General features: G+C 43.6%; 2 protein-coding genes across 3 annotated transcripts; both read right to left on the reverse strand.

The window, feature by feature from the left end:
• Positions 1–36,744: 36,744 nt before the first annotated feature.
• fer1l6 (fer-1 like family member 6) lies at positions 36,745–170,733 on the reverse strand. The gene is made up of 41 exons (XM_067977315.1): positions 170,679–170,733; positions 164,197–164,308; positions 160,864–160,918; positions 160,635–160,766; positions 149,005–149,067; positions 147,243–147,321; positions 144,251–144,410; positions 142,547–142,733; positions 140,751–140,943; positions 139,672–140,012; positions 138,324–138,432; positions 137,047–137,224; positions 134,854–134,974; positions 133,581–133,681; positions 124,607–124,697; positions 119,328–119,444; positions 117,453–117,605; positions 115,608–115,788; positions 112,601–112,725; positions 101,101–101,235; positions 100,016–100,165; positions 96,793–96,903; positions 95,109–95,270; positions 93,959–94,133; positions 84,876–84,979; positions 81,957–82,073; positions 80,894–80,933; positions 79,180–79,295; positions 77,591–77,722; positions 75,156–75,275; positions 71,779–71,906; positions 70,587–70,757; positions 69,007–69,161; positions 55,044–55,049; positions 54,579–54,721; positions 51,566–51,654; positions 49,542–49,640; positions 45,131–45,372; positions 42,441–42,604; positions 37,743–37,843; positions 36,745–37,115 (listed from the first exon to the last, which is right to left on the reverse strand). The coding sequence occupies exons 1-41, from the start codon at positions 170,731–170,733 to the stop codon at positions 36,935–36,937; spliced, it is 5,394 nt and encodes a 1,797-aa protein (XP_067833416.1). The 3' UTR covers positions 36,745–36,934.
• A 53,690-nt stretch (positions 170,734–224,423) lies between these two features.
• On the reverse strand, positions 224,424–285,985 carry atp6v1c1a (ATPase H+ transporting V1 subunit C1a). 2 transcript variants are annotated; one of them, XM_067982016.1, is made up of 13 exons: positions 285,803–285,985; positions 273,127–273,301; positions 268,901–268,968; positions 255,762–255,847; positions 243,029–243,123; positions 241,345–241,436; positions 240,787–240,885; positions 238,646–238,714; positions 236,694–236,786; positions 236,516–236,609; positions 231,800–231,897; positions 226,998–227,124; positions 224,424–225,105 (listed from the first exon to the last, which is right to left on the reverse strand). In XM_067982016.1, exons 2-13 carry the CDS (start codon positions 273,256–273,258, stop codon positions 225,010–225,012), a joined length of 1,149 nt encoding a protein of 382 aa, XP_067838117.1. In that variant the 5' UTR covers positions 273,259–273,301; positions 285,803–285,985; the 3' UTR covers positions 224,424–225,009. The 2 variants fall into 2 exon arrangements, with proteins under 2 accessions (XP_067838117.1, XP_067838118.1); XM_067982017.1 differs by lacking the exons at positions 268,901–268,968; positions 273,127–273,301; positions 285,803–285,985 and adding an exon at positions 268,383–268,473.
• Between the last annotated feature and the right edge of the window lie 2,373 nt (positions 285,986–288,358).

Consider the following 288,358-nt stretch of genomic DNA (forward strand, 5'->3'; position numbering starts at 1 on the left):
GGAAACAGTTTATTCCTACTTGCTCTATCAGAATCCCTTATTATTTTGAATACCTCTATTAGGTCTCCCCTTAACCTTCTCTGCTATAAGGAGAACAATCCCAGCTTCTCCAATCTCTTCACATAACTGAAGTCCCTCATCCCTGGTATCATCCTGGTAAACCTCCTCTGTACCCTCTCCAAGGCCTTGACATCTTTCTTAAAGTGTGGTGACCAGAATTGTACACAATACTCCAGCTGAGGCCTAACCAGTGATTTGTAAAGGTTTAGCATGACTAAATTGAACCCATTTATGTCAAAATTATGCCAAAATTTATGTCGGTTTCTACACTGATCTTGCCGATGGGAATTTATGCCCAAGACGCAAATGCAGCGCCACCAATAGAGTAAAAACACGAGTATAAAAAGACGTACGCTGTCTTCTGCCATGGTACCACACTCTGAGCCTCTTGTCTCTGCTGCTCCTCTTTCTCTTCCGTTAGTATGCACGGCAGTATGTCCATCGGGAAGGCCAATCCAGCAATTTAGTCCTTCTGAATGCGTAGAGGTCTGCGGGCCTGAAAGATTTCGAGTGCTCTGTGTCTGACAGCACTTTGGTTAAGTATAATGCAGGTCTAAGTAAGAAAAATGCAAAAAAAAAAAATCGTGACAAAAATCACTTTCACACCTCAGAAATCTCAGGTACACCGATTTAGGCTAGACTTAAATTTTGGGGTGTAAATTAACTCCCATTCAGAACTGGCATAAATGCAGGAAACTTGCATTCTCTGGACTTTTGCGCCGAAAATCCCGTCGCAATACGGCTCTTACGCTGTTACACTGAAAATTGCAAGGAAATTCCAGGCCATTATTTTAACTCCAGATTTGAGCAGATTCTCTCTCCATTTCTCTCATTCACACTTTGGGTTCTAATGAAAGCCACTTTTATTGGCATAGTTAGTCAGATCTTTGTTTCTGATGTGAAGGAATACCTCATCAACATGCTAAAGACTCTTCCCAGGAATGGACCGTTGTCAGCACACCATGTAATGCTTAATAAGATGTAACTAAGTTTAATGGTACAAGTGTTGCACTGTTACTGAAAGGTAGCGTAGTCTTTGTCATTGTATTGTATGTTTTTTTTTGCTGTCACTGTATTGTATGACTACATAACAGTTCAAAAGTAATGCCTCGTTTCTCAAGATATCGATTTGTGACGTTTTGAGACTGTGATAAGTGCAATTTGATGGTGGAATAGGCTCGAGGGGCTGAATGGCCTACTCCTGTTCCTACATTCCGATGAGTTATTCAGCCAGTGCTAATTCGTTCTTTGTCTGCAAACCAGCAGACAGCAATGGACATCCTTTATCCTTACAACAAGTAGGACTGGCAGCCTTCCCTTCCCCCAAGCTGCCATCAGTTGACACCTTGGGCTCGATTTTAGCGTCGGGTTTCCTGCGGGTTTCCAGCGGGGGGGCCCCGAAAATCCCGATATCCGGTCACGTGACCGGATCGCGCCGAGATCCCGGCCACTTCCGGGTGCCGCGCTGACGTGTGGGGCTGCGCGCGCAGACCCCGCTGGTGGGAATCCCGCAGGCAATTAAAGCCAGCGGGGTTCCACTTGAGAGTACTTACCTTGCTTGTTGAGGTCATTAAATGAGCTGAAGCAGCTGTCAAAACAGGAAGTGTGGGATTTTAGGTTCAAGGCAGTGAGTTTCACACACTGGGGGAAACAGTCTCCCTTCAACCGGTCGTGTTTCAGCCAGCAGCCTGTGGCAGGTGCCAAGGTGCACTCCACAGCGGGTGGGAGAGCCCTCACCCACGCAGGAGGCCAGCGCGTCACGTAGGGCAACCCCTGCCCTCCACCACCCCCCGCCAAGCCAGAGGACAGACCGACGTGAAACCGCAGCCCCAGTGCGAGGAACCACCTACCTACCCTGCACAACCCCTCAGACCAACACCTGCCAGATGGGTGGTGCGTTGACATCCTCGGAGGACGAACAGCATGACCAGCCCCAGCAGCCTCGCAGTCCACACCGTCCGCCTCGGAGACGTGGGGCCCCCCAACACGGTGCTGTGGCACACCCACCTGCACAGCAGGAGGGAGGGCAACCGCAGAGAGAGATGCGTCGCAGGAGGCACTACCCTCGCCACAGGGTCCACAGACCGAGGCTCAGCTTCATGGACCTCTCCGAGGAGCAGTGCATACGTCGGCTCAGAGTCAGTCGCCAGGTAGTCGCCGACATCTGCAGCCTCCTTAACGACGAGCTGCTCCCTGATGGACCAAGCAGCATCTTCTTACCTGTCGCCGTCAAAGTCACCACTGCCCTCAACTTCTTCGCATCCGGTTCCTTCCAGGGTGCCACCGGGGACATCACCGGGGTCTGTCAGTCGTCTGCACACAAGTGCATAAGGCAGGTCACCGATGGGTTGTTCCACAGGGCCTCGCACTACATCAACTTCGCCATGGACGAGCGCAGCCAGATGGAGAGGGCGGTTGGATTCCATGCCATGGCCGGCTTCCCACGGGTACAGGGTGTAATCGACTGCACCCACATCGCAATACGGGCACCTCCGCATGAGCCAGGGCTGTTCATCAACAGGAAGGGGTATCACTCCATGAACGCCCAGCTCATCTGTGACCACCGCCAGAGATTCCTACACGTGTGCGCCAGATACCCCGGCAGCTGCCACGATGCCTTCGTCCTCAGGGAGTCCACCGTCCCGCCCATCCTGCAGGCACCCAACGCCGGCAACGGCTGGCTCCTCGGCGACAAGGGATATCCCCTCCACACGTGGCTCATGACACCTCTGAGGAACCCCATCACCGAGCCGGAGCGTCGGTACAATGACAGCCACACTGCTACCAGGTCTACAATTGAGCAGACCATAGGGCTTCTCAAGATGCGCTTCAGGTGCCTTGATCGTTCTGGGGGAGCGCTGCAATACACACCATTCAGAGTGGGACGAATCATAGTTGTCTGCTGTGCCCTGCACAACATGGCCCAACAGAGAGGGGTGCCACTGGAGGAGGCCCCATCCACGCCCGCCACCCACATTGAGGACGGCGAGGGCGAGGAGGAGGAGGAGGAGGAGGAGGCGGAGGAGGAGGAGGAGGAGGAGGCGGAGGAGGAGGACGCGCCAGAGGATGGTGGACGATCCATGCGCCAAACCACGACTCACCGGGATGCTCGCCGGGCCAGGGAGGCACTCATACGTCAACGGTTCTCCTAGAGTCAGACACTGCGAGGCGCTCGCATCTCCTCACCTGCACATGCGAGCGGCCATACCAGCCCCCTCCACTGAAGAGTGCTGCCAGTAATCCTGCACCCACAGCAGTGTGCCCAATGGGCGGCAGCAGGTGTTCGCCGTCATGATGGCCTGCACGGAACGCATCTATTGCACAGGCCGCGGAAGAATGGACGAGAGGTGGCAGGAGTGGTGAGAATATAGTATTTAATATGTACAATGTGAGATAATATAAACAAAAAGTGTACAAACACCCTGGTGCATTCCCTTTGTGCTTATAACGCCTTTGGATTTCTTTTGCGGGAACCCCTACGTGGTGCTACCCCTGTGGCTCCAGCAGAGGTAGTGGCAGGTTGCTCCTATTCTCGCCCTGACCGGGTAGATGCTTTTGGCGGACGGCCCCTGGGTTTCGGTGCTCGTGAGGGCACCTCCACAGACTGCTCCTCCTGCACCGGGGCAGGGGCAGACTCGGCCACCTGGAGAGGAGGCACCATTGCGGGTACTGGTTGAGAGGTGGGCGACGGGTGGGACGTGGGGACGCCTTGAGAAGCGTCCCCGCTTCCATGTCCCCGGTCACCATCATCCCTCTCTTGGCCTCGGCCCATATCACCCCTTCCACCCTGCTGGACGGCAGTTTGGATGGCATGTGTGAGGCCTTGCAAGGCCACCCCTAGTGTATCCGTCAGCCTGTTTATGGCGGCGGAATGTTGCTCACCCTGAATCCGTACAGACGTTGTCAGGGCCTGCACGGACTCGATGTGGAGCTGTGCGTGACGCTCGAGGGAGGCTAGCCTGTCCTCCACCGCAGACGCTCCCGCACCTACCTGCGACACTGTGTCGCCGGTACCCTCCTGTGCCTGCGCCACCAATGCCCGCATGCAGGAGGTGGACTCCTCCATCGCCTGCGCTATTGTGGACAATGCGCGCGGCACCTCTCCCAGTACCTCAGCAATGTGCTGGTGCCCCTCGACGACTCTCCTTTTGACTGGTGGCCCCCTGGGTTCAGCATCTGGGTCCGGCTGAGCAGAGCCTGGAGATGAGTGCTCCCACCGACGCGGACCCTCCGCGGCTGCCCCTGCCACCAGGGTCTGCTCATGCTCACTCGTGCGCGGTGAATCACCAAGTGCTACCCCAACTAGTTGGCGAGGGGGACCCACCGAGGTGCGTGTCTCTGCGCTGGTGGATGGTTGGCTCAGATGTGACGATGCACCCTCAGAGACCGCCATGTCCTCTGAGGAATCGCCCTCCTCACACACAGCGCTGGCAGACGGCCCTGCAAGTGAACAGAGGGCACTTTGAGGCATGTGGACCAACTTGACAGTGCGCCTGATGGCAGGTGATGATACGGTCACTCGCGATCATGGGTGTTGAGTGTCAGCTTTCCCTTACCGGCCGTTTCTGCAGCGACAGACTCGCCATCTGCGACCGACAGGCAATGTGGCGTGCGGGCGAGGTCGAGCACCTCCACCTCTGCGTCGGTGAGCTCCACCACTTGCGGCGGCCCACCTCCGGTGCGTGCCCTTTCCCTGTTGTTCTTGCTCCTCTTCTCCTGTCAAGGCAAAACACAGATGCGTGAGTGGGTGCGTATTGCATCGTGAGACGCATCGAGCATCGGTGTGGGTGGGTTGAGCGTGGGGCAGATGGATGGGAGGATGCGTGTGCCACATGCCCATCCCATTGCATAGGGATTGGGGTGTGTGGTAGTGTTCGGGTGGGGACAGGGACGGTGGGTACTTGCGGGCACGGCGAGGATGGTGAGTGAGTGGCTGTGAGGATTGCTGCGGGAGCGCTGTGGTGGCTCTGCAGGAGGGGTTGTGATCTGTTTGGCGTGATGGTGGGGACGGGCTGTGGGAGGGTGCGTTGGTGTACTCACCTTGCCAGACCTAGTCAGGTCATTGAAGCGCTTGCGGCACTGCTCCCATGTCCTTGGGGTGTTGGCCCTGCTGCTGACCTCCGCCGCCACCTCTGCCCATGCCTTCCTGGTGGCGGCGGCAGGGAACTTGCGTCCATCCGCGGGGAAGAGCGCGTCCCTCCTCCTCCTCACGCCCTCCAGCATCAGCTGCAGCGCAAGGTCCGAAAAACGTGGCGCAGCCTTTCCCCTCGGGTGAGCCATCATCTCTAGCCTACTGATTGCAGCAGGAGGGGCTTTGGGAGACTGCCCCTTTAAGTGGAGCTCCTACATCGCGTCGACGGTAGTGCGCATGCGCAGCCGGCCGGCACGCAGCTGGGGAGCGGAGAACCCGGAAGCAGGGCTTAACCAGTTCAATTATCCCGCGATCGCGCGGGGGGCGCACGCAATTAGCCGTCCGCGTTTTCCACACTCCCGGAGGACCACCCGCTGGGATCCCGCAGGCCTGCTAAAACCGAGCCCCTTGTTTCCATTTGAACAGAATTACCGCGTTTTTGTTTTATTAACCACAAGACTTTTTTTGTAAGCAATTTTACTCACCGCATCAAAGTCAGCTTCTCTTTCCGAGGATATAACCTTTGATTTTTTGATAGAAAAGCCTGGAAAAGGTCAAATGCTAATGAAAAGCTCCTTGATACAGTTTTCGAATAATTGCTTTTAAAGCCAGCAGCAACCTTGGATGGCAGGTTTTATAAATAGGGCCATAAAGTACAAGAGTGAAGAGGCAATGATAACTTGCACAAGGCAATGATTAGGCCACAGTTGGAGTGCTGTGCGCAGTTTTGGTTGCTCCTTTATACAAAGGACATCGATCTACATTCATAGCATGAAATGGGCTCACAGTGAATCTGCTACCCGTTTTACTTCAATGGAGACGAAAATCGGATGCAGTGTGAAACGGCCAGCCAAATCGCTATGAGCACATTTCACGCTACTGGTGAAAACCACTTTCACCCCCATTAAATCCATCGATAGAGAGCCTACAGCACAGATTCACCAGGACGACGCTAGGAACGAGAAACTATAGTTATGAGGAGAAACTTGAGTTGAGAGGATTATTTGCACTGGAGCAGAGAAGGCCAAGGGTAGATTTAATAGAGGTTTCTAAAATTATGAAGTGATTTGACAGGGTGAACTATTTCCTCTAGCTGGGAGTCACAGGGAGTAACTGAGGCGGAGACCGTTGCATCAGTTAAGGGAAAATGGGATAAATATTTGAAGCAGAGGAAGATACCGAGGAAGCTATGGGGAGAGCAGGGCAGTGATATTAGTTTTTGATTGCTCGAGCTAAGAGCCAGCATAGACATGATGGGCCGAATGGCCTGAATTTGTATTGTAAACTCTGATAGTTCTATGGGAGGTGTTTTTTGATGTTAATTTCTCTTTTTTAAGATTTACATTTTGTGTAGCGCAGACTATTGAATACATTTTTGTTATTAAAGGATTTCTGGTCATTTATTCAGGCTTGGGGACCGGAAGTACTTTCATATTCCACTTGGTCTTCTGAACTACCTCAGTGAATGCTCCAGAAATATATATATTTCAGGAACTTGTCAAGCAGTTGATTTAAATTTCAATCTGTTGTGGCTCGTGGGCATTAGAAAGATAAATGATTTTGAACTGGCAATGGTACGAGTGTTCGACTGAGGGGCTGGGCAACGTACAGGGCTCCACAGAGGAGTCCTTTTATCCAAATATGTTTCCATTATTTGTGTATGTTAATAACTACATACAGTACGGTAGCATAGTGGTTATGTTACTGGGCTAGTAATCCAGAGGCCTGGACTAAAATCCAGAGTCATGAGTTCAAATCCCGCCACGGCAGCTGGCGAATTTAAATTCAATTAATTAATTAAATTCAATTAATTAAATAAAAATCTGGAATTAAAATACTAGTATCAGTAATGATGGCCATGAAACTACCGGATTGTCGTAAAAACCCATCTGGTTCACTAATGTCCTTTAGGGAAGGAAGCCTGCCGCCCTTACCCGGTCTGGCCTACATGTGACTCCAGACCCGCAGCAATGTGGTTGATTCTTAATTGCCCTCTGAAATGGCCGAGCAAGCCACTCAGTTGTAAAATCTCGCTACGAAAAGTCATAATAAGAATAAAACCGGACGGACCACCCGGCATCGGACCACTAGGCACCGGACACGACAACGGCAAAACACCAAGCCCAGTCGACCCTGCAAGGTCCTCCTTACTAACATCTGGGGACTTGTGCCAAAGTTGGGAGAGCTGTCCCACAGACTAGTCAAGCAACAGCCTGACATAGCCATACTCGCAGAATCATATCTTTCAGCCAACGTCCCAGACTCTTCCATCACCATCCCTGGGTATGTCCTGTCCCACCGGCAGGACAGACCCACCAGAGGTGGCGGTACAGTGATATACAGTCAGGAGGGAGTGGCCCTGGGAGTCCTCAACATTGACTCTGGACCCCATGAAATCTCATGGCATCAGGTCAAACATGGGCAAGGAAACCTCCTGCTGATTACCACCTACCACCCTCCCTCAGCTGATGAATCAGTCCTCCTCCATGTTGAGCACCACTTGGAGGAAGCACTGAGGGTAGCAAGGGCACAAAATGTACTCTGGGTGGGGGACTTCAATGTCCATCACCAAGAGTGGCTCGGCAGCACCACTACTGACCGAGCTGGCCGAGTCCTGAAGGACATAGCTGCAAGACTGGGCCTGCGGCAGGTGGTGAGCGAACCAACACGAGGGAAAAACTTACTTGACCTCGTCCTCACCAATCTACCTGTCGCAAATGCATCTGTCCATGACAGTATTGGTAGGAGTGACCACCGCACAGTCCTCGTGGAGATGAAATCCCGTCTTCGCACTGAGGACACCATCCAACGTGTTGTGTGGCACTACCACCGTGCTAAATGGGATAGATTCAGAACAGATCTAGCAGCTCAAAACTGGGCATCCATGAGGCGCTGTGGGCCATCAGCAGCTGCAGAATTGTATTCCAGCACAATCTGTAACCTCATGGCCCGGCATATTCCTCACTCTACCATTACCAACAAACCAGGGGATCAACCCTGGTTCAATGAGGAGTGTAGAAGAGCATGCCAGGAGCAGCACCAGGCGTACCTAAAAATGAGGTGCCAACCTGGTGAAGCTACAACTCAGGACTACATGCATGCTAAACAGCGGAAGCAACATGCTATAGACAGAGCTAAGCGATTCCACAACCAACGGATCAGATCAAAGTTCTGCAGTCCTGCCACATCCAGTCGTGAATGGTGGTGGACAATTAAACAACTAACGGGAGGAGGAGGCTCTGCAAAAATCCCCATTCTCAATGATGGCGGAGTCCAGCACGTGAGTGCAAAAGACAAGGCTGAAGCGTTTGCAACCATCTTCAGCCAGAAGTGCCGAGTGGATAATCCATCTCAGCCTCCTCCCGATATCCTCACCATCACGGAAGCCAGTCTTCGGCCAATTCGATTCACTCCACGTGATATCAAGAAACAGCTGAGTGCACTGGATACAGCAAAGGCTATGGGCCCCGACAACATCCCAGCTGTAGTGCTGAAGACTTGTGCTCCAGAACCAGCTGCGCCTCTAGCCAAGCTGTTCCAGTACAGCTACAACACTGGCATCCACCCGACAATGTGGAAAATTGCCCAGGTATGTCCTGTCCACAAAAAGCAGGACAAATCCAATCCGGCCAATTACCGCCCCATCAGTCTACTCTCAATCATCAGCAAAGTGATGGAAGGTGTCGTCGACAGTGCTATCAAGCGGCACTTACTCACCAATAACCTGCTCACCGATGCTCAGTTTGGGTTCCGCCAGGACCACTCGGCTCCAGACCTCATTACAGCCTTGGTCCAAACATGGACAAAAGAGCTGAATTCCAGAGGTGAGGTGAGAGTGACTGCCCTTGACATCAAGGCAGCATTTGACCGAGTGTGGCACCAAGGAGCCCTAGTAAAATTGAAGTCAATGGGAATCAGGGGGAAAACTCTCCAGTGGCTGGAGTCATACCTAGCACAAAGGAAGATGGTAGTGGTTGTTGGAGGCCAATCATCTCAGCCCCAGGGCATTGCTGCAGGAGGTCCTCAGGGCAGTGTCCTAGGCCCAACCATCTTCAGCTGCTTCATCAATGACCTTCCCTCCATCATAAGGTCAGAAATGGGGATGTTCGCTGATGACTGCACGGTGTTCAGTTCCATTCGCAACCCCTCAGATAATGAAGCAGTCCGAGCCTGCATGCAGCAAGACCTGGACAACATCCAGGCTTGGGCTCATAAGTGGCAAGTAACATTCGCACCAGATAAGTGCCAGGCAATGACCATCTCCAACAAGAGAGAGTCTAACCACCTCCCCTTGACATTCAACGGCATTACCATTGCCGAATCCCCCACCATCAACATCCTTGGGGTCACCATTGACCAGAAACTTAACTGGACCAGCCATATAAATACTGTGGCTACGAGAGCAGGTCAGAGGCTGGGTATTCTGCGGCGAGTGACTCACCTCCTGACTCCCCAAAGCCTTTCCACCATCTACAAGGCACAAGTCAGGAGTGTGATGGAATACTCTCCACTTGCCTGGATGAGTGCAGCTCCAACAACACTCAAGAAGCTCGACACCATCCAAGATAAAGCAGCCCGCTTGATTGGCACCCCATCCACCACCCTAAACATTCACTCCCTTCACCACCGGCGCACTGTGGCTGCAGTGTGTACCATCCACAGGATGCACTGCAGCAACTCGCCAAGGCTTCTTCGACAGCACCTCCCAAACCCGCGACCTGTACCACCTAGAAGGACAAGGGCAGCAGGCGCATGGGAACAACACCACCTGCACGTTCCCCTCCAAGTCACACACCATCCCGACTTGGAAATATATCGCCGTTCCTTCATCGTCACTGGGTCAAAATCCTGGAACTCCCTTCCTAACAGCACTGTGGGAGAACCGTCACCACACGGACTGCAGCGGTTCAAGAAGGCGGCTCACCACCACCTTCTCGAGGGCAATTAGGGATGGGCAATAAATGCCGGCCTTGCCAGCGACGCCCACATCCCGTGAACGAATAAAAAAAAAAGTACGTAAGGGTAACTACCACTACGGGATTGCAATTGGCCTCGGGCAGTAGCACAAAACAGGCAATAGCGAATCGGCAGCCATTTTATATCCGGCCAATTTTGTTTTCCAAAATCAGGTGAGGTGTAAAACGGACTGCCAATTCATTATCACCCATTTTGTGCTAACTCTGAAGACCAATTTCATCCCCATAGTACTTGCAACTGGAGTAGTTCAGTTTGAGGCAATGTTTAAATTGATGTCCAGAGGTAGAATGCAAGTGAATATATTTTCATTGGTGACGGTCACATTTTGGGATTTTCTTTGACCATTATTCCACTGAAAAGATTTGGGAAAACAGGAGCATTTATATGTTGAGTTTTTTTTAAAAGCAAAATCTGTTCACAAAAAGCTTTTTTAAAATACTGAGACAAATGATGATTAAAATGCTAATGAGCAAGCATCGAAATTGTTTCCCCAAAAGTTATAAGCATTTCATTAACATGTCTCAGTAATTGATAAAAACCTCCCATTAATTGTGTGGGGAGTTCCCTAATTCCAGATGTTCGGCAGGGGTTGTCTGGCACAAGTCTTCTCCTCTAGTTGTAGAGAGGAAGGTAATAATAGGGACAGTCTCTGACAGTCAAGTTTTGAAACAAGCACAAAACTGCAAGGACAAGCTTTTGTGAGACTCAAAAGGTTAGAATGCAGGAGAGTAGTTAGAAGTTATGTTGTTTTAATCAAGCAAGATGATGTGGGGATGTGTAGCATGTTCATTATTTTGTATTATTATGCAAAGATAAGTTGTACTGATTGAACTAAACGAGTCCCATCATTACTGTACTTCCCATTAACTTGCAGTCAAACAAAACAGCTTGATGATTTGTATCTAGCCTTGTCTTACCAGGTATTTTCTTGGTCCACCTTTGAAAAGATTGGAGAGGTGCATGTGGAGACACATGTGCTAAAGACATGAATATCCAGTTCAGATCACAAGGGGGTATTTTTCTTACACCGCTGGTTACGCTATTGTGTAGTTGGATATTAGACAGTACAGGCACATCCCTAAATGTGAAACGCTCAGACTGCTCCCAGGGTCAAACAGCAGTGCTATACCTGAGAGAATATTTAAGGCAAGACCCAAATTTGTAATAGTGATGTTGGATGGATGAATAAAACTACTACATTGAAATATCCTAAAAATATTTGAGAAACCAGGATAAAATATCTGGTTAAAAATGGGAGTGGAGTCTTTGATAAATGCAGACTGCGATGATCAAATTCTCCTTGGTAAATAGGATTTCCACCGCACTTCCGGCAAAGTAACTTTGGTGGAGCGGGTGCAGCTCCAAGGAATTTCCTAGCTTATGGTTCTTTTGCTGCAGGCACTGGGGGAGGGGGAGGGAATATTACTTGTAGGGGACCGCAAACCAAGTTTCAACAGTGGAGACGTCAACATGGATGAATATTCCTGGGCTTTGCTGGATTATATTCGGGTGTCTGAGAGGTTCTTTTTATTGATCTTTTCCTCAGTTTTAAATTGCTTTTTCTAATTCTATTATCCGTCAATGTTCTTAAAGTCAGTAACACCAGGGTAATTCCAGTCCAGTATAATGGTTACTGTACTTTAAGGTAAATTATTGTAAGTGAAGCCCTTCAAGATGTTTGGCAGAAATGTGTTAACGCACTGAATCAAGGCTAGCCTCTTACTGTTGATCGATCACGAAGGGACATATGATCAGGCAATCTATGTATCTCACTTATTATTGTTTGATAGATTTATAAAGTGCAATTCAACACTGTTTGTGTGAACCATTCTGCTGCAGTGCTTTCAGATGGAAGATTGCAGCGTTTTTTTGCCCCGATTTTAACCTGGGCCGGGTGGCAGAGGCCAAAGTGGGTGGCGTCCAGTCCCCTGGAGCGTGAGGCCTGGACAATTTTAACTCCTGGTCCTCATTTTAACCCTCCGAACTGACTCCCGCTCGAAGCTGGCGGGGATGACGTAGACCCCAGCAGGTGGGAGCGGACAAATCGCGTGGCTGCAGGCCGCCACCAGGTAACCAAGGAAACGGTCCACGGCGAGGGATGTGTGTGGGGAAGGGTCCGGGACAATCACAGCAGAGCAGGGGAGGAAGCAACATGAGGGTCTTGCTCCTGGCCGGAGCAGGTGCTGAAGCAATTTTGCTACCACTTAACTGCACACAGCTTCCCCAACTTACAGTTGCTAAAGAAAACATTTCTTTTGGTACAGTTTTAAAAATCGATGCTGCTGCTTGGGCGCTCAAAGTTGTTTTATAAAGCACCAGGTTTTATAATGGTGAGACAAAAGGGTTGGTAGCAGAGGGCGCATCGTTAATATGTCAGGCACTTTGCTCCCACTCTCCAACTGTTGAGGTGGGGTGCAGAATATCCCTCTCCGCCCACAGCATGCTGCCTTTATCTTTAACACACGTAGAATCGCTCTCTTATTTTGATCACAAAAAAGCCACACTTGCCTCTGGATGTGACCTGCACCATTCTTTATCCTCGTCCAGGGAGGTTCCTGGCTTTCATCACATGTGGTGGGTAAAATTTTGGAGTCTATTATTAAGGAGACAGTCGCAGAACATTTGGATAAACATAATTTAATAGGACAAGGTCAGCATGGCTTTACGAAGGGGAAGTCATGTCTGACAAATTTGCTTGAGTTCTTTGAGGACATAACGTACTGGGTGGATAAAGGGGAACCAGTGGACGTAGTGTATTTAGACTTCCAGAAGGCATTCGACAAGGTGCCACATAAAAGATTATTGCTCAAGATAAAGAATCACTGGATTGGGGGTAATATTCTGGCATGGGTGGAGGATTGGTTATCTAACAGGAAGCAGAGAGTTGGGATAAATGGTTCATTCTCGGACTGGCAACCAGTAGCCGGTGGTGTTCCACAGGGGTCGGTGCTGGGTCCCCAACTCTTTACAATCTATATTAACGATTTGGAGGAGGGGACCGAGTGTAACATATCAAAGTTTGCAGATGATACAAAGATGGGAGGGAAAGTAGAGAGTGAGGAGGACATAAAAAACCTACAAGGGGATATAGACAGGCTGGGTGAGTGGGCGGAGATTTGGCAGATGCAATACAATATTGGAAAATGTGAGGTTATGCACTTTGGCAGGAAAAAGCAGAGAGCAAGTTATTATCTTAATGGCGAGAAACTGGAAAGTACTGCAGTTCAAAGTGATCTGGGGGTCCTAGTGCAAGAAAATCAAAAAGTTGGTATGCAGGTGCAGCAGGTGATCAAGAAGGCCAACGGAATGTTGGCTTTTATTGCTAGGGGGATAGAATATAAAAACAGGGAGGTATTGCTGCAGTTATATAAGGTCTTGGTGAGACCGCACCTGGAATACTGCATACAGTTTTGGTGTCCATACTTAAGAAAAGACATACTTGCTCTCGAGGCAGTACAAAGAAGGTTCACTCGGTTAATCCCGGGGATGAGGGGGTGGACATATGAGAAGAGGTTGAGTAGATTGGGACTCTACTCATTGGAGTTCAGAAGAATGAGAGGCGACCTTATTGAAACATATAAGATTGTGAAGGGGCTTGATCGGGTGGATGCGGTAAGGATGTTCCCAAGGATGGGTGAAACTAGAACTAGGGGGCATAATCTTAGAATAAGGGGTTGCTCTTTCAAAACTGAGATGAGGAGAAACTTCTTCACTCAGAGGGTGGTAGGTCTGTGGAATTTGCTGCCCCAGGAAGCTGTGGAAGCTACATCATTAAATAAATTTAAAACAGAAATCGACAGTTTCCTAGAAGTAAAGGGAATTAGGGGTTATGGGGAGCGGGCAGGAAATTGGACATGAATTTAGATTTGAGGTTAGGATCAGATCAGCCATGACCTTATTGAATGGCGGAGCAGGCTCGAGGGGCCGATTGGCCTACTCCTGCTCCTTGTTCTTATGTTCTTATGAACACTTAAGAGCTGTTGTGTGGTAAGCAGAGGTGCTTTGGGCCCTTATAAAAAGAGTTTTAGCAAAGAGTTGTTTCCACTAATCGCTGAGTGAAGTTAACCAGCTTCAAGTCCTCCTGTGTGTCACTGCTCTTTAAACATTTACATGTGAATTGCAAATTCAGCGGCTTCACAGCATCTACTTTGAATGCTTGGTTTATGGTACATCGTGTCGGATAATGACACTCATTCAGGCAAATAATAATAACACTTCAGTATTTTAATTGGCTTAATTTCATCTGCCTGCTATCTTTAGTCCACTGGTAAATTCTTGTCCAAACTGTTTAACACAGTCATTAGCCCATTTCAATTGAAAGTAAATTTATTACTGTAGAACTCATTCACTTAATGAATCCCCATGACTGCGAGCCTAGCTAGCTACATTGTCCGGAGTGAAGGCGACTGGTGTGTGACGGGAAGGGTCGCCAACCCCACTGGATTGTCCAGGAGTCACGGGAATGGGGCATGAGACTCCCGGACACTTTCTGCTAACAGCCCGGGGGAATTTAGCGCGTAAATTCCCCGCCTTCGCAGTGACTGGTTGCCGGCGATCTGGGAGGGAAATAGAGAGATGGAGAGGTGCAGGGCTAGGGTGAACAGGGGCTAGGGGGTTGGGGATCAGGGCTCGGGTCGGGGGGCAGTATGTGACCGGGACTAAGGGGGGATCGGATGATTAGGAAGTGTGGGTAGAGAGTGACAGCGAACTGGGGAATAGGGGTCAGTGGAGAGGGAGACAGGGGATTGGGGCTCAGGGATGGGGAAGAGAGGGAAATTGGGGAATAAGGTTCGGGAGAGCGAGGGAGATTGGGGAATGGGGGTCAGGAGATTGGGGCTCGGGCCGGGGAGAGAGAGAGGGAGACCGGGGAATGGAGTGGGGGTGGAGGTGGGCATGCAGCCCATTATTTCCCGCAGAGCCGAGAGCAGCAGCACCAACCACTTGGTGTGTGGTGAGTGGGAGTGGCACTGAGAGAGGAGCAGCCAGTAAAGGGGTGAGTGGAACCTTACTGTGGGTAAATAGTGAAAGATCGTTTCCACTGGTGGGCAAATGGGCAACAAGACGACCACCGAGGATTCTCACCGGAAGAACCAAGGGGTGCGGGAGAAGGAAGGTTCTTGAATTCAGGGCTATTAGATCATGGGATGCTTCATCACAAGTGGCTGTTGTGGCAGAGACTACAGCATCATTTAAGAGGGAATTGGATTAATATTTGAAAAGAAGAAATATAAAATGGTAAGGGGGTTAATGGGGTTACAGGAGCGAGCACTAGCACAGGCATCTTCACTAAAAACCAGAGGAGATAGGGGAAGAAATGTGGCCTATTAAAAGTGGCATCGACTGGAGAGTCTGGCCGCACCTCATGCAATGGGATTCTGGCTTTAATTTCAGGGTGAATGTCAGCACTAGTTACAGGTAGGATATTCAGGCGTTACACCTCTTACTACCAGTTATATATAAACTATCAGTGAATTATTGTATTATTTCTGGTTACGAAGGGAATCTGAGTTATCAGTATTACTATTAGTTTTCAGCGCAATTTCAGTGAGTTACTGGAATCAAAGTTCCTCTTATCCGGTTTCCCTTCTGCAAATTGCTCCCCCACCCTTGGTTTCCCCTCTCCCCCGCCCTCGGTTTCCCCTTTTCGCCTGCTCACAGGCGGCCTCCTGGTTCTTGGAACTTCACGCACAACAACAGCTGCTGCTGCAAAACCACGAGCAACGATACTCAACTACAGGGGACCCAACCTTCAGAATGTAAATGCAGTAACATTTGCAGACGTCACGTGATCAGAAGGCACATGGTTAGATGTCACACGGTCAGACATCACATGATCGATTCTCCAGCAATACCTCCAACCAGAGTTGGCAACCCCACTTGACACTGTGCCATCTAAGTACTGAGGTCGATTCCTGATTGGTACTAAATTGACTAATCTCAGTCAAGGCAGTAATGGGGGACTCAGCGTCCTTCAGTTAAAAAAAAGGGGCAAAATTTCAGCCAGGGATCCTGCTCCTGGTCACTGCCTGATAAACCCTGCTGAAAGTGGACATCGGGAGAGTACTGGATTCAGTTTAGATGTGATATCCTCAACGTTAAACAACTTGCCAACATTAACTTATTTAGGGTCACATATGATGAACGGGTCTGTGAAGGATGCCAGCACCCGACAACCCATACAAAGCATTATTCAGAGTCTTCAGACTGTGCAACATACTCATAGTACCAGCATATCTCCTGTGGTGTTACTAATAGCAACCGGAGGATGCATTCTTTTGTAACGGGAGTATTATGTTATGTAACCCACAATATATTATTATATATAATAGTTAAAGAAAGAACTTGCATTTATATAGCGCCTTTAATGATTTCAGGACGTCCCAAAGCACTTTACAGACAATTAAGTGCTTTTTTAAGCGTAGTCACTGTTGATATATAATAGTTGATATATATTATTTGATATATAACAGATGATATATAATAGATGATATATAATCATTAATATATAACAGTTGATATATAATAGTTGATATATAATCGTTAATATATAACAGTTGATATATAACAGTTGATATATGATAGTTGCAAGTTGCCTGCAAATTTGTTCCTCTATCTTCTTCCCACTATTTGGTGGTCTATATTATACACCCAGCAACATATACATTGAATATATTGTAGCCAGGAATATTAATTGCCCAATCCTTCCCTTCTTTGAGCCAGTTCTCTGTTATTGCCACTATATCATAGTCCCATATGGCTACTTGTGCCTGCAGCTCACCAACCTTATTTACCAGGCTCCTTGCATTTACGTACATGCACTCCAAACTCAACTTAGTCTGCCTCGCAATTCCCCCCCTTTCTGATCCCTCCTATTTCTGAACTACTCTTCATTCTGATGCTGTTTGTCTCTCCCTGTGCTCTGTGCACCTTGTTTCTCCTCTCTAATACTACATCCTGACACCCCTCCCCCACAGCACTAGTTAACCTCCCTGCGAGGATACTGATCCCAGCCCTGTTAAGGTACAACCTGTCTATCTTGTACAGGTCCCTCCTTCCCTAAAACTGGTCCCAATGCCCAGGAATCTGAAGCCCTCCCTCCTGCACCATTTCTCCAGCCACGCATTAACCTGTCTTATCTTACTGTTCCTATACTCACTAGGATGTAAACAATTTTACAACACCAAGTTATAGTCCAACAAATTTATTTTTAATTCCACAAGCTTTCGGAGGCTTCCTCCTTCGTCAGGTGAACGGTGTGGAAATGACATTTTCGAATCCTTCGCATTTTAAAATCCCAGAACAATGCCTGGTGATTACTGCCCGTTGCCAAGGCAATCACAGTGAGCAGACAGAAAGGTGTCACCTAAAAAGGCCACCGAATATACAAACCCCCCCAAAAAAAAGAGAGAGAGAGAGAGAAGGAAGACAGTCAATGACCCGTTATATTAAAAACAGATAACATTTGTTCGATGGTGGGGTTACGTGTAGTGTGACATGAACCCAAGATCTCGGTTGAGGCCGTCCTCATGGGTGCGGAACTTGGCTATCAATTTCTGCTCGACGATTTTGCGTTGTCGTGTGTCTCGAAGGCCGCCTTGGAGTACGCTTACCCGAAGGTCGGTGGCTGAATGTCCATGACTGCTGAAGTGTTCCCCGACTGGGAGGGAACCCTCCTGTTTGGCGATTGTTGCGCGGTGTCCGTTCATCCGTTGTCGCAGCGTCTGCATGGTCTCGCCAATGTACCATGCTCTGGGGCATCCTTTCCTGCAACGTATGAGGTAGGCAACGTTGGCCGAGTCACAGGAGTATGAACCGTGCACCTGGTGGGTGGTGTCCTCTCGTGTGATGGTGGTATCTGTGTCGATGATCTGACATGCCAGATTTTAAAATGTGAAGGATTCGAAAATGTCATTTCCATACTGTTCACCTGAGGAAGGAGGAAGCCTCCGAAAGCTTGTGGAATTAAAAATAAATTTGTTGGACTATAGCTTGGTGTTGTAAAATTGTTTACAATTGTCAACCCCAGTCCATCACCGGCATCTCCACATCATCACTAGGATGTGACACTGGGAGTAATCCAGAGATTAGTATCTTTGAGGTCCTGCTCTTTAACTTCCTCCCTAGCTCCTGAAACTCTGACTGCAGGATCTCAACCCTTTTCCTACCTATATCATTGGTTGCAATACGGACCACGACTTCTGCCTGTTCCCCGTCCCCCTCACCATGCGAGGCTCACATCGGCAGTTGCAGAAACGCCTGTTTATCCCCCTGATTATTGAATCCCTTATAACAACTGCACTTTGCTGTGCCCCCCTGTGCAGTCCTTTGGCCCACGGTGCCATGGATGTGCTCTATACTGCACTCCCCCGAGCTGCCATCACCCTCATCGGTATTCAGCGCTGAAAGCCGGTTTGTGAGTGCCACACTCCCGGAGGATTCCTGCACTGCCTGCCTCTTCCTACTCTGCCGGATGGCCACCCACTTACTATCCCCCTGAACTCTCTGGAGCTGCGGGGTGACCACCTCCTGGAACATGCGGGACAGGAAATTCTCACCCTGAGCTTCAGTTCGAACAGCTGTACACGTGGTTATCCAAGACACATGAAGGGTTGTGGAGCTCCCACTTGGCACAGGAACTGTAGGCAACAGGTCTCAGCTGTCGCATCATTTTGCTTAAAAGTCTATCCATTTACATTTAGATAGATATATATTTCTCTTATGTTACATATATGTTTTTTGTTTAGAATCCCCTTACTACTATTTATTATTTGCTAATTATTTCTGTACACCAGATTTTTTATTTAATGCAATTCAGATCCCTTTAATGTTGGTATCCTCTATATAGTTAATTTTAATGTTATCCTCTTAGATCTAATTAATTACTCTCATTATTTATATATTTACTTATTCACTGTTGCCCCTTGGTTTAAATTACTTAGCACCTCCTTCCCCCTCTTCCACTCCTCCTGAGATATGAGGATGGTGCTGGAGGACTGGAGGATTGCAAATGTTACACTCCTGTTCGAAAAAAGGGGAGAGGGATAAACCCGGCAAATACAGGCCAGTCAGTCTAACGTTGGTGGTGGGGAAACTCTTAGAGTAAATAATCCAGGACAAAATGAATTGGCACTTGGAAAATTATGGGATAATAAATGAAAGTCAGCACAGATTTGTTAAAGGCAAATCGCATTTGACTAACTTGATTGAGTTCCTTGATGAAGTAATGGAGAGGATTGATGAGGGTAGTGTGGTTGATGTTGTGCACCTGGACTTTCAAAAAGTGTTTGATAAAGTACCACATAATAGACTTGTTAGCAAAATTGAAGCCCATGGAATGAAAGGGTCAGTGACTGCGTGGATACAAAATTGGCTAAGGGACAGAAAGCAGAGAGTAGTGGTGAACAGTTGTTTTTCAGACTGGAGGGAAGCGTGCAGTGGGATCCCCCATGGGTCAGTATTAGGACCACTGCTCTTTTTGATATATATTAATGACCTGGACTTGGGTATACAGGGCATAATTTCAAAGTTTGCAGATGAAACGAAACTTGGAAATGTAGTAAACAGTGAGGAGAATTCTAACAAACTCAGGAGGCCATAGACAGACTGGTGAAATGGGCAGACACATGGCAGATGAAATTTAATGCAGAGAAGTGTGAAGTGATTTATTTTGGGAGGAAGAATGAGGAGAGACAATATAAACTAAATGGTACAATTTTAAAGGGGGTGCAGGAACAGAGAGACCTGGGGGTGTTTGAAGGTGGAGAAGTTGAGAAGACTGTTAAAAAGGCATATGGGATCCTTGTCTTTATAAATAGAATTGTAAACAATTTTACAACACCAAGTTATAGTCCAGCAATTTTATTTTAAATTCACAAGCTTTCGGAGATTTTAAATTCACAAGCTTTCGAAAGCTTGTGAATTTAAAATAAAATTGCTGGACTATAACTTGGTGTTGTAAAATTGTTTACAATTGTCAACCCCAGTCCATCACCGGCATCTCCACATCATTTATAAATAGAGGCATAGAGTACAGGAAGTTTTGCTAAACCTTTAAAAGACACTGGTTCGGCCTTAGCTGGAGTATTGTATTCAATTCTGGGCACCACACTTTAGGAAGGATGTTAAGGCCTTAGAGAGGGTGCAGAAGAGATTTACTAGAATGGTACCAGGGATGAGGGACTTCAGTTATGTGGAGAGACTGAAGAAGCTGTCCTTAGAGCAGAGAAGATTAAGAGGAGATTCGATAGAGGTGTTCAAAATCATGAATAAGGAGAAACTGTTTCCAGCAGAAGGGTTGGTAACCAGAGGGCACAGATTTAAGATGATTGACAAAAGAACCAGAGGTGATATGAGGAAACATTTTTTTACGCAGCGAGTTGTAATGACCTGGAATGCACTGCCTGAAAGGGCGGTGGAAACAGATTCAGAAAAAACTTTCAAAAGGGAATTGGATAAATACTTGAAGGGAAAAAATTTACAGGGCAATGGGGAAAGAGCAGGGGAATTGGACTAATGGATAGCTCTTTCAAAGAGCCGGCACAGTCATGATGGGCCAAATGGCCTCCTTCTGTGCTGTATCATACTATGATTCTATGAGATATTAGTTGATATATAACAATTGATATATATAGTTAGATCAACTGTGCCATTACTCCTAGAGAAAGTTAAAAACAAAATTCTCTCTCTCTTTCTTTTCCTCCATCTAATTCTTTCTTTGTCACTCTCTGATAACACACATGCCCACCAGCAAAATTCAGAAAAGCTGATAAACAATTTCAAAATGTCGACAGTGTCAAAAGAGCTGAGGACTCAAAAAGCAACAACATGTAACTGAAAAACAGCTCTAAATAAAGGCCAATGCCCACGGCCACTGCTTCAAGGTGACTGAATAAGTTAAACTCATTTTTATTGTAATGGATTTCAGGATTTTATTAGTGTTTTGGGATCACTTTCCACAATGCAAGTTGCTTTTTCAATGAACTGAAACCCGATGGCCTCACTCATAACATACAGAAATAGTTACTAAGGGAGTTCAATGGGACATAAACTAGTCATGACTTAAGTTGCAACTGTACCTAATATAAATGATAGAATATTATAGGGGCAAAATAAAACTCATGTACTCAGAAATGAATTTATAAATTCATGATGGGGAAAGTGTGCTGTGATGGTGCAAAATATATTTCTCGTGGGGAGAGGGGGGTCAAGGAACAGGCTTCCCCAGGAAAAAAATACCTGTACCTTGACTCATCGTTTGAAATTTATTCTGGGATGGTTTTATATGATATCATTTTATTGTTTTGAGAGCGCAATACAGAAAGAAACAGCACATGAGAAACTGACACTAACCATAATACAGATGTGCACTAAGCCTCTGCCATAATTCACTTGATGTGGAGATGCCGGTGATGGACTGGGGTTGACAAATGTAAGGAATCTTACAACACCAGGTTATAGTCCAACAGTTTTATTTGAAAATCACAAGCTTTCGGAGGCTTTCTCCTTCGTCACCTGACGAAGGAGAAAGCCTCCGAAAGCTTGTGATTTTCAAATAAAACTGTTGGACTATAACCTGGTGTTGTAAGATTCAATAATTCACTTGTGCAGCGATGCCCTGAATCCTGACCTTTATTTATGGCCCTTTCCCTCATCGCTCATAATCACTAAATACCTTCAATCTCTCCCAGTATTTGATACTATCCTCTGGCTATTAGTGACTAGGCAAGGGTGAATCAACGGAAGATATTTGCTGGCCTTCTAGCCAAACCACCATTCAATTGCAGTTCAGCTGAGAATGTAAACAGCCCGATCACTTGCCATTGTTGTGTAAGGACCATCATCCTGTTACATTAATATAGGATCATATTTTCCATTCGCAGCAAGTACTATCTGTTACTGGTCAGCCACCCTACAGATTACCATACAGTCTATTTCTCAGCAAAGCAATAAGATTATTTTCAAGTCAAGGATAATTTTAATATGACAGTATAATTTCAAAAAGGCACACCACTCACGTGCTATTAAGGAGCCAAAATGAACACAGGAATAAACATCACTAGATTTTTGTACCTAACACGTGTTATGGGATATCCTCAATTCAATTCAAATCACACAATCCAATGCAACTTTAACCACTTACCAAATAACTTTTTTTGAAAATCTACGGTTTGCCTTTTACTGTAGAGATCAACAGCCATTTCTTGTGCAAAGTTTGTTACGAAAGTTCATTTGCTCTTACATTGCTTTGCACACACATGCACTGGAGGGTGGAAAATAGCAGATTTTTACATGTGCAGAAGAGGTGAGTCACAGGGCCATTTCTGAGACGACTTTGCAGAGCCCAAAACCAACTGTTTTCCAGCCTCCAATGTGAACATGTTGGGCAGGGGCTGAAAAAGCTAAATGTCCGCATGAGAAGCAGATGTTCAGCATCTGGGCGATAATGTGATGCAGGGTGCCTGATGTTGCACTGAAGTATAATTGGGCATGGATGCCTGAGGCCTTCAAAATGACCAATGGGCTCAGTGCAGTCCATTCCAGCCAATCAGTGATCAAACTGAAAGGCCCATTAGCCTGTGAAAATTAATTAATTTATGAACCTCCCCATGATGCAAGGAGAGTACCTGGAGGGAAGGCCTGGTAAAAATAATTATAAATTTCCCCATTTGGTTCTTCCTCCCTCCCCCACCCACCTTACGATTTTGTTTTGTGAGAGAGATGCATCATGGAAGTTGTAGTTTTTAGCCTGCTCCTGTGGTGTTTAAGATGATTAAAGGATTTGATAGGGTCAATAGAGAGACACTATTTCATCTGGTGGGGGAGTCCAGAACAAGGGGGCATAACCTTAAAATTAGAGCTAGACCGTTCAGGGGTGATGTCAGGAAGCACTTCTTCACACAAAGGGGAGCGGAAATCTGGAATTCTCTCCCCCAAAATGCTGTTGAGCCTGGGAGTCAATTGAAAATTTCAAAACTGAGATTGATAGATTTTTGTTAGGCAAGGTTACAGAACCAAAGCGAGTAAATGGAGTTAAGATACAGATCAGCAATTATTCACTGCTGACAAATCATGCATGAGTTGCAAAACTATTCTTTCAACCTTTAGAGTATCGATTTTTGGCTTTAAACAAAGAATTTATAGGAGCGGCTTAGTGGCTGGAGAATAGTGAGCAAGGCCTAAATAAGTTGAGTAAACCAATCAGTCAGTGAGCCTCTTGTCTCTACCTCTCCTTTTCTTTGTCTTGTTCTGTCTATCTGCTTCATCTCTGCCCATTTAGAAAGCTAGATTCAGATTTCAGGTGAGACCCTTCATCCGAACATGAAGCTGACTGATTTCCATTTTCTGTTTTTATTTCATGCGCTCTGTTCTTAAGGTGGCCAGACATCTGGTTCTCAGTCTGATGCTGGTTTTGGGCCTTTCCAGTAATTTACTGAAAACTGAGTGATAAAAATACAGTCTTCTAGGAGCTCTTTGAAAAATAATACCCTGTGCGTGTTCCAACAGTGGCTCCATGCACACGCAAATTGTAAACATTTTAATTCCTTGGATTTGCCTGCATTCCAGTGAAAATGAAACGCCTTTCAAATGTTATTATAGATACTGGGACATGCAGGCAAATGTCAACAGAAAAAGCTGATCAGTCAGCATCTGTAAAGGTTATGGTGTCAGCAGTTGTTGGGAAGGATACAAACCTGAAAGATCAATGACCTGTCTTTTCTCTTTACAGATGCTGACTGACCTGCTGTGTATTTCCAGTGCTTTTTTTTGTTTCACTGGTAAATATTTTTACTGTCAATTATTTCAACATAACACGTCTGCATATCATGACGGGTTTAGATAAAGTAAATAAAGAGAAACTGTTCCCATTGGTGGAAGGGTCGAGGACCAGAGGACACAGATTGGCAAAAGAATCTGTGCGATTGGCAAAAGAACCAAAGGCGACATGAGGAAAAACTTTTTTGTGCAGCGAGTAGTTATGATCTGGAATGTGCTGCCTGAAAGGGTGGTGGAAGCAGATTCAATCATGGCTTTCAAAAGAGAATTGGATAAATATTTGAAGGGAAAAAATTTGCAGGGCTACGGGGAAAGAGCGGGGGAATGGGACTAACTGGATTGATCTTACAAAGAGCCGGCACAGGCTCGATGGGCCAAAAGTCTGCCTTCTGTGATGTAACGATTCTATGATTTTATGATTCTATATAGAGTGACCAGGTTGTCTTTTAAATAAAATTTTGTCGATCAGATCTGCCATGGAAAATAATATATTTAATTTTTTTTAAATCCCGCTTTCCCTGTGGGGATGATGACATTACATAGAATGTACAGCACAGAAACAGGCCAATCGGCCCAACAGGTCCATGCCAGTGTTTATGCTAAACAAGAGCCTCCTCCCACCCCTCTTCATCTAACCTCATCAGCATATCCTTCTATTCCTTTCTCCCTCATGTATTTATTTAGCTTCCCCTTAAATGCATCTTTGCTATTTGCCTCAACTACTCCTTGTGGTAACGAGTGCCACATTCTAACCACTCTCTGGGTAAAGAAGTTTCTCCTGAATTCTCTATTGGATTTATTAGTGACTATCTTATATTTATGGCCCCTAGTTCTGGTCGCCCTCGCAAATGGCAACATCTTCTCTACGTCTACCCCATCAAACCCTTTCATAATTTTAAAGATTTTTCTCAGGTCACCCCTCAATCTTCTCTTTTCTAGAGAAAAGAGTCCCAGCTTGTTCAGTCTTTCCTGATAGTTATAACGTCTCAGTTCTGGTATCATCCAGTAAATCTTTTTTGCACCTTCTCCAGTGCCTCTATATCTTTTTTGTAATATGGAGACCAGAACTGATCACAGTACTCAGTGTGGTCTAACCAAGGTTCTAAACAAGTTTAACATAACTTCCCTGCTTTTCAATTCTATCCCTCTAGAAATGAACCCAGTGCTTGTTTGCCTTTTTTATGGCCTTATTAACCTGCATCGCTATTTTTAGTGATTTGTGTATCTGTACCCCCAGATCCCTCTGCTCATCTACCCCATTTAGACTCTTATTTTCCAAGGAGTATGTGGCCTCCTTATTCTTCCCAGCAAAACGCACCAACTCACACTTATCTATATTGAAATTTATTTGCCAATTACACGCCCATTCTGCAAGTTTATTAATGTTTCCCTGTATTTTGTCGCAGTCCTCCTCAGTATTAACTATACCTCCCAATTTGGTATTATCCGCAAATTTTGAAATTTTACTTCCGATTCCCAAGTCCAAATTGTTTATGTAAACGGTGAACAACAATGGCCCCTTCAAAAATCCTTGTGGAACACCACTTCCCACCTTTTACCCGACTGAGTAACTATCATTAACCCCTACTCTCTGTTTTCTATTTTGTAGCCAGCTTGCTATCCATTCTGCTACTTGCCCCTGACTCCACATGCTCTGACCTTAGTCATGAGTCTACAATGTGGTAGCTTGTTAAAGGCCTTTTGAAAATCCAAATATATCGCATCTACATTACTCTTATCTACTCTTTCTGTTACTTCTTCAAAGAATTCAATAAGATTGGTCAAGCATGACCCCTTTTGAAATCTGTGCTATTCTTTATTATATTTTCGGTTTCTAGATATTTTTCTATTACATCTTTGAGTAAAGATACAATTATCCTTCCTACCACCGATGTTAAGCTAATTGGTCTATAGTTCCCTGGACTTGTTCTATCTCGCTTTTTAAATATAGGAATCACATTAGCTGTCCGCCTGTCCTCTGGCACTGTTCCCTTTACTAGTGAATTTTATATATATGTAATAGTGCCTCTGCTATCTCCTCACTAACTTCTTTTAATAAGCCTGGATGCAATCCATCCAGACCAAGGGTTTTATCCGCCCTAAGTTTGTTTAGTTTATCAATTATCTCCCCCCTTTCTATCTTAAATGTCTTTATATTTTCTTTGATCTCTTCTTCTAATGTCATGTCCAGCATCTTAGTCTCCCTGGTAAATACTGAGGCAAAGTAATTATTTAATATTTCTGCCATTTCACTGAGTTTATCATGAGTATTACCTTACCCCCATCCCTATCCTGATTTTTCCTTTGTTATTTATGTGTCTGTAGAATACTTTACTATTTTTACATTCCTTGATAATTTAATCTTGTAGTTCCTCTTTGCTTTCCTAATTGTTTTTTTGACTTCTCTCCTAACCTCTTTGTTTTCCCATTTGTCGTCCTCTCCTTTGTTGTCTATGTACTTGGTGTGTGCCTTTTTCTTTCATTTCAATTTTGCCCTTATTTCTTTATTCATCCATAATGTGTCATTACTGTCCAGTTTATTCTTGCTTTTTAGTGGGATATATTTCTCCTGGACTCTATTGATCATCGTTTTAAATGTTTCCCACTATTCTATTTCTTTGTTTGTCAGTAAATTTTTCCAGTTTATTTTCCCTATTTCCATCCTCATCTCCTTAAAATCAGATTTTTTCCAATTTATTACTTTGGTCTTTCTCTTACTTATGTCCTTCTCAATCTTTATCTTAAACCTTATTATGTTATGATCGCTATTGCCTAGATGTTCCCTTCTGCTTACCTCTCTTATCTGTTCTGGTTCATTTCCCATTACTAGATCCAGCAGTGCGTCCTCTCTTGTTAGGCATTTTACACACTGGGTAAGAAAGGAGTCCTGCACACATTGTAAAAACTCCATTCCCTGTACCCCTTTACCCACCTCTTCTTGCCAGTTTATTTGGGGATAGTTAAAATGTCCTTTACTCATTTCACATATTTCTTCCTCCACCTCCTTTTCACTATTAGGTGGTCTGTAGTATACCCCTATTTGCATGATCAATCCCTTATCTTTTATTTCAATCCATATGGATTCTGTTTCAATCCTTCTGTTAGTTAAGTCCCCTTTTTCTACTGCCATTATGTTATCTCTAATTAGTGCAGTCACTCCATTCCCCTTCTTCCTTCCTTATCCTTTCTGATTATGTTATAACCTGCAATATTTAGTTGCCAGTCCTGTTCTTTATGTAGCCGTGTTTCAGTTATTCCTATTAGATCTGGTTGCCTCCAGTTCCCCTGTTTTATTTTGGATGCTGTGTACAGGGAGTTTAATTCGTCTTTAATAATTGTTCCTTTTACTTTATTTCTAAAATTTCTTTTATACTGACGAACATACGAATTAAGAGCAGGAGTAGGCCATTCGGCCCCTCGAGCCTGCTCTGCCATTTGATAAGATCATGGCTGATCTGATTGCGACCTCAACCCTACTTTCCCGTCTACCTACTCTAACCTTTGACTCCCTTGTTAATCAGGAATCTATCTAACTCAGCCTTAAAAATATTCAATGACCCTGCCTCCAGGGGGAGTTTCACAGACTCACGACCCTCTGAGAGAAAAAAATTCTCCTCATCTCCGTCTTAAATGGGAGACCACTTATTTTAAACTGTGGCCCCTAGTTCTGTCTCTCCCACAAGGGGAAAGATCCCCTCAGCATCTACCCCTTCTAGTCCCCTCAGGATCTTATATGTTTCAATAAGATCACCTCTCATTCTTCTAAACTCCAGTGTATACAGGCCCAACTTGTCCAACCTTTCCTCATAAGATAACCCCCTCATCCCAGGAATCTGTTGAGTGAACCTTCTCTGAACTGCCTCCAAAGCAATTATGTCCTTTCTTAAATAAGGAGACCAAAACTACACACAGTATTCTAGATGTGGTCTCACCAATGCCCTGTACAACTGTAGCAAAACATCTCTACTTTTATATTCCATTCCCCTTGCAATAAATGACAACATTCCATTTGCCTTCCTAATCACTTGCTGTACCTGCATACTATTTGTGATTCATGTACTAGGACACCCAGATCCCTCTGTACCTCAGAGTTTGCAATCTCTCTTCATTTAAATAATATTCTGTTTTTTTATTCCTCCTGCCAAAGTGGACAAGTTCACATTTTCCCACATTATACTCCATTTGCCAAGTTTTTGCCCACTCACTGAACCTATCTATATCCCTTTGCAGACTCCTTATGTCCTCTTCACAACTTACTTTCCTACCTACCTTTGTGTTATCAGCAAATTTAGCAACCATACATTTGGTCCCTTCATCCAAGTCATTGATATAAATTGTAAACAGTTGAGGTCCCAGCACTGATCCCTGTGGCACTCCACTCGTTACACCTTGCCAACCTGAAAATGACCCATTTATGCCTACTCTGTTTCCTGTCAGCTAACCAATCCTTTATCCATGCTAATATGTTACCCCCTACACCATGAGCTCTTATTTTGTGTAGTAGCCTTTGATGTGGCACTTTGTCAAAAGCCTTCTGGAAATCCAAGTACACCACATCCACAGGATCCCCTTTATCAATGTTGCTTGTTACTTCCTCAAAGAACTCTAATAAATTAGTCAAACACAATTTCCCTTTCACAAAGCCGTGTTGACTCTGCCTGATTGCATTGAGATTTTCCAAGTGCCCTGCTATAACCTCCTTAATAATAGATTCTAGCATTTTCCCTATGACGGATGTTAAGCTAACTGGCCTGTAGTTTCCTGCTTTCTGTCTCCTTCCTTTCTTGAATAGAGGAGTTACATTTGCTATTTTCCAATTTGATGGGACCCTTCCAGAATCTGGGGAATTTTGGAAAATTAATACCAATACATCTATTATCTCTGCAGCCACTTCTTTTAAGACCCTGTTTTATAACTGTAATTGTTCCTTGACCATTTATGTTATCTTTACTCCTTACCCTGGTCTGACCTTTACACTCATCTCCTCTTTCTTTTATCTTTAAGTTTTTGTTATTGCTACCAGATCCGTCCCCCCATCTTGCTAGTTTAAAGCTTTATCCACCGCCCTATTTATCCTTTCTGTTTAGGAATCTGGTCGCATTTTGGTTCAGGTGGAGTCCATCCCAGCTGTACAACTCCTGCCTGTCCCAGTACTGGTGCCAGTGTCCCATGAAATGGAACCCCTCCTTCCCACATCACTCTTTCAGCCACACATTCACCTTCCTGATCTGTCTGTCCCTATGCCAATTAGCATGTGGCTCAAGCAGTAATCCTGAGATTACCACCAGTGAGGTCCTGCTTTTTAATTTAGTTCCTAGCTTCTGATATTCATTTAGCAGGACCTCCTCCTTGTTCTTCCTAATGTCATTAGTGCCGACATGGATCATGACAACTGGATCCTCCCCCTCCCTTTCCAAGTTCCTCTCCAGTTGCTCCAAGATATCCTTTACCCTTGCACCAGCAAAACACCCTCCTGGACTCTTGGTCGCGACTGCAGAGAACACTATCCGCCTAATTATAGATTCCTACAACCTTTCTATTCTGATCCTCCCCCTCTTGGACAGCCCTCTGCTCCACGGTGCCATGGTTAGAATTCTGGGCATCCTCCCTGCAGCCTTCATCCTTATCCTCACAGGTATCAAAGTACCTCGTACTGTTGGATAGGACTAGTCTGCGAGACCTCCTTCTCCACCTCTCCTAGGTTTCCACTACTCTGCTGACTAACAGTCACACTCTCCCCTTCCTGCACCTGTCTGAGGTGCGGCTGCACTCTGGAGAAAACTATCCAGATATTCCTCCCCCTCTCTTATGTGTCAGAGTGTCTCCAACACGCACTCCAGCTCAAAGGCTCTAAGCCGGAGTGTCTCAAGCCAAAGACATTTACTGCAGATGTGGCAATCAGGGCAGTCTCGCTGTCCACAAACTCCCACATATTACAGTCCCAACACACACTCTGTACTGCCATTTGTAGTTTTAAAAAAATTTATATATTTATTATCAGTAGTTCATTTCTAGGACTAATAGAATCATTTGAGATCTAGGGCCCGATTTTAGCACCCGCTCTCGGGTGCGTTCTCGGTGGGGGGGCCTCAAAAATCGGAAAAAGGACGACCCCGACCGGATCCCGCCTCGATCCCGCCCACTTCCGGGTTCCGCGTGCGCGTGCAGACCCCGCAGGTGGGAATCCCGCAGGCACTTAAAGCCAGCGGGGTTCCACTTGAGAGTATTTATGTAGCTGTTTCAGGTCATTAACTGACCTGATTGAGCTGTTTATTTAACAAGTGTGGGATTTTACGGTGAACTGAGACTGTTTCCCATACTGGGGGAAACACTCTCACTCCCAACGGACGTGTTGCAGCCAGCAGCCTGTGGCAGCTGCCAAGGTGCATTCCACAGGTGGGGAGGGAGAGCCTTCACCAACGCAGGAGGACACTCCGTAACATTGGGCAACGCCTGCCCTCCACCACCCTCCTCCAAGCAAGAAGATTCACCGGCGTGGAAGTGCAACCCCTGTGCAAGGACACACTTTTCTAGCGTGCACAACCCCGCAAACCTACACCTGCCAGATGGGTGCTGCGTTGACATCCTCGGAGGACGAACAGCATGACCTGCCTCAGCAGCCTCGTAGTCCACGCCGTCCGCCTCAGAGACGTGCATCCCCACAACACGGTGCTGTGGCACATCCACCTGCACAGCAGGATGGAGGGCAACCGCAGAGAGAGATGCGTCGCAGGAGACACTACCCTCCGCAAAGGGTCGACAGACCGAGGCTCAGCTTCATGGACCTCTCTGAGCAGCAGTGCATACGTAGGCTCAGAGTCACTCGCCAGGTAGTCGCCGACATCTGCAGCCTCCTTAATGACGAGCTGCTCCCGGATGGACCAAGCAGCATCTTCTTACCCGTCGCCGTCAAAGTCACCACTGCCCTCAACTTCTTCGCCTCCGGATCATTCCAGGGTGCCATCAGGGACATCACCGGGGTCTGTCAGTCGTCTGCACACAAGTGCCTAAGGCAGGTCACCGATGGGTTGTTCCGTAGGGCCTCGAACTACATCAACTTCGCCATGGATGAGCGCAGCCAGACGGAGAGGGCGGTTGGATTCCATGATGTGGCTGGCTTCCCACGGGTGCAGGGTGTAATCGATTGCACCCACATAGCAATACGGGCACCTCCACATGAGCCAGGACAATTAAACAGCTAACGGGAGGAGGAGGCTCTGCAAGCATCTCCATTCTCAATGATGGCTGAGTCCAGCACGTGAGTGCAAAAGACAAGGCTGAAGCGTTTGCAACCACCTTCAGCCAGAAGTGCCGAGTGGATGATCCATCTCAGCCTCCTCCCGATATCCCCACCATCACGAAAGCCAGTCTTCGGCCAATTCGATTCACTCCACGTGATATCAAGAAACGGCTGAGTGCACTGGATACAGCAAAGGCTATGGGCCCCGACAACATCCCAGCTGTAGTGCTGAAGACTTGTGCTCCAGAACTAGCTGCGCCTCTAGCCAAGCTGTTCCAGGACCACTCGGCTCCAGACCTCATTACAGCCTTGGTCCAAACATGGACAAAAGAGCTGAATTCCAGAGGTGAGGTGAGAGTGACTGCCCTTGACATCAAGGCAGCATTTGACCGAGTGTGGCACCAAGGAGCCCTAGTATAATTGAAGTCAATGGGAATCAGGGGGAAAACTCTCCAGTGGCTGGAGTCATACCTAGCACAAAGGAAGATGGTAGTGGTTGTTGGAGGCCAATCATCTCAGCCCCAGGGCATTGCTGCAGGAGGTCCTCAGGGCAGTGTCCTAGGCCCAACCATTTTCAGCTGCTTCATCAATGACCTTCCCTCCATCATAAGGTCAGAAATGGGGATGTTCACTGATGACTGCACAGTGTTCAGTTCCATTCGCAACCCCTCAGATAATGAAGCAGTCCGAGCCTGCATGCAGCAAGACCTGGACAACATCCAGGCTTGGGCTCATAAGTGGCAAGTAACATTCGCGCCAGATAAGTGCCAGGCAATGACCATCTCCAACAAGAGAGAGTCTAACCACCTCCCCTTGACATTCAACGGCATTACCATTGCCGAATCCCCCACCATCAACATCCTGGGGGTCACCATTGACCAGAAACTTAACTGGACCAGCCATATAAATACTGTGGCTACGAGAGCAGGTCAGAGGCTGGGTATTCTGCGGCGAGTGACTCACCTCCTGACTCCCCAAAGCCTTTCCACCATCTACAAGGCACAAGTCAGGAGTGTGATGGAATACTCTCCACTTGCCTGGATGAGTGCAGCTCCAACAACACTCAAGAAGCTCGACACCATCCAAGATAAAGCAGCCCGCTTGATTGGCACCCCTTCCACCACCCTAAACATTCACTCCCTTCACCACCGGCGCACTGTAGCTGCAGTGTGTACCATCCACAGGATGCACTGCAGCAACTCGCCAAGGCTTCTTCGACAGCACCTCCCAAACCCACGACCTCTACCACCTAGAAGGACAAGAGCAGCAGGCGCATGGGAACAACACCACCTGCACGTTCCCCTCCAAGTCACACACCATCCCGACTTGGAAATATATCGCCGTTCCTTCATTGTCGCTGGGTCAAAATCCTGGAACTCCCTTCCTAACAGCACTGTGGGAGAACCTTCACCACACGGACTGCAGCGGTTCAAGAAGGCGGCTCACCACCACCTTCTCAAGGGCAATTAGGGATGGGCAATAAATGCCGGCCTTGCCAGCGACGCCCACATCCCGTGAACAAATAAAAAAAAAGATACCAGAGGTTGTCTGACATCAAATGTTTCATAGCAGGAGGACACAGAGCCTCTAGCCAGCCGCTTAATGGTTTGACATTCTATAACTTAGATTACATTGTACTGTCTAATAAAAATGCAAATGGATTATCAACATGCAAATAATTGAGAAGCACTGTATTGTGTAGACAAAAAGTATTAATTCAGACACTCGTTCCTTGGAAATTCTGATAATGATGAGTCCGTAAATGAGAACAGGGTAAAACTGGAACCAACCTGCAAACAAGTCGTCACAAAAAAATGATCTGAAGATAATGGAGTGGCACTAAATTTACAATCTGGCATTCTGACAATGTAAACCAAAGTACCCTTTTCATACATGGCTACAGTAACTGACCTGCTCAATGACAATGCAGGGACAGTCTTCAATCAGTCAAGGTAATGACAGCTCTCATAGCTTTCAGGCCTTAACACCTGAAGCTGGAAGGGCTTCTGCCTACCCATAGGTTCAGGGGATCATCGATTGTACCAATGTGGCAGTTGGGACACTGAACAGCAATCACATGGCATGTGTAAACTGAAAGGGCCTCACACTAAACACATGTCAGGTGTTAAAACCTGCTACCATAATGAGAGTAGACGGTGCTAGCTGTGACTGGTCAACACCGAGTGCCGGGCGGCGGTTAAGGAACCTGGCCACCTCCAGAAAGTGGCAGCAGCTTCGGGTGGAGGAGAGTGGGACCTTTGATGGAGGACATGCCATCAAGAGGCGGGTGAGCTAATCCTTCAATTAGCCAATGGCATCCGCAAGCCATGACATAACCGCAGTACAGAACGAAACAGCCACTGTGGACAGTCCGAAGCACAACACCGGAGTCCAAGTCCCTGCCTTAGGTGTGAAGGACAGTCTCAGGACCTCCGACAATAGTCTTTGCACATGTTATTAAATTTCCTGACCTCATCTGTGGCCCACAGGGTTATGGAAACAACAATTACTTTGTGGGCAACTTAATATGAGCCACTTGCTTGTCATTGGTCGTACTGACTCCCACTGCCTCCAAAAACAGACCCCTTTCCCTTTCTAGAACCATATCTACGGGTTCAAATAATGTCCTGACCATAAATTGAACTTCCTTTGTACATCACTGAGACATGTGCCAGGAATGCTCTGGGGGCTTCTCCTGCTCCACAATCATAACTTTGGCGTGAAAGGGTTTCCACCGAACTCCTACCAAAGTTTATGGCAGTGGAGCAGTAGACGTCCCCAGAAAATTCTCAATCTTTGAACGGCACAATCAGCAGCTGGTTTAACATTGGCAGCTCAAAACAAAAGCATAAACCAAGAAGTACCCACAGTACAAACTAGAAGTAAAGGGAATTAGGGGTTACGGGGAGCGGGCAGGAAATTGGACATGAATTTAGATTTGAGGTTAAGATCAGATCAGCCGTGATCTTATTGAATGGCGGAGCAGGCTGAAGGGGCCGTTTGGCCTACTCCTGCTCCTATTTCTTATGTTCTTATGTTCTAACCAAACCCCATACCTACAGGACATAGGTTTCTTCACTGAAGAAGTTATCATTGTTATTATCAATAAACTAAAGAACAGCTCATTTATACAACGCATTGTAAAGAACAATTTTTAACTTTAATGATTGATAACAAACATTCAGCAGTAAAATACTAAACCACCTTAAAGCTTTCAGATAAATATGCAGAGTAAATACAGTATATACAATTCCAATTAGAAAGATTAACTTTAAAATGAGAATGCTACTCTATTTTGCATGTTAAGTCACCATGTAAACATTACAAATAAAAAGCAAAAAACTGCAGATGCTGGAAATCTGAAGCAAAAACAGAAAATGTTGGAAACACCACACAGGTCAGGTAAAGGGAACACTCAAGGTAACGATCCGGGTACAAACTCTTCAAAACGTATTTGAAGAAGGGTTTGCACCCAAAACATTAATTAGTCTGCTGTCTCCACAGGTACTTCCTGACCTGTTGAATAGTTCCAATGTTTTCTGTGTAAACGTTACAGTCGTTTGTCAATTAAAACAATTGCTTGAATGTTGATTTTAAAAATTACATCACATTTATCAAACTAAGGTACAAGACATGTCTGTTTTGTTTTATTTTGGACAGCCTACGGTGAAGGAACACACTGTCCATTGGTCTGAGGTGAAGGATGAAGAAGCTGTGAATTGTTTAATGCCGACCTCTGTGAAAATTGACTGTAACTCAGTTGCAACCTCACATTTAATCCAAATCCTCTAACTCTGACTGGTTGACAAAGCTGATCACAATTGCTTACAATATCTGCCAATGGGCTTCTATCAGATCTTATTTTATTTCCAGTTACACAATCATTTTAATTTAGCAACCAAGCTGAGTTTGCAATCGTGCTAGTAATTATTGCTTGACATATTTGCAATTGTAGTGGGGTGTGGGCTTTATTTGCTTTATTCTGGCAGTAATGTGAAACTATCCTAAGCTCACTAGCATCTAAAATTCAGGAGAACTGATTAGCAAGAAACCCTTTGTGCTATTATCAGAAAAAAAAGATTTTAACTTTGCAGCAACATAAGACTGGAAATGGAACGGTATAATGATGCTAATATTTAAACAGTGGCAATTGAAGTCATCATGGGCAGTATGTCTAATAATGTCATATTTTTGTATTAAAACTATCTGGTGGAATTTCACATATTTTATCCATATAACATGAGTTAGCAGTAATATTGGAGCTGCATTAATGGTATTGCATATCAAAGAAAAGCAAGATGAACATGATGGCTCTGTGTATCCTGTTTCATTTCTATAATGTAGTAGTACTCTCAATACAGCCCAGCCCCCTCTCATCCAAAACCCTCAGCACTCACACCAAGCTTAAGGGATATAAAAATCTAGCTACTTTCCTGGAAAAGAATCTGAACGTTTTTGAGTCATGTGATTGTTAAGTGCTCCAGTCCACTCATTAAAAGCAAGCTAGATCTTCCTAAAATGTGGCAGTTGTATTCCATTTTCTCCTTGGTTGCTGTTGACCTCGCACAGCTTCCTTCAGTTGGGAAGACAAGCCAGGATTCAAGGTCGCCTCCGTAACTACAATGTCAATGATCTACTCAGGTGAGAACGTTCCTTTTCCAGGAATTGTCCCAGCACGAGCCCAGCTGTAAAGCTGTTACAACTTGTCAAAGTCCCCTAGTTTGTGGATTTGGGTTTTGAGCTGCCTTACATTTAGATTCGCGCACCCCATAAATATGAAGTATCTTAACCTCTTCACTCAGCCAGATTGTTTCTAATGCTTTCCACATAGATATTGTTTTCCAAATTCCTAGTGCTATTCCGAGCTAATTTCAATATTATCTACATTTTAAACCTTGATGTGTTCCTGTTGACAATATCTCCTGATCTTTTTTTGTTATATTCCACTTCATTTCTCACTCCCACAGCCGATTGTTACCAATACCCTTGCTGTCTGAAAGGACTGGCCTTTTCCACAACTGCTGTCATAACTTTTCTGCAGCCCTAGATTAATGGCCTTGCTGCAGCACAGTGATTCATCTATCACACCAAAATAAAGGTCAGTTCAAGTCAATCTCGGTTGAGGTCGGAACATTTTGTTTCCACTAGAGTTTTGCTTTTATAATTTGTTTTCGCCAATTCTGAAATTGAACAACTCCTGTGCTTTGCAGGTTGAGCTTTCTAGCAATTTATAAAACAGGAGACAATTTGAGTGATTTCCTTTAACACTGAGCATCACAAAATGATGGTGTGAGCAAATGACACAACATAAAGAATGTTACTTTCAATATAGTAGTCAGATTGGGAATATTCTGCAACAGACTATAAATTACCTATTTGAAGGTTAAAGCAGAAATCTTTGCACTTGTGTTTCATAAACACATTTATTACAGAGTCAGGACCATGTCTGTGTATTAATTTAGGCTCGTTATTGCAATTTAGCCATTAGGGAACATTTTATCACAGTAAATTAAACAGCTGCAATAAACTTGCAAAGATTACAGTATAAATAGAATGAACCATGGTTGGAAAATTATCCAACAATTGTATACTTTGCCACCTAAGAGCCTGTTTTTAACTTAAACAGCTATTTACCTTGAAAACACATGAAACTGAAACTGAAACACAGTTTATAGGCTTTGGTTGATTTAAGACAGTGATGTGGACGATTACATTTCCGAGGAGTTCTTCAATTTCAATTAAAAAACTTCAGTTCATCCATTCATTATCCTCGTACTTATTGCACCAGGTAATGTGTAGATCAGCAATGCAATAAACAATAGTAGGATTAGCAAAATGAGTCCAATAATGATGTACTTCTTGTAGTTCCTCCAGATTAGATAATAGATGCACTTGAAAGGGTTCACGAACCAAGAGAAGGAGGTATCCGGGCGGCTGTAGGGAGGAAAGAAAAGTTTATTAAAACAGTTTAAGACCAGTGTGCGTACAGTACTGATCAACCTTTTAAAACTAAAATACTACAAATGTGCTTGTCTATAGGGACACAACACACTGCGGACAGTCACAAGGTGCCAAACTCCTAAATGTAGTGAAAGTAGCAATAACTTTATAAGCAAAACCCATTAAGTACTATGCTGGAGAGCTCACAGTGTGCTGATCTAGTGATTACGGGCAATATTAATATTAGCATTAAGTAAATTGAAGTGAACTTTAATCGTTAAGAAAATACTTAGGTTATAGTTGGAGTAAAACCTGTACAGTTGAACAATATTTAACTCGACCCAGTCCTAAGTGTTTACATTAATGTAACCATTGGCTAACAAGAATTTATTTGACTTTGGTGGACTTTTTCTCAATATTCCTAGCTAATACGATATTGTACAAGGAACAAATAATGATAAATTCAACATAATGAATACATATATTTTTTAGAACAAACACGCATGCTAGCATCTCAATGGTGAGCGAAAGTTGCAAGCAAGTTTGAAAGTGCAGATCAGATCACTCGGAAAGTCAAAGTTCTTCAATCTTCATCCACTTCAGCAGTGAAACCAAACTTACTTGGGTTTTTCCAGCGGCTCTGGCTCTTTGCGACCGTAACCAACTGGATTCTTCTCAGCCTCTTCGCCAGTAAGCAGGTGGAATTCAGCTTCAACCTTGCCCTAAATTAGTTGTGTAGAAATCGTGTCACATTTGTCACATGTGAGCAAAAAATACCATTAATAACAAAAGTGCAAATTTTAGGTTGAGAGCAAGAATGGCAGTTATTAACAGTGTATTTTATTTTTAAAATGCATCTATTAGTAGATAAGATTTTGACTAATGCTCCTATATCAGGGATGCTCTTCTAGCATCTCTCCTGCACTCCTGACAAAGTAAAAGTAAAATCTTGCTTGTTTGGCAACCTTCTGTCACTTCTAACCTCCAACTTCTCTTTTGATTACAATCCTTCTTTATTTTAATCAATTGCTTCTCAGAACATTCCTCTTAAGCTCCAAATCTATATGCCCCGATTAACAAGGGAGTCAAAGGTTATAGTAGGTAGACGTGAAAGTAGGGTTGAAGTCACAATCAGATCAGCCATGGTCTTATCAAATGGCACAGCAGGCTTGAGGGGCCGAATTCCTGCTCTTAATTCGTATGCTCGTATGTTTGTATGTTCACCTTCCCTCCATCCACACGGTGTTGAATTAGAGACTTGTCACAACTTGCGTCAGACTGTTTGGATCTTCTCACCTCCTTCAGTTTTCCATCCCTCCTACAATCAGTAGGTTTTTAAAACTCTAGCTCTGGGTCACCTAATGGTTACTTATTGACTTATCACATTTTCTCTCCAACTTTTTTCAAGCTTTGTGATTTTCTGCACCATAGGCCGAAGCCCTTTATCTGGCTTTCTCAATAACAGAAACCAATGCTGTTGACATATTGGTTAACTAACGGTCATGAATTAAAATATACTGGTACAAGTATTCTTCTTATGGATGGCCATTTTGCAGTCTCAATCAGTTAGCTTTCACTGTCCCAATGTCAATTCAGCTGGAGTCTGCTCCACAGGAACATGTAATTGAGGTTAGGCAATGGTATGATATATAGAGGATACCTAATGGGAGACAATGGGACATCTCGCTTATTCTATGAATAAGGAAACCCCAATAATTCATGAGTGAGTTTGAGAAGATTTTCTTCATGAATGAAATAAGATGGACTTACTTGGTTCTTTGCTGTGTATTTATTCCCATAACATAAGAACATAAGAAATAGGAGCAGGAGTAGGCCATACGGCCCCTCGAGCCTGCTGTGCCATTCAGTCAGATCATGGCTGATCTTCAACCTCAGTTCTATTTTCCTGCCCGATCCCCATATCCCTTGATTCCCCTCGAGTCCAAAAATCTATCTATCTCAGCCTTGAATATACTCAACGACTCAGCATCCACAGCCCTCTGGGGTAGAGAATTCCAAAGATTCGCAACCCTCTGAGTGAAGAAATTCAATCTCATCTCAGTCTTAAATGGCCGACCCCTTATCCTGCCACTATGACATAGTGTTTTATTTTAAATTTAATTTTACTCAATATTATTACAAGCATGTAGGATGAATTAATACTCCCTATCTGCCTCCTCAATCCCAAGGTGTCTGCTCACCATCCTGAAAAAACAACAAGTACTTTATTTTTTCACATTTGTTCTTGGAATGTTTCACTAAATGTGGGCCAGTCCAGGTAGAGGTGGCAGGTTCTCTCCCTGAATGCAATTTTAGAACTTACCATTGGTGGGATTATAAACTCATGACCTCTGGGTTACTCGTCCAGTACCATAACCACTAGGCTACCATCCCTTAATAATTAAGCAGTAGGCACCTCTAGCCTAAACATATTAGTTTCCCTAGTGACTCATCGTGCTACTATGATTTGATATAAACTCCAACTTAAACTTTACAAGTTTGTCCTGCGATTAATGCTCCCGTTTTGTTCAGCATGTTGTAAGTGCCGTATTACCGCAGCGAGGAACCATGTAAATCCACCTTATTTCATTACCTGAACACAGCACATTTCTAACAGTACAACTGTTGTCAGGATTGTGGGCTTTCATGTCGTTCCATATTAATCACTGGTTGCTGCAGATTTTTCTTTAGGTAAGGAAACCAGTGATCAATATTGAATAAAAAAATATGACAGATGTTTTGCACGTTAATTAAGTCATAGGCTATAAATTCAGATGCGCTCCATAACTCACTCAGTGCGCTGTCTTGAGATGAAAAAGCTTCATATGTTATGATGCCAAGCAGGGCTATGGTGCTGTTTTAAGAGACTGAGTTACATATCAGAACAAGTAGTTTTCAGTAGAAATAAAAATAGCAGACAGTCATGGTGCAATTATATGTGTGGGCAGTGGTTATTAGCAACTTTTAGCAGCAGAGTTCTATCACATAGAAAATGTCAAAACACGCACAAACAATTTTTTTTTTCAAATAGTGGTAGAATTTTTACCGTCGTAATCTAATGCTGTGCTATTTTCAATAGATATTATTTCTCCTTAACACTGAGGTTGTTCTCCCAAGGACTTGGTGGATAAAGATCCATGAGGAAGACTGCTAATCCACACAGACCACAAAGACCCCAGGTTCGACCCCTGGTCTGTGTGAGTTAACTCATCTCAGCCAGTGCAATGGTGTGAGGCCATGGATCTCAGTATCCCTGAGCTAGGGAGAGGGAACAAAAATCAGTTAGAGTGCTTACTCCTGCTTACTCTAGTGACTCATTCTGGAACAGCATATGTGCCTTGCCACATGTCCCCCATGGTTGACTTGCCTGCTGTCTAGATCACTGCTCGGTTATCACAAGAGTGGCCTCTTGTTGCAGTTCCAGGGGGCATGTGGAATAATACTCCAGTGTGAGCCACTGCCTTAAAGGAGAGAGGCAAAAAGTAAATTGAGTGGAATTTAAATACATGAGACAGCACTCTGTTGGTTAATTGTATCCAGCAGAATGTGGTAGAGCTTGAACTAAAAAAATGCAGGTCTAGAAATTCGTGTAGGCCAGTTTTCAAGTGCCAAATGGGCGCAGGGAACGATCCCTGTGTCCGAAGACGGAAACCCAAGGATCGTGGGAAATTGGTCCTCGGGCCTCTTCTAAACAATCGCGGCCAGCTGCCTGTCGCGCCTCCACACGCAGCTCGGCCAACTGAGCAATTGGGCTGCCTGAGGACAGTGGGAGTGAGTTTGATCGCGGCCGGCAGAAGAGCTGTGGAGCCGGGAGGAGCACATTGAGTTAAAATAATAATTAAACTCACCTTTTCGGTGGCGGCCACTGGCTAGGCCGCATCCAGGTCTAGAAAATCTGAGCGGAGCAGGCCCAAGGCCCGAGGCCTGCCCAATATCAGGGCAGGCCAATTTCCCAGAGGGTCCTAAAACAGGCATGAGGCCACTCATTCGCCTGTTTTAGGCCCCTGCCCCAAATGCCTGAAAAATGGCCCCAATTTCGGGTCAGGTGTTTTTCAGGCGTCCTTCGGGCGCAGGATGTTGCTCCCCAAAATTGGGCCTTGGGTTTTGCACCTGTAAAATGGGCGCAACAAGATCAATTTTCTACCTTGCTTGATATTAAGTACATTATTCATGAGTTGGGTTTCATTCATTAAACATTTGTTCACTGGCATCATTAGCAACTTTACTGTTTAGGGCACTGAATTTCTGCAGGGATCTGCCAATCTCCTACCATAACTTTGGCGGCAGATCAGCGGAACCCCAGGAGAAACAGTATTAATGGTAATTTCTCCGTGGGTTCCATCAATCTCACGCTGGATAATGCCTGTGGAAATACCAGGTGCATATATTTATTATGCGTATTTTATTTTTGATGAATGCTTGAGTTTGTCAAGCTGACATTTGCCAGTGCTGCAGAGTGGAATGTTTTTGCCATGCAGTGTCAGCGTTAAGGACTCCCAGGTCAGGTGCAATATAATTAGGCGGAGGGTAAAGGTCATCCCTAACTGCCCCTACTTCAACACCAACATTAGAAAAGCGACCTTTCTGCACCAAAGAGATGTTTCTATTTCCCACACCACCAAACTTTGTATCCTTTTTGACTGACACTGAAAATATGTCCAGTTTAAGGCAAATTCTGAATCCTTTCATGTTGTGGATGACACTGCACAAAGAAATGGACAGAGACGGCCCAACTCACTGTACCTACAGCTGATAGAGCAGCTTGCAAATGAGAAATGGAAAGTTGTCTAACTCGCTGCATCATAGGGACATAGGAACAGGAGGAGGCCATTCAGCCCCTCGTGCCTGTTCCACCATTTGATAAGATCATGGCTGATCTGTGATCTAACTCCATATACCTGCCTTTGGCCCATATCCCTTAATACCTTTGGTTGCCAAAAAGCTATCTATCTCAGATTTAAATTTAGCAATTGAGCTAGTATCAATTGCCGTTTGCGGAAGAGAGTTCCAAACTTCTACCACCCTTTGTGTTTTCTAATCTCACTCCTGAAAGGTCTGGCTCTAATTTTTAGACTGTGCCCCCTACTCTGAGAATCCCCAACCAGCGGAAATAGTTTCTCTCTATCCACCCTATCCGTTCCCCTTAATATCTTATAAACTTCGATCAGATCACCCCTTAACCTTCTAAACTCTAGAGAATACAACCCCAATTTGTGTAGTCTCTCCTCGTAACTTAATCACTCAGTCCTCTTAATTTTTTTCATATGGTAGAAGTTTAGTTTCATTTTATTTATTACGGATAGAAAGTACTGAACTTACAGTGAGTTCACCTGACTTTTCTAAAGGCCACCAACCCCTCAGCCGTTTTTGCTGAAATATTGAGACAAGTTTAATCTTGGAATCCTCTTCGATCATTTCCAAGTCACATTTCTTAGCTGATTTTGCACCACAAGGAAATCCATTCAGGACAAGTTCCACAGATCCTACAAACAAAAGGTGTCACAAAAATACAAATGCCCATGAAAAGCTGTTTACATTGGATAAGACCCTTCGGGCTATGGACAATGTTGTGAATTTAATATTTTATCCAGTCCTTCTTTTTAGTCGCGTCTACATTTTAAATCCTACTTTTCCCGCAGTTACCGAGCTTCACCGTGTTCTCCACCAGTAGGAAAGCCAGGTCAACGGTCAGCAGAAGAAGCAGGGAAATCAACCAACTAACTTGCAGCAGCATTTACACTCAGAATGCTTGGAAGGAGCTGGTTTATCTGGATGAAATTTACGATCAATCATTAAAAAAAAATCTGAGATTTATTCCCCTTAAGTTGTAAAAATGACTTTGCCTCAGTTCCTTTCCTCTTTCTGAGCCCAGAAATGGCACCATGAGCTAAGTGATTATTTATCCACACTGAATGTATCCTCGATAGCTTCATGCCACTCTTGTAGGAAAAGCCAGTGCAGGATAAGATGAATAGATTCGTCGATTTCCCAGTCGAGTCACCACCACGTACTTGAGTTGAGCAAACTGGTCAGAGTACAGATTTGAATGGTTGAAATTTGGAACTACTAAATCTACAAACATATTGTCGCAGGATCTCAGGAGGTCGCTCATAAAATCTGGCTGAAATCTAGGATTTAGAAAATAATGGGATGGACACTAATATTGAATGATAGGTAAGTGAGCCAGGGATGTATTCAAACACGAACTCTGACTGATTTTTTTCCCTCCCGAACAGAGGGGTACTGAGGCCAATTGTTACACCTCTATTACATGATAATATCCAAGAAAATTTGCCATCAATTGAATGTGGGAACACCACCACCTGCACATTCCCCTCCGAGTCACACACCATCCCGACTTGGAAATATATTGCCGTTCCTTCATCATCGCTGGGTCAAAATCCTGGAACTCCCTTCCGAACAGCACTGTGGGAGAACCTTCACCACACGGACTGCAGCGGTTCAAGAAGGCGGCTCACCACCACCTTCTCAAGGGCAATTAGGGATGGGCAATAAATGCCGGCCTTGCCAGCGACGCCCACATCCCATGAACGAATGAAAAAAACAAAGTCTCTAGCATGAACACAGTTCTCTGAATAAGCAAATTCTGACCCAAATTTAGACTTCGACCGGCTTTATCTCTGCTGTGGATACAAAACTAAAGTAGAATTGAAGAAAACTAAGTGAACCGGGGTGGGGGGGGTGGGGGAGAAGGCAATCAGAGGAATAGTACTTCACTCCTTTCAGTCATGAATAACAGCACCACTGTGTGCCTGATATAAAAACAGAAAATGCTGGGAATACCAGGCAGATTCAGTACAGGGAAAGTACAGGTTATTGTTTCAGGTGTAAGCTCATCCTCAGAACACTGAGTTCTGATAAAGGAACTCTCCCCAAATCACTAACCTATCTCCCTATTTACAGAGATGCTGACAGACTTGCTACATACGTCCTGCGTTTGCTGTTTTTATTTCAGACATTCCAGCATTTGCAATTACTGAGGTAGATTTCCCACTGGAGTTAAGCTGGGAAGCCATGTTTCTGAGCTACTGTAGCAGCTCTACACTGCTTCCCACCATTTCCAGGATGTCCCATCAGAATTGATGGGATGGGGGGAGGGGGGGTGGTTATAACATGCCCACCCATACACAGGTGGCCGCATTGAAATAAGAAGCAAATGACAAAAATACGTCATCCGATGTATATCCCGTCATTTGTGCCATTGCAATGCTGGCAACTAGGGACCCCTGTTCATTATGGGCATCCACCGCAAGGGTCATTCAAAATTTAAATTCCCCAAAAACCTATGTAATTAATTCTTAAAAATGTATTTATTCTTGGGACGTGGCTGACGCTGGCAAGGCAGTATTTATTGCCCATCCCCAGTTGCCCTGAGAGCGTGAAGAATCAACCACATAGTGTGCGGCTGGAGTCATGTGTAGGCCAGACAGGCTCGAGTTTGACAGGCTCTTTTCCCTGAAGGACATTAGTGCCAGCCTACAAAATACCAGATTTATCAAATTTAATTTCACAACGTGCCACGGTGGGGTTTTCAATTCACCATCCTCTGGATTGCTAGCTCAGTGCAATAATCACTAGCATAACATACCCTCACATAGGCTTAGGTACAAATTTTTTTTAAATTGAAACTTTTTTCAGAATTTATGCTGGCAGCACCACACTGTTCAGGCCATCCGAGCCCATCATGGCCAATCTCTGCTCCCAATCCAGGTCGACTTCAAAAATAAGTTTAAATGACCCTGAGGCTGGAAAATCGTCCACAGTCAGGAAATGCTTCTTTGCGGCATCACCTTGCTGAAGATGCTCCCAATTCCACATAAGCGGAAAATCTAAACTCTTTTCTTTTCATGTCTATTTATTGCCTCTGTGTTGGATTTGAAAACAGGTTTTCCGATATGAAAGGGCAGTACTTCAACACAGCGAGCTCCCAAATTCTTTCTTCTGCCTCCTGCAAGAAAAATGGGAAGCATTCCAAGTTTCTGGCTTACCTAGGAAGTCATCAGAAGAAAGCCTCTCAAAATCCCAGACTTGGAGTACAAGGATTGCAGGAACTTTGCGTTCAGTCTTGTCTAAAGAGAAAATGGACTCCCTTTTGCTTATAACCATCTGTTTCTCCGCAGGTATATAGTTGAAAGGAAAAATAAAACGCCAGTTGAAGTTTCCCTCCCCAGTCAAGGAGTTGTAATGTACGTCTGTTTCTTTCTTATCTTCTTCTTTTCCCTTTAGCCAGCTAGAAAAAAAAAATGTTTGAAATGTTAAAAATATTTTGCGCCCGAGACAAGTTTACACAGATGGAGAGAATGAGGCTCCTACATCTTGTCTACAATCCGATGGGAGTCCTACTGTCCAAAGTTTTTAATAAATAAATTAGAAAGAGTTTGACTTTCTTGATGATTTGCAAAGGGATTAGAAAGGGTTAGCCTGGAACACAGGATCGCGTGCAGGACTCCCCCGTTGAACGACATAGTCAGCGATGCTCTGGACTTTGGAAAATCGTGGGGTTAGATTTTAATGGGCTGACTGGCCTAACCGGGGCCTGAAAATGGCTCACCGCTGGGCGGCCAAAACGCCTGCCTGCTTCAGGCGGTAGCCCTTTTAATATGCAAATTGTGGTCCTATGTCATAGATAGGACCCTGATTGCCATTTTAGAACAAAGCTGGATGGAGCGTGTGTCATGTATGGACATCAGCGGCTGTCCAGTCGAACAGGAGCCCAAAGGTGAGTTTTTAATTTATTTTTGTGGGGCCAGGAGTGCTCCTTTGGGCTGCACAAAAATAATCTGGGCCACTGCTGCAGTCGGTCCCCCGCCCAGCACGGACGGACACCCCCGACCTATCTTTTATTCCAGGCCATGCTGGCCTTGGGGCCGCCCGATATTCCCTCGGATTGGTGCCGACGAACTTGCCCGGGGTGCTTGTTTTCCACCTGCAGCCCGCTGGGTGTAGGGTAATGAGGCCCAGCCCTCAGAATGGACCAGGCCTCCAGTCAGCACCATCAGACAGCTGGCTGGCACGCTGTACTGGTCGGCCGCCCGATCGTCAAAAATCTAGCCCCCCGATGTCTGAAAAAATTGCACAGCTCTCCCATTCTGCTGCCGGGTGCCCATGTGGAAAGTAATAGAATTGTCTGCCCCGTCAAACAACACGAGTCATCTGCTTTATGCGTCGAATTGCGGATTGTCTGCTGCTGCTAATGTCCCTGATGTCCCCTGTGGCAGCTTGGTATGAGCCAGACACCTAAAGGTTCAGGGATGTGCTGAACTTGACAGCGAATGCCATTGCCATCCATGTCTAGAAATCAGAGTCCAGGAAGGCTACAATTCCATCACTGTCTCCCTGGTGAAGCCTAACCTGCAAAGGCAGTCTACCCCTGACACTCCAAGGTAATTGTGGCCTCAGCCTATATACACAGCTTTGTGGGTAAGGTATACATACAAGTTAGGATTGTCAGTCTCTGATGCAATATGACCTGCCTTGCATTCCTCCTTTTGTCCTTTTCCCTATTCCCCAAATAACACGGAAAGAGATGATCCACCATTGGAATGCCTACTTCCAAAATTATAACAGTAGCAACTAAAAATGTGGTAGCCAAAACATTTGGGCAAAAACCTTCACAAAAAAATAACCTGACAAAAACTAGAACTGAAAATAACAACGAGCACAAACATTACATTTTCAGATATTACATTCTCCAAAAGCAGGAGGTCTCCCTGTCAGCCCACAAAGTGCCTACACCCAGAACATATTTTATATTCGCCACCTGAAAGCATGGCGTATTCCCATCAAGTATCACTGGATATTGTGTTTATAATCAATCATAAGCGTGTCGGTACAATATGTTATTATATTAAAATTAAGGCTCCCGTCTTTTTTCGCCGTGGGTTCCTGAGTCCTGTGCTAAGGCCTTACTGCGCAGAGCGGGCAGAGATCCAGAGAGATGGATTTCCGCCCAATTTTATGACTCCTCACCACCTGTTGCACTTCGGCAGCACCAACGATGGCAACCGGCAAACTTTCCCTCAAACAACGCAACTCTTAAAGGGGCAGAAGCTTTTTGGCCTATTTATTTCCAATTTTACAGTGATGTTTATGGTACTGACTTTTTTGTTATTTTTATGAGGCCTTTTCGTGATTTTTTTTTAAACTGTGCTGTTTGGAGATTTTTTTTTGCCATGACAGTGGATAATGTTTATGTGGAAACCAAAATAGGCAAATATTTATTGTCTCCTGTTTCAAAGGAATGTGGAGCATAATTGAAGCATTTACAAGCCTTCAGCAGAACAAGAAGAGCTGAAAAAAAAGTGTCACAAAAACAGAGTTCTAACAATACAAACTTTCACAGGAGCTCACAACAACAAAGTGAAAGCAGTCTGCAAGTCAAGTTAAAATTAACAATGGGGTTGGTATTGCAGTTCTCCAAATGCGGATATTTAACACTTGTAGTCGTACAACCTACATTTATATAGTACTTTTAATGTAATAATACGTCCCAGACACTTCGCATGGGACAGACTAAATTGTAGAGGATATGGGAAAGTTAACCAAAGACACAGTCAAAAAGACAAGGTTTTGGGGAGGTTTTTAAAGGCTGTGCGGAAAGTCAAAGAGTTCCAATGGGTGGGCCAAGATTCTTCAAAACTTTGCTTTCAGGTGAGGAGCTCTCATTGCAGCCTTGATCAAAACATGGGCACGCGCTAAATGCAAGCGGAGGGGCGAGAGCAACTGCCTTCAACAACAAGGCAGCATTCAATCAGGGAGTCCTACCAAAACTGAGGTCAATATGACTCACTGGGATAACCCTGCATTGGCTGGAGTCATGCCTGACAGAAAGGAAGATGGTCATGGTTGCTGAAAACCAATCAATAACAGCCATGTGAGGTTCTTTAAGAGTCCTGCTTGAACAGGCCTGGACCAATGTCCACGGGTGCACCCACTGGGCAAGCAGCATGCTCGGTGGTTTCTCGCCCGCAGTTGAAATTTCATGCATTGGTCCTGATTTTAATCATTCTTTCATGTTAATGTAATCCTGCTTGCTGTGTATGCCAGTTGTGTGGCCTCATTAACGCCCCAGAACTTGCCTGTGGAGAAATTGGGTGCATTGCAAACTTTCAGCCCCCGCCCGTTGCCTGTGATGCCTCGGAAAACTTACCCTCCACTCACTTGCCACTAGACAAGCAAAGATTGTGGAGGGAAAAAATGGCACCTACATTTGACATTCAAAATTGAAGAGCAACTGTGAGGCACCAACACTTTTTACAATTTTAACTAAAATAAGCAATCTGAATCTGAATTGAGAAAAAATATTTGTTTTCCAAATTGACCTGTAGAATCCCAATTCATTACTCATAATGTGTTTGTATCTATGTATATATGCAGCAATTCCCAAAATATATATGTGTGTGTTCAATTTTAGAGACTATTCCAAAGAAGTTGAAATAAATGTATTGATTGAGGCTATGCATGCGGACAATGTACACTGTCTGTATTCCTAAACATTGCCCAGAGTATGAAAAATACACGCAGACGCAAACACATTATGAGGGTGAATCCAAAGTATTAATCCAAACTGGAATGAACTGAGAGAAACTATCATCCTATCACTATGATGCAAGACTAATCCATCTTACCAATCGCTTAAAATACTGTGATAGGACGTAGTTGCAACTACATCAAACATTAATAGATGAACTGAAACAGAGTATGTGTATATTCCAAATACACGCCAAATCATAGAATCATAGAAAGTTACGGCACAGAAGGAGGCCATTCGGCCCATTGTGTCCGTGCTGGCTGATAAAAAGAGCTATCCAGCTTAATCCCACTTTCCAGCACTTGGTCCGTATCCCTGTGGGTTACAGCACTTTAAGTGCACATCCAAGTACTTTTTAAATGAGTTGAGGGTTTCTGCCTCTACCACCCTTTCAGGCAGTGAGTTCAAGACCCCCACCACCCTCTGGGTGAAAAAATTCTCCTCATGCTGTCAGTTCTCCAAATGCTGTCAGTTATATATCTGTGGACTCACTGTTTATTCATTGAACAGATGCAGTTTAGTTGCTCGTGCACTCTGGGATTTCTAAATTCATTGTTTAATAGTTCAACAACTAGTGCAAAAAACAAATGTATTTTTTCAAAGTAGGAGTATGAGAGTGTAAGACAATTTAGTGGCAGAGAGGTTTTTGTGCTAATAAATTGTGGAATGGAGTAGGACAGAAGTTTTGTACCTTTGATTCCTCACACAGTGAGTTCCTGATCAAGACTTTTGTGTAACAACTAATTCAATATTTAGATTTGTTTTATTTTGTAAAGTCTCGATAAGATAGTAAATATTTTTTAATCCCAGATACCAATAAGACACTTCTCTGACTTAAAAAGTAAAATTTAATCACATGAAACTCATACCCTTTGATATAGATGTCACTTGATTTTTGACCTGTAATAAAATTCTCATCTTCTAATTTGACATCTTCGGTATTCCAGATAATTATTCTTAATTCATACCTGTAATCAAATACAACAATCTATCAAAGACCATCTCACAGACATTTAAGACAAGACACTTCATGTATACGCTAAATTGGAGGCCATCTGATTTTCTCAGACATTATATTCTAATCTAAATAAAATGTACAACAACTTACATTTCTGTAGAACTCCTCATATACAGAGATCTGCCTCACAGGGCAACTAGTGGACACCAAGGAGGAGGGAGGAAGGGAAGGATGGGGTTAGGAGTGGGCGAAGAGAAGAGACTTCAGGAGGTTTTTGAAAGTGGAGCGAGAATGACAAGTGGGAGGTGCTGAGGGATGAAGTTGCGGGGGGGTGGGGACCTGGTGGCTAAAGGAGAACCAAAGGTGCAGCACAGGAAAGTACACCACTGTTCATAAAGTGGAGGGTGCATGAAGGGACATATGGCTGGAGGAGATTGTCGAGGTTGGGAAGGACTAATCCATGGACTAATGTGAAGGTGAGGATGAGGATCTTAAGGTCAGTTCTCTGGGGCGTGGGGAACCATTTAAGCATGGTAAGGACAGAGGTGAGGTGGACATAAGCCTTAGTTTGGGTGAGAACACTGGCCATGACATTCTGGATTAATTGCCGTTTATGGAAGGTGGAACCAAGGAAGTCAGCAAAGAGAGCGCTAGAGAAATCCAGCCTCGAGGTGATAAAGACATGGACTAGGGTTCCTGCAGCAGAGAGCGAGAGAGAAAGCGGAGAAGGTGGGCGATGTCTCAGAAGTAGAAGAAAGCAATCTTGGTAACGAATTGGATGTAATGGAGGAAGCTGAGCTCAGGGTGGAGTAGTACGCAGAGTTTCGCACCTCTAAGCTTAGTCTGGGATGGTAGGTGAGGAGGTTGATGAAGTGGAAGCCAGAGATATATAGGTGTTTGCAGGAGCTTAAGTGTATGGCTTTAACTGTCCCAACATTTAACTGAGGCAGTTTTAGTTCATTCAGATCTTAATATGAGATTGGCAGCTGATCCATGCTTCAAAATGGTGTCTCCAAGGAGTAGCATGTAAATGATGAAGTGGAGGTGTCCAATGATGGAGCCCTTAGGTACAGCTTAGGTGATTGTGTGGGCACAAGAGGAGAAGCTGCTGGAGGCAGTTTAGTGTCTGTGATCTCATGTGTAGGAGAGAAACCATTCGAGAACAGTGCCACAGAGTGGGCAATGATACACTTGGGATGGAGTTACAAGACTCCTTCAAGGAATCAAGCAACTCTGATGACACCAGAAAGCAAAACTTTTGTCATTTATGATCAGCAGAATTAAGATTTATTATTTATGGCTTGCAACCCACTCCACAGCATATGGTTATATCTGTACTGATTTCTGTAACCATTCCTGCCACATTGACTCAAATTTCCCATTCTAATGAGTAAGTAATTTATATGTTTCCGTGATGTATTTGTACTCATCAAAGTGAGGAATGTCGTTGCCAGGAGTATCGGTTTTCCCGCCATCTACCTTTAAATAAGCACCACCAGAGGTGATTGAGAGTAAAAATATGTAAAAGATAAGAAACATCTCTACGTCCTCAATTCTAAAACTGGTCTAGGTCTCAGGTGAAGAGCTGAGTTGGGGTACAGGTGATTTCAGGATTAGACTTTGGAACATTTCGTATTCAAAAGTCAGTGGATTTGTTTGAATTTACACATAATTTGATTTGATGTCTTTTTGGTAATCCAAACTACACCAGCAACTTAGGTCATGTGAACACAGAGCTCTCTGAAGAGAGGACTAAGAAACAGCAGAGAATGATTCACTGTAATGATGAGACAAGTGAGCAATTTAATGAAAGGGATGGCTGCAAGACTAATGTTTAATATCCTTTTAAGGAATAAATTATAGCCCTCAAACAGTGCACTGCTCTTGTAAAGCTACATCATTCTACTTGTGTTTCAATTAGAATTTTTCTCTTACCCTTTAGGCTTGCGAGGAGATATATCAACGGAAGGGCCAGGAGGAGGGATATCCATTGGAAACATGTCCACCCACATCTGAACATGGCCCTGGAGGAATATCAGAATCACAAATATGATACTGAGCAACTTGTCGTCTGCTTCAATAAAATTCTACGTGATACTAAAGAAATGGTTACGTTAAGCCACACTGTTAGGAAATGGGGAATTAAAGGGGAATGGTGGGCTCGTTAATGATTAATGAGGATGGATCAGTTTTAACAAGAGGAAAGGACAACCTAAACAAGTGATATTGGATTGTCCGTCCGTATACACCCACCCGATTTTTCTTTCCATAACGGGCAGTCGATCTGATATCGCCTGTTTTTTTTGCGCCTCTGCCAAAGTTGTAAATTCCCGCGATTATTCCACCACCTACAAGGCACAAGTCAGGAGTGTGATGGAATACTATCCACTTGCCTGGATGAGTGCAGCTCCAACAACACTCAAGAAGCTCGACACCATCCAGGACAAAGCAGCCTGCTTGATTGGCACCCCATCCACCACCCTAAACATTCACTCCCTTCACCACCGACGCACTGTGGCTGCAGTGTGTACCATCCACAGGATGCACTGCAGCAACTCACCAAGGCTTCTTCGACAGCACCTCCCAAAACCGCGACCTCTACCACCTAGAAGGACAAGGGCAGCAGGTACATGGGAGCAACACCACCTGCACATTCCCCTCCAAGTCACACACCATCCTGACTTGGAAATATATCGCCGTTCCTTCATCGTCGCTGGGTCAAAATCCTGGAACTCCCTTCCTAACAGCAGTGTGGGAGAACCTTCACCACACGGACTGCAGCGGTTCAAGAAGGCGGCTCACCACCACCTTCTCAAGGGCAATTAGGGATGGGCAATAAATGCCGGCCTCGCCAGCGACACCCACATCCCATGAACGAATAAAAAAAAAGTGGCCAAAGCGCGTTCCTAATACGGGCAAAGCTCCATGCCAGGAGCATAAATTCGTAAGATTAGCCTTTGTAACTCAATTTTACTTCACTGAGGATCATACTCTACAGATCTGTAATACAAGTACAGCCTTAAGTGTTGTGTCCAGTTCATGAATTGTTCTATGTTTAGAACAGGTTTGATCAACCAGTCATGCCTTCACATTAAAAAAGGAAAAACTCGCACTCAGATAATGCCTTTCACGTTCTCAGGATGTCCCAAAGCACGTCATAGCCAACTAACTACTTTTGAAGTGCAGTCACTATTATTTTGTAGGCAAACGTGGCAACCAATTTGTGCGCAAACAATGTCCCACAAAAAGTAAGGAGGTAAGTGACCAGATAGTCTGTTTTTGGTGATATTGGTTGATGGATAAATGTTGTTCAGCACACTGGGAGAACTCCCTGCTCTTCTTTAAATAATGTTATGGGATCTTTTATGACCACATGAACAGGCAGATGGGGGCTGGGTTTAATGTCTTATCCAAAGAAAAACACACCTCTGACAATGCAGCACTCCCTCAGTACTGCACTAAAAATGTCAGCCTCAATTATGTGCTAAAGTCCTGGAGTGCAGCTTGAACCCCCAGAGGCAGGAATTCTACCACTGAGCCAAGCTGACATACTTGCGTTGGAGCAGATGGATTCATCACCTATAATTCTTCCCCTGGTAGATTTACATAGGTTGGATGGATGTTTACTCATTGGGGTCACCATTGACCAGAAACTCAACTGGACCAGCCACATAAATACTGTGGCTACGAGAGCAGGTCAGAGGCTGGGTATTCTACGGCAAGTAACTCACCTCCTGACTCCCCAAAGCCTTTCCACCATCTACAAGGCACAAGTCAGGAGTGTGATGGAATAATCTCCACTTGCCTGGATGAGTGCAGCTCCAACAACACTCAAGAAGCTCGACACCATCCAGGACAAAGCAGCCCGCTTGATTGGCACCCCATCCACCACCCTAAACATTCACTCCCTTCACCACCGGCGCACTGTGGCTGCAGTGTGTACCATCCACGGGATGCACTGCAGCAACTCGCCAAGGCTTCTTCGACAGCACCTCCCAAAACCGCGACCTCTACCACCTAGAAGGACAAGGGCAGCAGGCACATGGGAACAACACCACCTGCATGTTCCCCTCCAAGTCACACACCATCCTGACTTGGAAATATATCGCCGTTCCTTCATCGTCACTGGGTCAAAATCCTGGAACTCCCTTCCTAACAGCACTGTGGGAGAACCTTCACCACACGGACTGCAGCGGTTCAAGAAGGCGGCTCACCACCACCTTCTCAAGGGCAATTAGGGATGGGCAATAAATGCCGGCCTTGCCCGCGACGCCCACATCCCATGAACGAATTTTTAAAAACTAACCAACAGCTGCATATTGTTTCTCACCAAACCACATGGATTCATTTTTATTTACAAAATGGAATGAAGAAGCATACTCCACCAGTGCCACTGAATGCCCTAGATCACCAACTGATAGATATTTTTAAATTAAAAAAGTAAATATCCTTTGTCATTTTGCCTCCAGCCAGACAGCAGGAACTTTTCCGTAAGGTTGAGATGGAAAGCTGTAATGGGTTAGGTAAGTTACTAGTCTGCCAGTTCGAAGGTGAAACATGTCCCTCTGTACACAGATAGTGACTTTTTCCATTTTTTTTATAAAGGGAATAGGCCAACCCAAATCTTAAGTTTCAAAGTTCAAGTATTTGGCAAAATATTGCGTGTTGAGTTCAGAATACAGTTTGGCGTCCACCCATAGTTATAACACTGTCTGAAATAAGGCCCGCTAAACTTTAGCTCCCACTATCTCATGATGTGTTTTGTGCTATATTTTGTGACAGTTAATGCATCACACATCTTACCATAATATGCAAAATGACTGGTTCACCAGCATTGTCTTATAATGGAGGTGGGCCATATAAACAAGTCACAAACATCATCAATGGACAAAGTCTTGCTCTGGGCTATCAGCAATCAGGAGCACTGTACAGTTGATATTTAAGTCACCTGTTCTATGCCTGGTTTGTCAGGGTGGTAGAGGGGTCGTGTTTCAATATGTTCAGGAACCAATTTATATCCAACCCCAGGAATCGTTGGCCACTGATGCAACACCGTTAAAGCCAAGTGTTCATGTGATATCACCATTTCATCTAGATTAAAACACAATGGAATGTGCTCAGATCATATGGAAACATTTATTACTACTTAATGGTGGCTGGGTTACACACAAGTTCTAAAATAAATATAAAGAATAACAAGCTTTTCTGCTATAACAGATAAGAACAAAGAAACATTGAATGATAGTCATGATTTTATTTACTTGTGAGCATCACATTTAATTATAGCATGTATAATAGTATAAATTTTTGCAGATACACCTTTATTGCAGTACGATAAGACCACTGCAAGTGGCTGATCCATTTTCATTTCCTCCTTTGTCTTTACCTACCTTCAACACTACCTCAAGTCCACCTGTTTCTGAAACCCTCATTCACACCTTAGTCACCTCTAGGTTCAGTTATTTCAAAATTTTCCTGGCCGGCCTCCCATTCTCCACCCTTCATAAACTTCAGCCAATCCAAAATTCTGCTGCTTGTATCCTATCCTGCACGCAGTCTTGCCTTTCCATCCTCGCTGACCTACATAGGTTCCTGGCCCCTCAATGCCTCAAACTAAAATGATTATCCTTGTGTTTAAATCCATCCAGAGCCTCACCCTTCTCTATTTCTGTAACTTCCTCCAGCCTCCTCTCCTGTACTCTCAATTCCTCTGACTCCGGATTCTTGTGCATCAGTACCCTGTTCAAGAAGATAATCGGTACCCTGTACAAGAAGATAATCAGGACCCTGGCCAAGAAGATAATCGGTACCCTGCACAATAGGATGATCGGTACCCTGTACAAAAGGATAATCGGTACCCTGTACAATAGGATAATCGGTACCCTGTACAAGAGGATAATTGGTACCCTGTACAAAAGGATAATCGGTACCCTGTACAAGAGGATAATTGGTACCCTGTACAAGGGGATAATCAGGACCCTATACAATAGGATAATCGGTACCCTGTACAATGGGATAATCGGTACCCTGTACAAGGGGATAATCGGTACCCTGTACAAGAAGATAATCAGGACCCTGGCCAAGAAGATAATCGGTACCCTGCACAATAGGATAATCGGTACCCTGTACAAAAGGATAATCGGTACCCTGTACAATAGGATAATCGGTACCCTGTACAAGAGGATAATTGGTACCCTGTACAAAAGGATAATCGGTACCCTGTACAAGAGGATAATTGGTACCCTGTACAAGGGGATAATCAGGACCCTATACAATAGGATAATCGGTACCCTGTACAATGGGATAATCGGTACCCTGTACAAGGGGATAATCGGTACCCCGTAAAATAGGATAATCAGGACCCTATACAATAGGATAATCGGTACCCTGTACAATGGGATAATCGGTGCCCTGTACAATAGGATAATTGGTACCCTGTACAAGAGGATAATTGGTACCCTGCACAAGAGGATAATCGGTACCCTGTACAAGAGGATAATCGGTACCCTGTACAAGAGGATAATCGGTACCCTGTACAAGAGGATAATCGATACCCTGTACAAGGGGATAATCGGTACCCTGTATAATAGGATAATCGGTACCCTGGACAAGAGGATAATCGATACCCTGTACAATAGGATAATCGGTAGCCTGTACAATAGGATAATCGGTACCCTGTACAAGAGGATAATCGATACCCTGTACAAGGGGATAATCGGTACCCTGTATAATAGGATAATCGGTACCCTGGACAAGAGGATAATCGATACCCTGTACAATAGGATAATCGGTAGCCTGTACAATAGGATAATCGGTACCCTGTACAAGAGGATAATCGATACCCTGTACAAGGGGATAATCGGTACCCTGTATAATAGGATAATCGGTACCCTGGACAAGAGGATAATCGATACCCTGTACAAGAGGATAATCGGTACCTTGTACAAGAGGATAATCGGTACCATGTACAAGAGGATAATTGGTACCCTGTACAAGGGGATAATCGGTACCCTGTACAAGGGGATAATCGGTACCCTGTATAATAGGATAATCGGTACCCTGTACAAGAGGATAATCGATACCCTGTACAATAGGATAATCGGTACCCTGTACAATAGGATAATCGGTACCCTGTACAAGGGGATAATCGGTACCCTGTACAAGAGGATAATTGATACCCTGTACAATAGGATAATCGGCAGCCTGTACAATAGGATAATCGGTACCCTGTACAAAAGGATAATCGGTACCCTGCACAATAGGATAATCGGTACCCTGTACAATAGGATAATCGGTACCCTGTACAACAGGATAATCGGTACCCTGTACAAGGGGATAATCGGTATCCTGTACAAGGGGATAATCGATACCCTGTACAAGAGGATAATCGATACCCTGTACAAGGGGATAATCGATACCCTGTACAAGAGGATAATCGATACCCTGTACAAGAGGATAATCGGTACCCTGTACAATAGGATAAAAGGTACCCTGTTCAAGAAGATAATCGGTACCCTATACAAGTGGATAATCGGTACCCTGTACAAGAGGATAATCGGTACCCTGTACAATAGCATAATCGGTACCCTGTACAAGAGGATAATCGGTACCCTGTACAAGGGGATAATCGGTATCCTGTACAACAGGATAATCGGTACCCTGTACAAAGGGATAATCGGTATCCTGTACAAGGGGATAATCGCTACCCTGTACAATAGGATAATCGGTACCCTGTACAATAGGATAAAAGGTACCCTGTTCAAGAAGATAATCACTACCCTGTACAATAGCATAATCGGTACCCTGTACAAGAGGATAATCGGTACCCTGTACAAGAGGATAATCGGTACCCTGTACAAGAGGATAATCGATACCCTGTAAAATAGGATAATCGATACCCTGTACAATAGGATAATCGGTACCATGTAAAATAGGATAATCGATACCCTGTACAAGGGGATAATCGGTACCCTGTACAAGGCGATAATCGGTACCCTGTACAATAGGATAATCGGTACCCTGTACAATAGGATAATCGGTACCCTGTACAAGAGGATAATCGGTACCCTGTACAAGGGGATAGTTGGTACCCTGTACAAGAGGATAATTGGTAGCCTGTAAAATAGGATAAGTGGTACCCCGTACAAGGGGATAATCTGTACCCTGTAAAAGGGGATAATCGGTAACATGTATAATAGGATAATCAGTACTCTGCACAAGAGGATAATCAGTACCCTGTACAAGGGGATAATCGATACCCTGTAAAATAAGATAATCAGTATCCTGTACAATGGGATAATCGGTACCCTGTACAAGGGGATAATCGGTACCCTGTACTAGGGGATAATTGGTACCCTGTACAAGAGGATAATCAGTACCCTGTACAAGAGGATAATCAGTACCCTGTACAAGGGGATAATCGGTACCCTGTACAATAGGATAATCGGTACCCTGTACAAGAGGATAATCTGTACCCTGTACAAGAGGATAATCAGTACCCTGTACAAGAGGATAATCGGTACCCTGTACAATAGGATAATCGGTACCCGGTACAATAGGATAATCGGTACCCTGTACAAGAGGATAATCGGTATCCTGTACAAGAGGATAATAGGTATCCTGTACAAGATGATAATCGATACCCTGTACAAGAGGATAATCGTTACCCTGTACAATAGGATAATCGATACCCTGTACAAGAGGATAATCGGTACCCTGTACAATAGGATAATCGATACCCTGTACAAGAGGATAATCGGTATCCTGTACAAGAGGATAATCGGTATCCTGTACAAGAGGATAATCGGTACCCTGTACAATAGGATAATCGATACTCTGTACAAGAGGATAATCGGTACCCTGTACAATAGGATAATCGATACCCTGTACAAGAGGATAATCGGTACCCTGTGCAATAGGATAATCGATACCCTGTACAAGAGGATAATCGATACCCTGTACAAGAGGATAATCGGTATCCTGTACAAGAGGATAATCGGTACCCTGTACAATAGGATAATCGATACTCTGTACAAGAGGATAATCGGTACCCTGTACAATAGGATAATCGGTACCCTGTACAATAGGATAATTGATACCCTGTACAAGAGGATAATCGGTATCCTGTACAAGAGGATAATTGGTACCCTGTACAATAGGATAATCGGTACCATGTGCAATAGGATAATCGATACCCTGTACAAGAGGATAATCGGTATCCTGTACAAGAGGATAATCGGTACCCTGTACAATAAGATAATCGATACCCTGTACAAGAGGATAATCGGTATCCTGTACAAGAGGATAATCGGTACCCTGTACAATAGGATAATCGATACCCTGTACAAGAGGATAATCGGTACCCTGTACAAGAGGATAATCGGTATCCTGTACAAGAGGATAATCGGTACCCGGTACAATAGGATAATCGGTACCCTGTACAAGAGGATAATCGGTATCCTGTACAAGAGGATAATCGGTACCCTGTACAATAGGATAATCGGTACCCTGTACAATAGGATAATCGATACCCTGTACAAGAGGATAATCGGTATCCTGTACAAGAGGATAATCGGTACCCTGTACAAGGGGATAATCGGTACCCTGTACAATAGGATAATCGGTACCCGGTACAATAGGATAATCGGTACCCTGTACAAGGGGATAATCGGTACCCTGTACAATTGGATAATTGGTACCTTGTACAAGGGGATAATCGGTACCCTGTACAATTGGATAATTGGTACCCTGTACAAGGGGATAATCGGTACCCTGTACAATTGGATAATTGGTACCTTGTACAAGGGGATAATCGGTACCCTGTACAAGAGGATAATCGGTACCCTGTACAAGAGGATAATCGATACCCTGTACAAGAGGATAATCGATACCCTGTACAAGAGGATAATCGATACCCTGTACAAGAGGATAATCGATACCCTGTACAAGAGGATAATCGGTACCCTGTACAAAAGGATAATCGGTACCCTGTACAAGAGGATAATCGATACCCTGTACAAGAGGATAATCGATACCCTGTACAAGAGGATAATCGATACCCTGTACAAGAGGATAATCGATACCCTGTACAAGAGGATAATCGGTACCCTGTACAAAAGGATAATCGGTACCCTGTACAAGAGGATAATCGATACCCTGTACAAGAGGATAATCGGTACCCTGTACAAGGGGATAATCGGTACCCTGTACAAGGGGATAATCGATACTCTGTACAATAGGATAATCAGTACTCTGTACAAGGGGATAATCGATACTCTGTACAATAGGATAATCAGTACTCTGTACAAGAGGATAATCGGTACCCTGCACAACAGGATAATCGGTACCCTGTACAAGAGGATAATCGGTGCCCTGTACAATAGGATAATCGGTACCCTATACAAGAGGATAATCGGTACCCTGTACAATAGGATAATCGATACCCTGTACAAGGGGATAATCGGTACCCTGTACAATAGGATAATCGGTACCCTGTACAATAGGATAATCGATACCCTGTACAAGAAGATAATCGGTACCCTGTACAACAGGATAATCGGTACCCTGTACAAGGGGATAATCGGTACCCTGTACAAGGGGATAATCGGTACCCTGTACAAGGGGATAACCGGTACCCTGTTCAAGAGGATAATCGGTACCCTGCACAAGAGGATAATCGGTAACCTGTACAAGGGGATAATCGGTACCCTGTACAATAGCATAATCGGTACCCTGTACACGAGGATAATCGATACTCTGTACAATAGGATAATCAGTACTCTGTACAAGAGGATAATCGGTACCCTGTACAATAGGATAATCGGTACCCTGTTCAAGAAGATAATCGGTACCCTGTACAAGAGGATAATTGGTACCCTGTACAAGGGGATAATCGGTACCCTGTACAATTGGATAATTGGTAACCTGTACAAGGGGACAATCGATACCCTGTTCAAGAAGATAATCGGTACCCTGTACAATTGGATAATCGGTACCCTGTACAAGGGGATAATCGGTACTCTGTACAATTGGATAATCGGTACCCTGTACAAGGGGATAATCGATACCCTGTACAATCGGATAATCGGTACCCTGTAAAATAGGATAATCGGTACCCTGTTCAAGAAGATAATCGGTACCCTGTACAATAGGATAATCGGTACCCTGTCCAATAGGATAATCGGTACCCTGTACAAGGGGATAATTGGTACCCTGTACAAGGGGATAATCGGTTCCCTGTACAAGGGGATAATCGGTACCCTGGACAATAGGATAATCGATACCCTGTACAAGAGGATAATCGATACTCTGTACAAGAGGATAATCGGTACCCTGTACAAGAGGATAATCGGTATCCTGTACAAGGGGATAATCGGTACCCTGTACAATAGGATAATCAATACCCTGTACAAGAGGTAATAATCGGTACCCTTTATAATAGGATAATCGGTACCCTGTACAAGGGGATAATCGGTACCCTGTACAAGGGGATAATCGGTACCCTGTGCAAGAGGATAATTGGTACCCTGTACAAGGGGATAATCGGTACCCTGTACAAGGGGATAATCGGTACCCTGTACAAGGGGATAATCGGTACCCTGTACAAGAGGATAATCGGTACCCTGTACAAGGGGATAATCGGTATCCTGTACAATAGGATAATCGGTACCCTGTACAAGAGGATGATCGGTACCCTGTACAAGAGGATAATCGGTACCCTGTACAAGGGGATAATCGGTACCCTGTACAAGAGGATAATCGGTACCCTGTACAAGGGGATAATCAGTACCCTGTACAATAGGATAATCGGTACCCTGTTCAAGGGGATAATCGATACCCTGTATAATAGGATAATCGGTACCCTATACAAGAGGATAATCGGTACCCTGTACAAGGGGATAATCGGTATCCTGTACAAGAGGATAATCGGTACCCTGTACAAGAGGATAATCGGTACCCTGTTCAAGGGGATAATCGATACCCTGTACAATAGGATAATCGGTACCCTGTACAAGGGGATAATCGGTACGCTGTACAAGGGGATAATTGATACCCTGTACAAGAGGATAATCGATACGCTGTACAAGGGGATAATTGATACCCTGTACAATAGGATAATCGGTACCCTGTACAAGGGGATAATCGGTACCCTGTACAAGAGGATAATCGATACCCTGTACAATAGGATAATCGGTACCCTGTACAAGGGGATAATTGATACCCTGTACAATAGGATAATCGGTACCCTGTACAAGGGGATTATTGATACCCTGTACTAGAGGATAATCGGTACCCTGTACAAGGGGATAATCGGTACGCTGTACAAGGGGATAATCGGTACCCTGTACAAGAGGATAATCGGTGCCCTGTACAAGAGGATAATCGGTACCCTGTACAAGAGGATAATCGGTATCCTGTACAAGGGGATAACCGGTACCCTGTACAATAGGATAATCGGTACCCTGTACAAGGGGATAATCTGTACCCTGTACAAGGCGATAATCGGTACCCTGTACAAGAGGATAACCGGTACCCTGTACAATAGGATAATCGGTACCCTGTACAATAGAATAATCGGTACCCTGTACAATAGGATAATCGGTAGCCTCTACAAGGGGATAATCGGTACCCTGTACAAGAGGATAATCGGTACCCTGTACAAGGGGATAATCGGTACCCTGTACAATAGGATAATCGGTACCCTGTACAAGGGGATAATCGGTACCCTGTACAATAGGATAATCGGTACCCCGTACAAGGGGATAATCGGTACCCTGTACAAGGGCATAATCGGTTACCTGCACTCAGGCATAATCGGTGCCCTGTAAAATAGGATAATCAGTACTCTGTTCAAGGGGATAATTGATACCCTGTACAAGGGCATAATTTGTACCCTGTATAAGGCGATAATCGGTCCCCTATAAAATAGGACAATCGGTACCCTGTACAAGAGGATAATCGGTACCCTGTTCAAGAAGATAATCGGTACCCTGTACAATAGGATAATCGGTACCCTGTACAAGGGGATAATCGGTACCCTGTACAATAGGATAATCGGTACCCTGTACAAGGGGATAATCGGTACCCTGTACAATAGGATAATCGGTACCCTGTACAAGGGGATAATCGGTACCCTGTACAATAGGATAATCGGTACCCTGTAGAAGAAGATAATCGGTACCCTGTACAAGGGGATAATCGGTACTCTGTTCAAGGGGCTAATCGTTACCCTGTACAATAGGATAATTAATACCCTGTACAACGGGATAATCGATACCCTGTACAACGGGATAATCGATACCCTGTATAATAGGATAATCGATACCCTGCACAAGGCGATAATCGGTACCCTGTTCAAGGGGCTATTTGGTACCCTGTATAATAGGATAATCAATACCCTGTACAACGGGATAATCGATACCCTGTGCAAGGGGATAATCGGTACCCTGTACAAGGGGATAATCGGTACCCTGTACAATAGGATAATCGGTAGCCTGTACAATAGCATAATCGGTAGCCTGTACAATTGGATAATCGGTAGCCTGCACAATAGGATAATCGGTACCCTGTACAATAGGATAATCGGTAGCCTGTACAATAGCATAATCGGTAGCCTGTACAATTGGATAATCGGTAGCCTGCACAATAGGATAATCGGTTCCTAGTTCAAGGGGATAGTCGATACCCTGTACTCCAGCATCAAATCCCTTACATAGAAAATAGGAGCAAGAGTAGGCCATTCGGCCCTTTAGGCCTGCTGTGCCATTCAAAATGATCACGGCTAATTTTCTAACTCAGTACCCTGTTCCCGCTTTTTCCCCATATCCCTTGATCCCTTTAGCATTAAGAAATATATCTATCTCCTTCTTGAATACATCTAATGACTTGGCCTCCCCTGCCTTCTGTGGTAGAGAATTCCACAAGTTCACCACCCTCTGAGTGAAGAAATTTCTCCTCATCTCGGTTCTAAATGGCATACCCCGTATCCTGAGACTGTGACCCCTGGTTCTGGACTCCCCAGCCATCGGGAACATCCTCCCTGCATCTAGTCTGTCTAGTCCTGTTAGAATTTTGTATGTTTCGATGAGATCACCTCTCATTCTTCTAAACTCTAGTGAATATATGTAAGGAATCTTACAACACCAGGTTATAGTCCAACAAATTTATTTTAAAATCACAAGCTTTCGGAGATTATCTCCTTCGTCAGATGAATGAATGAAAAGGTTCTCAAATCGCATATCTTATACTATGTTGGGACAGCATCACACCAATCAAAAGGTGTCGTTGTTATTCAAACAGGCCAGTCATGGAGAACAGCACGTCCCAATACACTAGATATACATTGTGTCTATTACACAGACAGGCAGAAAGAAACTCAAAATGGCAGAGAGAGAGAGAGAGAGAGAATTTTTAAAAGCATATAAATTTTTTCCCCCTTTTTGCTGGTGGGGTTACGTGTAGCGTGACATGAACCCAAGATCCCGGTTGAGGCCGTCCTCATGGGTGCGGAACTTGGCTATCAACTTCTGCTCGACGATTTTGCGTTGTCGTGTGTCTCGAAGGCCGCCTTGGAGAACGCTTACCCGAAGATCGGTGGCTGAATGTCCTTGAGTGCTAAAGTGTTCCCCGACTGGGAGGGAACCCTCCTGTTTGGCGATTGTTGCGCGGTGTCCGTTCATCCGTTGTCGCAGCGACTGCATGGTCTCGCCAATGTACCATGCTCTGGGGCATCCTTTCCTGCAACGTATGAGGTAAACAACGTTGGCCGAGTCACAGGAGTATGAACCATGTACCTGGTGGGTGGTGTCCTCTCGTGTGATGGTGGTATCCGCGTCCATGATCTGGCATGTCTTGCAGAGGTTACCGTGGCAGGGTTGTGTGGTGTCGTGGACGCTGTTCTCCTGAAAACCGGGTAACTTGCTGCGAGCGATGGTCTGTTTGAGGTTGGGTGGCTGTTTAAAGGCGAGCAGTGGAGGCGTGGGGATGGCCTTAGCGAGGTGTTCGTCGTCATCGATGACATGTTGAAGGCTGCGGAGAACATGGTGTAGTTTCTCCGCTCCAGGGAAGTACTGGACGACGAAGGGTACTCTGTTGGTTGCGTCCCGTGTTTGTCTTCTGAGGAGGTCTATGCGATTCTTCGCTGTGGCCCGTCGGAACTGTCGATCGACAAGTCGAGCGTCATATCCCGTTCTTACGAGGGCGTCTTTCAGCGTCTGTAGGTGTCCATCGCGTTCCTCCTCGTCTGAGCAGATCCTGTGTATTCGTAGGGCCTGTCCATAGGGGATGGCCTCTTTGACGTGGTTGGGGTGGAAGCTGGAAAAGTGGAGCATCGTGAGGTTGTCCGTGGGCTTGCGGTAGAGTGAGGTGCTGAGGTGCCTGTCTTTGATGGAGATTTGTGTGTCCAAGAAAGAAACCGATTCTGAGGAGTAGTCCATGGTGAGTTTGATGGTGGGACAACCTCACGATGCTCCACTTTTCCAGCTTCCACCCCAACCACGTCAAAGAGGCCATCCCCTATGGACAGGCCCTACGAATACACAGGGTCTGCTCAGACGAGGAGGAACGCGATGGACACCTACAGACGCTGAAAGACGCCCTCGTAAGAACGGGATATGACGCTCGACTTGTCGATCGACAGTTCCGACGGGCCACAGCGAAGAATCGCATAGACCTCCTCAGAAGACAAACACGGGACGCAACCAACAGAGTACCCTTCGTCGTCCAGTACTTCCCTGGAGCGGAGAAACTACACCATGTTCTCCGCAGCCTTCAACATGTCATCGATGACGACGAACACCTCGCTAAGGCCATCCCCACGCCTCCACTGCTCGCCTTTAAACAGCCACCCAACCTCAAACAGACCATCGTTCGCAGCAAGTTACCCAGTTTTCAGGAGAACAGCGTCCACGACACCACACAACCCTGCCACGGCAACCTCTGCAAGAAATGTCAGATCATCGACACGAATACCACCATCACACGAGAGGACACCACCCACCAGGTACATGGTTCATACTCCTGTGACTCGGCCAACGTTGTTTACCTCATACGTTGCAGGAAAGGATGCCCCGGAGCATGGTACATTGGCGAGACCATGCAGACGCTGCGACAACGGATGAACGGACACCGCGCAACAATCGCCAAACAGGAGGGTTCCCTCCCAGTCGGGGAACACTTTAGCAGTCAAGGACATTCAGCCACCGATCTTCGGGTAAGCGTTCTCCAAGGCGGCCTTCGAGACACACGACAACGCAAAATCGTCGAGCAGAAGTTGATAGCCAAGTTCCGCACCCATGAGGACGGCCTCAACCGGGAACTTGGGTTCATGTCACGCTACACGTAACCCCACCAGCAAAAAGGGGGAAAAATTTATATGTTTTTTAAAATTCTCTCTCTCTCTCTCTCTCTCTCTCTGCCATTTTGAGTTTCTTTCTGCCTGCCTGTGTAATAGACACAATGTATATCTAGTGTACTGGGACGTGCTGTTCTCCGTGACTGGCCTGTTTGAATAACAACGACACCTTTTGATTGGTGTGATGCTGTCCCAACATAGTATAAGATATGCGATTTGAGAAACTTTTCATTCATCTGACGAAGGAGATAATCTCCGAAAGCTTGTGATTTTAAAATAAATTTGTTGGACTATAACCTGGTGTTGTAAGATTCCTTACATTTGTCCACCCCAGTCCATCACCGGCATCTCCACATCATGGCTACTAGTGAATATAGGCCTAGTCGACCCAATCTCTCCTCATACGTCAGTCCTGCCATCCCAAGAATCAGTCTGGTAAACCTTCGTTGCACTCCCTCCATGGCAAGGACATCCTTCCTCAGATAAGGAGACCAAAACTGCACACAATACTCCAGATGTGGTCTCACCAAGGCCCGGTATAACTGCAGTTAGACATTTGTGCTCCTGTACTCAAATCCTCTTGCAATGAAGGCCAACATACCATTCGCCTTCCTAACTGCTTGCTGCACCTGAATGCTTGCTTTCAGCAACTGGTGTACAAGGACACCCAGGTCTCGTTGCACCTCCCCTTTCCCCAATCTATCACTATTCAGATAATAATCTGCCTTTCTGTTTTACAACCAAAGTGGATAACCTCACATTTATCCATGTTAAACTGCATCTGCCATGTTCTTGCCCACTCACCCAACTTGTCTAAATCACATTGGAGCCTCTGTGCATCCGCCTCACAGCTCACATTCCACCCCAGCTTTGTGTCGTCTGCAAACTTGGAAATGTTACATTTAGTTCCATCATCCAAATCATTGATATATATTGTAAATAGCTGGGGCCCAAGCACTGATCCCTGCAATACCCCACTAGTCACAGCCTGCCAACCAGAAAAAGACCCATTTATTCCTACTCTCTGTTTCCTGTTTGTTAACCAATTCTCAATCCATGCCAGTATATTCCCCCCAATCCCATGTGCTTTAATTTTGCACACTAACCTCTTGTGTGGGACTTAATCAAAAGCCTTCTGAAAATCCAAGTACACCACATCCACTGGTTCTCCCCTATCTATTCTACTAGTTACATCCTCAAAAAACTCCAGTAGATTTATTAAGCATGATTTCCCTTTCATATACCCATGCTGACTTTGTCCAATCCTGTTAATGCCCTCCAAGTGTTCTGTTATCACATCTTTTATAATAGACTCTGGCATTTTCCCCCACTACTGATGTTAGGCTAACTGATCTGTAATTCCCTGTTTTTTCTCTCCCTCCTTTTTTAAATAGTGGGGTCACATTTGCCACCCTCCAATCTGTAGGAACTGTGCCAGAGTCTATAAAATTTTGGAAGATGATCACCAATGTATCCACTATTTCCAGGGCCACTTCCTTTAGTTCTCTGGGATGTAGACTATCAGGCCCTGGGGATTTGTTAGCCTTTCGCCCCATTTATTTCTCTAGCACTATTTTTTTACTAATACTGGTTTCCTTCAGTTCCTCCCTCTCACGAGACCCTTGGTTCCCTAACATTTCTGGAAGGTTATTTGTGTCCTCCTTTGTGAAGACAGAACCAAAGTGTGTGTTTAATTGTTCTGCCATTTCTTTGTTCCCCATTATAATTTCCCCCATTTCTGAATGTAAGGGACCTACATTTGTCTTCACTAATCTTTTTCTCTTGACATATTTATGGAAGCTTTTACAGTCAGTTTTTATGTTCCTTGCAAGTTTACCCTCATACTCTATTTTTCCCCTCTTAATCAATCTCTTTGTCCTCCTTTGCTGAATTCTGAACTGCTCCCAATCCTCAGGCTTGCCGCTTTTTCTGGCAATTTTATATGTCTCCTCTTCGGATCTAATACTATCCCTAATTTCTTTTGTAAGCCACGGTTGAGCCACCTTTCCTGTTTTATTTTTGTGCCAGACAGGAATGAATAATTGCTGTAATTCCTGCACACGTTCTTTAAATATTAGCCATTGCCTATCCACCGTCATCCCTTTTAGTAAAGTCCCCCGATCTATCATAGCCAACTCGCACCTCATTACCATCTCAGCTAAGTGATGACATGTCATAGTCGAAAGAAGAAACAAACAAAAATATAAAAAGAGAAAGAAAGGATCAGCATTTATATAGAGCCACAGGAGGCAAAGTGCTTCACAGCCGCTGCAGTACTTTTGAAGTGTCATCACTGTTGTAATGTTGGGAAAAGCAGCAGCCAATTTGCACACAGCAAGATCCCGCAAACAGCAGTGAGTAAATGACCAGCTGATCTATTTTATTGATGTTGGTTAAGGGGTAAATATTGGCCAGGACACCAGGGAGAACTCCACATGAAGATCCCATGATACTTCAAGTAATACCATGGGATCTTTTACATTCACCTGAGAGGGCAGACGGGACCTTGGCTTAACATCTTATCTGACTGACGGCACCTCCGACACTGCAGCACTCCCTCGTGTGAGCCGAGATTACATGCTCAAGTATTGGGTTGGGGCTTGAACCCACGACCTCTGACCCAGAGGCGAGGGTACTACCAGGGAGCCAAAAATGAACATACGAAACTGAATCTGTGCTTTGATCCTGCGTATTATATACTTATATCAGTTTAGTGATCACATTGCTTGTTGTTTTTTTTATGAACACGTCAATCCACTGTGTTTAAAGGCCCTAATGTGCAGACTATCTCCTGTTAATTAGCTCTGCCTGCTTGGTGAGACTGCTGGAGAGGTCAGAAAAAAAGGCACCACAGCCCAAAGTGAGTTGAAGGATGTTCAGATTCAATCTCAGTTTCATGTCAATCTCAAAACCTGGTATAAAATGACCGGTTACAATATTGGCACGGAGAAGTGTTACAATCCCCAATGTTATTTTTGATCTCTCTCAGTTCCAGGTTCTTATTAATATAAATGTAGACATTCACCTTCCTCCATAAAGGTCGTTTTGCCCAAGAAGACTCTGCCTTCCACCTCAATCTCTCCCGACCTGAAGCAGGGTACATGCAAACCATTTTCCTTACACATTCTGGCCAGGATCTCAGTTGGTTTCATGGCATCACGCCACGCATTGTAACCTTCCCTGCAATTGAAGAAGAGTCTGTTACAAATACAGTCGAAAGAGGTGACCAATAATCTTTCTGGCGGTTGGGTAAATTTTGCTAGCTTTTGAATCTATTAGGAGACTGCTGATGGTCCAAAACAAACCAGGTACTTCTAATCTATCTCTCCTTTGATTGTTTAAGCCAGGTAGGAGAATGTGCAATGCCTCAACACATGTATATCATTTCACAAATACACTGAGCATGGCCCATTGGAGGACTACAGTAGCATTTCATAATTAAAAGTAACACTGATGTCTCAGTTGTTGAATGCACTGCCCATTGAGGAAATAATACCAGAAATATCCCACCTTCAATCCCTGCTCTGGGCTAAAGTAGCTGATCTAAGCTGAGGCCTTAGTAGGGAAACTACAATTGGCTTATATGCTGCTGGGTTAGGGAGGGTAAAATCAGCCAAGGTTCCCACTCCTGATCACTGTCCAGTGACCCCTGCCAGAAGGTGGTGTGTGTGGGAATTAAGCGAGGACATGCTTGGGTCTGGTTGTGATACTGCACACCATGGCCAAATATCTTGCTGTGGGCATACGAATGAAGAATGGTACGAGAGGGCAGGCAGCTCCTGTGACACTGTACTCCAGCAGGAATCGGGCTTTCGGGAAAGGAAGAAAACTGGGAGGTGAGGAGGGGGAAATCAGGAAAAAGAACTAATAACTAATCAATGGTAACAGCTCTAACTGGGTATTTGAGTTTAGGGATGGCATCAAGATATGCAGAAAAGGAGGCTGTTGCTATGGAGTTGCCTTAACAAATTTTTAAGAGAAAGAGCATTTTATGATATCAGACATAATTGGCGAGTTGAATATACAAGGTTGTTATAATTCAGTAATGAGAAGCCTACAGCAAATGTACATGTGGTGCCAAGATGCCCAATTTTGCTAATGATATGAATCCCTCTGTTTTCCCCCCAGTCCCCCTTGATCTTGCTGGGCTGTGCACCTATTGTGCCCAACAAGACCTTTGTAAAGCCAGCAACAGCAGCCCAGTGACGATAATGCCTCCAATTTTCCCTCCCCAAGGCAGCATGTTTGAACTCAGAGGAATTGGGGCTTTAATATGTGCCCTTCCACATGTCTTCCCCACCCTGGCACTCCAATATGCCGTGTCACCACACTGCCCAGGACATGCAAATCAGTGATCTACTAAGATCATTTACACCGAGCTTATCCTTACCTGTCATACTTGTATAGTGATGTGGAGATGCCGGTGATGGACTGGGGTGGACAAATGTAAGGAGTCTTACAACACCAGGTTATAGTCCAACAGTTTTATTTGAAATCACAAGACTCCTTATACTTGTATAGTAACACAGACATCACTGTCTTTTCTGTAAAAGTGTTTTTAAATCTCTAGCCTAAAAGAATAATTTATAATAAGCACATCCTTACATCTCGTATTTGTACGGTAACCCGCAGGTCGCTCTGTGTTTGCTGTAAAAGCGGTTCTCCAGATCAATTTTTGTTTCTCCAATAAAATCATCTGTTCCAACCAAGTCAAAATCATAGATAGTTATTGTGAGCAGAGTTTCCATTGGGAATGTGGCCTCAATCTCATAGGACCTGGGAGGTGAAGGAAAGAATTATTGTGCAAGAGATGGTTTCCCCCAAAATAGTTAGAAAATTTTAAATTAGTAATTTGAACAATAACTTATTAAGCTTAAAGAAACAGAGCTCCAGATTTTGGAAGGTCCAGACCTATCGATGGGACCAGGCCGTACTTTTGCAAGGGTTCTGTCTCAAGTAGATTTAATTTCTGAGTAAACATAGCCAAGAACTCGCTGTAGGGCTGGGGTCGTGTCTAATTAATGAATCGTGAAATGAGGTGATGCAAATACACTCAAACTTATGGTTCCTTCCACAGTTCTGGATATGGCTTCTGAGTCAAATGATTGTAATTCTTTTTCTATCAGGACGCTGTGTATTACAAGGAGGTATATTGGACTACAGTATTGCATTGGCCTTGAGACAAAATTACAGTAAATGGGTATTTATCCAATTTGAAATGTATTGAACTAATACTAAAACTTTCCAATATGCCATACGATTATCTGTAAGAGGTGGCCTTACATGACTTTTGGATTCACAGTGGCAGCAGAGTCTACTTTTAAAGTACATTTTAAAAATCAGCCTTGAAACGAAGGCATCCTTCTGCAGCATCACATTATCTTTACTGATCGAAACAAGCTTTAGTGTCTCATTGCTGCCTTTAAGCTGGTAAGTGCACACATTCCAGTGCGCAGGGACAGAGGGTTGTGAGTGGGCAGTGTAACCGTGCCCTGCTAGCCGTCCAAATGGTATCAGGTCTGTACCAGGCAGTGCAATGTAGTGAAAGGTAACTCTTCACATCACCATTCTCACTACATTCACTTCTGACTCGTAACGTTAAACCTAGTTCGGTGTTGTCAACTCAAGTGCGGCTCAGCACACAGGAGTGCTGAATTGACCCTCTAATCTGTACCTTAACTGATTACCTATGAGCTAGGAACATGTAGCAGAGCAAGTCAGACAATAACTAACACAGACATGCAAACACGAACGCAGACACACACACACACACTCTCGCACACAAACATCTTCTGACCTTCCAAACAGTGGATTTAGCTGTTTAGGGATGTAATTGTCACGATCCTTAATTTCAGTCTTTCCAAGTTGCAGGACAATGTAAGGGTCAGCCTTGCCATCAGGGTCAGCTGGGTGTAGATTCTGAGCCTAATGCAGGTTAAACAGTAAATAAAAACACAGAATTATATTTGAATAAGTAATCATGAAACACATTGGGGGTTAAATTGGATAACCCGCGAAAACGTGAGTGGGGATCGCAGTACGCGATTAACCAGCGCCTGTACACAGCGATACTGGCAGCACATTAAATTTGTGCTGCCTGCTGATTTAAATGATGATGTGGAGATGCCGGTGATGGACTGGGGTTGACAATTGTAAACAATTTTACAACACCAAGTTATAGTCCAGCAATTTTATTTTAAATTCACAAGCTTTCGGAGATTTCCTCCTTCCTCAGGCAAATGTTGGCTGAGGAAGGCTGTGCTGGCTGGCTGCGCGCAGCCAGCACAGCCTGCGATGTTCATTGCCTGCACGCATCAGCAGAGGTCCCGACATATTTCCCGGTGTTTATGAGTAAAATCTATGGTGCGTTTCAATAATTAGTCAGTAAACTCAACTGTCCCATAAGTTGCTGAACACTGCATTTCACTGTGAATGATGGATGTGCAGTTTGAATCAATAGATATCTCCACTTAATGCATGAAAATACCGCTGAACTACACAATGAAAACAGTTCTTAAAATTAAATCTGCTAACTTGTGCTTTATTTATGTTCACTCATGAGTACGACTGGGGAAGGAGGAAATAGGCTGTGCCCCAAGATCTTTCCGAAAATACCACTTCAAAAATGCCTGGAATTTAAATGCTAATACTACTTAAAGGCAGCCTGCACCTCTTAAAGGGGAGGTGCACTGTGGATTGCTTTGGAAATTGTTTTGTGAAGATGTCTCAACCTGCGAGAGAGCATGCACCAAGGTTTTCTGATAATGCACTGGAGGCTTTGTGCAATAGGCGGAGAGAAGGAGGGTAGGAGGGACATCCTATATCCGTAGGGGTGCAGGATGCCCTCCAGACATATGCTCAGGAGGCAGTGGGAGGCAGAAGCGGCAGGGGTCAATGCCAGGACTATAGCTCCAAGAACATGGATGCAGTGCAGGAAGAAGTTCAATGATCTGACACGAGTTGTCAAGGTGAGTGAGTTCAATCTTCAAATGGCATATCCTACCAACTGCACCACTAGCCTCATCCGCTGCCCCCCCATTACCCACCCACCGACAATCTCTATCAATCAGTACTTAACCCCTCAATTCATATGGTTTACCTCACCCTCACACACTTAGCACTGTTGCAAGCCTCACACCCACAACTCACAGCTTGCACACTGGCAGCTATTCAACCATGACAACCATATCACCCAATCATCTTGCAGAACATTCACTGACGCACTGATTCTTTCTTTCAGGAGAAGGTGGTGCATAACAGAAGGCAGCAAGAAACAACTGGAGGAGGACAGGCCCGCCTACACATTTTAACCCCCATGGAGGAGGCAGTGCTGGCCATCATGAGAAGGGACATCGCTGAGGCCGCGGCCACTGGTGACGCTGATGGGATCGATGATGAGGGTCTCTGCACATCTAATCCTCCTTCTCTCTTCCCATGTCTCCCTCATCCCACAATCTCTTCTGACTCGCGTGTTGCAGATGATGTAAGTACGCTCGTCTTACCTTCTCCTCTCCCTTTGTCATTTCTGATACCCAAGAACTGGAGCCTTCCCAGTCAGAAGAGGCAGAGGAAGAAGACAGTGATGATAAAGAGAAACCATCACTCGATCTTACACTCACAGCCACCAGCTCAGAGACTGACACTGGGCGTACTTAAGAGGCTAAGATAGAGGAGGGATCTGATCGTGGTGAGACACCGGGCACAAGTGCACAGGAGCCGGGGCGGGGGGAACGGATACCACAGGTGTCAGCTCACCGAAGGGCGAGGTCGTTCACTAGTTCTGCTGCAGAGAATTCAGATGACGACTTTGATGGGACAGGCTACAGAAGGAGGCTGATGGGCGTACACCACCAAATGCTTGGTGCACTGGAAAGCCTGCCAGAAAGCCTGCACACAATGTCACGGGGCGTGGAGGAGTCCAGCTCCAACTTGGCACAGGGCTTTGAACAGAGCTTGGAGCCCATCCTTTCCCACATGGAACGGGTGGTCACTTCCATCAGCGCACCTGTGGAACCCACTATGATGCAGCGTCTGATGACTGATGTCACAGCTTCCATCAAAGGTTTGACTGCTGCTATTGTGATTCTGGGTTCCACTGTGGAACGGGGCTTCCAGGGTGTTACACCAGTCCAGCAGTCTGTTCTCCAGCAGATCACCAGGATTGCTGAGATACTGTCCCAGGAGAGTGGCAGTGGTGTCATGGAAGACGAACCTGCTGTCCTCTCTCGGGACGACAGCATTGCTGCTCCCATCCCTGCCACTCCACCAGTGCCCTGTCAGCCAGCCAGCCCACTCCCTTATCCAAGTATAGGAAACCTCCAGAAATACATACAAATGCACCAGCAGCCAGAAGAAATAATCCAGCAACTAACCGGTAACCACTTCATTATCCCTTGAAATAATGCTGGTGAGGGGTCTTTCTTGCCGTTTAGGTCATGTTCAGCTGTGCGAGGTTAAGGCAATGCATTGGATGGAGTGTGGAGTTCCAAAATAGCAGCATTGCCTTTAAATCAGTATCGCACACTGATCCGCGTCACATTCTCCCTACTGGTGGTCATTAGGCTCGCGCGCAAACTCCTTTACCAAGATGGCGTCCTGCGCACTTCCTGTCAGAAGCTCATGTCAGACCCCATTTTCAAGGCTTAGATGTCTGCGTAGCGCCTAAAAAACGGGCGCTACATGACCCAATTTCACCCCCATTGGCTTTAACATATAACTTTGTAACAATACTGCCACGGGCTGTCTTCACCAGGCCAGGAATTGCAGCAGAAATTATCTTCAATGATTTCTTTACAAAAGAATGAGTTAACAATGAATAACCGGAATATGAAAGCATGAGTCAACATGTTTTGTAAAGTTGTTTTGGGATCTTTGCAAATAAAGAAGATAACTTTCCTCTCCTTGGTGAAATGTTTCTGTCAGAATCTGTGGCCCCTTCATCAGAGCCACTTCTATATGTGAAACATTAACTTCTCTTTTCTCTCCACGGATGCTGACTGACACGCTGGGTGTTTTGAGCATATACTGTTTCTGTTTCAGATTTCCAGCATTTGTAGTTTTTTGCTTTGTCCTTAGACTCATTTCCGTGGTGTCCATAAATCTCATTAAAAGCTGGAGAAGTGGGGGTGAGGTTATATTTGAAGGTAAGTGAGAAGAAACCTCCATGTTACTTACTGCGACAATGTAGACTCTGATTAAAACTTTGACTGAGGTGTTTGATGGCATTCCCTGCAAAATGTGGCATTGTCCATCTGTCTCATGATCATCACGGCATTTCGACACGCAGAATGAACCCTGAAGAGAGAAGTAAAGAAGGCTTTTTAGACTGTTATCCCATTGGGACAGGAGAAATAGAATGCTCATGTGTAGAAGAGTTCCCGACTGTCTCGTCTTTGGCCCTCCATTGGCCACGATACTCCTGCAGCTGCTCAATCACACCCTCACCTCCACCTTTGGCGTCCGGTCCACCAAAGCCTCGATTTTAAAATTCTCATCCTCGTGTTAAAATTCTCATCCGCGTGCTCAAATCCCTCCATGGTCTCGCCTCTCCCTATCTCTGAAACCTCCTTCAGCCTTCCTGCAACCCTCCTCCAACTCTGCGTTCCTCCAACTCTGGCCTTCTGTGTGCCCCCCCCACTTCCTTCGCCCCACCATTGGCGGCCGTGCCCGCGCTCGGCCTTTGAGAGGTAGGTGTCCACCTTAGACAGATTGATGGAGCTGATGAATTGGGTCTTTCAAGGCGTCAATCATCTTCTGCAGTCGGCTCTCCCGCAGATCACTGGAAGTCCTGGGCCCCAGCCCCGTTGGAGCGGCAGTGGCGCAACGGGGGCAGCACGTGTTGCCCTCTCGCAGGATGTCAACCATGTCTGCTTCTTCGCCACGTCCTCGATCAATACCAACCACGGTGCCAGAAAACCTGCCGAACCAGACTGCCTCCCAGCAGCCAAAGTGTTGCAGTCTGCAGCCGGGCCCTCAGAGGCTCGGGCCCCGAGAAGTTCACCGGCCACGAGCATCTCAAGAGTTCCCCACATGAGCAGCAGCTGCCTGCCACCAGCTCTGCTGAAGCCACTGGGGGAGCACCTCTTGGAGTAGTTGAGTTAGTAAACCTTCTTTTAAGAAGGGTTGTCGCTTGGGTGACAAAAGAATTCGCTACAATATTGTGTTTGGAATTAAAATCAAAAAACCTTATTACATTTAGAATGTTGGTCTATGGTTTCTTCTCATTACAGCTCCTCAGTCTGCGCTGTCAGAAAGATGTTGACATGGAGGTCAGCTGAATGATTTCAATGTTCTTCAATGCAGAATAAATGGAGTGGTGAGGGGACGGTTAATGATGTGGGGCTTTTTCTGACTTTTCAGGTAAGGGGATTGAGGAGGTCACCAAAAGCGCTGCTCCATCAACTGCTCCTTGGCCTTGACCAGTATTGAACCTGGGCCCAGTTAAAATCACCTTGGGGTCCAAATGATGTCATCGGACCCCTATTTGAATTTATTCATGAGGCACGGGTAAGATTTCTACCAGAGTCCGCAGTGGAGTTAATACGGTGGTCGGTGAGTTACAGTGGGTACAAAGCGGTAGGTCGATTTTCATGTCAGGAGGGAGATGAAAATAGTCAGAGGACTTGGATCTCAACGTGGAGCAAGCTAGATGGGCTGAAGGAATTACGCTCATTCATACTTTCCAATGTTCCTGCGATTAGCCAATTATTTCCCAGTCTAACCCTGGCAAATTCATCTCTTGAATTGTAATTTTTTTTTTCCTAATTACCATAGAACACAAGCAATGATGATAAATCAGGACACACATACCATAACTTTACAGTTTTTAATGGTGCATTTACTTCACAGCACTGCTTAGTGGCAGCCCTGGCTTGGGTTGTACTGTAATGGAATTGAGGTGGTGTTAGAATAGCTGAGACCCATCTCAAGATCCAGGGTGGTCTTTCCAGACTACCCTGGAGGTAGCAGCAACGTATACCATTGTGTCCTATGACACTGATGGCCATTTTCTCTGGCTGTGGCCAGGCCAAGGGCTCAGCTCTCCTGTACAGTCCGTCAGTGTGGTTTCCTGTTTGCTAGCTCCCATAGACTTTTCCCCAGACGTTAGGGAAGGTGACATTTAAACAACCGTGTCTGTGCAAACTGCTTTAATTAAATTTTTCAAACTTCACTTGTGGATCACCTGTGGCATTGCTCATCGTCAAAAAAATCTGAGGATATAAATAAAAGGTCTCAGGCTGGACTCGTGCAACAGGGGAAGGGGACAGGCAAGGAGTTATACCTGGATTTCACGCTGCATGGTATGGCAAGGTCTTCTTCCGAAAATTTTGCTTGTTTTATTTCTTCTCTCTTTTCCCCTTCCTTTCTTCTCCTTCCTTTCTTTTCTAGTGTCCCTTCTTCTTTTATCCACCCCTTTAGCTTTTGTCTGTTTTCCCCTTATCTCCTTCCCACTTAATTCTTCTTCTTCCTTCTCCCTTGAATTTTTATTTCTATCCTGTGTGGGACGCACAGTCCTCCGATCCTGAATCACGCTGCATAAGTCTCTGCACCGAGAGCACTAATTCATAAAATCTACCCCAAGATTTTTAATAATATAAACGTAAACCCACCTTAAATTTTCCAACAATTCTTTCATCGTCTACATTGGTGTCATCTTCACTTGCTTTACCACGAAAGAGATCAAACGTTTGTACCCAATCGCTAAAGTTATCAAATTCTGCCTCTAATTCCTTATCGTATATCTGGTGGAAGCAATTCACAAAACAGTGTCACCTGCTCCAATTATACATCTGATCAGTGCAACGTACAAATAGAAATTTTCCAGGAGAACTGGCCCTGGGCCTCACCTAGAAATGAGCAGCAAGTGATCAGAGGAGATTTGGGGACAGCTTTTAGAAGGATTATGTACAATTTTAAATTTGCAGCTTCCAGCCAGTTTAAGGGGATTTCATTAACCCTGTGCAACTCATTGGTATGGCTACATTTGGAATATTGCAAGCAAATTTGAACACCCTCCCTTCAAAAAGGACATTGATGTAGTAGAGAGGGTTCAGAGAAAAGTCACACGGATGATTCTGGGGCGTAAAGCTCAGTTCATGAAGAGGGATTCACAGAACTAAATTTCTCTTCATTAATGAACGAAGAATCAAACGATAATTTTCCAAAGCTCAGTTGCCACAGCAGAATACTTGTGAATTAGAGGGGACATGGTTCAGGTCTCTCTCACGATGAGAGGGCTGGATAATGTAAATATAAGCATGTTAAACTAAGCACTGCAGGGCACAGCACACAGTTAGCAAGCCTAAAGTGAAGCTCAGTATTAGAATAGATTTCCAGCTCAAACAGTTAGTGCCATATTGATTAACTCCTTGGCGAAAAATATCTTATTCAGAACAGGACTGAAGATTAGAAGGATACGCATTGACATATAAGCATAGAACAAAAGGTATGTGCTTATTTTTTTTAATGTGCATGCCCCAACACGGTATGAATGTACCTGCACAGATATAGCATGATGCTTCGTACACAGTTTTGTTCTTAATATAAATTTGACCTTTTTAAGTGAGAGAAAGCACATTGTAGGTAGACACTACTAAAATCGCTTGATGGCTAAAGGAGGTGTGCTGGTGACTGCCATAATTCCCAAATATAAAACCGTTATGAGTTATGGGGCTAATTGGTAGCTCTTTCAAAGAGCCGGAATAGACTCGATGGGCCGAATAGCCTCTTTCTGTGCTGTAAGATTCAATGATGCTATGAAATACCGTTTGAAATATAATGGTCCTGGGACCATAGCAGTGCCACCTATGGAATGCAAATCCAAAAGGGATTGATTAATGTAGGTTTTGGTGTAAAATTCATATCTAAATTTAACTTGGAGATTTTACATGTGGGGTTTGTCATCTTCCTCAGGATGTTGAATAGGTCAGGTGTAGACCATAATAGGACAAATTAGACATGGTCTTAAGAATGGGTTTGATAGACCGAATGGATTTTTTTCATTTCTTTATGTATATAATCAGGGCCCTGATCACTAGAACATTAAATACAGTTATAATTCACTGTGTCTCCCGGATACCCCTTATATAATTCCACATTTGAAGAAATCAGATTGGATGGCTGTCAATTTCACAGTCCTTGGGGAAAAATTATCAAGACCTATATTGAACAACATGGGCCACACAGATTTGGACACTACCTCTAGACTTGCCAACCCAGACTTCTGCATTTTGGACCTTTTGACAGTTTTATCTCTCTTTTTCTTCCCATCATCTTCGCCATCTAAAGTGATAAGTTTGCCACGTGCATCCAGCTCTAGAAACAAAGATAAAGAGATTTAAATAAGCACCATGTATTAACATAATCACAACGTGCACTAGAACAAGCAGAGAAACAAAAAATAGTTTTTGGCTTTTCAAAGACACTAGATCTTAATAATTATAAGAATATATATGATCATCTATATCATCAATAAATATCTGAGATTTTAGTTAGCCTACTTCTCCTTTTATGCAAAGTGCTTACGATGTTCACTTAAATGATGTGGCAAACGTTTCCTTTGTGTGCTACCTGTAATAAACACCTTTATAAAAACAGGTTTAGATGTTTTTGCTACAACTAGCACACAGAGAAAGTCTTCCCCCATTAAACCGGTGAAATCTGCAGGGATATGGAGAGAAAGCAGCAGAGTGGGACTAATTGGATAGCTCTTTCAAAGAGCCAGCACAGGCACGATGGGCCAAATGACCTTCTGTAAGATGCTGTAAGATGCTATGATTCTATGAATGGCAATATGAGCAGAATTAGAACTGTTGTAACAGCCAGTCAAATGCAATATAATTCCAGTCATTACCAAAATGCTCCAATTTTAATCTATTTGGGAATTTTTCCGAATTCATCCCTCAGATAACAACGGTCATCTTTTGAGTGAAGTGTAGCTTCAGGTATTTTGAGCTCACCTCAGTTCCTGATACGCACTCCAGGCGGCAGAAACACTGCATTAGGAGGGCAAATTCATAAAATTATCCTTTATAAAATTAACAAGGAACATCATTAACTGGTAAGAAATTAAAAAATGGCGGTTGGATATTTTATTGGCTAATGCATGAATCTGACTGACAGTATAATAAATATTTGACAGCTTTAATGTCTACCTTTGGAACAAATGTTTTAAGCATTTATTTTGTGCAAATAAATCTCAGCTATTATAGGGTAAATTTTGAGAGGCTGTGCTGCCAGTGTAGATCGGAGTCAGGTACAGAGGTCAGTGTGCCCCACTTTTGGGCTGTTTCCTCAAATTAATGGCCAGAAAATTGAGGGTGCTGCAAATCAGGAGCATTGACCTCTGCGGCCAATTCTGCGATCAGCGTTCCTGTCTACTAGAGATACAAGGCCTTCACGTTTCACAAAATATGGACTGCTTAAGTCTCCCAACATGGGGAATAGAGCCTATTAATAGTGTTATCAGTGCCTGCACTTGCATATAATGTGAGCAATGGATTGGATTTAGGATAAGAACATAAGAAATAGGAGCAGGAGTAGGCCATTTGGCCCCTCGAGCCTGCTCCGCCATTCAATAAGATCATGGCTGATCTTTGGCCTCAACTCCACTTTCCTGCCCAATCCCCATATCCCTTGATTCCCCTTGAGTCCAAAAATCTATCCATCTCAGTCTTGAATATACTCAACGACTGAGCATCCACAGCCCTCTGGGGTAGAGAATTCCAAAGATTCACAACCCTCTGAGTGAAGAAATTCCTCCTCATCTCAGTCTTAAATGGCCGACCCCTTATCCTGAGACTATGCCCCCTAGTTCTAGACTCTCCAGCCAAGGGAAACAACCTCTGAGCATCTACCCTGAGGATAGACGTCTAATAATTATGGAGCTTGTTTTGTAGTAAATGTTCACTTACCATTTTCATATCCCTCAGCATGTAGATCTGTCTGTTTTGCCTTACCAGAAAGACAAAATAAAAAGTGAGTAGGCAAGCATTTAACTTGTAAATAATGTTACACTAACACTTTGGTAGCTTTCTTATAGTAAAGTTAATGTGACAATTCTAGGAAATCAGAAGCAAGAACACTGGATAATTTTCCATCCTCTAATTCACAGGGCACCTCTACCACTCCCTTAGCTGAGGTCAGTTGACACAAACAAGGGATTGGATTAGGATTGGCTAGTCATTAGATAAACTCACTGAACCATTTGGTGAGAACCTGTCAAGTTACTTTCAAGTTGAAATAAACTGATATAAATGTGTTATTCTATTCACTGAATACTCAAGCATTAATAATAGAGCTACTTATATTAAAAAGTCACTAAAGGATTACAATGACAAAAACAAAGAATAGCCTGTACAAAACAAGAAACGCACAAGCCCATAGAAATACGACTGCACTTTTACAAGAATTTGCAAGCAGAGACAGAGCTTATTTGCTCAGACTTCAAACAAACTCACTTATAGGGATGAACTTTTGCCTTGAGCATGCTTGGTGTAGAGCTTTGCACACTGGAAGTGCATGTCAGAAAACTGGGCACATGCGGCCCATTTATTTAAGTGAATAGACAGAAAATCACGGGCAGTGAACGGTTGATTTTCTGATATGCACACCTGGCACATGAAGCTGTGCGTCAGGAGTGCTGCAAATTTATTCCATAGTGCGAGCAGCTAAAGGCATTGGAGCTAATGAGCTGCAGCACTGCCAGGGAGCCTGGCTACCAATGCAAAGGGATTAGAACAAAGCAGTGGTGAGCCTGCTCTTTAATTTCAAGACCCCTGTGTCATTATTGTTGTTTTATTTTTATTTTTCTGTTGGTCATTTGTATTCAATCATTTCTTTTTGTTTTATATATCATAAACAAAATCAGTGAAAGACAATCATTCTTATGGATCAGTGATACCGTTTCAATAAATGATATCATAATTTAATGAGGAGCATTTTTTAAAGTAAACCCTCATGAACATAGTGCCATACATTTTGGGCTTTTTCCACAGAAGCATAATACTTTGACCACCAGTCTACGACGTTCTCACTCTCATCAATGGCAGACCATTTCCTTCTGGAAGTAAACTTTCGTGACAGCCTCCTCTTCTGAAATAAAGCAAAGCCAATGGGGGGTGGTTTCAAAGAGTATAAAATAAAACTTTCAAGGCACATTTTCATTGGTTCTATATAGGGCTCTATATAGGGTAGATAGACAGAAACTATTTCTGCTGGTTGGGGAGTCTAGGACTAGGGGACATAGCCTAAAAATCAGAGCCAGGACGTTCAGGAGTGAAGTTAGGAAATACTTCTACACGCAAAGGGTGGTAGAAGTTTGGAACTCTCTTCTGCAAACAATTGAGCTAGCATCAACTGCCAATTTTAAATCTGAGATTGATAGATTTTTGTTAACCAAAAATACTAAGGGATATGGGGCTAAGGCGGGTATATGGAGTTAGGTCAGAGATCTGCCATGATCTCATTATATCCCATCACCTTAGCAAGGGAACAAGCCTTTAGCTTCGTGGCAGCATTCCCATTTCTGAGTCAGAAGGTGCTGGGTTGGAACCCCACACCAGATAGTCCCGGAGAGTGGAGACCGGAGTACTCTGGCTCCGAATTCTGGGTTGACGTCCAGCGGGTATGGGTGGCCCTCCCTCGTTGTATGGCTTGTGGGAGCTCATAAAACCCTCCCACCCTATAGGGCCTACCACCCTATCAGCTGATATAAAAATGGTTATGGCCATGGAAGGCGCATTCACATCACGGCCTGTCAGACCGTTAATCTGCCTGTGAATCCTTCCACTACTTCTCACTATTCTCCAAGGGAAGAGTGTGAAGATACAAAAACATCAACAACCTTAGCAAGAACAAAATAAGGATACATGGCATTGAGATGAAACAACAGTGGCCCCTCATTCATAACGAGGTGAATGGATAATTAACTGCATTCAGTACCAGATACCTGGACTTAGCTATCATGTAGGCTCAGAATCTACACTCCACACAACCCAAGTTAAAAAGTACATTAGTGCTTAAAGTTATCATTTATGAACCATTATTTCCAAGTGTTATAATGTAATTTCCTGCATAATTATTTATCCTAATATAATTGTTGTAAGTTTGGTCTTTCTTTTTGACGGTTTCTTCCCTCCTATTCTGAAGGTGCATTTATTTCCAGACATCTTTAAAATATGCTGGATCCAGACAGAAGCTGATCCAGATCAGATATTTCTCCCTCTTGACTAGTACTCCCGGATGACCTGCATTAAAGTTTCAATTTAAAGGTCTAATTCTAATTTGTATTGTTACTTAAAAGTGGAAGGAAAGTATATGGGAATGACTTTAGTGTACATCGCAATATAACGGACTCACCATCACTTTATTTGATCCTTCCATAGATACATCAAATTTCTTGTCAGCATAGACACCTTTGAGGCTGGCATTGCTCAAGTTTTGTCAGCCTTGGCTCAGTGATAGCACTCTCTCCTCTGAGTCAGGCACCACGGATTCAGGTCCTACTCCAGAGACATGAGCACATTATCTAGGCTGGCACTCTACTGCATAACTGAGGGAGTGCTGCATTGTTGGAGGTGCCGTCTTTCAGATGAGATGTTAAATCGAGGCCCCTTCTGCACTCTCAAGTGGACATAAAAGATCCCATGGGGAGGGGCGTTCTCCCAATGTCCCGGCTTATGTTTATTTATTCTTCAATTAACACCACTACAACAAATTAGCTGGTCATTTATCGCACTGCTGTTTGTGGGACCTTGCTGTGTACAAATTGGTATTTCCTACATTACAACAGTGACTACACTGAAGTACTTCATTGCCTGTAAAGCGCTTTGGGACGTCCTGAGGTTGTGAAAGGTGCTATATAAATGCAAGTTCTTTCTTCTTCCTCACTGTTAGGCTGCCACAGTGATGTCACTAACAGGGGAGTGTTCCTGCGCAGCTCCATGGGAAACATTAAAGGGGTGACTTCAGAGCAGCTTAAATGCCACTCCAGAGCTGCCCAATCTGGGAAACTACAGTAATGGCTAGGGATGCAGATTTCGATCAAACAGGGATGGGAAACTATAGTTATGAGAATAAAGTCCACAAGTTTATTTCCACAAGCAGAGAAAGCTGAGGAGATTTAATCGAGGTTTTTTTTAAAATTATGAAGGGTTTTAATAAGAGTGAATAGAAAAAGACTATTTCCTCTGGTTGGTGAATCGATTTGAACTTGTCACTTAAAGAGTGAGAAAAGAGGTAGGAGAAATTTCTTTATGCAGAGGGATATTGGAGCATGGAATGCTTTACTACAGGGAGCAGTTGAGGCAGAGACCATTGCATTTCTCAATGGAAAAATAAATATTTGAAGTAAGTGGCATCACTCAATTTGCTTCACTAATGTTGACCCTTTTAGCATAAGACTCATGAGATTGACACTTGCTGCTCCTATTGTAGTGCTAGTGTGATGTATACTGAAATAAAATGAAAGTCAATAGGGCCATACGTCCTCTCCTAGCACTACCCGAGAGTAATTTGTGTGGCGTGCACCAGAAATGCACTCCGTCATGACCACATCTCAGTGACAAATCAAAATAATGGAAGTGCCACATGGGCTCAGCTTTTTACTACAACTGTGTGTCAACTATAGAAAAGCCAACAAAAAGGAGACACTTGTTTTCCATGCCTCCAGCTTCAGGGCTCATGACTTGTTGGGGCCTGGGTGCCATTGGAGGCACCTCATTGATAGTGTAGCGCGAGAGTAGGAGTGCTCCCATACAAACAGCCTGTGGTCAATAGAAGTACATTAGCACTGCTGTCTGTCATATCACTATACAGTAATCAATCAAGCTCAACATTCTAACACGACGTGCGATCCAACTTATAGAAGTGTGCAGGAAAGAAAGCCTTACTGACCAGTAGCATTGTCGGTGTTGGATCAGGTAGTGTTTCAGGATCAATGTTTATATAGATTTCACTTCCATGTGTTTGTAGTTCATTTAGCGTAGCACCAGAGGCATCTATATAAAAAAAACCACATCAATAATTAGTACAAAGCTGAAATTTTATTTATGCTGAAACATTCCTGTAAATATCATCACGTCTCAGCTGCATTAGTGACTGTTTGTCTGGCGATTCAACTCTTAAGTTCCCCTCGCTCTGACGTTCCTGAGTCTGAATCCAACAAATTTGTATCCTCCCACTTATCAAGAATCTCTCGGATGCCCAGACTGAGGTATCCAAGCTCAACTGAAGGTCTTCAACTGCTTTTTATTTGGTCCACATCCACCTCTCTGTTCTGTTTCTGACTCACAAGATAAGTCACAGTAAAAGAGGAGGTAGTTGAGATACGGGATGGGCTAAAAATTGATAAAGTGGAGGTACTAGAAAGGTTGGCTGTACTTCAAGTAGGTAAGTCACCCGATCCAGAGGCATAGAGTACAAAAGCAAGGAAGTCATGATGACCCTTTATAAAACACTGGTTCGGCCACAACTGGAGTGTTGTGTCCAGTTCTGGGCACCGCACTTTAGGAAAGATGTGAAGGCCTCAGAGAGGGTGCAGAAGAGATTTACTAGAATGATTCCAGAGATGAGGGATTTTAGTTATGTGGATAGACTGGAGAAGCTGGGGTTGTTCTCCTTGGAACAGAGAAGGTTGAGAGGAGATTTGATAGAGGTATTCATAGAGTCATAGAGTCATAGAGTCATAGAGTTATACAGCACAGATAGAGGCCCTTCGGCCCATCGTGTCCGCGCCGGCCATCAGCCCTGTCTACTCTAATCCCATATTCCAGCATTTGGTCCGTAGCCTTGTATGCTATGGCATTTCAAGTGCTCATCCAAATGCTTCTTGAATGTTGTGAGGGTTCCTGCCTCCACAACCCTTTCAGACAGTGAGTTCCAGACTCCAACCACCCTCTGGGTGAAAAAGTTCTTTCTCAAATCCCCTCTAAACCTCCCGCCTTTTACCTTGAATCTATGTCCCCTTGTTATAGAACCCTCAACGAAGGGAAAAAGCTCCTTAGTATCCATCCTATCTGTGCCCCTCATAATTTTGTACACCTCAATCATGTCCCCCCTCAGCCTCCTCTGCTCCAAGGAAAACAAACCCAATCTTCCCAGTCTCTCTTCATAGCTGAAGCGCTCCAGCCCTGGTAACATCCTGGTGAATCTCCTCTGCACCCTCTCCAAAGCGATCACATCCTTCCTGTAGTGTGGCGACCAGAACTGCACACAGTACTCCAGCTGTGGCCTAACCAGTGTTTTATACAGCTCCATCATAACCTCCTTGCTCTTATATTCTATGCCTCGGCTAATAAAGGCAAGTATCCCATATGCCTTCTTTACCACCTTATCTACCTGTTCCGCCGCCTTCAGGGATCTGTGAACTTGCACACCAAGATCCCTCTGACCCTCTGTCTTGCCTAGGTCCTCCCTAGACCCTTCAAAATCATGAAGGGTCTAGACAGAGTAGATAGAGAGAAACTGTTCCCATTGGCAGAAGGATCAAGAACCAGAAGACATAGATTTAAGTGATTGGCAAAAGAACCAAAGGTGACATGAGGAAAAACTTTTTTACTCAGCGAGTGGTTAGGATCTGGAATGCACTGCCCAAGGGGGTGGTGGAGGCAGATTCAATCATGGCCTTCAAAAGGGAACTGGATAAGTACTTGAAGGGAAAAAATGTGCAGGGCTACAGGGATAGGGCAGGGGAGTGGGACTAGCTGGATTGCTCTTGCAGAGAGCCGGCACGGACTCAATGGGCCGAATGGCCTCCTTCCGTGCTGTAACCATTCTATGATTCGCTGATTCTAAATTCACAGTGATTAAAAACAGAAAATGCTGGAAATGCTCAGCAGGTCAGGCAGCATCTGTGGAGAGAGAAACAGATGTAATGGGCTCGATTTTCTCCCGCGATCGGGTGCGTTCCTGGGGGGGGGGGCTGCGAAAATCGGGGATTCCCGGGGCGGGGCGGGAGCCCGGCTCCAACCCGCCCACTTCCGGGTTTCCCACTGACGCGCTGACATGCGCGCGCAGCCCCCGCATGTGGGACTCCCACAGGCAATTAAAGCCAGCGGGGTGCCACTTAAGGTATTTGTTTAGGTATTTCAGGTCATTTAGAGACTTGATTAACATGATATTTTAGCAGGGATCGGATTTTCCAAACAACTGGGACTGTTTCCCGTACTGGGGGAAACACTCCAAGTTGAAATGGACGTGTTGCAGCCACCAGCCTGTGGCAGCTGCAAAGGTCCATTTGACAGGTGGGGTGGGGAGACCCTCACTCATTGCAGGAGGCCACTCTGTCACTTGGGACAAAGTTTGGCCTCCACCACCCTCCTACTAACAATAAAATTCACCAACTTACGGACTTACCTGGTGTCCAGACACATTTACCTACCTTGCGGACCCCCTCAGATGTATATCTTCCGGATGGGGGCCGCCATAGCTGCAGTCATGACCTCCTTGGAGGGCGAACAGCATCACCAGCCTCGCCATCCACACCGTCCACCTCTGACACGTGGAGCTGCACAACACAGTGCTGTGACACATCCACCTGCACAGCAGGAAGGAGGGCAACCGCAGAGAGAGATGCGTCACGGAGGGCACTACCCTCGCCACAGGGTCCACAGACCGAGGCTCAGCATCCTGGACCTCTCTGAGCAGCAGTGCACACGGAGGCTCAGAGTCACTCGACATGTAGTCGTGGACATCTGCAGCCTCCTTCATGCCGAGCTGCTCCCGGCTGGCCCGAGCACCATCTTCTTACCTGTCGCTGTCAAACTCACCACTGCCCTCAACAACTTCTCCTCCGCATCCTTCCAGGGTGCCACCGGGGACATCGCCGACGTCTCTCAGCCGTCTGCACAAAAGAGCCCTGCAAATACACCTACACCCACTCTGCAGTGACACAATGGGTGGCATCAGTTGTGGGTCTTCATAGTGATCCTCAGGAAAGGGCATTATTGCACAAACCAGACAAGATTTGCAAAGATGTGGCAGTAGTGGTGACAATATAATATGTAATGTGAGTTGATCAGAAATTAAATATAAGAAACAACCATGACAAACCCTCAAACACCCTTGTGCATCCCCTTCATGCTCACGACACGTTTGCCTTACGCTTCCCACTGCACATATGTGATGCATGCCCTGTGGCTGCAGCACAGGTAGTGGCAGGTTGAGTGAGGCTGACTGTGAAAGAGATGCATGAGAGGGTGAGTATGAGATAGAGCCATGAGATTGTATGAGGATTGGGTTGAGTGGTAGTGGTGGGATGAGTACTGGCGAGGTGAGTAGGTGCAGGTAAGATGAGGATGAGCTTTGAGTGGGTGTGAGGAGTGATGTGATAGAGTAGTGTTGGCTGTGCAGAAGGAGATGTGGGGTGGGGGCAGTGATGTGGCAGACGGAGTGTAGGGGAATGAGTAAGTGTACTCACTTTGGCTGACCTACTTAGGTCATTGCAGCGCCTCCTGCACTGTGTGCAGGTGGGCGATATGTTGGTGGTGCAGGTGACCCCCTCTGCCACCTCGAGCCAGGCTTTCTTGGTGGCAGAGGCAGGCCACGTCCTCCCCCTCCTCCTCACCCCATCCATTGATACCTGGAGTGAGGCATCATTAAACTGGAAGCAGCCTTCCCCCTGGGCTGCTCCATGCTGTAATTTTTCCTATTTCCTGCAGCATCAGTCAGTGGAGGACTGCCCCTTTAAATAGAGCTCCTCCAGCTGACAGACCTTACTGCGCATGCGCAGCCCGCCCGACGCGCAGATCAGCAGTGGGGAACCTGGATGACCAGGTAAGTGGATCCAATTAGGCTGCGATTGCGTGTAGGGCAGACTGATTTCACCAATAGCCCCTCCGCCGCGAACCCGCCGCCATGACCTTTCATCAGAACTGGATGAAGTTAGAGATTTAACAGTTTTTAAACAAATACAGAGCCAGGGAAAGGGGTGGAAGGGGAGGGGAGGAAAGAACAAAAGGGAAGGTCTGTGATAGGGTGGAGGGCAGGAGTGATTAAATGACAAAAGGGATGATGGTGCAAGGCAAGGAAGGTGGTAATGGGACAAATAAAGAAATAAAAGATGGGTCTAGAGGAGCTGTAAATGGCAACAGCAGAACCATTACCAGCACCTGCTGTCCGAAAAAAATGGGAGCAGTGGTTATGGTCTGAAGTTATTGAAATCAATGTTGAGTCCGGAAGGTTGTAAAGTGCCTAATCGAAAGATGAGGTGCTGTTCCTCGAGCTTCCGTTGAGCTTCACTGGAACAGTGTAAGAGGCAGAGGACAGAGAGGTCAGAGTGGGAGTGGGATGGAGAATTAAAATGGCAAGTGACCGGTAGCTCGAGGTGAAGTTTACAGACTGAACGTGACCCTGTGCTGGAAGATAGTGATGAATGGCTGCGCCTGCGAGAGAGCGTGGACCAAGGTTCTCGGATGATGCACTCGAGGCCTCGGTGGAAGAGGTGGGCAGACGGAGGGCCATCCTATTATCCGTAGGGGGGGGCAGGAGGCCCTCCAGACATATGCTGAAGAGGCAGTAGGAGGCGGTGGCAGACGAGGTCAATGCCAGGAGCATCACTCCATGCACATGCATGCAGTGCAAAAAGAAGTTCAATGATTTGACACGAGTGGTCAAGGTGCGTGAGTTCAACTGCCCAGGTGGTACATCCTACTAACTGCACCACTAGCCTCAGCCACTGCTCCATGCACTACACCCCCCCACCCCCATCACCCACCTATCAACAAACTCTTTCAATCACTACGCAGCCCTTCGAATCAGATGCTGCATCTCACCCTCACACAGTACCTTTCATGTAAGCCGCACACCCACAACTCACAGGTCACACACACTGGCAGCTATTCAACCATGACAGCCACATCGCCCAAACATCTTGCAGGACACTCACTGACTCACTTCCCTTTTTCTTTCAGGAGAAGGTGGCGCATAACAGAGGTAGCAGGAAAGACCTGGGGGAAGACAGGCACGTCTACACGTCCTCACCCCCATGCTGGAGACATTGGACGGGTCATTGCTGAAGCCGTGGCCACTGGTGGTGCTGGAGGTATTGATGATGAGGGTCTCTGCATACCTAATCCTCCTTCTCGCTTCCCACTTCTTTCTGATCCCACAATCTATTCTGACTCACGTGCTGCAGATAGTGTGAGCACGCACGTCTAACTTTCTCCTCTCCCCACACCACAACTCAACCCGTCTCCCTTTGTCGTTTCAGATACCCAAGAACTGGAACCTGCCCAGTCAGAGGAGGCCGAGGAAGAAGACAGTGATGATGCAGACATACCATCACTCGATCTTACACTCGCAGTCGCCAGCTCAGAGACTGACACTGTGCGTAGTTTAGAAGCTAGGATAGAGAAGGGATCTGTACATGGTGCGTCACAGCAGTCCAGCAATCTGTTCCCCAGCACATCACCAGGATTGCTGAGGTGCCATCCTGAGATAGTGGCAGTGGTGTCATGGAAGACGGACCTGCTGTCCTCTCTCAGGATGACAGCTCTCACCCCTGCCACCCTGCCAGTGCCCATGCTTTTGCCTGTTGGCCAGCCAGGCCAGACTGCTGCAGCCTAGGCCGAGGTGGTGCAGTCTGAAGTCGGGCCCTCCCGGCCCAGAGCTGCTCGAGGTCGTTCTCCAAGGCCATCTGCACTGTCCTCAATTGAAGGTCAGCAGCCTCCCACCACCCATGCTCCAGCCACTGGGGAAGCACCACGTTGGAGCACTAGGATAGGTAAAGGCACACGAACAACAGGCACTAAGGGAATGCACAAGGGCGAATAGTCTCAGTTTGTTTGAAACATTTCAGGTGTAAATCTATAAATGCAGATTTGTATTTGGTGGTGGTTTTTATTTCTGTGATGAGCTGAGGGAGGAAACAATGTGTAATCATAAGGGGTTGATTTGATGGTCATGTGGGAGAGGAAAGGTAAGGAATGTGGGACTGTTGGTGAATGGGGAGGTGTCATTGAGGTTACTGATATGGCTCATTAATCATCTGATCACACAGATCCCTGGCAGACAGGGCTTGTCATAGAATCATAGAATGGTTACAGCACAGAAGGAAGCCATTCAGCCCATCGAGCCTGTGCCGGCTCTTTGTAAGAGCAATCCAGTTAGTCCCACTCCCCCGCTCTTTCCCCGTAGCCCTGCAACTTTTTTCCCTTCAAGTATTTATCCAATTCCTTTTTGAAAGCCGCGATTGAATCTGCTTTCGCCATCCTTTCAAGCAGCACATTTCAGATCATTACAACTCACTGCGTAAAAAAATGTTTCCTCATGTCGCCTTTGTTCTTTTGCCGATCACCTTAAATCTATGTCCTCTGGTTCTCGACCGTTCCACCAATGGGAACAGTTTCTCTTTATTTACTTTATCTAAACTCTTCATGATTTTGAATACCTCTATCAAATCTCCTCTTAACCTTCTCTGCTCTAAGGAGAACAACCCCAGCTTCTCCAGTCTATCCACATAACTGAAGTCCCTCATCCCTGGAACCATTCTAGTAAATCTTTTCTGCACCCTCTCTAAGGCCTTCACATTATTCCTGAAGGTCGGAGCCCAGAACTGGACACAATACTCCAGATGTGGCCAAACCAGTGTTTTATAAAGGTTCATCATGACTTCCTTGCTTTTGTACTTTATGTCTCTATTTATAAAGCCCAGAATTCTGTATGCTTTCTCAACCTGTCCTGCCACCTTCATAGATTTGTGCACTCATACCCCCAGGTCTCTCTGTTCCTGTACCCCTTTAGAATTGTACCCTTTAGTTTATATTGCCTCTCCTCCCGCACTTCTCTGTGTTAAATTTCATCTGCCATGTGTCTGCCCATTCCACCAACCTGTCTATATCCTCTTGAAGTCTATCACTGCCCTCCTCACTGTTTACTACACTTCCAAGTTTTGTGTCAATGGCAAATTTTGAAATTGTGTCCAGTACACCCAAGTGCAATTCATTAATATACATCAAAAAAAGCAGTGGTCCTAGTACCGACCCCTGGGGAACACCACTGTACACCTCCCTCCAGTCCGAAAAACAACCGTTCAACACTACTCTCTGTTTCCTGTTACTTAGCCAATTTCGTATCCATGCTGCTACTGCCCCTTTTATTGCATGGGCTTCAATTTTACTGACAAGCCTATTGTGTGGCACTATATCAAACACCTTTTGGAAGTCCATATACACAACATCAACCGCATTGCCCTCATCAACCCTCTCTGTTACATCATCAAAAAACTCAATCAAGTTAGTTAAACACGATTTGCCTTTAACAAATCTGTGCTGGTTTTCCTTTATTAATCCACACTTGTCCAAGTGACTATTAATTCTGTCCCGGATTATCGTTTCTAAAAGCTTCCCCACCACCGAGGTTAAACTGATTGGCCTGTAGTTGCTGAGTTAATCCTTACACTCTTTTTTGAAAAGGGATGTAACATTTGCAATTCTCCAGTCCATGATGCATCCCATCCGGACCGGGTGACTTATCTACCTTGTTGCCTCCCTGCCTCTTCCTGCACTTCCTCCTCCCTCCTCCTTTCTCTTATAGCAACCTGTCCTGCTCTGCGTGGCCTCCCTGCATGCTCCCAGTCATGTTCAATTCCCAGAGGAAGCCCTAGCAGGCTACCCACGTCTGGATGCAACTTTGGTCAGCACACTATTTTAAATGCCACCAACAGTGCTGCGAGACCAGCTCCACCACTCTCTATATAATATTGCAACTTTCCCCAAGTGTAGGAAACTTCCACAAGACGCACAATTGTATCAGCAGCCAGAATAACTAATCCAGCAACTAACCTGTAACTCCTGCATGACCCCTTTAAATATCACTGGTCGGGGGGATCCTCCATGCCGTTTAAGACCTGTTCAGATGTGCGAGGTTAAGACAGTGCATTGGCTGGAGCGGGGAGTTCCAAAATGCTGCTGGTTGCATCAAATCAGCGTTGCACCCTGATTCACATCATAATCTTCCTACTCTACGTGTTGCCGGTGTTCGTTAGGTGCGTGGGCAAACACCTTTACCAATATGGCGCCCTGCACACTTCACATCGGATGTGTACACGCGCACCTCAGATGCCAATTTTGGGGCTTAGGAGTCTGCGTACAAAACGGGCGCTACACAGCCCAATTTCGCCGCCTAAGAGTCTAAATGGGGTAAGGGTGCAGAGGGATCTGGGGGTACGGATGCACAAATCACTAAAAGTAGCTATACAGGTTAATAAATCCATTGGGAATTCAGGAGAAACTTCTTTACCCAGAGAGTGGTTAGAATGTGGAACTCACGACCACATGGAGCAGTTGAGGCGACTAGCATAGATGCATTTAAAGGGAAGCTAGATAAAGACATGAGGGAGAAAGGAATAGAAGGATATGCTGATGAGGGACTTCAATTGTGTGTGGAGAGACTGGAGAAGCTGGGGTTGTTCTCCTGAGAACAGAAAAGGTTAAGGGGAGATTTGGTAGAGGTGTTCAAAATCATGAACGGTTTTGATAGAGTAAATAAGGAGAAACTGTTTCCAGTAGCAGAAGGGTCGGTAACCAGAGGATACAGATTTATGATCAGTAAAAGAGCCAAAGGTGACATGAGGAAACATTTTTTTAACGCAGTGAGTTGTAATGATCTGAAATGCACTGCCTGAAAGGGTGGTGGAAGCAGATTCAATAGTAACTTTCAAAAGGGAATTGGATAAATACTTGAAGGGAAAAAATTTACAGGGCTATGAGGAAAGAGCAGGGGAATGGGACTAATTGGATAGGTCTTTCAAAGAGCCGGCACAGGCACGATGGGCCGAATGACCTCCTCCTGTGCTGTGCCTACTATGATACTATGATAGGGTTAGATGAAATAGGGAGGGAGAAGGCTCATGTGGAGCATAAACATCGGCATGGACTTGTTGGGCCGAATGGCCTGTTTCTGTGCTGTACGTTCTATGCCATTCTATGTTTCAGCTGATTTGAGAGGAGGTTTTGAAATACCATCCCTGAGATTCTCACCAGTTATGTCCACTGTCCTGTTAAGTGCTGGTCGAGGACGTGCAGAAGGTTTGTACATGTACCGCTTCAGAGAGTTGACGGTGTGCGTCCCAACGAGAGTGCTGCGGCCAAATGCTCTCCAGTCGACAACAGAGATACGGAGTGGTGGGTGCAGGTGTTCGTTCTCAGGTAATTCCTGTCGAAACAAGCAGTGAAATCTTTCTGTTGCACCACCTTTTTTTAAAAAATGCATAAATTTTTTTAGCTGTGCAATACAACGAATCAAAGAACTGAAGCTAGTGGAGGGCGAGATGGAGCAGGGATCGATGCACAAGTTCGGCACCTGCGTCGTTCCATTCCCAATCAGAATGGGAAGACGCTAACTGGAGGCTGTGGCGTCTCACAGCAGAGAAAGGACGAGGCAGTGGCTGGTGCTTCCTGGCAGCCAGCTACAGAGATCGTCGGTGATGCCCAGGTAGCAGGGACACAGGTCTCTTCTCTGGGCTTCCACGATATCAGGCCAGATAATGAAAGGGCAGGAAAGAAAGGGGGGAAAACATATCCAGAAAACTCCCCCCTCCACAAATGGTGACATAATTTGTTGCCCCAATTGCTCATTGTATCCCTTTGTTCTTATCAGCACAAAAGGGGACCGTGGCTAAGCAAGTTTAAAGAGAGAGGGTCCAAAATTTCAGGGTCCTTGCTTGGCCCTTGGAAGTGTGACAGGGTGGGACTTCCATCTGCAACTGCGCCCTGGAGTTGACTCTGTACCAAATCACGGAGATGAGGTCATTTAAATAATCAGGGTGGGTGACCCATATCTGTAGAGGCAGAACAAAGGTGCCCAAACCAACAGCCCAACAGAAAATTGGATTGGTGCCCTGCCACTCACATGGGCCCTTAATGGGCTGAAGAGGTAATGTTACAATTCTGAACACCCTACCCCCCACTCCCCACCCTGGGATCAATTACTTTTCCTGCTTAAGATGTCTGGGACCTTGTTAAAGCCCAGTATGGAACTCATGCCTGTTCTCAGCTGGCATGGTTTCTGCTGGTCCTCAGCAAGGCGTAATGGGCAGAATTCTTGGGCTAGCCCAGCAACGCCCCCATAGCTGGCAGCAAACTGGAAGAATTCCTTGTATATGGTGAATCCCCATAGTTGTCTACTTACTACCAAGAACCAGTCTCCTTGAACTGTGAAGTTAGGATTTTTCTTGTAACTCTGGACGACAGAAGATTTGATGCCCTTTCCTGAATATTCAATGAAAACCTGAGGCCGATCCACGGTAAGGAGCTGCACTCGTTTGAGCTCACGAAGCCCCCAAAAAAACACCTGCAGAAAATTACATCTCAAAATAAACAGAAGCCAACTTGGACATTCAAAATATGAGCGTTAGATTCAGATTCAAACGAATGTGGAAGATGGTGAGCATCTCAGCTGTGGCTCCAAACTACTTGAGGATGTGCGTTTTGAGATACGGGAAGGACGGGATTATGTGAGATAATGGCAGTGTCATCGGGAATGCTGTCGCTGAGTGTTATAGCACTAATAGAGCAGGAGGGTTTTCTGAGTATCCTGCCCAATATTTATTCCTCAACCACACAACCAAAAACAGATTATCTGATCATTTACCTCATTGTTGTTTGTGGGACCTTGCTGTGCACTAATGGGCTGCCACGTTTGCTGACTAAGCAGCGAGGACTACATTTGAAAAGTAATTTACTGGCCGTGAAGCACTTTGGGATATCCTGAGAACATGAAAGGCACTATATAAGTTCTTTCTTTTTTTATTGGTTCAATACCATGCTCTGGTTTCTTCCCGATCTGAGCCTCACTGAATGGGGTGACACTGTGCAAAGGCATTGTTGAGAATCCCTACGTGGTCAGTTTTCGGTAAAATATTAAGATGCCTACGTGGCAAAGAAGCAGAATGCAAAATGGTTAGAAAGGGTTAATTAGTTAGTAACTGAGATTGGTACAGGTGGCCTGGCCCTCCTGCTGGGCCATATGTTTGCGTAGTCAGCAGGTTTGCATTGTCTCATCAATGTAGAGTCTTTGATGTGATTCAAGGACTGGTCTGAATGTCTCCATGTTTATGGCAGATCAATATAGGTAACGAGCTTAGCCAAAGTTGAAAGACATTCCAGGTTGGGAGATAAGGAACAGAAGGAACAGGAAAGAACATTCCAAGTTGGAAGGTGAGGAAGTATCCCCTTTGATGTCTAACAGCAACATGGTCAGCACATGGATTGTCTATGATTGGCCGGAAATAATGTAACCTCGCATGTCAACCTATGCCCGGCTTATGTTTGGTGTTGACCCTCGTTAAGTATGTTCCAACCCTATTGATTTGTATAAAAACGTGTGGATTTCTGTATGTTTTTGTTCTTGCTCTGCCAGCATAGAGGGACTCTATCAGGAGTCCAAATCAATGCTGCAGACTAAGAACCCTGCTATTAAAGTTGTGATGAACTTTAAAATGTATTCGACTTCAGTTTTTACTGAACCAGACTGAGGGGAAAGAATCCGGATCGTCATTGTGAGTTGCCCCTTCAGGAGCCAGAGGAAATTGGAGGGGGGAGTCACTCCTGGATTGGGGTCTCCAATGCCTGTTGGTGACCAGTTTCTGGGAGTATAAGCTGCAGTCTGGGTGTAGCCATCTGCATGTCCTTGGCAGAGGAGTCGGGAGCAGGCAGACTAAAGGTGAGAGATCATTTACAAGAAAAAAAAAACTTTTTTTTTAAACTGACTGAGACGAAGACTCCCTCATTCTGACAGCAAACCCATTAAAGCATAAGGACGGAGAGACTGCAATCGTCTACAAGTCTAGTGTTGGCTGCACTATACACTGTACCTCCACTTTGTAGTTGCTCAGGACAGGACGGATGCTGACTGGCACTGGTAAGATCTGATTTGCATCTGGTTGATCAAAAGGAGGAAGGTGTTCAGCTTCTGAATCAGGGATCTGAAAGCACATAATTTATAGAGATGGAGATTCCACACACTTTCACATTCAACAAGATTCTCTCCCCTCTCCTCTGCTCCTCCCCTTCCCCCAGCAAATAACCTTCTTAAATAAACAACCTAACTGGGGCTATTTTTGTCAGTCTTTTCATTTCTTTGCGCTAAGTGACTCTTAAGTAAAGACGTTTAAATAAATCATATTTAAAGTGCAATCTGAGTTCAGCTCAACCGAGGAAACCATCTCTTCTCAATACAGGATCCTGTGATTATCATTCTAAAGCAGTTCCTTCTATAATTTCCCCCTTTCTTGGCCTAACAGTGTGTTTATAGTTCAGAATTTTAGTTCTGAAATGTTGCCTTGGAGTTCTGGGCCTTTGAAACCACCCTTTTTATTGTAGAACTATTTGAATTCATGCTCTAAACATTGAGGGAGGTGGGGTACACAGTTCTGCTGTAAATTTAAATTTGCAATTCAAATTTTGTAATCCATACATTCTGTATAATATTAGTAAATATTTGTTTTTAAAATGGCCTGGGTTTGTCCATGAAAAGCACAGATTTAAAATTACCACAAAATAATCAGTTGTACAGTACATTGAGGGACATATTCTCCTTGTTGGGAATACTTGGTTACACTTTTCGGGATATTATGCCTTATCCACCTAGATCAGGGATTATTTTACGCCAATATGATTTAGTGGTGAGCCTCCACACTCTAATACTGCAGGTATTATCACTTATTCACTGTTACAGATGATCATTTAATTCAAAGCCACAAACTCATTTAACAGACCAGTCTGACACTACGGGCTCGATTTTCCTCTGTTTTGCCACCTGTTTTCAGGTGTACCCGGGGCAGGCAATGGAGGAAAATCAGGCAGTGAAGACTTACGCTGGATCCCCTCCCCAAAATATGGAACCTACCATTTTCCTCAGGCCAACTCATTACTGCCTAACGCATGTGCATGATGGCGGGTGGGCAGGGCTTTCGGTAGGGCTCCATTTCCCTCACCTGTTGCCCAGTGGCTGCCAGCGGTGTTCAACCAGGCGTTGGAGCCTGTTTCTGTTTGACCAGAGGCATTCCATAGTTAAAGGCCACAAAGGACCCAGAGCAACTGTTGATAATTAAGTTGGCTGTGCAGGTGCTTTAGTACCGTCTGGCCCCCCCAGCAGATAAGGGTATTGCTGACTATAAAATATAATGAGAATACAGTTTCTTGAGAGGCCACGTGGCCTTGAGACTGACTTCAGCCCTACTGATAACCAGCTCAGGAATGTAGGGAGGATAATGTGCTCAGGCCTACGAGGCCTACGTGCCAAAACAGGAATGAGCTATGGACGTCCAGAGGGGGCAGGCTCACTACTTGATTGACCAACTACTTGAACCAATAAAGAATGTACGTGTACGCCCATATTCTACACAGGTGGGCGTATACAATTAACTGTATAAACCTAAGCTGTCTCAATGACTCGAGGAAGTTGTGCCTTCAATCATGGCTCGAGGGCGCACTTCCCTTGTATACAAGTCAATTAAAGTAAAACTTTTCCCTTTGTGATACTGGTCTGAGTGTGTTAGTGCATTGGTATAGTGTTAAGTTTCGACACAGCCTGAAGGTGAGTCTTTAAACCTTCTCTTAAAGTTTCTTTAATTTTTTTTAATATAATTTTCTTTAAGTATTTGTAAAGTTTTTTTAAGTTTTAAAGACTAGGTCCTGGGTATCAATGGGGTCTCTCTTAGGCCTTCATCTGTTCTTCTGTTTTTAAGGAGGAAGAGGAGGAAGATCAGGAGGACCACCACAGAGATAACAGAGCAGATCCAGGCAGAACTCCATCACTGTGTTCCTTTAGCAAAGCTTCAGATGGCTACCCCTTCCTCACAGTAACTTGAGTTGTGGAAGCTGCCAGACGACTGCAGCTACATCTCATAAGGGAGCTGATTAGGATCTGAGCCTATTGCCAGATGAGTCCTGCCTTCGCGTTCCCCTTAACTCAGTCCTTTGCTGATATTGAGTCTCTTCAACAACTACCAAGGCCCCCATTTGAAGATCATTCCCATTCTCCTACATGCAGGCATTGCCCTACCTTTCCCCAAATAATTCTGCATCAGTGACACAAACGTCTCATTGACAACCCTCTTACTGTTTGAAGGACCGTCCCTCCCCTTGGTGCCTACTCTTGTAGTGCCCTTTCAAACTTAGCCTCCTACACCTCCTAAAATGGTAAGAAGTTCTGAGGTGGTTGACCGATGATTTATAGCAAGAGCCTTGGGAGATTGTGGTGACACTTCCTTATCTTTGACTGTGGGCCATTTCTTCTTTACGACAAAAGTAGAGCAGGACATCATTTGGAATGCATCCCAGGTTTTAGAAGGCTTTGCTTAATGGTGGTGAGGGGCACTCACTGCCAAGGTCACCTACTTGCACAGGCCTGGATAATGCCCTTCATGGGCCTCCTTCCCTCAAAGCTAAAAAAAATAAAGTCCTCTTTTAATGGATTAGAGACAGTTGAGGAATTCCTCAGCTGAGGAATCTTTAAAGTTGTGGGTTTGGTGACCTGAAGAAGCACCAGTCTCAGTCATTGCATTGACCCAAATTGTTAGAGACACAAAATGGCTGTCTTGGCCTTCTAGCTGCTGCAGCAACACTGGACTTTGCTCTCCCAAGAGGCAGACTGCCTGTAGACAGTACTAATAGAGTCGGGAGCTCACCATGAATATATCGTAATGTGCATTGAGGAAAGTTGGGCTGTTTCTCGGCAGAGATTCACTGACAGATGCGAGTGCAGATTTGGTGAAATGTCAGTGGTAATTAGCCTTACAACTCTTCAGCCAACAGTCTAAGCTATTTCTGAGCTCCTCTTTCATGAAAGCTAATGAACAGAGGCTGTTTTAAACTGTGTGTGTATATACGTGCGTGTGTGCGCATATGTGCAGATTAACATATATAAGTGATTAAGTATATTCTTATTTTTATTTCTAGAGTTTTAGTATACCATTATTGACCAATGTGTTTCCACCATACTGGCTATGTAGGCCCCTACAAGCACAAAATATTATCAGTGAAAGAATTTAAGTCAATGAGATAACATAAAACTTGACCTCAATACATCCTTACCTGCAGAAGTTCAAAGGCTACAAGGAGCTCACCACCGGGTACGCTGCCGCAATACATTGGGTAATATTGAAGCACGGGGGGGACATAATCCAGCCCAGCCAGCCTCACTACAGGAAAAGCCACAGTGCTGCCAATATATTCTGCTTTACCCTAAAATAAAGGTAATAAACATGAAAGAAGATCCATCATTTACAGTAACCTTGTTAAAACACAACTTTCAGCTGTGCTAACCTAACAGGGTGAAAATGAACTGATAGAAGTGTATATGTGGCTAACCAGTTTTTCTGGTGTCTAGAAATGACAGTGAAATCATGATCCTAAATCATGATCTAAACTGCAATGATGGAACTTTTCTGTGTTTCATTTTATTAGATGGATGCATGAATAATAAAAACCAACATTTGTATGCTTGCCGATGAATTATGTAGGCATGCTAGTTGTTGAGAAACTGTGATGTTTGGTTGATTATTATTAAGTGTCATATTTCACAATTAGGAGTCAGTAATAAACAAAGCTTGCAAACGCTAGACAACAGGGCGATGCAGTAGATTGGTGGCCTAGTGATCTGTGCCATGAGACGAGGAGATACGGGCTCAGACCACCTGAAATTCCACGCTTGAATCATCCATGCCAACAAGGGCAAAGAAAGAAAAGGAAAGACTTGCATTTATATAGTGCCTTTCATGACCTCAGGATGTCCCAAAGCGCTTTACAACCAATTAAATACTTTTGAAGTGTAGTCACTGTTGCAATTTAGGAAAGATGGTAGCCAATTTGCGCACAGCAAGGTCCAACCAACGGTCTCAATTGACGGCAAACACCTCCCCATGGAAAGGGAAGAGAAAGTCAGTAGGATAGATCACACTGGGCAGCTATCTGTGAACCTCTTGTTGACTGGATCAAGAGTGGAATTGGCACAGGCAGCCTGAAGGACAGGCATAAAATGACATGGGATTGAGGTAGAATGAAATGATTAAAGAAAAGAACAAGGACCAACAAGTAATAAAATTGCAAACGCTAATAGCTGTGCTTTGTGAGAAGTTTTTCTCCCCCATGATACAGACAGGTTAATACTTTATACTCACGACAGCATCGTCATCGTAAACCTCAATAACCACAAGTGGAGGAGCCTCACTTATTTCCTTTGTTTCACCGTAAAGGTGGATATTATTGAACAGGAGCATCTGGTTCCACGTAGGTGACAGAGTCTGAGTAACAACCTGATCAGAATCAAACAAGAGAAGAGGCATGTAAGAGGTTTTTGGCCAATGACCTTGGTCTTCTTGATAAATTCTTTGACTGGTACAATTTCCATTTTTTAAATAAGTATCACCACAATTTACACAAGGTAAAAATGCCTGATCATAACAAACGTTATTCTTTTAAACTATGTAATTTGACCAAGTTTCCTCCCTGGCTCTGCCCAGCCACCACAGTGCATACTCCTCCGGCCAGGAGTTAAGATGATCAGGTGACAGGAATTTATCTCCTCAATCATCAGTGGTGCTGAGTGATCAGGCAGCAGATGAACTGATAGGCAGTTTCTGCCGTCCTTCCCTCCTTCCTTACACAGAACTCCTAGGACTCCTCAGCAACAAGTCGCACTCCATCACGTTGTCCAGCGAAGGACAGACCATATTTGTCCAACCGACACAACCAAATTAGAGCAACAGAGACTTGAATAGGTGACCTTGAGATAAGGGCTCGACCATTGAGCTGCCTGGCTATCCCGTTCATGCTGTAGGGTCAAAACTGACACTTGTCAAAAATGCCTAATTGTTTTCAATAATTAGAATTCCCTATATCAATGTTGGCTAATTTGTCAGGCCTTTTATTATTTAAAAACTGCTAATGCTGAAACTCTTCCACCATGCGCTGAAGGAAAGCATTCTCCTCCCCTCCCCGCTGCCCAAAAAAAATTCTTCAGATTGTCAACAGTTGTGTTAACACATAATAAAAGCATGCACCTAAATGTATGAATGTTCCGATGTCCATATCCACCTTCAATAGTGATTACAAAACTCAAGCCAATGTTCTGGCCTCCAGATCGGAGTGGTTCAGCAACCACTGGATCCATCGCAGCCAAACGTATTTCATCCAAGGACGTAACATCAGAGGACAACACACCAGGTGACTATTTAACATGGTGCAGCAATGCACCAGCACAAAAAATACTCACTCTGGCATCTTTCCTGAACGTGGAGAAGGCACCTGACAGGCGTTTGGGAATTCCTACTCTTATTGCGTGAAAGAAGATAAAGGGAGAGGAGAGAGAGAGAGAAAAAAGCAGGGACTGAGAAAGAAAGACTCATAAATGCCTTATCATGACATTGAAACATCTCAAAGCACTTCACCACATGGATTACTTTTAGAGTAAAAGCAAAATACCGCGGATGCTGGAAATCTGAAATATAAACAGAAAATGCTGGAAATATCCAGCGGGCCAGGCGGCAAATGTGGAGAGAGAAACAGAGTTAACGTTTCAGGTCGGTGACCTTTCGCCAGTTCTGTTACTCGCTCCTCAGCTGCTGCCTGACCTGCTGAGTATTTCCAGCAGTTTCCATTTTTATTACTTTTTAGAGTACACTGACTGCTGTTGTGTAAGCAAGAGAGAAAGTTATTTGGCCCAACAGGCATGCTCCTTCCACAGATTATATACAATGATAGTGAACCAGTTCAGTGGGAGGTAGGAGACACTGCATTGTTTCTAACTAATGGGAGGTTAGCAAGGGTTGACAGTACTCATGCTGAATTCCTAAAAGCTGCTTTAGGTGAGTGTGGGGACGGGGAAATAATCGGCAATGCTCTTGCAGGACAGTACCAGAAACCACCAACGTGCCTTCAGGTTGTCCTTCAGAGGCTGACCAATGGGATGCTGATTGTCAGCCATACCACAGAGCACAGTGTGGCTTTTATCCACATGAAGGGGGATTCCATTGAGCCTGAAAACTACTGAGGAATAGCGCTGATACCATTGGCTCTTAAGTTGCTTCTATTCTGAGTACCATGCATGACTTTCCATGCATGAGTGAGGGGATAGGCTCCGCCCACGTGCCTAGCTAGGAGTAGCAGGGGGGTGAACCTGCATCTCTGGGGCAGGGAAGTCTCTGCACCACCCCCCCCCCAACCTTCAGATGAAGGGTAACCAGATCCTGACACCTCTCCCCAGTCAGGGAGTACAATTTGAGATTGGCCCAGTGAGCCTGTGTTGGCAATGAATCTAGGCGGGTTTCTGCCAATAACTGGACTGAGTATTTAGTCTACAGTGGTGTGGCAGGACCATTACTTGTCATCTGCCCAGTGCTATAGCACAATCCTAGTGCTAGGTTGTGTTCAGCTTGGCCATAAATAGGTTCAGCCCATGGACTTCCACTCTGGGCTCCTCATAATGTTACATCCATGCTTATTAGTCCTCTCGTTGAGGTAAACCTCACCAGCGAACAAGGACGAGAGAGTGAGACTGGCTACTGCACAGAACTCCTCTCACTATAATCCACTCCACATGCAGGTTTCTCAGTTGTCACTCAACCTGGACATCATATGGCACCGCCAGACCTGCAGCATTGGGCAAGTGGTAACGGGTACAGGCGGAGGATGTCGTTGGGAATACCGAGCCCCAAACCTACACGCAAGTAGTTCAAGGGTGAAGTTTGTTTGACCTTGACCTTGGAGTGATAGCGTCATTCATATCCTCCTTGAATGACCGACCAACTCTTTTCCAGGGCAGTGCTGCTCTCCTCAGTTGGGGAAGGAGGAGAAAACGATCCCTAAAAATTGCTCGCTTCATCCTCAGGCTGCTGGCCTACTGTGGCAGGCAGTCCATCCAATCATGCAATCAAGGAACAGAGCAAAGAAGGCGCTCACAAAAATGCACAATAAACCTTGCCTCCTGAATGCTTGTACTGTCCTTCACGATGTTAACGACCACAACAGACACATGGCTATACTCGGTAGAGAGCTTGCCAGATACAACATCGACATGGCTGCCCTCAGTGAGACCCAGCTCCCTGAGAGCTCTCAGTTCAAGGAGTTAGGAATTGGCTACAGCTTTTACTGCACTGGCAAGCTGCCTTTCCAGCATAGGCTTTGCTATCGGCAACAAGTGACTTGACCATTTCCACTTGCGTTGTTACGACGTATCACTGGCACCAAGTGACAGGACAGGGGACTAAACACTGATGTCCTCAAACGCTGCCATATAGGTCCAGTTGCGCTGGTCTGGACGCGTTGATTGCACGCCTGACTGTTGAATCCCCAAAGCCACCTTCTATGGAAAGCTGCAGTCCAGTTTTCGTAATCGAAGTGGTGAAATGCTATAAAGACACACTACAGGCTACCTTAAAATCTTACAATATTACTTCCGACAGCTGAGAAGACACAGCCTCCAACAAAGCATGATGGTGTCACGTCTGACTGGTTCATTCATACCATTGAATGAATTTGAGGCTGCAAGGTTATTAAATCTGTCTGCCAAGCTCCTGGCACTCAAGGCAACTCGTCCATCCATTTCATCTGGCCTCCGATGCGATATTTGAGGCTGTATATGTGCGTTCTGGATTGAGCTCTTCTCCAATCTGTGCACCCAACAGAGACTCATCCGTCAAGTCGACGGGAGACTCCATCAAGCGGAGATCTATGATGTGATGTCATGCATGTTGGATGCTCTGGAGGTCTGTAGAGTAATTATAGATGAACAGACTGGATTTCACTCTCATGAGGAATGTGTAGGACAGGTTGTGGATTCAGACAAGATCACAGAACATCATTGAAGTTAGAAAATCCACTTACATTGTTTTAATTGATTTTTGTAGTGCCTTGGTGCAATTTTTAAGCTGGAAGCTATGTGATTTTATCCAGGATGAGTACTCCAGCTCCAAGACCCATGGAAATGGGAGGCTTTAATGAATTTATCTTGAAAATGAGTAAGGTACGGTTGTCAACTGTCACTCATCCTATTTGCTGTCTTCAATGATACGCTGGATGTCATCGAAAGGGATGGTCTTGGGTTGTCTGCTTCAGGCATCTCTGAAAAAATTGCGGGGCTCCTTTTCATAGATGATATTGATTTATTGGTAGACTCATCCGGGGGACCTTGTGTGCTCTGACCACCATCTTGAACAATGTATTAATAAGTGGGATATGGTGGTGAGTGTGATATTATGGCGCTGTACGCTTCAAGAGAGGAACTCAAAAGCACGATTGGAAGACACAAGGGGCATTTGTCCCAATTATTGATTCAAATCAGTACCTGGGGGTTCCAGTGAATACCAAATTCCCTCAGGATCATGCTGAGAAGGGAAAAGGGTGCTTTTTTTTCTTATCCTCTTCAATGACTTCAAGACATGTTTATGAACTTCAGAAGTCCTGGACATGCAATTGAAAGATTCCCCAGTTCATGGGAGAGATCAAGGACCCAAATATAAGGTGCATTTGTGGTAAAAGGGGAAAGGAGAGATCAAGGGGTAAATTTTAACAATGAGGCAGGATCTCAGCCGGTGGGGGGGTCAATAAGCAGGTGGAAAACTGGGAAAAAATTTTTGTGCTTGTCCTTGAGCGATCGCAACTCAACTGAAGGTCCTTAATTCTACTTCCGGGTTGTGTGTCTCCAAGCTGCGACAATGGGTGTACTATGCACCCGCATAACGCACTCTGAAGTCCACTATTTGAAGGGCCAATGCAACAATGGATTTTGAAGGAGAAAGGAGAATGGGAGGACATAGAGAAAAAGCAGCACCCAGGTTCACGGATGCCTCCCTGGAGATACCACAGACTGCTGTGAGAAGCAGGAGGGAGGTGCTATACCCAGGTGACTGGAGGAAGAAACCTGCTTCTGCCACCAAGAAGGCGTGGCTGGAGGTGGCAGGAGAGGTGAGCAGCGGGAGCACGGTGCCCAGGTCTAGGCTACAGTGCAGGAAGTGCTTTAATGACCTAACCAGGTCAGGAAAAGTGAGTACAATTACTGATTCACCTACATTCTGTGGTGTACATCACCCCCTCACATTCTGTCCTGCCAAGCCTACTCCACCACATCACTCCTCACTCCCACTTAAGTCTCATTAACAACTTACCTTCACTTTCTGTGCACTTCCTCACCTCCAGATTTGTGAACTCACCACTCCCTCTCACCCCAATCCTGATGCAATGTCATGAATCTGTCTGATATTCACCCTCTGATCCATCACTTTCTTGGGCAGCCTCACCCAAAGCAACGCATCCATCTGGTGACCCCGTCACCCTCACTCACTCACACGTCTGTTCTTTCTCCACTTGTAGGAGAAGAGAGCGCAAAATGCGGGGGAGAGGAGTAGGACTGGAGGGGGGGCCACCTCAAATAGTGACCCTGACAGAGGCTGAGGAGGAGGCCTTGGAACTACGCTGGATGCAGGAATGTCTGGCCATCGGGGCATCCCACAAACATCTGGTGATAGAACTTTAACATCCCTCACACATGTCATGAAATGATGTTATCAGTGATTGACCTGTTGCACACCTCAGGATGCTCATCGCAACATCACTTCTGCGATGATTCTTAATATTGCTGTATGTGCTCTTCCAGGGCCTTCAAGGAGTGAGAACATGGATGAGGGCGATTCCTCAGAGGAGCTCCCTGCCTCTGAGGGTGCACTGTCACATTATACTGAGCCAGGTCCCAGCGCAGATACTCACACCTCGGTGGGTCCTATTAGAGAGTTAGTTGGGTTGTCACCTGGTGAATCAACAACACTCACAAGTGAGCACGAGCAGACACTGGTGGCAGGGGCAGCGGTGGAGAGTCTGCATTGGGGAGTGCACTCCTCTCCAGGCTCTGCTCAGCTGGGCACAGATGCTGAACCCCGGGGGCCATCCTTGAAAAGGAGAATGAAAGAGGTACAGATGTACCTTTGCCATGCACACTCTTCACAATAGCGGAGAGGATGGAAGAGTCCACCTCCTGCATTCATGGACTGGTGGCGCAGGTAAGTGCGGGATTGTCTGCGATGGAGGGAAGGCTAGCCTCCATGGCACTTCAAGCACGGCTCACAAATGAGTCCATTCAGGCCCTGACAACGGCCGTGCGGACTCAGGGTGAACAACGTTCTGCCGCCTTAAAAAGGCAGACAGATGCATGAGCCTGGCCTTACAAGGCATCACACATATCCTCCAAACTGTTATGGTGGAAGTGATGTGGGCCTGGCCCAGGAGAGGGATGATGGCGAAAGGGGACATGGAAGTGGGAACTCCACTCAAAGTTCTTCCACGTCTCACCCATTGCCCCTCTCTCAACCAGTACCCATAATACTGCCTCCTCTCCCGGTGGCTGAGTCTGCCCCTGCACAGGTGCAGGTGGAGCAGTCTTTGGCGGGGCCCTCATGGGCTTCAAAACCCAGAGGGCGTAGACCGAAAGCATTTAAGCAGACAAGGCAGGGACCTGAGCAACCTGCCACTACCTCTGCTGCAGCCACAGGGGATGCACCACGTAGAAGCAGTAGGAAGAGGAAGGTGAAGGTTTTGTGATCACCAGGGGTATATACAAGGGTGTCTGACTAAACATCATGTTTCTCATTTACATTTGTTTTTTCTTACCTGCACATTAAATGTTATAATTCTCACCATCACTGCCACGTCTTGTCCATTCCTGAGTCCCTATTGTGAAAGTGCCCTTCCATGTGCTTCATCATGCACGGAGAGATTTGAAGCCACCCATTGGGCACGTTTACAATGGGTGTATGTGTGGTTGTAGGACTGTTTTGTGCAAGTGGAGAGGGTGGGGGTTGTGGGGCTGGTGTTGGTGGTGGAGGTGGCCTGAGTACTTCACGATCTTCACTTTGCAGATCTCCTCATGAGAATCCCTTGAAATATGAATGGCTCCCTGGCATCACGAGCAGCCAGGTGTGCCACTGCTCTGCCAATGGGTTGCCCATCCTCCTCCTCCTCCTCCTCCCCCTCCTCATCATCTTCTTCAATGTTGATGGTAGGTGTGGATGCTTCATGAGTGCAAGGGAGCTCCTCCACCTGTAACCCTCTCTGTTGAGCGATGTTATGCAGGATGCAACGACTATTATTCTACACACCCTCGCTGGTGAGTACTGAAGGGATCCCCCAGATCGATTCCATGCACCTGAAGCACATCTTCAGCATTCCTATGACTTGTTCAATGACAGACCTGGTGGTGATGTGACTGTCAATGAACCACTGCTGTGCCTCGCTGGTGGGGTTCCTCCCAGGTGTCATGAGCCATGTCTGTAGGAGGTATCCCTGGTCTCCAAGGACCCAGCCCTTAAGTCTGTCTTGTGCATGGAAGAGGGCCGGGATGTTGGATTCGCGCAAAATGAAGGAATCATGGCAACTGCTGGGGAATCTGGCACAAACCTGCAGAAACCTCCACTGGTGGTCGCAAACCAGCTGAGCATTGATGGAGTGATATCCCTCTTGGTTGATGAACAGTCTTGGCTCATGTGCATGTCCTCGGATTGCTACGTGTGCAGGGCAGCAATCAACAAAGCCAACAGAATGTTGAACTACATAGGACAGGAGTAGGCCATTCAGCCCCCCGAGCCTGTTCCGCCATTCAATTAGATCATGGCTGATCTGTACTTAACTTCTTGGTTCTGTAACCCTTAATACCCTTGCCTAACAAAAATCTATCAATCTCAGTTTTGAAATTTTCAATTGACCCCCAGCCTCAACAGCTTTTTGAGGGAGAGAGTTCCAGATTTCCACTACCCTTTGTGTGAAGAAGTGTTTCCTGACATCACCCCTGATCAGCCTAGCTCTAATTGTTCTGGATTCCCCCACCAGAGGAAAGTTTCTCTCTATCTACCCTATCAAATCCTTTAATCAACTTAAATATCTTAATTAGATCACCCCTTAATCTTCTATATTCAAGGGATTACAAGCCTAGTTTATGCAACCTATCCTTGTAATTTAACCCTTTTAACCCAGGTACCATTCTGGTGAATCTGTGCTGCACACCCTCCAAGGTCAATATCTCCTTCCTGAGGTGCGGTGCCCAGAACTGAACACAGTCTCCAGATGAGGTCTAACCAGGGCTCTGTATAGCTGTAACATAACTTCCGCCCCTTTGTATTCCAATCCATTTGAAATAAAGGCTCACATCCCTTTAGTCTTTTAAATTATTTTTTGTCCACTAGCTTTTAGTGATTTCTGTACTTGGACCCCTAAATCTCTCTGCTCCTCCACAATTCTTAGCTTCTTACCATTTAGAAAATACTCTGATCTATCTTTCTTAGGTCCATAGCAAAAACAGTAAAATATAAAATAACTCACTGCCTGAAAGGGTTTGAAAAGTACTTGGATATGTACTTGAAGTGCCGTAACCTACAGGGTTCGGACCAAGAGCTGGAAAGTGAGATTAGGCTGGGTAGCTCTTTTTCGGCCGGCACAGACACGATGGGCCAAATGGCCTCCTTCTGTGCCGTAAATTTCTATGATTCTATAAATAAAACTGTATAGTACTCTGGTCAGTCCATACCTTGAATACTGCCTCCAGTTCTGGTCATCAAAAAACAAGGGAGACATCCAAACACTGGAGACAATGCAGGGAAGAGCCACAAGGCTCATCCCTCATGTATTATGAGGAAAGATGGGAGAAATTTGAGTATTTCAACTTGGAAAGGAAACATCTGAGAGTTAACCTTAAAGAGGTTTTAAAGATAGTCAAGGGAATTAAAAAGGTAAATCTGGAATGTTACTTTAAATTACTGTAAATTGTGGGAGGAGAACATGGGGATAGCAGTTCAAACTCGTAAACTGTAATTTTAGGATTTATACCAGGAAATTCTTCTTCATGCAGAGAGTGATGAACTCTTGGATTGGACTTCTGCATAAAGTAGCCAAGGTAAAAATCCTTGAATCATTCAAGAAACAATGGAGAGGACTATAGGGTGCCTTCGATAGGTGAGTTAAGGTGGACCAAAACAACCTTCTTCATCTGCAATTATCTTGTAATCTTGTGATACAAGGACCTGGATTAAGCATTGTGTGATCTGCAAGCTTGGTACACAATAGTGGATTTGGACATTGAGAATATCAAGGTGGTTAGCACAATGTAAGTTTTCCTATGTAGGCCCTTTCACCATATTGAAGGCAGATGCAAATTGTGCAGCTGATGAGCAAACTCAGACTTCAGATGATTGCATAGTGTTCAGTTCCGTTCGCAACCCCTCAGATAATGAAGCAGTCCGTGCTTGGGCTAGTAAGTGGCAAGTAACATTCGTGCCAGACAAGTGCAAGGCAATGACCATCTCCAACAAGAGAGAGAGTCTAACCACCTCCCCTTGACATTTCAACGGCATTACCATTGCTGAATCCCCCACCATCAACATCCTGGGGCTCACCATTGACCAGAAACTTAACTGGACCAGCCACATAAATACTGTAGCTAAAAGAGCAGGTCAGAGGCTGGGTATTCTGCAATGAGTGACTCACCTCCTGACTCACCAAAGCCTTTCTACCATCTACAAGGCACAAGTCAGGAGTGTGATGGAATACTCTCCACTTGCCTGGATGAGTGCAGCTCCAACAACACTCAAGAAGCTCGACACCATCCAGAACAAAGCAGCCCACTTGATTGGCACCCCATCCACCACCCTAAACATTCACTCCCTTCACCACCGGCGCACTGTGGCTGCAGTGTGTACCATCCACAGGACGCACTGCAGCAACTCGCCAAGGCTTACATAAGAACATAAGAAATAGGAGCAGGAGTAGGCCAATCAGCCCCTCGAGCCTGCTCCACCATTAAATAAGATCATGGCTGATCTGATCCTAACCTCAAATCTAAATTCATGTCCAATTTCCTGCCCGCTCCCCGTAACCCCTAATTCCCTTTACTTGTAGTGCTTCTTCGACAGCACTCCCTAAACCCACGACCTCTACCACCTAGAAGGACAAGAGCAGCAGGCACATGGGAACAACACCACCTGCACGTTCCCCTCCAAGTCACACACCATCCCGACTTGGAAATATATCGCCATTCCTTCATCGTCACTGGGTCAAAATCCTGGAACTCCCTTCCTAACAGCACTGTGGGAGAACCTTCACCACACGGACTGCAGCGGTTCAAGAAGGTGGCTCACCACCACCTTCTCAAGGGCAATTAGGGATGGGCAATAAATGCCGGCCTCGCCAGCGACGCCCACATCCCATGAACGAATAAAAAAAAATTGGAAGCCTACTCATGCTTTATGCTGGTAAACTGTGTTGCTTTAGGTAGTTAAACTCCAGCAATATCCCAGTGCACATTTCAGAGTTCCCAAATCTTGGCTCTACCTATCTGCACCCAAACTGTGAATTTAGGCAAGTAGGGTTCGTCCCTACGGGGAGAGAGTTTGCACTCAGTATGGGGCATGCAGAACCGCGAGCATCCATTTGACCAAAACAATGCACAGTCCATCCTATCATGATTTCTACCCTGCCTACTTAACCACTTGAGAGAAAGTTCCACAGAAGTTTCACTGACTACAAAATACAGTTGAGCAAAACTCCACAGTATTTACCGACACTCAACCTCCAATCGTCAAGCATCGCCCGTAGCTTTCCACAGATTGCATTCCCATGGTTTCAGTGGCACAAGACCATGGAGTATTTGATCATCTTAACCTGGGACTTTCAATCCTCATTCCGAATGAGATATTTATCCAGTTCTGTTTATCTCAAGCAATTAATCTACACGGCAATAACCATTTCCCCTGGGAATCTGTGTAAAATCTCTGTCCCTCTGTCAGGAAAAGAATTTCTCCGATTTTTATTGTACCAAGAGTTTTTTTTTAATTTTAAGCCTGTGTCCTCTAGTCCTGTGCTCACAGTCCGAGTTAAACAGCCTGCTCCGCCTTTGCCTCTCACACAGAAGCATCCAAAACAGTGAGGAGGCCCGGAGTCACCAGCTTCACACTATTGCCCAGGATTCTGCTCTACAGGCACAGATTCTATCAGCACAGATTATATATAATTAAACAAAAATACAATCAACGACTGCAAAATAATAACATGTAAACTTACACCATGATTGTTCCTGCTGTTATCAGTGCTAACAGATTACATTATTCATCCATTCACTGGCAGAATTGTTAAAAGGTCAGTCACAGTTCACGCAAATCACCATTTTATTAATGTTGAGTTATTAATATTGATTAGGAGGTCTCAGAAAAGGAACGCTGCAGTGTTGACTAATATCGGGGTTATAAAACACAACCTAAAATCATGAAAAGAACATCTGTCCCTCTGATGTTGTCAAAAATTATGGATTGGTACCATAAAAAATAAACAGCAACAATTAGTTTTCCCAAGGTTATACTTCAATCAATAATTTTAATGGCGCTACTGTATATTTGTGTGATGTTATCACTCCTATTTATCATATAGTGTGCTAATACTTGCTATTCAGATCTTTGTATGAACAATAAACTGCCCCATAACACTACATTCAGGAGCCACTCCAAAAGCATGTTAGGAAATGGGTTGCTTACAACCGAGGGAACCAGGTGCGCTGCATATTATGATCAGACAGTGGGGTGCATCAGAAAGCTTTATCTATGACTGCAATGGTTACAATTCCTAACATATTATTAACGTATCATTATTTACCTTAGTAGTCTGACAATGTGAAATGAATGTCACTTTAGCGAAAGGATCTGAAAGACCACTGCTATCAGCAGCCAGAAGACCTCTGGCCTGGTACATGTGGCATCTTAGCTGAAACATGTGGTGGTCTGTTCAAAAACAAGAAGTTCAAAACACAACTGTTAAAGATGTAGAGACAATGATTAGAAACACAGCACTTTATTAGTTAATAATCAGTTGTTGGCATTACTGATCGTAGCTGGTTAAAGAAATGGGTTCATAGAAAGCCTCGTAGAAAATCATCTCATGCAATCATCCCCTCTCATTTTTTTTAGTTAAAGGAGCTCATGCCATAAATGCTCCCATATTAAGTCCTTTTAACTCAAATCATCGTGGAAAGTTGCTCTCTCAAAGTAGTTTTCATAAGCGGCAAACATTTTGCTTGCAACTTTCTACATTTTTTTAAAAATGAAAACACAGGTCACAATGGAAGCAAGTTCCCATGTGTCAGACATAATCTTGTCTGGTTTCCATCCTTATAGATGAGCTATTGTCCCATGCTACAAGTGTTGAAATATTTGTCTGTTGTGGATAGAGGGTACACATTTCTAACACTTGCTTCTGATATCAGAAAGGGGCTGTCAGAAAAAACTCCAGTTCATTAACTGTGTGGGAGAGCTGGTCCAATCAAATAGGACATGTTCCAGCTTCTACATACTTAAAGGCCCTCGGGAGCCGTCCCCTTTAAGTCTAGCTCAGACCTGGCAGTAAACGATTTAAGACTTCACCGATCCCCAGCAAAAGCACAACATTGAAGTTTGGTCAACAGCAGCTCCCTTCGTCGACTAAAATGTTGTTATTTATTGGAACAAGAATATGTCACGGAGCACATTAAATTGTTGATTTAAGTATCAAGTTATAATCTATCAAAAATCTTACATCAGCCCATATTTCCTGCCTAAAAACCTTGCTGTGTCACATTTGTCGCACTTCTATGTCAACTTTTTCTATTACATATTCTTATGCCCATATTTATATGGAACCTGCCTGGGTCAATTTGTCACAGTGTAATTATACCCTCCCATGAGTGGTGGTGCTGTAGTGCCTCAGTTTTGTGCCTCCCAACTCCTCAGGCAGCGCTGCAGAGAAGTCCCTATGCTCCAATCCACTCTACTTCTCCGTTTCCAAAATTGCTGTCAGTTTTGCTTTTTAGTTACAAATAATATCAAAGCAAAATATTATATAAAAATAAGGGCTTTAAATTGGGGACTGAATTACCTCTACAGGCCCTGGGCCAATTATCCCCTGTCCTCCGACCCTGCTTCATCTGAAGACTACAGGTGTCTCGGCTCCCTGGGCGAATCGGCACCCAGTTTTACATCTCTCCCGATTTTCATTTCCATTGACATCAATAGAATGCTGATTCACTATCGCCCGTTTCACACTATCGCACAAGGTCGAAATTAACCCCCATGTTTGCAATGTCGCGGGAGATTGACTAGTAAAAATTAATTGTGTCTATCTCTTGCATTCTGTTCGTTATAGCCCCCAACTCTGATTTGTACCACAACTCTGACACACAGACAATGTTGTGTGGTTCACTATAAATTCCAGCATTCTCAATTTGGTTTCCTTTCTTCAACCTATCAACATTCTTTGCCTCATTATCTCCACTGACTTCAAATGGAAGTAACCATTGTATCTCTTCTATTGCTAAAGCTACCTTCAAGAGGCTCGATTTTTTTTTCTTTTGTGTCAAACCTTTTTACCCCCTCAACAACTCTTGAGTGTTGATCCTGTATATGAGGAGGCTTTAGTAACACCTCGCTCACAGTCCTGAAGAGAAATAGCTTGTTGTCTGATAGGTGATCCATTGCCCATTTCTAGCCTTCAACCTCTCTCTTCTCACTCCCTCACACAATCTTTCTTGTTGATTCCTACTGTTGATTCCTAGAGTAAAGTCCGCTTAAGGGAGTTGCTTTGGTATCAGGATATTTTCATTTCCTTAAGCAGAAAGATCCCAAAGCAATAATTTTAGTGAGGCACTGACTATCAAATATGATAGAAACATCAGTCAGCAGGTGCACAGACATCGGGGTACTAGAGATAGGGTTGGCACCAATTCCGGGTTTTGGGGAGGCATTCTGGAAATTTCTAAAATGTAAACTGAACTCAAAACTCTGGATTTTGAAACAAAAGTCACATGTATGCACTTGTTTTATATCATGAAAGTATTGGTTATAGAGGCGTTTAATGAATTTTCAGCATCAGAAAAGCAAATCTCAGATCTCAAGCCATGAACTCACCTCCGCCTTGACTCAAGCCGGCCCCTATCCAGTTTTGTACTTGGCAAATGCTAAGAACCATATCTGGGGAAGACCTGCAGAGGAAAAGTTGAGAGCAAGTTCCCTAGAAGTTGGGGAATTTGGAAGCAGGCTTTCGGGAAACATTAGGCAGCAAGTCTATAGAAAAACATTGGGGAATGGACTTCAGGGAAACAATGAGGAGAAGACTACACAGAAATAGGAAGATGGGAAATGTCAACAGACCACCTCTGGTCTATTACACCACACACATTTGATGTGCAGTGCGTGCAAAATACTGATACGGTATAGGGATAATTTGATGAGATGAAGCTCATCTTGGAGACTCACTGGATGTTAAAGGGAAATGAGGTAGGAGGCACTGTGCATTGATTCACACATTATTTCTATATTATTTCAATGCTTGCGCCTTTGTAAGTATAAGCACTCACCACACCCCCTCCCACCAAAGAGAAGCTCTAAAGTCCCCAGGCAACCCAAAGGGGTGGAGACGTGGCATAACAGATCTATGCCCCTTTTTGCTTTGCTCTACACTCAGGGAATTAGCGGTCCCTGGTGCAAACCAGGCCTAATAGCTCCCTCTAGGGGACCACCGGCCGACGTCCATTTTAAAAATCTCTCGGCACTGTTCTAGCTAAAAGTTAATATAAAGAGATAGAATTTCTTATGAATTGAAACGGGATGGATTGTGGATCTGTCGCACCCACCTTCATAAAGAATACTGAGAGGTGGAGAAATCTGATGCCCACTGCTTGTTGTTGCAATTTCTGGCTCAAATCCAACTGGTAAGTTTTCCAAAACAGTGTCCGCATGTCTGGTTGAACCCAGCCATAGGTAAATATCCACTTTTGCTTGTACGGTCCATCCCATAATACGCTTCCCGGGCAGCTTAAAGAACGCACATATATAAGGTGACACTTAAGAAAACAAATTACATAGTAACAACAGTGATGCCAGAGTGACAGCCATTTTTATAGGCCCAGAAATTGGTCCCAGTGACGAACCAACACTGCTCACCCGCCCCCATGGATTTATACCAAGCCACTAACTTACTGCGGGCACTTGCTCTAATAGGAAATATAGAAGAGCCCAGCGTTAGCTCCGGGGAAGCTAGGACCCATGGGAGAAGCTCACCCAATCATTTTTGCCCCGCTGCACACAGTTTCTGCAAGCTGCAGCATTGAAATCATTTGTAAAAACAATTATAGACAGTGAAGGAAACAGTGGGTAAGAAATAATCGAATTAAATAAAAGAGACAGAAGGGGAGAGTAAAAACAAAATTCTTTTAGATTTTTTGATTTTTTTTAAAACTATTAAAATAAGGAGTAATGAGAATCCACATTTTTAAAAGTTAATTTTTAGTTGTTTGGCAGTCATTAAGACTTACAGCGCTGTTAAAATTTAGTTTAGACCTGGTATTTTTACGTGTACCCGTTTTGTGGCGATGTTAGTTACTTTCCAGCTTGGGCAGAAGAGCAAGTTGGCGCTGGTCCGTTGATTCCACTGATTCCAGTCGGTGATATCCCTTTAATTTAAAATCATATTACCGGCGAACCAGAGCAAGTTGCGGATTTCCGGGTTTAACTACGCATGTGCAAACGTCGGAACTTGCTCCTCGATTTGGCCACTAACAACGGTGAGCGCTGTTAAGCTCATCGTTCTTTTTTAAGCAATTTCTGGGCCATTATCTTTATTCAAACTATATCACAACATATTGTGAGTCATCACCAACCACAAAACTTAATACCCTGAGGTTTGAGTGGGGAAGTCAGTACATTGCTCCATTAACATGCTTGGGTCTTGTGTTGGAATCCAGCTCCAGACTAATGTTGTGGAATTATCTTTTTTCTGCTGACTTGTAGGGTCTTAAATTAAAGTGATTTTGGGCACATTTAATGCAGTTCTAAGTGGGCATGGGCCTAGAATACAATACAACTCAGAGAGACCAGAGAAATTGGTGCAGAGGATTGGTACTAATGGTGTAGCAGGACGTGGGTGAATGCCTTCAATTCCCCCCAACAAAGCAAGTTCTACACAAAGGGTAGTGGAAATCTGAAATTCTCTTCCCCAAAAGGCTGTGGATGCTGGGTCAATTGAAACTTTCAAGACTGAGATCGATAGATTTTTGTTAGGTAAGGATATCAAGGGATATGGAGCAAAGGTGGTAAATGGAGCTGAGGTACAGATCAACCATGATCTCATTGAATGGTGGAACAGGCTCGAAGGGCTGAATGGCCTATTCCTGTTCCTACGTTCCCAAGTCCAGCTTGGATTGCCGCAGTATTTTCTGGGTGGAGGTCAGACACCTTCCAACATGGGGGGACAAAACGTTAGCATGCAAGGCTGCCAGCTTCCAAATTAAATGACCATTCACAAAATTGGGAGAGTGCGGGTGACTTAGAAGCAGGGCCGCCCGCCTGCCCGCCCTGGGGAGGAGAAACCATGCACAGCACAACGGCACCAAAGGAATAAACTGAACCTCGCCTTCTTTTTCTTTCAAGAAGGAATACGAGGTTTGAGACATTTCCATAGCGCAAAAAAAATTGTATACTTTAAGAAATAGTGACTTAATTTTCCCACAGTCCTTTCCTTTCTCGTCCTCTTTCTCCGAATACAGGATGTCTTTAGCTGGAATCCGTACATATGCAATTCTCTTGTTGCCGCTGAGCATCCAGATGAACACATCTGGGATAGTATGTTGCGGCTGAAAATATAAAAATAACGCAAATCACTAGTCCGATTTTTAAATTTCTCTGCTTTGATTTTAAAGCCTGCAAATTTCTTTTAACAAATAGAAATGATACAATTTGTGTTTTGATCTTTTGGTATATTTTTAGCTCCAAATTTTCTTTTTCATTGCCTTTTGGGCTACACACCATGGAGTCTGGGTGAAAGGCTGAATGAGTTGCTATGGATAATTTGATGGCCTTCACCAACACCAGTACGCTGCCAGCAATAAGGGAGTACTGAAGTCGACCTTCAAAGCAGGACAGTTCCTTGATTATTGATACCACTCAAAGCAGCATAGTTCTATGTCTGATGATCTAAGATTTACAACTCACTGATGAGAGGCAGTCCTGGATCTCCCAGTATATGGCATGGCATAATAATAAGTTACGCCACTGATCCAATCAACAATGTGATATTTTGATTTTCGTTCAAACAGGTATCACAATTTACTGATAATCAGACAGTCACAATTACAAATATAATATCTTTTCCGGAAAAATTGGAAATTGGACGAATGAGATGCAATTATCCTCAGCAGAATTCATCAATCAAAAATGTTTTTATATATTTATTGAAAAAAGAAGTAACTTGTATTTATTTAGTGGCTTACTAAGTCCTCAGGCCATCCCAAAGCACATCACGTCCATGACATTTTCTTTTTAAGTGCAACCATTGTTTTGCAGGCAAAACTGGCAGCCAATTAGTGCACAGCAAGATCCCACAAACAGCAAATGACATGATTGATCAGCTAGTCTGTTTTTTATGGTGTTGGTTGAAGAAGTGTTGGCCAGGACACCAGGACTCCTTGCTCTTCTTCAATAAGTCCCTTGGAATCTTTTACATCCAGGAGAAGTACCAGAGCAAGGAGACGTGACCTTGGTTTATCATCTCATCTGAAAATCAGTACCTCCAATAGTGCAGCACTCCCTCAGTACTGCACTGAAGTGTAACATACATTAAGGCCTGTAACGAACCTTGATTCCACAACCTTCTGACTCAGAGGCGAAAGTGCTACCAACTAAGCCAAGATGGTAAGTACAACATGGTTACACTCTCTTCTGAATTATCTATTATTTTACAGCTACAGCGCTATATAAGGTGATTGTCCGGGTTTACCTGTCATTGTGTTACATTTTTAATGTGACGGAAATGTTAAACAAGTTAAAGAAATGTCAGTGTTCTGAAACTTGAATTATTGAAGTCCCTTAAATTTGCACATGGACATCCGTGACCACAATACTGTATTAGAGTACTAATGCGTCAGTCTACAGCTCTCCAACCTATCAAATCCAATACTGTAAAAACCTTAGTGTAAAAATAACTTCAGTATGCATTGTTAAAACAAGAAACAGACACTAGGGAGAGTGACAACTGTTCTTATTCAACCTTGGGCTTCTGCTGACATTTATAAACAGCTAGCATCTCATCCAAGTGGTTTGCATTGTCACCAAAGTCCTTTGACTGAACTCCAGGCTTATGACTCACTCCAAAGCATTTATTATTCTATGTTATGACCTTCTTGACCCACATTCAAGTGATAAATTGAGATTCGTCTTCTAGGGGTAAGGAAAAAACAAACAATATGAATGTTAAAGCAGGTCAGTTTATTGCCATGTCATTAGGTTCAACAAACAGATTGAAAAACTAATATTTGATTGTAATTAAATACTTATTTCTGTTCTTTACTATACTATACCTCATCAACAAGGAATCGCAACTTTTGGATGCAGCTCTGAATTTCATGCAACCTCTCATTCACTGACATTTTCTTCGTTTCCTGAACCATTATCATGGCTTTGTTGGACATTAAGTTCTAGAATACAGAAAACGACTTAGACGATAACAGCGGAAAATGTACCCGACAGTTTTTCAAATAGCATTTTTTTTTTGTTTTTTCCAGTTTTCTGTCAGCAGGCGAAGCATGAATTGCCCTCATTAATGCATGCGCACACACGCACACATGCACACACGCACACACTCCAGCAATCTGGAGAAGGAACCCTGATTTTTTTTTCGCTTCCATAGTCCAGCGGCACTGAGGCCTAATGTAGTGCCCCACCACTACCCTGGCTTAAATTAGATAACTCAGCAATTGAATGAACCTGGGATCCAGTCCAGATTAATGGGATGAAAGTCTCCTCTTTTGGCTGATTGTAAGGTTCCTGCGTAGAGTGAGTTTGGACAGTCTTATCCCAATTCCTAGTGGGCACCAGCCCATAGGAGCAAAGAGCCCATATTTTGGCACAAATTGGCGCTCTTCATTAAAGCAGACCAAAAGGATGGTTAGTGTGGGAATTGGAAAATTTAGATTGGTTTGGCAGGAGGTGCTTTTTTTGAGGTTAGCGCTCTGTTGTGACAGAGTAAAGGGTGTCTCAAGCTGCATCTGACTGTGTTTGATGTTGATACTGAATGACAAAACTGGAAAACCGTTCCACTCCACAGTAGTGACATTATCACTTTACTTAGCACAAAATCCATCCTTCCCCTCTAAAAAAGGAAAAATTACAAGGGTGACTGAACGTCCTGGAATGAATCCCATATGACTGGAGTTAAATGCGAATGGATAGGGACAGATGGAAAAATAGACAGATGGAGAACTTCATAGTTTCCATTAAACTTCAGCATTTTATTCTTTGTTATCCAGGGATACAACTGTTACTTAAAAACGTGTGCAGGCCAAGAAATATGACACATACTCACCACGGATAACATGTTGAGAGGCTTCAGATCTAGTCTGGTGTCTTATTGTGATTTTTTTTTGAGTTCTTCAATTGGAAATGAAAAAATGTTTTGACTGGTGAATTTTTTTAGCCCTACTTTGGTCATATGAAAAATTTACTATCACCTGGAAATTATTGTTATCATATGAATACTTAATGTGCTCATATCAAATTCCTCCATTCATTATTATAACAGAGGCATTAAACCCATTTATTTTAGATGCATGAACATCAGAGTAATTTTCAGGCTCATGTTGTGACAACTGTGGAAAATTACTGCTGTTAGAATTTACACTGTCAATACTTCATTCAATCCTGAAACCATCTCTTTAAGCTACTGTGTACAAAAAAAGGACCAGCCATAATACCAAATGCAATGAGAAAGGAGCAACTTAAATACTCCAGATCAGTAACTTTATTTCCTTGTTTGAGACCAACAATATAAAGAGAAAGCAAAACACCGCGGATGCTGGAGATCTGAAATAAGAACAGAAAATGCTGGAGAAGCTCAGCAAGTCAGGCAGCATCTGTAGAGAAAGAAACAGAGTTAACGTTTCAGGTCGAAGACCTTTCGTCAGAACTGGAAGATGTTAAAGAGTTAAAATTCCTGAGCAAGTACAGAGCCGGGGAAAGCGGGGAGAGGGATGGGAGGAAAGAACAAAAAGGAAGGTCTGAGATAGGGTAGAGGGCAAGAGTGATTAAATGACAAAAGGGATGATGGTGCAAGGCAAGGAGGGTGGTCATAGGACAGGTTAAGAAACAAAAGATGGGTCTAGAGGAGCTGTAAATGGCAACAGCAGAACCATCACCAGCACCTGCTGTCCGAAAAAATGGGAGCAGTGGTTCTGATCTGAAGTTATTGAAATCAGTGTTGAGCTGGAAGGTTGTAAAGTGCCTGATCGAAAGATGAGGTGCTGTTCCCCGAGCTTCCATTGAGCTTCATTAGAACAATGAGCAATTTACTGTGTTCACTGCTCACAATGCAGTCTCCTCTACACTGGGGAGACCAAACGCAGATCGGGTGATCACTTTGCTGAACACCTCCACTCTGTCCGCAAGCGTGACCCTGACCTGCCGGTCACTTGCCGTTTTAATTCTCCGTCCCACTCCCACTTTGACCTCTCTGTCCTCGGCCTCTCACACTGTTCCAGTGAACCTCAACAGAAGCTTGAGGAACAGCACCTCATCTTTCAATTTACGACCTTCAACATTGATTTCAATAACTTCAGATCAGAACCACTGCTCCCATTTTTTCGGTCAGCAGGTGCTGGTAATGGTTCTGCTGCTGCCATTTACAGCTACTCCTGACCAATCTTTTGTTTCTTAACCTGTCCCATCACCACCCTCCTTGCCTTGCACCATCATCCCTTTTGTTGTTTAATCACTCGTGCCCTCCACCCTGTCCCTTCCCTTTTGTTCTTTCTTCCCCTCCTCCTCCCTCCCCCCTTTCCCTAGCTTTGTACTTGCTTAAAAACTTTAACTCTTTAACATCTTCCAATTCTAATGAAAGGTCTTTGACCTTTCTCCACAGATGCTGCCTGACTTGCTGAGCTTCTCCAGCATTTTCTATTTTTATATAATATAAAGAGAAATGTACTGTATATTTAATTAAAGTATATCGATAATGGTTAGTCTTTTTTTTTATTCATTCACGGGATGTGGGCGTCGCTGGCGAGGCCAGCATTTATTGCCCATCCCTAATTGCCCTCGAGAAGGTGGTGGTGAGCCGCCTTCTTGAACCGCTGCAGTCCGTGTGGTGAAGGTTCTCCCACAGTGCTGTTAGGAAGGGAGTTCCAGGATTTTGACCCAGCAACGATGAAGGAACGGCGATATATTTCCAAGTTGGGATGGTGTGTGACTTGGAGGGGAATGTGCAGGTGGTGTTGTTCCCATGTACCTGCTGCTCTTGTCCTTCTAGGTGGTAGAGATCGCGGGTTTGGGAGGTGCTGTCGAAGAAGCCTTGGCGAGTTGCTGCAGTGCATCCTTTGGATGGTACACACTGCAGCCACAGTGCGCCGGTGGTGAAGGGAGTGAATGTTTAGGGTGGTGGATGGGGTGCCAATCAAGCGGGCTGCTTTATCTTGGATGGTGTCGAGCTTCTTGAGTGTTGTTGGAGCTGCACTCATCCAGGCAAGTGGAGAGTATTCCATCACACTCCTGACTTGTGCCTTGTAGATGGTGGAAAGGCTTTGGGGAGTCAGGAGGTGAGTCACTCGCCGCAGAACACCCAGCCTCTGACCTGCTCTCGTAGCCACAGTATTTATATGGCTGGTCCAGTTCAGTTTCTGGTCAATGGTGACCCCCAGGATGTTGATGGTGGGGGATTCGGCGATGGTAATGCCGTTGAATGTCAAGGGGAGGTGGTTAGACTTTCTCTTGTTGGAGATGGTCATTGCCTGGCACTTATCTGGCGCGAATGTTACTTGCCACTTATGAGCCCAAGCCTGGATGTTGTCCAGGTCTTGCTGCATGCAGGCTCGGACTGCTTCATTATCTGAGGGGTTGCGAATGGAACTGAACACTGTGCAGTCATCAGCGAACATCCCCATTTCTGACCTTATGATGGAGGGAAGGTCATGATACTTTGGAACCTACTGTACATATCCTTCACTTTTTGTTAGTCAGGTAATTTGACTTCCTTCCTTTGGAGACAATTTTAACTTGGCCAAGTCAGTTTTAACATGTCTGCAACACCCTCAAATTGGGGTCGGTAGACTTGCCGCTCCAATAACGCTGACACTCCGGCTGTCGCCATTATTAAAAGGGCCTACCGCTGAGCAGCTGAAGGGCCTGCCTGCTTCTGGCAGTAGGCCCCTTTAATAGCCAAGTCCAGGTCCTACGAGATACAAATAGGGTTGCCAACCCTCCAGGATTGTCCTGGAGTCTCCAGGAATTAAGCAACTCGGGAGAAAATCATAGGGGCACTAAAAGAATTGTGTGTTTTTTAATTTTCTTTGAACATTTTTGTTTATTAGTTATAAAAATATTAGATATGGGAAAAAGGACCTGTTGGGCTGACGGTCAAGATTCATCCAATCGGGGTAACGACGAGTCGATTCGCTTGCCAATCGGTGTGGGAAGGCAGAGCGCCGCGAGGATGGACGTGTCAGCTGACCAATAGCTCGAGTGTGAGGGCGGGCTGCTTGGAGGTGGGAGGTCATGTGATGAAACCTCCAGGAATACGTCGAACCAGAGTTGGCAACCCTAACATACAAAGGACCCCGATCGGCATTTTAGGACAGAACTGAGAGGAGCCTGAGCCATGCACGTTCCAACCAGTTTCACTGGTGGTGCAAGCACCAAAAAAGTAAGTTTTAAACTATTTTTGTGGAGTCAGGAGGAACAGGCGTGCTCCTATATTGTTTATATTATTGGTCCTTTATTGGTTAACTCTGAATTTGAACAGTGATATTAATTTGAGTTAAAATGTCCAACTTGGAAAATGAACTCACATTATTTGAACCCCCTCCCACCATTACCTTCAAATCATAAATACAAGTCCGTTGTGTGGTATTAACATCGGCAATAATGTATTTTTACTAATCGTAAATCAATTCTTAGATCAAGAATTAAACAAGAAAATAAAGTTACTGACCTGGATCATTTGAGTTTCTCCTTCGGGCCCTACAAAAATAATCTGGCCGCTGCCGCCCCTGGAATCTACCTCCCTCACCCCCTCGCCCCCCACCGCGATCGCAAACCCCCTCCCCCAGGACTTACCGTGCTGCCGGCCGGGCCGCCCGACACTACGCCGGCCTGAATTCCGGCGAGCTGCATTGGGACGCTCGTCTGGCGGCCGCAGCTCGCTGGCTCTGTATAAATGAGGGCCGGGCCTCGAAATGGCTGCGGCCTCTGCTCTCCCCAGCGCGGACGGGCAGCCGGAACTTTCCGTCGGCCAGCCACCCAACAGTTAAAATCTCCGCCTTTGTCTTTGTCTGACGGTAAACCTTGTACAGTAAGTTACTTTAAACAGACTAGAACAATGAGATAGGAACTCATTGTATTTAATTATCTTTTAGCAGTTGCCATTTGCTAATGATTATAACCGACATCATGACGTTTAAACAGTCTACGCACACTGAAATAGAGGCCTGGATTCTCCTCGGAGTTGCTCCCGCTGTAACTTTGGCAGGAGTGCGGCAGAAACCCCGTTAACGCACCTAAACGGGTTTCTGTCTGACTTCCGGAGGCGGAGTGGGAGCAGCTTTGAGCTAATCCCCAGCCTTTACTCCACTCATTCTGCCAACATTCTTACCAGTTCCAGCCTGCAAGTAATGAGGCGTTTCTGATCAAGCGCTGTCTGAGCAAATCCTTCCATTTTCTTTTCAGCAAAGATGGCAAAATGTCTGTGACACAAATAAATATTTTAAATATTAATCAGAGAAGTGGGTGGATATTTCACCTTGGTTGTAAGTTCATAGCTGGCAATGAGGTAAAAGGCAGCAATTCCATCAGGTGATTCTGATTAACAAACCTTCTGCAATTAAGCAACTATCAAAAAACCTTGAATAAATTATTGTTGTAAATAAATCTTTCCTTATTTATTATCCTTTATGTGCATAAAAACATTTTCAGCCACTACAATTGGCATCAGCACCCCCAAGTGGTCAAAATCTGCCAAGATCCCTGCTCGTAATCACTATCCAGTGACCCCTGTTGGAAAGTCTCTATTGAGTATGTTGAGTGAAGACATAATAGGAATTGGCTATGATGCTATCTGCAGTTGAACAGCCCACCAACACTCCCTGTCCATGCTTACGGATAAAGAGTGGGCACTTGGGTGAGATAGCAGGACGCTATTAGAGCCTGTGGGACAATAGCCCAACATGAGTCAGCACCTGTAGGATGGGAGGGAGAAAAGGGGAGAAAGGTCAGGAGAAACTCAGGAGTTGACTCTTGGAGTTAAAATCCAAGCGGTGTCCTTAATGCACGTTTCCCACCTCGAGGATATTTTAACGCCGTAGTTTCCTTGGGCGGGTGAGGCAATCGCCTGACTCCAGCGGGAGCCTCTTAAATATACGCAAATCCGTGTCCTATCACTTACATAGGACCCCGATGCTATTTTAACTGCCTATTGAACCCAGGTGCCCTGCTCAGTAAAACCTGGTGAACTCCCAGCAGAGGCCCTGTCAGGTAAGTGTAAAACTTATCTTTGTTGGGGCCCGAAGAAGAATTCTTGGGGCGTTACCGCCCCATGCTCTTGCCCCTCACCCCCCCCCATCCCCTTTCCATCCGCGAAGCCCTCCCAAACCCGTCCCTCACAACGTACCACCTGCCCGATCTTTGTAGGCCCAAAGCCGGCGAGCTACCTCTGGATGCCCGTTTTGGGCAGGCAGTTGGCCAGCAAGATGTTGATGAGGCCCGGGCATTAAAATGGACCCAGCCTCTCACTGCCATTCCTGTGCGTCCCACCGGTGTCCTGCTCAAAAGCTCAAACTCCCCCTAGTATTTTTGTTCTTTTTCTACAGTAATGTGCAGAGGTGGCAGAGATGACATAATACAGCTGAAGATATAATAAAGAGCATAGTATTCTCGAGTTTAAATACAAGATTATTACTACACGAATAATAACCTATAGAGGGTGAGAAGTGAAAACCTAACTTTTACTTAATGAGTTAAAATAGATTTCGAGTGTGTTATTCCCTGTGATTATGCAATGAAGTAATTCCTCATATCAATGCAGTTTAATGTATGGAGTAGTGGTTCAATATCACTTAAGTTGCAGTCATGTGATACAATGGGGGTGATTTTAAACCCCAAGAACGGGTGGGTTGGGGGCGGGTGGGAGTTGAAAAGAGTTATTTTTTTGGGTCGCGACCGCAAAATTTTCAGACTTTGCCTTCCCGGTGGGAAGCCTGTACTTTTACGCGCCGACGTTAAACCCGGAAATAAAGCCGGGTTGCGGTCGCGACCCAATAAACAACTCTTTTCAACTCCCACCCGCCCCCAACCCACCCGTTCTTGGGGGTTAAAATCACCCCCCAATGTCACTGCAGTTCAAGTCATGTGATTTGGTTGCAGAAATCTCCATTGCTGCTTTTTTGAAAAATATTACTGAAAATGGAATAAACCTGTTCCTTTGAACCTCACCTGTATGCATTATATAGATTAACATATTACATTACACTGAGCCTACAGCACACAAACAGGCCATTCAGCCCAACTGGACAATGCCGGCATTTATGCTCCTCACGAGCCTCCTTCCTCCCTAATTCATCGAACCCTATCAGTATACTCTTCTATTCCATTCTCCCTCGTGTGCTTATCTAGCTTCCCCTTAAATGCATCTTTGCTATTTGCCTCAACTACTCCTTGTGGTAGTGACTTCCACATTCAAACCACTCTCTAGGTAAAGAAATTTCCCCTGAATTCCCTATTGGGTTTATTAGTGACGATTTTATATTGATGACCTCTAGTTTTGGACTCCCCCACAAGTGGAAACATTTTCTCTACGTCTACCCTATCAAACCCTTTCATTATCTTAAAAACCTCTATCAGGTCACCACTCAGCCTTCTCTTTTCTAGTGAAAAGAAGCCCAGCCTGTTTAGTCTTTCCTGATAAGTATATCCTCTCAGCTCTGGTATCATCCTTGTGAATCTTTTTTGCATCCTCTCCAGTGCCTCTATCCTTTTTATAATATGGAGACCAGAACTATGCACGAACTCCAAGTGCAGTCTAACCAAGGTTCGATACAAGTTTAACATAACTTCTCTGCTTTTCAATTCTATCCCTCTAGCAATGAACCCCAGTGCTTGGTTTGCTTTTTTATGGCCTTATTAACCTATGACACTACTTTTAGTGATTTGTGTATCTGTAGCCCGAGATCCCTTTGTTCCTCTACCCCATTTAGACTCTTATTATCCAAGCAATATGTGGCCTTCTTATTCTTCCTACCAAAATGCACCACCTCATACTTAACTATATTGGAATTTGCCAATTACATGCCCATTCTGCAAGATTATTAATGTCTTCTTGCATTTTAACGCATTCTTCCCTTGTATTTACTGCATCCTCCAATTTTGTGTTGTCCACAAATTGTATTTCTGATTCCTCACTCCAAATCGTTGATGTAAATTGTGAACAACAGCACCAATCCCTGCGGAACACCACTTCCCACCTTTTGCCAGTCTGAGTAGCTACCCTTAACCCCTACTCTCTGTTTTCTGTTTTGTAGCCAACTTGGTATCCATTCTGTACAGGTCCCCTGACTCCACATGCTTTGACCTTAATTGTGAATCTACAATTTGGTACCTTATCAAAGGCCTTTTGAAAATCCAAATATGTTACATCTACTGCATGACCTTTCTCTACTCTTTCTGTTACTTCTTCAAAGAATTCAATAAGGTTGGTCAAGCATGACCTTCCCTTCTGAAATCCGTGCTGACTATTCTTTATTATATTTTTGGTTTCTAGATGTTTTTCTATTACATCTTTGAGTAAAGATTCCATTATCTTTCCTACCATCGATGTTAAGCTAACTAGTCTATAGTTCCCTAGACTTGTGCTATCTCCCTTTTTAAATATAGGAATCACATTAGCTGTCCGCCTGTCCTCTGGCACTATTCCCTTTTCTAATGAGTTTTTCTATATATGTAATAGAGCCTCTGCTATCTCCTCCCTAACTTCTTTTAATATGTGCGTTATATCCTGCAATATTTAACAGCCAGTCCTGCTCTTTATGTTGCCATGTTTCAGTTATCCCTACTACACCTGGTTCCTCGCTATGAATTATTGCCTCCAGTACCCCCATTTTGTTTCAGATTCTGTGCACGTTGCTGTACGGGCAATTTAAATTGTTTTTAATAGTTGTTTCCCTCCTTTTATTTTCAACAGTCATTTTGTATTTATGTTCTATAACTGTATTTGTTCCCGAACCGTTTATGTTGCCCTCATTCCTTACTTTGGTCTGACCTTTACTCTCATCTCCTATTTCTTTTATCTTCAGACTTATGTTATCCTCACGAGATCCCTCCCTCCGTCTTACTGGTTTAAAGTCCTATCAACAGCCCTGTTTATCCTTTCCGCTGGGACACTGGCCCCATTCCAGTTCAGGTGGAGCCTGTCCCAGTGATATAGCTCCTTCCTGTCCCAGTACAGGCAGGGTCAACACATGGTTTTATGAAAGGGAAATCATGTTTGACAAATTTATTAGAGTTTTTTGAGGATGTAACCAGCAGGGTAGATAAAGGGGAACCAGTGGAAGTCGTATATTCAGATTTTCAAAACGTATTCGATAAGGTGTCATGTAAAAGATTGTTACACAAGATAAGGGCTCATGGGATTGGGGGTAACATATTAGCATGGATAGAGGATTGGTTAACGGACAGAAAACAGAGAGTAGGGATAAACAGGTCATTTTCAGGTTGGCAGGCTGTAACTAGTGGGGTGCCGCAAGGATCAGTGCTTGGGCCTCAGCTATTTACAATCTATATTAATGACTTAGATGAAGGGACCGAGTGTAATGTATCCAAGTTTGCTGATGATGCAAAGCTAGGTGGGAAAGTAAGCTGTGAGGAGGACACAAAGAATCTGCAAAGGGATATAGACAGGTTAAGTGAGTGGGCAAGAAGGTGGCAGATGGAGTATAATGTGGGGAAATGTGAGGTTATTCACTTTGGTAGGAAAAATAGAAAAACAGAATATTTTTATATGGTGAGAAACTATTAAATGTTGGTGTTCAGAGAGACTTGAGTGTCCTGGTACAAGAAACACAAAAAGTTAGCATGCAGGTACAGCAAGCAATTAGGAAAGCTTTATTGCAAGGGGGTTGGAGTACAAGAGTGAGGAAGTCTTACTACAATTGTACAGGGCATTGGTGAGACCTCACCTGCACTACTGTGTACAGTTTTGGTCTCCTTATCTAAGGAAGAATATACTTGCCTTAGAGGCAGTGCTCTGATGGTTCACTAGATTAATTCCTGGGATGAGAGAGTTGTCTGTTGAGGCAAGGGTGAGTAGAATGGATCTATAATCTCTGGAGTTTAGAAGAATGAGAGGTGATCTAATTGAAACATATAAGATTCTGAGGGGGCTTGACAGGGTAGATGCTGAGAGGTTGTTTCCCATGGCTAGAACTAGATATAACTAATATGGCTAGAACTAGGGGACATAATTGCAGGATAAGGGATCGGCCATTTAAGACTGAGATGGGGAGGAATTTCTTCACTCAGAGGGTTGTGAATCTTTTGAATTCTCTACCCCAGAGGGCTGTGGATGCTGAGTCATTGAATACATTCAAGGCTGAGATAGAAAGATTTTTGGACTCTAGGGGAATCAAGGGATATGGGAATTGGGCAGGAAAGTGGAGTTGAGGTCGAAGATCAGCCATGATCTGATTGAATGGTGGAGCAGGCTCGAGGGGCCGTATGGCCTACTCCTGCTCCTATTTCTTATGTACTTGTACCAGTGTCCCATGAAATGGAACTCTTCGTTCCCACACCACTCTTTCAGCCACGCATTCACCTTCCAACTGACAATCAAGTTCATAATGATTATAAGTGATGTAGCGCAGTGGCCACATTTGTTTGCATTTCAACACTGACTACACTTCAAAAGTCATTTATTGACCGTGAAGCACCCTGGGCTGTCCTGAGGATGTGAAAAGTGCGAAAGAAATGCAAGTTCTTTCTTTGTCACATTAGGATGATGTTAACAAGCTACTTTGGTGGTTTACTATATCATCTGATTACCCCCACCTTGAATTGGTATTGTCTTATAACACACTCCAATCCATGCATTATATCATATATACAATACATGCACCAGAATCACTTATAATCATTAGGGTAGGCATGTAACAGGTTTTTTTAATACATTTTCTTAATTATTTTTCCCTCGGGAAGATTCAGACGGCATTGAGACTGACAATCAATTTCACCAGTGCCACAATGGAGCAGGAATTTTCATACCAGTTATATTTGCATTTGCTTCTCTGCTGCATTAGCATAACTTCCCACATATACAAATTGATGTACTGTATTTGATAAAGGTGTTACCTACAGGAACTAATCTTTCCCTACCTGGAATAACTTTACATTTAAGTTACAGTCCACGATAAGGTAATGTGACATCCTGCACGGAGAGTTAAACAATGTAATCCTTTCATTGCCCAATTAAATCGATCTTTACATTTCCTGGTTCATTTATGGTCTTTGTTACTTATATTTTAAATGAAATACAGTCAGATCAATTTATATACAAATCCAATGCACTCATATTCTGGATAAGAGTAAATCATTACCTAGTTCCAGTTTGTTCCTCAGTAAAGGCTGTCGTAGCCATTCCTATTTGAGTTGAAGTTGTTAACATGTTCATATCAAATTAATTTGTCCACTATTTTAGTGAAGACGTTAACCAGTTCATTGTAAATAAATGAACGCCTTCATTATTGTAGTGGACTAGGGTACACTAATAGGCATGATTTCACCTCTGACCTTTGCAAATGTAGCGATGCTTTTTGTTTTAGTTTATCCTGATGTTTGTATAATACAACACTGTAAAACCACCAAGTTTTCTTTTAATCATAGAATTTTATAGCCCATTACATGTGTGCTGAAAGTGCTATACACTTAATTTCATTTCTCTGCCCTATACCCACACTCTTAAAATTTTCCTTTTCAAATACTTATGCACTACCTTTTAAAAGATATTATAGATTCTGCTTCCATCACTGTTAGAGAAAGCCATGTCCTAACCCTCTACGTTAAAAAAAATACTCCTAACCTCTCCCTTCATTCTTTCAGCAATGGTCTTAAATTTACGACCTCTAGTTACCAACACATTGACTAGTGGAAATAGGTTTCCCTATTTACTGTACCAAAATTCCTCATTATTTTCAACATCCCTACTAGATATCCTCTTAGCCTTTTCTGTTTGAGTGAAGGGAGCCTCAGTTTCTCTAGTCTCTCCTCATAACTAACTTCCATCCCTGGTATCATCTTAGTAAGTCTGTATCCTCATCATGCCCTTGATCTCCTTCCTAAAGTAGACTGCTCAAAACAAGACACAATATTCTAGCTGCTACCTAACCAATAATTTGTATATGTTTGATGTGGAGATGCCGGTGATGGACTGGGGTGGACAAATGTAAGGAATCTTACAACACCAGGTTATAGTCCAACAAATTTATTTTAAAATCACAAGCTTTCGGAGATTATCCCCTTCGTCAGGTGACGAAGGGGATAATCTCTGAAAGCTTGTGATTTTAAAATAAATTTGTTGGACTATAACCCGGTGTTGTAAGATTCCTTACATTTGTATATGTTTGGCATTATCTCTTTATAAAACCTTGGATCCCATACAGTTTTTTATAACTTAGTTTTATCAACATGTCATCTTACGTTTAAAGATTTGTGTATCTCTATCCCGCAGTCTCTCTGTTCTTCTACTCCTTCTAATGTATTACTATTTAAGCTTCTCCTCATTCTTCTCCCAAAAATGTATTACCTCACTTTCCTTCACATTGAACTTTATCCAAAATCTATCTGCCCAATCTATTCAAATATCTTTGTCCTCCTGAAGTCATTTACAGTCCTCTTTAAAGTTAACCACTTGTTCACTATTTTTGTGCTGGCTCATGTGGCAGTGCCTTAATCGCCATGAATGCCATCAATAATATCCTGGACTTGTGGGAAACCGGAAATTGCGGCAAATCCCACTGCTGTGTCATGTTGAAGTTGATGTAATGGTTCGCCTTCTCGAGCAGAGCATCAGTCACTTGCTTTGTGCAGCAATGTGCAGCCGTCCAGCTAATATTTGCCATGTTCCCCCCCCCCCACTTCACCCCCACCCCCACCCCCTCCCCCCGCTGCAGCCTGGAAGGGCCCCGTGCAAAAGGTTTGCCTGCCGTTGACAGAGAGAGACCAGATGGCAGAGAAGGCTGCAGAGACTGCACAGATCTGCAGCTGTTTGGTGGGAGAACCAATGCCACCTTGCACATGGGTCCTCTGTGAGCTCCTGTAACTAATTCTGGACCTACAGCCCTTATGTGGAGGGTTGGGTCGGTCGTCTGTGTGAACCTGTGCCACCTTGCACATGGCTCCTCTGTGAGCTCTTAGTAACTAATTCTGGACCTACAGCCCTTATGTGGAGGGTAGGGTCAGTCGTCTGTGTGCAATCCCACTGTCCTATGTGGGGCTTTGACAGGACCTGCTGGAGCTCCAGCATCCTCTCCTTGCTGCTCCTGTTCCTCTTCCGCCTCCTCTGCCTACAATTGGGTTGCTAGAATAACTCCCATTCCTCCTCTCCTCACTCACTCTCCCTGACGGAAAAGAATTCATTTTGCCAATAATTGCCACAAAACCTCACTGTTAAAGTCACGACTCACGTTGAAAATCACTGAAATCTCACAAACAGCAAAAGTACTGACCAGTTCTCCCTGCAGCTGCTTGCCCCTTTAAATACCGCACTTAATTCACCATTCCGGCCTTAACCGCCAAGGACTGCTGGTTGGGCCCGTCACTCAGCACTACTTCCGCTTTGGCACCAAAAATTGCACTGGGCTCCTAATCATATCCTGGGACTCCAATTTAAATATCATCATTAGCCTACTGATATGCTAAGAGCTGCCTTACCTAAGGACCCCGTGAAAATGGCGCCGACAGCATCGTCCACAGAAACGGGGCGGTAAGTCTTTCCCTGCGATGCTCGGGTCCCCACCGCCCCGTTACCGTTGGGCAGGACCTCTGAAAATTCAGCCCTCTGTGCCTATAAAATCCTTTAGTATTTCCATTGACGGCGCCTGCCAGTTTTTCTTCATACTCCATCTCAGCTTTTCTAATCGCCTTGTTTGTTTCCCCTTTATGTTTTCTATGTTTGGCGTGATTTTCTTTTTATTCCTAGCTCTCTTTTTAAGTCGCTCTTGTTTTTTTTAAGTGTAATCAGTTGAATAGTGAATATAAATGGATGTAAAGTATACAGCACAACCTGAACTTTTTTCTATACCAACATCATTTAAACAAACAGAGCAAGCTGGTACACGGGTCGAGAATTAAATAGTGCAAGTGAAACAATGATCAGCATTGCAGCAAAACAGAAGCATAACCATAACATGTAGTGGATAAGAATTAAAACAAAACTGCTGCATGCATTCATAACATGTTCTTAAGCAGCTAAATAGATTGCAATGTAAATCTGGAAATCAAAAGGGGTGCTGGGTATTTTATTCGTATTATTACTATATTAGCATTAGGATGGGTAACATATCAGTCATGCCATTTCAGTATCTTACCTGCATCTGGCTATAAATTCCTGTAGGACATCTTTCATCTTCTGATCCATTCTAGAGTCAGAAACTTTCATGAATTCCTTGATTTCCTCCAATCCTTCTTCCTAAATATGAAGTTGAGGCAATGAATAAAGCTGGCAAGGCCCCTCCATCCTTTTAGAACTGTTAGGCCCATTATGACGCTATGACCAGTTGGAATCCTAAACACTCATTACCAAGTGTGCAACCCATACTGAAACTTAAATAAACGGTATATGTATTGTTTCAGTTTTCACACTTCAGGTCATTCTGTACAGCGCACACAACGTTACTGTGCGTATACATGGGTCACGTGCATAGCATATGGGATCTGTACAGAATAAACTGCGCCGTTTCTTATGGCTGGCCCACCACCTGAACTGATAGGCAAATGATATCCGGCTCCCCCAGTACCAATGCTGCTTTTCCTGATCTCTGATGCTGGCTTCTGATCTACAGTAGCTATACAACATGTCCAAAAGAGGATATCTTGGTAGCAGCCTTAACGATGGAGGAAGTGTGCGGTCAGAGAATTTAGTGAGATCGAGACGTTTGATAGATTAAAAAAGTACCATTAGTGGAACCATCAAAGCTAAGAGGTTGTAGGTACTGATTGGACTCGTGAAAGACAAGAGAAACTACAGCCTAGAAATTACTGTTTGTGCTAATACCATATTAATGCGTTTGTATAACATTCCACTGTCAGCAAGTTTAACCGAGACATTAATCCATTTAACCCAGAGGTCAACATCCCTATTAAAATGGCAGCCAGAGGAGTGTCAAATGAACACATATGCTAATATCACCAAGAGTAATTACTATGCTTATGTTTTCGAAGAATTGAAAAGAAACAAGGGGCAGACCTTTCAACTTTGGTGGGGGTGGAAAAGGGGGGATATCAGGTCAGCCGCCTGTTCCACACACTGTTCGATCTTCCTTGGTAAGTCCCAGCCGGGATTCTCATTGCCCCATTGAAGCACATGTAGAATATCAAGATGTAGTGATTTAACCACTGTACTAAGAGAGGAATGAGAGCACGCAGTCTGAAAGCAGCTGATGAATGTAGAATGGAATCATTAGCAAAAGAGTGGATAGGAGAGATGATCAGTGGAGGAGGTCATTGATATATAAAAGGAGCAGAGTGGGAGGGAGGACAGATCGTTCGGGGACTCTTGAGTTAATGAAAATGTGTCAGAGAGTGAGCCAACAACTCCAGTACAGATAGAGCAATTTAATTATTAAGTAATAAAAAACTAACAAGCCTGTCTGCAATTTTGTCCAGGAAGTTAGAACTGTGCAACCGAAAGATTTGGTCCTCCCAGTGACTCTTGACATAGACACATGGCTTCTTGTTATTAAATGGCAAGTAGTAGTAATTTCTGCAAGCAAAGGAAAGGAACTTAATCAGAATTAGTTAATACATTTGTTACTAATGTAATGATATCTGAGCCAAAAGTTTTGGTGAGAATTAGGGCCGGGAGGATCAAGGGTAAGTTATACATAGGCCCTAAATTCTATATGGTGTCTCTGTCTAGGTTAGCACAAATACAACAACAACTTGCATTTATATAGTGCCTTTAACATACAAAAATGTCCAAATGTACATCACAGCGGTGTAATCAGACAAAAATGGATGCCAAGCCAAGGGAGGAGATATTAGATGGGGTGTCCAAAACTTGGTCAAAGAGGTGAGCTTTAAGCAGAATCTTAAAGGAGGATAAGGAGGTGGAGAGACAGAGGGGTGTAGGGAGGGAATTCCCCGAACATGGTGGATAAATGAGTGATGGCACGGCTACCAATGGTGGGGCGAAAGGAGAGATGCACAAGAGGCAGAGGCCGGGGAACGGGGAGTTCACGGAGTGGGGGTTGTAGGGCTGGAGGAGGTTACAGAGATAGGGAGGGGGCGATGACATGAAGGGATTTATACACAAGGATGAGAATTTTAAATCAAAGGCATTGAGTGACCAGGAGACAATGTAGATCAGCAAGAACAGGGGTGATGGGTGAGCAGGATTTGGTACAGGATAAGATACGGGTAGCAGAGATTAGGATGAACTAACGTTTACAGAGCGTGGAGGCTGGGGTATGGGCCAAGAGAGCCTGGAGTAGAAAGAGTATTATTGTTAGAAATATTTTACTTTGTACCTCCGGATCGATGATGTAAAAGTGTTGATACTAGGTAACTTATGCCTGACATGGTAAGGAAAGATAGGTGGTTGGACATTGGGTGGTCACTGTGGTCTTAATTTGATTGCTTTCGGTGGTCGGAGAGGAGTTTCCCAGAATTCCTCTCCCCTGAATTGGCCTAGGTTTTTTTTTCTCTTTTTTTAGCTCTCCCAGGAGTTTATGAGGGTCCTGATGGCTGGGAGCATTGGGGGTGGGGATGCTTAATTACAACATGACTACATGGACAGGCTCAATGGACCAGTTGGTCTTTCCCTGTCCATCATTTTCATATGTTCGTATGAAAGATTTAGCTGGGTCACTGTTAGTGCATTAATGCACTCACCATGCTTACAACAGCTAGACCAAGACAATCTTTTCCAAATATGGTCAGTACCACTGGGGCCTTCATGGCTCCCATTGTAACCAGCACAACATTATGCTATGTGCTGATCGCAAGTATTTGCACTAGGTATTGTGGTAAAGAAAGACTCAGGATGCAATTTCCAGTCCTAGGCCATTAACATGGTCCAGGAGCACCATCAGTGCAGGCCTGCCCACTGGCAGGGCCTAGTGCTGGCAAAAGAAATTTGAGTACAATAGGAACATAGGAACAGGAATAGGCAATTTAGCCCCTCGAGCCTTTATTTCTGCCATTCAATGAGATCATGGCTGATCTGTGACCTAACTCCATATACCCGCCGTAGCCCCATATCCCTTAATACGTTTGGTTAACAAAAATCTATCAATCTCAGATTTAAAATTAACAATTGAGCTAACATCAATCGTTTGCGGAAGAGAGTTCCAAACTGCTACCACCCTTTGCGTGAAGGTCCTGGCTCTAATTTTTAGGCTGTCAGTATAATGGGACTGTGCATGTGTAGAACTGTAAACTTTCAGTTTTGGAGCCAGTCTGCGCGGTGGCCCAATCCAGATTACAGCACGAACAGTACATGTAGGTTGGTTTGGCATTGCTCTACCAAGACGTTGGTTTAATTGGTTAGTCCTTTCAGTTTAGTGGAACCTGTTTCACATAGCATTTATCATGTTTTCCACAACATGACTACTTATGTATGAAAACGACTGGTGTTAAAGTTACATCTTCAGGCAGCTGCTTATGACTTGCAAATCTGAGGGTGCAGCTTATACAGTGGTACAATCAATGCTTTGCCAACCAGCCATCCACCACAAAAAGCTGCAACTTTTACATTAGAGTGAACAATATCCCAGATTTTACGGGATTATCTTTTTTAACTTTGTTGAAATAGAATCGAATATTTTTATCTACCTATTGCCCTCAGTTAGCAGTGGCTTCTCAGGTGCGGTAGTAGGCTTGTCAGACTCAGGTGTTTGATCTGACTCACTGGCACGCAACAGAGACGCAGTTTCTCCCTCATTCATTTCTGGTGGCCGCCTTTTGATTGGAGTAGTTGGAGTAACTCCATCTATAACATTTCCGTAATTCCCTGTAAAAATTAAATGTATCATATCATTCCCATTCTCATCTAACTCTATGGTCCAGTAATTGCTCTTGTAGTTATTTATTATGAGACCTAAATTTGTCTCTTATGTTTGATCCTGCCAAGTCCATTCTTAAATGTCCTTGCCCCTGATACATACACACAGCTCCTAACAGCATCTCATTCTACTAGTGAGAAGTAAAATTAGGGAAACACATTAAAGATGCATTTACACTTCAAGTTTGTAAATCTATTATTGTAGGAGTGATGAAGAAAGCATAGATTCCACCAAGTTCAGAGTGATGTAGGGAGGAATTTTTTTTAAAAACTTTTTCCCAATTTTACATTGGTTTATATTCTGATGCAGTTCTACGCTTCAATCACAAAAGCATCTGCAGCAATGCCACCCCCTCACCCCCCACAGCCCACAATTTTTCATCTATTAAAATGAATGGATGGAAAATCGTGGGCTAGGGAATGCAGAAGTGGAAAATCCCAGCCAATGTTGGCATTGATTGTACATACTAATGTACTAGTGTGGTAGTATTACCTGCTTCAGGATCGTTGTGTTGTGTTGGCAGTGGCCATAAGAGACTGGGTGGGTGTGCAAGGGAGCCAGCCGACCTTATCTAGGGGTGAAGATGGGTGTTTATTTTTATTGCATCTGAAGTTAGTGGGGTGTGTGCATACACCCAGCTTTCTTCTAAGATCTGCCGTACTCTTCCTTAGAAGGGTATGATGTGATGAGAGAGATATTGTCGAACAGCTATTACTGTTCATTGGAATAAAATTTCACTGTAGAGTGAAATACTTTCTCATCCTGCGCTTAGTGACAGTATGGTACAGACACCGTGCTTGCACATGTCAGCATTTGCTGATGCAGCAAGACAACTAATCATGAAAGATACTCAAACTAATCATGTGAAGATGCCGGTGATGGACTGGGGTTGACAATTGTAAACAATTTTTCACATCGTTCACCTGACGAAGGAGGAAGCCTCCGAAAGCTTGTGAATTTAAAATAAAATTGCTGGACTATAACTTGGTGTTGTAAAATTGTTTACAATAATCATGTGAATAAAGAGAGCAAATTGTGACCTCTTACCTAAAGATACCTCAAAGCTGATTGGCTTTTCACCAATTTTCCTGTCGATCATTGTTGCTTCAAAAATTGTACCAAACAGAAGAAAATCTTGTATAGTTTCTTCATCGATCTGAAAAAGGCATTTGCTAGTTACGGCAGGTATTACTGAGAAAATAAACAGTAACGGCATAATATAAAAAGCTTGGCTTTCATCTTATTGATGTTAGCGAACAATTCAAATACAGATTCATTAAAAAAATCTATATTTCTTCCAATTTATCCAAATGACTGAACTATCTGAGATAAAATTGAACTCGATTTGCTAAAACACCCAATTTTTCCGGTGTAACATGGCGGCAAAATATACCAATTTAGCAGTGGGACGGCCTGCGCCCAATCTGCACAGGTATTGGTCCCGCTGCAAAATTTGTGGCACTTTTTTTTAGGCAGCTGCCTAAAACAGATGTTAGGCCCCTTGAATTTGTTAATGAGCGGCCTAACATCTGTTGAAGGACCCCTCTATAAAATGAGTTGCCAATGAGCAGGGGCAAGCGTTGTGCTTGCTGCATTCAGGATTCTTCAGCAGCCAACTAAAGGTAAGTTTGTTTTAATTTTTGTTAAAAGCCTTTCTGTGGAGCCAGGAGGACCAGGTGTGATTCCCACCTCCCCAAACCTGACTCCACTAATTTCTATCCCTAAATAGTAAAACCTTTATTAAAATAATGAATAAAGACATTTTGTACTAACATCTTAATGTATTCATTACCAATATGGCACCATGCAACTTCAACCCTCCCTGGTTTCCACACAGCGGCCGCTTATTCCAAATAACCTATTTCAGCTGGAACAATGTAGGCTGTCCTGCACTGTGGACCTCTGACCAACTGGTATCAATATTTCTCTGCATCTGGTCAACACAAAGTATGTTTACATCTAAGACAACCGAGTCTCCGGAGAGGGCTAGCTGCTCCTCCTGAGACAGAGTTTCATACTGTGGTGATGCTTGCACTGACAGCCTGACTGAGAGCTGAAGAGACTTCCTGCAACAGTGGCAGCAGAACAGTATGGAAGGTTAAACTTATTGAACTGACAGAGTAGCCCATTTTAACCTAGATGCCTAGGTCTGGTCTTGGCTTTAAAGACCATTCCATATCACAAAACTGTCTGAAATTAACCTTCCTGCTTTTTCTGATTCCCACTTGGAGCAACCGAAATGCTGGAGATTGCAATCAAACTTGACAATAGTTAACTCAATAGTAATAAACTTTTAAGATTAAAAAGCGAGAGAGACCATCACTTCATTCCTTCTCAACTGATCGTGACCTTATCCCCAGATTAACATGAAAGAACTGGCGATTGTAAAACAAACCCAAGAAGAAGGCTCTATGAATTCCACTTCAACTTCTGTCGAGTTTGTCTTATCAGAAGAGTTAGAGGATTTGCATTCTTCAGATGAGGGTGACATTTTTTGGTCTTTCCCAGATTTTGAAACTTGAGGCACAATCTTCATCTCCCTTGCTAGCTTTGAGAACTTGGAGTCAGCTGCACCCGCTGACAGAATGTCCACTGTAATTTCAATCAGGAGACGGCCCCTGAATGATACCCCTTCTCCAAGGCCCTCATTGAGCTCCTGGTTATCATCCAGTAGAGTATAGTTGCGGGTCGAGCCGTACAAATTGATCCACGCTGGTCCAAAAGTTGGCAAAAATCCTTAAAGAAGTGTAGAAATAAATTTTTCTGGATATAATTTTTCATTTTGTACAGTTTACATTTTATTTAATTTTGTTCATTTCTTTTTGTCTTTATTATTTGTATTTCCCCCCCCCATTTGTTTCACTGTCCAAACTATGCACCTCCTCAGTTTAGAGGGAAGTTGCAAAGGTCCAACCTGTTGTCATCTGCATGGATATAATCTTAATGATGATCCTTGATCATAACTCGGTCTGATTTAGCATAGTTATGGAAAAGGACAAATATAGAACAGGAGTAAAAGTTCTCAATTGGGGAAAGGCCAATTTTACTAAGCTGAGAAGTGATTTCTCCCTTCTCTCTCCAAAATGCCTTTAATCGTCTCTTGGACCCATTTAAACAGCCTGCTTCAATGTCCTTCCCTAAAAACTCATCCCACAACTGGAATTATCCTTTGGCGAAAGCATTCCACCTCACTTCTCTTAACTCCTAATTGACTCAATTTAAATTCCGTCCCCTGGTATTTTAATCCTTCACCATAATGAACAATTTGCTTAAATCAATTTCAGCAATTCCTCATCATCCTGAAAATGCCAATGTGGTCATCTTTAAATTCTTCATACCAACAATTGTTTTTCATCTGCGTAACCTCTCATGGGGAATAAAATCCTTCCGATGATTTGGTGACCAGAAACTGCACACATTTTCTTTGATAGAAAATTATTTTTTTTGCTGAGAAATTTCACACTTGGTTTTTACCATTATCTCCATCCTGTTCGTTTGATATTTTCTTCAAGTCAATGTAATGAGTTCCTATAGCAACGTCATTAACATTCCCTTCATCCCACACCTGAATTTTGACTCGCCGGCAGAGTGGTGGGAACATTTCTTTGAAAATTATCTGTTCGTTCCAGACAGGTTCAGCACAGCTTTTCTGCACAGATGTTCGCCCCTGATGACCAGAAGGAAACAGTAAAGCATAGGTGATAGTTTCTGCCATGAACAGAGCGGAGAGAAGACATCATTCCATACTGACAACTTTCACATCACGGGCACCCAAAGGAATCTTAACTGGCCAAATCCAAGTACATCTGGATTCTGGATTTAGATTCAGCAGTAATCTCCTTCATATGATTATGCAAATCCCATATGACAGCAGCTACAACAGTACGTCAAAACATATCTTTGTGGTTTATTGAAGGAACACAAATTCCTATAATGACCAGAAATACATGACTAAGACAGATTAAGTGCCATCAAGTAAAAGTACTTGAGTGGTCTCCCCCCTTAACGTTGAACTTCCGGCTCGGCCTCCGATGTCTGCCCCTGCCCAGGTTGAAAATCAGCCCCATGGTCGTCAAGCCAACACCCTGAACGTTTATTACAGAAAAGACGTTGCAGATTCTCTACACTAGAGGTTAGATGAACAACATCCCTTTGAACAGAATGATTTACTTTGATCACTTCGCCAATCACCACCCTAAAGTTCCATTTACTGAGGGTCAAAGATCCCATAATATTGTATCAAACAACAGAAGCCCCAATGGAACATTCCTGATGACCTGCCCAACATTGTTCCCTCTGCCAATACCACCAAGAAACAAATACATTCATCTAATGGCTATTTGTGGGATGTCGCTGACACAGAATGGCTGCTTCTCTTGCAGCACTCATTGGATTTCAAAGTAATTCAATGTGTGGAGCACTTTGAAATGTTTGGTTGTAATAAGATACTGTAAAAATGAACTGTATTTCATTACTGGCAGATTTCCAGATCTCCCGACATTGTTTACTGTACATCAGAGGACACATTGTTTTGTAAGGACAGGAATATCAACTCCCGCGCCTCTTCTGCATGGACTCCCTCAATCTCCCGCCCAATCCTGGCGGGAAGCGTTAGCTGGCCAGCGGACAAGAGTGGGATTTCGGGCAGCAGGAGGCCACCGCTGGAGACCAGAAGAAACAGCCCCCAGAAGTTGGGTAATTGGTTAGGGGGGGGGGAGTTGGGAGGGCATCATAGTCAGATGGAGTGGGGGGGAAAGCCCGGAGCAGGGGAGGCCCATGGTCTCCTTGTGGGAGGAGCACTGGAGAAAACCAAATTTCTATATTAAATAACTTGCCTTTCTAGATATGTTCTGGTCTGGCGGGGAAGCCATGATGACTTGCCCGCGCAGGCCTTTGGTTAAAATTGCAGGCGAAGCCCGACCTGCATATATAAAGAAGGGCCCCACTGCCTTCCAGCGGTTGTTTCCCGCTCGCCTGCTCAAATAATCAGATTAAAATTGCAGCGCGTGGGATCAGAGGTGGTAAGTCGCTGTGGCCATTTTAACTGCCCGGTTTCCGCCGGCCAGGCAGGGTTAAAATCAGCCCTCAAGTTGGATAACAAATGATATGTAACCATAATAAAAGGCAAGACACCCAGTAGTCTGGTCTGCAGTAATCCCATTCAGGACTGATTAATAGTTATTTTGCATCTGTCTCCACTAAACTGTTTTAAGTCACAGTCATGAACAGGGAAAGTGCTAATAAACAGGGAAATAATTTTAAAGTAATACCCTTTGACCAGAAAAGGTGACGATGACATATGGGTCCACAAGATCCTTGTTGTCTCCCATGAACGCTTTTGTTACATTTGCCATGAGGTTGGAGTTCATCTTCGGAAGTCCCTGAGCTTTGTAAATTTTGACAAAAAACCTTGCCCATGGTCTTTCTGTTGGAAACCCGGTTGGAATGAGTAGATTCCTAATACAGACCAAAAATTACATTATAAATAAAAATTCAACAATCTTTTCCGTTTTTTTTTTCCTACAAAGCCTTTTCAAGGATCAAACAGTGACCGAACCAAAAACCTATTGAAATGCAGGATGGCCCGCTGACCTTTCGCCTCTGGAACCGAGGGTCAACTCCAGCTCAGATTGAGGGTCTCCCCTGTCTGCTGGCTGTAAGGGTCCGACGTGAAATGAGTTTGGCAGCCTCTCAATCCCGTTCCAGCGGTCATGGGCCTGCAGCATACAACGTCCCCAAATGCAGTGCTAAGTGGCAATCTCACTTAGACAGGCCTAACGATGATTGGTGTCAGAAAAGTCACACTGACGCAGCGCTGCTCTTCTGAGGAAGAGGAGAGGGAATGATACTCTGCATCTAACTGTGCTGCACTTGACCTGGGAATGCTTGATGTTGACATTGGGGTGCCTGAAATCCCAGCACTTAAATCATCACCTTGAGCACAATATTTTTAAATTAAAATAGAGATTCATTATCTTTTAAGAAGAAGGTATTCATTTAGTTGAAAAACAAATACTATTCAAGATGCTAATTTTCACACGAACAAACAGTAACCACACATTTTATTCCTACATTGAAAGGTCTTATATTTTACCTATTAATAAGTCACCATGAAGGACACATTACATTAGAATCCAAGAGCAAGTGCACGTAGGTTTGAATAGAAAATATGGGAAATGCACAACACACAGATCCATTAATAGTTGAAAGTGGAACAATAAGTTAACATTTCAGGTGTACACTTCATCAGGACTGTTCTAACAAGGAGACAACACTAAGCCATCTTGTCTGTTTACAGATGCAGCCTGTCCTGCTGTGTATTTCCAGCATTTTCTGTTTTTATTTCAGATTTCCAGCACTGGCAATTTTTTTTTCTTTTTAATTGTATAAAGCTGAACACAACTTTGTTCTTTCTGTCGGACAGCGGGTGCTGGTAATGGAGGACGGCTGCACCAGAGCCACTGGGAGTGGAGGAGGTGTGGACTGGTTCTTGGGGTGGGGGTCCTCCATCGCTACATGGCCAGCAGGGGGATTCTGCACCCCTGGGGGTCTACCCGCCTTCCTTCCCCCACATTCCCGGCAACCTTCTCTGCTTTCCCAGATTTTCCATGCTTCCCTCCCCCTCTGCTAACCATTGACAACTCCTCTAGACCCATCTTTTGTTTCTTTACTTGTCCCATTACCACCCCCTTTTGCCTTGCACCATCATCCCTTTTGTCATTTAATCACAGACCTTCCCTTTTGTTCTTTCCCCCACCCACCCCCCCCAATACTTTTCCCCCGGCTCTGCTCTTGCTTAAAAACTGTTAAATCTCTAACGTCTTCCAGTTCTGATGAAAAGTCATCGACCTGAAACGTTAATTCTGCTTTCAATCTCCACAGATGCTGAGCGTTACCCAGCATCTTCTGTTTTTAATCACAACTTTGTTTTTTGTCCGATTTTCTCAAAAGGAAAGATGAGAGTGTAACCGTACTTTTCAATTTCTTCCGCAGTGGCCTCGCAGGTTTTCTGAGGAATTTGCATGCTATCTCCTTTCCCAGTAACAGAAATGTCACATTTAAGGTAACCTTTCACCCCAGTCTTGATATCACTGGGATCAGTAAGAGCTGCCCACTTGTTACAGAACTGATGGCCTGGAGCAAGGCAAGAGAATGAGTTAATTCAGTATGCTCACTTCAACACATTTTTTTATTATTATGATGAATAACCACTCAGTCAGAATATTTGTTCTATTGCTACAGTTACTGCAGCACTCCAGCAGATTACAGGGGCCATTAGAATAAGCTTGTTGGCCTAGACCGTGGATAACAAGTAAGGAAACAGTTACATGTCTACCAGTGATTCTAGAGAAAGCTCCTCCCTTTTCCTTTTTTTGAGCAGGAAAGCATCTTTCAAAGTGCCATCATGTTCTTTTCAACCTTAAAATTATGAATGAAAGCTTTTGGTAAACTACAACATGAAGCTTCAAGACAAAAATAATGCTGTTAAAACTGGGAGGACGAGCGAAAATGTTATCTGCTCGATCAGAACGTTCTCTGGGACTAAATGATTTAATTGTATAGTGTGAAACATATAAGATTGTGAAGGGGCTTGATCGGGTGGATGCGGTAAGGATGTTCCCAAGGATGGGTGAAACTAGAACTAGGGGGCATAATCTTAGAATAAGGGGCTGCTCTTTCAAAACTGAGATGAGGAGAAACTTCTTCACTCAGAGGGTGGTAGGTCTGTGGAATTTGCTGCCCCAGGAAGCTGTGGAAGCTACATCATTAAATAAATTTAAAACAGAAATAGACAGTTTCCTAGAAGTAAAGGGAATTAGGGGTTACGGGGAGCGGGCAGGAAATTGGACATGAATTTAGATTTGAGGTTGGGATCAGATCAGCCATGATCTTATTGAATGGCGGAGCAGGCTCGAGGGGCCGATTGGCCTACTCCTGCTCTTATTTCTTATGTTCTTATGTTCTTATGAATTACACGAGCCGGTTTGAAAGCTAAAAATAAGCATTGCAAGACAACTATATAATTCAGAAGCAGCTTGCTTGGTGATTCCACAGCCTCACAGGTCTGGTACATGTAATGAGTCTATCTGTGTCTTACTCAATCTTTATTATCTCTGGCACACCTAGCACCACACAGCCAGCTGAGCTCTGAATTAGAGAATAATGACCATAGGTCACAGGTATGTGATGACTTGTTTATCGCTAGGCTGCAATAAAGTCTGTTACTCATTTCTTATCATTATTTTTACTCTTTTTTTTTCCAATCTGTTTCATTATAAAACTTTAAATTTCCCCAGGGCCGTGTACTGTTCCCTAACCAAGGGGACGTCAAATTGTTTGCTCATTAATTGACTCAGTTTTCAACGTGTTTTCACCGCTGTTGATTTTTGCCTTGGTGGTTGGGACACTTTATAATTAGGCCAGTAATTCTTTTTACCCCTATCAAAAAAGAGCATCGTGTTTTCCTGATGCCCCGGCCAGCGTTTCCCCCGTTAACTAACACCACCAAAAACAAATCGATTAATAATTTGGGCTGAATTTTCCTCCTGGGCGGTTTCGCCACCAGGGAAGGGTCAGGCAGGACTTCCACCCACCACCCTGATCCCTACACATTTCGGAGCTGGTAATCTATACAGGGCGGGCACCCAGTGACACCTCTGCCACCGAGAGGGAGCCCACTGATGCCAGGAAGCAAAATTCAAGAGTGCTGCAATGGGCGCCATTGTCAACCCCTGGAACAGAAGAAGAGGAAGCCTCGATTAAAGGGGCAGAAGGGCTCCAAAGATTTATTTTTAAATTCCAATTAAGGATCTCGGTGAGCCAATTGGCTGGTAAGAAGACTCTTCCTCTAAATGGGGGAGGAGGGGGTGGAAATCAGTGAGCATTCCACCCTTGTACTGCCATCCCTCTCATGGCGGTCCCTCGAGTTGGTAGTGGCAGTGGCGGTGGCAGTAGAGAGGGAAATTAGACAGGGCCACAGGCCCCGCCTCCCTGTCACTTAAATACAAGCTCAGGCGGCCTACTTTCCTGCAGCGGGGAGGGGGGGGGGGAATTCAGGTCGGTGGTGGCAAGGGTAGGGATGTGGTAATGGGCCTCTTCTTCTGATCTTGTTTCATTTTACCCCACTATACCGCCTGATTTCTGGCAGCATAGTAGAGGAAAATCCAGCCCTTCATCTGCTGGCTGTCACGTTTGCCAAGCCAAAATTCACCGCGGGTGGAGCACTTTGAATTGTTTCCGAGAGACATGATAAGGCTGTATACCAATGTAGGTTTTTCTTTGTTCTGCTTCAGAAGGTCCTACTGGGGAAAGTTGGACAGATATCACCAAGGGGTTACTGTTTCCTCAAGAAAGTCTGGCCCGGTGAAATGAGTCAAATCCTGAACTGGGGAGACACAGGAAGCAAACTCTTCCGTGACAGAATCCAGCATCTTAGTAGGAAACGAACAGCATGATAACACAGAAGGTGCACAAGGGATTCTAGAGAGAACTTTGATCACGGCAGTTTAGAGAAAAAAACCCAAGAAAATATTCAGAGTGAAAACTAAGTATTGCAATGGAAGAATTTACATTCGCAATCCGGGTCAGCTTTTCTTTAACAAATGATGCCCATTCAAAAATATATGATTTATCATTTCTAATTTCAAATGCTGTACATCAACATTCTTCTATAGAATTCAAAATAATGAAATGTGTTAAGGAGAAACTTGCTCGTAACTTAAATTCTGTATGAAATACGAGGGGAGATTTTCCTGGGTCTGCACCTGGGTGCCCTGGATCGACCGCCGCAGTGAATACCGGAAAATCGGGCCAGTCCGAACACACCGCGGTAAAGGAACCCACCCAATTTTCCTCAGACCCGTCCAGTTTTCCAATAGTCACCGTGCCCGTGCGATCCAGTGTACCCAGGAGGGGGTCACAGGGAAACCTCCCCTATAACTTTGAATTAACAACGATTGAATGTACCTGATTCATTGTAAACTGTTCCCACATCCAGTTTAAATGCTCCGATCAGCGTTCCACGGATCAGTTTGGAATGCAAGACCTGCACAATTACATCAGCATTGAGAAAAATAGCAAATGAGTGAAAAGATTTACTGAAAACCTCGGCATTTCATAATGAAATGTTAAGATGGATAAAAACAGGCCATTCCTATTTTAATACTGCACTCAGTTAATAAATCTAGTAATCATGGGTAAGCTTTGATCAGTTCATCTGCTGATAGTTCTTACTCTTGTGATAAAGGTAAAGGTTTGGACTTTGGGCCCCTTTTCACAAAAAACAGCGAGACAACTTTTCATGATTGGAATTCAGTGGGTATCGTTATGGTTTCTTTATATGCTTTCCTTAATATGTCCCTCTTTTATTAAATAACAACCCGTTTGTATAGTTATGATGCTGCTATTGCCACTTAAAAATAATCCATTTATTACTAAATGCACTGCATGATGTGGTACTGAACCATAGGCTCTGATTTTAAAGGGGGGGTGGGGTTTGATACGGAGCACACAAGCCCCAAAGCGGACGACGCACCCGGGGAGTCCGCGGACGTGGAGGCCCGGCTGATTGTAACAGACAGGCCTGATTTGAATGAATGTTCCCGAAGTCCCGCCCGAACACGGCCAGATCCACTACCTGGCCGGCGGGCGGGAGCGAGCAGGAGGTCGGCGACAGGAGGCAGCAGCCGGGGATCCCTATTTTAAATGCATGCCTCCCATGCCCTTGCGCCCACCCCACCCCCCCAGCCCAGTTTCCACCAGGTGAGGGGAGTTAAAATCGGGGCCATAAAGACCAAAAGGTTCCCAGTTCAGTCCTTGGTCTGTGATGAGTTAGTGGAATTTGTCTGAGTTTGCAGTAGAAGCACTACAATTGGTCTCAACATTCCTACACTAAAGATAAGCTAGACTTCCCACTTCTGATCAGCAGTCACAATTCCGACCAACAGTGGGCATGTGTTGACAGAATCGGACCGCGCAGCTCCCATAGCTGAAGATCCTGCTGATGTTCACTGCCCAGGTTTACACATGAGAAATGACACCATCAGGGCCACAGAAGGACTGAGGCAAATAATTTATTTTTAACTGCAATAAAAAGCGATTGTTTGATTGATATGGTCTGAGCATTGCTCACTTCTTCCTGTCTCGCACTGTACTTGTCAAGTATCTGCCCAAAATACCAGGAGCCTCCTCTGCCAATCCCAATCTATACAATGCTTGGGTGAAATCTATAGCAGTGGAATGATTACTAGCTCTTTAAAGAATGTGAAAACCAGAGGAGAGATTTCTGCTGTGCACCACATCATCATCAAACCTGTTCTTTATTACACGCAGTTCACAAAGGACATCGTCCCCTGGTCTAGATTCGATGGGGTAGATCTTGACTTTGTGCGATAGTGTAAAAACGGGTGATAGAGAATCGGCCGCCCATTTTACATTGCTCATTGCCTTCAATGGAAATAACAATGGGGAGAGATGTAAACCGGGCGGCCAACTCACTGTCACCCACTTCACACTATTACACAAAGTCAAGATCTACACCGATTCCTTTAAATCACAGTGAGAACACGTCTACAGTTGGATGATGAACTTTTTTCAAGCCAGCTTCTCTTTTCCGAAATTGTATTGAACTTCAGTTATAGTTCACTGGACAGTTAAAGCTTTGCAGCATCTTTATCTGATCATTTTCAAAATGTAATTTAAAAATGTGTAGAATAATGTGAGTACTTACTGAAAGTTTAATGATCCTGTCGAACAATATCTCTGCTGGACCAAAGTAATCAAACACAAAGTACTGCAAAGAGAGAATGAATAAGTAATTAATCATGTCACAGTGACTATTTTATGTAGTTCTATTGTACAGTCCAATACTAACACAGAAATATCAGAAGCATTCAAAATGCAGCTGGATATTAACCAGAGCGTCAGGAAACGGAGAGAGCGGAGAGAGCGGGGATAGAAACAGCTCAGAGCGAGAGTTCACCAGAGCGAGAGTTCACCAGAGTAAGAGTTCACCAGAGCGAGAGTTCACCAGAGCGAGAGTTCACCGGAGCGAGAGTTCACTGGGGCGAGAGTTCACCAGAGCGAGAGTTCACCAGGGCGAGAGTTCACCAGAGCGAGAGTTCACCAGAGCGAGAGTTCACCAGGGCGAGGGTTCACCAGAGCGAGAGTTCACCAGGGCGAGAGTTCACCAGAGCGAGAGTTCACCAGAGCGAGAGTTCACCAGGGCGAATGTTCACCAGAGGGAGAGTTCACCAGAGAGAGTTCACCAGAGGGAGAGTTCACCAGAGAGAGAGTTCACTAGAACAGTCTGACCGTATTCTGATAAAAATCAAAGAGTGATATCACATGTAAAGCAGGTGGTGATTGGTGGTGAGTATTTCTTTTTCTTGGGACTGTGGCCTAAGTTACAGTAAAGCCATATAACATACAACTAAATTTATAATTAACTAATTAACTAAACTTAATTAAATAAATTAAATGAAGTTAGTACTTAGATCAAAATTATAAATAATTTGATTGACAGTGATGTAATTAATTACATAAATACTATCGATATGGCACAGCAGGAGATGGGTTGCAGCTGCACCATGTGGGAGCTACTGGACAGTCTTGTCTGGGGCGACCACATCTGCAGTAAGTGTCTGTAGCTCAAGGAACTTCGGCTCAGAGTTGAGGAGCTGGAGTCCGAGTTGCAGACTTTGCGATACATCAGGGAGGGAGAAAGTTACCTGGACACTTTGTTCCAGGAGGCAGTCACACCCCTTAGAGTAAATACTTTAGATTTGGCCTGTGGTCAAGGACAGGAGAGTGTGACTGCACTATCACTAGAGAAAAAGTACTAGGTAAACTAACGGGTCTACAGGCTGACAAGTCCCCTGGACCTGACGGCTTGCATCCGAGGGTCTTAAAGGAAGTGGCTACGGAGATAGTGGATGCATTGGTTGTAATCTTCCAAAATTCACTAGGTTCTGGAAAAGTCCCAGCGGATTGGAAAACCGCAAATGTAATACCCCTATTCAAGAAGGGAGTGAGACAGAAAGCAGGTAACTATGGACCAGTTAGCCTAACATCTGTCATTGGGAAAATGCTAGAATCCATTATTAAGGAAGTAGTAGCAGGACATTTAGAGATTCAAAATACAATCAAGGAGAGTCAACATGATTTTATGAAAGGGAAATCATGTTTGACAAATTTATTAGAGTTCTTTGAGGAAGTAACGAGCAGAGTGGATAAAGGGGAACCAGTAGATGTAGTGTATTTGGATTTCCAAAAGGCATTCGATAAGGTGCCACATAAAAGATTACTGCACAAGATAAGAGCTCATGGTGATGGGGGTAATATATTAGCATGGGTAGAGGATTGGCTAACTAACAGAAAACAAAGAGTCGGGATAAAGGGGTTATTTTCAGGATGGCAATCTGTAACTAGTGGGGTGCTGCAGGGATCAGTGCTGGGGCCTCAACTATTTACAATATATATCAATGACTTGGATGAAGGAACAGAGTGTCTTGTGGCCAAATTTGCTGATGATACAAAGGTAGGTGGAAAAGCAAGTTGCGAGGGGGACACAAAGTGTCTGCAAAGGGATATTGACAGGTTAAGTGAATGGGCAAAAATTTGACAGATGGAATATAATGTGGGAAAATGAGAAGTCATCCACTTTGGGAGGAAAAATAAAAAAGCAAAATATTATTTGAATGGAGAAATACTACAGAATGCTGTGGTACAGAGGGATCTGGGTGTCCTCGTACATGAAACACAAAAAGTCAACATACAGGTGCAACAGGTAATTGGGAAGACAAACGGAATATTGGCCTTTATTTCTAGGGAGATGGAGTATAAAAGCAGGGAAGTCATGCTACAACTGTACATGGTGCTGGTGAGACCACACCTGGAGTACTGCATACAGTTCTGGTGCCCTTATTTAAGGAACGATATATTTGCATTGGAAGCAGTTCAGAGAAGGTTCACTAGGTTGATTCCGGGAATGGAAGGGTTTTCTTATGAGGAAAGATTGAACAGGTTGGGTCTATACTCATTGGAGTTTAGAAGAATGAGAGGAGATCTTATTGAAACATATAAGATTCTGAAGGGACTTGATATGGTAGATGCTGAGAGGATGTTTCCCCTCATAGAGGAATCTAGAACTAGGGGGCATGGTCTCAGAATAAGGGGTGTCCATTTAAGACGGAGATGAGGAGAAATTCCTTCTCTCAGACGGTTGTGAACCTTTGGAATTCTTTGCCCCAAAGAGCGGTGGAGGCTGAGTCATTGAATATTCAAGACTGAGTTAGACAAATTTTTGATCAGCAAGGGAGTCAAAGGATATGGGGAATGGGCGGGAAAGTGGAGTTGAGGCCAGAATCAGATCAGCCAAGATCTCATTGAATGGCGGAGCAGGCTCGAGGGGCCGAATGGCCTACTCCTGCTCCGATCTCTTATGTTCTTATAACCTGAGACAAATAGGGCACTAGAAGAAGGAGCTTTGATGGGCCAAATGGCCCTTTCTCTAATGACTGTTCTTAGGGTTATAAACTTGGTCTTGCTTGCTACAGAAATGTAACTAAAAACTCTTTGTTTTACTATCTATATGGCAAAGCAACTGATAAGTTGTTTAAACAAGCTGCTTTCTTTTATAGTTCTAGGTAATCGTAGTCGGAATATAATTCAAATAAAAAGGTAACTAATAATGCCACACAATTTAGATTTAACCTCAGAGAATTTATTTCTTTAATAACTAAACACTACTTGACATTGCTGTTGTCCAAATATCCATGACATAACCTCTTCAATAAACTAACAGTTTATTACGACTTGGGTTGCTGACTGATTTTTAGGATGTGCGTGAGAGAGACATCAACACAGATGTGAAATGTTCAATCAGCAGTGAAAGTTCATTTTAGAAACAAAGAGATACAGGGAACATATTTTATTTTATGTTTTAAAATGTTATATAAACAATACAATAAACAGCTGAGGAAAATTGGGATATCAATTTATATTTACCTTTCAACACAACCAACTTATATTTTAGGGGGTAAAATGGGACCGTTTAGCTCCTGTTTTGTAGGTGCTACACGGCCAACTAAGCCTCGAAAATGGGGCCCGATGGGCAGTGCGCAGGACGCCATCTTGGTAAAGGGGTTTGCGCGCATGCCTAACGACCGCTGGCAGCACGCAGAGTAGGGAGATTATGACGCAGATCAGTGTGCAATGCTGATTTAAAGGGACTCCTGCTATTTTGGAACTCCACACTCCATCTAACGCATTGTCTTAACCTCGCACAACTGAACAGGTCTTAAAGGGACTGAAGGACCCTCCCCTCCACCAGTGCTATTTAAAGGGATCATGCAAGAGTTACAGGATTATTTCTTCTGGCTGCTGGTGCATTTGTACGTGTCTTTGGAGGCTTCCTATATTTGGATAAAATTTCAATACTCTACAGGGAGTGGGGCGGGCTGACAGGCAACAGCAAGGGCACTGATGGAGCAGCGGCAGGAATGCTGTCATCCTGAAAGAGCACAGCAGGGTCGTGTTCCATGCTGCCTCCTGTTATGCGCCACCTTCTCCTGCAAGGAAGTGGGAAGTGTGTCAGTGAGTGTCCTGCAAGATGTTTGGGTGATGCGGCTGTCATGGTTGAATAGCTACCAGTGTGTGTGAACTGTGAGTTGTGGCTGTAAAGCTTGCAACAGTGCTAAGTGTGTGAGGGTGAGATAAAGCGTATGATTTGAACGGCTGAGTACTGACTGAAAGAGGTTGTTGGTCAGTGGGTGATGGGGCTGTAGTGAATTGAGCAGTGGACGAGGCTAGTGGTGCAGTTGGTACGATATGCCACTTGAAACTTGAACTCATTCACCTTGACAACTCGTTTTAAATCACTGAACTTCTTCCTGCACTACGTTCTTGGAACTCTGCTCCTGGCATTTACCTCCTCCCCTACTTCCTCCCACTGCCTCTTCAAGCCTGTCTGGAGAGCCTCCTGCCCCCTGCAGATATAGGATGCTCCTCCTTCTCTCCATCTCTTGCACCAAGGCTTTGCATCATCAGTGAACCTTGGAGCACGCTCTCTCCCAGGCACAGCCATTCTTCAAAGTATCACAGCACATATTCAGTTTTGAAACAACTCCCACCACTTCTTGCAGCCACAATACACTTCCTCTTTAAGAGGTGCAGGCTGCCTTTAAGTCGTGCAATCCGCTCCCAATATCGGGGCCCCCTGCTGATGCATGCAGCCAATCAACAGCGCAGGTAGAGCTGGCCGCACGCAGCAATCATTGAGAACAGCAGGCAGCACCAATGTAACGTGCGGCCTGCGTCGCACCGACCGGGCGCGGGTTAATCGCGTACCGTGCTCTCCGCACCCTTTTCAGGGTTTATCCAATTTAAAACTGTCGTATTTTGCGAGTTTTATAGTTTTTCTCCAAAATAAAATAAAAATGAATGTCACATCTGCCATCACCTCTAATCTTCCATTACATTTATCAGAGTATGCAGCTGAGATTATGTATTTTGTTATTGTCTTTTTACTATTAGGACATTGGGACCGGTTCTGGGGAAGGTGGGACCTGTACAAGCGGGACGGGTTACACCCGAGCAGGACCGGGACCGATGTCCTCACGGGGGTGTTTGCTAGTGCTGTTGGGGAAGGTTTAAACTAGAATGGCAGGGGGATGGGATCCTGAGCAGGGAGACAGAGGAGGGGGAAACAAGGATAGAAACAAAAGACAGAAAGGGAAGAAGCAATAGTGGAAGGCAGAGAAAACAAGGGTGAAAAACAAATCGGGCCACAGTGCAAAATAAAACTAAGATGACTAGTAATCTTAAAAAGACAAGTCTAAAGGCATTGTGTCTAAATGCGCGGAGCATTCGCAATAAGGTAGATGAATTAACAGCAAAGATAGACATTAACGGTTATGATATAGTTGTGATTACGGAGACATGGCTACAGGGTGACCAAGGATGGGAACTGAACATCCAGGGGTATTCAATATTTAGGAAGGACAGGCAAAAATGGAAAGGAGGTGGGGTAGCATTGTTATTAAAGGAGGAAATCAATGCAATAGTGAGGAAGGATATTGGCTCAGAAAAGCACAATGTGGAATCTGTATGGGTGGAGCTAAGAAACACCATGGGGTAGAAAACGTTGGTGGGGGTTGTCTATAGGCCCCCAAACAGTAGTGGAGATGTAGGGGAGGGCATTAAACAGGAAATTAGAGATGCAAGTAAGCAGGGTACAACTATAATCATGGGTGGCTTTAATATACATATAGATTGGTCAAACCAAATTAGCAATAATACTGTGGGGGAGGAATTCCTGGAATGTGTACGTGATGGATTTCTAGACCAATACGTTGAGGAACCAACTAGAGAACAGACGATCCTAGACTGGGTATTGTACAATGAGAAAGGATTAATTAACAATCTAGTTGTGCTGGGTCCCTTAGGGAAGAGCGACCATAACATGATAGAATTCCTCATTAAGATGGAGAGTGAAGTAGTTGAATCTGAAACTAGGGTCCTGAATCTAAATAAAGGAAATTACGAAAGTATGAGGTGCAATTTGGCTATGATAGATTGGGGAACTTTACTAAAAGGGATGACGGTGGATAAGCAATGACTAATATTTAAAGAACATGTGCAGGAATTACAACAATATTCATTCCTGTCTGGCACAAAAATAAAACAGGAAAGGTGGCTCAACCGTGGCTTACAAAAGAAATTAGGAATAGTATTAGATCCAAAGAGGAGACAAATAAAATTGCCAGAAAAAGCGGCAAGCCTGAAGATTGGGAGCAGTTCAGAATTCAGCAAAGGAAGACAAAGAGATTGATTAAGAGGGGGAAAATAGAGTATGAGAGTAAACTAGCAGGGAACATAAAAACTGACTGTAAAAGCTTCCATAAATATGTCAAGAGAAAAAGATTAGTGAAGACAAATGTAGGTCCCTTACAGTCAGAAATGGGGGAAATTATAATGGGGAACAAAGAAATGGCAGAACAATTAAACACATACTTTGGTTCTGTCTTCACAAAGGAGGACACAAATAACCTCCCAGAAATGTTAGGGAACCAAGGGTCTAGTGAGAGGGAGGAACTGAAGGAAACCAGTATTAGTAAAAAAATAGTGCTAGAGAAATAAATGGGGCTAAAGGCTGACAAATCCCCAGGGCCTGATAGTCTACATCCCAGAGAACTAAAGGAAGTGGCCCTGGAAATAGTGGATGCATTGGTGATCATCTTCCAAAATTCTATAGACTCTGGAACAGTTCCTACAGATTGGAGGGTGGCAAATGTGACCCCACTATTTAAAAAAGGAGGGAGAGAAAAAACAGGGAATTACAGATCAGTTAGCCTAACATCAGTAGTGGGGAAAATGCTAGAGTCTATTATAAAAGATGTGGGGCCTGATTTTACCAGGCCTGCGGGTTTCCGGCGGGTTGGGTTTCGGGAGCGTGGTCAACACGCTCGGTGAAATTAGTGGGTTGCCCGCGCGATCGTAGCAGGCAACACACTAATAGGAATCAATTACCTGCTCCTCCGGGGTCCGCGGCGCTGGCCTGCACGTCGGGCGGGCTGCGCATGCGCAGTACGATCTGTCAGCTGGAGGCTCTCTAGTTAAAGGGGCAGTCCTCCACTGACAGATGCTGCAACCAATGGGACAAATTGCAGCATGGAGCAGCCCAGGGGGAAGGCTGCTCCCAGTTTAATGATGCCTCACCCCAGGTATCATCAGATGGGGTGAGGAGGAGGGGGAGGACACAGATCTTCCACCCGGCGGGCGGGAGGAAGGGGCCCGCCTCCGCCACCAAGAAGGCCTGGCTTGAGGTGGCAGAGGGGGTCACCTGCGCCACCAACATATCGCCCACCTGCACACAGTGCAGGAGGCGCTGCAATGACCTCAGTAGGTCAGCCACAGTGAGAACACAAAGTCTTTCCCCTACACTCCGTCTGCCACATCACTGCCCCCACCCCACATCTCCTTCGGCACCGCCAACACTACTCTGTCACATCACCTCTCACACCCACTCAAACCCCATCCTCATCTTACCTCCACCTCCTCACCTCGCCAGTACTCATCCTGCCACTAACACGCAACCCAATCCTCATACAATCTTATTGCTCCATCCCATACTCACCCTCCCGTGCATCTCCCTCACGGCCAGCCTCACTCAACCTGCCACCACCTGTGCTGCAGCCACAGGGCATGCATCACATATGTGCAGTAGGCAGCGTAAGGCAAACGTGTCATGAGCATGAAGGGGATGCACAAGGGTGTCTGAGGGTTTGTCATGGGTGTTACCCATATTGAATTTCAGAGCAACAAACAGCACACATTATATTGACACCACCACTGCCATGTCTCCGCGAATCCTGTCCGTTGTGTCCAATAATGCCCGCTCCTGGGTATCACTATGAGGACCCACCACTGATGCCACCCATCGTGTTACTGCAGAGTAGGTGCAGGTGTATTTGCAGGGCTCGTCCGCGCAGACGACTGAGAGACATCGGCGGTGTAGCCGGCTGCACCCTGGAAGGATGCGGAGGAGAAGTTGTGGAGGGCAGTGGTGACTTTGACAGCGACAGGTAAGCAGTTGGTGCTGGGGCCAGCCAGGAGCAGCTCGGCATGAAAGAGGCTGCAGATCTCCACGACTACATGTCGAGCGAATCTGCGCCTCCCTGTGCACTGCTGCTCGGAGAGGTCCGGGGAGCTGCGCCTCGGTCTGTGGACCCTGTGGCGAGGGTAGTGCCCTCTGCGACGCGTCTCTCTCTGCGGTAGCCCTCCCTCCTGCTGTGCAGGTGGGCGTGCAACAACACCGTGTTGGGGGGCTCCACGTCTCTGCGGCGGACGACGTGGACTGCGAGGCTGCTGGGGCTGGTCATTTTGTTCGTCCTCCGAGGGACACACCACCCATCTGGCAGGTGTTGGTCTGAGGGGTTGTGCAGGGTAGGTGGATGGTTCCTCGGACTGGGGCTGCGGTTTCGTGTCGGTCTGTCCTCTGGCTTGGCGGGGGGTGGTGGGGGGCAGGGGTTGCCCTATGTGACGCGGTGGCCTGCTGCGTGGGTGAGGGCTCTCCCCCGTGGAGCGCACCTTGGCACCTGCCACAGGCTGCTGGCTGCAACACGCCTGGTTGGAGAGAGACTGTTTCACCCAGTGTGGGAAACTCACTGCCTTGAACCTAAAATCCCACACTTCCTCTTTTGACAGCTGCTTCAGCTCATTAACTGACCTCAACAAGCAAGGTAAGTACTCTCAAGTGGAACCCCGCTGGCTTTAATTGCCTGCGGGATTCCCACCAGCGGGGCTTGCGCGCGCAGCCCCGCACGTCAACGCGGTACCCGGAAGTGGCCGGGATTTCGTCGCGATCCGGTCACGTGACCGGATATCGGGATTTTCGGGGCCCCCCCGCTGGAAACCCGCCGGAAACCCGACGCTAAAATCGAGCCCGTGATAACAGAACACTTGGAGGGCATTAATGGGATTGGACAAAGTCAGCATGGGTTTATGAAAGGGAAATCATGCTTAACAAATCTACTGGAGTTTTTTGAGGATGTAACTAGTAGAATAGATAGGGGAGAACCAGTGGATGTGGTGTATTTGGATTTTCAGAAGGCTTTTGATAAGGTCCCACACAAGAAATTAGTGTACAAAATTAAAGCACATGGGATTGGGGGGAATACACTGGCATGGATTGAGAATTGGTTGACAGACAGGAAACAGAGAGTAGGAATAAATGGGTCTTTTTCTGGGTGGCAGGCAGTGACTAGTGGGGTACCGCAGGGATCAGTGCTTGGGCCCCAGCTATTCACAATATATATCAATGATTTGAATGAGGGAACTAAATGTAACATTTCCAAGTTTGCAGACGACCCAAAGCTGGGGTGGAATGTGAGCTGTGAGGAGGATGCAAAGAGGCTCCAATGTGATTTAGACAAGTTGGGTGAGTGGGCAAGAACATGGCAGATGCAGTATAACGTGGATAAATGTGAGGTTATCCACTTTGGTTGTAAAAACATAAAGGCCGATTATTATCTGAATGGTGATAGATTGGGAAAAGGGGAGGTGCAAGGAGACCTGGGTGTCCTTGTACACCAGTCGCTGAAAGCGAGCATTCAGGTGCAGCAAGCAGTTAGGAAGGCGAATGGTATGTTGGCCTTCATTGCAAGAGGATTTGAGTACAGGAGCAGGGATGTCTTACTGCAGTTATACCGGGCCTTGGTGAGACCACATCTGGAGTATTGTGTGCAGTTTTGGTCTCCTTATCTGAGGAAGAATGTCCTTGCCATGGAGGGAGTGCAACGAAGGTTTACCAGACTGATTCCTCGTATGAGGAGAGATTGGGTCGACTAGGCCTATATTCACTAGAGTTTAGAAGAATGAGAGGTGATCTCATCGAAACATATAAAATTCTAACAGGACTAGACAGACTAGATGCAGGGAGGATGTTCCCGATGGCTGGGGAGTCCAGAACCAGGGGTCACAGTCTCAGGATAAGGGATATGATATTTAGAACCGAGATGAGGAGAAATTTCTTCACTCAGAGGGTGGTGAACCTGTGGAATTCTCTACCACAGAAGGCAGTGGAGGCCAAGTCATTAGATGTATTCAAGAAGGAGACAGATATATTTCTTAATGCTAAAGGGATCAAGGGATATGGGGAAAAATCAGGAACAGGGTACTGAGTTAGACGATCAGCCATGATCATTTTGAATGGCGGAGCAGGCCCGAAGGGCCGAATGGCCTACTCTTGCTCCTATTATCTATGTTTCTATGTTACTATACACAATCTTAAAAAGATAACATCTTTGCAGAATATATGCTATTTTTGCTTCTTCCCCTTCTACGGAATCTCCATGTCACACATCATTCCTAGCGGAGAGCGTGTGTGTGTGTCTGTGTTGGGGGGTGGGGTGGGGAGGGATTGGCCAACCTCCTGTCCTCTGTCAATGTCACTCTATTACCATCGTGTGCAGGAATTTCCAGGTATCTGCTGTATGGGAGGAGACCTGGACGACTCAGTAATCCCACAGCAACACAGTGAAGATCAGTCAGTCAACGTGTCAAGATTCCCAAGTGTGAACCTATGACCTTCCATTTTGGGCAGTCTACCCCGTGCTTGGCTTCCTCAAAATGGCACAGGGTATAGCGGCTCCAAGGCACTACCAATAGGATTTATAGGCTCAATTTTCAGGCCTCCCATCCGGTGGAAACGGGACGATAGTAACATGAAAATGGAGTGCAAGAACTTGCTGCCCCATTGCTGCAGTCCTGGTGGCCTTCGCCATTTTGCTGAGGTCCATCGAGCAGGGGGACCCAGCTGATTGAACTATTTAAATTGGGCTTCTATGAAGTCAATGGAAACCCAATGCCATTTTTGGGCTGAGCTGGGTGGAGCATGCTCCGTGCAGGCTCCGCCCACTATCAGCTGGTGGCTGGGCTGACAAGGACCCGGAAGGTGAGTAACTCTTGATACTTGTTGGGCTGAGAGGAGCAAGAGTGCTCCTCCAGGCTGCACAAACCCAGCCTGGGCCGCTGTCGCTCTGCCTCCCCCGCCCCACCGACCCCCTCTCCCACCATTCGCAGACCGAACAACCTGATATTAGAATCATAGAAAGGTTACAGCACAGAAGGTGACCATTCAGCCCATCGAGTCCATGCCGGATCTATGCAAGAGCAATCCAGCCAGTCCCACTCTCCTGCCCTATCCCCGTAGCCCTGCAAATCTTTTCCTTTCAAGTACTTATCCAGTTCCCCTTTGAAGGTCATGATTGAATCTGCCTCCACCATCCCCTCGGGCAGTGCATTCCAGATCATAACCACCCGCTGTGTAAAAAAGTTTTTCCTCATGTCACCTTTGGTTCTTTTGCCAATCATCTTAAATCTATGTCCTCTGGTCCTTGACCCTTCTGCCAATGGGAACAGTTTCTCTCTATCTACTCTGTCTAGACCCTTCATGATTTTGAATACTTCTATCAAATCTCCTCTCAACCTTCTCTGTTCCAAGGAGAACAACCCCAGCTTCTCCAGTCTATCCATGTAACTAAAGTCCCTCATCCCTGGAATCATTGTGCTGGCCCGGAGTCGGCAGGCTACACGAGGGGCTCCGTTTCCTCAAAATGGACCAGGTACCGGCCTTTTGATAGGACTAGCGGGCATCCAGCCATTCATCCGGATTCCGCTCTGGAGCAACATTCACCCCACTGTTTTTCTATTCGGGATATGTTTCCAAATTGCTATTTGAACTTTGAAAGCCATTTTGATCCTTTCAAAACTAATGTCTAAACCCTCAACATACTATACCGCCATCATATGTTCACAACAGACATGTAATTATTAACATGAGTGATTCAATACTTTTACCTCATTGTAAAAAGGAGAATTTGTCGCCTCTTTCACTGTTGTTTGCTTTTTCTCACCCCCAACCTCAATTATTACTGTCGGGTCAATATTTTCCCCGGCCAACTGCCGAGCCTCACTGATTGTAATGGCAATCTGTTCGACACAGGAAACAAGAGTTCTCTGGTAAACAAATTGTATCTGTCAAACAATCATTGAAAAAATACTGGAATCAGTTAATATGTCCTCTTACCTGATAGTGTTGAGACCTGCTTTCAGTGGGTTGTATTTTGGACGCTGGTTTTGATCTGTACAAAATATTTTTTGTTAAAGAAGTGTGAATATATCCATATTTTTGCATCAGTTTTGTAAACTAAATACAATAATCAAATCAATAATTAATAAGTCTGCTCAAATTAGAAAATAGTTATTGGGTGGAAAATGGTTTAAGATGCATCCTGGTTTAAAATCAGCCAGCGCTTTTAAACTCTACCTTCTTCTCCATCTCATATTATGCAAAAGAGAATGTGCATCGGGAACATGAAACATGTAAATGTGATTAAGTGGTCCTATTGTGAATGAACTGGGGAATTGCTCCATCTGGAATATATCATTAGGTGTCGTCAAACATAGTGGTAACGGTGAGGAAAAAGTATTAAGCTCTGGATGCAAAGTAAGGAAATACATTTGATAAATAAGCTTGCATACAAATATTAGAGGCAATCATCCGGGGTATGGAAGCAATTATCCCAAGGAGATGTGGCTTAAAGGTTTGAGACTTTAAGGTGCAGATTTGGACTTTTGCAGGGAGCAGAGAATAGTGGTGTTGATGATACTTAAACAGATGCAAACAATTATAGGGTAGTGTCGAAAAGGTCCCAAAGTCATTTCACCCCTGCAGTCTTAGCTAGATCTGCAGGGATAGGGAGCTAAGACGTGACAGGCAAAAAGTGAAGAGAAAGGAAACCCGACATGCAGACACGAGTCTGCAGGCAGGTGATCGAGTGGCTCAGCACCCAGCTTCCTGTTTGATCGTTTCCTAACTGTGCTGCAAGAGGTGGTTATGACGAAGGTGACCTCATTTGTCATTCCACGTCACCATTTGTAAGTCAGCATTAGAGCATTTCTGGAAGGAGGCGGAGGCAAGTTGGAGGCTGCAGCTGACCCGCACAGTCACTTTGCGACAGCTCTATGGTGCACATTAGCTGCAGAGGTCCTTGTGATAGATGGTACAGCTCTGCAGTCGGTTCTCCACTGACCCCACAGCCTGTGCCAGGTAGGTGCGCCAATGGTTGCCAACATAGAATCATACGCCTCAGAAAGAGGTAATTCGGCCCATCGTGCCTGTGCCGGCTCTTTGAAAGAGCTATCCAATCAGTCCCACTCCCCTGCTCTTTCCACATAGCCCTGCATTTTTTTCCCTTCAAGTATTTATCGAATTCCCCTTTGAAAGTTACTATTGAAACTGCTTCCACCGCCCTTTCAGGCAGTGAATTCCAGATCATTACAACTCGCTGCGTAAAAGAAATTCTCCTCATCTCCTCCCTAGTTCTTTTGCTAATTGCCTTAAACGTTCCACCACTGAGCTGCATCCCCAGCCATTGGTGGCATCTTGGCAGATGTGCCCAATCTGGTTGTGTTGGCTGTTGATCATCTTTCATGCAGTACAACTGAAAGCAAGACATAATGGGTGGGAAACTGAACTTTGGCAGTAGCGTAAGACGGGCACTAACAAATCAGCAGCCCCTTTTACACCCCACCCGATTACAGAAAAGAAAATCAGGCAGGGTGTAAACCGGGCCACTGATTTGCTATCGCCTGCTTTGCGCTACCGCGAAAGTCCAATTTCACCCTCCCCCCGTGTGTTTGGTGTATTTCTGAAAAACCTTCCATCAGTATAGATAGTCAGTCATTTACATATCATTTTAGTGCCATTGGCACTGCTGTCACAGCTTTCCTTGGGAACTGGAGCTTCTGCAAAGCCAGGTACATGCACTTCCTTTTGTAGATATGCAGGTGAAGGTATAGGCACAAAACATGCCTGATTCTGCCAGACCTGCCTGGCATCCCTCCACTGGTCATCCACTAACTCCTCCCAGAAAAGGATTCCCATTGGGAAGCCCATTGGTGGCAGTAATGGAGCTGTAGAGGGGAGAAGAAACAGAAGAGCAATTGCTACAAGTGCTCCTCAGAAACCATGTGACAGCAAAATAAAGGCAAAACAAAAATCAAAAAATGTCCTGAAAACACACAGTAGGATTTCACTGTACAGTTCCAATTGTTCAGGAATCCTGGACATCCATTATGCATGAGCATACATATCACTGAGCGTCCTGCACCCACATTTATATAACACCTTTCATGCCCTCAGGATGTCTCAAAGCGCTTCACGGCCAATTAATTACTTTTTAAGTGTAGTGTTGTTTTTGCAGTGGTGGCAGTTGAAGGATAAATTTTGCTGAGGATGCCATAAGTGTTCCCTTGCTCTAGTTTGAATAGTGGCATCTATAACGTCCACCTGAGACGGCAGACGGGGCTCCAGCTTAACAATTCATCCAAAAGACGGCACCTCTGACAATAACAAACTCCATCGGTATGGCACTGAGGGGTCAGCCTAGATTATGTGCTCAAGTCCTGTGGTGGAGTATGAACCCACGACCTTGTAACTCAGAGGTCGGAGTGCTACCACAACGTCAAGCTGGTACAAATATTGGGAAATTGTGTACAGGACATTTCTCTCCCCTCCCTTCATTTATACATTTTGTTCATTTTAAATGGAATGCAAATCAGGCAGTTTCCTGACCGGCGCTCCCTGCAAACACTCCTCCTCTCCAGAAGCACCCGAGCTTATTACACACTATCAGTGTGCAAGGCACTCCCTGAAACCACAAAGTCAGAAAATTAGCCATTCTATCCAATCTGCAATCCTGGTGCGAGGTGCAAATAAATGGAAGAATGTTTTATTTCTCAAATACTGACGTCCATCACCTGCGTAATCACAAACTTGCATCAAAAATTATAAAGAAAGTAACAAACTAGTCAGCTACCGAATTCCAGCGTGGAACATTTTTTCGAACTAAAGTTGTCTATGAGTAAGTCAGTGAAGCATGTTCTCACTTTCTTCTAGTTCTATTTATCACACACCTGAATTAATTTTACTTGAATGGCTCTTTTGTATTTAAATGGCACTTTGCCAGTGGATTGGTATTTCAGCTCAATATTCCACATTATTCTGTAGGGAGTTGCAGTCACTCAAAGGACTGATGACTTCATCTATCAGGTTTTTTTATTTAATATTTACTCTTGAATAAACAACCATATCATTTACCAATCAATTAAAAGTTACCTGTCTTTGCAGGGTTATTTATTGGTTTAAATACACAGCTTGATTAAAAACTGCTTTTACATTGCCCAACACCTCTTCTCATTAAATGGACTTGCACTGTCTATATATACTGGAAAATAAAAATGCATTGTTATATGTCAAACAAATTTTGCTCACAGGCTGTACATGCTTATAATTTCTGAAATGTGAAGCTACCATCTGCGCACTGGGCTATAGTTTTACAATGCTGGAGTCACCTACCTTTTTCTGTGAGAAATATTACTGCAGGATGGAATTTCAATACTGGCTCCAAAAGTATCTTGACCAATGACTCCAGGGTTGTCTAGCACACTGTCAGTGTCATCTTGATCACCTGGGGAAAAATCATAACCAGCTCTGGTATTCCAGCATATGTTAAAAGTGTTGATACTGAATAATCTCAAATTCTCAATATTTTTTGAGGGTGGCATGGAAATGACTACATTCTTGCCAAGGTGAACAATACGTCATGGAACCAACCAAGGAACAGGCTATTTTAGATCTTGTATTGTGTAATGAGACAGGTAATTAGTAAACTCACAGTAAAGGACCCTCTGGGGAAGAGTGATCATAATATGATTGACTTTCACATTGAGTTTGAGAGTGACGTACTTAAGTCAGAAACCAGAGTCTTAAACTTAAATAAAGTCAATTACATTGGTATGAGGGGCGAGTTGGCTAAGGTAGATTGGGAAATTAGACTAAAGGGTATGACTGTTGAAAAGCAGTGGTAAACAAATATTTTGTATCTGTCTTCACAGTGGAAGACACAAAAAGCATAACAGAAATAGTAGGGAACCAAGGGTCTATTGAGTGAGGAACTTAAAGTAATTAATATCAGTAGGGAAGAAGTACTTGAGAAATTAATGGGGCTAAAATCCGATAAGTTCTCTGGACCTGACGGCCTACATCCGAGGGTTCTAAAAGAGGTGGATGCATTGGTTTTGATCTTCCAAAATTCCCTAGATCCTAGAACGGTCCCAGTGGATTGGAAGGTAGCAAATGTAACCCCGCTATTCAAGAAAGGAGGGAGAGAAAACAGGGACCTACCGGCCAGTTAGCCTGACATCGGTCATCAGGAAAATGCTGGAATCCATCATTAAGGACATGGTAACAGGGCACTTAGAAAATCATAATATGATTAGGCAGAGTCAACATGGGTTTATGAAAGGGGCAAATTTATTAGAGTTTTTTGACAACGTAACTAGTAGGGGAACCTGTGGATGTAGTATATTTGGATTTTCAAAAGGCATTCGATAAGGTGCCACAAAAAAGGTTGTTACACAAGATAAGGGCTCATGGGGTTGGGGGTAATATATTAGCATGGATAGAGGATTGGTTAACATACAGAAAACAGAGAGTAGTAATAAACGGGTCATTTTCAGGTTGGCAGGCTGTAACTAGTGGGGTGCTGCAAGGATCGGTGCTTGGGCCTCAGCTATTTACAATCTATATTAATGACTTAGATGAAGGGACGGAGTGTAATGTATCCAAGTTTGCTGATGAAAGTAAGCTGTGGGGAGGACACAAAGGGCTCAATTTTGAAAGGGTGGTGGGATGGCAGTGGGGGGAGGGGTCAATGGGCGCGTGGCAAACATGAAAACTAAAATCTTACCATTCCCCACGCGATCACAACTCAATTGGTGCCCCTTAACGTAGGTTCCGGGTTTGTCGTCCGAAAGTTGTGCAGTGGGCGGACTGCGCACCCGCATCACAGGCTGTCAGCTGGAGGAGCTCTATTTAAAGGGGCAGTCCTCCAATGGCTGCTCCTGGAGCAAACACCCACACAGCACAATGGAGCAGCCCAGGGGCGAGGCTGGTCCAAGGTTCAATGATACCTCACTTCAGGTGCTACTGCATGGGGTGAGGAGGAGGAGGGATCTGTTTTACCTGGCGGACGGGAGGACGTGCCCTGCCTCTGCCACCAAGAAGGCCTGGCTCGAGGTGCCAGAGGAGGTCACCAGCAGCAGCAACGTCTCCTGCACCTGGATCCAGTGCTGGAAGCGCTTCAATGACCTAACTAGGTCAGCAAAAGTGAGTACACTTACTGATTCTCCTACACTCTGTCCTCCACATCACCGCCCCCACCCCCCCAACTCATTCTGCACTGCCAACATTATTCTATCACATCACTCCTCACACCCACTCAAAGCTCATCCTCAACTTACCTGCACTTCCTCACCTCCCCATTTGTGACCCCACCACTACCACTCACCTCAATTTTCATCCAATGTGATGGCTCTGTCTCATACTCACCCTCTGATGCACCTCTTTCACGGTCAGCCGCACCTAAACCAATGCATTCATGGGTTGGCCACTTTACCATCACTCACTCACACATCTGTACTTTCTCCCCTTCTAGCAAAATGCACGCGAGAGGGCGAGGACTGGAGGGGGGCCACAACAAACAGTGGAGTAGGAGGCCCTGGAGATCAGCCGTACCCTCGAGTGCCTGTCCGTTGGGGACGCCAAGTCTGGCACCCGACAAACGTCTGGAGACACAACTTTAACATTCATCACACACAACATGAATTGATGTTAACAGTGATTGCCATGTTGAACACCTCAGTATGCTCATCACAACATGACACATCTGTGATGATGCTTAATATTGCTTTCTGTTCTCTTCCAGGCCCTTCAGCAATTGCTGTGACGGCAGAGGGCAATTCCTCAGAGGACCTGTCAGCCTCTGAGGGTGCACCGTCACATCTTAGCGAGCCATTCAACAGCGCAGATACTCACACCTCAGTGGGTCCTAGTAGTCAGTTAGTTGGGTTGGCACCTGGTAAGTCACCACACACAAGGGAGCACGAGCAGATACTGGCGGCAGGGGCAGCTGTGGAGAGTCCGTGTCGGTGGGATCACTCCTCCCCAGGCTCTGCTCAGCTGGACACAGATACTGAACCCCAGGGGGCCATCCTTTAAAAGGAGAATGATCGAGGGACAGCAGCACATTTGCAAGGTACTGGAACAGGTGCCACGCGCATTCTCCATAATAGCGCAGAGGATGTAGGAGTCCAACTCCTGCATTAGTGGAATGGTGGCACAGGTACGGGAGGGAATCTCTGAGATACTGTCACAGGGACATGAGGGCATCTCTGAGATAGTGTCACAGGGACGTGAGCAACTCTCTGAGATACTGTCACGGGGACGTGAGCAACTCTCTGAGATGGTGGCGCAGGTAGGTGCGGGAGTGTCTGCGATGGAGGGAAGGCTAGCCTCCGTTGAGGTTCAAGCACAGCTCATCAATGAGTCCATTCAGGCCCTGACAACAGCCATTCAGACTCACAGTGAACAATATTCTGCCGCCTTAAACAGGCTGACAGAAACTTTACAACTGGGCTTACAAGGCATCATGCCCTGTCCCTATTCTGCCTACCATCTGGTTTTGGACTCTACCCATTTATAGTCTGTTTGAACAATTAATAAATTTGAAACACTTTAGACGCTTGCTATGAAGACATAAAGGGGTAAATTTTAACAGGGAGCTGGGACAGGGGCGTGGGAGAATTCCTGATGGGAAAACTGGAAGTACCGGTTTCCCGGACGTCCTTACAATTTTGACGAAAGGAGAACTTCTATTCTTTTTCTGTAGGTTTCCTACCTAACAGGCCAGACAGGTTGACAGTTTGGCTGTTAATCAGACGGGAGAGCAGCCAGGGAGCAGATGCCAGCAGGAAAGTCTTAGATGGTGGGGGTGGGGAGGGTGGGTTGGTCAAGGGGTAGGGGGTTCGGGGGTCATTGCGAGGATCGAGGGTCATCAGGATGTCGGGTTCATCAAGGAGTCGGGGTCATCAGGGAGTCATGGTCATCGGGGGTCTGGGGGTCATCGGGGGAGTCGTGGGTCATCGGGGTCGGACAGCGGGGGGAGTCGAACATTGTGGGGGGGTTCGGAGATCGTGGGGGAGTCAGAGATCGTGGGGGAGTCAGAGATCGTGGGGGAGTCAGAGATCGTGGAGGCGGGTCGGAGATTGTGGGGAGGTCGGAGATCGTGAGGAGGATCGGAGATCATGGAGGGGGTCGGAGATCGTGGGGATGTCGGAGATTGTGGGGAGGTCGGAGATCGTGGGGAGGATCGGAGATCATGGAGGGGGTCGGAGATCGTGGGGAGGTCGGAGATCGTGGGGAGGGTTGGAGATCATGGAGGGGGTCGGACATGGTGAAGAGCAGGGTTCAGCTGATTGGGTGTCTGGGATCGGGGCAGGTAGGCTTGTTGGGCCTGAAAGAAACACTCCTGGCCCACAAGCAGTGCAATAAAGGCACTTACCTGTCGATCTGGGCCTTCTCGCCTCCTCTTACGTGGCATAAAGCAGAAGGCCCGGGAATCCCGGCCCCCAGGAGAAAAAAATTAAAAACTTGTCAATATGGAGGCCTGCAGCCTCCTTAAAAGATTTTACTGACCGACCTGACAAACTCATTTTATTTTTTGCAAAGTTGCAAACTTAAAATACAGATGAGAAAAAGAGAGAAGGGAAGGAGGAAATAGAAGGGGAAACAGAGAGAGCAGGTAGAGGGAGAGAGACAGAGGAAAGGAGGAGAGAGAAAAACAGAAAAGAATGAGAAGAGGAGAAAGAATGAAAGGAAGGAGGAGATGGAGGGAAAGAAGCGAAGAAGGAGCAAGAGAAATAATTTTTCACGGTTACCAACACCAATTATCAGAGGGTATTTTTAGTGCAGTTAGTTGTAAAACGTTTTGAGAATGACAATTAGATTATTTTTGTTTCATTATTGCTAAGAATGAATGGGCTGTTAGGAAGTAAGTGCTTAGAAATATAAAAAAATCTAATATAATTTTGCTCCTAAGCCTTCAACAAAATTAGGTGTGCCCACCCAGTCTTGCTTTTTGAGCCATTGTATTTTGATATTAGGGTATCAAGCTTGCTGCACTTGCTTTGTATTCAAATTCTCTAGTCTCGTTGATTTAGTCACTATCGAAAGAATCAAACTATATAGAGAAACCACACGCATCAGTTGTTTACTTTGTGGGTTGAGAGACTGGTTTACAGCAAATACTTTCCCAGGAGATTCTGTGGGTAAAAGTTGCCAATATGAGCCAGCTGAAATACTTGTTGGTAAACTTGTTTGTTGGGTGACTACATTACAGATCATGAGACAGTAGGTACCTAATCCAACTTTAGCACAACTTTGGCTTCCTCGCGCTTGATTCTGTTTTACCGATATAGTTCAACATTCTATTGGCTTTGATGATTGCTGCTCTGCATTGATTAGACATGTTGAGCATTGAGTTTACATTTGCCTTCCTATGTGCAGCACTTTATACTTGCCTATATTAAATTTCATCTGCCATTATTCACATATTTTGCATAACTCATTTCTAATTTCTGGGCTGCCTCTTTTGATTCCACTGCCTCTCCAAGTTTGGTATCATCTGCAAATTTGACCATTTGGCATTGAGTTTCTGTATCCAAGTCACTGGTGTAAAACAGTAGTGATCCCAACATTTCCGCTGGTTGGGGATTCTAGGAGTAGGGGGCACAGTCTAAAAATTAGAGCCAGACCTTTCAGGAGTGAGATTAGAAAACATTTCTACACACAAAGGGTGGTAGAAGTTTGGAACTCTCTTCCGCAAACGGCAATTGATACTAGCTCAATTGCTAAATTTAAATGTGAGATAGATAGCTTTTTGGCAACCAAAGGTATTAAGGGATATGGGCCAAAGGCAGGTATATGGAGCTAGATCACAGATCAGCCATGATCTCATTGAATGGTGGAACAGACTCGAGGGTCTAAATAGCCTAATCCTGTTCCTATGTTCCTAGATAAGAATGGAACCAGGTGAGCGCTGTCACACCAGCTGGATGACGGAGGAGAGGTGTTGGAGGAGGAGGATGGTGTGGTCAACGTGTCAAAGGCTGCAGACAGGCCGAGAAGGATGAGGAGGGATAGTTTACCACGGTCACTGTCACATAGGATGTCATTTGTGCCTTTGATAAGGGCCGTTTCAGTACTGTGGCAGGGGCGGAAATCTGATTGGAGGGATTCAAACATCAAGTTGCGGGAAAGAAGAGCACGGATTTGGGCGACGACAACATGTTCAAAGACTTTAGAGAGGAAAGGGAGGTTGGAGATGGAGCGGTAGTTTGCAAGGACAGAGGAGTCAAGGCTGAGTTTTTTGAGGAGGGGGGTAATGACAACAGATCTGAAGGGGAGGGGGACAGTACCTGAGTTAACAATATCAGCTAACATGGGGACCAGGAAGGGAAGTTGGGTGGTCAGCAGTTTGGTGGGAATAGGGTCAAGGGAGCAGGAGGTGGGTCTGATGGTCAAGATGAGCTCGGAGGAGGCGGATGAGGAGATAGGAGAGAAACTAGAGAAAGATGCGAGTTCAGGGCTAGGGCAGGGGGGAACAATAGGGGAAGTTTGGCTTGGTGGGCTGGAGAAGGGAGGGAAGCAGCAGAGGCAGCTGAACGGATGGTCTCAATCTTAGTGACAAAGAAATCCATGAGCTCCTCGCACTTTTCGTTGGAGGTGAGGGTGGAGGGGGCAGAGGAGAAGGGTTTAAGAAGACTGTTTGTAGTGGTGAAGAGAAGCCGGGGGTTATCTTTGCATTCCAGGATGATCCATTAATTCCATTATTTACACTGAATTGAAGTAAGATTAATAGGTCTGTAATTACCTCTGTCTGTTTTGTCACCCTTTCTGAATGTGGGCACTATATTAGGCTGTTTCCAATCATGTGGTACCTCCCCAGTGTCCATTGACTCCATCATAACGATTGTCAATGCCATCAAATACCATCTAAACTAGGGGATTTACTTACTCAGCCTGAGTTTTATTATATGCTGCCAACTTCCAAAATACAGAGTATGAAGACAGAGCAAACAGTCTCAGTTTTAAAATGTCTTCCGTTGTCTGTACCTATTTTATAATAAATTTATATAAGAGTAACCAAGTATAAATATGTGTATGTGTTGAAATTACAATTGGCACCATTATCATCTGAATGCTAAACTGTACAAAATTCGTCAGTGCTACTTTAGCAGTGGCATTAACCCATCTAAAATAAATAGGCCAATACCGACAATAAAATAGCGCAAAGAAGAATTTGGCACTCATGCTTTAAGCAATTGTATGAGAACAGCTCCAACTCTAGTTTCTATCTTGTAGTCTCCTCCTGTAATTTATTCTTTCCCAGGAGCTCAAAACTGTGGAACTCCCCCAGTCTTTCCTTCCTCCTACTCTCTACTGGCTTTCAAACCCAAGCTTGGTGTCACTGAATTAATACCCCTTCGCCTACCCCACCTTCTCTCCTACTCCTGTTAACCCAGATGGCGCTATAGGCCTAGGTTTCTTCGTAATAAATACAGTTGAATTTTTGCACTAATATTGTGCTGATACTTATACTGACTGTGGAAGAAAATGCAGCAACACGATTTTGACGAACCTGCGGCCTGTAGCAATTGGTGTGATTAGAAAGAAAAGCCACGGGCACTGAAAATCTGAAATGCAAACAGAAAATGCGAGAGGTTCGCCACAGGTCGATCAACATCTGAGGGAGAAAGATAAGTTGACGTTGCAGGTGGGACCATTCAACAGAAGTGTTGCAGTGTACGACCCAAACCATTAATCTATCTTTGTCTTTCACATATTGACTGATCTGTTGTGCATTTTCTGTTTTTTTTTTTGAGTGGGCATGTTGTATTTCTTTTCTGATTTTGCCCCCCTTAAGAAATAGGAGCAGGAGTAGGCCGGACGGCCCCTCGAGCCTGCTCCGCCATTTAATCAGATCATGGCTGAAAGCTTTTATGATTTGCCTGTTACATCGCATATTTTCCTCTTCTGATCATTTAGCTAAGGTAGTGGCAGTGCTAGAAAATACAACATTTGATGGAACGTTTCTCAATCCATTCGCTTGTAATTACTGGCACAGCACTAACTTCTGCTGGAAATCGGCTATTCTGTCTGCTAAAGTTAACACAACTAATCTTATTATCATTGAAGTACAGCAAGAGAAATCATCACAATACTAGGCCGGTCAGAGCATTGGGTACGGGGCTACACGAAGCCATCCCCCTGTGGCTGTGCTGGCTCTCCGAAATAACTATCTATTCAGTCCCATTTCCCTGGCCTTTCCCCATTCCCTTTGAAGGTTTTCTTTTTCCAATATTTATGCACTTCCCATTTAAAGGTTATTATGGGTTCTGCTTCCAGCACTGTTTCAGGCATTCCATATCATAACGACCCTTGCATAGAAAATACTCCCAACTTAATCTTTGAGTGTTTTCAGTGACATTTAGAGGAAAGAAGCAATCACTATGAATACTATTTCAACCTAGGATACTAATATGTTTCTCTTCAATCTGCCACAGGATTTTCCCCACACTAAAAAGGATTTAGAATACAATCTATCACAGCACTAGTCCTCACCTTGCTCCCCTTCAGTCACAATATGGTGCTACTGTGAAACCACAGAGATCAAACTGGAAACCCACTCTGTGGTCTGTCTGTGAAACTGAGCAAATGTGCTATATGAAGGGATTCGCAAAATTTCACATGTTCCCCCCCACCCCGAAGATTTATTTGAGTTATTAAAGAAACCCTGGTGTGACTGTTTTAAAAAATCCAAGGTCTCTCAAAATGGCTGCAGTCAGACACATGGCCGAGGACCGGCAGATTTGAAATTGCATTCTCAACAACTCGGCAGGCTTCGTGTCTCAGACAGGTTTCTTTAAACAACGCAGCTGCATTCTAGCCCTGAGGCAAGCTATCAACATGGCCGGCCAACATATCAAAATTCGAGCAGGAAGTGATCACAGGACAAAAGGTGAACCATCAAGGTACATTCGGAACAATGGTAAAGCAGTTAGCGAACAGATCGATACAGGAACCGGCCATTATGTAAATGGGCCAGAAATTAGGTCCTTTGTCTTAAAGCAGTTATGGAACTCAGAAATACAGGAATTGGCCATTAATGTAAATGGGCCAGAGATTGGGGTCCTTTGTCTTACGTTTCGTGCTTAAATCAAACAATGAAGCAAGCTGATGAGGTATGAAAAAAACCTGTTACCAAGAGGGTATAACTGGGGCTGCCCAGTATCTCTCTCTCTCTTCTCTCTTCGCCTCTTGGCCCCATCCTGTCTGTCTGCTAGCACCTAAGAAGGAAGGCCATCCAGTAAACCTCGCAACCACATGTCGACGGCAACAGCAGGCACAGAGGCCAGGCCTTTTCATCTGTTTTCACCGGTGAGCATTAATTTTCTGGCCGCCACAAGACAACCTAGCATAAGTGTAAGGGTGGGGGTTAAAGGGGATATTGCTAAACTTGTGATTTTAGAATTTTCCCTCAATGTGTCCGTTTCTTCCAACCCGATAAGTGTAAGACTGTATTACATCCATAGCGATTTCTTTTTATCTTCTGTATTATACTGTTTACTTTGTAGTTTTAGTTTTCTTATTAATAAACATTGGTTTTCCTTGTACCAATCCACTGGTCTGTTTGTCTGTCTTTGTTACCACTCAATAAGTCCTCAGCTCAGAATCAGGAAGGGGTAAGCGATTCGCAACCGCACTGCGGGCAGGGCAGCACAGGAAAACATAACTGGCTGACCTATTATAAGCCCGAGAAACAGTAAAAAAAGAAACCCCTTACGTATACTGTGTTATGTATTATACTCACAGGGGCGAGAAGCAGATATTACCTTAAAAAAACACAGCAACACTGAAGTTTATTGCCGAATCCAAATTTGGCCAATTCCAGGTCATTTTAAATGCATTTGAATTTGCCCAGTTCAGACTTCAGTTGCTCCCTCTGGTCTGGTCAGTTCAAGAACCTTGTGCCGTTAATTCCTTAATTTAATTATAAAATCAGCAGAATTGACAAAGAAGAAATCTAAATACCGCTTCAAATTGTTTTTTTAAATTAAGAACATCAGTTCTTGAACTGAGCAGATACAGCAATTCTAAATGGTACAATAGTTCAATGCTACAAAACCGTAGCACCATTCTACCAGGTCGTATTAGGTTATGGAGCAAGTGGAGATTTTCTTCTATTTAAAGGAGCCACGTTATTTTCTTTCGAGGAAAAGGAAAGAAATGTGCGAAAATATTTTCGAGCTGGGGCTAATCTGAGCGAGGTGTGTTTTGTGATCATGTGTCCTGGTTTCTCCCCTTTGTCACTCACTTATTTTGAATTACCCCTGTGATTTTGTGATCATGATTGCCTGAGGATATATGTATATAAATTATGATAATTGTGGAAACAAACATGGTGCATAAACAATTCAAATTGGATATTAATGCAACTGCTAGTTTGAAGGACAGCCATGCCTCCTAAGGAAAGGGTTTGCGTAGACTGACCGTTGTCCTGCAGGGATCATTGCTTGGACCTCTGATGCTTCTCATTTAAAAAGAAATGAAAAACTTGCATTTATATAGCACCTTTCTCGACCTCAGGATGTCCCAAAGCGCTTTACAACCAATGAAGCACTTTTGAAGTGTAGACACTGTTGTAATATAGCAAACGTGGTAGCCAATGTGCACACAGCAAGATCCCAAACACAGCAATAAGATAAATGACCAGATAATCTGTCTCAATGATTTTGGTTGAGGGATAAAAATTTCCAGAAATGATCTAGATTGTGAAACCAAATCCAGTTTTGTACAATTTGAAAATTACACTAAAACAGGCAGAGCAATAAAAATGAGAATGCAGCTGGTGATTTACAGAAGGATTTGGATCATTTGTGAAAACGGACAGAAAAACAACAGATTAAATTGAACACGGACGTTGGTCGGAATGATGTACAAATACAAAATTAACGTATTCAAATTGGCGCTGGGAAGGTCAGAAATAGCTTCGGAATAATAATGGACTCATCACTGTCAATATCTAGATAATGAAATGTGACACTTAAAAAAGTTAACAAAATGTTAGGCTATATAGAATATAAGCCTCATGAGGCTATGCAATCCACTGGCCAGACTACACGAGGGAGCATATAAGAGATGTGCAATCTTTGGAGAAGATACAAAGGAGAACAATAAGAACGTTTCTAAGATTAAAGGAAATGGGCCACAAGAAAAGATATTTTTAAAAAGCTGAACCTCTACAGCCAATAGAAAAGTGGTTCAGGGGCGACCGTTAATACATCTCTGAGCGGATATAATGTGGCTTCTGACTCAGGCTGTCCAATTGATTTGAAAGAAAACTTCACTTACTCCATAATCAGACTGAACCTGCAACAACGGTGCCTAATTTCCCATGTGTTGCTCCACAATCACCAATCACGGTACCGTGTTTCGTGGCGAAATTCAAATTTGCGAAATGTTTCCTTGTACACGACTAAAATACGATAAATCCTGAATATTACTTTAAAATAAGGTCATAATTATAAAGATAGGAACATTGGGAATAGGAGTGGGCCGTTCAGCCCCTCGAGCCTGCTCCGCCATTCAATTAGATCATGGCTGATCTGCATCTCAACTCCATTTCCTACCTTTGCTCCGTATCCTTTGATACCCTTACCGAACAAAAATCTATCAATCTCAGTCTTGAAAGCTTCAATTGTCTCAGCATCCATAACCTTTTGGGGGAGAGTTCCAGATTTTACTGCTCTTTGTGTGAAAAAGTGTTTCCTGATTTTGCTCCTGAATGGCCTAGTTCTAATTTTAAAATGATGTCCCCTTGTTCATGATTCCCCGACCAGAGGAAATGGTTTCTCTGTATCTACCCTATCAAATCCTTTTAACATTTTAAACACCTCGATCAGATTACCCCTCAATCTTCTATACTCAAGGGAATACATTAGAACATAAGAAATAGGAGCAGGAGTAGGCCATACGGCCCCTCGAGCCTGCTCCACCATTCAATAAGATCAAGGCTGATCTTCGACCTCAACTCCACTTTCCGGCCCGATCCCCATATCCCTAGATTCCCTTAGATTCATGGAATCATAGAATCATAGACAGGTTACAGCACGGAAGGAGGCCACTTGGCCTATCAAGTCTGCGCCGGCTACATGCAAGAGCATTCCAGCTAGTCCCACTCCCCCACCTTCTCCCTGTAGCCTTGTAAATTTTTTCCTTTCAAGTACTTATCCAGTTCCCTTTTGAAGGCCATGATTGAATCTGCCTTCACCACCCCCTCGGGCAGTGCATTCCAGATCATAACCACTCGCTGTGTAAAGTTTTTCCTCATGTCACCTTTGGTTCTTTTGCCAATCACCTTAAACCTATGTCCTCTGGTTCTTGACCCTTCCGCCAATGGGAACAGTTTCTCTCTATCTACTCTGCCTGGACCCTTCATGATTTTGAATACCTCTATCAAATCTCCTCTCAACCTTCTCTGTTCCAAGGAGAACAACCCCAGCTTCTCCAGTCTATCCACGTAACTAAAGTCCCTCATCCCTGGAACCATTCTGGTAAATCTTTTCAGCACCCTCTCTAAGGCCTTCACATCTTTCCTAAAGTGTGGTGCCCAGGACTGGACATAATACTCCTGTTGTGGCTGAACCAGTGTTTTATAAAGGTTCATCATGACTTCCATACTTTTGTACTCTATGCCTCTATTTATAAAGCCCAGGATCCCGTATGCTTTCTCAACCTGCCCTGCCACCTTCAATGATTGTGCACCAGATCTCTCTGCTCCTGTACTCCTTTTAGAATTGTGCTCTCTAGTTTATATTGCCTCTCCTCGTTCTTCCTACTGAAATGTATCACTTCGCATTTTTCTGCGTTAAATTTCATCTGTCAAGTGTCCACGTGTGAGATTATTTACTTTGGTAGGAAGAATACAAAACAGAATATTCTTTAAATGCTGAGAAACTATTAAATGTTGGTGTCCAGAGAGACCTGGGTGTCCTCATACAAGAAACACAAGAAGTTAGTATACAGGTACAGCAGGCAATTAGGAAAGCAAATGGCATGTTGGCCTTTATTGAAGGGGGTTGGGGTACAAGAGTAAGGGAGTCTTACTACAGTTGTACAGGGCTTTAGTGAGACCTCACCTGGAGTATTGTGTACAGTTTTGGTCTCCTTATCCAAGGAAGGCATGATGTGGAGATGCCGGTGATGGACTGGGGTTGACAATTGTAAACAATTTTACAACACCAAGTTATAGTCCAGCAATTTTATTTTAAATTCACAAGCTTTCGGAGATTTTCTCCGAAGGAAGGAGAAAATCTCCGAAAGCTTGTGAATTTAAAATAAAATTGCTGGACTATAACTTGGTGTTGTAAAATTGTTTACAAATATCCAAGGAAGGATATACTTGCCTTCGAGGCGGTACAACAAAGGTTCACTAGATTAATTCCTGGGATGAGAGGGTTGTCCTATTAGGAGCGATTGAGTAGAATGAGTCTATTCTCTTTGGAGTTTAGAAGAATGAGAGGTGATCACGTTGAAATATATAAGATTATTAAGGGGCTTGACAAGGTAGATGCTGAGAGATTGTTTCCTCAGGCTGGAGAGTCTAGAACTAGGGGGCGTAGTCGCAGGATAAAGGGTCAGCCATTCAAGACTGAGATAAGGGGGAATTTCTTCACGCAGAGGGTTATGAATCTTTGGAATTCTCTACCCCAGAGGGCTGTGGATGCTGAGTCATTAAGTACATTCAAGGCTGAGATTGATAGATTTTTAGACTCTAGGAGAATCAAGGAATATGGGGATCAGGCGGGAAAGTAGAGTTGAGGTCGAAGATCAGCCATGTTCTGAATGAACGGCAGAGCAGGCTCAAGGAGCCGTATGGCCTACTCCTGCTCCTATTTCTTATGTTCTTATGTTCTTAAATGTCTGCCCATGCCACCAGCCTGTCTATATCCTCTTGAAGCCTATCACTATCCTCCTCATTGTTCACTACCCTTCCAAGTTTTGTATCATCTGCAAATTTGGAAATTGTACCCTGTACAAGCCATTAATATATATCAAGAAAAGCAGTGATCCCAGCACTGATCCCTGGGGAACACCACTGTACACCTCGCTCCAGACCAAAAAACAACCATTCACCACTACTCTCTGTTTCCTGTCCCTCAGCCAATTCTGTATCCATGTTGCTACTGCCCCCTTTATTCCATGGGCAGCAATCTTGATGACAAGCTTACCATGCGGTACTTTATCAAACGCCTTTTGAAAATCTATATACACCATATCAACTGCATTGCCCACATCTACCCTCTCTGTTACCTCATCAAAAAACTCTATCAGGTTAGTTAAACGTGATTTGCCTTTAACAAATCCATGCTGGCTTTCCCTAATCAATCCACACTTGTCCAAGTGACTATTAATTCTGTCCCGGATTATCATTTCTAAAAGTTTCCCCACCACAGAGGTTAAACTGACTGGCCTATAGTTGCTGGGTTTATCCTTACACCCTTTTTTGAACAAGGGTGTAACGTTTGCAATTCTTCAGTCCTCTGGCACCACCCCGTATCTAAGGATGTTTGGAAGATTTTGGCCAGTACCTCTGCAATTTCCTCCCTTACTTCCCTTGGCAACCTAGGATGCATCCCATCCAGACCGGGTGACTTATCTACTTCAAGTACAAAAGAGTCCAAAAATCTATCTATCCCAGCCTTGAATATACTCAATGACTCAGCATCCACAGGCCTTTGAGGTAGAGAATTCCAAAGATTCACAACCTCCTGAGTGAAGAAATTCCTCCTCATCTCAGCCTTAAATAGCCGACCCCTTATCCTGAGACTATGCCCTCTAGTTCTAGACTCTCCAGCCAGGGGAAACAACCTCTCAGCTTTTACTCTGTCAAGCCCCCTCAGAATCTTATGTTTCAATGAGATCACCTCTCATTCTTCTAAACTCCAGAGATTTTAGGCCCATTCTACTCAATTTCTCCTCATAGGACAACTCTCTCATCCCAGGAATCAATCTAGAGAACCTTCGTTGCACCACTTCTAAGACAAGTATCTCCTTCCTTAGATAAGGAGACCAAAACTGTACAAGGTACTCCAGGTGTAGTCTCACCAAAACCCTGTACAATTGTAGCAAGACTTCCTTACTCTTGTACACCAACCCCCTTGCAATAAAGGCCAACATGCCATTTGCCGTCCTAATTGATTTCTGTACCTGCATGTTAAGTTCTGTGTTTGTTCCATGAGGACACTCAAATCTCTCTGAACGCCAACATTTAATAGTTTCACATCATTTAAAAAATATTCTATTTTCTATTTTTTTTTATTCGTTCACGGGATGTGGACGTTGCTGGCAAGGCCAGCATTTATTGCCCATCCCTAATTGCCCTTGAGAAGGTGGTGGTGAGCCGCCTTCTTGAACCGCTGCAGTCCATGTGGTGAAGGTTCTCCCACAGTGCTGTTAGGAAGGGAGTTCCAGGATTTTGACCCAGCGACGATGAAGGAACAGCGATATATTTCCAAGTCGGGATGGTGTGTGACTTGGAGGGGAACGTGCAGGTGGTGTTCCCATGTGCCTGCTGCTCTTGTCCTTCTAGGTGGTAGAGGTCGCGGGTTTGGGAGGAAGAAGCCTTGGCGGTTTGCTGCAATGCATCCTGTGGATGGTACACACTGCAGCCACAGTGCGCCGGTGGTGAAGGGAGTGAATGTTTAGGGTGGTGGATGGGGTGCCAATCAAGGGGGCTGCTTTGTCCTGGATGGTCTCGAGCTTCTTGAGCGTTGTTGGAGCTGCACTCATCCAGGCAAGTGGACAGTATTCCATCATACTCCTGACTTGTGCCTTGTAGATAGTGGAAAGGCTTTGGGCAGTCAGGAGGTGAGTCACTCGTCTCAGAATACTCAGCCTCTGACCTGCTCTTGTATCCACAGTATTTATATGGCTGGTCCACTTAAGTTTCTGGTCAATGGTGACCCTGAGGATGTTGATGGTGGGGGATTCGGCGATGGTAATGCTGTTGAATGTCAAGGGGAGGTGGTTAGACTCTCTCTTGTTGGAGATGGCCATTGCCTGGCACTTGTCTGGCACGAACGTTACTTGCCACTTATCAGCCTAGGCCTAGATGTTGTCCAGGTCTTGCTGCATGCGAGCACGGACTGCTTCATTATCTGAGGGGTTGTGAATGGAACTGAACACTGTACAATCATCAGCGAACATCCCCATTTCTGACCTTATGATGGAGGGAAGGTCATTGATGAAGCAGCTGAAGATGGTCGGGCCTAGGACACTGCCCTGAGGAACTCCTGTATCAATGTCCTGGGGTTGAGATGATTGGTCTCCAACAACCACTACCATCTTCCTTTGTGCTAGGTATGACTCCAGCCACTGGAGAGTTTTCCCCCTGATTCCCATTGACTTCAATTTTACTCGGGCTCCTTGGTGCCACACTCAGTCAAATGCTGCCTTGATGTCAAGGGCAGTCACTCTCACCTCACCTCTGGAATTCAGCTCTTTTGTCCATGTTTGGACCAAGGCTGTAATGAGGTCTGGAGCCGAGTGGTCCTGGCGGAACCCAAACTGAGCATCAGTGAGCAGGTTATTGGTGAGTAAGTGCCGCTTGATAGCACTGTCGACGACACCTTCCATCACTTTGCTGATGATTGAGAGTAGACTGATGGGGCGGTAATTGGCCGGATTGGATTTGACCTGCTTTTTGTGGACAGGACATACCTGGGCAATTTTCCACATTGTCGGGTAGATGCCAGTGTTGTAGCTGTACTGGAACAGCTTGGCTAGAGACACGGCTAGTTCTGGAGCCTATTCTTCCTACCAAAGTGATTAACCTCAGATACAAGCTAAGTTTATGCAAACTGTCCTCATAATTTAGCCCTTTAAGCTGGTGAAAAGTAATTTAGATCATAACTTCCTCACACAAAAGGTAATAAATATCTGGATAATGGGCCAGCCAAAATAATAGAAATAAAGATTAGTCCAAACATTGAAAACATTTCTAAACACAGTTGGCCGCACTGGGAGATTACACAAGGCTCATTATGACTGCCAAAAATATTTAGATTAGGAGGCCTCTCTATAATGAAACACTAGGCATCAAATTGGAATGGACTTTTCCTGGGGCAGCTCATGAGGAAGGGAGGAAATTGATCCAGGATGGTCTCCTCCTTTATATGGGGCCATCCTTATCTTGTTCCCACCATTCCTCTTGCCTCCACCAGCCTATCCTTCAATGGGGACTATGTAAAAACTCTAGTCCTTTTCAGAATGCCAGAAGCCCTTCACTCGCTGCTGGTGCTGAACAATCTGGCCTCCCAACTCTCTTGGTGCTCCCATCACATCATATGCGGCAAAGAGAGCAGAGTGCGGGATCTGCGATAAAAGGAGGAGAGAGGGAGAGGAGAGAGAGTGGAGCACGGGATCAATGATAAAAGGAGGAGAGAGAGAGAGCGGAGTGCGGGATCAATGATAAAAGGAGGAGAGAGAGAGAGCGGAGCGTGGGATCAATGATAAAAGGAGGAGAGAGAGAGAGCGGAGCGTGGGATCAATGATAAAAGGAGGAGAGAGGGAGAGAGAGAGAGCGGAGTGCGGGATCAATGATAAAAGGAGGAGAGAGAGAGAGCGGAGCGTGGGATCAATGATAAAAGGAGGAGAGAGGGAGAGCGGAGCGTGGGATCAATGATAAAAGGAGGAGAGAGGGAGAGAGAGAGAGTGGAGTGTGGGATCAATGATAAAAGGAGGAGAGAGAGAGAGGAGAGAGAGTGGAGCACGGGATCAGTGATAAAAGGAGGAGAGAGAGAGAGGAGAGAGAGCGGAGTGTGGGATCAATGATAAAAGGAGGAGAGAGAGAGCGGAGTGTGGGATCTGCGATAAAAGGAGAGAGAGAGCAGAGAGAGAGGAGAGAGAGAGAGCAGAGAGAGAGGAGCGAGAGAGAGCAGAGCATGGGATCAGCGATAAAAGGAGGAGAGAGAGAGGAGAGAGTGGAGAGGTGAGAAAACACCTAATGTGACGTCAGCACAAGGGAAGTCACTGATTGATGAGTAGCTGGTGAGTTTTTTTTCTGGTGAGTGTTTTTTTTAAAGTCTTTAAGTTTATTTTTGTTAAGTTTAGTTAATAATCTAATAAACCGAGGCATGGCAGGGCAGCTCAGACTCGTCGAATGCACATCTTGTGCCATGTGGGAACTCCAGGATGCTTCCTGTGTCCTGGAAAACCACAGGTGCAGAAAGAGTCACCAGCTGGAGGAGCTCGAGACCCAGGATTTCGGACCTTGAGCAGCAGCTGGTGTCACTGCAGTGTATCCGTGAGGCTGAGAGCTACGTGGAAAGCACGTCTCAGGAGGTGGTCACCCCGCAGCTTAAGAAAGTGCAGGCAAAGAGGGACTGGGTGACCCCCAGACAGTCAAGGAGGACCAGGCAGGTCGTGCAGGAGTCTCCCTGAGGGCATCTCACACTCTAACCAGTGTTCAGTTCTGAATACTGGTGAGGGAGAGGGTTCCTCTGGGGAGTGCAGCCAGAGCCAAATCCATAGCACCATGGGTGGTTCAGCTGTAGGGGGTGGGGGGAGGAAGGTCAGGAGAGCAATAGTGATAGGGGATTCTATAGTTAGGGGAACAGACGGGCGTTTCTGTGGCCGCAGACGAGATTCCAGGATCGTTTGCTGCCTCTCTGGTGACAGGGTCAAGGATATCACTGAGCGGCTGCAGAACATTCTGGAGGGGGACGGTGAACAGCCAGAGATCATGGTTCATATCAGTGCCAATGACATAGGTAGAAAGAGGAATGAAGTCCTGCAGGCAGATTTTAAGGAGTTAGGAAAGAGATTAAAAAGCCGGACCTCAAAGTTAGTAATCTCCGGATTACTCCCGGAGCCACACGCTAGTGAGTATAGAAATAGGTGGATAGAGCAGATGAATGTGTGGCTGGAGAAATGGTGCAGGAGGGAGGGCTTTAGATTCCTGGGGCATTGGGACTGGTTCTGGGGGCGGTGGGACCTGCACAAGCCAGACGGGTTGTACCTCAATAGGGCGGGAACCAATATCCTCACGGGGAGGTTTGCTAGTGTGTTGGGGAGGATTTAAACTAGCTTGGCAGGGGGATGGGAACCTGAGCATAGATTCAGAAAGGAGAGAAGCAGAGCTGGAAATGGAAGGCAAAAAATTAGTAAGTGAGCTTGGAAGGCAGAGGAAATAAAGGTTAGAAAATAGAAAACAAAGGTGTTTGGCAGTGCATAACGGTATATACCTCAATGTAAGGAGTCTAGTGAATAAGGCAGATGAGCTGAGGGCACAGATAGACACGTAGAAGTTTAATATCTTAACTATTACTGAAACATGGCTTAAAGAGGGGCAGGAATGGTAGCTCAACATTCCTGGTTACAGGGTTTTCAGGCAAGATAGAGAGGGGGATAAAAAAGGAGGGGAATGGCAATATTGGTTAAAGAAACAATTACAGCTGTGAGGAGGGATGATATTTTAGAAGGATCATTAAATGAGGCCATATGGGTTGAGCTAAAGAACAAAAAAGGGGCAGTCACACTACAGGGAGTGTACTATAGACCCCCAAACAGTCAGAGGGTGATAGAAGAGCAAATATGTGGGCAAATTTCTGGGATTTTCTGGCAAAAACAATAGGGCAGTAATAGTAGGGGATTTCAACTACCCTAATATTAACTGGGATAGAATCAGTGTAAAAGGTATAGAGGGCGCAGAATTCTTAAATTGCATTCAGGAGAACTTTTTTAGCCAGTATGTAGCAAGCCCAATAAGAAGGGGGGCAGTTCTGGATTTAGTTTTAGGGAATGAAGCTGGGCAGGTGGAAGGAGTATCAATGGGAGAGCATTTTGGTGGTAATGATCATAATTCAGTTAGTTTTAGCATAGTTATGGAAAATGGCAAAGATAGAACAGGAGTAAAAGTTCTAAATTAGGGAAAGGCCAATTTTACTAAGCTAAGAAGTGATTTAGCAAAAGTGCACTGGAAACAGCTACTTGAAGGTAAATCAGTGTCGAAGCAGTGGGAGGCTTTCAAGGGGTTCAGAGTAAACATGTTCCCACAAAGAAAAGGGGTGGGACTCCCAAATCTAGAGCCCCCTGGAGGACAAGAAGCATACAGGGTGAGATAAGGCAAAAAAGGGAAGCTTGTGTCAGACACTGAGAGCTCAATACTGCAGAAAGCCTAGAGGAGTATAGAAAGTGGAGGGGTGAAATTAAAAAGGAAATTAGGAAAGCAAAGAGAGGGCATGAAAAAATACTGGCAAGTAAAATCAAGGAAAACCCATAAATACATAAAGAGCAAGAGGATAACTAAGGAAAGAGTAGGGCCTATTAGAGACCAAAAAGGTAACCTATGTGTGGAGGTGGAAGATGTGGGTACGGTTCTTAATGAATACTTTGCGTCTGTCTTCACAAAAGAGAGGGATGATGCAGAGATTATAGTTAAGGAGGAGGAGTGTGAAATATTGGATGGGATAAACATAGTGAGAGGTAGTATTAAGGGGTTTAGTATCTTTGAAAGTAGATAAATCGCCAGGTCTGGATGAAATGTATCCCAGGCTGTTAAGAGAAGCAAGGGAGGAAATAGCGGAGGCTCTGACCATCATTTTCCAATCCTCCCTGGCTACAGGCGTGGTGCTCCCGGAGGATTGGAGGACTGCTAACATTGTACCGTTGTTTAAAAAGGGAGAAAGGGATAGACCGAGTAATTACAGGCCAGTCAGTCTAACCTCGGTGGTGGGCAAATTATTGGAATCAATTCTGAGGGACAGCATAAATTGTCATTAAGATAGGCACGGGTTAATCAAGGACAATCAGCATGGATTTGTTAAGGAAAGGTCGTGTCTGACTAACTTGATTGAATTTTTTGAGTTGATAACAAGGAGGGTCGATGAGGGTAACGCGTTTGATGTAGTCGACGTGGATTTTAGCAAGGCTTTTGATAAGGTCCCACATGGCAGACAGGTCAAAAAATTAAAAGTCTATGAGATCCAAGGGAAAGTGGCTAGTTGGATCCAAAATTGGCTCAGTAGCAGGAATCTAAGGGTAATGGTCGACAGGTGTTTTTGTGACTGGAAGGCTGTTTCCAGTGGGGTTCCACAGGGCTCAGTACTAGGCCTCTTGCTTTTTGTGGTATATATTAATGATTTGGACTTGAATGTGGGGGGCATGATCAAGAAGTTTGCAGATGATACAAAAATTGGCTGTGTGGTTGATAGTGAAGAGGAAAGCTGTAGACTGCAGGAAGATATCAATGGACTGGTCAGGTGGGCAGAAAAGTGACAAATGGGATTCCATCCAGAGAAGTGTGAAGTAATGCATTTGGGGAGGGCAAACAAGGCAAGGGAGTACACAGTAAATGGGAGGATACTGAGAGGTGTAGAGGAAAAAAGGGACCTTGGAGTGCATGTCCACAGATCCCTGAAGGTAGCAGAACAGGTAGATAAGGTGGTTAGAAAGGTATATTGTATACTTTACTTTATTGACCGGGGCATAAAATATAAGAACAGGGAGGTTATGCTGGAACTGTATAAAACATTAGTTAGGCCACAGCTTGAATACTGTGTACATTTCTAGTCACCACATTACAGGAAATTTGTGATTGCACGAGAGAGGGTACAGAGGAGATTTACAAGGATGTTGCCAGGGCTGGAGAATTTTAGCTATGAGGAAAGATTGGATAGGCTGGGGTTGTTTTCTTTGGAACAAAGGTGGCTGAGGGGAAATTTAATTGAGGTGTACAAAATTATGACTGGACTAGATAGAGTGGATAGGGAGGACCTATTTCCCTTAGCAGAGAGGTCAGTGACCATGGTGTATAGATTTAAAGTAATTTGTAGAAGGATTAGAGGGGAGTTGAGGAGAATTTTTTTCACCCAGAGGGTGGTGGGGGTCTGGAACTCACTGCCTGAAAGGCTGGTGGAGACAGAAACCCTCAACTCATTTAAAAAGTACTTGGATGTGCATTTGAAGTGCCGTAACCTACAGGGCTACAGACCAAGTGCTGGAAAGTGGGATTAAGCTGGATGGCTCTTTTTCAACCGGCACGGACACGATGGGCCGAACAGCCTCCTTCTGTACCGTAACTTCCTATGATTCTACGAAACTGGAATTACCATTAGAATATTTAAATGAGTTGACATCACTGTCACCATTGTCTTGTCAGGTCAGTTCATTTCCGTTGGCAAGGCTGCACTGGGACCACATTATCAGCCCCACTACATCCACCGCTCCCCAGAATACACACACAAAAACTTTGAATTTTTGTCTCCCTCCAGATCAACTCCTTATTATCAAAGAAAAGGGTGAATTTCCATTATCATCTATAACTCAAGATACTACTCAAAGTATTGACAGTATTATCATTTGGAGTAAACGGACAAAATAATTAAGAGAGTCAAAGCCAGTGTTCCTCTACTTAAACCTAAAGCAGAACTAGTTTAGGATCTGTCCTGATCCTAAAACTCAAGTTTCACGTTACACCGACCAACAAACAACTGTCTGCTTCCACTGACACAAATCTAAAATAAGATAGAATCTACGCCTACCCTCATTTTAAAACCTGCCTGGTGTTTCTATTAACCCTAACATAGGGCTACAGCTGTTGTAAATCTAAGTGGAGATTATTTTGCAATAAACATACAATAATTATTCTATAAAAGAATGGATGCAAAGATATAATTGCTGTCACTTTATGTTAGGCGTCTTAAGCCTAGATACTTTATTATTAATTTAAGCAGGTTTGGGGAAACTACAATTAAATCACAAATTACATTTTATTGCATATACTTCACAACTGTTGAAAGGGTTACATATCAGGTGCTTTGCAGTGTAGTTTTGCAGTGTAACCAAATATGTGGTTAAATCTACAGATTCCCACTTGCGGAAACTATTTGTGTTCATTTTCTTGGTCCTTAATGAATGGTTAATAACCTACACCCCACCACCCCCCACCCCACCCCTTTAAAATAATCTCCATTGAAAGCAATCTGAGGAAATAAATCAACTAATTTGTATCATGGTATTATACTGTGTTACAGAATGAGACGGTTAAAAAAAACAGCTTTTAAAAATCCCTTCTGAAAACAGTCAAGTATAAATGTAGAAGTAAGGGGAATGTATCAGGTCCACCATCACTGGTGCCAGGACTGACTGGTATAAGGGTAGAAGTAAGGGGAATGTATCAGGTCTACCCATCACTGGTGCCAGGACTGACTGGTATAAGGGTAGAAGTAAGGGGAATGTAGCAGGTCCACCATCACTGGTGCCAGGACTGACTGGTATAAGGGTAGAAGTAAGGGGAATGTAGCAGGTCTACCCATTAGTGGTGCCAGGGCTGACTGGTATAAGGGTAGAAGTAAGGGGGATGTAGCAGATCTACCCATTAGTGGTGCCAGGGCTGACTGGTATAAGGGTAGAAGTAAGGGGAATGTAGCAGATCTACCCATTAGTGGTGCCAGGGCTGACTGGTATAAGGGTAGAAGTAAGGGGAATGTAGCAGATCTACCCATCACTGGTGCCAGGACTGACTGGTATAAGGGTAGAAGTAAGGGGAATGTAGCAGGTCTACCCATTAGTGGTGCCAGGGCTGACTGGTATAAGGGTAGAAGTAGGGGGAATGTAGCAGGTCCACCATCACTGGTGCCAGGTCTGACTGGTATAAGGGTAGAAGTAGGGGGAATGTAGCAGGTCTACCCATCACTGGTGCCAGGTCTGACTGCGTGCGTATTGCCCTGCTCCCCCAATGTTTCCCGCAAATCAGCACCTATCCTTGTGCTACCCAGAAGCCCTTTTGTTAGGAGTTTAAACAGAGTCTCACAACCGGATGGCAGACTCATGACTAAAGTCAGAGCATGTGGAGTCAGGGGACAAGTAGCAGAATGGATAGCAAGCTGGCTACAAAACAGAAAACAGAGATTAGGGGTTAATGATAGTTACTCAAATTGGCAAAAGGTGGGAAGGATCAGTTCTCGGAGCCCTCTTGTTCACCATTTACATAAACGACTTGGACTCGGGGATCGGAAGTACAATTTCAAAATTTGCGGATGAAACCAAATTGGGGGGTGTGGTTAATACTGAGGAGGACTGCGACAAAATACAGGAAGACATTAATAAACTTGCAGAATGGGCATGTAATTGGCAAATGAATTTCAATATAGGTAAGTGTGAGGTGGTGCATTCTGGTAGGAAGAATAAGGAGACCACATACTGCTTGGATAATAAGAGTCTAAATGGGGCAGAGGAGCAGAGGGATCTGGGGGTACAGATACACAAATCACTAAAAACAGTGACACAGGTTAATAAGGCCATAAAAAAGCAAACTAAGCACTGGGTTCATTTCTAGAGGGATAGAATTGAAAAGCAGGGAAGTTATGATAAACTTGTATAGAACCTTGGTTAGACCACACTTGGAGTACTGTGACCAGTTCTGGTCTCCATATTATAAAAAGGATATAGAGGCACTGGAGAAGGTGCAAAAAAGATCCACAAGGATAATACCAGAACTGAGAGATTATACCTATCAGGAAAGATTGAACAAGCTGAGACTCTTTTTCTCTAGAAAAGAGAAGACTGAGGGGTGACCTGATAGAGGTCTTTAAGGTAATGAAAGGGTTTGATAGGGTAGATGTAGAGATGTTGCCATTTGCGGGGGTGGCCAGAACTAGGGGCCATAAATATAAGATAGTCACTAATAAATCCAATAGAGAATTCAGGAGAAACTTCTTTACCCAGAGAGTGGTTAGAATGTGGCACTCGTTACCACATGGAGTATCTGAGGCGACTAGCATAGATGCATTTAAAGGGAAGCTAAATAAACACATGAGGGAGAAAGGAATAGAAGGATATGCTGATAGGGTTAGATGAAGTAGGGAGGGAGGAGGCTCGTGTGGAGCATAAACACCGACATAGACCAGTTGGGCCGAATGGCCTGTTTCTGTACTGTACATTCTATGTAATTCTATGTAACCTAACATTGTGTGCCATCTTTAGATTTCTCCTGAAGTTTCTTATTACCATAGCAAGAGTTAATAGCTTAACATCTGACATTAATGCAACTGCTCTTTCAGTATAATTGGCTTCTATTTACTTATGGTGGAGGACTATCACTTGATTTATAATAGATTCCATTTATCAGAATGTTGGTCTAACAATCTCTTACCAAATTCCACATCAAACACGGTGTCTCATTTCTTAGTACGCTATTTATATTGCTTATTATCGGTAAGGTGATATTTATTTTCAAGGCCTTACCTAGTGCACCTTTGTTTGCTATGATTAAACCTCTTCCTTCCTTTTTCTTCTTCTTCAGTTTGATTCCAGCAAATACCCCCTTTCTGAAAAAAAAACAAACCTTGTGAATACTCTGTGAGTGTTAGCCAATTCTGAACCTCTTGAAACAAATGAGAAATAATACGGGAGTTAATGAGCTCCATCTGATTCATGGATACATTAGCAGTGTGGGGCATGGATGCTTTTATTTTTAGCTACCCATTAGTAACAACTCAAAGGACATCTGTCCCGCAGTCCAGACTGTACTATCATCCACACATCTCCCTCTCTCTCCTTAGTCAGAGAGAAATCCATCATAAAATTAGATTTTAAATCCTTTTTATTATGGTTATTACTCCTTTATTGGCAATATTCTATTTACTAAAGAAGTAAAAAATCATCAACCACAGAACTGCTGACACTTTTTTGTAATTTTCAAAATGATGTGAACACGATTCCCATCTCATCCACTATCTGTCTATTTTATTGTCGCTGAGTTCCCTGTTTTCCATCTTGCTTGTTTCTCAAGTCGACAACCCCTCCTTACTACCCTGCAGGTAGCCCTGCCCCAATATTTCAATAGTCTCCAGATAACTGTAATGGCCTCAGCTCACGCTCCTCATGAGATCGGGAGATGCTGCTGTCAATATAGATGGGGAGAAAGCAAAGGCATTCATCACCAAGACCAGCCTTCCCAACTCTCAGCAGGGGTCGGAGAGATAGAAAAGGACTTGTTCTGACATAAAATACCAAACTGCATCAGTTATTATAATAGCTGATGACTTTAACAAATAGTATATAGTGGAAGCTTGATGTGATGATCAATTTGGCCAGTATTCCAAAGGATGCAACTGATCAGTATATTAAGATAGTAATCCCCACGCGCTGTTGATCCCATTATTCATCTTGTGTACTGCTTTGTTTAGTAATCACTGGCACTTTAAACAGCTAACTAATTAGCTGTTCAGCCTTTCCTCCCCAATGTGCTGCTCATAATGTTAGTCAACTTTAAAAGTTGCTAGAGCAATCCGAAACAAATCCCACTGCTCCACTCTCCGTATAACTTCAGAATCAATATTTTCACAAGAGTTTGCTGGGAAAGAGAATGTTGGGCATTCAAAATATACTTTACATATTTTGATATATATTATGTGTATATGTAAAATAGAATCATAGAATCATAGAAGTTTACAACATGGAAACAGGCCCTTCGGCCCAACATGTCCATGTCGCCCAGTTTATACCACTACGCTAGTCCCAATTGCCTGCACTTGGCCCATATCCCTCGATACCCATCTTACCCATGTAACTGTCCAAATGCTTTTTAAAAGACAAAATTGTACCCGCCTCTACTACTGCCTCTGGCAGCTCGTTCCAGACACTCACCACCCTTTGAGTGAAAAAATTGCCCCTCTGGACCCTTTTGTATCTCTCCCCCCTCACCTTAAATCTATGTCCCCTCGTTATAGACTCCCCTACCTTTGGGAAAAGATTTTGACTATCTACCTTATCTATGCCCCTCATTATTTTATAGACTTGTATAAGATCACCCCTCAACCTCCTACTCTCCAGGGAAAAAAGTCCCAGTCTATCTAACCTCTCCCTATAAGTCAAACCATCAAGTCCCGGTAGCATCCTAGTAAATCTTTTCTGCACTCTTTCTAGTTTAATAATATCCTTTCTATAATAGGGTGACCAGAACTGTATGTGTTAAGTATAAAAATCAAGATTACCTGCCAAGTTATCATCAGTTTTTACAATACATTTAGAAGGAGAGAATACTCCTCAAAGCATTGTGATTCTCGGTATAAATATGAACACATTGAGGGTGATTTTAAACCCCAAGAACGGGCGGGTTGGGGGCGGGTGGGAGTTGAAAACAGTTGTTTTTTGGGTCGCGACTGCAACCCGGCTTTATTTCCTGGTTTAACGTCAGCGCGGAAAAGTACAGGCTTCCACTGGGAATGAAAGGTCCGAAAATTTTACAGTTGCGACCCAAAAAAACAACTATTTTCAACTCCCATCCGCCCCCAACCCACCTGTTCTTGGGGTTTAAAATCACCCCCAATGAAACAGTCTGTATTTGGAAGCAGCCTATCACATGGTCGCTCCCTGGAAAATATATTTCCCATGGTTATTAACTCTTCCATCACACGATGTCTAAGCAGTTTTTATCATAATACAAAGCTACTAATATTCTTTACAGGATAGAACCGAACATTTTGAATCTGCTTATTGTCATAATATGCGTGTTATCCATAATTTCCTGTGAAACAATCTGATAAAAATATTCAATATTAATATATTTCTTTGCCCATTAAAATTATTTTGTTTTGGTCTTTAAGTTACAAGATCACGTAAAAAGAATAAATATATTGCATTTCAAAAATAGATTAAATCCATATTTAGAAAATTTTCCAAATTTAGTTTCATATTCTTTTTTCATTCTCAAAATAAAAAAACTAACATTATGACAAAGTCCATGATTATTTGCATTTTTTTGAATCACAGTTTGAAATAAATTCATTTGAAACTAATGTAATTTTTAGTTAAGTGCATTGATCATCCACATGTACAAAAATATATATTGATTCTTGCCACTTACTTCTGTGGGGTACCAGGCTCCATCTTTTGTAAAAATCGTTCTCTCTCAGGTTCCTGTAGCTTCAGAAATGAGATAACACTATTTGACTGAGCTAAAACAGTAATGGTTTTTATTTCAACTGTGACCTGGCTGTTTCAGTTTATAAAGTTCAGGTAACTAACCACATCCTTTGAGTTTGAGTACTGATTAGCAATCATAATATTACAACAGAGGGAGGTACGAGTGTATGCAATTAACCACAGATACCAGATTGCCAGAATATCATTTTTCATCACATGGCTGTACAGTGACAAATTGCATATAAATTACCTAATATGATTGATCACATGCAAATGATTTTCCAGGTAAGTCTCAACATTGGATCGAAAGCATTCAAGCTGAATGTTCTACTTATTGCTGTAGACCTGTATCTTTAAACTTCTCCTTTACCTTGTGACCAGAAATAGAATGCCAGCTGATTCGTGCACGAGTGAGGATCGTTATATTTTAAAGGAAGGGAATGTGATTTGCTTATGATGAATTTTCGGTTGAGCATGAATGGGGAAAGTGAACAAATACTTGAACAAGAAAAGAATTAAATGGGCACGGGGAGAGGGCAGTGGGATGGGACTAAGAGGATAGTCCTTTCAGAAACTTGTTACAAGTGCAATGGGCCAAAATGGTCACCTTCTATACTGCAAAATTCTTTGATTCAATAATCCCCATCTTGGATTTTCTATCACTTTTTGCTGGGTGTGGATGTGGGTTTGATTGTTGCGATCATCCTTCCAACCTTTCTTCCTTCCAGGGGGTTTGGGAGAAGAGGTAATAAGGAAGTCATGGTGTACGTGACTCACATTGCCTGGATTACCCATTTGCATTAGATATCGGGTAGATATTCCCCAGTGGGTGCCTGATAGATGCAGCACACCTGATGTGCACTGAGCCTGTGAGGAGGCAGCTCCCAACGCTTTTCCTCCTCTGGATCTTATTCATGGCACAAGGGGAGCTTTAGGTGCAGGGAGGGAATGAGAGCAGAGTTACATCTTAAACATAAAGTTGAACACTTGCCTTGGTTTCTTCACTCTGGCCCCCTCATCCTCGTGGGGGGCTCGGGACTGATGGCTTTGAAAAGGGAATTGGATAAGTACTTGAAGGGAAAAAAATTGCAGGGCTATGGGGATAGGGCGGGGGAGTGGGACTAATTGGATTGCTCTTGCAGAGAGCTGGCACAGACTCGATGGGCCGAATGGCCTCCTTCCGTGCTGTAACAATTCTATGATTCTATGACGGATCACAGCAGCAGGTTTTGACAGGGGTCCCTACAATGGGGCGCCCAACAAGCGGATGCTCCAGAAAATGAGGCAGGTGGTTGGGTAAGTCCCCTCCCACCTCATTAAACTGCCTATACTAGGCCTGCATCTACTACAGGTGCAGGCCCAGTTTCCACTCATGGGGAAGCCCCAAGAAAGTTCAGGGCAGCACAATGATGCGGAGACCTGAAATAACATGTCACTACCTCGTCTTCATCTTCCCTGCAACTCCACGTTTGAATCACTCCAATCAATTTTCATCCATGCAATAGCACTAAAACGGCTCTAGACTGTGATCATGGTGCATTATCCATTCTCTGCAGCCTTCAACACGGTCAACCACACCATCCTCCTCCAACACCTTTCCCCGGTTGTCCAACTCAGTGGGACTGCCTTCGCTTGGTTCCCCTCTTATCCACATGATCATATCCAAAGCATCTCTAGCAATGGCTCCTCTTCGCACCCCAACACTATTACCACTGAAGTCCCCCAAGAATCTATCCTTGATCCACTCCTCTTCCTCACTTAAATGCTGCCCCTCCGCATATATGGGTTCAGCTTTCCACATGTAGGCTGATAACACCCAGCTCTACTTTTCCCCCACCTCTCTCGGCCCATCCACTGCCTCGGTGTTGTCAGCCTGCTTGTCCAATATCCAGCCTTGGGTGAGCCACAATTTCTTTCGGTTAAACACAGGGAAGACTGAAGGCATTATCTTTGACCCCCGCCACAAACTCCATAGTCGTGCCACTGATTCCAACGCGCACCCCAGCCATTGTCTCAGGCTGAACAAGACTGTACGTAATCTCAATGTCCTTTTCAACCCTGAGCTGAGGTTCTGACTCTCCATCACAAGGACCACCTATTTTCATCTCTGTAACATCGCTTGTCTCTGCCTCTGCCTCAGCCCATCCACCGCTGAAACCCTCATTCATGCTTTTGTCACCTCTGGACTTGATTATATCAATGCACTCCCAGCTGGCCTCCCGTTCTCCACCCTCTGTAAACTTCAGCTTATCCAAAACTCTGCTGCCCGTATCCTATCTTGCCCCAAGTCCCACTCACCCATCACCCCCGTGCTCGCAAACCTACATTGACTCCCGGATCCCCAACACCTGAAATTTAAAATTCTCCTCCTCATGTTTAAATCCCTTCATGGCATTGCCCATCCCTATCTCTGTTATATCCTCCAGCCCTACAATCACACCACCACCCCCCGCCCCCTTTCCCACTCCCCCCTCCAAACTCTCCATTCATCTGACTCTGGCCTTTTGTGCATCACCCCCTCCCTTCGCCCCTATTGGCAGCCATGCCTTTAGCCATCTAGACCCCTCTGGAATCCCCTCTCTATATCCTTCTGCCTCTCCACCTTCTTCTCCTCCTTTAAGATCCTCCTTAAAACCCACCTCTTTGATGAAGCTTTTGGTCACCCCCTCCTGATATCTCCTTCTTTATCTCCATGTCCATTTTAATCTGATTACACCTCTGCAAAGTGCCTTGGGACATTTTTTTCTGCATGACTGGCTCTATATAAATGCAAGTTGCTGTAGTTGGTATTGGTAAAACCAACCAATAGGAGAACCTAGCCTTCCCCTTGTTTTTAATCTGGAGAGATTTTCTCAGCTCTGAACTATTTCTCATTCCAAATTCCAACTGATACCAGTATAACCTGTGCAAATGTACACGTAGAGAATCACATGATCATCCACACAGCTACACTCCCAAGGACCCACTTTACACCTGTTCTCGAACAAGCCCTTGGTAAACATGTGTCTAAGAACATACAAAGCAGGCAGAATATTACAGCCTATTGTGACAGTGTTTATGGACACAAAGTCAAAAGCAATTTACAGAAGATTTAAGCCAGCAATAAGAAACATTATTCTTTTAAGTCCCTATAGAGAAAATATCAGATCCCCAGTTTATTAAATATTGTTGTAACTCAGGTTCACAAGCATACCCAATTCAAGTATTTGTCTCTAAGTTATAGATCAGAGTGATAGGATTGAGCAAATGAACAGAATTTTGAACCTGAAGAGATTTGAATTAATACGGAGAATGCTCAAATTTAATATAATTTAAATCATTTGGGCGGACCACTCACGTCCCTCCCTGCTGAGACCAAGTACTGACTTGTATAACCAGCTGCCTGACGGCTGCAAACGTAGTGCAAATGGAACTCTTGTGCGAGTCCACGTCTAGGGCCACATGAGTTCAATCTATAATCTCCTGCACCTTCAGGGACTCCTTACTTTCGGGTTCGAGCCTCATTTGAATGTAGTCGGTGAACCGCAGCGCCAAACGCGTGCTCTGCTACAGCTCGTCACTTGTGGGAGGGCGTGAAATCGGCCGCCCCCTATGTTTAACCGGCCAGCAGGCGATCAGGGCGGGAGAATGATCCTGGAGGGGGTCGAGCACGGGCTGGCAGCGGGCCACTGTATTTTTGTGGAGTGCGGAGAAGCATGCCTGCTCCTCCTGACCCCGCGAAAATTCACCCCTAAAAACATTTGGGCCGCTTCCACAGCAGCCTCCAGAGGTCCCTTTAAGGACCGCTGGTTAGGCCACTCGCACCTGAAATTTGCAAAAGGCGTGGGGCCCTGATTTGCACTCGTAAGCAGCCTCCTGCCGGAAACAGGCGGGCATGCTGCTTGCCCATCTACAGGCGCGCCTGAAAATTGCATCAGGCGGGCCTTAGGCGTTGATGGGGAGGTGGGGGTGGAGGTGGACCCCCCCCCCTCCCTCCCCCCCCCCGCCTCCAGCAATTTTCATCTGCTGGTTGCCCATTTTTCAGGCGAGAAACTTCAGGGGTTAAGTTACGAGGAGAGATTACACAAATTGGGGTTGTATTCTCTGGAGTTTCGAAGGTTAAGGGGTGATCTGATCGAAGTTTATAAGATATTAAGGGGAACAGATAGGGTGGATAGAGAGAAACTATTTCCGCTGGTTGGGGATTTTAGGAGTAGGGGGCACAGTCTAAAAATTAGAGCCAGACCTTTCAGGAGTGAGATTAGAAAACATTTCTACACACAAAGGGTGTTAGAAGTTTGGAACTCTCTTCCCCAAACGGCTATTGATACTAGCTCAATTGCTAAATTTAAATCTGAGATAGATAGCTTTTTAGCAACCAAAGGTATTAAGGGATATGGGCCAAAGGCAGGTATATGGAGTTAGATCACAGATCAGCCATGATCTTATCAAATGGTGGAGCAGGTACGAGGGGCTGAATGGCCTACTCCTGTTCCTATGTTCCTATGAAACAAGTGGCCGGCAATTGAAAATCACCCTACACAGTGAGGCTGAGAAGAAGGGGTTGGAAGGTAGTTTGGCCAATTTGTACAGACCAAACAACAGTGATCAAAAAGACAAATATTGAGAGCATTTTCCAATGGAAGTGCTGATTTAAACAAACACCATCATGGTGTTTAGAGGCCGGAAAAAGAATCCAATTAATTGTGGTGATGTCATCAAAATGCTGATTGCATCATCATACAGACAGTTGTCTCCATCACTACAAATTCGTCATCTTAGCCTTAATAATATCAAAAGCTTTGCTGGTGGCTCACTGTTAAATACACCGCCCGGTGTGACAATCCCAGGTTCCATACCTGGTCTGTGCTGAGTTTGCTGATCTCAGTTGGAACAGCGATGGGCACTGCTCAAGCAATCAGCCTCGAGCATTGAAAACACTCATGATTTTGTTTATTGATCTTTCACTTATGTTTTTTAATGCATACAATTCACAAGGTACAAACTTGGTGAAGCTACTACACGGGGCTACCCACATGCTAAACATCAAAAGCGGACAGAGCTAAGAGGCCCCACAACCAACGGATCAGTGCAAAACTGTAGCCCTAACACATCCAGTTGAGAATAGTGGTGGACAACCAGGCGACTAACGAGAGAAGGACTAATGAGAGAAGGAGGCGCCTTGAATACTCCCATCCTCAACCATGGTGGAGTCCAGCAGACGGGGACCCTGGTTTAACGTCTTATCCAAATGGCTGAACTCAATAACCCTCAGGGCGCTGTGGCTGCAGTATGGAAGATCTAAAGAATGCACTGCAGCAACTCACCAAGTTTACATTAATAGCACCCTTGCGACCTCTACCAGAGTAGAACAAGAGGAGCAATGTCGTGGGAACCCCCTCACCTCTGAATTCCCCTCCAAATTACACACCGTCCTGACTAAGACGCATATCGTCGCTGAGTTGGAACCCTTCAATTCCCAACTTAACACTATTTGTGGAAGCAACATCACCACAGGGACTGCAGCAGTTCATGGAGGAGGCCCATCACCACCTTCTCAGGGCAATTAGGGATGAGCAATAAATGTAGCCTTGCCAGTGTCACCCACATACCGAGAACAAATCTTTAAGAAATCCCATTAAAAAGTCCCAAAATGTAAATTTGAACAAAGGGTGTTCCAGCCAGCATTGATATTTATTTCTTTTCACATTTTGTCCCGTTACTTAGGATGAATACTTAGGTGAGAAAGTAAGCTGTGAGGAGGACACAATGGGCTCGATTTTAAAAGGGTGGCAGGATGGCATCGGGGGGGGGTGAATGGGCGCGCAGCAAACCCGAATAATAAAAACTTACCGTTCCCCACGCGATCGCGACTTAATTGGTGGCCATTAATTTTGTTTCCGGGTTTGGGGTGCGAAAGCTGCACAGTGGGCGGACTGCGCACCCGCATCACAGGCTGTCAGCTGGAGCGTCTGGATTTAAAGGGCCATTGCTCCAATGGATTTTGCTGGAGCAAAGAGCCAGAAGACCCAATGGAGCAGCACAGGGGCAAGATTCAGCGATGCCTCACTCCAGGTGCTACTGGCCGGGGTGAGGAGGAGGAGGGAACTATTTTACCCGGCCGACAGGAGGCAGCGCCCTGCCTCTGCCACCAAGAAGGCCTGGCTCGAGGAGGTCACCAGCAGCAGCAACATCTCCCGCACCTGGATCCAGTGCAGGAAGCGTTTCAATGACCTAACTAGGTCAGCAAAAGTGAGTGCACTTACTGATTTGATTTTTCCTTGTTCTTTTCCATATCTACTCTAAACCTAATGATATTGTGATCACTGTTCCCAAATGCTCCCCCACTGAAACATGCTCCACTTGCCCCATATCATTCTGCAGAACTAGATCCAGCACTGCTTCCTTCCTCATCTTTCTTGAAGTTTGTGTGTATGCATTTCAGGAATTCCTCCTCCTCTTTGCCCTTTACACTGTTATTTTCCCAGTCTATATTAGGATAAATTATCACTACTCTACAGTTCTTGCATATTTCTGTAATTTGCCTGCTAATTTGCTCCTCTCTTCTTCCCACCAGTTGTTGGCCTATATTATACACCCAGTAGTGTAATAGCTCCTCTATTGTTCCTCAATTCTAACCCCTCAACTACATCATCCCTTTCTAGTGCTGTAACAGAATCTTTGATCAATACTGCTACCTCTCCCTCTTTTTTCTTCCTTCCCTATCTTTCCCCGAATACCTTGTAGCCAGGAATATTAAGTGCCCAATCCTCCCCTTGTTTGAGCCAGGTCTCAGTTATTGCCGCTGTATCATAATCCCGTGTGGCTACTCGTGCCTGCAGCTCACAAACCACGCTCCATGCATTTACACACAAGCACTCTAAACCCATCTTAATCTGCCTCGCATTTCCCCCCTGTCTGATCCCTCCTATTTCTACTCATTGTTCTAATGCTGTTTGTCTCTCCCAGTCCTCTGTGCACTTTGTATCGCCCCATTATGGTTCATCTTGGTGCCCCTCCCCCTGCCAAATTAATTTAAACCATTCTATTAAATTGTGGCACATCTGTACCTCAACTCCATCTACCCAACTGTGCCCCATTTCCCTTGATACCCTTACCTAACAAATCTGTTGATCTCAAGTCCTGAAAATTGCACAGCCTTTTGAGGGATCTCCACTACCCTTTGTGCGAAAAAGTGCTTCCTGATTTCATTCCAAATGGCCTCTCTCTAATTTTATGCTCACTTGTTCTGGATTCTGGAAATAGTGGGCTCCATTTTAGCACCCGCAATCGGGTGCGTTCCTGGTGGAGGGGCTCTGAAAATCAGGGAATCCCGGAGCGGGTCGGGAGCCCGGCTCCAACCCACCCACTTCCGAGTTCCCCACAGACGCGCCGACGTGCGCGTGCAGCCCCCGCATGTGGGACTCCCGCAGGCAATTAAAGCCAGCGGGGTGCCACTTGAGAGTATTTACCTTGCTATTTCAGGTCATTAACAGACCTGATTAAGGGAATATGTCAGGAGGGGTGGGATTTTAGAAACAACTGGGACTGTTTCCCGTACTGGGGGAAACACTCCCAGTTGAAATGGACGTGTTGCAGCTATCAGCCTGTGGCAGCTGCAAAGGTCCATTTGACAGGTCGGGGGGGAGACCCTCACTCATTGCAGGGGGCCACTCTGTCGCTTGGGACAAAGTTTGGCCTCCACCACCCTCCTCCTGACAATAAAATTCACCAACTTGCACACTTACCCCAGGGTCCAGACACATGTACCTACCTTGCGGACCCCCTCAGATGTACATCGTCCGGATGGGGGCCGCCGTAGCTGCAGTCATGACCTCCTCGGAGGGCGAACAGCATCACCAGCCTCGCCGGCCACGCTGTCCACCTCTGACACGTGGAGCTCCACAACACAATGCTGTGACACATCCACCTGCACAGCAGGAGGGAGGGCAACCGCAGAGAGAGATGCGTCGCAGAAGGCACTACCCTCGCCACAGGGTCCACAGACCGAGGCTCAGCTTCCTGGACCTCTCTGAGCAGCAGTGCACACGGAGGCTCAGAGTCACTCGACATGTAGTCGTGGACATCTGCAGCCTCCTTCATGCCGAGCTGCTCCCGGCTGGCCCGAGCACCATCTTCTTACCTGTCGCTGTCAAAGTTACCACTGCCCTCAACAATTTCTCCTCCGCATCCTTCCAGTGTGCCACCGGGGACATGGCTGGCGTCTCTCAGTCGTCTGTACAAAAGAGCCCTGCAAATACACCTACACCCACTCTGCAGTGACACAATGGGTGGCATCAGTTGTGGGTCTTCATGGTGATCCTCAGGAAAGGGCATTATTGCACAAACCAGACAAGATTCGCAAAGATGTGGCAGTCGTGGTGCCAATATAATATGTAATGTGAGTTGATCAGAAATGAAATAGAAGTAAAAACCATGACAAACCCTCAAACACCCTTGTGCATCCCCTTCATGCTCACGACACGTTTGCCTTACGCTTCCTACTGCACATATGTGATGCATGCCCTGTGGCTGCAGCACAGGTGGTGGCAGGTTGAGTGAGGCTGACCGTGAGAGAGATGCATGAGAGGGTGAGTATGAGATAGAGCCATGAGATTGTATGAGGATTGGGTTGAGTGGTAGAGGCGGGATGAGTACTGGCGAGGTGAGTAAGTGCAGGTAAGATGAGGATGAGGTTTGAGTGGGTGTGAGGGGTGATGTGACAGAGTAGTGTTGGCAGTGCAAAAGGAGATGTGGGGTGGGGGCGGTGATGTGGCAGACGGAGGGGAGGGGAATGAGTAAGTGTACTCACTTTGGCTGACCTACTGAGGTCATTGGTGCGCCTCCTGCACTGTATGCAGGTGGGCGATATGTTGGTGGTGCAGGTGACCTCCTCTGCCACCTCGAGCCAGGCCTTCGTGGTGGCAGAGGCAGGCCGCTTTCTCCCACCCGCCGGGGGGATGATCTCTGTCCTCCCCCTCCTCCTCACCCCATCTAATGATACCTGGAGTGAGGCATCATTAAACCTGGGAGCAGCCTTCCCCCTGGGCTGCTCCATGCTGTATTTTTCCTATTTGTTGCAGCATCAGTCAGTGGAGGACTGCCCCTTTAAATAGAGCTCCTCCAGCTGACAGATCTTACTGCGCATGCACAGCCCGCCCGACGCGCAGATCAGCAGTGGGGAACACGGAAGACCAGGTAAGTGGATGCAATTAGGCTGCGATCGTGCGCGGGGCAGACTGATTTCACCGGGCGCGTTACCCACGCGCCCAATAGACCCCCCCGCCGCGAACCCGCAGCCCTGGCAATATCGAGCCCAGTATTTCTGTGTTTACCCCACCGAATCCCTTTATCATTTTTAACAGGGTTAGGGCCTTCCAATCCAGATCCTAGGTGGCAATATTCCACTTATTTCCCCTTTAACCAAAAGTGACGGCCATATTTTCCCTGATTTTATTTGTACTCAGCCATTAACCACCACAACATCAGTGTGGGAAATTTTGTGTGACAGGTGTTCAGAGAAGCAGCTTTGGATTTCACCGACTCAAACCCACATGGCTCTTACTTACATATTCACATTGAAGAATTTCTCCCCCTAGTGGCTCTACGAAGCAGACTCCAAACGAAGCAGTTAATGCTGTGCCTATTAACTTCTGAAGAAATATCTGTTTGGAAACCAGATTGAAGGTCAGGAAGGACGTTGGGACAACAGGGAGGGTTCAGTGCCTAGAAAAAGAGTTGCCCTGCACTATTGGAACAGTACGACGATTCTGGCGACCCAGATGTTGCAGACCACCTGCTTGAATTACTCGATGCTGCTCGTCGAGCTCATTGGGAAGAGTCAAACTCACGGATGGATTTTACTCGCTCGTGTTGGAAAGCTGGAGCCACATTTGTCGCCTGGGTGCTGCTCAATGTCCACCAGCACAGACCCGATCCTCTGCGTCAACCAATGCCATTGCCAGTCGCCTACTAAAAGGGGCAAGAGCCCCCCGCAGCAAAATGTTGGCGCCACTTTTGTCAGAACGTCCCAATCAAGGAGCCCCCACCCCACCGACCACCACCAGAACTCGACTCTGTGCTGCATAATACGAAACCTGCTTCAGCCGGCTACAATATATACCATGAATTCTTGAAGGACCTTGGTCCACAAGCTTGTAATCACTTTTCTTCACTCATGTCATCCTTGCAGGCCAAATTCCAGCAGTATGGCGCCCAGCAAAGATCATTGGCCCACTTAAGCCAGGCAAGGACCCGCAGTTAGTAGCGAGCTGCCGATCAATCTCCCTCCTGAGTGTTTGCCATAAGATGCTCGAGTGACTGGTTTGACAGTGCATATCTCCATTAGTGGATGCTGCAATGAGACCAGGCTAAGCTGGTTTCCACCATGGCCACAGCACTTGTGACTAAGTACTCGCCCTAATCACCTGTATTGAAAATGACAAATACTGTTGTCTTCCTCGATCGAACAGCAGCCTGTCTGGCATACTGGTCACTATATTTGTCCGCAAGGACATTTGTCATTGTCACGAAGGCCCCATAGGTAAAGATTTGAGATGCACCATCCCTGCCCAGTTCGAAAGCAGTTGAGAAGCGCCCAACTAAAACATGTTCAATTGAATCCTGGTTAATGGTCTGTAGGGTCAGAGATGCTATGGTGATTTATAGGAGCATCTGCTGTCCATTCTTCACACCAGGGAGTTGGTAAGGAAAAGTCAAAGGAATCGGGAAAGATTGACCACATTGGATGTCTCAAAATGTTGGTGGATAGAACAGATCAACTCTTGGTGGATAGAACAAATCAGAGTGAATTATGCATTTTGTGTCAGGCACATTGCACCCTATTCCCCTCCCATGGTTACCTAAAATGGCAACTTCAACCAAGTACCACTAGGAGTGTCTCTTGTGAATTCACGATCATTGTAAATGGTCAACTTCTTAAACATGATGCTCACCTTGTTTAGTTGGGCGTTAATTAATTTACAAAAACCATCTACTGAAAACTGCTGAGAACGTCAAAACTTGAAATAACAATCACCAAGCTAGCCCTGCCTCGGGAGCAAATACCTCTACTTTATGGTCATCTACTCTCGCACTCTGCTATTCAGTTGCAGAATAGCCCATTTGGGCTCGCTAATCACACACTAAGCTGGTCGATACCCAACTGGTTGCTACTGTGGATTTTGTGTCAGGCACATTGCACCCTATTCGCCTCCCATGGTTACCTGTCCTCTGTAACATAGCTCCTCCAATTCATGGTTGTTCAGATACAGTAGCAAAATTGGTGAATAGACATTGTGACAAAATCATGTTGTTAATTCACTCTGGTTTGTTCTATCCACCAACAATTTGAGACATCCAATGTGGTCAATCTTTCCCGATTCCTTTGACTTTTCCTTACCAACTCCCTGGTGTGAAGAATGGACAGCAGATGCTCCTATAAATCACCATGTCATCTCTGACCCTACAGACCATTAACCAGGATTCAATTGACCAAGCCGTAGTTGGGCGCTTCTCAATTGCTTTTGACCTATCCTGGACAGGGATAGTCCATCTCAAATCTTTACCTATGGGGCCTTCGTGACAATGACAAATGGCCTTGCGGACAAATAAATGCCATGTTCCACATCGCTGAATCATGCAGACTAACTAAACTATCTGGTGGCCTACGTGCTTTGCTTGCTGGTGATGACAATGCTCTTAAGACTTTAAGGACTTGTAAACAATATATCATTATTAAAATGTACCAACACTGATTACATTATGTTGTATAACGAACATTGTTCTCCATGCAACTGTTATAATGAAATATCTGCCATAAAGCAAACCATTTTTCCAAGCATCGAAATAAATTTGCCTTTTAACTTTCATTAAAAATTGAAGCTGGTGAGTGATGTTTTTACAAGCAGTGCTTATTTAAGGCATGGGTGCAATACACTAACTGACTGATTTAAACATTTTTAACCATGTTCTTGGATTGTCTGCGTCAAAGCATCTTTCTTCAGCTTTCCCTGTGTCTTGAACTGCTGCTTCATATCTCTGCTTACCGCTGCATCTATTTAACAATTTTCTAAAAATAATTGTCTTTCCTCTGGTAGAAGTGCCCAGTCAGTCCTGCCTGTGTAGGAAGTAATTTCAATCTTCTAAATTGCTCTACTGGAAGCCAATTCATATATTGCCACTTTTATTTAGCTCTGTCGATATTTGCTGTCATCTGCAACAGAATGGGACGGTTCTTGCTGGAAAAATAACGGTGTGTTAACGATGCACACCATTATTAATGTGAAAATTGACCAGCAAATTCAGGGGATTAACGATACGCTGTGAGTTGGGAATCTCCAGGAATTGCATGGCCGATTTACGCCACTCCGCCTTTTGCTTCACACAAACGCTTTGCGTCTCACCGTTAGCCTCCCCGTTATTTTTAAGAACTTACTAGATTTCCACGTTATTTGCCAATTAAACTCGCCTCAGAAAGCCAAGTCTGGTAATTAAGAGCGTAAGTACCTTTTTAACGACATGATAATTGTTAATGCAATGCCAATCAATCTCTGGCCCAGAATGGGAACAATTTAAAGTGTTCAATCTCATTCCTGCACGTGGTCAATTGTTAAGAGAGTTTAAAAGTGTCAATTTTTACATTTTTAATTTTTTTCTTACCGTTCCTTGGTCTCCTTTTTTCTCTCTCTCTTAATCCAATCTTTCTTTCCCTCTCTTTATTTCTCTTTCTGTACCTGATTTGACTCTAATTCACTCTCCCCCAGTGTCGTTCTTCCATTTCTTTCTCAATCCTGAAATCTGACTGATTTAGGAGATCCATGGTTGGTCCTGACCTTCACTGAGGTCCCAGATGCCCCCGTTGCCCTCGCCATGTCATCATCAGCTCGTACTTCCTGCAAGTTACGGCATCAAATTTGCGAGCTGAAAGGTGCAGAAAAAAGTCTAACAACGCCATGCCCTTTTCCAGCAAGATCCAGCCCAAGATTTTTGAAATCTGCAATGAGTACAATCTGTCAACATTAAAATTCTATTGCAGGTTTTTATTGATCATTTTTTAAATATTTGCAGTGCAATAAAACAGTAAGAATTTTTCTTTCTCTCTGGCAATGTTTCCTCTTTTCCTTCAGGCATTGACTCATCGCTGGGATACAGTTCCATGAGCTTTGTACACTTTTCAGTACCGCCTCAAGTGCCCATTATTTATCTATAATAGGAACATAGGAACAGGAGAAGGCCATTCAGCCCCTCATGCTTGCTCCGCCATTTGATAAGATCATGGCTGATCTGTGATCTAACTCCATATACCTGCCTTTGGCCCATATCCCTTAATACCTTTGGTTGCCTTTTTTTTTACCTATGTCATTGGTACCGATATGGACCATGACTACGGCTGTTCACCCTCCCCCTCCAGAATGCCCTGCAGCCGCTCCGTGACATCCTTGACCCTAGCATCAGGAAGGCAACATACCATCCTGGAGTCACGTTTACGGCTTCAGAAACGCCTATCTGTTCCCCTTACAATTGAATCCTCTATCACTATTGCCCTGCCACTCTTCTTCCTCCCCTCCTGTGCAGCAGAGCCACCCGTGGTGCCACGAACTTGGCTCTTGCTGCTTTCCCCTGATAAGCCATCTCCCCCAACAGTATCCAAAGCAGAATATCTGTTTGAGAGGGAGATGGCCCCAGGGGACTCCTGCTCTGCCTGCCTGGTCCTTTTACACTGCCTGGCGGTCACCCATTTCCTTTCTGCCTGCGTAATCTTTACCTGCAGTGTGACCACCTCACTGAACGTGCTATCCACGATAGTCTCAGCATCGCGGATGCTCCACAGTGAATCCACCCGCAGCTCCAGCTCCGAAATGCGGTTAGCCAATAGCTGCAGCTGGACACACTTCTTGCACACATGGTCGCCAGGAACACTGGTAGTGTCCATGACTTCCCACATAGTGCAGGAGGAGCATATCACGGGTGCGAGGTCTGCTGCCATGACTTGCCTTAGATTTACCCTGCGTTCAGCTCTCAGACTCTCCTCCCGCTCTCGGTCTCTCCTTTTATACTGTGCTCACCTCTCGGACTCTCCTGCCTCACCTGTGACATCGCACAGTAGTTGTCTCTTGTTGCAGGTCTGCTGCTGCTTTTATTCCCCACTCTCAGTCTTCTGCTGCTCAGGTCTGCCGCCGCTCTGGGGAAAAAGTTAGGAAAAGCAAGGCAAAGCAGCACCTCCTTCCCCCACTTCACCGAACTCCCACACTCACCAAACTCTCAGCTGCCTCACTTGGTGCTCCATTGCACCCAGATAGGGTATTGTACTGCACTGTGCAGCACAGCCAAGCCCAATTCATGTACTTTTAGCAGGGGTTGGTGGATAAGCAATCAGGAGTGGAAACACTGGCCTATTTTTCTCTTCCTTAACCCAGGGTGCTGAGGTCAATTGTAAAACTTACACTGCTGACCTAGCTGAGATCACTCACCTCAGCACAGACAGGAGATCAAACCGGGTCCTGATCTGACTGTCTGAGCTGTTCAGTCTTTACAAGCTGTGCCATTGGAGAGGCCTATTTGCATATCACTAAATTGTATAAGTAATTAATTCCAAAATCTTTAATATCCAAAAAATGCATAATTATGGAGCATGGGTTAAAAAATCTCATTAGCATAATAACTTTAAAATGATCAAAAAGTGAAAAAGCCTGACCTATACAAAATTCAATTCTGAATAACTTTAATGGGTCGGTTTGCTGCTACCTACTCTCTTGCACATTACTGCTCTGAGCCTATCAATTAGGGACAAATCTCCTCCATATTACCTTTAATAAGCAATTCCGTTTTTGTTGCAGGTTTTTTTGAAATTTGCAGAATTTGTTTCTGTGAAACAAGACATCCTCGATCACTGTCTGAGGAACTTCAGTGGCACCAATACGGACATCCAATGTTAGCACTTGTCGAAATGCTATCTGTGAATAATTTTGGTTTGGAGATTTAATCAAAAGAAATTATTAGCCATGTAGCAATTAAATAAATCAAAAGGAATTACATTACAAGTTATATTTATAACCTAACTTCATGTCTTTCCACGATGTTTCTGGGTTCAACATCAATTTATGGTGTCTTCTACAAGGGGTGAAAAGGGTTAAATTGATAGATTGAATCTATGGTGGGGGAGCAGTAATAATTATGCTATAAAATTTGCTTGTAAGTTCCAGATATGTCGTTATGTAACAGTTACCAGGGAGACTGGCCACATTCAATGTGCATTATTTTTGATTTATTTATAAAACTCCAAGATTTACTTCCCCAGGAAGCTGAACTTTCAAACTAATAAAAGTTGGCACCATAAAATTTGAACGGAAACAGTGAGAGCTGACATTGTCAACCAGGCTCTCATTTTGAGTGCATCATTAAAATAAACCTTTACTCTCAGAGCACAGTGTAAAATTCTGAAAGTTAATGGATGCCTCATTAAAATCTATTGCCGACAGGTTCAAAATCCTGCAACCTTAAATGTTATCAAAATAATGTTCTCTCCTCCATTCATCCGAACCATCCCACAGAATGACATCATGAGCTTAACTGATGCATTAAGGCCAAGGCTGAGTTTCAACCCATAAGTCGTCAGTGTGACAGCCCATATAAAAGGAGAAGGGCAACTTAAACTGAATATAAACCAAAGACATACGGTCATATAAATCTTAACTCGGAATTAAGACAATTTTCCATTTGCAAATTTAAAGGAAAGTGAGAAGAAAAACCATGACACTTGAGGCTTTCTAATTCACGTCTATGTATTCGTTCAAGGTAACAATGTACATTTTCTAGCTAATCAATGGTTTTCTCGGTTAAAAGAGCTATTAATACAGATCACTGCACTTTTATCCTCTCCATTATTTAGACTTCTCCTATGCATTCTGGAACATATTACTGATGGGAACATCACACTGTTAAACATGTAATGACACTGACTGAGCAAAAGGTCACAAAACTGTTGCTCTGGCACCAGAAGTAAAGAAAGATGAAACACTTGAAGCCAGCACTAACTTGACAGGTGGTAAAATCTTCTCTAATAATCCCATCTGCATCTAGATAAATCTCCCTAGCTGGTGGAGGTTTATCTATTATTATGCTTGAATACAAAATAAATCTTGTTTCCTTTGCAAAATCAGAACATTATTACTGCTTGCTACATATTTTCATATATTAAAAAGTGTTATTTTTCAATTTGGTACAAATTATGAATGCCTTGAGATTCCTGGGGCCAGAGCTTGGGGCAGAACTCAGATCTACAAAGGTATCGGGTGCTAAATTGGGCCATGTTACGCCCGTTGTTTTGGCGCTACACGGCCTCTCCGACATCCAAGATGGCGACTTGGATACGCACGCACATTTCCTGCATGACGTGCACCAGACGCCATCTGCGCAGGCGCAGGTAACGAACGCTGGAATCATGTAAAGTAGGGAGAAAATGGCTTCAATCAGTGTGCAACGCTGCTTTAAAGTGATAGACACCATTTTGGGACTTAACGCTCAGCTCAATGCACGTTCTTAACCCCGATCATCTGAACGTGTCTTAGAGTTCCTGGAGGACCCCCCACCAGCGCTATTTAAAGGGACCATGCAGGATTTACAGGTTAGTGGCTGGATTATTGCTCCTGGCTGCCGAGACATTTGTGACTGTTTTTGGAGGTCTCCTAGACTTTAATACTAGGACACGGGGACATAGCCTAACATTTAGAGCCAGGACATGCAGGAGTGAAGTTAGGAAATGGTCCTACACACAAAGGGTGGGAGACCTTTGGAACGCTCTTCTGCAGACGGCAGTTGATGCTAGCTCAATTGTGAATGTTAAATCTGAGATTGATAGATTTCTGTGAACCAAGGGTATTAAGGGATATGGGGCTAAGGCGGGTATATGGAGTTAGGTCACAGGTCCAGCATGATCTCATTGAATAGCGGAACAGGCTCGAAGGGCTAAACGCCACTGCCACTTGCTGCCTCCTGATATGCACCACCTTCTCCTGCAAGAAAGCGGGGCGTGTGTCTGGGTGATGTGCCTATCATGGTTGAATAGCTGCCAGTGTGTGTGGCCTGTGAGTTGTGGGCGGGCAGCTTGAAACATTGGAAATGTGTAAGGGTGAGAGGAAGCATCTGATTGGAAGAGTTAAGTTCAGATTGAAAGAGTTTGTTGGTATGTGGGGGATGGGGGTGTAGTGGGTGGTGCAGTTGGTGAGACGCCACTTGACAGTTGACCTCACTCACCTTGCCCACTGATGTCAAAGCATTGAACTTCTTCCTGTACTGTATCCATGTTCATGATGCTGTGCACCTGGCATTGACTTCGTCCCCCGCTGACTCCCACTGTCTTTTGAGTATATGTCTGGAGGGCCTCTTGCCGTCGCACCCGCCACCCCCCCCCCCGCCCCCGGTGGAAAAAGGATGTCCCTCCTTCTGTCCACCTCTTACACCCAAGGTCTCTAGTGCATCAGCAGAGAACCTTGGTGCATGCACTCTCGCAGGCCTGGTACCAACTCAGCTCAGCAGATTGGTGAGGTCTGGCGTGCAGATTGGAGGATGTGGGATTTAGCAGTGCACAACCTTTATTCAATGTTTTAACATAACTCATCAGTGTGTAAACATAGGGATGGGACCTGCATCTGTGTTTTACGTGTGCGATGTCTGATCTCCGCTCAGACTGTGCAGACAGAAGACTGTTATTTTCAGCAAATAACAGGTACCAGCTACCTTTAAGAGATTTCTAAGAAATATCCTCCCTTTAAGAGATTGAGCTCCCTCTGGTGGTGGAAAGTGTGAATTGCATTGATTGCATATGCAAGGCCTGAAGAGGAATGCTGTTTGCAGTTAAGTCCTCCCATATCCCTTAATACCTTTGCCTAAGAAAAATCTATCAATCTCAGTGTTGAAATTTTCAATTGACCCCCAGCCTTACCAGCTTTTTGGGGGAGAGAGTTCCAGATTTCCACTACCCTTTGTGTGAAGATGTGCTTCCTGAACGGCCTAGCTCTAATTTTAAGGTTATGCCCCCTCCTTGTTCTGGACTCCCCCACCAGAGGAAATAGTTTCTCTCTATCTACCCCATCAAATCCTTTAATCATCTTAAACACAAAGTATCAGATGGGCTGTGATTTTGGAAAGCAGACTTTATAAGTAATTGATCACTACAAAGGGTGATCAGCAAATCTAATAGCTAATTACAAAAGCGACTGCTAATGTAAAGAAAAGGAGATGATCCAGGTAACTGGCAATAGCCAGCCTTTTCTACAAACCAACAGCACCCTCTGGTGATAAAGTGTAGTCTAGCCGATATGTAGGTTCAGCCTTGCTCATTCATTTAAGATGCAAGCCTTTGGAATAGAAGTATCTTCGTAGCTCACATTATTCCAACCAACTGCTGGAACCTTAAGCTCTTCCAAGCTGAGCCCTTCACAAGCTATAAAAAATTTTTAAAAGCTGCAATTGCTGTAAATCTTAAATAAAACTGGAAATGTTGAAAGTGCCACAACAGCTATGTTATTTCTGAAAGAGGAAAAGGTTACCACTTTCGGTATGGATTCTTCGATCAGTGCCAATTGTATTTCCAGCATTTTTTTTTCCCAAAGCCAAGGATTTGAATAATTGACAATCAAATTGGCCATCATACAGCCAATAACACGGCGTGAATATATTTGAAATACGTAGCTTGCTATCTCTCTCAAACCTGTAACCTTGGGAACAAACCTGAACACTTGTATTGATTTATGCGTGCTGTTTAAATGCTGTGCGTTGTGACTGATTTAGAGGGACAGCTACCAGACTAAAACAAGACAGATGTGTTTCATTTTTGTCACAAAGTCAAAGGTTTTTAATGAATATTGAGAAATTGGATCCAGGAAAGTTCTCCTTTTGGATTCAAACACTAAGTGGCACTGCTTAAAGACAAAGGTACTGAAAGTGTATAGGAAATATTTTTTTTAAGAGCGATAGAATTGTGGAACAGATTATCAGTGGGCATGGTGGAACAGAAAGCCGTGACGGGTTTTAAAAAAGGACTGGGTGATTTCCTGTTAGGAAAGGGGTTGCAGGCCCATTGGTTAAAGAATCATGGTAAAGCAACTGTTGCTACTGAATCTCCAGGTGTACCGGACTGACTCTGTGGCCCAATGTTCTGAGGGATTGCAACACTCATCCAGGAACTCTGCACCCCCCCACAACCCCTCTACTCCCATGCAAGGCCCAACTTTTCCAGGGATTCCCCCACTCCACCACACGGATCTAGATAGGAGAGAAGGATAATCATATATCATATCATAGTAGGTACAGCACAGGAGGAGGTCATTCGGCCCATCGGGCCTATGCCAGCCCTTTGAAAGAGCGATCCAATTAGTCCCATTCCCCTGCTCGTTCCCAATAGCCCTTTAAATTTTTTCCCTTCAAGTATTTATCTAATTCCCTTTTGAAAGTTATTATTGAATCTGCTTCCACCTCCCTTTCAGGCAGTGCATTCCAGATCATTACAACTCGCTGCGTGAAAAAATGTTTCCTCATGTCGCCTCTGGTTCTGTTGCCGATCACCTTAAATCTGTGTCCTCTGGTTGCCAGCCCTTCTGTCACTGGAAACAGTTTCTCCTTATTTACTCTGTCAAAACCGTTCATGATTTTGAACACCTCTATCAAATCTCCCCTTAACCTTCTCTGTTCTGAGGAGAACAACCCCAGCTTCTCCAGTCTATCCACATAACTGAAGTCCCTCATCCCTGGTACCATTCTGGTAAATCTCTTCTGCACCCTCTCTAAGGCCTTGACATCCTTCCTAAAGTGTGGTGCCCAGAAATGAACACAATACTCCAGCTGAGGCCTAACCAGTGTTTTATTTATAAAGGATTAGCATGACCTCCTTGCCTTTGTACTCTGTGCCTTTAGTAAAGCCCAGGATTCCATATGCTTTTTTTAAACAGCATTTTCAACTTGTCCTGCCACCTTCAGAGATTTGTGTATGTGCATCCCAAGGTGTCTCTGTTCCTGTACCCCCTTTAAAATTGTACCATTTAGCTTATATTGCCTCTCCTTATATATCCTGGGCTCAGTGAGAAACCAAGAAGGCCCCTGAAATAATTTTGAAAAAACGCTGAGCAATGTCACTGGCTGGTTTGACCCCACTTGCTGGATTTCACGGATATCCTTTTTGCTGTTTACTAGTTGCTCGAGCCGTAGAGTTAAATGGCACTAAATCAGCAATGCTCGGACAGCACAGATTTGTCGTATTTACTTTACACAATTAGGAAACCTTCGGCCAATGGCCACATTCTATGTATGACATTTTGAGGGATGTCAGGCACTATGTAAGTGAGATACTTGAATGTGATGCACACTGAAGCAAAATTTTAGTTATGTAGATTGCAGTGATACACTTGAGGAGTTTTGTTTAACCGATTTGATAATGATAGTGGAATGCACTAAGACCATCGTGTAATCTTAGGAACAGGAAAACACCACTGGAAAGTCAGAAGGGTTCATGCTACAGGTTTGTTAAAAGTAAAGCTAGGTAAAATTCATATAACTAGTCATTCATCCACCCGTTCCTCATGATGAAATGCAAGAGAAAGATGTAAACTATGCAGCAGAATCACTGAGAAGGTAGGTGGGTGGTAAGTAGTTTATATAGCTTTAAATAGGCTGTGATGGATAGGAGCACTGCCACATTTCAAATCATAAATCTATACACTTTTAATATCTAATGCAGTGTGCCTGGTCACTTTAAACTTGACTACTGAATAAAGAGACCGAATCTCCCAGCTGTGTGTTTCTCTGTTGACCTGTTTTCTTCCTGTCGGGCAGCCTATATGTCTTGGAGACACTATGGTCGTCAGATGAGACTTCACACATAAGTTTGCATTTAAAGTGCTGATTCAGGTTCGGTATTAGTGAGGGAGTTAGCAAAGTTTCACATTTTTGTTAAGTTTACTTATCAAGTAAAATCTGATAAGTTGATTTTATGTTGCTGCCTACTTTTTAATAATGATTTGTAATTTATAGCTGGTATAACAGTGTTTACTCTTCCATTAGCCGAAGACAAGGAGAATACAAGTGCTCCATCAATTTACTGATCTAATTACAGTAACAAGGATTTCAGTTTTATCCCTGGGAGACAATACATTACCAGATTTTGTGCATTAGATGTCACTCTCTGAATTGTAAGGAGTGAAGACTCACTTATGGAGTGATCTTTGATCACGAGCACAAGGGGAGATATCAGTGAAGCCCAAAAGAACCTAACAGGGTAGGTTCAGATAAATTCAAATCACAAAAAAGCAACAGGAAACATCTCTCAGTGATTCTCAGTGCTCTTCTGGGGGGATTAGCTAATGTACCATGAAATGGAAGTTCCTTTATAAAAATTGCACTATTTTAAACTTTGAAAGCAGTGCGGATATTGATGCCTGGTGTAATATATTTGGGTGGCTGTTAAGTCACCCTATCTCCTTATCCTTTCCAATAAAAGGCCTTTTTACACCAGAGTTCATGTACAATACCTACCTTGAAAAATTACTGCCGTAAGACTAATCAGATTGGCTCAGTAGTAGCAATCTTGCCTGAATCAGAAGCTTGTGAGTTCAAGCCTCAATCCAGGAACTTCAGCACAAATCAAGGCTGACACTCCAGTGCAGTACAGAGGGAGTATTGCTTTATCAGAAGTGTCGTTTTTCGGATGAGATGTTAAACTGAGGCCCCGTCTGCCTGTTCAGGTGGACTTAAAAGATTTCATGGCGTTATTTGAGCAGGGGCTGGGGCACTTTCCAGCATCTTGGCCAACATTTATCCTTAAACCAACACCACCAAAAAAACTACGTTAACTGGTCATTTATCTCATTGCTGTTTGTGGGATCTTGCTGTGTGTAAATTGGCCTGCATAACAACAAGTGACTGCACTTAAAAATAATTAGATGTGAGGTGTTTTGGGATGTCTGAGGATGTGAAAGGAATTATATAAAGTTGTTTCTTTCTAATCTATATTATTGCTGTTTGTTTATTTTTCAGTACTAAAGCTGAAGAAACATATTAGCATGGACAGAGGATTGGTTAACGGACAGAAAACAGAGAGTAGGGATAAAGGGGTCATTTTCAGGTTGGCAGGCTGTAACTAGTGGAGTGCAGCAAGTATCGGTGTTTGGGCCTCAGCTATTTACAATCTATATTAATGACTTGGATGAAGGGATCGAGTGTAATGTATCCAAGTTTGCTGACGATACAAAGCTAGGTGGGAAAGTAAGCTGTGAGGAGGACACAAAGAGTCTGCAAAGGGATATAGACAGGGTAAGTGAGTGGGCAAGAAGGTGGCAGATGGAGTATGATGTGGGGAAATGTGAGGTTATTCACTTTGGTAGGAAGAATAGAAAAACAGAATATTTTTTAAATGATTAAATGTTGGTGTCCAGAGACAAGAAACACAAAAAGTTAGCATGCAGGTACAGCAAGCAATTAGGAAGGTAAATGGCATGTTGGCCTTTATCCCAAGGGTGTCGGAGTACCAGAGTAAGGAAATCTTACTACAGTTGTACAGGGCTTTGGTGAGTCCTCACCTGGTGTACTGCGCACTGTTTTGATCTCCTTATCTAAGGAAGGATATACTTGCCTTAGAAGTGGTGCAACAAAGGTTCACTAGATTAATTCCTGGGATGAAAGGGTTGTCCTATGAGGAGAGATTGAGTAGAATGGGCCTATACTCTCTGGAGTTTAGAAGAATGAGAGGGGATCTCATTGAAACATATAAGATTCTGAGGGGACTTGACAGGGTAGATGCTGAGAGGTTGTTTCCCCAGGCTGGAGAGTCTAGAACTAGAGGGCATAGTCTCAGGATAAGGGGTCGGCCATTGAGGAGGAATTTCTTCACTCAGAGGGTTGTGAATCTTTTGAATTCTCTACCCCAGAGGGCTTTGGGTGCTGAGTCGTTGAGTATATTAAAAGCTGAGATCGATAGATTTTTGGACTCTAGTGGAATCAAGGGATATGGGGATTGGGCGGGAAAGTGGAGTTGAGGTTGAAGATCAGCCATGGTCTTATTGAATGGTGGAACAGGCTCGAGGGGCCATATTTCTTATGTTCCCTGAGGGTGACAGGTTGAATTCTGATGAATTCTTGTAACATAAATGTAGGAGTAGAGAAAGTACTTGTCAACGGTTTGACAAGGACCAGCAATTCTATGTCTATATTACACAATCCTAACAGGGAATAAATAGTCATAAAATAGTCATAGTCATAAGTCAGCTTAGTGAAGAAAAAGCATTAATATTTCTGAATCCATATTTCAAACAACATCAAATGAAGTTCTGTTTTTTTTTATTTACTCATGTAGAGTTTCTAATTATAATTTTTTCATCTGTTTCCCTGGTAACCAATTACATGCATAATCTTACTGAGATATAAAATCTGTTTAGTATTTTGCACATTTTTAAAAAAATTACAACATATATAAAATATAATCTAAGCATTTAAAATAATAAATTATTTTTCAATAACCAGTGGGCAACATATATTGGTGAAAAATATCAACTAAATCTTCAAAGCCTTAACAAAAGCTACTTGCCATCTGTTAAGCTATACTGTCCCCACTCTCATAGGTTCTTAATTGATCCGTTATACATTACATCTTGTGGCATGCACTTTCCGTTGTACAACACTAACTTTTTACCAGTCATACTATTTCCATCACACTTCTGTCACATTTAGAGTCATAGAGTCATAGAGTTATACAGCACGGATAGAGGCCCTTCGGCCCATCGTGTCCACGCCGGCCATCAAGCCCTGTCTAATCTAATCCCATATTCCAGCATTTGGTCCATAGCCTTGTATGCTATGGCATTTCATAGCATACAAGGCTACGGACCAAATGCTGGAATATTTCTCCTACTGATTTATACTACTTACTCCTCGAGTACTGCGATATCTGGTCTCCTGCTATATCTGGTGGCACTGTTCCTTCCTTTTGAAACGCAGTAATCACCACCCAGTTTGCGCTGCTTCAGCCCTTTCAAGGCTTCCATGCACATTTCTCAAAAAAAGATTAAAAGTAAAATATGTTCTAAAAAGAATTCCATCCTCCCCTCCCGCTGCCATTGGCCCACTACCACCGCCTTCCTCTGGCCTACTCCCCCTTTTGGCCTCCCCATGCTTGCTACTGCTATAGCCTTAGGGCTGCACTGTTGACATGTATACCCACTCTGGGTTACTCTGCAGCCTGTTCCCTGCCACCTGGTAACCTTCAGGCCTCACCACTACAGTTCTCACTTTGTGCACTCTTCGCTGGTTTGCCAGCATTAATCTGGGGAGGGCTGAGGAAGGATGAGATGGGTTGGTGGGCAAGGGATTTTACTCCACCTCCTTCATTGTTTTCTGGTGCTCCCCTCTGCCCTGATCGGATCCCCAGCCCCTACCCAGGACCAAAACGCCAGCCGACGGCCAAATTCTCCAACCACCCTCAGCCCAAGAGTCACCTTGCAACCCACCGCACCAAAGCAAAGCCCTAGCAGATTCCACCCTTCACATGTTGATTGGCGCCCTGTTTTAATTACTCTCTCAACCTCATCCACCATCTGTGGCCCTCAGTGGCTCCCTCCCCCACCACACACCAACCCCCACCCAAAAGGAAATAAGAAAATGAGCAGAGGACAGAGAGGATGGGGAGAAAAAAAAAGGGCAATAAGGAAAAAGAAAAATGGAGGGAGTAGCAGAAGAGATGAGAAAGTGAGACAGGGAAACAGAAAAGAGAAGCAGAAGAGGAGAGACAGAGATAACAGACTGGCAAAAGACTGTATGCTCAGATTTCCTTTAGCAGCACAAGAGATCCACTGATATAAAGTCTTGCATGTAGCACGCGCTTCCTGCGAATGTAACACTTATTTCCCATTGGGCTTTTTCTTTTGGTCACACTTTGTTGATTGGCTCAAAGCAATAGCGGCAAATCCAAACTGAAGTGGTTGACCAATCAAAAACTAAGAGAGCAGTTAGAAAATTAAGAAACTACAACGGACTTTTGAAAAGAACCAAGCCTGAATGACCAGTCTGGAAAACCTATTGATAAAAGGAAGCAGCTTCAAATTGCGCATTTATTGTGGGAGAAAAGTTGGCCATTTTCCCTCAGTAATTGAAATTTCTAATGTCTAAATAAGATTTCTAACATTCAGTGACATCATAAATTACATATTGCACAATTGCATTATTAAACTTAATTTGCAAATTTAAGTACGTTAATGATTATAGTTGAAGGCCTCAGGACTTTCTCAAGAGTCTCGGCTTGGATTTAAATGGCCCAAGAATTTCCTGGAATGCCGCAATCTGCAACTTATGCCGTAAATTACTCCATTTCGCACCCTGACTTTCCAGTTGCCAACTCACCCCAAAGTTTCCTCAAAAAGTAATATGCCACAGAGAGCATAATGGCAAATCAGGGACCTCAGAATCGCTTACCCCATCTACATCAGTTAACCAATTAAGCAGATTAATATTGGCATGACCCAAGTCACAGAATTCTGAATTGCAAATCCTTTCATTACGCTGAACTTGATCACTTCCAGAAATTGTGTTGAGCTACAGACACTCAGCTGCTATATTCAATCTTCAGGAAAATTCTAAGTTACAACTTAAACCATTCATTTAGAAGATGACATTAATAATTTAAGCTACCTAGGAAACTGGTGAGCTACCTCAGGAGGCCCAACAGATGCTTACAGCTTGCCAGAATTATTCAGATGCTGTCTGAGGCCTAATTTCGAAGGAGCCTTGGGTGTCTGGGGCACGCTACGAGCATCGTGACTATTTCAGGCCACAAATCAGGCCGAGACTCATTTTTTTCCCCAATCTCCTTTCATCTATGGTATGGGCAGGCTCTAAAGTGCACACAACATACAATAAATCTAACCATGACAAAGAAGAAGTGTTTTGATGGATTTTAGCTAAGATTTAAAAATATCAAGAATGAGCAGAGATTTTATTTTTCTTTAATCAGGCGAGGGCCTCATTAAAATGTAAAAGTCGGAGTACATAATTCGGACCCCAACTCAACTTTAACACGCAGTTTGCACATTTGGTTCCCAGTGCTGAAACCTGGCACCACGCAGGAGCAAGGCGAGAAAAGGGCAGAGGTCAGTAAACGTAATTTTTTTTTATTGTTTCCTTGTGGGCCATCCCCATAAGGAAACTTTAGGCCTCCCCAGCCCCGGACTTCCCCTCCCCCTCCCGCAGCTTGCTGCCGACCACCTGCACCGACGTTCTTACCTGACTGCCGGGAACCGTTCCCGTCGGTCCCCGGCCTCCTGCTCCAATTCCTGCTTCCACTCCCACTCGAAGGCCTCCACATCAGTCCCACCAGCTTTGGGCAGGAATTGGACCTGAACTATAGTAATGAGGCCCAGGCCTCACATCGGCGAGTCAGAGCAAGCCTGCCACTCCCCCTGCCGCCCCCATGCCAAACTCCCACCCAGAGTTAAAATCGGGAATAAAGAGTTAGGGTAAGTGGGTGCTGAAACTGGAGAAGGGTTGGAAGTGGTGCAACCCCGGAGTCAGTGCTGGGTCCACTTTTGTTCTCAGTTAATACGTAGATGATTTGGAACACAATCATGGAACACAATCTCCAAGTTTGCTGACAACACAAACATAGGAGGTTTGGCAAACAGTGAGGAGGATTGTAACAGCCTACTGGAAGACAGACAGAGTCGCAGAAGGGGCAGATAGGTGACAGGTGCAATTTATCATGGATAAGTGTGAGATATAAACAACAGGAGTGTAGGCTCAGTGGAAAGACACTGAAGTGCGAGGATGAACAGCAAGACCTAGGGGTTCAAATAGACAATTCCCTGAAAGTACACGTGAAGGTCGATAAAAGCCATAAAAAGGCCAATATAATTTAGAATTTATACCAAACAGCGGTTAGGCCACAGAGTACCGTGTGCAGTTTTGGACACCCCATTATAAAAAGGAGGCCAAGAGGAGATTTGATACAGATTTTGATACAACAGGGAAAGACCATTTCCTCTGGCTGGGCGAGTCAGTGACAGTCATAAAGTTAAACTTATTACAGAGTGAGGAAAGGGGTTGGAGGAAATTTCTTTACAAAGAGGATTTTTGGATCATGGATGGCTTTGCCACAGGGGATGGTTGAGGCAGAGAGCATTACATCTTTTAAGGGAAAATTAGATAGATATTTGAAGCAAAGGTACGAGGCTATGAGAATGGAACAGCGAGAATAGTTTAGGATTGCTCTAGGAAAGAGCTAGCACAGAAACTATGGGCTGAATGGCCTCCTTCTGTGCTGTAAACTTATATGGTTCTATGATTTGAGTGCATACGTCGATGCATACACAGTCAGCCAAACAGCCTGTATTTATATAGCACCTTTAATTTGAAGAACACATTTATCTGAAGTGCCTTGAGTTGAAAAAAAAAGACATTGAGCCGAAAAAAAAAAGACATTGAGCCAAGAAGGAAGAGATTCGGAAGGATAACCTAAAGTTTTGCCAGATTGATTTTGTGTTCACCACCGCAAAAGATTGTGGGCTCAAGTGTGCAGATACGAGATTGTGGGAAATAATACTGGGGAGTCAGTGACTTACCAAGAGTAAGAACATTAGAACTTCTGTAATGGAATATCATTTTGCAATATCAGATATAAAATTATTTTTTCTGTTATGGTACATTTAGAACATTTTTCAAGTGCACCCAAAACTAAAATGATGCAACATTAGGTTTTTGGATTCTCAGTCTACACACTGTGAAACAAATTTAGGACACGAGACTCCATTCTCGAAAATAAATGGACTGATTCGGCGCATAACTTGCAAACACATGGACAGTGTTCCTGCTGGCTCAAAGTTAAACCCAGGATATCTATGGCTGAACAAGTTACAAAACCCTAACTTCTGATTTAATTTTTGTATCAACTGGTCCCTACTGTTTTTTTTTCTAATTTGCTAAGTGAGGAATAAGTTAACATTAAATTTCTTCCCCTCTCACCCCCTGACAGCCCTTACATTTGTGGAGGCAGGATGAATCCACATCGGCATATCCTACGATGCAGGAGATGTGGCTCTTTAAAGCAGTGCATCGGTGCTGCTGCAGGCATGGAGAACAGTAAAAATCAGGGCCAGCAAGAAACCAGGAGACAAACATCACCAAGAATGATGGGAGCAAAAGATCAGAAATGACTACGGTTGTATAGAGACACCAACAGAACAAAAATAGGACACACAAAAGACAGAAAGAGAAAAAAGGTAAAACCTAAGTATATGTGGAGGAGACACTTTAGTGTACCTGGGATAGTTGTTTTAATGTATTACTGGCAAGAATCATCTACTCCCCATCCTCAGTAACGTGAGCAGGACTGAAACCAAGTGAGAACCTGACGACACATGAACCTTGGAAAGTAGGCCAGCAGAAATACAAATGGTCTCCTGGTCCACAAGTGTAGTATAAAAATAAAATTTGACCTCTAATGAAGAGAACACATGTAGATATTTCATTAAGCATGGCTCTTTCCTCTACTCAAGTAGCATTTTTACTGTTCAGCAGAAACGTATTTGCGAACAGTGTAGCAGTAATATTCAAGTTCTGTTTGCACTTTTGAGTCCTGCCATCTAAATCGGTGATCATAAATTACACAATTATATGCAAAGCTAAAAACTTACAAAATTGTTTTAAAAATTTGCTAATGCATTCTTAAAATGCATTCAGAAGAACTTTTTTTAGCCACTACGTAGCAAGCCCAACAAGAGGGGGTGCAGTTTGGGATTTAGTTTTAGGGAATGAAGCTGGGCAGGTGGAAGGAGTATCAGTGGGAGAGCATTTTGGTGGTAATGATCATAATTCAGTTAGATTTAGCGTAGTTATGGAAAAGGACAAAGATAGAACAGGAGTTAAAAGTTCTCAATTGGGGAAAGGCCAATTTTACTAAGCTGAGAGGTGATTTAGCAAAAGTGGACTGGAAACAGCTACTTGAAGGTAAATCAGTGTCAGAACAGTGGGAGGCTTTCAAGGAGATAGTAAGGGTTCAGAGTAAATATGTTCCCACAAAGAAAAAGGGTGGGACTCCCAAATCTACAGCCCCCTGGATAACAAGGAGCATACAGGGTAAGATAAGGCAAAAAAGGAAAGCTTATGTCAGACGCCGAGAGCTCAATACTACAGAAATCCTAGAGGAATATAGAAAGTGCGGGGGTAAAATTAAAAAGGAAATTAGGAAAGCAAAGAGAGGGCATGAAAAAATATTGGCAAGTAAAATCAAGGAAAACCCAAAGATGTTTTATAAATACATAAAGAACAAAAGGATAATTAAGGAAAGAGTAGGGCCTATTAGAGATCAAAAAGGTAACCTATGTGTGGAGGTGGAAGATGTGGGTATGGTTCTTAATGAATACTTTGCGTCTGTCTTCACAAAAGAGGGGGATGATGCAGAGATTGTAGTTAAGGAGGAGGAGTGTGAAATATTGGATGGGAAAAACAGTGAGGGAGGAAATATTAAGGGGATTAGCATCTTTGAATGTAGATAAATCGCCAGGCCCAGATGAAATGTATCCCAGGCCCTTAAAAGAAGCAAGGGAGAAAATAGCAGAGGTTCTGACCATCATTTTCCAATCCTCCCTGGCTACAGGCGTGGTGCCAGAGGACTGGAGGACTGCAGGATTGCTAATGTTGTACTTTTGTTTAAAAAGGGAAAAAGGGATAGACTGAGTAATTATAGGCCAGCCAGCCTAACCTCAGTGGTGGGTAAATTATTGGCAACAATTCTGAGGGACAGTATTAATTGTCATTTAGAAAGGCACAGACTAATCAAGGACAGTCAGCGTGGATTTGTTAAGGGAAGGTCGTGTCTGACTAACTTGATTGAATTTTTTGAGGCAATAACAAGGAGGGTCGATGAGGGTAGCACGTTTGATGTAGTCTACATGGACTTTAGCAAGGCTTTTGACAAGGTCCCACATGGCAGACTAGTCAGTAAAGTAAAAGCCCATGGGATCCACGGGAAAGTGGCAAGTTGGATCCAAAATTGGCTCAGTGGCAGGAAGCACGGTAATGGTTGACGGGTGTTTTTGCGACTGGAAGGCTATTTCCAGTGGGGTTCCACAGGGCTCAGTACGAGGTCCCTTGCTTTTTGTGATGCATATCAATGATTTAGACTTAAATGTAGGGGGCATGATTAAGAAGTTTACAGATGATACAAAAATTGGCTGTGTGGTTGATAGTGAGGAGGAAAGCTGTAGACTGCAGGAAGATATCAATGGACTGGTCAGGTGGGCAGAAAAGTGGTAAATGGAATTCAATCCAGAGAAGTGTAAGGTAATGCATTTGGGGAGAGCAAACAAGGCAAGGGAATACACAATAAATGGGAGGAACAGGGGGACCTTGGAGTGCATGTTTTTTTTTTAATTCGCTCATGGGATGTGGGCGTCGCTGACAAGACCAGAATTTAATGCCCATCCCTAATTGCCAGAGAAGGTGGTGGTGAGCCACCTTCTTGAACCGCTGCAGGTTCTCCCACAATGCTGTTTGGTAGGGAGTTCCAGGATTTTGACCCAGTGACAATGAAGGAACTGCGATATACATCCAAGTAGGGATGGTGTGTGACTTGGGAGTGGAACGTGCAGGTGGTGTTGTTCCCATGTGCCTGCTGCCCTTGTCCTTCTAGGTGGTACAGCTCGTGGGTTTGGGAGGTGCTGTCGAAGAAGCCTTGGCGAGTTGCTGCAGTGCATCCTATGGATGGTACACACTGCAGCCACGGTGCACCGGTGATGAAGGGAGTGAATTTTTAGGGTGGTGGATGGGGTGCCAATCAAGCGGGCTGCTTTGTCCTGCATGGTGTCAAGCTTCTTGAGTGCTGTTGGAGCTGCACTCATCCAGGCAAGTGGAGAGTATTCCATCACACTCCTGACTTGTGCCTTGTAGATGGTGGAAAGGCTTTGGGGAGTCAGGAGGTGAGTCACTCACCGCAGAATACCCAGCTTCTGACCTGCTCTTGTAGCTAGAGTATTTATACGACTGGTCCGATTAAGTTTCTGGTGACCCCCAGGATGTTGTTGATGGTGGAATCGGCAATGGTAATGCTGTTGAATGTCAAGGGAAGGTGGTTAGACTCTCTTGTTGGAGATGGTCATTGCCTGGCACGAATGTTATTTGCCACTTATCAGCCCAGGTCTTGCTGCATGCAGGCACAGACTGCTTCATTATCTGAGGGGTTGCAAATGGAACTGAACACTGTGCATTCATTAGCGAACATCCCCATTTCTGACCTTATGATGGAGGGAAGGTCATTGATGAAGGAGCTGAAGATAGTTGGGCCTAGAACACTGCCCTGAGGAACTCCTGCAGCAATGTCCTCGGACTGAGATGATTGGCCTCCAACAACCACTACCATCTTCCTTTGTGCTAGGAATGACTCCAGCCACTGGAGAGTTTGCCCCCTGATTCCCTTTGACTTCAATTTTACAAGGGCTCCTTGGTGCCACACTCAGTCAAATGCTGCCTTGATGTCAAGGGCAGTCACTCTCACCTCACCTCTGGAATTCAGTGCTTTTGTCCATGTTTGGACCAAGCTGTAATGAGGTCTGGAGCCGAGTGGTCCTGGCCGAACCCAAACTGAGCATCAGTGAGCAGGTTATTGGTAAGTGCCACTTGACAGCACTGTCGATGTCACCTTCCATCACTTTGCTGATGATTGAGAGTAGACTGATGGGACAGTAATTGGCTGGATTGGATTTGTCCTGCTTTTTGTGGACAGGACATGCCTGGGCAATTTTCCACATTGTCGGGTAGATGCCAGTGTTATAGCTGTACTAGAGGTGCAGCTAGTTCTGGAGCACAAGTCTTCAGCACTACAGCCGGGATGTTGTCGGGGCCCATAGCCTTTGCTGTATCCAGTACACTCAGCCATTTCTTAATATCACGTGGCGTGAATCGAATTGGCTGAAGGCTGGCTTCTGTGATCGTGGGGATATCGGGAGGAGGCCGAGATGTCCACAGATCCCTGAAGGTAGCAGGACAGGTAGATAAGGTGGTTTCGATGGCATACAGGATACTTTCCTTTATTAGCCGAGGCATAGAATACAAGTGCAGGACGGTTATGCTAGAACTGTATAAAACACTAGTTAGGCCACAGCAACAGTACTGCGCACAGTTCTGGTTATCACATTACATGAAAGATGTGATTGCATTACAGAGGATAAAGAGGAGATTTACGAGGATGTTGCCAGGATTGGAGAATTTTAGCTATGAGGAAAGATTGGATAGGCTGGGTTCCAAAGGAGGCCGAGGGGAGATTTAATTGAGGTGTATAAAATTATGAGGGGTCTAAATAGAGTGGATAGGAAGGACCCATTTCCCTTAGCAGAGAGGTCAATAACCAGGGGACATAGATTTGAAGTAATTGATAGAAGGATTAGAGGGGAGCAGAGGAGAAATTTTTTGACCCAGTAGGTGGTGGGGGTCTGGAACTCTCTGCCTGAAAAAGTGGTAGATGCAAAAATTCTCATCGCATTTAAAAAGTACCTGGATGTGCACTTAAAGCACCTGCAAGACTACGGACCAAGAGCTGGAAAGAGGGATTAGGCTGGGTAGCTGTTTTTCGGCTGGCACAGTCACAATGGGCCGTAAATTTCTATGATTCTAATAAGATTTTTTTTTTAAAAAGTTGTAAAATTATTGAATTTCAAAAGTCCTGACAAACGTTCAACACTGAAAAAAAATTTGGTTACCATGGCTTTTACATTTATTCCATATTTTATAGGCATGATAAATCATGAACGTATACAGTGCTTGCACATTGGAGTCATGTCTAAAACATCAGTACAGACTCTGTACATCACATACACTTTTTCAATAAACACGATTTGTTACGAACAGTGACTATTTAAAATTCTATGTATCAAACACAGGTAAATAGCTGAAATGATACAAATGCTTTTGCACTATTAATATACAGTTGTAAACAAGGTCTTTCAGGAATATTGACAACCAATGCAGTTTACTGCATAGCATTTCACAAATGAGTTTTTTTTTTGTTTTTAAATAATGAATTTGTTTCATAAATATAGATCCAGATTATTGCAGCACATAATTCAATACCTGATTGGTAAAAAAGTACATCAACACATGTTTTCAAAGGAAACAGCAGCAGACAGATCACAGGACTGTACCTAATTGCAGGAACAAGTAAGCAAACACCAGTTAACCCATACTTGAAGAAAATTAAGGGACTAGCAGGCATCTGTCCAATACGACTGTAACCCATACTCTAAAAGCCAAGATGGCTGGAGAAAATTGTATTAGCATTTATTTGAATTCAAGCAGGTTGCAGTCAATCTTATAATACACATATGGGTAGTATTCCTGCTGGCTTAGACTTAGACCTGGTATGTCCATGGCAGCCTGCAAAAGAAGTTAAAAAAACAAGTAAGTGTTTGATTTATATTATTCTAGCAGATTATTCACCTTTTTTAAAAAAAACCTCTGCTTAATCTGGTGTAGTAGCTGTCAACAGACATAGATCTTAGAATCTAAGGTTTACAGAAAAAAAGCTTCCATTTATTGAGTTGCTACATTTTCTAAGTATTTTATTCCCAGATCCAATTATCTACATGAAATAGTGCTCAGACACCACCTTGCAATCAAATATAAGGCCAAGGCAAATTTCTTTGTGCAAAATTACTCAAATTTCTATATTGCAATAAAAATCTCTATACTTCAAACAGAACTCCAGAAGGAGAAAATCTGCACCTAATGAAATTTTATGCAAGAGTTACAAGGAATAGTTATATCAGGCAACTGTTTTGATGGATATGTGTCTGTATTTAAAAAGAGAATTTATGGACAGGAGGGCATCTTTAAACATTCTTTGGTATATGATAAATATTTTGCAAAAACCTAAGGGGTAGAAAATAATACTGGAGGCCAAGATGAGTATTTTCAAAGCAATACTGGCCTACTAAAAATAAAAGCAAGCCAAATTTATGGTATGGTGACTTCTCCACAGGGAGCACTTGAGTAAGTGCTTCAAAGATAGGACAGGTTAGCAGCTGAACAGCACAACTGGCCTCCCGAAGCCAGATTCCTGAGCAACACCACATGAGATCTTACAAAGGGCCAGTTTATATTCCAGAGACCACTGGTTTAAGCACAAAGAATGCCGACACTCAAACACACCAACCTCAACGAGCTCAGCAGGCTGTTAGGATGTGTACCTTGTGATAAAGGAACATTCCACTTTCTGGTCGGGAGAAGAAAGGAGATAAAGAAATAGCAAAACTTTATTCTATGCCTGAATTGTGTCAGTAAAGATGGAGATGTATTCACCATTCTACCCTGAAAGATGGTGGAGTGTGCAGGGGAGAGGGAAGAAAGAGAGAGAGAGAGAGAGAGAGAGGTTAAAGGGAACATGTCTGCATCTTTGAAGGGAATTTTCAAACAGATTTCTAAAACTGAAATCACAAATTGCATCTCCCTGCACCTATTCCTTATGCTGTTTATCAGTACAGTATTACAGAAATCTAAATTTGGGGCAGTGGGGAGGGGCGAGGAAAGTGTATATCTAGTGCAGAGGTGAAATTTGTAGCACACATATAATTCAAGACATAAGCAGCATTTTGGCATGTGGACAATTGTGAATTTTCATCAAGAGGAGTTTGTTTATCAAATTAAACAGTTATAATAGCTTTACAAACAGATTTGAATAACCAAACATTTATTTTAACTCATCAACTTAGGACAAAACTACAGGAATAGTGATTACTTGGGTCAGTTATCACATTGGTGAAATCCTCACAGTTCAATGATTACTTGCATTAGTTATTAGTTTTTTATGAATGCGTAGAATTGCGGACAGATTTAACATTCTGAATAATTTGCCTTTATTTCTCCACCCCCTCCTCTTTTTCTGTTCAGTCCTCTAAGATGTTGACTCCTGGCACACAATTCCATTGGCAAGGTCTGATCTTGGTTTCACTGATGTCCACACACATGCCACTCCAGCATGTGCTCCCTGGATACCAGTCAGGAGTTGGAACCCTGGCCAATTCTCCAATCCTTAGCCAAGGGGATCTGAAGCTAGCTGCGATATCCCAACTTACACCCTGGATGGGGATCAGTTAAGTCAGCACAGCCCAGGGATCAAACCAGAGACCGTCCAAGTCTACATGGCTGTTACTCACCTTCTTAACAAGGTGAGCAATTAGAAAAGCTAATTCTTCTGCTTTATTGGTAGCAACTATCAATATATCAACATCCACTGGGAGATAATCAAATTTTGCCATGCAGATACCTACATCAATGATGGCGGCTGCACTGCTGTCCAGGTGTTTGTATAGATCATTAAGAACTTCTCGAAGCTTCTTCATCATCTTTTTGTTGGGTTGTAAAAGCATTGCCTGGAAGTTTACTGGCAAACCATATCTGGATACAAGAGGCAAGATAAAATTATAAAGTGAGAGAATGGTATAAAGATACTGGCACTATTTCTTGGTCTTTTCGTGTGTAAAATACTGTGTCTCACACACATGTAGAGATGCTTTATAACTTTTCAGTTAAACTGACCATTTTGACCAAGTCTTTTTTGAAGTTTCGAATTTAATTCTTTTCAAAAAATTTAAAACAGATGAAAAACTGAAGGAAACTTAATTGAAGATGTACATTAGCACAAAAATTACAGTTTCTCTCAAAGAATTACTATTTTTTCCACTTACAACATAGCAGTGCACTCTCTATTTTAAAAAATCCGATGTGACATGCCCCAGGCATACAAGCCATCTATATTAAAAAAAAATTTTTACAACTGCATGTACTTTTTGTGTCACACTTTTAACTTCCTGTGTCACGATTTTGTCATGTGTGGCATATAGTAACACTGTTGTACATTATTTTTTAATGGGTATGATGCAACACCTCTTTTAGTATACTTACCTTTCAGTCCTGCTACACTAGGTGACGCTGCTACCTTTCTTTCACTCTACTACCTCTGTTCATTGCCCTGAGCCTGCCTGAGCTTCTTGCCTCACTGTAACAAAGTTAAAGGTATATCACAACTAATAGCCTGTAAATAGTTTAATATGTTTATAAACTTTATTCTGCTCAGAATTAATATTTTAGTGTCTCATATTTAAGATTTTCCTCATACTGTTTTAATTCTACTGATAAATAAATGGCAGTCCTTCAACTGCAACTGCTGGCTGTGTATTGAAAAACAGTAAGGAAGCACTGAGTATCAGATAAGACCATAAAGAGATTTTATCCTGTTTGCACTGCTCACATTTCTTGACATTTTTCCAAATTTTTCATGCTACCAATAAACTGCCAGCTACCATTGCAGCTGCTGGCTGCTTACAGAGCACATCAAATGATATTTCACAGGTAATTAAAATTCTGCTATTTGTTTAGTTGCTCTGTGTGCACATCCATTTAGTAGTAGGCTCTGCCATCCATTGATTTAAGGAGTGATTTCATCGCATTCTTTTGGAGCATTAAAATAAAACAGTTTAACATTGTATAGGTCTTTCTTCGTCACATGCAGCTGCACAGGAGATTGACTAGTTTGTTTATATTTTTTCCCTCATGCATGGGGCAACATTTTTGTTCCACAAATTATTTCTTAACTGCCTCTCACGGCACACACACCTTCTCCAGCCAAAACAATCGAGTTCCGGCTCAACGGTCTCTGCTAATAGTTTTTTTTTATTAAAAAAAAAGACAGCAGCAATGGCAGCAACTTTAGATGACTGGGCTATTGATTTATTCCAGAGTATGCAGTGTACCCAACTGATTTTCCTAAATTTGAATAGCTTCAGATCAGTCTGAAGCAACAGCCCCCATCACAATCAATGAAGCCACTGAGGGGTGCAGAGATTTGATCCCAGACAGAGAATCCACCAGAACAGCTGAGGTGCAAGAAGACCGAGCATCGCAGGTCTCCATTACGTTAATTGACATTTAAACTAAATATTTTATCAGTGTGTATGTTTTCAAATAGACATTAGGAGGGAATACTTTAAAGAAAAAGATTCTCCATTGACTCTTCTCCCCTTCTGTACTTCTGCTTTTGCATTATTTGAGTACATTGCTTTCACGACAAGCTCAACTATGAAGGAATGGTTGGAAGGTGCGTGTATGGGCAGGCTAAGGATTCTTCGCAGACCCAACTTTTGTATTAGACACTTATCACATGTACTCTTATTCACTGTACAAGTGCATAAAAGTACATCCAATTATGTGTCAATCACACAATTAAAACTATTAGAGATAAATAAAGATGATTATCTTGGTAAAGGGTGTGTTTCTCAGTAAAGCTAGCCCTTTCCATGCCACGAGAAAAATACCATTTTCATTCCCCTCCCAGCGATATAATGCAAAGTTAATGACAATCAGTAATGCAAGACACAGAATTTAATAGAAAAAACATTACGCAAAAATAGAGATAGTTGGGATTATCTTACGGGTTGAGACACTATAATTGGGGTCTGGTGACCCTATAAGCCGATCTTTATGCTGTTGCACCAGCCTTCTAACAGTTATACATGTCTATTCTTGCCAAATTGAGGGTGTTGCTGAAATAGGCTTGCAGCTTTTTTTCCTCATGTTTATAAAGAGTGTCCATGGAGTAAATTATAATCGAACTGAGGAGATTTCACGCCCCTTAGACTTCAATTCCATATTTACTGATGCGTCAAATTAAATCAATGCTGCTTTTTGCATACAGCTCCATTTCCATCATCTGCTGTGCAAACCAGTATAATATCCAACTGTACCACAGCATCACCATGCTAGCCTGAATCAAACTCAAATGTCTTTTGGCCAATGGGTACCCATCATCTTCAGTTATTCAGATTTCACAAATCAAATAAAAGAGCTGAAAACAAAGACTTTTTCCCCCAAAGTATACATCATTGCTTATCAAGGGGAAACTGCAAAGACACTTGTCCTTTTGAGAGTTCTGCACTCATGTTCCCTTTCATGGAACTTTAAATGGGTGCTCATCTGCAGTTCTTTTTGACCACTGTAAGCATTAACAGATTTCAGCAAGTAACTCAATGAAACCCTAAGCATTTCATGGGAGGCAAAGAAATTTGTACTTTAAACCAAAGATAAAAAGTTGAACCATCTAGTTGATCACCCAAGACCAACCGAAAATCAGTCCAACATATTTGGTATGCAATTTGATTTTTTTTAAACCTGAAGATGTGGTTATAAACATTCGTCCAGAAAATCATTTATTGCTCACAGTTGATATCACCTGATTTTTGGACCCAAATTCAAGAAAAATACATCCCAGATTACTACCAACCTGTAATTACATGCCATGTTAACCCATGTAGTTGCATTGCTTTAATGAATCAAACTTCAGTAAGGTGACCAAGAACCCTTGAATGTTGGTAGCCTTGATATAGGAGCGTACTCAATTGTGTGGCCTGGGTGATTTAACTTGGAAGGATTTTATCACTCAATAAAGGCTGTGAACACACATTATACAGAATAGAAGGGTCAATTCTCGGATCTGGGTACCAAAGTCCATAGTGTTTTAGCTCTGCCTGAACGCACTGGCCCACTGGGACTCCAACAACAAAGATGTGCACACTGCCACGGCAAGCAGTTGTGTAACCTGCTTCAGCTGAGACATACCAGTGCCAAATATACAGCTCAATATCAAGGTCGTAACCTTGAAGTAGACTTGAACTGACATAAAAGCAGCAGAGAAAAATTCTTCTGTGCTAGCTATGAAAATGGAGACTTTCTTTGACCAACTATACTTGATTCCGTCCCCAACACTAGTGCAGAGTTCTGGATAAAGGTGATAGAATTTGGTGTAAGCTTAGCAGCCCAGTGTACTCGACATCTCTCCATTTCTAAAAATATATTCAATACAGCATTCAGTTCATTCTAGATGTTGGTCTTTTTCTTAAAAGTAAAGTGGGAAGAGGCAGAACCATGATTTGAAAGCCTGCCTGTTTCTACCCAGGTGAAGGGCAATAATCATTGAAGCTTCTTGCCCAACACCCTCTTCTAAAGATCTGAACAAGTTTCATGTGAACTGAGGCTGCAATTGAGGGGAGAACACCTATCCTGCATGGGTGTCAAAAGTGGAGATAGGTTTTCCACAGAATGTACAGTTTAAATTCCAGCATAAACAATTTTAAACCTTTCAAAAAACTGTAAAAGCACCAGGGGTGAATGACTATCGAGAATTAGACATGGCTGGACAACGACAGACTTTACATTCATGTTTCCTTCATTCTTTAAAATCACAATTCAAGTTATTGGAAAATCTTTGAATTCACATTTTAGTTAAACACATTTCTCACAATCCATCTTTGCTTGAAATCCTCAGTGATCAAAGATGTGGGTGGAAACACACCATCTAACAAAACACAAAATACCGCAGATGTTGGAAATTTGAAACAATGTTGGAGACACTCAGCAGGTCAGGCAGCATCAGTCGGAAAACACGAGTCAGTTGATGCTTCATGTTTAAACTCTTCCTCAGAACTGAATGGATTTTGTATATAAACCAATGTCCCATTAAATGTCTTATTCAGTAAGATAATTTGTGGCTGAAGTCTGTCATTACTTGTATTTCTGAATTATCACCTTTCCTTATCCTATGTTTAATTTGACTAGCAGTGCCATTCATCAGCGTGGCTGAGATAGATATAAAAATATAATTGAAACCAAAAGGGAGAAAATCACAGAGTACTTATTTTCAGATACAATACAGCAAACACAATCCAACTCGAATTGAAAGTGAAAGAAATAAAAAACAAAATCTGATCATCCAGAGATGTCCTTAAATAGTGCAAAAGGCGGAAGATCAAATAATTTCATCTCCAAAGTTGGATGTCTGGCTGGCGAGGTGATTTACCTCGAGTGATATCAAGTATGAGTGAAGAAATGAGGTTTCTGATCAATACTAAAACATCCAACCTCAAACATTACACACTAATTTAGAAATAGAACTATTATAAAAATGATTATAAATTAAATTGAAGATAAAAGTAAGAGTTGAAACTAAAGAAAAACTTAAAAAGGAGATTGTGTGATAGCATTTGCAATTGCATTGTGTGAAGTTACTAATCAACCATACCTTAGAACAGACTCTACAAAAACCCGTAATGCTTTCACATGAATCCATGCAATGAAAGCTTCACTGAAGTTAACTTTCAGCCATCGCACCAAGGGACCCTGTAAACAACAGTTCAGCACTTTAAGCAAAGACTAGTTTATTGCAATGCTGTTACAGTCTTCTGTACATTTTTCTACAATATTACTGGTTTAGCCTCAGGCTTTATGATAACCATTTACAAAACTAATCAGATATTTACTTTTCGACTAGGATGTATAAAGCAAAATCTGTGCCACTGGATACCTATATTTTATTGTACTTTTTAATAAAAGAAATATTGCAAAATATGAAGGAATCCTCTATTTTAGCACGATTTATTCCAGTGCTGCATTAACGGATTTACCATCCAAATTACATTATCGGCTGTGATGCTATACTCTCATTACTTGCACACTTTTTAGCCGTCTAGAGTATGAAGTGCCTATTTGCAAGCAAACATTTTTCTGTCAAAGATCATTTGCGACACTAGTTTTCATATAAATATTTAAAATTGTAAGAGCGGGACTGCAGCACAGCATATGGGTGTACTGAGGCATTGTGCTAATGACCCTCAGGTTTTTTTTTTAATGCCTTCCCTCATCCAAAAATGAAGCCCCCATTTAACTCAATCTATTTTTATTAAATTCTGCACACTCCTCATCATTTCTGTCATTCCTCTAGGTGGCATCTCAATAGGAGTTCCCATTTTTAAGTGAGCAGCTATCAGGTGTCACAGGCCTTGCCTGCAGCTGCACACTTCCATTAGATGGAGCTTCAAAAGCTCCACTTCAGGTTTCTGAAAAGTTTCCCCATCTACCATCTTGGTTTCTCTTCAGGTACATCAGTTTTAAATTTTATCTTTAAGAAACTTTTTTTAAAAAAATACTTCAATTGTAATATTTTCTCTTTTTTAAAAAAAATCTTGCTACCTTTCAGCTTCCTGCCTCCCCTCTAAATTTTTTAAAATCTAATTGGATGCCTGCTTCTGCTGGCTTCTTTTTCACCTGCATCTGGTGCCTCTAGGCTGCCCTTAGTAAATTTATTTTACTTTACATTTTTATATAAATAAACATATTCCCAAGTTCTCTAAATACAAATATTCTACTCTTAATATATATTTATTCTGCTTCGCATTGTCTTCAGCTGATGAGGTTTTCACTGTCCATCTCTCCCACCCTCCATCTGTTGTCTGCCATTGCTATTCACATTCTGGACCAGTCAGCTGCTTTCTCACTTTGTGGCCGCTTTCTCATGCATTAACAAGCCTAAACACACTTCTGCCCCTCTGATTGTGTTCGTGTTTGCCTCACCACGGCCTGCCGCCACTTTAGTTAATCCTTACCCCGCTCAGACTGCTGTCCACAGCTCGACAGCTATGCTCCTGCCTCAGCTTGCACCCCAACTCTTTGAAAACTTTGTTAGGTCCCATAGCACCATTAACAATGAATTATATTCAGATTGTCTAAGATGTGTGCAATAGAAATACTCCAGGCAGTGCTGCACGCTGATCAGACGACCGTTTTATTTTGCCAATGACCATAACCATATGTTTGGACAAATGTAACTTTTCTCTGGATTTGAATTCTGGTTGTACAATGGATCTAGAGAAGGATCGTGAAATAACTGATTTAAAATATATTCAGATTGCAACAAACTGCACAGCTGTACTTCTTTAGGGAATCACTGGAAGGAACCAGCATTAAAGGCAAGGCAGAGAGGTTATTCCTCTCCCTCCCAGGCTGTAGAAATGAAGTCAGAAAAGTCAGAACCTCCATCGGGTCAATTACATGGCCTTCCCTCCCCTTGCCTCCACTCTTGCCAGACATATTATGGTGGCATCACTGGTCTCAAAAGTGCAGCAAGTTCCTGTATGCTCCAACATCATTCAAATATCTCCACTGCCTCTAACCCAATTCTACATTCTCCCTCCCCTCTAACCATGCTCTTCCTTCCGTTTCTTCCCCCACCCCACTTCGCCATCCTATTCAGCCTCTTCTATCCTGCAGCATCAAAGTCCTGTGGCCCAGTCCAATTATCTTCCTGCCCTCCAATCCCACTGACTTCATTTCTACAGCCTGGGAGGGAGAGGAATAGCCTCTCTGCCTTGCCTTTAATGCTGGTTCCTTCCAGTGATTCCCTAAAGAAGTACAGCAGTTTGTCGCAATCTGATTATAATTCATTGTAAATGGTGCTATGGGACCTAACAAAGTTTTCGAAGAGTTGGGGTACAAGCTGAGGTAGGAGCATAGCTGTCGAGCTGTGAACCTGAACATCACACTTGCTCTTAACTCACCATGTGCAATACCCAAACAGTATCCAAAATAAATTAAATCAAATTGCAATGGTAATTACTTGGTATCATTGCCTGCTTACTGCTTAAGATTTTAAATCAGTTATTTCAAGAACCTTCTCTAGATCCATTGTACAACCAGAAATCAAATCCAGAGAAAAGTTACATTTGTCCAGACATATGGTTATGGTCATTGGCAAAATAAAGCGGTCGTCTGATCAGTGTGCAGCACTGCCTAGAGTATTTCTATGGCACACATCTTACTTTATACATTGTGTTAACAATGTTTTCTGTATTCTTGAAAGCGCAAAGAATTTGGATGCTTCCATCACTTTTAATTTATCTCTAATAGGATTTTATTTCTTGATTTGCTAAGAGCATTTGCTGCTAACAAGTGCAATTAATAATCAGCTGAACCTTTATTAAGAAAGGATTCGTGGGCAAGTGTTCAAACAATGTCCTAATTTGCTTCCCTTTAATGTTTAATTTAAATTATTGCAGTTGTGGAACCACCTGGGGAAGTTTAACTGATTAGCAAAAACTAATGGCGCCTTGCTAAACTGGAAGCAAATGCAGCTCAAAAGGAAGATGTGACCCTTTTTTTCTAACTTGAGAAATTCAATCAGGGCAATATACATCATTTCTATGGTTCTTAGTTTACTTTTTTTTTTAATTCCTGGCAACTTTTCATTTTCTTCAGATAGAAAAAAAATGGAAGAAAAATCATGGAGAGGGGAGAAGTGAGGAAATGTAGGTGGAATTCGATGCAATGACATCCAAACTTTTGTGCGCTATTCATTTTGTCTTCTATGAGTAACAGACGCTAAGTTTCATTTATTGCTTTATTTTATTGCTATATTTTATTCAGGTCATAATTAATATTATGTACTGGACAGCAGTACTAGACCACATCACGTGTGCTGTTGAAAGGTACATAGAACCAAACTCAAGCAAACTCAAGAGATTTGGGGAAACTGCTGTTGACATCCATCAACTTTTTGGTGAACTGGGATTTACAATATTAAAATTGTGAATTTCTCTCAAAGTCTTTTAAATATCAAGAATTTATCAGTGAACCTGTCATGTTTCATTATGTCACACATTAGGCAGCTCTGCAGTGCACGTTGCCTGTTCTCCACTAGGTGGCAAGTTATTGTCATGTTACTTTGCACCTATTTAAATACAAAATTCAATTAATTTAAATGTCCGATTAGTCCAAACACCTTACAACAACCAACCACTTAAAAAAAAAGTATCCTTTTATGTAAAATCAATCAAAAGAAACTGCATTAATTTAGAGCTCTTAAATGTATTAATTAGCAAGGGTAAAAATACCAAATTTAGACCAGATAGCTACAATATGCAAATTCACAAGACACTCTCCAACATCCACCAACAGGAGATATCTTAATTTTAATGAGCTAATTTAGGTCCTGGTTAGATCCTGCCATTTTACAGCCAATGAATTACTTTTGAATTGTAGTTGTTGTTTTGTAGGCAAACACGGCAGCAATTTCATATAGCAAGGTCCCACAAACAGCAATGAGATAAATGGCCAGTTAATCTGTTTGATGGTGTTGGTTGAGGCATAAATGCTGACCAGTATGAAGTCTTTCCACCTAAACCCCCAGGAATAGAACATTCCAATTGCTTGAAGGGTGCAATAAGAGAAACACACTCTGAAAAATAAAAACAGCACCATTGGCAAACTTGTTAAATAATCAGATCTAAAGAATATTTTTGGCAAAGGCATCTGGAATATGATTTATATTTTATTGTAGAGTATCTGATGAATGCCTCCCAGCTCCAGAGAATCTCCCTTCTGCAGGTAACACTTTGTATTTGCCACAATGTGTGTTACTCTGGAGATGCAGTTGGGATCCATTATCTGACTTTTGCGGGCTTGTTCTTAGAGCTGCTCCCTCTATACCTAGACTATTGCCTGCAAGAGCTTAAATCACCAGGTCTGGGAGGATGTTGTTGAATTTGGAGTTTCAGCAGGCCAGAGTTTGGTACAGTGTGATCCTCCGACTTTGCAATCCCCGACCCTAAATTACTTGAATAGGGTGAGGTTCTATTGTAAATGTTCATTAGAGAGTAGCTACCCACTGAATTACCAGAGTCCTGGCAATTTTAATTAAGGCATATTGATCTTCAAATGTCTTCATCTGATGTTAAATTGCTAACTCTGCTCAACACCCATCCAATGCAAGTAATGAGAATGCCACTCCATAATTTTTTGGCCAGTTTCTAAATGGTCATCATCAGCTTACAGCACAGATTGTGCACCAAGTTGTACTAAATGACCAGCCATATGCACATTCTAGGAGTATACTGCACACGAAGAACATGACTTTTACAGCTGTATAGGCTATGGCATGTATCGCAGTTTAGATTTGAATACATACAAACTGTTTCTTTTTGTCAGTTGACAGTCGAGTCATCTCTTCTTTATCTGCTTTCAGCTCCTCCTCATTATACTGGAAATCCCGAACAATAAATCTGAAGGGACGGGAAAGAAAACTGAGTGCATCCATTTCTGAAACGCGGAGCTCCAATGGAAATTATTTGGAAAGAAATTCTTACTTGTTCTCCCTGGCCTTTAGTCGAAAGTCATCAACTGCCTTCCTGAATAATGTTACAGTGTGCAAGCCACTATCGCTGTCATCACATATCAACCTTTTAGGAGGGGGGGAAAAAGTTCCTTTTTAAAAAAGGTACATCTAAAATAGTTATACATCATTGCTTAAATTTCTGGAGCCTGATTTTTAATGCAGTTAAAAGTACAAGAAGATTGTTATCCTGTTCACAAGTGAACCCTCTCTGGATGTAGGTTGAGCACCTCACTTGCAATGTTGTGGCTGGGACTCACTCGGTGTTCACTCACAGCATGTTAAGTATACGTAATATAGCACAAGTGACATATAAATTTTAAATATAAATCAGTTCTTTTTAACAAATGCTAAAAACCATAGCAATTCAATCCATATTGCATGCCTGACCAACGTACAAGACATTTATTTTAAAACTGGCCCAACATCTTCTCCCCACTTCCAGTCTTGCCATGATGTATACCAGAGAGGAGCACTCTTTTGAGAACACTGGAAAAGAGTATAAGAATGACACAGGTAACTCCTGTCCCAATTCACCAAGACATTATACCCCATCCAACTCTCTCCATGTAAGGAAACACCCAGCTTCTGATAAGTCTCCCCCAAGGATGGGCCAGCGGAGATCCAAACCTCACCATATGAAGAATTATAAGCGTACATACCAACCTAGAAAGTTAGCAAAAGCTGACCAACAGCTTCAAAAAAGATTACATCTCAAGAAAAGCCCTGATTATAAGCCTACATGAGAAAACAAGTAGTTACACGAACTTTGGTACAGGTTGTAGCTGTACCCAACATTCCTTCACTTGTATTGGAGGAAATAAAACCCAAGTACATGAAAGCCTGAAGATGGAAATGCAAATCTTAAAAGGTACAAATTTGGTGGTGCATTTGCTGAAGGGTCAGAAAGCATGCTTCTTTAGAAAATTTTAAACTTTTACATGATGTAATCTGCTTAATTCTAAGTACTTTTATGCTTTGCAATAAGATTTTTTAATCTGAAATTTTTAAAAGTGATACTTGGATTTTCAACATACCACCACTTTCCCAAAAGTCACTTCCACATGTAAATTCACTCAAGACTATCCAACTCTCCACCCTTTCAAAGAGGCACTTTCTCCTCCCCCAACCCTTCCAGTTCATACAAGTACCCTTCTCCCTTTTCCTCCCCCTCAATTCAACCGGACAGTCTTCTCTTCCTCCATCTTCTCCTCCTCCTCCTTCCCCCCTCAATTCGACTGGACAGTCTTCTCTTCCTCCATCCCCCTCAATTCAACCTGGCATTCTTCTCCCCCTCCAACCCAGTATTCTTCCACACTCCTCTCCCATTTAAGCTGGCATTCTTTCTCTTCCCTCAGTTCAAACTAGCACTCTTCCTCCTCCCCATCCCAAAACACCGACATCCATTTCCCTCCCTCCCCTCTCTTCAGCGCCACTCCTATAAAGAGCCCTGCTGGTAATTGTTGCATACGGTAGATGAGAATTCCTGCCTACAGTATATATCAGCTAGGATCCCTTCCATCAGCAGGAGTCTGAAAGGAGCAGCACCGAGGGAAGAGGAGTCCCATCCAATTTGTGCTGAATGTTGTCAGCAAACTCTGACCATCGGCGTGAAAGTCAGTTGGTATGTGGTTAATTTAGTGTCCTACCATGTCACGGCATAGCATGTTCATATATTAAAATATTGTACTATTAGGCTGTTATGAATAACCTTTCAACTTAAGTACACCAGGAATTTCCATCAATGCAAACTGAAAGTTATATAAGGTAGTTAAAACTTAAATTAAGCTTAGACACAAAAGCTACATTACTTCTAAATAGTTTTATGGGCTGTTCCACACCAAAATCAAAGTCATAAGAGGTTGAAATGCATCAGCTTATACTGGATAGAAAGATCACAGAAAATAGATCAAAGACCTCCCTTACTTGCTTGACCGTGGAACCACCATCTCTGCCAAAGTTTCATAAGTTTTCTCCCATTCAATATAACTTGTTCTAAAAAACAGAACAGTGGTTGAATAATTATACAATGGTTCAGGAGCCAAGGCGATATTTTCGCATCCAACTGCTCTTTTTACTATAATTATTTTTAGTTAAATGAAGCTATGTACGCTATAAAGTTACTCAGATTGCCAAGGACTACTTAGACTTCACAGAGTACCCACTCCTTTATAGTTTTTTTTGGTCAGTCCATTACTACTTGCTGATACCAATTTGCTAATTGTGATAGCTTAAAGTACTGAATTCTATTAAAATTTTTATTACCTGCTCTTCACAAATATTTTAACCTGCAATCAAATAGCTGTTTTTACTATTTTCTAAATTACACAAACACAAAAGCATCTCACTTATCAGGTCATCCTGTACCGAACCCGAGATTGCTGGACACCAACACTAGATGACTTTAATGAGGAGAAAATAAACGCCAAAATACATAATTATGGAAAGTAAGGCACTTGTGCTCATTTAACAAGTCTCTAATTTTCTGTTGATGTATTCATGAAAAGGTGTGAACTTGAACAATGTCAGCACACTGTTGTAAAGTTTAGACCTGTTACACAACATATGGGATTGCTAATAAAAGCTGTTCCAGTTATACAGGGAACCCCACAATGAGCTATTGTTGCTTTTTTGTGACCATGTACATTGTTGACAGCCACATAGGCAAATGCACTTTAAAACATAACAGGAGCACAGAGAAGGGCATGAAGCATGTAATGCAGGGATGGGACTCAACTTGCATCTGTTATACTGGTACAAATTTGAATCAGCATTAACCACCGTGAAACTAAGCTCTGATGTGTGTCTGGTTTACATTGACAACTCAGGATCTCAATTTGGAAGGATTACACTGCAGCTTTCTTCGAGAAACTTAATCTCCAATGTGCAATATAAACTGGGCCTTAAAACTCTACCCCGCCCAATCAAGCTATTGAATTTGCTCGGTGCAAAGCACAAAGCTGACAAAAGTCTAATGTTATTTTTCCAATTCGAGTTTCAAACACAGGATGGATCCAGAAACAACACAATTTGATCTTTAATAATAAAACTCCAATAAAAGCACTTGAAAATATTGTTAGAAGGTTTCAACTTCATACTATCTCAGAGTAAAACAAAATACACTAATTGTTATAATAGTGTCTCTAATGGAAAAGTGAATGGCCATCATAGAATCAAAGCGCAGAAGGAGGCCATTTGGCCCATCGTGCCTGCTCTCTGAAAGAGCTACCAATTAGTCCCACTCCCCTGTTCTTTCCTCATAGCCCATCAAATTTTGCCTAAGTATATATCCAGTTCCCTTTTGAAAGCCATGAGGTGCTTCCACCACCCTTTCAGGCCATGCATTCCAAATCATAACAACGCACTGAGTAAAAAGATTTCTCATCTGCCCCCTGGCTTTTTTGCCAATTATCTTAAATCTGTATCCTCTGGTTACCAACCCTTCTGCCAGTGGAAAAAGTTTCTCCCTATCGACCTTATCAAAACCCCTCATAATTTTGAAGACCTCTATTAAATCTCCCCTTAGCCTTCATTGCTCTGAGAACAAACCCAGCTTCTCCAGTGTCTCTATATCATTGAATTTGATCACCCCTGGCATAATTCTGGTAAATCTCCTCTGCACCCACTCAAGGCCTTGACATCCTTTCCAAAGTGTGGTGCCCAGAATTGGACACAATACTCTAAATGAGGTTTAGCCAGTGATTTATAAAGGTTACCATAACTTCCTTGCTTTTGTACCATGTGCCTCTATTAGTAAACCCAAGGATCCCGTATGCTTTATTAACAACCTTATCAACTTGTTCTGCCACCTTCAAAGATGTGTGTATGTGAACCCCCAGATCTCCCTGTTCCTGCACCCCATTTGAGATTTCACCATTTAGTGCCTCTCCTCATTTTTCCTTCCAAAATGCATCACTTCATATTTCATGTGATTTTTCTAAGAACCTTCAGCTATTATTACCAATATTCGTTTTTTCATATTAACCAGCCATGTTGAACTAGTACACAAATCTTTCCACTTTTGATAACTTTTTTAAAAAAAAATAAGTTTAAAAAAAGTTTCTTACTTCGGTACAACCACCAACAAAGTAGTAAGATATTCAGAGTCGATTACAAAGTCCTCCTTCTTCACAATATCAGCTAGACTTCTCGTCATCAAACTTCCCCTACAAACAGCCACACAAACCAATTATCAGCACAAGTTAAATACTGCAGTTCTCAGAGTGAAAATAATACATCATTAATACTTACAACCGCTTCTAAAAGGATACGATAATGGTTGAGGCCAAGGATGAAGAATTAATTCTCAGAACATTTCAAAGGTTAAACTAAATTACTAATTCCAATGGGCAAAAAAATGGGAATAACCAATCACTTAATCCCAAAGTGATCCCACCATAACTTCCAACATTCCTTTTGCTGCAGCAACTCTAAACCAGTGACTGTAAAATAACCATTTGAGATATCTAACTTCTCAGGCTCAGGATGAGGGAAAAAGACAGAGAATAAAAGAGCAAGTGGAAAAAAATACTTACCATTATAACGCTCAAGCAAGTGAAAAGCATAACATTAAATGCATGGCAATTCAATTTTATTTATAATATACACATGAAAAAATAACTTACACATTCTTCCTCTCTAGATTCTGTAAGTTTCCTTTCAGATTGTTGTATGCTGATGCTCTTGCTTTTAGATCATTGTCAATCTGGGATACTTGCTGCAAATTTGCAAACAATGTATAATACAGTTAACGGATTTTTCTGTTCAAATTGTGAATTCAGGAAGCTAAACTGTGCAAGTTAAAATAAGTGAAAATCTTCTGTAGCATCTGGAAATCAAATATCTGCTAAAACTCAGTGTAAATTGAAGCTATCCCCCTTTTCAGACACAACCAGAATCCCATCAGTCTATTACTTCATTAAAATTTCTCTGCAAAAATCATAAATGAACTCTGGCCTTGCCAGAACATTAGCAAAGGTAAAGAATTAATAGCATGTTTAAACAAATCCTTTCCATAATGAACACAGTTGCAACTGCAAAACATTTGAGAAGTTTTCAAAGTGCTTTACCGAAATAGTGAGTTATACCAAGCTACTGCATAACATTACTGTTGAACAATAAAATCTTTCATAATATAATTGAGCACAATTAAAATTTGATTTAGACGTCATCTGTCCTGTCAAAGAAAATAGGTTTCAAAAATTAATTGGATAACCTTCTGGAGCTTTATACTTCACTCAGTCCTAAATCTAATCAAAAGAATCCAAGACTCTAAAATTCAGTACCAAGCACAGCATACAGTGGTATATATTCAGGACTGAATTTTCCCATCTCAAATGATTTGAAAAAAAAAATCAACAAAACTTGAAAGCAATTCTTGGGATGATTATCCAGATCCAGATAGTTGACCAGAATATTCTTTTAATGAAACAGATCCATTCAAAAAAATAAGTACCATCGAGTACCATTGCAGGGAGCTCAGAAATGTTGCGACGCCTGTCCCTTACACAGTATCTGAGTTACTGCAGAGGCGATCATCAATCATTGCTGCTAGGAAGATTAACCTGCAATTGTACAGTTCCTGAAGTTTCAAGTAAAGAATCCATACTCCCACTACTAATTGGAAACAGAGTGGATGCTAAATTGTATGTTACAGAGTAGCATCTGTACTCAGTTGTTATGACCATCCCACTGACTGGTGCCAATGACATGCAACCCACTGCTCCCAAGAATGTTTCATCTGCATCAACATCAGCCGCTGCTATCAAGGGTTCTTTGCCAAATTTACAGAATCAAAGCTCTATTCATACCAAACTAAACTTCAACTCTACCACAGTTGGGAGTATGGGCATGCTAAGAAAAAATGTAGCAAGCGCTAAACTGTGGATACCTAGTTCTCTCAGTCATTTTTACTGTCAACTTGATAAAGCACAAACATGTGTTCCAAATTATTCTATTTTCATGTACGTCACTGCTACCCTCCATGTATCCTCAATAAAGCAAAGAAAATATTAGAAAAGTATCTCAGTTTATGGGCATTACAGCTGTACATATTATTTGGTCTTACCACTGAAGAACAATTATATTCCTCCGCAACTAGATAATGTAGGGAGTAAAAACTTTCTGCCCACAAGTTTCCAAAGTGATTCTAACAATTACAAAATCAGAAAAAAAAACTCAAAACTAAACCATCTGAAATATCTTCAGTGAGTATGAAACATTTATACACAAAATCTCATGGAATTTGGGCTGACCGCAGAATGTGTGTTAGAGCCAGATTATTAAGTGCCAAAAATGAACAACACCAACCTTAGTAATGATCTCAGAAATGTTCTTCAGAGACTGTTTGATTGGGTACTTTGCCATGTCCCACTGAAACCTTGTGATATAGGTGACCAAGTCAACTAAAGAAAAAAAACAGAACTTTTGTTTTTAAAAATGTAATAATAAAGATTGTCAGTTTTTGTTAGAAAAAAAGTGATCATCACTTAAAAACATGAGAATTGAAAAGTTTAAAATTGGTAAGGAATTTAATGTGTATGATTCCCACTTCATTGCAATTCAAAGAGGGTCAAAAACAGAACAAAAAGTTGAACATTTCTATATACTCATCTGAAATATTTTCATTGAGCTCAGATGGCATTTCAAACAGATAAAAATGTTAATACACACATGTTGGCACACTAAGCAGTCAAGATTTCAGCTTTTTAAAACATATTTAGCTTTACATTTTTAAGTCAAGACTTTTTAAAGCAAAAAAAAGTTCTTAAATCATACCACAATTCCAAGGTGCTTAGACATGAATTCTTTCCCACCCAGTGGTTTCAGAAATTTTAATTTACAATACTAAGTCAGTCATGCTATTTGTAAAAGATTTTAAGCATACAACTCAAAGACTTGTATTTATATAGCACCTTTCACAATCTCAGAACATCTCAAAGCGCTTTATGGTAATTAAGTACTTTTGAAGTGTAGTCACTGTTGTAAAGTAAGAAACGCAGCAGCAATTGGTGCACAGCAAGATCCCACAAACAACCATGCGATGATGACCAGATAATCAGTTTTTTTTTCAAAAAAGGTGATGTTGGTTGACGGATAAATATTGGCCAGGACACCGGGGAGAACTCCCCTGCTCTTGTTCGAAATAGTTCCAAGGGATCTTTTACGCCCAACTGAGGGGGCAGATGGGGCCTCGGTTTAACATCTCATCCAAAAGGACGGCACGTCTAACAGTACAGCACTGGAGTGTCAGCCTAGATTTTGTGCTCATGTCTCTGGAGTAGGACTAGAAACCACAACTTTCTGACTCAGGTGAACATATTATCACTGAGTCACGGCTGACAACCAAATCCCTTACAGTACAGGTGAGCAGATTAAGCAACATGTAATTGGAACACATCAACTAGGGTTAATGACTGCTACATAAATGAGATGGGATGTTCTAGACAGGCTAAAACGGTTAAAAAAAATACACAAGTAAATTCCCAAGAATAGATGGTATTTATCCTTGGATACTAAAGATCATTATGAGCACATTAAATACTGGCCAGATCCCACTAGAGTAGAAACAAGCTGATATGGCACCAGTTTGCGAAATACATGGCAAAATAGACTCCTTAATCCCATGTCTGTACAAGGTAAATAACAGAATTGATCATGAGTTAACTAAAGGATGACAATCATCTAGTAAACAGCAGTCAGCTATTTAGAAGGGGAAAGTCCTATCTGAAAGTTTGACAAAGCAGTATCCTAAATGGATGGTTGAAAGCTATACAATGTGGTGTACTTGGACTCTCAAAAAGCCTTTGCTACAGTCTGCAGAAAATGTTGCTACTTAATCATAAGGAATTGAAGGTAAAGCCTGGGAATTAATATGAAATTGGCTGAAAGTTAGGAAACTGTTGATATTTATTAAGAGATATTTGATTTTGTTTTTTTTTGGGGGGGGGGGGGGTGGCAGGGGAGAGAGAAAGAGAGAAAGAAAACAATGCTGAGTACAGTGCCCCAGGCATGAGTGTTGTTGTGAGCCCTACTTTTTCAAACTTGGATTCAAGAAATGAATATAAACTGATGAATCCAGTTCTGATGAAAGGTCATCGACCTGAAACGTTAACTCTTTCTCTCTCCAGATGCTGCCTGACCTGCTACCCATTTTCAGCATTTTCTGTTTTTATTTAATATTTAGTTCATTACCAGATAATTCAGCAGGGATAGCATACCTAGTATATATTTTATGATAAATCACCAATCTTCATAAGAACATAGGAACAGGAGTAGGCCATTCAGCCCCTCGTGCTTGCTCCGCCATTTGATAAGTTCATGGCTGATCTGTGATCTAACTCCATATACCTGCCTTTGGCTCATATCCCTTAATACCTTTGGTTGCCAAAAAGCTATCTATCTCACATTTAAATTTAGCAATTGAGCTAGTATCAATTGCCATTTGCGGAAGAGAGTTCCAAACTTCTACCACCCTTTGTGTGTAGAAATGTTTTCTAATCTCACTCCTGAAAGGTCTGGCTCTAATTTTTAGACTGTGCCCCCTATTCCTAGAATCCCCAACCAGCGGAAATAGTTTCTCTCTATCCACCCTATCTGTTCCCCTTAATATCTTATAAACTTCGATCAGATCACCCCTTAACCTTCGAAACTCCAGAGAATACAACCCCAATTTGTGTAATCTCTCCTCGTAACTTAACCCTTGAAGTCCGGGTATCATTCCAGTAAACTTACGCTGCACTCCCTCCAAGGCCAATATGTCCTTCCGAAGGTGCGGTGCCCAGAACTGCTCACAGTACTCCAGGTGCGGTCTAACCAGGGTTTTGTATAGCTGCAGCATAACTTCTGCCCCCTTGTTCTCTAGTCCTCTAGATATAAAGACCAACATTCCATTTGCCTTCTTGATTATTTTCTGCACCTGTTCATGACACTTCAATGATTTATGTACCTGAACCCCTACGTCCCTTTGGACATCCACTGGTTTTAACTTTTTACCATTTGGAAAGTACCCTGTTCTATCCATTCTTTATCCAAAGTGGATGACCTCACATTTTTCTACAATGAATTCCATTTGCCACAGTTTTGCCCATTCACCCAATCTATCAATATCGCTTTGTAATTTTATGTTTTCATCTACAATGCTTACAATGCCACCAATCTTTGTGTCATCGGCAAACTTAGATATGAGACTTTCTATGCCTTCATCTAAGTCGTTAATAAATATTGTGAATAATTGAGGCCCCAAGACAGATCTCTGCGGGACTCCACTAGTCACATCCTGCCAATGTGAGTACCTTCCCATTATCCCTACTCTCTGTCGCCTTTCGCTCAACCAACTTCCTAACCAAGTCCGTACTTTTCCCTCGATTCCATGGGCTTCTATCTTAGCTAACAGTCTCTTATGTGGGACCTTATCAAATGCCTTCTGGAAGTCCATATAAATAACATCCATTGACATTCCCCTGTCATGTCCTAGGTCACTGCTGGGCCGGATTTTGTCGTGAGCGGTGAACAGCGCCCAACGTTCATTAGACTGACACTTTCAATGAGCTATTGCACAGCTCGTTCCTCTAAATTTGGGAATTTGGTGAGTGCGGAAATTCAGTGCAGAGGGGGAAGAAGGAGCTAAATGATCTAAACCAAGCAACTATAGACTAAGACTGAGCGAAGCATAAAGGGAGCCACGCAAGGAATTAAAAAATAAAGAGAAAAAGTCAAAAAGAGATGTCACAAGACAAGGAGGAGCGGCAAGGGTACATCAGTAAGTAGTCAGTTCATTTGTTAGTGTTTTTAGTGATTATTCTCAGTGGTTGGTTAGTATTTTTTTTAGTGGTTAGTGTTTCAGTGTTAGATAAACAGTAAATTGCCTTAAAGCAAAACAACAGTTTAAATAACTATTAACGAACATGGCAGGAGAGCTGGCGCCCTGCAGATGCACATCCTGTGTCATGTGGGAACTCAAGAACACTGTGTCCTGGAAAACCGCATGTGCAGTAAGTGCCACCAACTGCTCGAATTCAGAGTTTCTGAGCTTATAGGTCGGTTGGTGTCACTACAGTGCATAGGGGAAGCTGAGAGTTTTGTGGATAGCATGTTTCAGGAGGTGGTCGCCCCGCAGCTACAAGCGGAGAGGAAGCGGGTGACCAGACAGACTAGGAGGAACAGGCAGGCAGTACAGGAGTTCCCTGGGAGTGTGGCACTCACAAACCGGTATTCAGTGCTCAATACCAGTGAGGGTGTTGACACCTCGGGGGAATGCGGTCAGGTACCGAGACTCGGCTGCACCGGGGGTGGGGGGGGCAAAAGAAATGCGATTGTTAAGGGATTAGAGAGTCAGGCGTTTCTGCAACTGCAGATGTGAGTGCGTTACCTCCCTGGTGCCAGGGAAAAGGACATCACCGAGAGGGTGCAGAACATTTGGGGGGGGGGGGGGGGAAGAGACAGTAAGGGGGCAGCCAGAAATCATGGTCCATATGGGAACCAATGACATAAGAAGTCCTGAGCTCCTGCAGTCAGAGTTTCAGGAGTTAGGAAGGAGGTTAAAAAGCAGGACCTCAAAAAGGTAGTAATCTCTGGATTATTCCCAGTGCCACACGCTAATGATTATAGGAATAGTAGGATAAGACAGGTTAATGCATAGCTGGAGCAATGGTACAGGAGGGAAGCCTTCAGACTCCTCGGACAAAGGGGAGAAGAATAAACCCGGCGATTACAGGCCGGTCAGCCTAAAGTTGGTGGTTGAGAAACTTTTAGAGACAATAATCCAGGACAAAATTAATTGGCACGAGGAAAAGTATGGGCTAATAAATGAAAGTCAGTACCGATTTGTTAAAGGAAAATCGTGTTTAACTAACTTGATTGGGTTCTTTGATGAATTAACGGAGAGGGTTGATAAGGGTAGTGTGGTTGATGTTGTGTATATGGACTTTCAAAAGTCATTTGATAAAGTGCCACATAATAGACCTATTAGCAAAATTAAAGCCAATGGGATTAAAGGGACAGGAAGCAGAGAGTAGTGATGAATGGTTGTTTTTCCAGGTTGGAGGGAAATATACAGTGATGTTCCCCAGGGGTCAGTATTAGGACCACTGCACTTTTTGATATATATTAATGACTGAGTAGAGAGGGTATAATTTCAAGTTTGCAGATGACACGAAACTCGGAAATGCAGTTAACAATGTGGAGGATAGTAACAGACTTCAGGAGGACATAGACAGACTGATTAAATGGGTAGTCACGTGGCAGATGAAATTTAATGCAAAGAAGTGTGCATTTTGGTAGGAAGAATGAGGAGAGGATATATAAACTAAATGGTACAATTTTAAAGGGGGTGCAGGAACAGGAAGACCTGGGGGTGGGGGGGGTGGCACACATACATAAATCTTTGAAGGTGGCAGGACAAGTTGAGAAGGCTGAGAGAAGCAAGGGTGGTGATAGGAGAAGCTCTGACCACAATCTTTCAATCATCCTTGCAAAGGACACAAAACTTGGAAGTGTAGCAAACAGTGAAGAGGATAGTAATAGACTTCAAGAAGATATAGACAGGCTGGTGGAATGGGCGGACACATGGCAGATGAAATTTAACAGAGAGAAGTGTGAAGCGATACATTTTGGCAGGAAGAATGAGGAGAGGCAATTTAAACCAAATGGTACAATTTTAAAGGGGGTGCAGGAACAGAGAGACCTGGGGGTATATGTGCACAAATCTTTGAAGGTGGCAGGACAGGTTGTGAAAGTGGTTAAAAAAGCAGGATCCTGTGCTTTATCAATAGAGGCATAGAGCAAGGAAGTTATGTTGAACTTTCTTAAAACACTAGTTCGACCACAACAACTGGAGTATTGTGTCCAATTATGGGCACCACACTTTAGGAAGGATGTGAAGGCCTTAGAGAGGGCGCAGAAAAGATTTACTAGAATGGTTCCAGGGATGAAGGACTTCAGTTATGTGGATAGACTGGAGAAGTTGGGGTTGTTCTCCTTAGAGCAGAGAAGGTTAAGAGGAGATTTGATAGAAGTGTTCAAAATCATGAAGGGTTTAGATAAAATAAATAAAGAGAAACTGTTCCCATTGGCGGAGGGGTCGAGAACCAGAGGACACAGATTTAAGGTGATTGACAGAAGAACCAAAGGCGACATGAGGAAAAACTTTTTTAATGCAGCAAGTAGTTATGATCTAGAATGCGCGACCTGAAAGGATGGTGGAAGCAGATTCAATCATGGCTTTCGAAAAGGAATTAGATAAATACTTGAAGAGAAAAAATTTGCAGGGCTGCGGGGAAAAAGCAGGGGGGGGGGGGATGGGACTAACTGGATTGCTCTTACAAAGAGCTAGCACGGGCTCGATAGGCCAAATGGCCTCCTTCCGTGCTGTAACAATTCTATGATTTCTATGATTCTATAACCTACAATTGCATCACCAATGAGTCAGCTATTTAAAGCAACAAGCTGAGCCATATAGACTGGGGACGTCCTAAATTCAATCCTTAGTCTTGGCTGAGTTAGCTGATCTCAGCTGGTCAGGGGTGCCACAAGTGGCTTCAGTGCCCTAGGTTAGAAAGGGGAAAATCAATCAAGGTTCCCACTCCTGATTGCTGTCCAGCTGCACCTTGCTGGATATCTACGCAAGGTCACTGAGCGACGACGTGATTGGATTCAACTATGATGCCCTTGCAACAGAATAGATTAGTGACACAATATCAAGGCTCGCATAGGGTACACGTGGAACAGTGCAACAAGGAGTCAATGCCTTGATCAGAGGAATAAAATCGGCAGGGAAAAAGATCAAAAAAATCCAAAAAGGATGAATGAATAAGGTGTAAAGGAAGATTAGAAATACTATACAACACACCATGAAACCAGCATGAAGATAGCACATAGGCGTTACAAGGCAGTAGCTTATAAAAGGGGTCAAATAATATCAAACGCCACAAGACTAAATCTCAGTATCATCTGAATAGAGATATGGTATAATCTTAAAGCATTTACGTTTGTTTGTTGTTGTTAATAGGACCAGTTTTATCGGTTTTCAAAAGTTTTGTTCAGTTTGCTGCCAACTGATAAAACAGACAACAGGTTCATGCGCTCAATCACATTACTTAAAATGAAATGGTAAGAAGGGGCAGAGGGGTTTGGGGAGGGAATTCCAGTTTGTGGGGCCTAGATGGCTGAAAGCGCAGTTGCCAATGCTGGGCAAAGGGAGGGCGGGGGAATACACAAAAGGCCAGAGTCAGAGGTAGACTGGGTGCGGGGGCTTGTAGGACTGGAGTGGCTACAGAGATAGGCCTATGAAGGGATTTAAACACGAGAATGAGAATTTTAAATTGGAGGCATTAGGAGGCTAGGGAGCCAATGTAGTAATGACAGGGGTGATAGGTGAGCGGGACCTAGTACAGGACAGGATACGGGCAGCATTTTGATAAGCTGAAATTTACAGAGTACAGAATGGCAGGCCGGCCGGGGAGCACTGGAATAGTTGGTCTGTCGGGTTTCAGCAGCAGATGGGCTGAGGCGGAGGTGTGCAATTTTACAGAGGTAGATGTAGGTGGTCTTTGTGATGTAGAACATACGAGGTTAGAAGCTCAGCTCATGGTCAAATAGGATTTTGAAACTGCGAACAATCTGGTTCAATCTGAGACTAGAATCATGGAATGATATGGCTGGGAAGGGCAATGGAATCAGTGGTAAGGTACGGAGTTTGTGGCAGAGGCCAAAGACAATGGAGGTAATAACACTGTTTAATACAATTGGGTTTACCATAAAATTATGTACTTTTAATAAGCTTTCTAGAGTAATCAGGTATAAGGCTGTGAAAGCAGTTGAAAGTTGGATCATTTTCCTGTCAGAAAGTCAGTTTAACTTGTGATAACGGTTTACCTTGTTGCAGCATTACTCCCGCACTGCAATTGTACAGATCATTTCACTTTGATTATGTAGTAATACAAATTAGCTCAAGATTACAAAAGCTCTGTTATTTAATCATTTTATGTTGAGATCTAGTGTCATCATCAGGGGACAGCATTCAAATCGCAGTGGTCAGACTGACCTACTTATACTGCTGGCTCTCAGCAGGGCATTTCACAACCTCATTTCTAAATGTTCAGCATGAGCGCATAAGTATCAACATGCACATGCAAACACGAATAAAGATATTTTTAGGAGGTACACATTGGATCTATGCACAAGTCTATTATCTATTGGCATCGATACAGCCAATTCTGAGGCAGATCTGTCTGGGTTAAGTAAGCACTGATTCAGCAAATACAAGTTTAAAAAATTGTGGTAGAGGGGTTGAATTTTGGTTTCTAGACCTACACTTATTATGAAACAAATTAGAAACGTCAAAATAACCAAACTTTGCTTTAAACCCCAATCGAATTCTTTCACATGCACATAATAATCTATCAAACAGCATTTCAGTGTAACCTGTATAAGGTACACAATCATAGATACATCAATTGAAAAAGAATTTGCTGATACAAAGTGATAAATTTGGTGGAAAATATTGTAGTTTTACACTATAACCAAGTCAAAGTTCAAGCAATCGATGTCATTGTAACCTGAGAGCACGTAGATCTATGAACATGGCATTCGGTCTCAGTGAAGTAAAAATGTGGGGAGCTAGTCCTAGTCTCCATATTATACATTGGAGTCTGGTGTACCTATGGAGACTGGTTCCTGACATGGGATGTAAAAACAGGAAGGTGTAGGTGATGCTCTCGCAAAAGAGAATTTCAGACCAACCACAAAAAGTAAGAGCACCTATAGCTTATTTTTCTCCTTACAAGGACAAGGGCAAGAAGCTAGCAACATAAATTATTACATGCATGAAAGTCAAACAAGAAACAGGCAATGAATAATAAAATGGGTCTGTCTACATAAGACTTCAGCTTTGAAACAAACATTAGGGTAATCATTTATGAATAGTACAGAAATAAGTGAGTCAAGGACAGAAGGACACCAAGAAATATGTATTGTAGATCAGATTCCAACAACCTGGATTATAATCCTCAAACAAAAGCAGAAAGACATGAAGGCCCTAATTGTGAGATTTATATAAAAAGAGTCAAGTTTAAAACTTAATAAAGACCTTTATTCATAGCCAAAATGTTCAGCAAATCAGCCTAATTGTAATGGAATAGATAAATTTGTTCTCTAATAGAAAATGATGTAATGATCTATTCTGTAGCAAATTTTGACATTATAGGTCATTATTAACTTTCAATTTAGTCAGATTGCAGCCATTTTCTAGTCTTTTTGCAGTGTTGGCACGTTAATGCAAGGACTATTAAAAGTAAGGGATCCATAAATTCCATAACTACAAGCTTCAATATTGAAGGATTCAGTCCCCAAGAGGAATGTCGACTTCTTAGAACAAAAATTGAAGCTGCAGCATCAACATGGAAATGAAATATTCTGTATCAGTGTTTAAGCTCCAAAGAAATTATTTTTTTCTTCAAACTGTGAAAGATTAATTGCAATTGTTCACCTACTATGAAACAATTTGAAATAGTCTAGAGGTCTAATAAGATTTCAGGACAATGACCACCACAGAATATGGAGTACACTATTAAAGTCGAATGAAAAATTACTACATTTGTTTGAATCCCGGAGACATCTGGATATAAAAATAAAACATACCAGAGAGACCTACAATAGAGAAAATACTGGAAATGCACAGGTCAGACAGCATCCAAAAGAGAAAGATTAATGTCTGGGGTATAGTTTGGTCTATGCTCATATTCAGTTTTATTTTTAAAATGAGCTGCAGTCCATCCAACTGAAATGAACAGATACACTAAAAGGACAGCTACATCAGGATTTTCTAGACTCTACTATGCCTACAATCTTGGCAATTATGTCAGATTTTATTTTCAAATGTTATATGTATTTCAGTAAATACTATACAACGCTTTGGGTTTTAAGATTCCCGTAACTACTTCCCAAATCCAGTTTCATACCATGTAGATTATATGGAGCGCATCACATTCAAGATTAATCTCATCTACAATCTCAAATGTAACTAAAATCAAGTCTGTAAATTAAACTTTGCATACCGCAAGTACACAAGATGATGATGCAGAATGATAGTCACTTGTTTTCAGTTTGGCAGAGAAAATTAATTTTCAAAAAGGACAATTAGTTATAACATGGTAAAATATAAAATTAATGTCACAATGAAATTCATACATCTTAAAATCATACATAAACACAAAACCCGGTCTCAAGTAACTCAATCTAAACTCTCTGTAGATCTCCGCAGCTTTGGTGGGGGGTGGGGGCGGGGATGGGAGGGGAGAAGGGCACTACAACTCGCTGCTAGGTGTATAAACATGGTCTATAGCAACTCAGCTGCTTCGTCCTATCCATGTGGATAAATAACCGTCCCCATCCATGAAACCATGGCTGGGATCAGGAACTCATCAAGTGTTCACTGTACTTTGGTGCTCCAATACGCTGCCCCACCAAAAGAATCTAATACTTAAAACTTCAAGCCACAATTTATTTTTCATGGACACTTCACACCACCAATGTAGTTTCTGTCAGTGAAAACAAGGAAATTCAATTAAAAATACATGCAAACTAGTCAATAAAATCAACAAGACAGCAACTTCACAATCAACTTCATACCGTAAGGAAATTGTGTATCGCAGCTCATATGATGTTTTAGTACAAATGGCATAGGTATCTTTCCATTACATAAATCAACACTGCTTGAGGTGCATATCTGATAGCAGTGTCTCAGCGGGAGTGTAATGAGGTTAGGGTTCTCCAAATCTTTGAACCATATACAATATATCAAACTTTATGGGGTTTTCTGGAGAAGGGGGGGGGGGGGGGGGGGGGAGAGGAGAAGACAGAAGAAACATTACAATCAGGGGTTGGGGCCATTGAATGAACCCATTCTTTTTCTCGCATCCCAGAATCTTTTTAGAGCCGTAGTTCTGACCAGTCGTAAGACCATCAAGCTAGTCCCTTACAAAACTGCCATCAGTTTCCAAAAAAGTGCTTGTAGTCCATTTTAGAATGGGATTACACCATCTTTAAAAAGACATAATACATAGAATAATACATTCATGCTTAAAAGGGTGAAAATCCTATTTTTGTTACACAGCTGTCCATTGCTCCGTGGGCAGAGGAGTATTGCTATGATAGCAGAGGAAGTACTCTGTTGTACACAGGGCTGGCACAATTAATGTGTCAGTCAGTCTTGGTTACATGGAAATACACATTAGAACAGCATTAAAGAAAAACATATCTATAAAGTAACTTTTCCATATGCTTTCATTTCGATGAAAATTTAATTTTTAATCTAGTTTTATTAGTATGTATGCATTGTAATATATGGAGAGCCTACAACTGTACTTTGAAATTAATTGAACAAGCAACAAAAGTAAACTTTGAGCAAAAATAATATTCCCATCGTTGGAATTTAGATCATTACAGACTAATTTTACTTTCATGGATTTCAAAATTTTGGTAGAAAAGTGATATTCACTAATAGTGAATCACCTGCATCTGTATTATGCTTATATTGTGAAACTGTAATACAGTAAAAAGGTTCCAGCTGACCCCTGCTGACACAGATTAAGATCACAAGTATTTCAGAGAATAGGTTAGGCCGATGGAAGAATTGAAAAATGCGACAATCCTTCCAAAGCCTGAAAAATTCTGGAGTTTCAGATGGATTATGTTCAATCCCCCACTAACCATTCCAAGTTATTAGCTCTGTCTGCATTCCTTCTTTTCCATTAGGCAAATTTTAATGTTTTCCACCTTAGAATGGATCCCAGAACAGATTAAATCAGGCAAAATCTAATTATCCAACAGAGATCCATTTAACAACTTTTAGAAGTTACAGGTGAAGTAAATACGGAAGTGCGCGCACAAACAAACTGCCATTAATCAAAGAACAGCACAGAGTTAATTCTTCTGGTGGATTGGCCAACCTTCATGTTTCAGACACTACCAAAAACAAATTGGTTGATCATTCATCCCACTGCTGTTTGTGGGGTCTTGCTGTGCCAATATTGGCTGCCATGTTAACCTGCATAACATTCACTGCACTTCAAACAGACATGGGATAAGGTGTGAGATAACCTTTGTATACGGTTGGATCAGATAGGGGTGAAAATCTTCAACTAGCGGAGGAACAGAACATAATTCCCTACAATAGCTGTCACTTAGGTCCCCGAACTCTGTGTACTGCAGCACCTGAAGTTTCTCTCTATTCATGCACCTCCCAATTTGATGAGAAGTACTACTTCACTCAAAGCAATTTCTAAATCAAAAAGACCATGCACTTCAAAAGCAGTTACATAACTAGAAACTAGGTGCAGTGTTTCCATATGATTATTTAGATGCATGTCAAAGAGTTGTGCAGAACAGTCAGGTTTTCCATTACACATGATAGCAAACAAACTAACTCATTAAAAAAAATTACATTGATCTAATAATGCACTTATGATACCTAATTTAACAACTTTACAACACAAGAGCACAATTTCAACCACAGACTAAAACTGTGGACTTTGTTTAGTGATGAAAGTTTGAAACTCAGGCTTTGGAAGGCTTGTCAATTGCATTTTTCGGTCTTTCCTCCAGCCTAATTTACTATCTGAATAGATTCCAAGGATGAATTGTGGCAATTTTAAATTAAGCAAGCAGCAAGCTTGATTAAGCATAGTCCAGTGGACAAACAGATCAACAACATTTCCTAATCTAGTTTGCGTGGTCTGCTCCATACTGTTAAGCTAATTACATAATGGCTGTTTTAGGATAAATATGTAAGATGTCACCTATAAACAACTAAAACTGGTGTTTTTGTTCCCAACATTCTGAATTTTCTGAAACTTAAACAGAGTACTAAACTCCCAATTCCATCACAATCACAAGGTAACAGACTCACCAGTCTCAGTTACAGATACAACATTCACTGATGCATGAACCACAGACCAGAATTCAGTTTATACAACTGTTACCAAAACAGCACTGCAGCAAATACCAAGTACAACAATCAGCTATAATTCAGTTGTTATCCATTTACCTCCACTGGCCAAAAGGTTCTCTTGTACTTTGTCCCTACTGTCTTCCAACACATCAGCCATGTACTGGGCCACCTTCTTCACAACACTGAAAATAGAAGACCAGAACAAGGGTTACACATTTAACCAATACATCTAAACAGGGCAAGTACCGCATAAAGTGTCCTTTGATTTTCCCCAGTGAGCCACATACTGAAATACTGTAGCATTTTGAGTACGATAATCATGTAGTGGTTACCACACTAGACTAGTAACCGAGAGGCTGAGAGTTCAAATTTCACCAAAATTGAATTCAATTAATCTGATAATTAGTGGGCTAGCACCAAAAAGTAACATGAAAGCTGCAGGATTGTTGTAAAAATCCCAACTGGTTCACTAACGTTCTTCGGGGACATACCTGGTCTGACCGACATGTGACTCTAGTCCACACTACATAGTTGACTCTTAATGCCCTCTGAAGTGGCCTAGAAAGTCATTTAGTTTTACGTAAGAACATAAGAAATAGGAGCAGGTGTAGGTCATATGGCCCCACGAGCCTGACCTGCCATTCAATAAGATCATGGCTGATCTTTTACCTCAACTCCACTTTCTTGCCCAATCCCCATATCCCTTGATTCCCTTATTGTCCAAAAATCTATCGATCTCAGTCTTGAATATACTCAACGACTGAGTATCCACAGCCCTCTGGGGTACAGAATTCCAAAGGTGCACAACCCTCTCTGTGCAGAAATTTTCCCTCATCTCAGTCCTGAATGGCCGACCCCCTTATCTTGAGACTATAACTGCTAGTTCTAGACTTTCCAGCCAGGGAATACAGCCTCTCAGCATCTACCCTGTCAAGCCCCCTCAGAATTTTATACATTTCCATGAGATCACCTCTCATTCTTTGACACTCCAGATAACATATTCTATTCAATCTCCCCTCATAGGAAAACCCTCTCATCCCAGGAATTAATCTGATGAACCTTTGTTACGCCAGCTCTAAGGCAAGTATATCCTTCCTTAGGTAAGGAGACCAAAACTGTACACAGTACTCCAGGTGTAGTCTCACCAGAGCCCTATATAATTGCAGCAAGACCTCCTTACTCTTATACTCCAACCCACTTGCAATAAAGGCTAATATACCATTTCCCTTCCTAATTGCTTGCTGTACCTACATGTTAACTTTCTGTGGTTCGTGTACAAAGACACCCAAATCCCTCTGAATACCAACATTTCTTAGTCTCTCACCTTTTAAAAAATATTCCGCTTTTCTATTCTTCCTATTATCAAAGTGGATAATTTCACATTTCCCCACATTATACTCTGTCTGCCACCTTCTTGTCCACTCACTTAACTTGTCTATATCCCTTTGCAGGTTCTTTACGTCCTCCTCACAGCTTACTTTCCCACCTAGCCTTGTATCGTCAGCAAACTTGGATACATTACACTCTGTTCCTTCATCTAAGTCACTGATGTATATTGTAAACAGCTGAGGCCCAAGCACTGATCCCTGCAGCATCCCACTAGTTACAACCTGCCAACCTGAAAATGACCCGTTTATTCCTACTCTCTGTTTTCTGTCGGTTAACCAATCCTCAATCCATGCTAATATATTACCTCAAATCCCATGAGCCCAAATCTTGTATAACGACCTCTCGTGGCACCTTTTCGAATTCCTTTTGAAAATCCAAATATACTACATCCACTGGTTCCCCTTTACCTACCCTGCTAGTTACATCCTCAAAAAACTAATATATTTGTCAAACACAATTTCCCTTTCATAAAGCAGTGTTGACTCTGCCTAATCATATGATTTTTTTTTTAAGTGCTCTGTTACTAAATCCTTAATAGGATTCTACCATTTTCCCTACTACTGATGTCAGGCTAACTGGCCCATAGTTCCCTGTTTCCCTCTCCCTCCTCTCTTGAATAGCGGGGTTACATTTGGTGCCTTCGAATCCACAGGGACCGTTCTAGAATCTAGGGAATTCTGGAAGATCAAAACCAATGCATCCACTATCTCTGCAGCCACCTCTTTTAAAACCCAAGGATGTAGGCCATCAGGTCCAGGGGATTTGTCAGCTTATAGTACCATTAATTTCTCCACTACTTTTTTTTAAACTGATATTAATTACTTTAAGTTCCTCAATCTCATTAGCCCCTTGGTTCCCCACTATTTCCAGTATGTTTTTTGTGTCTTCTACTGTGAAGATATACAAAATATTTGTTTAATGTCTCTGCCATTTCCTTATTCCCCATTATAATTTCTCCTGTCTCTGCCTCGAAGGGACCCACGTTTACTTTCACTAATCTCTTCCTTTTTACATACTTGAAGCAGCTTTTACAATCTGATTTTATATTTCTTCCTAATTTACTCTCATTCAATTTTCTCCCTCTATCAATTTCTTGGTCATCCTTTGCTGATTTCTAAAACCTTCCCAATCCTCAGGCTTATTACTCTTTCTGGCAACTTTGTAAACATCTTCTCTAACACCATCCTTAACTTCTCTAGTTAGCCACGGTTGGATCACTTTTCCCCAGAGATTTTGTTCCTCAAGGGAATGCATATTGGTTGAGAATTATGAATTATTTCTTTAAATGTTCACCATTGTATATCTACCGTTATATCTTATAATTGAATTTCCTAATCTACGTAGACAACTCGCCCCTCATACCTATGTAATTGGCTTTGTTTAAATTTAAGACTGTAGTTTCAGACTTAATTACATCACTCTCAAACTCGATATGAAATTCTAACATATTATGATCACTCATAGAGGATCCTTAACTATAAGATTATGAATTAACCCTGCCTCATTACACAATACTAGATCTAAAATAGCCTGTTCCCTAGTTGGTTCCTTGACATATTGTTCTAGAAAACAGTCTCAAATGCTTTCTATGAACTCGTCCTCCAAACTACTTTTGGTAAACAAACTTTTGGTTACCAAACAATTTGGTTTGCCTAGTCTATATGAAGATTAAAGTCCCCCACGATTATTTCATTACCCTTGTTACAAATAATAAGGCTCGTCACCTTCTCTGGGCAACTAGAGATGGGCAAAAATGTGGCCTTGCCATTGTCACCCACATCCAGGGACAAAAGAAATTACATGTGGTAATTTTTAGGTTTGCAAATTTGCTACTAAACTGTGTTTTGTATTGTAAAGCATGAGTAACTGGGTTGGGATTGCCCAATGTCGCTTAACTTTGGAGTCCTACAGTCATTTGCAGGGGGGGGGGGGGGGGGGGGGTGTCCAGAATTGTATTCCACCAGTTTGAGGGGGTTTGAATCTGAACCTAGGAGTCAAAGTGCACTAAACCAATTTTCAAAAAGGATTTCCACTCAACCTAATTATACAATACTCACAAAACAATTCTAGATTGACTCAAATATAATGTTGATTGCCCATAATCATAGGTTCAACGTACAGCTCAAGTCAAAAATGTCTTCATCTGTCAGAGCATTTTACATTCTGAATTTTGTCTCATCCCAATTTGTTCAATACTCTTCAAATCAGCCACATTTTTCCAAGTTAAAATTAAGTGTATAGCTTTCTCAATACACAAAATGGTCTAAATGTCAAAGCTAGAAAATCACCATTAGAATCACTATGATGTAAATGACTAACTTTGGTTCCAGAATAAAAAAGGGATCACCTCTCTGTCAGATTCCACAACTATCTCTTCAAAAATCATTTGGCTTCACATCGATATGTTGAGATTCAACAAACCTACCGTCACTGCTCGAAAGGATACATTCAAGCATTTTGCTTCTCAAAATATATTAAATCTTCCAAGTCTATACTATCACTTCAGTGACAAATACATCAACAGCAAAAAGACCACTACTAATTAGATCCAACAAACAGCAAAGCCATAATGCAGTAAAATATGGCTTGACATTCCATAAACTACTCCCACTTTATTACAAGGACACTGGTTCCAGTAGAAAATCAGAAATATAGGTTAGCTAAAACTTCACAGGTACTCAATTTACCGATCTTGCCCAAATGGTGCTCATATATTCCTGTCTAATCTCAATAATTCTTAATAGGAAGGAGCATCTTCATCCGATGAGCTAGGGAGAAATCATTCTCTTTTGCAGGAAAAACAAAGCTATATTCAGGATTTTCATTTCTGCACATGCAAGCTGCTGTTTCATACAAAGATACTCGAAGTGGCTCCATTTATCTAAACAAAATGCTCCTAGGAGAGTAAAGAAAGACGACTTGAACCCTCAACCTTCTGACTCAGAGGCGAGAGTACTACCATTGAGCCACAGCTGACACGTGTGTGACAACTTACAGTAAACTAATTGGAGATTTGTTAACTACTTACTAAGCGTGAGCAAGTATCACTTTCAAAGGTGCGATTAGAAAAGCGTCAGTTTGCTTTCTACTTTTATATCAAAACAAAATCTCCAATGACACTGCTTACAGTTAATCTGAGATCTGGAGTGCGATATCAGATGTTGCAGTAATCCCAGTGCAACAGCAATTTGCCCATCACCAATGCAGCAAATTCTCTGAATACAAATATTACACATGGTACAGACACTGAAAGATACAGGTCTCAGACATTGTTACTCTTCACCTACTATCGTAACTTTGTTTAATCGTCCTTCCTCATTTTCAGTTATTCACATATCATTTATTTTTTGCTCCACCTTCCACAATGAGCTCACAGTATTTAATTTTAGTATTTATTCATTACTCCTCTCTACCCAAAACCTTCTCATTTGCATAACTTTTTTCCATTCCCCTTTTGTCCCACAGTAGATTTGTAGATTTTGCTGACCTCATCATTGTTGTAGCACTGCCCAGGGCTGTTTCACCCACAATGTCCACTCTACCTGAATAGATGGTCATTCATCATGGTCCAGGGCCTGCTGCAGCCACAGTGTCCAAAGTCAGCAAAATACCTCAAACATCCCAATCTGGCCCTGGTGAAAACATCAGTCCCTATACAAAAAACTCTCATTCCCAAATAGTTTAGAATTTTTAATTAGAGTCTTAAAGTTCATAGAAAAGCAAAAACAATTATTTGATAGTTTTCCACTGGTCAGAGTCATTTGTAAATTTTCTACCCAATTGCCATAATGTACTTCAAAAATACATAGATTTAATAACATGGAAACAGGCCATTCGGCCCAATCAGCTCAGGTCAACATTTACCCTTCACACGAACAAATGTTTCTAATTGCATTTACCCAAACTGTTTCCATATCCCTTCAACTGCTTTTCCGATCCAATCTAACCTTGAATGTTGAGTTTCTTGCCTCAACCACTAACCCTGGAAGTGAATTTCAGAGTCTCAACTCTGTGTAAAGAACTTTCTCCTGCCCTCCATTTGAAATGTCTTGCATACAATATTGAATCTATGGTCTTGTTCTCAGCCCCTCAACTACTGGAAACAGTCTGTCTCTATCTACCCCGGCCCATCATTTCACAATGTTAAACACTTGATCATATCACCCCATAATCTACATCATTCTAACAAAAAAGGCCATAATTTTGCAAATCTTTCTTTGTATTTCCTCATAACAGCATCCTAGCGAATTGCACCCTCTCTAAAGCTTCAATATCCTTTCTATATTGTGGAGCCAATACTGCACACCATACTCTAACTGTGGTCTTATTACTCTGGGTACTGTAGCTCCACAGGAGCAGGTGAAAATCACAATTCCTACAATGCATTTTCAGGCATAGTAGTTGTAAACCACCAGCACCCAAAGCCTTGGTAGAAGTTCTAACTCAAGCTCAGTTCCGTACAGAAGATCAGGCCAATATAGAATCATAGAAAATTTGCGGCATAGAAGGAAGCCATTCAGCTCATTGTGTCCGTGGCGGCCGAGAAACGAGCCACCCAGCCTAATCCCACTTTCTCTCATTTAATCCGTTCCCCTGCAGGTCATGGCTCTTCAGGTGCATATCCAGGTATTTTTTTTAATGACTTGAGGATTTCTGCCTCCACCACCCTCTCAGGCAGTGAGTTCCAGACTCCCACCACCCTCTGGGTGAAAAAGTTTTTCCTCATTTCCGCTCTAATCCTTCTATCAATCACTTTAAATCTATGCCCCCTGGGTATTGATCCCTCCGCTAAGGGAAATAGGTCCTTCCTATCCACTCTATCTAGGCCCCTCATAATTTTGTACACCTCAATCAAATCACCCCTCAGCCTCCTCTGTTCCAAGTAAAACAACCCCAGCCTATCCAATCTGTCATCATAGCTAAAATTCTCCAATCCTGGCAACATCCTTGTAAATCTCCTCTGCACCCTCTCTAGTGCAATTACATCCTTCCTGTAATGTGGTGACCAGAACTGTACGCAGTACTCAAGCTGTGGCCTAATTAGTGTTTTATACAGTTCTAGCATAACATCCCTGCTTTTATATTCTATATCTCAGCTAATAAAGGAAAGCATTCCATATGCCTTCTTAACCACCTTATCTACTGTCTCGCTACCTTCAGGGATCTGTGGATATGCACTCCAAGGTCCCTCACTTCCTCTACACCTCTCAGTTTATTGTGTATTCCTTGCCTTGTTTGCCCTCCCCAAGTGCATTACCTCACACTTCTCCAGATTGGACTCCATTTGCCACTTTTCTTCCCATCTGACCAGTCCATTGATATCTTCCTGCAGTCTACAGCTTTCCTCCTCACTATCAACCGCACGGCCTATCTTTGTGTCATCCACAAATTTCTTAATCATGTCCCCTACGTTTAAGTCCAAATCATTAACATATACCACAAAAAGCAAAGGACCTAGTACCGAGCCCTGCGGCACCCACTGGAAACAGCCTTCCAGTCACAAAAACACCCGTCGACCATTACCCTTTGCTTCCAATAATGGGGGAAACTTCTTTCAGGCATTTCTCACATTAAACGAACAATTTTATGGGTATGTTCACTGATTTTATTCAAAATTGTACCTCTTATGTGTTTGTTACTTTTTAAGCTGCATATACCAACCCGAGTGAAGGATGAAAATAGCAGCCAAGATCATCCTACTCCCACCAACTCAACTGTCCAATTCTCTCTTTCCCCCCCCCCCCCCGCTACCCCATGTTACAATCCAACTAACCTCCTGACCCTATCCATCCTCAGATGTCCTCTTCTGATCAGTGATATAATCTACATTATATTTTTAAATTGCTGGGCAGGCAGCAACTTTCCATTTCAAAATGTATTGAAAAATCCTCCCTTTAGGTGTCAATATTTAACTGAAGTAACCATTACATCTCAGTAGCGCTGTGATAGGGTTTTTCAATGTGCCACGCAATGCTAGCTGCTCAAAAAATAACTATAAAGTATGCAGCAAATTAATATCAAAAAAGGGTTGATTGTAGTTGCTGGCTCTGACCAAGGGTCACTGTGAAGCAGGCCAGATCTGTATTAGCCAGCAGCCATGTTGGTACAGTTAAGTATTAACGTTTGTAAGTAAAATTGACAGTTTATAATTTTGTTTTAGCCTGACAGATTCCCTGCACTGCATCCCAACTCTCTCCGTTGTTTGCTGTGCTCTTATCCCTCCACCCATGTTCCTTTGGCCCATGACAGTCCCTGAGCAACCAGCAGTCCATTCCTTGGCCCAGAATCTTATGCTGCAGCTGTCGCCCAATAAACTCTCAATGTGCCGCAGCCATCGCTCACCTGCGCCGCCGATCGGCTAGCCACACACAAACACGGCCTCCGTGCAGTCCACCCACTCGGCAGCTCATTGGCCTTCTCGTAACAGCACCACTGCCATGTTTCCACCCCCATCATTCTGACCTCCTTCCCACCCCAATTATCACATCTGTGTACCAACATCTCCTCCACCAATGAGCAACGCCTCCCCTCCACCCAAATCATTGCCTCTCCCCACTTTTCCCCCACGCCCCAAAACTGAATAGCATATCAGGACCAGCTCCAGATAGCCAGCATCTCAGGCAATCATATCATACTAACCCCCCACCACGAAGCAGCATCTCGGCATCCACTCCATTCCCACCCCTCATTGAGCAGAATCGCAGGCACCCCCTCCCCACCCTCAGCTGACCAACATTTACGACATCACTCCCACCACTGAGCACCATTCTCCTCCTTCTCCCCCTTGACAAGCGTCCCCTTTCCTTCCAAATCAAACAGCATCAAGGACCCCACTCCCTCACTGAACAACTTTTGGGAACCTGTCTGCGCCCCACATGGACCAACTTTCCAGCCATGTCCCCCTCCTCTCTGCCCCGGTTTAATCTAAATACTGCACCTGGTTTTGATTCCCCATGTGCAATACCAAGGGAGATTAGCCAATGTTGCAAGAAACAGACGTTATAATAAAAACAAAATAAGTTGAGTAGTATTTTTCAAACAAAACTTTAGACTAAACTTTTCATTCTGCATAGAGATTGTCCCAATAGAATATATAATCCTGCCACCAACATTGCATGAATCTATAAAGTTTGACACTTCACTGCCAGTTTCTCCCATTCACATTCCAATTTAAGGCAAATTCAAAACTAATCTGCGGTAACATTATTTCAGTGAGCGAGTGATAAATCTATGTAATAAGTTCCCTGGGAAGACTGTGGAAGCAGATACTGTTGATTCATTCAAATACAAATTAGATAGATCTCAGAAATTAATATTTTGAGATACTGTATATGGACAAATTGAGACATGACATATGGTAAGTGTAGCATCTTTGGAAGAAACAGGTGACTTTGGACCTGTGGTTCCCAAAGCTTTCCATGACTGGGGGTTTCCTCACCTCATATCTGGGTCTGTTGTAGACTAATGGATAGACATTGATTGCCATGAATAATCAGCAACCCCGTTACTGTTGTATCATGCGACGACCAGGATGGTAGAAGACGATCTAGGTACACCATGGTCTTTTTTCATCCAGCAATTCCTATGTTTGCTTTCTTCTATTTTGGAACTATTTTATTTAGCTTTTGCCTTTCTAAAGTCTTTGAGGTGATCATTGTACATTAGTATAATTTTTCACTTTCTTCCAGTTTTTAAAAATTCATTCACAGGCTTTTATTCCAATTTGCAGTTTCTCTTTGTATTAATATTTAGCAGATTTGATCCTCAACCTATATCAATCCTATAAAGGGGTTTGCCTGCTTTTTCTTTTCCGGTGCTGACAAAGCATTTTTTTCCCTCTTCGTATGCCAATAGTTATACTTGTATTTCCAGCATTATCAGTTCTAATCTTGTTACAATTACGAATTCTTTATTTCAAGATGTGACAAAGCCATTTCCCTAAACTAAAATAAGGTTATGGGAACTGAACTCAGAGTTTGATCCAAATCAAAGGCTAAAGTATGAATTCAACAAGTTTAACCACAAAGTGAGATCAAAAAATCTCATACTTTGAAATGTTTTATGTTGATCTGAAGGTGTTATTTTGGGCAGGAATCTCACAGTGCAGTATCACAGGAAAGTAACCAGACATGCACTAACTGTTTATATACTGGCTTTGACACTTTGCACTCCCAACAAGAGCCAAAGTCTAAGGCATCCTATCCACTCCACAATAAATGTGCTAACAGTGAAGTAATTCTTAACATTGGCAGATCCAGTCATAAACCACCAAATTCTCAGAACCCAATTTGAAATTCCAGCCTCAAAATGACATTAAAAACAACTGGTTTACCCTCACTGGAAATTTCTCCACTTCTAATAGTTTGATGGACAATTGTGCTGTCGTGAGCTACTCCATCACAGAGGTTTTGGGGGGGTGGGAGGATAGAAACTTGATCAGAATAAAATCGTAGGATCCTTAGCGATTTTCAACTTCCAAACAAGCCATCTTGTTCAGTCCTGCCTGTCGGTTGGTTCCCTGAGCAGACTGTCTGCCATTTGGCAGAATGCCTCATCGCCAGAACTTTCAAACAAGCACCAAGACATAGCTTGGCTGGTGGTGAGAAGGGCCCTTCCTGTCAGATCCTTCATGCACTCCTGGACTCTCAGCGTCACCGCACACTGTCCCCGAGGAGGCTGCAGTGCAGACGAAACAGTCACCCATCTCCTTCTGGAATGCGCCTTTGCAAGGAAGGTCTGGAGAGAGATGCAATGGTATCTGTCCAGGTTCATCCCGAGCAGTTCCGTAACACAGGACTCTGTGCTCTACGGGCTGTTCCCGGGGACGCACACCGATACAGACATCAACTGCTGCTGGAAGACCATGAACTCGGTGAAAGACGCCCTTTGGTCTGCCCGAAACCTGCTGGTCTTCCAGTGCACGGAGCTGTCCTCGACCGAGTGTTGCAGACTGGCACTTTCCAAGGTCCAGGACTACGTGCTCAGGGACGCACTGAAGCTAGGTGCAGCCGCCGCAAAGGCTCTGTGGGGAAAGGCAACCATTTAGAGCATTCCCACCATTGTATACCGAGGGGCCGCAATCAGGGAAAACCCCCCCCGGGGAGAATGTAAAATTCAAATTGCTGTAATGTACCTGTAATGAATATGTAATCAATAATCTGTATTGTTTTTAATGCAATGAGACACCCCAGAGTGTCATGAACTGTAATTATGTACAATGTGTTCATTGAACTGTACTTGATGTAACCTGCAAATTGTATAATCTGTATTGTGTACATTTGAAATGTAATATGACAACTGTATTGTATGTTTTGCTGCAAATTTTATGAATAAAGTATATTTTTTGGAAAAAAAAGTCCTGCTGAAAGAGGCACTGGAGAGAAGCGTGATGTGGTAGAAACCTTTGGAGAGGGGCGAATGGCATAAGAGAAAAAAAAACAAAGGGTATCTTCAAAGACAGGAGCTCTCATTCAGGGTGTTAGTGTATCAGTTCCTCCTTCATAACGGAGATTGAAACTCAGGTACACTGAATGGGCAAGCTTTCTCGATTGTTAGTCGAGCCACAAAATGCAGTGCTTCATGATGCCCAAATCCTCCACTTGGAAAGGGGGAAGGAAGCCTTGAGAAAGCAGGAGTTTTCCCCACCTAATGAAGACTACACAGTAACAAAAGAAAATAAAGTGCAACTCAGACTACTTTCTTTTTGCATCACAGAGATTGCATAAATGTACAGTTCAAGGTTTTTTTTGGATGGGGGGGGGGGGGGGCCAGGGCGGGATGTCCCAAAGTACTTCATAGTCAATTAATTACTTTGAAGTGCAGTCGCTGTTGGTTATTAAACAAACGCAGCAGCTAATTTGCTTTTAGCAAAATCCTACAAATAGCAAATGATATAAATAACCATGTAAGTTTTGATGGTGTTGACTGAGGGATGAATGTAGTGGCCAGGCCAGGATATCAGGACAACTCCCTGCTCTGTTTCAACCAAAGTCATGGGGATCTATTACATCCACCTGAACGGATGGGCCTCGGTTAAATGTCTAATCCAAAACAGTACCAACAACAAAGCGACACTGCCTCGCTGCTGCACTGAAAATGTCAGCCTAGATTACGTGCTCAAGTCTTGGATTGGGGTTTGAACCCACAACCTGCAAATTCAAAGAAAAGCACACCAGTGACGAGCCAAGCTAACATTTGTACTCATGTACTCCTCAAATACAAAAGTTGTATTTTCTGCTTCCCTACTACATAGTTTAGAGTTTTCCCAATTATTCAGCAATCTATAATACCCTCATCCCACGATTGCACACGTCACCTAGGTGCAATTCAGATCAAATGGTATTACAGTTACACGACTGAGGCCAATATTAAACCTCGGATTTCGCAGTGGCTGCTGACCAGTATCGATCAGGATCAAATCTACAGCTGGGGCCAATTCACAAATGACTTCAGAAATTTTATACCACATTTTTAATCACAAAAAAATGGTTCACAGCCCTTTCACTTCCTCAAACAAAAACTATGGTGACAGGTGACAGTAACGTTAGAAATGCATGGATTGAAATACTCTGCAGAAAATCTAGCTGGAGGAAATCAGATACCATCTGGTCCCCATTTTCGTTCTTCTGTGAGCAGTAGATGGTTGCTTGAATAACAGAGTAATGCATTATAAACCAGAGGTGCATGGGTATTGTTTAAAATTTAGACAGTGTTATCTTGTCATCCTCAGACACAAATCCGTTAAATTATCTCATAGTATGCATTGTAGCTAACTTAAAATGTTTGTACCACTAAACTCTAACTACATAATACAATGAATCACAGCAAATAAAAATTCACTAAACATTTCTCAGATTTAGAATGTCCATAAGAACTGTAACAGTGTTGGTGAAAAAGCCACCTTCCACACATCACTATGTGTGACACAACAGAAATGCATTTTGATTCATAATCACAAATGTGTTGTTTGGAACTCTGCAGCCAATTTACAATATCCATTGTTCTGTATTATAATACACATCCAATCACCTTAAAAGTAAAAATTACTTATCAGTATAAAGGTATACCAAATAGTTTTTAAAATAAAACTCCTATTGGAGGGATATCATCTTCACAGTGCTTGAAAAGTTCCCCCCACATTTGTATTGCCATACTCCCATGCTACATTATCAAGAGTCATGATGCATGGTTCTTTTGACTCCCAACCCAAAAAGGACAATGCCTCTGAAGCAGCTTATTTACATACAACTATTTGCAAACTAAATGTTCCTGCGAAGATTGGCTAACCAGATAGCTCACGTGGTTCATATGATGGCATTACTTCCTTACCCCTCTACAAATGAATCCAACTTGGCCAGCTCATCAGATAACCCTACTAAGACATCTAAAGCCCTCCCTCCCGTCATTGTATACAGAGGGGCTGGAATCAGAGAAAAACCCCCTCAGGCAGAGTGTAAAGTGACAAATGAATGTAATGTATCTGTAATCAATAAGCTATATTGATTGTAATGCAACCCGAGTGTCATGAACTATAATTATCATGTACGATGTATAACTGTATTGTTTGAATCATTTGAACTGTACTGTATGTATCTTTACAAATTCTATGAATAAAGAATTTTTGAAACAAAAAAGTTACTTCATAAAAGGAAGCGAGCCCTGATTATTTAGTTATAGTTGCTGTGAAAATAATATAGCTCAGTGAAATGTGAACTTAACAGAGCACCAATTCACCATGCAAAATTTAATTCTTATACTAACCTTTTACAGAATGCTTCAGTAATGGACCGATCACAAGTATTGTAAATTTGCTGTCAGAAACCGTTTTAAATGTCCAACAAACTTACCCCTCCACAAATGAATCCAACTTGGCCAGCTCATCAGATAACCCTACTAAGACATCTAAAGTTCCAACCTAGGGAAAAAAATCCAAAATTAAATGCAATAGAAAAATAAGCAAAAGCAGAGTGGAAAGTTGAAGATGTTCATCAATGGATAACTACAAAGCAGATTGTGGTGCTTATTAACAATCCTAACTTTGAATGAGCAAAGGAAAAAAAGTTCACCACAGCATAGCAATATTCAACAATTTAAATGTATGACTTGACCAAAACCCTTATGGTAAGTAACTAGAAGGGAGAATGATACACAATAGGTATGAATTTTACATTATAAAATACAGGGCTATGGAAATGACTGCATTTTCTTCTTGCGTGACTACATAAATAAGATTACTGGGGTCTCCTTCATGCCTGAAACATTTTACCATTTCAACACTGCTTTTTATGACAACAAGCCCAAACTGCAACTGGTAGAAATTTGCACTTCCTTAATGCTGTTTACTAATTTCTTAGATGGCCTTCATTAAAAAAAAATTATTTTGTGGGGCTTAAACTTCTTTAAATTTCAAAATATACTTCATTTCATAAAATTTAAAGATTCCACAATTCCAAGACAAAACAATTCAAAACAACATGGAATAATAATTATGGGAGATTTCAACTACCCCCAAACAAACTGGAAAAGGGAATGGAGTTTACAGCGTGTACAGGACTCCTTTCTTACCCAGTGTGTGAGAAGCCCAACAAGAGAGGAATCTGCTGGATCTAATAATGGGAAATGAACCAGAGCAGGTAAGAGAAGTAAGCGTATAAGAACATCTAGGCAACAGCCATAAGAAGATAATAAGGTTTAAAATAATGATTGCGAAAGACATAAGTAAAACAAATACCGTAGTAATAGATTGGAAAAAAGCTCATTTTGAAGGGATGAGAATGGAACTTGGGAAGGAAAACTGGAAAAAATGTTGACAGACAGAGAGATAGAACAGCAGTGGGAAATATTTAAAATGGTGATCAGTAGGGTTCAGGAGAAATATATTCCTCTACAAAGCAAGAACAAACTATTCATCCATGGTGTTTCATTGTTGGCTAAAGAGATATGGGTAAAATTGAAACTAAAGGAAAAAGCATACTCTAAGTGCATAGACAATAAAGGAGAGGATGACAAAAAGGAATATGAAGAAGTTAGGAAAGAACTCTAAAAAAACAACTAGGAAAGCAAAGAGTAACTACGAAATTAAATTGTCAAGGAATATAAAAAGAAATAGTAAAGTGTTCTACAGACACAAATAATAAAAGAAAAATTAGGATAGGGATAGGGCCACTAAGGGATACACAAGATAAACTCACAGGTAATAACAGTGAAATGGCAGAAATATTGAATAGTTACTTTGCCTCAGTATTTACCAGGGAGACTAACAAGGTGTGCATGACATTATTAGAGATCAAAAAAAATATTAAAATGCTTAAGATGGAAAGGGGGAGATATGTTGGACAACAGTGTCAAAACAGTGTACAGATAAACCCAGCAACTACGGGTCAGTCAGTTTAACCTCGGTGGTGGGCAAACTTTTAGAAACAATAATCTAGGACAGAATTAGCAGTCACTTGGACAAGTGTGGATCGATTAACGAAAGCCAGCACGGATTTGTTAAAGGCAAATCATGTTTAACTAACTTGATTTGAGTTTTTTTGATGAGGTAACAGAGATGGTAGATGAGGGCAATGCAGTTGATGTGGTGTATATGGACTTTCAAGAGCTGTTTGATAAAGTGCCGCATAATAGGCTTGTCATCAAGATTGAAGCCCATGGAATAAAAGGGCAGTAGCAGCATGGATACAGAATTGGCTAAGTAACAGGAAGCAGAGAGTAGTGGTTAACTGTTGTTTTTCGGACTGGACTGTAGAGTGGTGTTCCCCAGGGGTCGGTACTAGGACCACTTCTTTTCTTGATATATATTAATGACTTGGACTTGAGTGTACAGGGCACAATTTCCAAATTTGCAGATGACAGAAAACTTGGAAGTGTAGTGAACAGTGAGGAGGATAGTGATAGACTTCAAGGGGATATAGACAGGCTGGTGCCATGGGTGGACACATGGCAGGTGAAATTTAACGCAGAAAAACGCGAGGTGATATATTTTGGTAGGAAGAATTAGGAGAGGCAATATAAACTAGAGGGCATAATTCTAAAAGGGGTACAGGAACAGAAAGATCTGGGGGTATATGTGCACAAATCATTGAAGGTGGCAGGGCATCTTTTGCTTTATAAATAGAGGCATAGAGTACAAAAGCAAGAAAATCATGATGAACCTTTATAAAACACCGGTTCAGCCACAGCTGGAATATTGTGTCCGGTTCTGGGCACTACACTTTAGGAATGATGTGACGGTCTTAGAGAGGGTTCAGAAGAGATTTACTAGAATGATTCCAGGGATGAGGGACTTTAGTTACGTGGATAGACTGGAGAAGCTAGGGTTGATCTCCTTGGAACAGAGACGGTTGCAAGGAGATTTGAAAGAGGTATTCAAAATCATGAAGGGTCTAGACAGAGTAGATAGAGAGAATCGGTTCCCATTGGCGGAAGGGTCAAAAACCAAAGGACATAGGTTTAAGGTGATTGGTACAAGAACCAAAGGTGACATGAGGAAAAACTTTTTTACACAGCGAGTGGTCAGAATCTGAAATGCACTGCCATTGGGGTGGTGGAGGCAGATTCAATCATGGCCTTCAAAAGGGAACTGGATTAGTATTTGAAAGGAGAAGAATTGCAGGGCTACAGGGATAGGGCAGGTGAGTGGGACTAGCTGGATTGCTCTTGCATAGTGTCAGCACAGACTCAATGGGCCAAATGGCCTCCTTCCTTGCTGTAACCTTTCTATGATTCTAAAACTGTTAGAAGGGTCCATCCAGTACTACAAACTGCACAATACTAGTCGAGGCCCTCAATGAACGATATAAAATCCAACTGAGTACCTGCAAATTAATAGCACTCCAACTTCCTGCATGTATCCCATGACCACTACACAATTCCTATAGGTCTTCACCCCATACTCACTGCCAGAAGGGGTTTAAAGAAAAAAAAGGGGGGGAGGGGGGAGAAAAAAAGAGGAGAACTACAATTTGGTACCTTGCCACACATTTTTTCACTGGAGGTAAAGATTACAGCACAGTTTAGCTAACTGACATGCACACCAAAAGCGTCCACATCATCATTTGTAGTATGTTGCCCAAAAGAGTGTGTTTGGGTATCTTTTCATATATACGATAGTATACAGAAACGACACCATAGTTTATAAATGTTGAAGTCACTGCTCAGGATACATCTTGGACTTAATCCTAACACACCACACACGTTGTTTTCCCATGAAATATTCCAGACCAATAGTTACAGAGTTGCAATAGACCTGAAATACGAAACTTCTGTAGTTCCTTTTTCAATAAAGATTAGAAATTCAGTTTTTGTTGTTTGTTTTTAAATTGCACGTTCCCAAAAATGTCTATGTTCCTTGCAAAATCAAGTTATTGTGTTGAAAATTGTTTGCTTACCCATAAAAATAAAATATCAATTATTCTGCACAGTCTTCCCCATCACTCTTTGCAGACAGCAATGTAATAAAGGAAGTGCAACAATGAAAAATATCAAGAACTTGTGGACTGATTTAAAAAGTATTTGGGTGTGCACTTGAAGTGCCATAACCTACAGGGCTACAGACCAAGTGCTGGAAAGTGGGATGAAACTGGATGATTCTTTTTCGGCTGGCACAGACATGAAGGGCCGAATGGCCTCCTTCTGTGCCATAACTTTATGATTCTACGATTTGAGTGAAAAGTTTCACCATTTCTTTCTCCATTTCACGTTTACCCTGGATCACGCAGTAATATAGCAACCAAATTTCTTCTTTATTGACAATGTGAAACTTAGAAAGTTCTATCTACTCAATAGGATTTTTATCTTTCCAGCAACAATTTATATTGCTATACTTCAGTTTCCATTCTGGAATTTACAACAAACGCTGGATAAGATCAAATATGTTCATTGCATGCAAAGCAAGAAATGGACTATGAACGCAAACAATTCTTTTTGGGGGGAAAAATCATTGGCTTCAATGCCATAGAACTCTAGTTTAGGGAGCAGGTTGTGAGGTTATACAACTTTATATACGACATTTCAAGCCAGTATCATTTGAAAATGCACAAATTCAATAAAAAGTACCCATTTTGTTACTTACCTTCAAATCTGGAATTGCAAACTTGAAGTTGGTAGAGAGATTGTTGTTCCTTGTGGTTGTAGCATTTAATTTGTCCCATGTCTGTTGACATGTTTTTTCCCCAGGAGCAGATATTAACCAAAATTCTGTCATCCTCAGAGTAAATAAATCCCTTGTGAAACAAATAATCGATATACTGAAATATAAATAAGAAGACAATAAAACCCAGTTATTGCAATAGTACCTCAAAGTTTGGCCTTACAGGTCAGTTCTTAGGGTAGCCTTACTTCGCTTGATCATTTTTGATCATGTGTGCAAAGTCGAATACACTTCATAAGGCCAAGATAACTGTGTAGATTATAGTACTCACACCTGTAGGAATTCAGGTTGAACATGACCTCGGCTCCCTCAAATTAAGGATTCTAAACAACATATGTTTAAGACTATAGATCAACCTGCTAATCGGCAAACTGTAGTGCAAACAGCCCACAAAACAGCACAATGCCAGTTTAAATGGACATTCCACATTGTTGATATAGGTTGCATCCCTCTACCGTTATGGTTAAGGAACACTGTGGAAGACAACACCGGCATCAAATACATGCTGTACTTAACACCAACATTAACAAACCTGGATTTATATAGTGCCTTTTATGACCTCAGGATGTCCCAAAGGCTTCACAGCCAATTAATTGTACTCACTGTTGTAACATTGGGAAACAGCAGCTAATTCGCACACAGCAAGATCCCACAAATACCAATGAGATAAATAACCAGATAATCTGTTTTAGTGATATTGGTTGAGGGATAAATGTTGGTCAGGGCACCGAGAGCTCCCCTGCTCTTCTTTGAATAGTGCCAGGGGACCTTTCACATCCACGAGGGAGCAGACATGGCCTCTGTTTAATGTCTCATCCAAAAGAGAACACCTCCGACAATCTAACCACCTCCCCTTGACATTCAACAGCATCAACATCCTGGGGGTCACCACTGACCAGAAACTTAACTGGACCAGCCACATAAATACTGTGGCTACAAGAGCAGTTCAGAGGCTGGGTATTCTGCGGCGAATAACTCACCTCCTGACTCCCCAAAGCCTTTCCACCATCTACAAGGCACAAGTCAGGAGTGTGATGGAATACTCTCCATTTGCCTGGAAGAATGCAGCTCCAACAATACTTAAGAAGCTCAACACCATCCAGGACAAAGCAGCCCATTTGATTGGCACCCCATCCACCACCCTAAACATTCACTCCCTTCACCACCGGCGCACTGTGGCTGCAGTGTGTACCATCCACAGAATGCATTGCAGCAACTCAGCAAGGCTTCTTCGACAGCACCTCCCAAACCCACGACCTCTACCACCTAGAAGGACAAGGGCAGCAGGCACATGGGAACACCACCACCTGCACATTCCCCTCCAAGTCACACACCATCCCGACTTGGAAATATATCGCCGTTCCTTCATCGTCGCTGGGTCAAAATCCTGGAACTCCCTTCCTAACAGCACTGTGGAAGAACCTTCACCACACGGACTGCAGTGGTTCAAGAAGGCGGCTCACCACCACCTTCTCAAGGGCAATTAGGGATGGGCAATAAATGCTAGCCTCGCCAGCGACACTCACATTCCATGAACAAATAAAAAAAATGCAGCACTCCCTCAGTAGTGCACTCAAGTGCCAGCCTAGATTATGTGCTCAAGTCTCTGCAGTTGAACCCATGGCTTGAACCTATGATCTTCTGAATCACGAGGAGAGAGTGCTGTCGCAGAGCCATAGCTGACACCTGATGAAGGTCCAAATGCTCTATTCATTAGATACTTGACTAACAACAATCACGGAACACAATCTTTTAGCTGCAGAAGTAGTTTGTCCCAATCTGTAATATGCCTTCCACTTAACTGAACCCATCAGATGCTGAGCCATGATCCAATGAACAAAGAAACAGAAAGTAATCTAGATGAAAGCAGGTGTAGGTAGTAAAAGCCGAGGCCATGATTGGTGCCTAATACTTTGGTCTCACAGCCTGTAGTTTGAAGAACAAAAACTATACAACAAAAAGCATACTGCATTTATGTTTAAATACAGCATTTAATTCTTCCATTCAGAATAACTAAAAATGACCATAAAACAACCTATTAAGTTAATGCTGATGCCAAATGCTGTACCACCTACTTCCGTACTATTAAAATTAACGCTGTATCAAAATTTTATAGACAAGATATATTCATGGACCCCCCCCCCACCCCAAACCCCATTAGCAACAGATGAACAGGAAAGTGCTTCAAAGATCCACTGCCTGAGCTGGTTTTCACATGGATTTTACAGCCTGCTAACGTGGAGATGCGGCTTATGAGCAATTATATTGTATTATAATTACACAATTTGGCCTTTTGAGATTTACACTTCTGTTCAGTTATAATTCTATTGTATTGCCATGAGATTTTTTAAAAGAAAATTACTAGTTCATAACTAATTACAGGGAGAATTAGACGTCAGTCATAGACAGGTGTCTTAATCTACATTAAACTACATACTGATCCCTGATGGCTCAGCTGGTAAAGCCAGCATGTAACAAAACAAAAGGTCTGGGGTTCAATTACCAGTCAGTGATGAGTTAGCTGTTATCAGCTAGACTGGCAACAAGAGTCTTACATAAAAACAGAAAAATGCTGGAAATACCCAACAGGTCAGGCAGCATCTGTGGAGGGAAAGAGAGCTAACATTTCAGGTCAATGACCTATCGTCAGAACTGATGAGTCTTACAATTGCCGCTAACATTCAGGTAAGAATGGCAAAAATCAGCCAGGGTTTCCACGCCTGCTGTTAAGTTTACATGTGTAGATGTTGGGTGAATAGAAGACTGGGCGTGAGATTGTTGACTTATGGTGCCAACAATCACCATCCAGGTTTACATGACAAACGGTCACTGTCAAGATACTGTAGGTTTGCCAGCATGCTTGGAATCATGGCCCAGTTAGAATCAGTTCCTGCATTAAGAATGCATAGAAAAGGAAAGCAGTATAACCACATACTATTCCCAATTGTGAGGTAGGCCAGGTAACCCATCCTGATACGACAGCGATTCAGTCAATGGTGACTACATACACCCCTCCCTCCCTTAACGGGCAAGGATATCATATATATTCTACGTGTTGTTGAACTGGGATAGGAAATACGTGCACACAATTCCAGAAATGAATCACACTAGATTACTATCCGATGGAAAGAAAAAAAGTCAGGCACAATTTCAAATGAGGAACATCAACAAATCACGTGTATGTTACACAAGACTTTGAAATTTCTAAGCTTTCACTTCTTTGAACACTCAAGCCTGCCAGCAACTTCCTGACCATCATCAGTCTACTAAAGTCCTGCACTAGTTTTGTTTCCTTTTTCCCCTCTTCTTCACAGGACATGTGAGCAAATGTTGTGTATGAATTTATCTTGGCTCTCTCATGCTTGCATGTACTAGTTTAGTTTTCTTAATTACAACATACGAACAATGACTGACAGCAAGAGACCCTCTGGTCCATCCAGCCTGTTCCACACAATTGAGATACATTCTGTATCGCAATATATACACTCCCAACCCCACCCAAAACCATGTGATTCTGAGAGAGGTGAAAAACAGATAAAAACCCAGCTAAATTTGGGGGAAAAAATCTGGGAAATTCCTCTCCGACCCCTCTTGGCGATCAAAATTAGTACAGGAGATCACTCTGGCCCTGATAATTTGAGGCAGAACCTACCTTTTGTAAGAGATGATCTTCACCCCAGCCAGAAACAGGTCCAGCTCTCGCTTGAAGGAATTCAGTGAATTGACGTCCTCGCACAAGTCAGCAGCCTGTTCCAGAGGGCCACTATTCACTGAGAAAAGAACCACCTCCTCACATCTGGCCTTGTATAACTTAAAATTGCGACCCTGATCTTCCCTAACCTATTTAATTAGAACAAAATGTCAACTGGAACACAATCTATTCCCTTAATCATCTTATAAACCTCGATCAGATCACCCCTAAGTCTACACTTCTCTAAAGACCATTCGCAATCTTGGCATCCTATTTGACTTTCAGATGAACTTCTGACCACATATCCACTCCATCACCAAGACCGCCTACTTCCACCTCTAACATCGCCTCAGCCACTGAAACTCTCATCCATGCCTTTGCTACCGCTAGATTTGACAATTCCAATACTCTCCTGACTGGCCTCCCATCTTCCACCTTCCATAAACTTGAGCTCATCCAAAACTCTGCTGCCCATATCCTAACTCGCACCAAGTCCCGTTCACCCATCACCCCTGTGCTTGCTTGCCCACATTGGCTCCCAGTCCAGGAACGCTTTGATTTAAAATTCTCATCCTTATTTTCAAATCCCATGGCCATACCCCTCCCTATCTCTGTAACCTCCTCCAGCCCTACAACCCTCGAGTTCTCTGCGATCCTCCAATTCCTGCCTCTTACGCATTGCCGATTTTAATCGCTCCACCACTGGCGGCCGTGCCTTCAGCTGCCTCGGCCCTAAGCTTTGGAATTCCCTCTTTAAGCCTCCCTGTCTCTCTCCTCCTTTAAAATGCTCCTTAAAACCTACCTCTTTGACCAAACCTTTGGTCACCTGTCCTAATATCTCATGTGGCTCGATGTCAAATTTTGTTTGAAAACGCTCCTGGGAGCACCTTGGGACATTTTACTATGTTAAAAGGTGCTATATAAATGCAAGTTGTTGTTGATCTATGTTAATATTACTAATTTTATTACATTTGAACAGTCAAAATCATCTTCAATGGTGAAGACCGTGCAAGTACTCATTTATTATCTCCACCATACCCCACGAGTCCTTCATAACCTGTCCTTGAGCATCCTTCAATGGCCCAATGCAGTCTTTGACAGTTCTCTGACTTCACATAAATGGAAAAAGCTTTTCCCATTACTTCCACAATTGTCCACAATCCTCTTTACCATTATCGTTTTAGCTGATTTAATGGCAGCCTTTGATTTTTTTTTAAACTCTGTGCTTAACTTCTTTTAGTTGAGTAGTAGATGCCTTTAGTTTGTAGAAACATTTGTGTTTACATCTTATTTGTCTCTATACATGATCAGTCAGCCATGGCTTTTTCTTACCACACTCGCTTCTTTTGACTGGGTACATACTTGTCTTCCTCATTTTAAACTTCATTCAAATTAACTTCATTCAAATTTAAATGAAAAAAAACACATCCCATTAAAAATAGTTCAAACATTTTAATTTGAATTCCCGTCCCAAATAGTTGCTGACCAGTGAAATCTACCAATTAATTTGTATTCAACCTGGTTCAAAGAGGCCAGATCAGATAGGTTTCCTGATCTATCTGACCAGTCTTGTTGGAAAAGGCAAATTAATTCACCAAAGAATTTAGAACCGACCCTGTTTTTGCATCATTGATCAGCACTTCAAAAACTACTATGCAATCAAGACCTGGTCCACATATTGGGAAGGTTCCCACAGAAATCGTTGACAATTAGGTACATTAAAATTCCTGAGATGTTATCCCGTTATAAGCCCAAAGATATCTTTAATGCTGATAAAACTGACCTTTAATAAGCTGCACCCAAGCAGAATACTAGTTTTAAAATACAATGCTCAGGGGCGGTTGAAGAGGGGAGGAAGTTAAGCAGCAAATTACCATCATGATTAACACCAGCATGCCTGTGGAGAAAAGAAAGCTACTGGTGATTAGAAATTCCAAACATCACCAATGCTTTCCAGGTGCTGTTACTCTGCCTATAACCTACAAAAACAAAAAGGTGTGGATGACTGGTGCTTTTTGAGGAGACTCTGCATCACTTTGGCTGAAGCATGGCATCGCAAGACAGAAATGTCACCTTGATAATTGACAACTGTGAGGCTCACATGAAGTCTCTGCATCTAAAAACAAAATCCATTGCCAACTCCTTTTGGCACTGTAAAATCATCTCACCAGAGGGAGCTGTTCTATCTCACACAGTCAAGGATCACGTGCATCAACAGGCAATTCTGACCTCGTAAGGGCACGAGTTCTTTGTAATGACTGCTAGTAGACATGAGATTTGAATCCATTGTTGGTATTGATAAGGAAGTCCTGATTACTAGCCAACACAAAAACTGGATGCTGAGCGAGAAGGAGCTGTGTTAGTGGGAGTGAGGGTGAGGATGCAGCCAAAGCAATTGGATCCAGCAAGGAGATGGATAGAGAAACAAGTCCCCACTTCAACATGGCAAGTCCACTTCTGTACAATTGCTAACAACAAAGTCAGATGCCCCAATTGAACTTTTCTTTGTGCTAAATATTCTGTGGATGAATATGCTGTTAGCAGGAAGCCAACTACAGAATTTTGTGAAATGACTGAACTTTGCATTGCACAGCTTGTAGAGTGCTCAAGTTTCAATCATCTGCATTTCAGAACCTGCTTTTTTTTCCCATATATATGTTCCTTAGTATTTTGCAGTGACGTTTCATCGGAATTAATTTAAACTACTAGATAATTCAAATTCTTGAGAGCAAAAAAAAAACAACCTTAAATTGGCAGATTCAACTGTACAGTACAAGTGCAGGTAGGTGACCTGCTCCCAGGCCCCTGCTGATGCCTTTCATTAAAACTCTCCTGGTGTAAATGACTTGCCAACCATCCCACCTACAAGTACAACTATAGTAGACAGTAAACTGAATAAGGGTAGATGGGTGTTGGTCAGACTAGAGAAACATGGGAAGTGGTCTACCCCAACTGTCAGTGCTGCATCCACTTTAGTTCTCAGTATAAATAGGTGATTAGTACTTGGCTATAGGGAACTCTCTCAAGATTTGTTGACAACACACAAGGTGGCAGATGTCAGTTGGGGATAAGTGAGAGCTAATATATTTTGGGAAGAAAAACGAGGAATGGGAGTATACACTCAACTGAAGGGTGCTGGATATGTGAGTGAACAGAGACACCTTGGGATTCAAGTACACAATTCCCTAAAAGTGCAAGCTCAGGTAATTGAAGTCATAAAAGGCCAAAAGCATTTTCAGTTTTATAAATAGGGGCATAGAATATATAATGATAAATTTGAATAAAACATTAGTTGGGCAACAGTTAGAGCGCTGTGTGTAATTTTGAGCACTCCATTACAGAAAGGACATTAAAGCCATAAAGAATATACAGCATTGACTCACTAGGATGATGCCAGGAATGGGAAACGATAGTTATGAAAAGAGACTCAAGATACTGCAACTATTTTCGCAGGAGCATAGAAGGCCAAGAGGAAATTTAATAGAGGGTTTCAAAATTATGACGGGTCTTGATAGTCTTTCCCTATTCAGTCCATTTCCTGTGCTTGGGAAGTCTGACATGGATCATCAATTTAAAACTGTCACTGAGGGATGGAGTGGGTATAGGAGAAATTTCTTTACATAGCAGGTTGTTGCAACATGGAATACTTGGACTCAAGAAATTGTAGTGGGACAGCACTGCTTTTTTTTAAAAAAGGGAAAAATGGATACACCTTTTAATCACAGGTGGAGACAAGAATATGGAGACACAATCTGGCAATGGGATTAGTTTTGGATGACTCTAGCAAAGAGCTGGCATTGACATGATGGGCCAAACAGCCTCCCGCTGCGCTGTAAATTTCTATTCTAAGTAACCTTTTAAGGCCTAAAACTATGGCACAACTTTCGGAGGCATTAATATTCTATGACCTATTGGGTATTCCCGTACTTGTATGAAATGCTCTGACAATTGCATGTTAAACAGATAATTCTAACAGCTTCAACATGTTATGTTGAACTTGTATAGAACCTTGGTTAGACCACACTTGGGAGTACTGTGCCCAGTTCTGATCTCCGTATTATAAAAAAGGATATAGAGGCACTGGAGAAGGTGAAAGAAAGATTCACAAGGATGATAACCGGAACTGAGAGGATATACTTATCCAGAGAGACTAAACAGGCTGGGGCTCTTTTCACTAGAAAAGAAGGCTGAGGGGTGACCTGATAGAGGTCTTTAAGATTATGAAAGGATTTGATAGGTAGACGTACAGGAATTCAGGAGAAACTTCTTTACCCAGAGAGGTAAGAATGTGGAACGCACTACCATAAAGATTAGTTGAGGCAAATAGCACAGATGCATTTAAAGGGAAGCTAGATAAGCACACGAGGGACAATGGAATATAAGGGTATGCTGAAACGGTTAGATGGGGGGTTGGGGGGGGGGGGGGGGGGGGGGGGGGAGAAAAGGAGGCTCGTGTGGTACATAAATGCCACCATAGACCAGGTGTGCAGAATGGCCTGTTTCTGTGCTGTAGACTCATGTAACCAATGAGAGAGAGCAGTATAGTCTAACTTGAAACATTAAATTATCTTTCTCTTTCAAATGCTAATTGGTCTGCTGTGTATTGGTAGAAAAATTTCTTCTTATAACAAGCTTCATAATTTCTTTTAATTACATACACAATAGTAACTCTCAAAAATAGCAGCTGCAATAAGCAATCTTAACTTAAATTTATCAATAATTAATTTAGGGGCTTCTGTTCACATTGAAATAAAAATGGCACAGTGGCACTGTGATTACAGCACTGACAAAAATGAAGTGAAAGGACATGGGTTGTATCCCTCCTCCCCAATAAAGCAATCCTCAAAGGTGTTCAGAAGGTGAGAGGGAGACAGAGGGAAGTATCACAGCTCCAGAAAAGCATGCAGCATCTGCTCCAGCTGCAGGCGAAGGGTGTCGATGTCGGGGATGAACTCAGTGAGGTGAAGGGCTGGCAAGCCTCGCTCTTCGCCTCCGCAGCCTCAAAGATCATCTTCCAGTCTAGAGTCCACTCCGTGGAGCAGGGCGAGATGTGCTCACGCTTCTTCATCCAGAAGCTGTACAGAGACCTCTGTGATCAGCAGCCTGAAGGAAGAAGACGGCTCGGTGACGTCTTCACAGGCTGACATACTGAGGATCAGCAAATCCTTTTACACCAGGCTGTACAACACGAAGCCCACAGACAGCATGGCTTCATAGTCCTTTCTATCCTCTATCATGGAGGTCTTAGAGGACAGCAAGCAGGAGGGCACAGATCGGCCACTGACCTTGGACGAGCTGACAAAGACAGTCAAGTCCTTCGAGAAAAGCAGAACTCCAGGAAGCGACAGCTTATCGGTCGAGTTGTACTCGGTTCTGTGGGACTGGATAGGCCCAGACCTACTGGAAGTATGCGGGGATATGCTTCTGGCAGGCAGCATGTCAGAGTCCATGAGGAAAGGCATTATCACTCTCATCTACAAGCAGAAGAGGGAAGAAATCTGAAATTGGCAACCCATTTTTCCTTGCTAAATGTCAACGACAAGATTCTGTCCAAAGTCATCGCCAACAGGCTCAAGTCTGCTCTGGAGCTGGTGATCCACCCCGATCAGATCTGTACTGTACCCGGCAGGAAGATCAGATAGTCTTGCACCACTCAAGGATACGATCGCCTACGTGCAGGACTGGTGGGTGAACACCTGTCTCATCAGCCTGGACCAGGAGAAGGTCTTCGACAGAATCTCCCACACGTACATCGGTAATGGGGAGGAAATCCGTGATTGGATCCGACTGCTGCACGCGGCCATCCATAGCGCAGTTCGAATCAACGGGTGGGAGTCAGAGAGCTTTCCGATCAGATCTGGAATCAGGTAGGGCTGTCCTCTCTCCGCGATCTTGTTTGTATGTTGTATCAAGCAGTTTGCCGCATCCATCAAGAAGGACACAGGTATCCGGGGGGGGGGGATGACGATCCCAGGCAGCGGAGGCTCTCAGGTTAAGGCTTCCCTGTATATGGACGACGTCACCATCTTCTGCTCCGATCAGCAGTTGGTCCACACACTGGTGGGATCTGCGATCGTTTTGAGCTGGCCTCGGGGCAGTGTGAGCCGAAGTAAGAGCAAGGCCATGTTCTTTGACACGTTCACCGTCAGGTCTGACTACCTGAAGGTGCTGGAGATCTGGTGCGAGGGGCCCCTGGCCTGCATGAAGAACTGGGAGCAGCGGATAGACAAGGCCAAACAGAAGCTTGGTATATGGATGGGGCGAACCCTCTCCATAACAGGCAAGAACCTGATTAGGTGTGAGGTACTCAGTGTTGATCTACGTGGCCAGGGTTTGGCCCATTCTCCACAGCTCCGCCATCACAATCACCCGAGCTATTTTCCACTTTGTCTGGAGGTCCAAGGTAGAATGCATGTACAAGCCCCCAGACAAAGGAAGGGGAGGGGTAAGAGCATCCTTAATACCGCCGTGATCCTGATGGCCACCTGTGCATGTGGCTGCCCCAGGATGCACGTAGAACCCCAGTACACAAACATCAAGTGTCACTATGTGCTGAGTTTCTACCTGTCCAACACACTGAAGGCTGGGTCTGCCCACGCAGGCGCAGGACGTCCTATCCAGCTGCAGCCCTCCCCCAACCTGTCCCAGGTGGAGAGGTTCTTGAGGAGGAACCCCTTCGACAACAAGGCCATCAAACAGCGGTCGACAAGAAACGTTCTGAGGGTCCTGCAGGGAAAGGAGGGTGGACTCGATCGGGTTTTTCCCCAACCAGACGGTCGATACCAGAACTGAAACAGGCACCAGGATGTAGCCTGAATGGTAGTGAGAAAGGCCCTCCCAGTGCAGTCCTTCCAACACGCACGGAATCTCAGTGCCACCACGAGCTGCCCTCGAGGCTGCGGCAGGGAGGAGACCATCGTCCACCTCCTGATGGGCTTCCCCTTCACGCAGAGGGTGCGGAGAAAGATGCGTTGGTATTTATCCCGGTTCATCCCAAACAGTTCGGTAACACAGGATGCTGTGCTCTATAGGCTGTTCCCCGGGACGCACACCAAGACAGATATCATCTGTTGCTGGAAGACCATCAACTCGGTGAAGGAGGCCCTTTGGTCCGCCCGAAACCTGCTGGTCTTCCAGCTGAAGGAGCTGTCCGCAAGCGAGTATTGCCGACTGGCACATTCCAAGGTCTGGGAATATGTGCTGCGGGATGCACTGAAGCGAGATACGACCTATGCAAAGGCCTTATGGGGAAAAGCCACCCCACCTGATATTGTACATCACCAATCATAAGAAATATACTGTGTCTGAATTGTAATATTGGGATCGCATTGTGTACTGTCGGTAATGTGTTGGTTTGAACTCTACTGGTTTGGAATTGTGATATTTACATAGAATTTAAAGATACACAGTTCAATGAAAAAGTATATTTTGAAATAAAAAACTCAAGCATGAAAACACAGTGAAGCCATAGCATGTCCATGCAACAGTAGTGGGGAGGAGGAGAAAAATCAGATTGTAGTGTCCATCATTCATGGTGGGCACACATCTCAGCACCCAGACAAAACAAATGTCCATTCAGTAACAGAGGGTCTAAAACTACCAAGGACAAAAGTGATCCCCGTCCACTGCAACAGCCTTAATAATGGACTAAAGTATAAAATAATCCCTTATTAACCAGGCAGTAAATCTAATAATAATTGCCATGTTACCACCAACCATCCTGTACTTCAAAAATACGAAATCAATACAGAGTCAGTGTCAGAACCTGCAGTGGGGGAGAGACATGCTTTATCCGAACTGAAGTAGTTGAGTTTACCGAACAGTTAGCTAGTTGTTGGGAAAATGTTAAATTGGTCCAAAAGCTTGTGCCAAGATATTTATACATAATCAACAAAAGTACCAGTTTGGTGATTTGACTCTGTTTTGGCCACACACTTGTGCATTACAAAATAAGCTCTCACTCATACTGATTAAAGCCAAAAAAAATTTAACCTTTTCTGAATCGCAGTCAAGGTTAAAGGATTTCACTTTAACAGTTCTGAAACTGAAAAAGCAGTATCTTCAATAGCGGTATAATACTAAATAGTACGATGGCAGTATGTTTACATATACTACATGCATACCACACAGCAATCCCCAATAAGAGCAATACATGATTAACACCTTAATAAGCAAAGTGATGTCCAATTAATTTCCTGGTAAGATTTGCTTTGCATGTCGCTTGGTTACATTTGTAAGGGATAGCAGCGCTTCTTGAAAGCACTGATCTGGCTTATTAATTTTTTTTAAAAAACCTCCCAGTAAATTTGTTAGCACTGCACTGCAAGCCCAGTGTGTGCATGCACACGCGCACTGCGGCTGCTACAAACAGCAGAGCAGACACCCACCGACCTGGATGCACGATTTTTTTTAAAAAAAAGCTCCCAACACTCACGACAACAGCTGAATATTTTTCCCAACTGACGGAAGTGGACTATTTCGGCGATTGCTCAACTGGTCCTTGCACTTCCCCAAAAACCTTTAACGCCGGGCGAATGGCGGGCTGGAAACCTCTGCGCAGAGAGACCCTCCACGGACCACCGAGTTCCAGGTGGGGGGGGGGAGGGAGGGAGCTTCGGTGACAGCGAAGGCGGACGAGGCCGCGCGGCTCCAAACAACACCGCCCAGCTTTCCAACCCACACGGGCCGGCCGGCCGGCCGGCGGCGGCTGCTGCTGGTGGTGTGAAACCGCCGGCGGGCAGGAGAGGGAAGAGACTCTCCGGCGGTGCCCGGGGCCTTGCTCCTCCATCATTCCCCCTCCTCCCGCTCTAACTGACAACAACCCCATGACAACACAAGGCAGCCAGCACCTCTCATTAAAAAAAAAGACGTTCCACACCCGTAACGGGAGCGGGAGGCGAAGCGTACCGGTTTAAGCGGGGAGGGGGGGGGGGAAGGTGGAGAGACGAGACAGCGTTGCGCAGCTCCTGTTGTGGCCGGTGGTGGTGGTCCTACTCTCTCCTCATCGCTCGCTCTCTCTCCTCGAGTGGCCGAACCCCCGCTCGCTCGCTCGAGCTCGATCCCTTCCAGTCAGCTGAGCCGCACGCGCCTGCGCACTCTCCGCTTCCGCTCCTCGCGGCAGGCGCTGACTGTGGGTCTCGCGGAAAGCCCACGCGCTGCCTGTAACCGCCTTTTTGTATTTCGGGCCAGCGCGAGCGAGCGAGCGAGAGAGAGAGACAGACCGACCCCCCGGATTAGACAGTCCGGTTAATTTACCGATTATTGTTGGAGGTATGACCTCTATGTGGGTTATTCTGAAAAAAAAAAATTGCGTAGCTTTGAAACGGGTTTTTGTGATCTGTGTCACGCTAGCGGAATCTTCGTGCCGCTCCTATAAAGTTGCTCCACTGTTGACAGCAGGTGTCCGAGTTGGTGAAGTGCTTCGAGGGACGTTTTATTTTTTGCTGTGATCAATATCACGTATGGGTGTCAACCAGCCGCAGTTTATGTGGACAACCCAGCGTCTACAGCCAGTGTCCGCTTTGCGCTTGAAAATGAGTGCAGACCGTGGAGCTGTCCCATCCAAACTTCGCACCTTCTGCAGGGACCCACCCCATCACTCGCTGCGGCTCTGTTATGCTTCCACAAAACTTGGTTCCTGCACTGGGCAGATTAGGATTTGAGTCGCTGTCATAGTGGAGAGGAGTTGAAAGAGAGAGAAGTCATGCAGCTCTTAAATGGTAGGCGATCAAACTATCTTGTCTTGTCCTATCTTATAAACAGTGTAAAATGTATCAGGAGCAGGACTAATAACACACACTGACTGGTATTGGGTCTAAAACAGACAAAACCAAGTATGGAAGTCAAAAACACAACAGAACTGTACTAATATATATTGGGACCAGGACTAAACAAAAATTGTGAGTGCAGCACTACAAAAACACAAAACACCAGGGATGGCCAAAAAAAACGCAAATACTGTAGTGAGTGGAACTAAAAAAAAATACCAGGCGCAGAAGTTTAAGAAATATATATACCTCGAAAGATATGTTTCTGTAGGAAACCTTTGGTAGAGGCCAGCTAATACCCAAGGAAACTTCATCTCATCCCCTCCCAAAACTACTACCCACCATACACTACAACAGGCACCCCGAAGCCCTTCCAAACCCCTCCCATTTATAGTTCTTAACTTCACACCCCTCTCCACCCTGACTCCCTCCTCCTTCCCCCAGGTTCTCAAACTTCCAGCCGGTTTCCTCTCACTGAGCTGGGAAAAACTGCAAATACAATGTAAGTACTGTAAAGCGCATTAGGGCGTCCTGAGGTTGTGAAAGGCACCGTATCAATACAGCTTAACTGTGCGTGAACATCTATCCAATAGTGATCATAACATGATCGAGTTCAATGTAGTGTTTGAAAGGGAAAAAAGTGAATCGGCTGCTAAGATTCTAGACTTGGGTAAGACCGACTTCAATGGGATGAGACAGAGACTGTCCACAGTAAACTGGGCAAATCTGTTAATGGGTAAAATGACTGATGATCAGTGGGAAATGTTTAAAGAAACATTTAATGTGATACAGAATCGGTTTATACCCCTGAGGGGCAAGAACTCTACTTCCAAAAAAAACAGCCATGGACAACTAAAGAGGTAAGGGACAGTATAAGACATAAGGAAAGGGCATACAAAAAGGCAAAAAATGGCACAGATCCTGGCGAATGGGAAAGATACAAAGATCAACAAAGGGTCACAAAACAGATAGTAAGATCTACAAAAAGAGAGTATGAAAAGAAACTTGCAAGGGATATCAAAACCAATACGAAGAACTTTTATAGTTGGATTAGGAAAAAAGGTGGTCAGGAGCAGTGTTGGCCCCTTAAAACCTGAAAGTGGGGATATTTTCATTGACAATGGGGAAATGGCAGACATGTTGAACAATTACTTTGCGTCAGTATTTACAGTAGAAAAAGAGGATAGCATGTCGGAAATCCGGGGAAAACTAATATTGAATCGGGGACAGGGACTCGATAAAATTAATATAAGTAAAGCAACAGTAATGAAGAAAATAATAGCACTAAAGAGTGACAAATCCCCAGGACCAGATGGTTTCCATCCCAGGGTTTTAAAGGAAGTAGGTGAGCACATTGCAGATGCCCTAACTATAATCTTTCAAAGTTCTCTAGATTCAGGAACTGTCCCTCTGGATTGGAAAATTGCACATGTCACTCTGCTTTTTAAGAAAGGAGAGAGAGGGAAACCGGGGAATTATAGACCAGTTAGCCTAACATCTGTTGTGGGGAAAATGCTGGAGTCTATAATTAAAGATCGGGTGACTGAACACCTCGAGAATTTTCAGTTAATCAGAGAGAGCTAGCATGGATTTGTGAAAGGTAGGTCGTGCCTGACAAACTTGATTGAATTTTTTGAAGAGGTGACTAAATTAGTGGACAGGGGACTGTCAATGGATGTTATTTATATGGACTTCC

This window comes from Heptranchias perlo, chromosome 3 (genome assembly GCF_035084215.1).
Source record: "Heptranchias perlo isolate sHepPer1 chromosome 3, sHepPer1.hap1, whole genome shotgun sequence".
NCBI lineage: Eukaryota > Metazoa > Chordata > Chondrichthyes > Hexanchiformes > Hexanchidae > Heptranchias > Heptranchias perlo.

Excerpts from the sequence above, each read along its gene's own strand:
- fer1l6 (XM_067977315.1), bottom strand. The coding sequence starts at position 170,733 with ATGGTATTTGATGGCATTGACAATCGTTATGATGGAGTCAATGGACAC. Across the intron at positions 134,975-137,046 it reads CTGCTAACTGAGGGCAATAG|AAATTACTACTACTTGCCAT; the intron begins GTAGATAAAAAT and ends CTTTGCTTGCAG. Across the intron at positions 37,116-37,742 it reads GAGCCGCTGGAAAAACCCAA|CCGCCCGGATACCTCCTTCT; the intron begins GTAAGTTTGGTT and ends TCCTCCCTACAG.
- atp6v1c1a (XM_067982016.1), bottom strand. The coding sequence starts at position 273,258 with ATGACAGAATTTTGGTTAATATCTGCTCCTGGGGAAAAAACATGTCAA. Across the intron at positions 243,124-255,761 it reads GAACCTTTTGGCCAGTGGAG|TTGACTTGGTCACCTATATC; the intron begins GTAAATGGATAA and ends TTTTTTCTTTAG. Across the intron at positions 240,886-241,344 it reads AATCTAGAGAGGAAGAATGT|GGGAAGTTTGATGACGAGAA; the intron begins GTAAGTTATTTT and ends GGCTGTTTGTAG.